Source organism: Passer domesticus, chromosome 3, assembly GCF_036417665.1.
Source record: "Passer domesticus isolate bPasDom1 chromosome 3, bPasDom1.hap1, whole genome shotgun sequence".
Taxonomy (NCBI): domain Eukaryota; kingdom Metazoa; phylum Chordata; class Aves; order Passeriformes; family Passeridae; genus Passer; species Passer domesticus.
In genome coordinates, this window is record NC_087476.1 from 11567112 (window position 1) to 11855469 (window position 288358).

The 288358-nt window shown below is 39.0% G+C and overlaps 6 protein-coding genes and 3 long non-coding RNA genes across 27 annotated transcripts; 4 read left to right on the forward strand and 5 right to left on the reverse strand.

Moving 5' to 3' along the window:
• The first annotated feature begins 5330 nt into the window (after positions 1-5330).
• On the forward strand, positions 5331-20683 carry LOC135295986 (zona pellucida sperm-binding protein 2-like). Of its 6 annotated transcripts, XM_064411871.1 has the most exons (23): positions 5331-5401; positions 6489-6616; positions 7627-7679; positions 9786-9878; positions 11118-11245; positions 11899-12042; positions 12653-12748; positions 13272-13439; positions 13509-13605; positions 13696-13919; positions 14651-14804; positions 14880-15088; positions 15176-15293; positions 15426-15631; positions 16103-16220; positions 16767-16936; positions 17712-17785; positions 17864-17991; positions 18781-18970; positions 19378-19519; positions 20086-20182; positions 20324-20391; positions 20484-20683. In XM_064411871.1, exons 4-22 carry the CDS (start codon positions 9791-9793, stop codon positions 20383-20385), a joined length of 2613 nt encoding a protein of 870 aa, XP_064267941.1. In that variant the 5' UTR covers positions 5331-5401; positions 6489-6616; positions 7627-7679; positions 9786-9790; the 3' UTR covers positions 20386-20391; positions 20484-20683. The 6 variants fall into 6 exon arrangements, with proteins under 6 accessions (XP_064267941.1, XP_064267940.1, XP_064267938.1 ...); XM_064411870.1 differs by lacking the exons at positions 5331-5401; positions 6489-6616 and adding an exon at positions 7181-7283; XM_064411868.1 differs by lacking the exons at positions 5331-5401; positions 6489-6616 and adding an exon at positions 7232-7377.
• MSGN1 (mesogenin 1) lies at positions 16929-29127 on the reverse strand. 2 transcript variants are annotated; one of them, XM_064411875.1, is made up of 3 exons: positions 28448-29127; positions 21207-21307; positions 16929-21117 (listed from the first exon to the last, which is right to left on the reverse strand). In XM_064411875.1, exon 1 carries the CDS (start codon positions 29105-29107, stop codon positions 28592-28594), a length of 516 nt encoding a protein of 171 aa, XP_064267945.1. In that variant the 5' UTR covers positions 29108-29127; the 3' UTR covers positions 16929-21117; positions 21207-21307; positions 28448-28591. The 2 variants fall into 2 exon arrangements, with proteins under 2 accessions (XP_064267945.1, XP_064267944.1); XM_064411874.1 differs by having other exon boundaries at positions 28414-29127.
• Positions 28465-34855, forward strand: LOC135295988 (uncharacterized). 2 transcript variants are annotated; one of them, XR_010358030.1, is made up of 3 exons: positions 28465-28622; positions 31189-31289; positions 34082-34855. It is a non-coding gene; the product is annotated as an uncharacterized LOC135295988 (long non-coding RNA). The 2 variants fall into 2 exon arrangements; XR_010358029.1 differs by lacking the exon at positions 34082-34855 and adding an exon at positions 33626-33692.
• Positions 34856-43661: 8806 nt separating this feature from the next.
• Positions 43662-65073, reverse strand: GEN1 (GEN1 Holliday junction 5' flap endonuclease). 3 transcript variants are annotated; one of them, XM_064411883.1, is made up of 14 exons: positions 64880-65073; positions 61786-61983; positions 60138-60324; positions 58624-58800; positions 55944-56054; positions 53930-54003; positions 53350-53438; positions 52396-52546; positions 52240-52276; positions 52070-52150; positions 51161-51291; positions 48402-48463; positions 47735-47878; positions 43662-47523 (listed from the first exon to the last, which is right to left on the reverse strand). In XM_064411883.1, the coding sequence occupies exons 2-14, from the start codon at positions 61944-61946 to the stop codon at positions 46118-46120; spliced, it is 2811 nt and encodes a 936-aa protein (XP_064267953.1). In that variant the 5' UTR covers positions 61947-61983; positions 64880-65073; the 3' UTR covers positions 43662-46117. The 3 variants fall into 3 exon arrangements, with proteins under 3 accessions (XP_064267953.1, XP_064267954.1, XP_064267955.1); XM_064411884.1 differs by lacking the exon at positions 64880-65073 and adding an exon at positions 63778-64770; XM_064411885.1 differs by lacking the exons at positions 58624-58800; positions 60138-60324; positions 61786-61983; positions 64880-65073 and adding an exon at positions 57767-57815.
• A 146-nt stretch (positions 65074-65219) lies between these two features.
• Positions 65220-108813, forward strand: SMC6 (structural maintenance of chromosomes 6). Of its 8 annotated transcripts, XR_010358034.1 has the most exons (30): positions 65220-65352; positions 70848-70996; positions 72879-72996; positions 74921-75026; positions 78615-78751; positions 79320-79381; positions 80245-80325; positions 82915-83016; positions 83206-83325; positions 83413-83508; positions 84639-84785; positions 85147-85235; positions 85790-85954; positions 86674-86852; positions 87863-88064; positions 88187-88301; positions 89635-89795; positions 90795-90930; positions 91904-91984; positions 92616-92786; positions 94889-95026; positions 95765-95910; positions 96584-96709; positions 97336-97441; positions 99252-99404; positions 101106-101203; positions 102493-102609; positions 103631-103838; positions 105761-105931; positions 106100-108813. XR_010358034.1 is itself a non-coding variant. In XM_064411879.1 (28 exons), exons 2-27 carry the CDS (start codon positions 70853-70855, stop codon positions 102599-102601), a joined length of 3288 nt encoding a protein of 1095 aa, XP_064267949.1. In that variant the 5' UTR covers positions 65220-65352; positions 70848-70852; the 3' UTR covers positions 102602-102609; positions 103631-103842. The 8 variants fall into 8 exon arrangements, 4 of the variants coding, with proteins under 4 accessions (XP_064267949.1, XP_064267948.1, XP_064267950.1 ...); XR_010358035.1 differs by having other exon boundaries at positions 102493-102620; positions 105761-108813; XR_010358033.1 differs by having other exon boundaries at positions 105732-108813.
• VSNL1 (visinin like 1) lies at positions 108551-193915 on the reverse strand. Of its 2 annotated transcripts, none has more exons than XM_064411886.1 (4): positions 193737-193915; positions 154566-154732; positions 110517-110732; positions 108551-109591 (listed from the first exon to the last, which is right to left on the reverse strand). In XM_064411886.1, the coding sequence occupies exons 2-4, from the start codon at positions 154725-154727 to the stop codon at positions 109394-109396; spliced, it is 576 nt and encodes a 191-aa protein (XP_064267956.1). In that variant the 5' UTR covers positions 154728-154732; positions 193737-193915; the 3' UTR covers positions 108551-109393. The 2 variants fall into 2 exon arrangements, with proteins under 2 accessions (XP_064267956.1, XP_064267957.1); XM_064411887.1 differs by lacking the exon at positions 193737-193915 and adding an exon at positions 192888-193022.
• On the reverse strand, positions 136267-139321 carry LOC135295993 (uncharacterized). The gene is made up of 3 exons (XR_010358036.1): positions 139113-139321; positions 138789-138900; positions 136267-137992 (listed from the first exon to the last, which is right to left on the reverse strand). It is a non-coding gene; the product is annotated as an uncharacterized LOC135295993 (long non-coding RNA).
• Positions 193916-200348: 6433 nt separating the features above from the next.
• On the reverse strand, positions 200349-213269 carry LOC135295994 (uncharacterized). Its single transcript, XR_010358037.1, has 3 exons — positions 213147-213269; positions 202962-203016; positions 200349-200486 (listed from the first exon to the last, which is right to left on the reverse strand). It is a non-coding gene; the product is annotated as an uncharacterized LOC135295994 (long non-coding RNA).
• On the forward strand, positions 212962-223097 carry RAD51AP2 (RAD51 associated protein 2). Of its 2 annotated transcripts, XR_010358031.1 has the most exons (5): positions 212962-213339; positions 214309-218340; positions 219920-220012; positions 222135-222314; positions 222661-223097. XR_010358031.1 is itself a non-coding variant. In XM_064411877.1 (4 exons), exons 2-4 carry the CDS (start codon positions 214353-214355, stop codon positions 222777-222779), a joined length of 4200 nt encoding a protein of 1399 aa, XP_064267947.1. In that variant the 5' UTR covers positions 212973-213339; positions 214309-214352; the 3' UTR covers positions 222780-223097. The 2 variants fall into 2 exon arrangements, 1 of the variants encoding a protein (XP_064267947.1); XM_064411877.1 differs by lacking the exon at positions 222135-222314 and having other exon boundaries at positions 212973-213339.
• The last annotated feature ends 65261 nt before the right edge of the window (positions 223098-288358 follow it).

Sequence of the window (288358 nt, forward strand, 5' to 3'; positions counted from 1 at the left end):
TCACAAACCTTTTTATATCTTGCTTAACAGTACTGTGAACCATTATTATCCCTCCCTTATAAATAGGGAATGTAGATACTGGTGTCTAATGAGACTTCCAAGATGACTTAGAAAATCTGAAACAGAATGCCCAAATCTCAATATAATGTTCTAGTTCAGTGCAATGATTCCTGGTTTGTCTTACTACTCAAGATGAAGAGAGGAAAAAAATGGAAGAAGAGTTGGAAGACCCAACAAGCTTTTGGTTACCACATTATTTCCCACATTCTGTGGTGTTCAGTTGGAGGTTAAACCATTTTACCATTCTGGCCTTATTCATAGGGTAGTCTCCACATATGAGACTGGTTCGTTACATTTTCCATTGACAAGATGGGAATATTCTCACACCTTATCCATGTATTTCATGGTCCTGCATAGAGGTCATTCATCATTTGGCTTTTATTATTAAAGTCTCTTTCCATAGAAGAAGGAATCTGGCAAAAAGACAGAATTGTTTCCTAACTACCATGAGAAAAAGCAGTGAAACCTTTAACTTAACCCTGAACAGCTGCCAGTTCCAGGGACAGGAGATGCATCATCTGAATTTAGACTTCTGTTCTCCCCACAAGCAATATGGAGCTTTGTAAGCAATGCAATACAGATAAACACTGATGTCATTGAAGACAGTTATTCAAATTATTCAAATTTTCAAATTAAATCAACCATTAAACCCAAGTTTTTCACTGATTACAGTGTGCGAGGGACATATCCTCCATATTTTGGGAGCCTAATCCAAAAGCCACCAAAGTTAAAGAGGATCAGATTGCTTTTCATTCAATACTGTAGCATCAAACATAAGACTTCAATAAATAAGCATAAAAGTGTATTTAAATAAATTACAGTTAGACTTACAAGTTACATTTTATGAAAACACTCTGGGAGGATTACTCTTCACTTGTTTATGTATGTTTTCATTTGAACTGCTAAGAAGAAATGGAATTAACTGGAACAGATGGATCAAATCTGTTTATTTGCAGGTGATTACACATTATTTTCACTTGCTATCTCTGTTGTTACAAAGTCTAATTAGTACTGGTGTATGATTACACACCCGAGAAAATTTCCTACCTTTTTACAGCACCAAAGACTTACTGGAGAACTAAAAGGTATTACAAGGTCTCCAAGACTCTACATAAATAAAGACAAGTTTCCAAATCAGTAAAATATGAGTATAAATCCAGAGAAGTATTGATAGTCACCAAGGAAATCTGTCTGAAGAGGAGGAGGATTGAAGATGAGCTAAAAATACTAAAAGATTCTCTCTGTGTGACCCATCTGTATGACAGGAGCTACTTTATGTGTCCATTACTTTGAGGGATATAAATGTGCTATAGTACCTTTAAATATAGACAAAGAGAGAGAATGGGGAGGGAAGAGTAAAATGTGTTTGTCTATATTTGAAATGGAACTAGATCATAGATTGTATTTTCAATTTAAGAACGAGTCATTCTTTCCTTGTTTATTACACACATCAAGTAACCATATATAACTACATATAGACAAAGAGGGGGTTGTGTAGGGGCAGCAATTATTAATGGACATTACTGAATGATAAATGAAGAGCTAGCTCAGAACTGGTATTCATTGCACACAGATGTCTGGACCATGGGCAGATGTCTTAAATCGTCTACACAAAGCGCTTTTGTGCGATCACAGTAATCTAAATTGCTTTGCATTTGGTTCCTGGCATTTCCACACACTGCTCTCCACCACATATAAATTCCTATTTTCAAGCCCCATCCAGGCTTCAAGGGCCAAATTACTTGCTGGTGTAACTCTTTGGCTTAATTTGCCTCGGTTTTATTGATGCAGACAAACGTGGAGACTGGTGTTCTCAGAGGAGATCTTGTACATAACTTAGGTTATGTACATAACCTGTTAGGTTATGGTGCTGGCTCTGGGGAGGGCATCCACGGCTCCGTGTTGGAGGGGATGAAAGCACGAGCAGGAAGGAGGAGGGGTGATGCCATGGCTTCCTGCATGCCTTGTGTGAACTCTATGGTCCTGACCAACACTCTTGAGGGGAGGCTTGCTTCAGAGGTCTTGCTGTTCCGTGTTCAGAGAAGAAAGGACTGCCGTAGCAGTCTGCCTTCTAAAGCTTTAACTCAAAACCTCTGTCTTTTTCAACTCTGTCAATCATCATACCTGCTGCCCTGGGCTACAGGAGAGCTCTAAGAAAAACACTCATAACTCTGAGACAGGCACTTTCCTGACTCTCTGAGGTCTTAGAACTACTGCACTCCCACAGCAGGACTGTGCTGGAAGAACAAATCAAGTCAGTGATGATTTACGAAATAATTTGTATCCCCAGAGGAGGCATATCTTGCAGCAGAGACAGCCCAGCATAAGTTGCTGAGTTTTAGTTAATGGCCTGAGTCTATCTAATGTGTCTGCTCTTAGAGATTTCACTTACAGATGAACTGTGTGTTTTCTGTCTCCCCATCTTTTTACACGGAAAACATTTGAATTAGGCTAGCACATAAACACACTGTCTAGGAACAGAATTGTGGGAGGAGGAGTTAACAGAGAGAGACAGATGGAGAAGTAGTTTGAATATATTATTTTGCATTGCAACCCTATGAAGAAAATGAGTGATGCATTTCCTGGTGGACATTTTACAAGGGTCACTTTATAAGGGTGAGATTGCAAAATCTCTCTCACTTTTACTCTTCCTATTAACAGGGAATTATCTTTGATGTAAATTTAGCATGCATTTTTGCACGCAGTCAGAATAACTTTCAAGGTCTATTTAACAGCCATATTAGAGTGTATGGACTGCCTTTTTTCCTTCTTGCTCACCTGCTTGCTGTGGGAGAGCTGCCAGTTATCAGCTGAAAGGCTGGTAATTTTAAGATACCCTGTACAATGTTGTTAGCACCTAGAGTGTGCATAACACCACATTGTTTCTCCCTCTTCTTGTCCTGATAGAGATGGAAAGGCCAAAAGGAATTCCTTTTCTGTTATACTGGGCATTCTGACCACACATTTGAGTAAAGACTTTTAGATTTCACTTGATCTTTAGCAATTAAAACCATGACAAACAAGACTTCTGGCTTTCTTCCACAACTCAGGAACATAAAAGTATACAGAAATTAATCTACAGTTGATGGGTTAAAAAAAAGAAAAATAAGGAAACAAAGAGTGACTGAGAGTGACTGTGTGGGTAAACTAGCTGTGTGTTTTCAGTAACACTGTGATAAGGCTGTGCTCTAGCAGACCTACTGCAATTCTTCTTCCATTCTGGTAAATGATTGTTAACTATTGTGATACTTTTTAAACTGCAAGAAGTGAATAAGACACCTCTAGAATGCCATTTTGCTCTATAACCTCAGCCTACATGTGAAAATTCAAGAATTGAAGGCAGGTTGAAGAATTAAGGGAAACCTGGCTGGAATCTGTTTGGGATGGAAAAGCATAAGCAACCTTGACACTGCCCTGAGCCAAGGTCACCATGACTTGTGATGTGCTTGTCAGCAGTGCAGATCTTCAAATGTCCAGTGGAGTTCATGCAAACTAGATGAAATCTCAGGCAGTTCCTTGGTGGTACCTGAGATCAAGTTCAGGAAAAATAGAATAAATCTTTTGTAATATTGTAAAAGCACACTGTGCAGTGAAATGAATCCATAACTCAAATTGTCTCAGCTCCAACAATAATAAACAGGGTCATACTGTGCAGTGCCCTGACTGCCTGATCATGGGCTCATTTATTATTAGAACTCATTATTTATATCATATACTTGGTGGACAGTGCTTCTGAGGAAAATGCCTTCTAACGTTAAAAATCTATCACATAGGGAATTTCAGAAGGAAACAACTGCAACACAAACCAGTTGGGAATAACACTTGTTTCTGGAGCACAGCAAACTTTGCGTTTCACATTCAATTAATTTTTTTATACTCTTGAAGATGTGGGAGAGGTTCAGTGAGGTTACGGTGACGGCAGCACAAATACACGCCGGTTTAAAAGGATCCTGTGCAATCTTTGCTGGGACCAAGAGCGATCCCTGGGCAGCGCCCGCCGGGCTGCGCTCCCGGGAAGGCGCCGGGAGCGGAGGGAGCAGCCGGGCGATCCTCCGGCTCCCTCTCCAGGACATCGGGCTTCATGACAAATAAACCCTCCAGCTCCGCGGCTCCTGCAGCCTTCTCGTGGGCAAAGGGAGGAGCAAACCCCGAATGCCACAGGCATAAACCTGGGACAGCATAATCATGGCTCATTTCGATACGGAACGCAGTGAGAGAGGGATGCAGGAAATTCTGAGCACTCCTTAGGAAACACTGCCGAGCACCAGCAGTGCTCAGCACTTACAGACAATGTGAACAGACACCACAATAACCCCTTTGCTCACTATGTGACCTGGCCATGCTCTGAGCATCAGCAGTTGAGCTCAGCAGAGCCAGGAGCATCCTGCTCACACACATCACTCCCTCCCCTGGTCACATCAGGTCACCAGAGTGCTCTCCTGTTCACAAGGTGGAATACTGTCACTCACCCAGACTCGGAGCCCAAGGTACAACTTCTCTGCCTTCAGCATGCAGCAAAGGCAGGGTCCTTTTCTCAGATCTGTTTCTGCTCAGATTCACTTCTCTATTGGGTTAACCTTCTCCAAATTTGAGGATCATTTCTGCTCTAGGTGTTCTACACAAAACACAAAATCCCCCAATAAGATAGTTTCTTCATATAGTTTGTGACACCCATCAGTCTCTAGATATTTTCCCTTTTACTCTTAGTTTTGATGTCTTATTTTAAAAGTTAACAGTTTCTTCCTATTTTGTTAACCCAATTGCCTTAAATCTGCATTTTATACACTTGCTTCTGGCAGACTTCAGCTGTCCAGGGAAGGCTATGCAAAATCCTCCACAGAGGAGACAGGATGAATTGGCTTTGGGTAGCAACATTTTCACAGCAGGGGGATTACAGGGTGGCTTCTGTGAGAAGTTGCCAGAAGCTTCCCTCATGTCCAACATCCAATTCCAGCCAGCTCCAGGACAGACGTGCTGCTGGCCGGGGCTGAGCCCATCAGAGATGATGAGAGCATCTCTAGGATAACAAAGTTAAGATGGAGAAAGAAAACTGCAGCCTAGAGAGAGAACATGTGAGAGCAACAGCCCTGCAGACCCAAGGTCAGTGCTGCAGGGGCAGGAGGTGCTCCAGGTGCTGGAGCAGAGATGCCCCTGCAGCCCCTGGTGCAGCCCATGGTGAGGCAGCTGTGCCCCCAGAGGGATCACAGAGATCCACCTGCAGGAGGATCCCACCAGAGCTGTGGGTGCCTGAGGGAGGCTGTGACCCTGGGGGAAGCCTCTGCTGGAACAGGCTCCTGACAGGGCCTGTGGCCTATGGAGAGAGGAGCCCATGCTGGAGCAGGTTTGCTGGCAGGACTTTTGTCACTGTTGGGGACAGTCTCTTCCTGAAGGACTGCATCCCACAGGAGGGATTGAAGGAGTGTAGGGGGATGCCTCCAATGAGAGAGGGGCAAACTAGCCTTTGTCCCCCAAAAAAGGAAGGAGGCCCAGAAGTTTCTCCCAACGATCAGGTGAAAAGAGACCTTATAGGACCCCAAAGACTTCACTAAAACCTTGGGGTCACCTAATTGGATGAGAGCCAAAAGATCTCGCCTGGGCCATCAGGTAGAAAAAGAGAGGACAAAAGAGCCACGAGGCTTTTGTGAAGGTGTTTTACCAGGAGCAGACCTCTGTACCTGGATCGGATTTTCTGTTTATTGTTTTTCCTTTTATTAAACAGTTTTGTTTCCAACACTGCAGCAGAAGCCATCCTGCTCATTATTTGCCTCCAAAGGTAATAGCCAGGCTATCCTTGGTGTATTAAGTTCCCTTTTAAAGGCTCATAAAACCCTGGCCTGACAAAACAGAACTTAATAAGGGATCACATTGGAGCTGTGTGCAAAGAACTGCAGCCTATGGGAAGGACTCACGTTGGAAAAGCTCACATAGGACAGTTTTCTATGGGAGGGACACTGGAGCAGGGGAAGATTGTGAGGAGTCCAGTGTAGAAAGGACATTGAGACATTTGAGCGTGTCCAGAGAGGGGCAATGAGGCTGATGAGGGGCTTGGAACATGAGCCCTGTGAGGAATGACTGAGGGAGCTGGGGGTGTTCAGCCCCTTTAGAAAAGAAGACTCAGAGGTGACCTTATCAATCTCTACAACTTCCTGAGAAGTGGTTATACTCAGGTGGGGTTTGCTCTCTTTCTCCAGGCAGCAACTGACAGAACCAGTCTCAAGCTGCGCCAAGAGAAATATAGGTTGGATATTAGGAAAAAGTTTTTACAGAAAAGGTGATAAAGTATTGGAATGGTTTGCCCAGGGAGATGGTGGAGTCACCACGTCTGGATGTGTTTAAAAAAAGACTGGATGTGGCACTCAGTGCTATGGTTATTTGAGGTGTAAGGGCTGGGTTGGGCTTGATGATCTTGAAGGTCTCTTCCAACCTAGTGATTCTGGGATACTGAGTCCTCCCCTGAGGAGAAGGGAGTGGCCACAGCCACCATTCTCTGTTGTCCTGTCCTGCTGCTGGGGAAGAGGGAGAAAAATTGGAAGTGGAGTGCAGAAAGAAGGCATGGGTAAGGGAAAGTACTTTTAAGATCTGGTTTTTATTTTTCATTATTCTACATTGATTTGATTGGCAGTAAATTAGACTAATTTTCCCAAGTCAATTTTTTTTTCCCCCAAGACAGTCACTGGTGACTGATCTCTCCCTGTCCTTATATCATTCCACAAGCCTTTCCTTATATTTTCTCTCCCCTGTCTAGCTGAGGAAGACACTTGGCATCCAGTCAGGGTCAACCCACCACACAAGAGCACAGTAGTTGCAAAACAATGGATCACCTCATGCTTTATCAGAACAGCACCAATTTCACAGAATCACAGAATCAGTCTGAGCAGGAAGGGCACCACAAGGACCATCAAGTCCAGCTCTTAGGTGACTGGCCCATAGGAGGAATCAAACCCACAATTTTGGTATTATTAGCAACCTGCTCTAACCAAATGAGTCTTGAGAGCCTGATACTTAGGAGATGACAGACATAGAAATAGAGAGACCTGGGAAGCAAGTAGGAGCAGATTTAATCAGTAAAGCAAATAATCAGGTGATGTGAATTACAGGCTCATAATGAGGAGGATAAACAGCTGGAAAAGGGTCTCATAAATATAAATGTGACAGCCTTTCTATTTAACCCAAGACTGAAAGCCCAGAAAGGCTTTGATTTCTATGCAAAATTGAGAAAGGAGGTTTTAGGTTTTTTTTTGGTGTAGTGCTATAAAGGAAAAAGCACCACACATAGAGGCTGAATAAATGAACAATGAGGCTGAGCTTAGTGCAGAGGTGAGAGCTCTATGGCTACTAAACATAAATTATCTTACTTAAGGCAATAAATGTATTAACTTTTCTAGTTTATTTTTCCTAATTTTCTAGAGATTACTAAGAAAAAATCATTTTTCCAATTGCCTAGTCTAGAACTGTTGGTCTAAATTTAAGGCTAATTTAATATTCTGAGGAGAACTTTCTGAGCAAAAAATTTGTTATCAACTTGTCACAGCTGCAGCTACTGCTAATCCCTATCTTCTCTTACAGGTTGTTACTAATAGTGATATTTTTCTCTGGGGTATGGACTCAAGAGACACCAGGTAATTCTGCTACAAACTGATTTCACATCAGTTTGCAGGCTTCTCCACTGGTGTTATCTAGGCTTTTATGTGTGTTTCAAAAGAGTCTGAAGCTCTTGTTGCAGCCTTATTTGCATGTTTTTCTGTGAAACTTTAAGCATACAAGGATTTGCTGGAAACTGCATTCTTTAGTTTCATGTATCACTATATTAAGCAAATGTTTCTACCTTTCCTCACTCTGGTAATAAGTACTGATGAATTAATAAGGAATTTATTCTTATTCTCTTGAGTGTAGTTGTTGTTAGTCTCCATACAATATGTAAGGTCTTTTATCATAGTTTAACCTAGCTAAGTACCAGGCAGCTGTTTACTCATTCCTCATCCCCTCCCACCCCAGCAGAATGGGGAGGAGACTCAGGAAAAGCCTCATGGATTGAGAACAATATTTTAATAATTGGAATCAAATAAAATATGATAATACTAATTATAATCATCATTTTAATTTTTAACATTATAAAACCTAAGAAAAAAATTGTGATGCACAATAGTTGCTCATGACAACTGATGCCCAGTCTGTCCCCGAGCAGAGATTGGTGCCTCCAGCCAATTCCCCCTGTTTTTATATAGGTCATGACAGTCTATTGTATAGAATATACATTTGGCCAGTTCAGATCAGTTGTCCTGACAGTGCTACATCCTGGCTTCTTGTGTACCTCCTCCCTGACACAGCATGACCCACTTAAAAGGTCTTTGGCTTGGTGCTAAGCACTGCTCAGCAGCAACCAAAACTTCAGTGTGTTATCAGCATAATTCTTGCACTGAATCCAAAATACAGCTCTCTACCAGCTACTAGGAAGAAAATTAACTCTATCTCAGCCAAAATCAGGACAAAATTTTATAAAGATAGCAGTGATTCATCTCAGAGGAAACGGTTTTCTTAGCCAAAATATTTCCTTACAAAACAGAGCTGGTCCTGGAGCAGCAGATGCAGAGAATGGTTTCTAGGACTGTCTGCCCTACTCACAGTGGGTCCTGTACAAATGCATTGGCCATGCCCAAAGAGCAAAGTAAATAGATACTGGAAAAGGTTTTATCCAGATATCTAGCTTCTGCACTGAATCCAGTTGGTAGCTTGGAGTGTGGGTGGAATAGGGTCATGGTCACCAGCATCTGTCTGCTGCTCCTTAGCGTGACCATCTCTGATGTGGGAATTGCATCACTAGTAAACTTCAGCCTATGGTGCTGAACCCTGTAGGAAAAGGAATCCTCTCAGCTCTTAAAATGCACCATTATTGTAAAAGGTCTAGCTGGTGTTAGCTCATGATGCCATAGAAACTCCCTTTTGAAGCAACAAATCCCCATTTATTAGATGTGCATGTCAAATGAGAAGCCTTCCCTAATCCTGCACTTAAGACAGTGTATACCTGCCTCTCCTGCCTGAGAGGTTTGGGAGCCATGGCCTGGTTTGTGCTGTGGTGACAGCTTGGGACTGGAGCTTCTCAAGCCATTTTCTCTGTTCCTGTGTGGTTCTTTCCCAGTATGAGCCAGCTGGCTTCTGGTACTGGTACTTGGGTAAGTGACCAGGGTAGGCTGATGGAAGGGCACAGCTTATGTGGCTGTTCTCCACCCAACTGGCTTTTGGCTCTTGTGAATAGAGAGGTACAGGTGGAAGTTTCTGGTTATTTTGTGGTTGGTTTGTAGGGTTTTGTTGGTTGGGATTTTTTTTGTTTAGAGGTTGGGTTTTTTTCTTTTTTTCAGGACTGTGTGGGACTTTGATGTTCTATTTTATTTCATCTAAGGTGTTCAGACTGAGGCAGCCAATGTAGTTGGCTAAGGTGTTCAGATGAGGCAGCCTTTTTGACCGTGTTCCAAAATCCTATTTCCATGACCGGCTGTTGCAGGTAGCATTGCCAAATCATCAAACACCATTACTAATAGGATACTCATTTTGGAGCTAGCTTTTCTCCTGGAATTACTGCCAGCATAAACACAACCTCTCACCTCTCCTGACCAGAGATGTATGACTGTCACAACACTGACTTTATAAAGCAATCTGGGAAATAGCAGATTTGTTTGTATCTTCTTTTGAATCCCCATCTTACCAGCTTTTAAATACATCTGACACAGGACCCATGAGTTCAGAGTGCTTGGGGGACCTTCTGAGGATAACACTGAATGCAGAATACTTTGAAGACAAATATTTATCTCTTTTTGTTGTTGGTAAGTAGATGTAGAAGAGCTTGGTGAGAGAATTACATATGGTGAAATGTTAAAAATTCTCTGAGGTGCTTCTATACTAGAATTCCCTAGATCTAATACTAGATTAGTCTCCTATTATAGATCAGTTTAGTTGGATGATCTCATTGTAAGTAAGCCCAACTGCTACCTTGATTTCTGAGTAACCTATACTGTCGACTTGTTTTTTGATAACTTAGTCATGATCAGACTTGATTTTGGGCTCAAAGTGAAATGCACATGGTAGTTTCTAGGCATGTTAAAGCTGGATCTCATGGAAAATCTCATGGGTTTTCTTTGTGATAAGAATGTTTTTTATTAACAGCACATACTGTTCTGAAAATTCACCAGCTGAAGCTGGCACAATATTATTTATTTTTGTACTAGTGGCTTCAGCTTGGTGGAGGGGTATACTTAATGAAGTTTAAGAATTAGCTAGGTCTTCTAGCTTAGTAGTTACTGGACTTAGTAGTCAGCAGGTGGTACATTTCTGTGAAAAGCATCACAGAATGCCTGGAAGGGCACAGTGATAATATTTTTGGGATATAAACACCTGCTTTAAGATTATATATATAAATGTAAATTTGAAAAAGCTCTCCATGCCATCCATTTTTCTGGAAGTGGTTTTTGTGTCAAAACCCACTTAAAATGTGTTCTTTGTTCAGATATCTTCACTCATACACAAAAACACTCTGTAGTTGGGTTACATATATCTTAAACCATAAAGTGATTTTTTAAGGAAAAATCCAAAACAACTAAAATACAAAACACTAAAAAGCTCAAAACCATTAAAATGGTTTGTATACTAAAAATATCCAAGTGAATCTTTAGTGTGTCTAGTAGTCTTTATCATCCTGGTGAATTGTCTCCTGAAGAGACTTTGCAGGGCAGGCATCAGAGAAATATGAGCCTGTGCCAGCCACAGGTCAGGGTCCTGATGTTGCTGCTGTCATCTGTCACCATATTGGTGGTTTGGGGTTTTTTTTCCATCTCCAGTCCTTCAGCTGCAAGTGTTTAGTGTCCCAGTGTGCCTGTAATTTTACCACTCTTTCTTTCTTTACATTTAGTCACGGCTAACTGTTCCCACTTTGCAATTCTCTGAGCCCAGGGAATACAGCTGGGCTGTATCACAGCAGGTTCAGCTGAATCCTTATGCCAGGGCAGGTTTCTTAAGGAGTTAGCAGAGTAGGAGTTATACCTGTTAATGCTGTTCTTTGCCTGTAGATCAGTCTGGCACAGCCTGGGAGCTCAATGAGGCCGTGGCAGCACAGTGTGGCTTTACAGTAACCTACACCAGCTGGAGGAGCATTCAGCTCCGTGCTTCTGCGCTGAGCTGCCATTCTCACTTGGAGGTAAGTCTGTTTTGACTACAGTACTCTTGTATACTAACATTATGTGAGAAATTACTGAATTTTTAATCTGAGGTGTCATAATGTCTTGAGTATCTGTTAGCAGAGAACAATTTCATTTTCTTCAAATGTATCCAGCGGTCTGAGAGTGCTCCATGATATTGCCATTTGGAGGGCCTACAGATGAACACATGAAGTATATCACATGTGCCCTTAAAGGGCAACTATTTTCTTGTGGATTACAATAGGGAATTGCATCTGGCAGCCACGTTGCACTCTGCCCTAACAATATTAAGTGTCCTGAGACACATCACAGTAAAAAGTAAAACTTTGATTACTGGCTCACTGCTACTATGTCATAAAACACAAAATCAGTTATCTTTTTGGTTCGTTTGTTTGTTTTCTTATTGTTCGGTTCTGGGGCTGTGCAAAAGGAACAAACCTGCTGCCCAAAATATTTATATTGCTGTGTAGCTATATACCTATGTGCATACATCTTGTGCAGTTAATGAAGCTGAAAGTGATAATGCTTCAATATGGAGTTGCTCTTCTGTGCAGAAGCTGGTATTTTGTATTTAATTTAAGGTCACAAGGATAGATGGTGCCCAGCTAGGGAAAAGCAGTCTAACAGGCAAATGTTCCATTTGCCCATGCAGAAAGATGTGTTCACAGTAACTATACAAATCAAAGCATCTCACAGTCCTGACATGAGCAATGCTACAATTCATCTGAAAAGTGCAAGTTGCCATTATGGTCCGTGGAGCCCCAGAGAGATAATATGTGAAAATAACTACATGGAGGTAAGTACTTATGGAAAGTGCTAGAAGCAAAGAGGTAGGTACTGCAAGATGCTCTCTTAGATTGGAAACAATCTGTATTCCTAGAATTTTGTCAGCTTCAGACTGCCCCATCATGAGCAGCTTGTTAGTGGGTGCACAGTATGCGTCTCAAGTGATACATTTATATTTTGGTTGTGTAACTTACATTAGCAGTAATAGCTAATAAAGCTGTAAATTCATATTAAAGGTTAAGAAAAACCATAAAAAGGTCAAGCTTGTAGATTGAACTCACTGAATGTTGCCCCAATAAATCTTATTTGAGACAACTGAGAATGTATACCTTCTGAAGGAAATTTCCCTGCTGGGGAGGAATGCAGAAGGGGAAATGGACTCCTCTTGGAAGAGTATGTTGGAGTCAAGAACAAACTCTGGTCTTAAGTGGAAATAGAAAGTAGAAGATAGGTGGAAAATAAAAAGACACTGAAATCAAGCAGACTATAGGTGAATCACCAGGCATGGTGGCATTTCTATCTAGGAAATTCTTGTTTCCCTTGCAAAAGGCTTGTAGGGTGTTGAAGACAAGTAAGTAATTGCTATCAGCAAACCCCTTACAGATGTTTTTTCCCCTCAGGTTTCTGTCAGGAGGGACGTTCCACAGACTATAAAAGACTTTGTTCGAGATGAACCTGAGGACTGGACTCTTGTATTTCCAGAAGTAAAACTACAGGTTTTCTTTAGCAAAAGCTAGTGCTACCTCTGGCACAACCATCTTTTTTTTTCATTAACCATGCAGTACTTTCAAAAAGTACTTAAGCAGCAATAACAGAACTTCTGTATCAAGTGGTTTTAGTGTGTGTTTATAGATTAGTTGCAGGCTGTGTCTCCAAGGAAGAAATCAAGTCTTCCCCAGGCAAGAGGCAAGAAAAAAACAAGCAAACAAAAAACAAAACAAAAACCTCTTTAAAATTCCATGGCCCAGAAGAAAACTGAAGAGGTTTTTTTTCTTCTTGGACTCTGTATGTGCAGAGTCTGCAGCAGTGCAGTTAGTGCCATGAGTTACTCTCTGTTGCCCTTAATATGGAAAGTTTTCTGTATGCATGAGGCGGGGAAAGCTGGAGAGATATCCCACTAGTAAAATTCAAAGTAAGCCAACAAAACTTCTGGGCAGTTCAACACAGTAAATCATTCAATGTGATAAACCTGTTACTTCGAACATCATGTTTAATCTACTAATACATTTCTCTGGGTAGGCAAAGGCAGAAGAAGCCTCAATATGGCAAATAGCATTTCACCAGCCAGAAGAAAAAACAGCTCTGCTTGTGAGCAATGCTTGGACTGCAGGTTATGGACTCACTGCCACAGACTCCAGGGTTCTGCTGCGAGTGCCATACACTGCTGCCCAGGTTCAGCTGGTCGAGGTTGGTGTGCTCCTTCTGGCCCACCAAGCTGCCAGGCTGTGCAGCTCTGACCAGATTCCTTCCCTACAGGATCAGGGAATTACCTTTTCTCTGCTGAGATCAAGTACATTTTACAAATACCAGTGGGTGATCCTGATGGTGGATACTGCTGTGGCATGTCCTGTAGGTAAGGAGTGTGTAACATGCTCCAATGCCAAAATGCACAGGTACAGACTCACAACTAGTGAGCTGACAGCTTTCATGTCTTGTCCCTAAGATGGAGTGGACTACACGAACCAAACAATCACCTGGACTGTTCCAAAGTATATTCCACCACTCTCTGCTGGAATGACAAGCTTTAAGGATGTGCTTGTGGAAGCTGGTGTGGATCTACACAAACTCTCTGCCAAGGAAATGGCTTCCAGGAAATATGTGTTATTGAATGAGTTAACAGCAATTACAATGAAGATTCCAATAGGTGCAGAAGGTGGTTATTACAAGGTTGGTGATCTATATTAGGTGCCATGCAAGCAATATTCTGGGATATGTTTTTTTTCTGATGAGGAATAATTCATCTTTTGGCTTTCAAATGAAAGATGGGAGTGAGGGAGAACAAAGGATTTGTTAAAGACTCCAGAAGCCCTGACCAAAGATAGTATTTGTAATCACCACTTTATGAAGAATTTCTTTTCTTGCAAGCACAGGTAGACAGAATCTTACACAGAACTACTGATTCATTATTTACTCAGGTTAACACAGAGCTTTCACCTATTAGTCCTGATGTCATACTCCTCAGAGATGGTTCTAACTGGATTGTAAAGCATGCATGGGTTCTGTTGTATTTTACACAGACCACTTGAGAGAACGGGAATAGTCCAGCAGACCATGTGCTCTTGGGATGGGTTGGGACTGCACATCTAAATCTGGCTGTTTGGGATGAACTGAGTCCTGGGCAAACATAGCAACTGAACTTCTGGTGAAGTTGCATGAGCAACCCTGTTCACTGTGAAATAGTCCCCTGCTGCTTTGAATCTTGGGGAGTGAGAGATAATTTTCCAAAGGTAGTCTTCTGAGTATTCTGAGTTAATCTAAACAGGGATACAAGAGATCGGGATTCCGGAACAAAAAGGGCAAAATTGGTTGGGGCTGTAGATTTAGCTGATCTTGAGATGCTTCAACATAACTTTAATGCAAAATCAAGCCATACTAAAGGGTACTGATTTGAATTCTAGACTTCTGTGAGCAATGGACAGCTTGGGGTAAAATACACCATCAACTTGTTCTTGGAACACCAGTGGGAAGACGACAAATGGGGACTAAACAAACATACTATCATCAAGGAAATAGAAACACCATTTGAACAAGTGGAAGTTGCTATAACCAGTAGTAAGTAGCTGAACACTGAATTTTACCAAAGGTTTTGGTACTGTTAAGAGCTTAATGCTATTTGTTCCTTTTCAGATTTAAATCTGAGTGCAAGGCTAATGAATGTTACAGTGGGAACATTCCTCCCGGATGCTGAACTTGTGAACTTAACCATTGAAGGGGTTGTTGTGGCTGTACCTGCAGCTGTTCAGCATGGCTACCTAATACGCAGGACCAGATATGTTAATGGAAGCAAAGCATATGTACTACAAGTCCCACTTGATGCACCAAGTATTAAAAAAGAGGTGTGTACTAAGGCACTGCAGCATCTCACGGTATAGAAATGATGGTATCACTTGGTGATTTTTCATGTGTAAATATGATTTTCCTAGTACATGGGAGAGGACATGAGAGCATACACCCTGAATGTCACACTCGCATTCATCACCTATCCATCAAGTGAGACTTTTGCTGTCCCAGTAATTGTACTGTCAGCTGTGAAAGATGCAGGTAAACTTTGTGGAACTTGGTGAAACTGCACCAACCTGGCTGTGAGCTGGGCTGGTTTCAGCCAGGGTGCTGCCAGTCCCAGGGAGCTGCACTAAACTGATGGCAGCTGGCTCACTCTTGGTTCTTCTGCAGTACTGCCCAGTGCAACAGGGTTTTGTGATGGGAAGAACCTTCATCTCATTATCACTCGTGGGAATGTGGACCAAAACTGGCTGCCTTTCATCTCAGACTGGCACCTGACCCAAGAGGCTGCACAGAAGTACAACTACATTCTGAGGGACAATGGCACTCACCTGGCAATCTCTGTCCCTTTCCTTTCTCCCCATGTGAGCTATGAGGTAAGGCTGCCAACATGTAGCAATTGAAAGGCATGTTCTAGCTGTGAGATGTCAACAAGACACAGTATATCCTTGAAAGCAAAATAAAACTTTTATTTGAGACAGTCTTCATAAGGTATAATGGAGGATTATTTTCTGCCCTTGTAAGAAAACTTTAATTTCCCTTAGTTAATGTTGGCAGAAATGAGCAAGAAAAAAAGAAACATATTCTGCATTACTGTATGGCTGAACATCTTTAAGGACAACTATACGTGCAGTGGAGTTTGTGTTGCATTCTTCTGCAAAACAACTGAAAAAGCTTACTGTGTGAGCTTCTGGATTAAAAACATCCTGTTTAAATACATCCTGTGGATTTGACTTTGCTCAAGCTCCATTATCTTTGGCTTGTGATAACCTGCCCTCTTAGTTTTTGAATGCTTTAGTTGAACAGTATCTTTATTCTCTTGTTTATCCTGTGATTGTCATCTCTAGGCCTTTCATATCTCTGCAATAAAGGCTTCATTCTACTTAACCTTGAAGGATGACATCACCTTGGCTCAGAGGAGAGACTTCTCAGTTTCCTGCATATTTTCACCTTCAGAGCTAATACGTAATGTTGGGGATTAGCTGTTAATGCTGTTTCAGTTGCAAAACTAAGCCATGCAGTCCAAAATGTTTCTAGGTTTTAGAGTTGTGTGGCACTCTGTTTGCTTGTCAGCTTTCCTACCAGTTAATATGCCACAAGGCAAGTTAAATTAAACATTAGAGTGGCTATCCTGCCTAGTACAGGAAGGGGGAAGGAAGTGGGAAAGTCTACTTCCCCACACACCTCCAAAATCAAGAAGCTTTTTTAAGGGTTTTTGTGGTTATTTTGAGAATTGAATGAGGTGGGGGGTTTTGGTGGAATGTGGGGAGAATCAGCATATAAAGTAGTCATTCTAAAGATGTTAGAACCCTAGATACTAAGAGTTTTAACAATTCATCAGTATTAAATGTATTGAATATCTTGGCTAGAAAAATCCTTTTGAAGAGAGTGAGAGCTCCTTGTGAGCTGCCAAAAGAACTTGCCAGCAAATCCATCCAGAACATCTTTGTTGTTAGGCTACAAAAGAAGGTTGAATCCTGATTTGTGTGAAAATGTGTATTTCTCTTTCAGAGTGCCTGCCCAATGGCACTGTGATCATTACTGCAATCAAACTGGTAGGTGGTGAAGACCTGGACACTGCTCTGCTTGTCTTGAGGGACAGGCAGTGCAAACCCAGCCTAGTGACAGAGAAGACTGCAACCTTCAAGTTCGATGTGAACACTTGTGGAACAAGTAGAAAGGTAAGGACTTAGTCACATCAAGTTTACTCTGCACTGGGGTAGGGTTATTGCTAGACCTGGCAGAAGTTCAGAGGTGAGCTCAAGCTGCATGGAAGTCACAGCTGAAACCAGCACAGTAGTACATCTATACTCTTTCTGACCTTACTAAATTCAGTTGAGCAGAATTTCTTATTGAGTAAAAATGTTTTTTTTTCCAGGTCAGAGGTGCTTTCTGAAACTTGCCTTCAGTTTGACAGCTCTGAATTGTTTCATGGTGGGCTTGAATGGGAGTTTATGCTGGCCAGATATACTTGTATGCCTTGCAGAAGCTCTTTGGGTATTGCTGATGACTAGATGGCCAAAGACTAGAGTGGGTGCTATTCCTACCACCAAATACTGTACAAATAGAAAACAAACAAAATAACAAATAATCAGAATGTGCCTAAATTCAGATCATCATAAATGCAGCTTGTTTCTGCATTGTTGCATTTCATTCTACTCACTGATTCAGTAAATAAGCTCAGCTGTTCTTTTTCTCAGGACCCATGCACTCCCTTTCTAAGGTGTTCTGTCATATTCAAGCTAATAAACTTTCTTCTTGACTATGGCATAGCTGTCACCTGTGGTCAACATTAGTTCAGTGGCCCTTGGGCTGTTGGTTGGTAATTCCTGCCTATTTCTAAGCACACTCTGCTCAGTGCAACCTGGCAGTCAAGCAGAGGGATGTTTATATTTTGCCAAACACCAATCAGACTCTAATGTGACTGTCCTGTTTGTAATGATGTACATCCTTCAGTTCAACAGCACAACTAGGACATATGAGAACGAGGTACTCTATTTCAGACCTGGCAGTGATATTCCCATATACCAGTAAGTGTCATTCCCTAACCAAAGGTTGTACGTGTTATTTTGGCTGTAAAAAGTCTAACGCTAAATCTTTTCTTTCAGACTGAAATTTCTCTGCTTGTATGCAGTCAAGCAGACTGCTGATGATCAATATGAATCTTTGAAGAACCCACCACCCAGTATTAAGCCACGGTCTGGCTGCCTGGCTCTTTCACTGAAGCTTTTCAAAGGTAACATCTATGATTAGATTCTATAAAATCACTGAATGGCTGAGGCTGGAAGGGATCTTACTCATCCACTCTACTCAAGCAGGGCAGTGTAGAAAATATTCCCCAGCACCATCTTTAGATGACTTTTAAGTATACCAAAGGATGAAGTGGAAAATTTTTAAGGCCTCTAACAGGACGTTTCTCTTCCAAAATGCAACATAAATTGTCAAATGTCAGTAGTGGAACAGACTTAGCATCACTGACACATGTATGATTTTCCTGCCTCGTCTGGGCATGATGCAAGTTTTGTGTAGTGAATAGGACAGCTTCTCTGTCCTATGAACTCCTCAAGTGTTGCTAAGCAGGTTCAGCAACTCACTGCAATGGTTGTAACCTGTGTCCAAGATACTGCTTTAAAGTGGCACCTATGCCAACAGAATGGTTCAGGCTTCAGTTAACCCTAATACGATGACTGGAATGGCCATTATGATTTTTTTTAAATTCATTTTCCCTTCTCCATTGTCTCTCAAACTTTGAGACAATTTTGAATAAAAATCTTAATGGCTTTTTGCAGAAGGAGTGTTTCATTTCTGGATCCTCAGAGCCAGGGAATACGTTTGAGATTTTTACTTTCATTGCTGATCTTGCTTTCTTGTCATTCTATACCCAATTCTTGACATTTGTATGCTGTCCCAGGTTTTTACTGTATTACTGTACCAGAGTAAATGGTAGAGGAAAAAAGAGTGAAGTGGAAAGTTTGTAAATATTTCCTTCATAAAAAGGAAGCTCCTAATCAATACTCTCTTACAGAGAAATCCTATTCAGAGCCCTACCAGGAATCAGAATACCCTGTAGTAAAATACCTGAGGGAGGCTCTGTATTTTGAAGTTGAACTGCTCCAGCCTAAAGATGCAAGACTGGACCTAAACCTGGATGATTGTTGGGCAACCAACTCCCAAAGCCAGGACAGCCTCCCCCAGTGGCACATCGTTATAAAAGGGTGAGGAAGGCTTCCCTCCTCTGTTTGGTAACTGCTCAGCACAAGGTGCTCTACCTCAGGTGGGAGGAAAGGGGAAGAGGTAGAGGTGGAAGTGGCAGAGGTTACTCTGGAGGCAATTGCTGCTGATCTGTGGGGCATGTGCTGGTGTCAGCACAGTGGCTGTGCCTTCTGGGGCCAGCAGGTCGTGTGAGTGGCCAAAAGTGCTTCTGGCTGGAAAGAAATGGCAAGAAGCAACCCTGAATGTGGCCAAAAGCAGGGATCATGAACTGGGGAGATCCTATTCATTCCCCTATGGCCCAAGGAAATTGGAGAGGGAAGCTCTGCTGTATTTCATCTCTTTGCTGTGTTTGAATATCTGCTTGAAGGTTTAGATCAAATACATTTCCTCTCATTTACTTCCCAAACAGGTGTGAAAACAACCAAGACTCCTACAGAACTGTCTTCCACAAAGTTAATTACAGCCTCAGAGTAAAATTTCCCCAGCACCTCAAGAGATTTGAAGTGAGGATGTCCACCTTTGTCCAGGACACGTCTCTGTTGCAAGAGCAGGTCAGATGTCTCTGTTCTGTCGTGAGCTGTTGGCAGTCCTGACAGGTGAGCCCAGGGTGATGCATGCAGCCAGTGCTGTGTAAGGGCTCAGCTGGACAGCACTGCCTGGGGCTGCTGGACACCTCCTTGAAGGCATAACACCCTGGGAGGGGTGAATAAAGGCCATCCACTTCTGTTCAGTTCACAAAGCAAGATTATAGACTCATTCAGGTTGGAACAGACCTCCAAGATTCTCAAGACCAATCTTTGACCATCATGCCCACTAAATAATATTGTGAAGTGCCACATTTTTTGAGCACTTCCAGGTATAGTGACTCCACCACTTTTCTTGGGAGGCTGTTCCAATGCTTTGTCACTTTTTCAGTGAAAAACTTTTACCTAATACCCAACCTAATACCTAACTGCTCCTAGTGCAATTTGAGGCCATTTCCCCTTTGTCCTGTCACTAGTTGCCTGGGAGCAGAGGCCACCTCCCACCCTGACACAACCTTGTATCCTTTGGGATTGGTACACATTGGATTCCAAATAAGACTTCCCTAAATAATCTAAATATTCTTGTCTTGTAGTTGTATTTCCACTGCAGTGTGGTGATCTGCAATACTAAGCAACAGCCTTTAGACCTCTTTTGTCCAAGGAGATGCAATCCTGGAAAACACAGATTTGGTAAGAAAACAGGCGTGTCTCAAGTCTCTCCTGTGGTTTTGCTCAGCAATTAGGCATCTGCTCTCACTAATGGTGCCAGGTTGCAGACTTCTAGTCCTAGATTATGCTGTACACGGAATTAAAAGCTGAAATGTCTTACAGCCCACAGTGCACATCCACATGGGCAAGTGTCATCTGGACCAGTGCTTGTTAGGAAGCAATAAGAAGAGGTTGGTGTCAGTCTTAAATTACACTACTGGAACACCAAGTGTTCTGCTGCTGCAAGGTAACAAATTTGTGTCTATGTCTCTCCTCCCTGCAGGTGAATGCACCAACTTCTCACAGACTAAACAAGAACTACTTAATTTTATGAAGTTGCAGTTAGATGGCCTAAGCAAGCACAGCCTGCTGCCCAGATTCACAAGTAAAATTGTTTCTGTGGTATCTACTGGGAAAATAGATTATCAGAGTCTATGGAGAAAAGGGTCAGTTAATAAATATTGGGTCTAACTCTAAGTTAAATTATTGTATTATTCTTCTCTGTTCCTCTACAGCATTAAACTCTGTCTTTTGTGTGTTCATCTGACCTAGTCTGCTTAGCTAACACGTCTGAACCTTGTGTTGCTTTGCAGTTGGAAGCATCTGTTTTGGAGTAGGGGAGGAAGATGGCAACAAGTGTGAACTTAATTGTAGATCACTTCAAGCTTTTTTTATAAGCTTCTGTATGAACAAAGGACTGGGAGAGCTTAATGTCAATAAAAGAATGTGTGTTTTTTTGGAGTAAGATGGGATGAACATCCTTGATCCTGTAGTGGCTGTTGACAGGAAGGCTGTAAACTGTGATTCTTGCAGGAGTGTTGTGGCTCTGCAATGTCAAGTTGCCTTCCCTAGGTGGGTCAAATCACTCACAGGTAACATCAGTGACTGCTTAGCTGAGCATCCACACTGAGGATTAGCTGAGGAAAAAAAAATTAGCAAAGACTTGTGATAGTAATAATGATAGTACATGGACTCTATCTGCAAAGTGTTAAGGATTTTTACTTACTAGAGAACGAGATGCTTAAGGGCTCCTCTGTCAGATTTTCCTCTGTGTCTTTTGTTTTGATTTTTTAATGGACAAAAAATTTCTTGGTTTCTTCTTTGCATCTGAAAAGTGGTGTGAAAAGAGTTTGGATTCAATATTGTATTTTCCTGTTCTAATGAAAGCTACTGCTTAGCATCAATCTTGATCCCTTAGAGGTAAATACACAATAATGGCTGTCTGCTTTTTAACTTTAGATTAAAGAGAATTATACAACAGGAAATTTCTGTGGAAGCTAACTTGAGCAAGAACATGTTTTCTGACTCTATTAGCACTTTGTGAGACAGCATGGAGTACAAAAATTGTATCTCTGTTGCTACCTGTACAGAGATCCCACTAAACAGTTTGTGCTGTAGTTGCAGCTCATTTAAGCCTTGCTTGTATTCTAGTTGCCTGCTAAGCATATCTGTAGTAGATCACTTACTGTCATTTCTGGAAAAGTCTGTGTGGGCTTCATGATGAGAAACATATCAAGACTGTTTTCCAGTAGAGAAGGCTATTGTGATGAAGGATTCATTTTGCTCCCCCTGTTGTAGGTGCAGATTAAAACCATGGAGCTGTGATATTGAAGAATATCAGCATGGGAATAGCAGGAAAATGCAGAACACATAAGCCTGACAGCAGATTTGACAAGTCGATGACTTGGTGCCCAGTGCTTTCCCCTGCGTTAGCCCACTGGTCGGAGGACTGGGTAACGCTCAGTCTGCAGGCAAAACCCATTAAGAAATCAAGGGAGACACCTCTACCTGTGCTGCCAGGGTTTTGTACCTAAGAGAACACAGCCCTGGAAGCATTAAGTGGCATGGTGACTTGAGAAACCTCGTGTCTCCTCAAGAAATTAGACTGTTAAGCAGTGTTTTCTCCAGCTGAGTGAGTGACAATCTTCATCTGCCTTCACCACCATTGCACAGGCTGCCTTGAGGAGCCTGAGCCACTTTCTTATATTTGCACAGGGGAAAAGTGTAGCATTTAGAGAGTGTTGTGAGAACCAAGCCTGCAGTTGGGCAGCCCATTTCAGTTAAATCTGTCTTGCTTATGGCTTCCGGGGTTTTCAGTTTTTTTCTTCAAACCAAGACTCAAGGACATCATCAGGCATAGAAATTTGGTATTTACAATCTTTAAGACATTTTCATTTATTTTCATAAGCTTAGTCAACACCTTGAGATGCTTTATCTGTTGATGGGCTTTTAAGAGTTGTAGAAAAGCAAGGTGCCCAGGTACACTGTGGCTCTACTCTCCAGCTCTTCTGAAAGCATTGTTTAGTGTCTTTTTGAAGGATGAGTTACATAAAGAATCATCTTCCCTATTAACCTTTCTGCTATGTGGGAAAATTCAAGGACATTTCCCTCCATGGCTGGACAAAGATTTATATAAAGCTTCTTGTCAGATGTTCCAACAGCCTGTGAGATACACAAAATCCATTTGAATATCAGTAAAATCTTTTAAAGACATGACAGTACTACTCTCTCTACCTCAGAGGTGTCTGTTTATACTAAAATTCAGGAGCTGCCTTCCTGGCTATATATATAAAAAAGAAAAAAATCTTCAAGTGTTTTATCAACACCTCTTTGCCTTTTAAGTGGATATTTTATGACCACATGCTTTTCCCCTGGTATCTGGGATGTTATTTTTATATCCCTGTTAACACAAGTTGAAAGCAGATCAATCTTCTTTGTTTATGCTTAACGTCTTCTGCAATTTCAACAGGTGAATGACAAAAGTGTAAGGGAAAAGAGAAGTCTGGTGTGATTTGTTTTTATAGGAAAATAGGAACAATAACAGAAATGTTATAACAGAAACTGCAGATAGTTATTTCCATTTCAAGTAAATGTTGATAAATCACTGCTAATAAGTAATCTCATATCTGCTCACTGATAGGCAGAAATGTAATCTTTTCTATAGTCTGTATTCAATGACAGCCAGTATTTTAAAACTTTACTGTTTTGGTGACTTAAAGTAGCAACAACTTATTATTAATATTGAAAAACTAAGTAAAGTGCCATCTACTTTTTTGTCCCTATTAATTTTCTCTCCCAGGCATATTCCTTTGCTTTTTCTTTTACATGCCAAACTCTTCAGTAAATGCTATGTACCTCAATCCAGAGGAAAACATGTTCTGACAATGTTCTAATGATTTGGAAAGCTTAAGGAAGTTCAAGTCTTGCACTCTGCCACAAATCTGAGTTTTCAGCCCCTTCCATATTATTTCTTCTTTTTTTTTGTGCCTGTGAGCCTAGAAACACCTACAGTATTAGCTAGAATGATGAAAGAGCATGTGCTTGGGGAGAATTGCTTTAAAGCATAAATAAGGTGAATCTTTCTCCTTATCATGACATCAAGTACTGTAAGAGTGCAAGCCTAGGCTAATGTTGGTGTATAAAGAAGCAAAAAGTCAGGGGCTTGATCAGGGATGGGGGCTCAGAAGGATCCAGCTTCTGTAGCTCATTAGAAACAGACAGATTTATTGGAATCTTTCTAGTTTCCTGCCTGTTAAAGGCAATAAGATGATTTGTGGTTGCATGGCAGATAAACTGGGGAGCAAAACTCAGTCACCGGGCCCTTAGAAGCTGGGGGTGTATTTATGTTTTTGTGGAGTATTTTTTAGCTACTGCTAGGCAGAGCTGGAAGCATAGCTCCTGGCTTCCCTAGTCAGAGGGGATATGGCAGTTCCCAGAGAAGCAGCTCTCCCAAGGAACTGGCTGAAGCCCATTTGCAGGAGGTTTTCTTTATCCCAAGCACACCTATGTGCAGCCCAAATGTGTCACCATAAAACCTCTTGGCACCTACATGGTGCTCCTCAGCACAGAATTTCAAAGCCCTGTGTGTGTGCGGGCGGCCCCAGGCTCCCCTCTGCTTTGGGGGGTGGGGGGTGAGTTCCGTGGATCACAGAGCTGGGGCTTGCCTAGGGAGCTTCTTCCACTGTGAGCCCTTAACCACTGGGGAATATTCTCTCCTAGGTACTTACTCTTGTGCTCAAGGGGTGATTTGACCTCCTCGCCCCCCCTCAGGGTCAGTGTCTAGCTGGCAGCCAAGGCTGCTGCATCCTTTTTACGGAGTGGGCAGAGAAGCTGCCGTGCTCCTGGGTTCAGGTGGAAAGCCTGCCCTGCCTGTGCAAGCTTCCTGAGTCCTGGGCTAATCCTGCCTGCAAGGCCTCCTCCTTTGCACTGCCGTGTCTCCTGCTAAATAGAGCAGTATCTTATCCTTCCAGCTGCCCAGAACAGCCTGTGGTCCCTGAAGCAGAAAATGAGCCCTGAGTCTCTTGTCATATCATTGGTACCAGCAACTGCTCGCTCCAGCAGCACCAACTGGCTCACAGCACCACAGGAGTTAACTGGTATAAATTCCATTATATGTAACTGCCTGTTCTGCCCTGCCCTTTTCTTCCCTAATAAAAGGTTTAGGATGGATATGGGGTTCTTTTCTCTGGCTTCTGAAACTTCTAGCACTGTGTGGTTACACCTGGTCCCCCCTCAGCAATTCACCCAGAGAGGAGACAGGGACACAACTCTCAGCCTGAAGAACAGCTCAGGACAGCTGCTGGGGTCCAGTCATCTCACCTGATTTGGTGCTACTTGCCCATTTCCCTTGCCCTCAGCCTACTTCTGGGCTGTTTCTCTCCAGCTCAATGAAAAGTGTATATTTTCAAGTCTGGAAATACTTGTTTAAAAGGCAGAAAAATGTACTTATGTGCAGCAACTGATAGTAATCACCTCATCAGTAAACTGAGAGTAAAGGACTGGCAGTTCAACCAAATTGCAAGGCCTTCTGTATCTCAATGCTTCTCCTGAGATTATAATCCATTTCAATTAATTAATTTCTGTAGAAGATCTTATTATGCACTTTATTGTTCTTCTCTTTAGCATTTCAGAACTGTTCTGCTGTCTTTTCTTTTTTTATGGCTAGTATCACTTAAGAAGTATGATTTCATGATTTCAGTCTTCACCTGAGAAGACTGAATACAGTAGAAAACTGTATTTTAGTGGTGATGATTTCTTCTTTAGGATCCACATTCTGCTCTCCAAGCTAGGAAGGAATTTCAATGAAATGCTAACATGCAAAAGGGTGAGCTCTTGGGGACAGAAGAGTTAATTTAATTGTGTAGGACTAACCCCAGTTGCCTCTCCTGTATCATTTTGGCATGCTGAACAACTCTACCAGACAGAGTATATATAATTTAATTATTCAACCATGGCCTTTCAACTATTTTAGCTTTATTTCCATGTATATTTTTAACATATTGTGTTGAGAGAGGGTGCTTGTATGTGAGAGATATTCTCTACTTCTGTGACTTGTGCAACTTTTTCAGATTGAGGTTCAAATTTTTGCCCCTTTTCTACAGATTATTGCTGTTAGAATTAAATACAGCTTTGTGGACCTTACACTCCTCAAAGTTAGATCTCATAACCATAAGTGGGGAATCTCTTGATCTCTTTCACATCACTTGCATATCCTAAACTCCTGGGAAAAATGAAGAGGAACCTGAACTGTATTCCATTTTATTGGGAATAATAAAATCCAAAACTTAATAGCAGCAGGCCTTGTACCGTCTTGTACTGTGAATACAATAATTGAGATTATTTTCTCTGGATCAGTGAAATATGTGTATCAAGGGGAAGAATTACAAAAGGTGTGGCTTACAGAGATGTTTCATGTTAGGCAGAGAAGAACTCATTTCTTTCTGAAGGGAGGGAATAAATCTGACACATGCTGGGAAACCTCAGCCATGGGCAGGTACTAAACCTACTTCTTCCTATTCCCACACCTAAGTCAGTCCTACCATCCCCACAGGTGAAAGGAGAGATTCCCCTGAGAGGGGATCAAACAAAGTAAATTGTGCATGAGCAGAACCTATTCTAATAAACCATCTGCATTGTGGCTGTGGGCTTTGGCCCCACGGTGGCACAGGCAGAGATTTAGTGCAGCTCTGTCCCCAAGGCCAGCTGAGATCAGCCCTGTCCTGCTGGAGCCTGGGGCAGTGGGAGCAGACACAGCCAAGGTCTGGCTCACTGACACAAAGGCAGCACCATGTTCTTCTGAGACTCAGCCTTGCCTCATGGGTTACCTAGAGCTGCTCTCCACCTTGCACTTGCAAGGAGAGGAACTCCTTGGGTTACAGCTCAGCTGCTTCAGAGCATTCACCTCCCCATTTCACTGGGGTGCTGGGGAATGCTGACTGAGCCATTTCTCCAAGGTGCAGTGTACCCCCTCCATACAGCATCACCCAGCTTGGTGAGCAGCAGCTTTCTGAAGCCATTAGTCTTTGTTTGCAGATGGGTAAACTGAGGCAGCAATGCTGGATGACCAGCCAAGGTCATGAATAAAATAGCAATTAAAGCAGATCCTTTCACCTCCTTGTTTCTCTGCTTTAACCATGACCCTATAGGCTGGAGAGCACAGTCCCTACCTGTAGTTTCAGGTGTAGAACATTTAAAGGACAAGGTTAGATGTCTTCCTATGAACAATTCTTTGAGAAAGAATGTGGGATCAGGCTTTCAGTTATGGTTCTGTGCAAGGTCCCATGGGTATCATGCAGTTTCAGTCCTTTGCAAAATATTCAGATTGACTTTCCCTATGTGGCAAATCTGCTGAAATCTGGATAAGCTGCACAGATTTATACTGAGGTATGTTCTGCTGACATCAGTGTTGCTACCTCATATTTCTAATTTGACAATTTTATAGGGCTTTAGAGAACTATTCTACTTATACTCTTGCTGAAACACTAAAGCCTGTAACAAATCTAACAAGGGTTAGTTACAAACAGAAGCATATGGGATATGCTTAAATGTGGTTACATCTGAGTGACAGTAGTACCTGCATAAATTTGAGGGTAGTTGCTTTTTTGTGATAGTGCTGGATTTCATTCTGATTGCCCCAGTGTGCACATACTATGTGAGAAGAGCACTGAATCAGCCTAGGCTGATCCTTGTAAGAAAAAATGTACAAAGATAATTGTAATTCCTTCCAAACAGAGAGAAAGGGAAAAATTAAAAAAAAAAAGGGAATGAAGTTATGAAGTTTTAGCTTTGTGGTTCTCTGCTACAGGATTTATCCACAAATCTAAGCCATCTGCCCCACAGAGAGAGACATGCTGATCTGTGGAGAGACAAACCTGTTACCTTCCAGCTGCTGTGCTTTCTGTGCCCTACATCTCCCCTAGCAGAAAAAGTTAATAAGACTTAATTAGCTCCCCATAACTGGGGTTTGCTCTTCTCTGCCTTGTTTCATAGGCCAAGTCTTATGACTCAGTCAGGCAATGAGGTTTACAGAGCAGCTCATATTTTCAGTGGTGTGGTGCCTATCAGCTGAAAGTCAAAGTAATTAAAAATTAAAACTACATCCCCAGTTGTTTCTTTTGTGTATGTGTTGCAGGACTGTGACTGGCTGTAGAAAACAGCTGATCTTTGATTGCTTTTAATAAAATTACATGATTACCAGAGCCCTCCTAGCTTTCAGGACAACTTGAGAATAGAACTTCACATCTTTGTGAAACCTGAATCAATTTATTTCATGTCAGAGAGCAAGATATCTCAATCTAATCTTATTTAAGAAATTTGATGTAAAAAGTCTTCCATCATTTATTGGCAATGAATAAGGGTTTTTTACACATTAAATACAGAAAAATTATATACTTCCGTATATATTAATAAAGAAGAGAGGACTTAGCAGTTTATCTATACAAAACGTCAGTTTGCTTATATTTAATTTTCAATATTTAACAGTCATCACTAGATTTTACTTATCTATCAATCAGATTTATAATACAGGATACAGACTATGACATATTTATTTGTTTACATGCCAAGATGTTCTCACTATTATTTAGTTACTTGATTTTTAGGTACAGTGGCCAGGTGGATAAATAGACAATAGATGAACCAAATACATGTTTTTCCTCATCCTATGATTAAAGTGCCTACAAATCAATACACTTGGTATTCTTATGAAGCTGTTGTCATTTTTTAAAATTCAGTTTAACACCTATGGATTTACTCTTGTCCTTATAAAACACGCTCAGTCACAACAGTGATATGTAAATCCTAGGAAGATCAGCTGTCTTTTTTTTTTTTTTTTTACTTTTGTATCAAGACTAGGTTTAATATTTCTCAAAAGCTTATTAAAACAAAAACAAAAAAAAAAAAAAAGTAAATAGCAAGACTTCTGTCTCAGCAACCTGCAGCTCGGGTTTTCCGGCAATCCTACATCACCTTTCAGCACTGCGTCCGGGTACGGAGGCGGCTCCCCTTCCCTCGCGCCGTCCTGCTCTCACACCGGGCCCCACCGTCCTGTGAGCAGGAAGGGATTTCGATGGTTTTTGTTTGTAAAGACCCTGAGCGTGCCGGGGCAGGGCTCTAGGCCCGCTTGACGCTGTTGAGGAGCTCGGTGAGTTCGCCGATGTACTTGATGGTGTACTTCAGGGTCTGTATTTTGGTGAGGGGCTGGCCCCGCTGGCTGTAGACGGGGGGCAGGTAATTGCGCAGCGTGTGCAGCGCGTCGGCCAAGGTCCTCATGCGCAGCTTCTCCCGCTCGCTCGCCTTCCTCCGGCGCTGCGCCGACATCCGCACCTTGGTGCCCTTGGGCAGCCGGGCCTGCCCGGGGCTGGGCAGGTAGGCGGCGGGGAACTCCACCAGGCCGTATCCCACCAGGCCGCTGCCGCCGCTGCTGTAGGGCGTCTCGGCCGCCGCCGGGCACGGGGACGAGGAGTAGGATTCGAAGGAGGGCGTCGGGGACAGGCTGTGCGGGGGCGAGACGGGGTGCAGCTCAAAAGGCCCAGCGGAGCTTTTCCAGTCCCAGGCTGACAAGCAGGCGGGGTGCTCCGAACCCAGGGCATCTTCCATGTTTATCAGTGTCTCGTGGAGCTTGTCCATGCTGGAGGAGCGCTCGGGGGAAGCAGTGCCCTCTGCCCACCAGCAAAGGCTGGAGCCGCCGGCTGCCGAGACCTTTTTATGATGGAGGGAGGAAAGTGACAGAGTGGGAACACGGGCTTGGTGCGAGGAGTTCAAAGGAGCGCCAGAAGTGCTAAGATAGAAAATGAACTCCTGATGTGCTAGTTTCTTCTCAGTGATAATTATCAACCTTCAGCTAAAAAGCCTTTAAGCTAACAGGCAACAGCAAGGAAGGGAGAAAAAAAGATTATCTTCTCGCAACTAAACCAATTAAGGCTGCGCATCTACACTGAGCGTTGCGCTAGGGGGAAAAGTGCTGAGAGAGGAAAAAAGAAAATTGCCATTTTACAAAACAATTTACAGATCTAGAATGTATTGGTCGCTAACACAGACCCTAAATTTAAGCCATTGAACCCTGATTTCGGGGTAACTGAAGGTGATGGCACTACAGCGGTGAATATGTGACCCGTGCTGACTCTGCTGGGCTGTCTCTTACCTGCAGGTTAATTGTGAAAGTCAGAGATGGCTTGTTTGGATTTGTGTGTGTTATGGCTCTCTGTGGATTTTTCCTCTCATGAAATTGCAACTCATGAGAAACCAATCACTTTGGTTTTCAATGAGAAAGGAGGAAAGAACTGCAATACATTCCCCTGCAGTTTGTGGCTTTGTGTGCTGTTTTAATACATGACTGGGAAATCAAAAAGGAAACCTGTAATTGTAAACAGGATCAAAGTCCCATTAAAAATAGGAAAATGTAATTAAAAAGAAAGGTCTAGGAAGCAAAATATACAGTGAATATTTTGAGTCCAGACAAATGTTTTCCATGAACATTTAATTCAAAGTAATATACAGATTATATATGTGTTAGAGAAGAATAGAAGCTACTTCTGTAAAATTTTTTACCTCTAGGAATCTGCTTTTCTGGCAAAAAAAGCCCTTTTCCAGCCCCAGATCAATGCAACAGTGGTTATATGTTACACAGTTCAAGTGAAAATGTATAACTTATAAATTAATATCATTAATAACAAGCACTTTTCATCTCTAGGCTTCAGGACAGCTTACAGTGATGATTAATGTTCTCTATTACTCTGGGGAAATGGATAAGTGGAGGCAAGGAGGAACTTTCCCCAAATCACACAGCAAAGCATTAGGAGAGCCAGGAAAACTGTCCAAAACTCCTGAGCTCTGCAGCTGTTGAGCAGCTTGGCTGCCAGCCATGACTTTGTGTTGGCACATAATGGAAGCAAAATGTAATATATAATGAAAAGAATGGGAGAAAGGGTGTCAACCTGGAGAAAAAATAAAAGTAGGATTTATTTTAGAGTTTCCTTCTGTGTAATGATCTCTGTGTGCTCCATAATCCACTCCAGACAAAGGCAGGGGATGCCTCAGAATGGCACACAGCCAAAGCAGGCTGAGGTTTTCTGGAACGTGACACTTCTTTCTGTGAAATCCTCACTACAACCACACAGAAAAAACCCAATCCAATACTCAGCATAGTCACTGGGAAGGCTTTTGTGCGTTTTTCTGAGTTAGGTATAAAAACATTAGGAAGCATCTTATGGTTTAAAACTTACTGGGTTTGTCCTGAGATGAATAAGAAAGTACCAAAAAGTGAAGGATTTTTGCATTTCAGCCAGGGCTGAGAAAGTTTGACTATCATGACGTCTGCCCCACACAAGAACTCAGAGCACAGCTCTTACAGACAGACAGGATTGCTTTGTGTTTTATGGTTGCCTCATCATATTCTGAGCTCTTCTCTGGTCCTTCTTTAAAGAAAATGAGATTAAACAGTCCTAAGAAGCACAGAGATGCTAAAACTTCTAAAAACTAAAATTAAGACCTGTATTTTCTGTGACTTCAATGATCTGAATGGTTTCATTGAGTACACAATGGTCACAATGTCACAGACATTGTTAGACAGAGGATCTAATTTTGCATAAATAGGGAGCTTGTTCTGTCCCACTCTTTTTCCTTTTTCCTCCCTATATTTGTGTTTATAGTGTCTTTTGCATTTGATAGGGCCCCTGGTCTTATTTAATCCTTTTTTTTCCTCTTAACAGAGCAACTAAAAGACTACAAATACAGAAATATAAGAAGGGGGAGGTGGAAAAGGAGGCACTTTTGTCAGGGTGTGAAAAGGAAAAGAGGCTTCCCAATATATGTATGTATATATGTTTGTATACATGTCTACATGTACATGATATATATGTATGGAATATATAAATATATTAAAAATACACATAGTGAGCACTTATATGGACTGTTCTGTACAGCAGTTTCATTCTGGAACCACACAGAAATTTTGAAATTTAGAAGCAAAAACTTCAACCAGTCACTTGTTTGCTGACTATAAATAAGGTACCTCACCAGTTAATTTATGGGTAAATCACAGAAAGTGTTGCTCAGACACGAAGGGGTGAAAAGATTTTGTGCACATCCAAGATTTTGTACAAGTTTTTGCTGTGAATGACAGATTAACATATTCTGATTTCATCTCTGTGTTCTTGTTCTTATATATTGGGATTCAGATGAGATTAGACAGGGAAGAGGAATGCAAATTGTACCAATAGCTATGTCTTTTCTTATATCTTATCAGTAAATGTTTAGATCAACCAAGGGAGGATATGAGAGTATGTCAGTGATTATTCTGGTTGCATGAAAAATCACTGCATCTTGTAAGTTTATGGTCTTGTGAACTGTTACACAAGCAAGAAAATATATTAATAAATATTATGGGGTAATGCCTTGCAGTTGTTGTGCATCCTTTTTATGACCACTGTGCTCCCTGACACTGTTTCAGCTTGGGCACAAAGTCCCAAAGGCTGCCTGTCTGTGGTCCAGGAGAGGCCACCAGGGCACAGGGGTGAGCAGAGGGTTTGCCCAGACTAAAGCAAGACCACAACACATCTTCAGAGCCAGAGAAGGGGCTGTGCCCTGTTTGCTCTGCTGGTGGAGATGCAGACAGAGGTTCAGTTTGGAAAACTAGCTATCCATTTCTGGCCACAGCCCCCAAATTCCCTAAAAAGACTCAAATGCAGCGTGCCTCAGTTTTGGCTGAACTGGGAAGCTGTGTTACACCTCTCCATGATCCTGGTGTGATCCGGAGCCTGCGTCAGTCAGCAGAGTCTCCTGGCATGTAGCTGCTCTTGGACTTATTAGTTTTGGACAATGCTACATTTGCACCCACAAGAATGAGAATTCTCACTTAGGAAATTATCTGACAAAATATATAGGAAAATTATAACATGCAAAAATCAATGGGAATGGCAGAACAGTTCTCAGTGTTATTTATAACACTTTAATAAGTATCATGCAGAGGAAGGTAAGGCTTACAGGCTGGATACCATGTTTATTTTTCTAACCCTATGACAACTGGATGCTCTCATTGAAGTACTAAGGAAGTCTAGTATTTCAGGTGGCCTCTTCCTAGACATTAAATACACAGAAAAAGGGAAAAAAAAAGTTTTGCAATCTTTATTCTGCCTCCTCCAAATTTTAGGAATTTCCTTTCTATCCATTAATAATGTCAAAACATTGAAGGAAAGTGAGATACACCAGTGAAATATGAACTGACAAAAAACAATAAGGCATTTTCTTCTTGACTGATAGTCTGGATTTTCATTTCAATAATCTATTCTGCAGTACAAAGGCTAACATCTCAATTTTCATCTCCTTTAAAATGAAATGTTCCTTGTTCATATTTTTGAATTCATCACAGGAGCATGATGCATGGAAGGAGCAAATATTTTTCCATTTAAAAAAACCCAAACCACCCATGACACAGAAAATTTATAGAGCTCCAGGTTTTAAATTTAAAATAAGAAGTCCAGATAATATGACATGTTAAAAAACAAGGCGTTTTTGTGTACAGTAATTTACAGCTGATACAATTTTTTTCTCTATATTAGAAAGTATTTCCACCATACTGTGATTTTGGAGGAAAAACATAAAGTGAGTAAAAATTATAGTGGGTGGGAAGAAAGCAGGCTGAAACTGAGTGTTTAAATAACACTAATCTCATCACAGTCAGCCTCCTTTACAATCAGGACAGAAGTCTAGGCTTATTTTTCACAAGACGCAGATCATACTAACATCATACAGTCTCATCTTGCAGATTGTAGGGTGAAAAAAAAATACATCTCCCAAAAGCTTTTAAAGTCACTTCAGCTCCTCTTTTACAAAGGCTCCCCAAATATTGGCTGCAGCGCCGCGCGCTCGCTGTGGAGATGTCTGTGGCCATCCTGAACAAGGAATCAATCACCACATATAAAACGTGGGGCAAGCAGCTGCAGGTCTCACCAACTTCAGCAGACGCAGCAGGTGTTCAACACTTCTGAAAAACAGTGTTGAACACCTCTGTTTACATCCAAGCTGGCAATAAAGGAAGGAAAGGATCCACCACATTTGTTATCCAGACTCTCATTAGCTACCAGACAATGCTACTTTCCTTTTTAAGGCTTTGCCTCAGTTTAGATAGAATAATTTTATTTTTTTTAGAATTTTTAGACCTTGAAGCTCCCTTCCTGCTTGTGGAAGAAGGTTTAATCTGGGTCAATCTTAATCAACCTCAACTGAAACAAATAAGACTTCTGAATAAGCAGGCTGGTCAACAAATCCATATATTTGAGGATTTTGAGGTCAGTATGCTGAAGAATGCAGATGCATAACCACTTACAGTTCCCAGAGAGAAAAATGGCAGTAAGAGAACAAGGATCAATTCTAAGTCCAGCCATATAAGAGGGAGGCCAAAACCCTTACTATAATCAATGAAAATAATATGTAAATTAGATGTTTAATTGTTACTAGGCAGCTAGACCATCTTTGGTCAAGCAAATCTGTGGCTAGCACAAAAGAAACTGTTGTTATTAATTTGTAGTAAGATCAAAAATAGCCTAGTTCTAATGCTGTTAAAAAATCCTGCCATAAACATGTAACACTTTTAATGTTCTCAAGGGTGCAACTCCAAAATATCCAGACTGGACCCTGCTCATGGAGAAGAAACAGTCAAGTGAATATCTTGATTCTGATTTCTCCAGGCCTTTGCATAGTGAACAAGCATCTCTCTGGTGTTGGGATGGTAGGATCAGAACTTATCTATTTGCTTTACATCCTCAAATGTAAGTATTTGATCCTCCAAATAGTGTCAGTCCCCATCGACTGACAAGTGACATCAGCTCCGCAATTCATTTAAAACATCTGATCTCCAAGCAACTGGCTTCCCAGATGAAAAGCCCTACGTGTGGAATTTACACCTACCCACCTTTTAAGTAGAGAGTTTATTACCTAGTGGTTTTCAGCTGATATTTAGGAATGTCTTTTTAATACCCCTGTTAACAGAAGTTGAAAGGAGGTTCGGCTATGTGGTTGGTCTTTAATGTCCACTGGCTACTTCAGCCAGAAGGAAAGGGCAGGGCTGGGGGAGGAAGGAGAGCCTAACAAGATTAATTTTGCTCAGAAATGAGAAGAAACAGCTATTACCAAAATAATAGAAGCTGTTTCTGCAGGAAAACTCTGTTAGCACTTAGTGCAGCTAATTGTGTCAGCTTTCACATTTAAAAACGTTTGTGTGCTTGTAATGGGAGGGATATATCACCATTTTTCATGGGAGGGATGGATGTTGCAAGTATTTCAAGATCATACCTATTGCAAGTATTTCAAGATCATCTACACCTCCTCTGTTACCCAAAAGTATACATTCAAATATAATAAATTATGAAGTACAATATATTTTAGCCCCAAGTGTTTCTTTGAATAGTGGGATGATTCCGTTTGCCACGTGTAACAGTGATTTCACAGGCCTTATTGAAAAACTGGGATGGCACCTAAGGGTTTGCACTTTTGCTTTCCTGCTATTAAAATAGATTTTCATGCATTCATTTTGCAACATGATGAATTTCCCAAAACTAGGTAAATATTACAGGAAATTCCAATAGCCAGGAAAATTGCATTGAAAGTTCAGTTGTGACTGTAGTTGAGATGCAGCGCTGAAGCTGTGTGTTTGTGAAGGGAGCTCTTTTTCAATTTCTCTGATTACATTTCAGCTCAGGCTGTTCGTTTTTGTCCACTGAATCTCCTCATCTTTAGCTCCCCCACATTTTAGCACTGATGGGCAGAATTGCTGTGTGCTGCTGACTGAAACCATGTTTCATCTCCATGCTAAATGAAGTTATGCTCTGGGCAAAGTCTCAGTTCAGTTTAATAATTATAAAATGGATCAATAGTTCGGATAAGAGACAACATACAAGTGTTAAATTACAGATTTTATTTAGCACTTATATATTTCACATTCTGCAATAAAATGCTGTGTGTCTGTTTGAGCACCTTTCAGGGCACATGGTTAGCCCTGGGTGAGGACCATTGATTTCAAACTGCAATAATAGATTTCTTGGCAAGTTGCTAAATCTTAATTTTAGTCACATTCAATCCCACCAAAAAAAAACCCCAAGGGCTCCTCAGGCTATTGATCAATCCAAATGGGATGTTAATTTGGGAGTTATTTTTTTTGCATTTGCTCAGAATGCTTCCATGAATTTTGCCTACTGAATTAAACTCAGTCTTAGAAGAGTCCCATGAATACATTTGAGTAAAATTGTTCACACTTTTTGTAGGTTATGCTGCATATGCAGAGGTTTCCAAATGATATTGGAGCGTAGATAGTGGTTTATGCTTTGGAGAGCAGAGCTTCCATCAGAGGGACTGGAGAAAATTATCTGGGAGCAGCTTTGGGATGTGCAGAGAAAGCAAAGGCAAATCCCTGTGCAGCAGCACAGGCTCAGGGAGACAAGCCAGGAGGCAGCTTCTTGGAAGACTTGGGAAGCCTGGTGTGTTGAAACACTGGAGCAAGCGCAGAAAAAGTTCACCAAGCTGTCTGGGAGACCAGGGAATGTGCTGTGTGGACAGAGGGCTGGCAGCTCAGGGCAAGCCTTACTCTGCCTGCAATTGCAACTACCTGGTGGGAGGTGAAAAGAAGAGCAACCAAGCTCTTTGCACGCTGCAGGAAAGGGGCAACAAACACCATTTCTGAGTCTTAAAAGCCCTTGACCTCTCAGTGATGCATTATAGGTTTCCTGCTGGTGATAGAAGACACAGATATTTTTCCTGCCTGATATATATTTTTGAACAGTTGTGTTTGGATTACAAGACCATAGTGCAGAGGTCTGTGTTCTCTACCACTGAAGACCCTGCTCCTTTTCTTTACCTCATAATCAACTTTTATTTTGTACCCCTTCGCAATTTTTCTACTTCTAGTTTGTTTCATCTATCTAAGTATTATTCCTTTTGCTGTCATTTAATTAATTTAATTTATCTCTCTCTTTCTTTAAGGTTTTATCTGCTTGATTTTCTGTGTCTCACTCTTTTTGGTGCTTCTTGGTACTGACAGTAGAGTCTTTTCTTCACATCTCCTGCTCATATAACCATACATCTCTCTTTATCTACTCAGCTGCATGGATAAAGTTAACTTAGAAGCAGGAAACATAATTATCAACTTGAAACACGTTTTTAAGGCAGTCCTAAGCCTATCAAATAGTTACATTGTTTTAGAATATAGTTACAGATAGGGACTCAGTTAAGGTTGTAAATTTGAAAAAAAAAAATAGGTCACTGCTGTTTAGAAAACTATTTTTATTTCTGTTTTTAAACACAAAAGAGAATAAAAAACCTAAACTCCAACCAAGAATACTTAAGTATGGGTCAGTAAGTCAAACTTAGGAATCTGTCATCAGGTCAAACCAAGAGAAGGTAAAATGTAGAACTAGAGGGAAAAAAAGGATTACCAATCAAACCCTCAGCTTGCCTTCATTCTGAGAGCCCATTTAGCTGTGTGCTGCTGTCCCCATCACTCTGAAGAGACACAGACATCTGGTTTGCACCCTGCCTGAGTTCCTGCTTAGTTAATGGTAATTGGATGTGTAAAAGTGGTGCATGCATGAATAAGCAGGTAGATCTCACAACAGCAGGTATGCAAATCCGGGAGGCAGCTGGTCCTGGCTACCACTGCACTCCCCTAGCATCCAGTTCGCTGCAGTCCAGGGAAAAGGTGAAGCACTGTCTGTAGAGGCAGCACAGTCGGGTCACACTCAGGACGGGAAATCAGGTCACCAGTGTCCCGTTCTCCGCCCTGCCACTGACCTGCATGATCACAAAACGGGCCTGTCTTCTGCTCTTGCTCCCCAGATCTCTCCGTCCTTGGACAGAGGCTGTGCCAGGGGAGAGATTGCCTCTCTGCAGAGATCTCTGTAGTGCCCACCACAGCGGTCAGCCTAAAAGGCTGTATGAAACAGAGACGGAAATAGAAAGCAATTAAATCTAAATTTTAAATTAAATTAAATTTTAAATCTAATTCTCCTCTTGATACTGCCTTAAGCCAGGTGAGCTTCCAGAGAAGTGATTTTCTACAGTAAATATTGGTAAATGGTTTGTAGCAAAAATAAAAACAAAGCGAAAAAAAAAAAAAAGAAAACGTTGATTTCCCTGACATTGACCTGCCCTGTCAGGCTGGGATGCGCATTCATCAGTGTCTCGCTCTTATCTGGTATCTGACATTCTGTGATCAGTTGAAAGCAAAGTAACACAGATGGATGGCGTTCCCTTTTGAAGAACAAAATGTACCGAGACCTGAATTTTCAAGGACATTCAACGTGAAGTTAACTCTTAGATGGAAGGAGGGTCTTTTGGAGGAGAGTCAGGAAAAAAAAAACAACCAGGAACTCAGAAGGGCTCTTGGGGTTTCCCTATTGATGTGCACCAAAGTAAGCTAACATTTACATAGTCCCTGCTACCTTCAGTGTACTCCAGACAATGGCTAATCAGTACTCATTACACAGCTTTAAAAAGGCCGAGTATTCTGGGGTGGTGACCTGCATCCTCCCAAATAAAACCTAGAGCCTGAGGCTATTTGGCCACACACCTCCGTCCTTGGAGCTTTCCTGAGATCAGACTGTCCCACTCCAAGGAACCTACCAAGCCTTGTATTCTTTCAGAGGAAAAGATCAATTTGTAGAAATGTAATTTGCTAATGGATCAGGAAGGAATTTGATCCAGTGAATTTTTAAATTAGTGAAAATACTACTTTAAGAATCAAATCTGAGATGGGAATGAAAGGAGGCACTGGCTCACGCACCTGGAATTCATCGTTACGATCCAGGAAAGGAATCAGCTAGTTATGTGAAATTTTAATAATACTCCTGTTTCAAATACTAAGCTATGTTCCTACTGAATCCTTAGACTTCCTACTTATATTTGGGTCAGATAGTAAATACTAAGAACAACTTTTATATATCCTAGGGTTGTGTGTTTGATTATGCTCACACATGCTTATGGTGCCAGGAGCACCCTGGTTTTCTTTTCAAGGCTTCCTTTTCTAGCCCAAACAGCTCTCTTGCCCAGAGAGTTAATTTTTTGTTTACTTTTTTTTTTTTAGCAAAGCAAATATATAAATAATGTTTAATAAGTGGCTCCATGGCTGCCACAGTTTTTTCCCCACTTGGTGTCAAAATTCTTCAAGTGTTCTGCAGCAACAAGTTCTTTTCAATAATAAATCCAAACCTATAGAAGAAGCTAATCTTTATAGCTACTGGACCATCAGACTGTATTCTTCAAAATTTTCCATGAGGATTTTCTCTAATTTAAAATAAACTCTAATAGTAGAAGTCTGCTTGTATTTTATTTCTATTGTTATATAAAGGCCACTCAAATTCTGCAATAAAATATTTTCTGGACATAATTTAATTTTTTTTTTCTAGTGTACGTCTTCAGGGTGACTCAAAATTACTTTTGCTCCTAGATCTTCCACCTGGTAAAACGTGCACGTAGGTGTCTGGCCAGGGGCACAAGCACTGCGGGAAAAAGATCAAAGGCCTATAAATGTGTCAAACTTTCAAATGCAAATCACCTGCCATAACGCTGCTGAGAACAAATCCTTCATTATCACCATTCTGTGAAAGGCTTAAATTAGCCTGAATTAGCTGAAAAGAACAAGAAAAAGAAAGCCATCCATCTTCCTGTGAGTTTTATTACCTTTAGATTTATTTGGCTAATGGTTTGATAGCCCACTAATCCGAATATCTGCATAACCAATTCTTCAAATAATCCATAAATAAAATATCTGATCACATAATGTTGCTATTAAAGTGAGATCTGTGACAATAAATTAATAAAAGAGCATTTAAAATAAGCCACTCCTTTTCATTGCCAAACTATGAGCTACTCTGATTGATATAATAGCAATTATCAACTGGCTTCTTAGCTTGAATCACATTTAGAGATTTTTTTATGTGCACTTCATAAATTGTGTGTTCTCCAGATAGATGCTGTACTCATCTTTACTATTGGCTGTCATTCTGCAAACATAATTACTTTTCTAAGAGGTACTATGTCTTGGAGTGTTTTATGAATAGTTTTAGTGAGGTAATAGAATATTTGATCAATTTAAATTACTAGAAGAGCAAGAGTTATAACCCCCCACAATCACACTGTACTTTATTTATAAGGGGAAATCCTAGCACTGTATTTTGTTAAATGAACTGCAGAGAGGTTTTGTTAGGTGAATTTCATTTGGAACTTGAAAGAGGAGAGACTGCTGTCAGGAAGCTTTTAGTTAGGTTAGACAAGGCAGTGTCTGGGAGGAGCTGGCTGGGGACCCTGAGCTCCACAAGCTTCTTCACAAGGTGTCCTTGGGTGGGTCTGGTGGGACTTCCCAGAACATCTGTGCTGGCAACTTCTATCTGCACCCTGGACACTTGGTGCCTCACTGGCTCTTCTGTTGATCAGATTTTTAATGTATTCCCTCTCTGAAACAGTCATCCTGCCACAGTCACTTGCTTGGGTTGTTTTCCAAATTATATCACCAGTTAATCACAACATCCAAACTTGGGTTTTTTCCCCAGGCACGAGTAACAAGGTTGTAAGATTTCCATACAAGACAGCTATACCAGATCATACAGATACCCACATGGATGAGGACCCTACAGTTTTGAAATCTCCCTGTTCACTGTCATGTCAGAGCAGCTCCAGTCTTTGGCTTCTGTGGTGAGAGTGGCCTGGCCATTGGAAGACACCAATGATAGTTGATAGCAATTTTTCCTGAATCTGTAATTTATGGCTTCCCAGCACAAACAGTTTGGTTTTGTAGTAGAAAAGGAAAAAAAATCCCACACTTAAATTACTGGTATTTTACAAGGTAAATATACTATCACAAAGAAGTTTTTGCAAGATAACACCACTATTATTGGAAGGAGTATAACCTTGGTGGAGTTGTTCAGTTCTCTGTACAAAATCAAACATTTTCAGTGCCAGAGCCACATATTCATTTTACACAGTTATTCTTCAGATTATCAGTGTGGGGAGAGGAATGTTCTCTCCTTAAGAACTCAGTGGTGAGCTGCTGAGAACAGAACAAGCAAAGAATTACTGGCCTTTTAATTTTTTTTTAATTAAATATGCTAGGTTGTTATACAGAAATCAATAGATTCTTACAGGATATTTTTCAGCCCAGTTTCCAAACCACTAACACCAGAGATTACAATGTGGAAGGTGCTGGATTAGAAGGTTCTCGATGAAGGTTTGTTTGGTAAATAGAAACTTGGCCTTTGAAGCTGAAAAAGCCACCACCAACCCCAAACAGAAAATATTATTTGTTCATCCTGCTTGCTTTTATTATTATATCTCAGAACCCCTTATCTATATGACTGTTGTAGTGTTTTCTTCTGGTATTGCTAAAAAGAATATTCTTAAAACAGAACAGCAGAATCTCATATTCTATGAGTTTTTACCATTACCATGCAAAAAACCATAGCAGGCAGCAACTGACTGTAATAATGGGGAAAAACAACAAAATGCCATAAACTGAAAACAGTATTCTTTTAGAAATCACAAACAAAAACCATGAGGCTACAACTTTTCCCAAATATATTTCTTGCAAATTCTAAGCAATCTGCAAGAAGAAAAGGGATTTTTACAAATAGATAGAAAGAACACTTACAAATCCCACACATCTCATGATAAATAATAAACACAGAGAACACAAATTACTATCTGAAATAATGCTGTAAAGCTTGTATTTTTCAGGTTAAAAGGTAATAGAAAAGCAGAGGTAGATGTTGGGCTGTGCATAACTCACTAAAAATCGTTTTAGGAGCCATACACAGGGAGGACAACAGTTTGGCTGGGTTTGTACAAAGGCAGAGCTGCTGATCTGCATGCCTTGGGCTTTCCCAGGTTATACCAAATATGTCAACAAAAGTGCTTGGGAATTCAGGATTCATATATTCCCTATGCCACCCCACTGTACTATTTCCTGCTCTTCTGTTGTATTTCCTAAACTTCTCTGTAACACCAGCATCACCTTTCTCAGTTTTTTGATAACTCCTCAAGGCAAAGCCTTTACATCCTCACATATCTCTCCTGAACCCTCCATACTCTTTGATGTGACTGACAGGCAGAGACAGCCCACATCACAGCTCAGGGCAGCACATGTGAGCTGGCTGCCCAGCAGACTGTCAGCAGAACCAGGGCGGATTTCTTTCCATCAGGAAGGCATGGCCCCAATTAGCAAAAATCAGACTCTATTCCATATTTCTAACTGGCAGGTCTGATTTGGTAAAGAAGCCATTCAATAATTAGAAAAACTAGCAACACATTAGTCTGGGGATAAAGTCCTATGAAGCCCCTGTACATTAGGTATGCATGTGGCTGTCATTCTTGAAGCCCTTAGTTCCATTAAATCCAGGTTTTGGGGAATTTGAGTTCAGGGCTCTTTCCCACCCAGCTGCAGATCAAGCAGCAAATTTAACTCCCCAGTGCAAAAGGTTCAAAGAAAATGTCTACAATACACTGCAGTGGGCTGAGAGACAGAGAGACTTAAAGGCTAAATCTGCTCTGGGACATGGCATTCATGTTGGACTGAAAGTTTGAATTCAGCCACAAAGGAGGCCACAAATTTCATGGTTTTGAGTCAGTTAAAACTTGGACTGTTCCTAGGGTTGGGCCTATCTCATCTGTCTCTTATGTGGTGTCTCTGCCAGGGCAACACTGGGATCTTGGGATGGAAGACTAAGACAGCATGCAGGGGCTCATGTAGTTTGGCCCTGAGATTATCCAAAACAGACCACACTCACAATTCCTTCTACCATGTGCCATGTCCCAAAACTTACCACAGATCCAACATTTGTGAAAAATATTTGATGACACAACTAGCTGCGCTTCAAGCTTGGCTGCAGAGGTGCTCTGGCGGAGCAAACTGCATTTTAAAATAAGATATTCAAATAACAAATCCTAATGTAGAGCTACTTCTACACTACACTGGCATTTAAAATATTCCTGATTAACTTTTTTTCCTTAATTGACTTTTAGTCAGGTAGCTGGTGAAAATTAAATATGCATAAGGAATTTTAATAGGGCTAGCTGTTTCTGAAGAGGCAAAACAGTCTCTGAAGTGGCAAAACCTCTACAACTTGGTCAAGGGAAATTGGGGCAGGGGTGGAGACAAGGTTTGGGCTTAAAGAACTTTTAAGGTTTCCTATGTGATTAAATTAAATTCAGTACTGATGGTAGCTATAATGCAGGATACACGAGCAGGAGAACTGTGCAGAGTGGTTCTGTCACCGATCGTAATTTTGTTTTCTTGAAACAGTTAAAGTGTTTTGTTTCCTGAAGGAAAAAGCGCCAAATCTAGCGCCGAGTTTACGGTTTCGTCAGTAGCACTTGGGTTTACAACAACTCCCAGTAATATTCTAACTGCAGTTTCCTTTTATCTGCTGTTATAATATGGCAGGGCCTGACACCTTTTTAGACATGAAAAGACTATCTTGTCTCAAGTAACAGCTGCCATTAGTCTCTTTTGCCACTCCATTTCCAAGCATCTCGCTTGACACAAGAGCACAGAGCCAAGGCTGTGCAAAGTTAAATAAATCCCTTCTCAAATTAGAAAATTTCTTGGTTAACTATCAAAAGACTTATTATGTTCATCAAATTTTTGTGTTTGTTAGGTAGGTTCACACATGGGTAAGTATTTCAGTAATCTCTACTAATGGAAAAATGGCAATGGGATACAGAGACATCGAGAGGTGATCTTTTAAATTATGTTTTTTCTAGCTCTCTACATATACATTCCATGTAAACAACATTTATTTCCTTTCTTGTTGATTGTAGACCTGAAATAGTAACTTAAAATCCTAAGGAATGCCAAGTAAATGTTTCCCTTTGTCAAGCCATGCTGAACACATGATCTGCATTTAGTGTTTAATGCTGTTTGTAAGTGGAAATAATATTTACCCTGCTAAGACAGAACCTATGGCTCTGCTCTGAATCTCTGTGAGCAGCATTCAAGCTAGAGGGAAGCCAGCAAGTGACAGATCAGGTAAAGCACTCGAGCTAGGACAACAGTTGTGCAGAAAACCTTTCAGAAAATGACTTTAAGAACAGTGAGCCCCTTACCTGCTCCACCTCCACAGTAGCTACATTTTCATTACTTTATATGAAGCACCCTGTTAGAGACTATTCAGAGAGATCAGGAGAGATGATAAATGAAAATCTATTCAGGCTCATGAGGTTGATGCATCAACTGATTTATTCTTACAGGCAGTTTAACATAATCCTGGAGAAACATTCTCTGCAGAAGAAAGCTATGTTACACCTCCTCAATTTACTTAAACATCATTCTCACAAGCGTGAGAGGTTGCAAGGCAGTCAGCACAGTAAAAAGCTCCAAAGAAAAAACATCCCTAATCTTTAGATTGAGTAAATTACATAAAGATGAGAAACCAAAACAATTTAAAAACTGCAATTATCCTTCCGTAATGAATCACAAGTTTAATTCAAGCAACAATCACCCCCAATGATAAATATCTTTATTTACTGCAAGGAGCAGTTACAGCGTAAACAGAGGGCGCATACCACACAGCAGCTTTTTCCCCCCACATCTATTGCTGCTTCATAAGTAGTGGCAGAAAATTGGCAAAAATTTGGATGCATTACATATGAAAAAATGGAGAATTTTCTGTTTTTCATGCTTGAACTGTACTTGTGAAACCCGATTAATTAGCAGGAAAAATCAGCAACATAATATTAACTCTGCAGTTCTTAATATATCTAATTTCTGACTTTTATAACTCACACAATTCTAACAGTATTTTCACCTACTCATCCACTAAAGCAGTCATCTCAAGTAGATTTGGAAAACAAAGAAAATTCCAAAATCCACTCTTGAACCCCTGATTCTAAAGAAAACTCTAAATCACAGAAATTCACACATTGTGGGTGAAACTGAATGATCCCCCAACAAATGAGCACATTCCCATACCCTGGGAGGGAACGAAAGTGAGTGCATTCACATGGTGTTGGCATTTTTATTAATCAAAACCTAAACACTTGATTTCAACTTTCAGTATTCAAAACCATCAGCAAGAAAAAAAAAATCATACATAACCAAAACCAGTGTTTTTCCACACAAAAACCCTCCCATTCAGATCTCTCCATTACTGACCACTGCATAAGGAATGGCTCCTTGCCCATGGCACGGGGGTTGGAACCAGATGTTTTAAAGGTCCCCTCCAACCCAAACCATTCTGTCATACTATGAATCTCTTCCTTTAAAATTCCCAAGTGACTCTTACTCTCCTTCACAACACTGTTCTTCCAGCTACCTTCTCACATCAGCTGGGCACTTATGAGGCCCCAGAAGACAAAGACCATCTTCAAAACTGAAGTTCCCAATATTTTTGATTTTTTTTCTCATTTCCAGAATACATCTCTCATTTGGAAAATCAATTATAAATAAAACTTTTCCATCTTCCCAGAGAGTAAACTAAGAAACTACCATTTTGTCTAATTATAGATTGTATTAGCTATAGGCTACCTGTCTTCCTTAAACACATCTGGAATTCAGCTTCCAAACTTGGTCCTTGACCATGATGAAGAACTGACATTTTCACTAAGGCATGGATATTCTGAATTTCTCTTGTTACCAATATGTCTTGGCAAGAATTGTCTTCCTTCTGGCTGGTGCACAGAAGAAGTTACAAACACCTAATGCAGACAAGGAGGCATTCCTCCAACAGGCAACTGTTGAGAACTTTTTTTGATGTATGAACAGAGATTGCTTCTGTAATAAAGAGGTGGGAAGAGCACCTTCAAAACTGTAATTGTTTCCCCTTTTAAAAAACACTCAAACATTATATTATTCAAAGAATTTGCAATATGATAACTAGAATTTACGTAACTTTCACTCTATTAAGAATGGAAGTGAATTTCAAATGAGATTTCAACCTTTAAGAAAAAAATGCCCTAAATAAATTTAATTAAATTAGTCATCAAATCTCCTTAAATATTGAATATGACAGCTACAACACCAGAGTATCCTTACATGGCTTATTCCACTCTTTGGAAGAGGTGCACCCACAAAGAACAGCTTATTATGGAGCACAGCAGATATAAATTTAGCTAACCTGTGAGGTACATCTGCTGTGTGTCTCTGTCTGGTCCTTCAGAGATGGTCAATACAACCAGAAACACAGGATTTCAAAGCCCATTTCAAAACTTGCAAAATTAAATTAGTGGAGGAGAATGGAGAATTTCAGTTTAAAAACGCTGCCATCACTTTTTCTTATTAGGAAAAACCAACAGCACTGCAGGCACTGTTTTCTAGTAAGTGTTTTTGTAAGCAAGACTAATAGCTGTACACAAAATCTGCACAACTGATTGGGGGGAAAAACTCTTTTTCTTAAATATCTCTCATCCTTGCATACTGTATCCTGATGCTTAGGTATCAAGTTCAGAATGTAAACACACACAGAATGACTGATAGTTGCCTACAGTCAACTGTTTGGCACTTTTGTTAACATTTTAGTTTCAAACTTCAGCTCCAGTGCCAGCACTTCCTATTCATCAAAACTGTGTCCACGTAAGATTGATAGTGCATACTGCAGAAACATTGAGAAAGAACTCTTTAAGAACTGACAATTCATTGCTATCATTATCTATTTTATGGAGAACCTAATTGATTTTGATTCTTGCTTTCAGTCTTTCAGACAGGGGAAGGGGACTGTCTGCCCACACAGAAGTCAGAACAGCACTTTTGTCTTGCTGTGTGGGATCAGAATCCAGTCTTCCAATTGGTCGCTCTGGACTTTGGGAACAATTAACTACTTCTACAGAGGATGGTTTTGGAGCTACTTGCACTGAGAAACTGTTAACAGCTTTCTTCAAATCAGTAATTTTCTTCTCCCTAAATGTAAGGGCTGAGTCACTGTTTGTCCTTTTGCTAGTAACAATGCTATTCTTTTTCTTTGTCAAACATTTTTTAAACTGCCCAGGGTTCAGTTGCCTTTTCTGCTGCTCATAAACCAGGATTTTATCCACATGCCCATCATCACTGTCTTCGCTAGAAGAGCATCTGTTCTGACAGACACTCTTCTTAAAAGAAGCTTTCCAAGTAGTTTTAATACAAGTTTCTTTAATGTGACAGCCAGTTGCATCTGCTGGCTTTTGAGACACTGGAAGCATTTCATACCCAGGATGAAATGTCTCTGGTGTTTGCCCACTGAAGGCTAGAGATGCTGAACCACTTCTAGAAGGGTCTTTTTGCACCATTTCAGCCAGGATGTCAGCTTTTTTGCATGCATCTTGATAGATATGTATGCTGGATTCACTAGCAGAGTTTTTTGATAGAACATTTTTCTTTTCCTGCACTAGGTTATTTAACTGACATGAGGAAGAGACATGATTTCTATCAAGATTCAATGTTTCTTTTGTTTGTTCAAAACAATTCAAAGACTCCAGTTGCACTGCATCTTCAGACAAAGGCTGTGATGGAATGGGAGCCTTCTTAAGTATTCGCTCGCTTAAAGACCACTCCTGAAGTTGTCCCATAGCATCATTTGAGAACACATCACCTTCACTATCAGAATACATATCAGACTGTGTAACATCAGAATATTCTGAGCTGTTTCTTACTGATTCATGACTTAGTGGATGTGAGTATTTTATGCATGTGGTTAAGTCAGCTGCTGGGTCATGGTCATCACCTCCACGGGCTGGTGCAGTGCTGAAGGAGGCTCCTTTCCCATCAGTGCTGCTCAGTTGCAGACCAGCTGGCACAAAGGAAGAGGATGATATCCCTGAATATTTAGTGCATTGTGAGGGCACAGATGAGTCAGCAAGAGCAGCTGCTGGTGCTGACACGTGAACTGCTGTTGTGCAGGAAGCTGAAGGCAATGCTACATCTTTTGATCCAGTACTTCTCAGCTGCGTCTGATCTTCCGGGGGAGTTTTTGTATCTGACATGGAGTGTTGCACAGGAAGAATTCTGTCTGTAGGCTTTAAATTAATTTGAGACAGAAGATTGGTAATTTCATCATAAGAATTTGGTAATTCCTTTTCTTCTGATCTGTTTTTCTTTTCTGAAAAGAAAAATAATAAAAAGTGCACTTTGAATGGCATATAAATCACAGTTCATATTTCTTAGTGCAAAAGTACAGAATAGTAAGAATAAAGCACAGTCCCCTCATCTTGCTTTGGCAGTGTATTGTTCAAGAGTGGAAGAAATGTTTTTTGCTTCTTTGCATTCTGGCAAGACACAAAGATCCATAAGAAATAAGCTTCTGGACTTACTTTTCTGCTTCTTCTGAAGAATGTCTGACTTTTCCACTTGATAGAGGGCAACAACATCAGGATAAGCAGCCTGAAACAAAGACTCTTCTTCTACTGTGACTACAAACAATTCCACAGGCTCATCTTCTGGATCAACATAATGTTCTGAAAAAGTAATGAATGTACTTTTGATATGAATGACATGTCAAAGTAGGGAATAAAAAACCAAAGAGCAAAGAAGGTACATAAAAAGTCAATAGTATGATATTTGAGATTTATCTACAAGTAAAGTATTTTTCTTCCTGCCAGTCTCCTGGCAGAAATGGACACACTACAGGGAGTCTGGCAGCACAGAAAATTTTCTAGCTAGTAAATAGTGACAGCTTTAGGTACATAGTGAAATAAGGTACGAAATACACAGTTTAGGTCTTCTTTACAAGTACCAGAAAAAGTTGAAGACTGAGTCACTTGCTTTCTAGGTAAATCTGTTTACTTTAAAGCATTGCTTTTTTTTCAGGGTACATGAAATTTTGATGCACATTTCCTGTTATTTCCACAGAACAGTTTCCAATCTCGCCCACATTCCATTGCCTTAGAGTGTTGCCAAACTCTTGTCCTCTTTAAAGCTTGATTTTATCTTTTTCTATGAACTGTTTTGTTCCATAATGTACATAGAAACCAGACCCACCTGGTTTTTGCCATTCAATTTCAAAACAAGGAATTCCATTTTTAACACGTGTCTTAACAATCCTGTAAGAAGAGGAAGTCCATTAAATTACTTAAATCTAGACTTAAATCTAAAAATATTTCAATATTCTAATTTGGAATGATTCAGAGGAAAAAATCTCATAAAACTGAAATTACTACATCTTTTAAAAAAATACACTGCCTCTGTACACAGTAAAATTTGTAGTATAGATTTGACCACTGAAACATTTTTATTTGACACTCAGAAGAGCATTCACCAAAATAAAAAAAGCTTTTCTGTAATATACAAACATAATGCAGTGTCCTACAAATATCAGTTTGGTGTCTTCAGCTGACCTACCTGAAAGGCATGTCCTGTGTGACCAACCTGATCTTCTTCGACAGGGTGACCCACTTAGGGGATGAGGGCAAGGTTGTACATGTTGTCTGCCTAGATTACAGTAAAACCTTTGATGCCATTTCCCACAGCTTTCTCCTAGGGAAACTGCCTGCTCATGGCTGGGATAGGTGCACTGGGTTAAAAATAGTTTAGATGGTCAGAGAGGGGTGGTGAGTGGAGTTACATCCAGCTGGAGGTCAGTCACTGCTGGGGCTCCCCAGGGCTCACTGCTGGGGCCAGTCCTGTTTAATGTCTTGATCAGTGACCTGGATGAGGGGATCAAGAGCACTCTCAGTCAGGTCACAGATGACACCAAGCTGGGCAGGAGTGCTGACCTGCTGGAGGGCAGGAAGGCTCTGCAGGGGATCTGGACAGGCTGGACTGATGCTGAGGCCAATGGTGTGAGATTCAACAAGGCCAAGTGCTGGGTCCTGCCCTTGGGTCACAACAACACCTGCAGTGCTACAGGCTGGGGAAGAATGGCTGGAAAGAGAAGAGCAAAAGGACCTGGAGGTGTTGGTCAACAGCAGTTCAACGTGACCAGAGTGTGCCCAGGTAGTCAAGGCCAATGGCATCCTGGCCTGGATCAGTAACAGAGTGGCCAGCAGGACCAGGGCAGTGATGATCCACCTGCACCTGGCACTGGTGAGGCCACACCTCAAATCCCGTGTCTATTTCTGGGCCCCTCACCACAAAGGGTGGTACTGGATCTGCTGGAGCATGTCCAGAGAAGGGCAGTGGAGCTGATGAAGGAGCTGGAAAGGAAAGGAAATGGCCTCAAGCTGTACCAGGGGAGGACTACATTGGATATTAGAAGAAATTTCTTCATGGAAAGGTTGTCAAGCATTGGAACAAACTGCCCAGAGAAGTTGTTGAGCCACCATGCCTGAAGATACCTAATTTAAAAGACATGTAGATATGGAACTCAAGGACACAGTTTAGTGGTGGACTCGTCAGTGTCAGGTTAATGGTTGGACTTCTCCAAACCAAATGATTCTATGATTTTAAGATTCTAATGCCAGAGAAGGCTGTTGTCCTGGACAGTAATTTTCTGAATAACCAGACAGGGTAATTTATATCTTTTGCATGAGAGCATGAAGAGAGATACAACTTGAACTGAGCAGGATCAGTCAGTCACTGAGATTTTTCTAAAAACCTATCTACACCCCAGTTTAGTAGCTTCCTATGCATAAAGAGTAGGATCATGCTGATCCTGCTGAACCATTACTGCATTTTTAAACACTTGCTAACAAAAGAAATCTTCCAGAGCACGCACCATCTTTCTTTTAAACTTCTGAAACACCAGAAAGTGTTATAAACAGAGAATGTCAATGAATTCATTCATAAAGGTAAATGCTGGTAATTTATCTTGCCAACCTATTTAAAAAGCATTCTCCAAACAGTCTCCCCAATATTTTGAAAGATAACACTGAATAGATCAGCATCTCTATAAGTACTAATTCAAGACCATGACACATCAACCTAGAAGTGATACTATCACACTGATATTGACTGTCCTCCTGTGCCCCAAAATTAATGTCTAAAAACCTTGACTAATACAGAAAAATGACTAAACTTCTTCCAATAAAAGAATTGGGGAGGCAGGGAGAATTTGGGTTTCATTTGGGAAACAAAACCATCAGATAAAGTTAAAATAAGTCACAATTCCCTTCACAAAGTGAAGTCCAGATTTGCCAACAGACACTGTAGATTCTAGAAGTTGACTTAAGTTTAAGAAGAGATTAGATCATTAAAAAAAAATAAATTACATTGAGGGCTCACAGAATAAGAAAATGTTCATCCTGGCTCAGTAAATTCCTAAGTAATAGAAATCTGGATAGTGGAAAAGTATTCTGGGAGAAAGCAATTACATGCTTATCTTGCTTTTTCTTTCCTTGTCCATTTTTAGTAACAGTAAACTTGGCCATTCTTACATTTCTAGATGTAGCAGTCCTGAATGAAAAGTAGTGTTGACACATAATACAATGACAGCTGGTAGGTCTGAAAAGCAATCTGAGACTATGACTAAATTTGCAGATGCTCATTTCTACGCCTGAACTCTTATTTTGAGACACAGGATTCAATTAAATGTATGCTAAGAACCTGAGCAGATGACTGAGGCAGATCCAAGGAAAAGGAACCAAAAGCAAACATAGGAGAACACAAGCACTGCCAGTTAGACTGAGACTGCTCTATGTTTTACTTTGTGCAGCAGTAGTAGAATTGGTGCACTGACAAGCACAAAGCTTGAAACAAAGATGGAAGAAAACCATATTTCCTTTTTTTCAGAAAAAAAACTTGTAGTTTTTATCTGCCAGCAGAAGTAAACATATTAAGTTGAAGAAATCAAGCTACATTACCGTATTGCCTGAAGTTGTTTTGAGTCAATGTATCCAGATTTTCTCTGGATCATATCATAAAGTGTCAAAAGTGCTAACAGCTTCTTACAAGCATAATGTTTGGTCCATTCCATCTTCTCTGAAGCAAATAGCTGTTTGTATTGAAAAAAAAAATCCCAAACCTTAGAAACATTCTTTATTCTATTAGATGTCACGCTTAGATAGTTATGTAGTTGGGACACTGGGCTAAATACTTAAAATATCTGGAGTACTTTTATATATTGGTGTAATGCCCAACAACACCTCACTGCCAAGGGAGGGAACAGGTGTCCCTAGCAGGGCACATTCATCAGCTGTCAGTGACAAGCCATGGATCAGTTGTGTGGTGGCAGCAGCAGGGATAAGGCAGGTGTTAAACACCTTGGCAGGTTCACATCAGCTCTGCCAGGAGCTGTGAAAGTTACAGATTTCACATACGAGACAATGAACATGGATCTTCATTAAAGCCACATTGTTCAACTGTGATCTACTCTACTATCTGTAATTCTTACACTGTCATCAAACCCAAAAAATGAAACGTGGTAAGAGATCTGATTTTGCCAATAAAAAAGAAGTAAAAAGAAGAAAACAATGCTAATGTACATATATTAACACCCTCATCCCCCATCTAGCAATATTGGACAATGAAAAACAAAACAATGACAAGTGAGCTTTCTCTTTCTTCCACTCTTCTATCTACCTATTTACAGCAACTGATTTCTTCCAAAGTCTTCAATTTTAGGCTTTCAAAACAGTGAGGTGTATTAAGATGTTGCAGTAAGATTCTTTAGTTCTTATTTCAAATAAAATTACCAGTTAGATCACCATTATCACTTCCTTAGTAATAAATAAAAGACCACAAAGTTGAATATTCAATATTTTGTTACATACCTGAAAGGACAATAAATTTGGCCTTTGACATTCCTTTATGTTGATCAATTTATTCTTGTTTACAAGAAACTCTTGGATAACCTTGAGACAAAACATAAAAGAAACAGTTTAAGAGAGGACAAAAAGCTGAAATTTAAACCAATTGATATTAAGTAGGCTTTTTTTGTTACCTCAGAAAATGGAAAGCCCTCACAACTCATGGCTTTTCTGGAGGTAAAAACAAATGTGTTAGGAACTGAGGACAAATGGGAAAAAATGCAGCATCTAAATGCTCACCCCGCATGTGAATGCAGGGAAAAGCAGTTAAATTTTCAGGCCATTCCTACTTTCTGATACTGTCCTCCACTGCATTTGCTTGTTTCACTCGCTCCCACCGATGCCATGCACAGGGGCAGCAGTGTTTGGAGTCACTGGGCTTGCAGCATCTCACACTTTCACAGAATTTACATCCATTGTGCTCGTGTTCCTTGTGAGATCCTATAGCAACAGACACAAAGAGAGGAGAAAAGGGGTTCTGAAAATCTCCAAACCTATAAAGGCAATATTACAAATACAAAGCTCAGAACATGTAAGAATGTGATGTGAATGGCAACTGTAAGCAGATCTGAGTGCATTAGCTGCATTTATGAATTTATAGTAAAAACTGAAAAAGACATGCAGGCTTTCATTCTTCTGAAGACTTTTTCCCTCAACAGTTTCAGATCTTAAGCTGGAAACTTATTATCAAAAACTACAGAAGTAATGTGTGATAACCTGGAAAACACATATAAGTAATATAGTTGAATCAGGTTTTTCCTTCACCAAATGATGGACTTGAATGAGTTCACTGATCAAAGATAATACCAAAATCAGGGTCTTTGGGATTAATTTCTTCTTGAAGAAACACTGCCAAATACCTCATCAATGAGATGAAATTTCGTCCTCTTGATGCAGGATCAATTCCAGCAACTAAAGAAAGAGTTGCTAGGCAGTATAGAGTATAACATGCTGTCTTTACTGATCATGTTAAAAAGGCAAATATCTGGGATCCCACCACAGCATTATGATAACATTCTATCTGCTGTCAACTAGTTTCACATTTGAAGAAAATTAGTCCCGAGCCTTAGAAGTGTTTATATAAGGGTACATATGCACAGTATTGAAAACATGAAGATGGAAGCTGAAAAGCATTTTAACACTAGTAGAAAAGAAAACAAAATCCAATAAAACAAAACTCATCACCCCATAATAAAAAGTAAACAATTAGGCTAAAAGTACAGCCCAGCACTTTTCACACTGACCTGGATGATGGCACTGTGAACAGTGAATTACCCTTTTAACCAAAGGTGGATTATCATCATACTGACATTTTTGCTTCCACTGCTCAAACCTGAAAGGATGATGTTAAAAGGATCAAGAAATATTTTTAGCTTTCACACTTAAACCACTGAAAAAGAATTTCTTTATACTTGTCAAGCATTTATCCAAGAAACAGTTTCTCAACTTATGAAACAAGGGTCTTTTACGATACATCATGTTGGATTTCTAGCATTGACACACACATTATGATAACAAACACAGAAAGCACTTGGTATCTCAACTCCTAATCCACAACCCAACTAAAAATCAGCAGGTCTCATCAGTCCCTACAACTTTCACTCCAATATATCAACTTATACCTGCTACCTCAAGAGTTAGGTGCCAGCTCATGTTCAAAAAAAACATAAGACTTGCCTAGCAAAACAATTCCTTTAGCAAACACAAGGTAAGGAACGTGGTAACGTCCTCCCTAACTTAAAGTATTACAAACATTGTCTTGGAGCTGAAGTACATACTATTAAGTCTTTGAATAAAAAACACTTACGTAAATTTCCATTTTACCTTTGCAATAAGTTTTGACCTTGCAGAGTCTCAATTAACTTTAAAGCTTGCTCCTTCCCAACTCCTGGAACACCCTATAGTGAAATATGAAATATTATTTAATTACAAACAAAATATTCATATTCTCACAAAAACATCTTTATTATATAGTGTAGAGAAATTACAAAAAGTGATTCCAGATGTTGAGAATAAATTGAGAAAAATATTTTTGATTAAGTTTAAGCGCAGAGAAGGTGACAGATTACAGCTGTACTGCCAGTGTAACACACAAGCTGTTCTAATGCTCAACAGCACCTGAGATAAAACAAGGCAAAGAAGGAAGTAAAAAGCAATAATAAACTAAAAGAAGTCCAATTCAGAAAAGAGAAGTTACAACGAAGTAGAGAAACACTGGCACGGGTTGCCCAGGGAAGTGGTAGATGCTCCATTCTGGAAATATTCAGGGTCAGGTTGGAATGAGGCTCTGAGTGACCTGGTTTAATTAAACATGTCCCTCACTGCAGGGGGGGTGGACTTTGGACTAAATGAACTTCAGAGGTCCCCTCTGACCCAAACTACTGTATCAGTCTATGATTTAAAACACACACACATTGCTTTCCAGTTCTTTCCATCTTCACCCTATTTTGCCAGGAATCAATACACCTGATTATGAAGATTGTATTGAGTGTACTTTCTACAGCATCATTATGAATAAAGCTATTTTTATTCAGTTGTAATGGCACAACTGAATACATACAACCATATAAAATAAATCTATATTTCAAACCAAGTCCTCATTGGACTACAGTCAAACATTCAAGTAAAGTCAGATATTCAGTTTCTGCAAGGAAAGGGATATTTTGATGTATTTTCAACAAAGTAAGTGCAATTATAGCGTGGTATTCTCATTTACCTGTTCTGCCAATCTCCATTCCCAATGCACTCCTATAATTCAGCTTTCTTTACAAGTTTCTGTCTTCATCTACTCTGCTGAGCTGCAATAATTCAAAGGATCTATCTGGCATCACATAATTGTGACAATTTAAGGCTATTTAAGAACCTGGCATTCCAGGAACTGCTTTGGTACAATAACCACTGATTATCCACTGTTTTTTTTACTCCCTCTCTTTACACAGTAGTAACAAACTATTTAAAGATTCCTATAACAGAAACAAAATTTAAAAAAAAAAACCAAAACAAAAATAATGAAAGGTTTATTTTTTCCAGCAGTATCAATTGTTTAAAGGATAGTTTTATCAAGCTGGGACACAATTATTTAAGAATAACTAGATATCTGCTGCAAGCCTGAATGGAAGCAATCATTGCCTGAAGTCACTACATGATGAACTGTATGGAAATCAAGTTTCATCTCACTTCTTCTCCCTTTCAAATAGCCATTACCACAGCTTCTGTTCAAAGTCTCAAAAAAGAATTCAAGAGTTTACAATAAAGAACAAAAAGAAAGAAGTGAAGTAGTAATGAGTGAGATTCCTCTCAATTAATTAGGCAAACTTCCAAATAGATCACTTCTAATTCTTTGTAAATTATATATTTATGAACAATGGAACAGGAATACATCCAAACTGCATCCAGAAATTCCTTTACTAATAACTACAGCTCAAAACCACCACTACTAAGTCTTCCAAAGAGTACAGACAAAACCATTTTTTCTCATTTTCCACAGCTCCTCTGCCAGGGATGCACTTGTATGTGACTTGTTACACAGCATCCTCATAAACAATGGAGCTCTCACACCTTGGCCCAACATAATCAGCATCTAAACTTTTGCCTTCACCTCCATTATAGAAAAGGTTTGGAATGAGATAAAACAGTCTTAGAGAGACTGATGTTCATGAACCATTTTAAATACCTTTAGCCTTTTACAAATAGAATTTACAGTGACTTCCTACACATCTACTGGATCTCAGTAATCATGCATTGCATAAGCTTTCCCAGCATGCACATCTCCCTTGATACACTTTGTTGTTTTCCAAGACAGTGTAAGCACCAAATAAAAAATAATTATATTGCTTACTTTTGGAAGATAATCACAGCCCAGAAGAACTGCTAGCCCAATCAAAGACTCTCTGTCACAACTGAGTTTCTCTTTAATAGAGGACATTGTGTAACAGTCAAGATGTGGATCCTGCAAGAGAAATTTATTACATATTTCTGTTACATCTGTTACAGGGAAGAAACTGCCCTGAGTCATTCAATTGGCATTGCTTACACCCCTATTCACCCACACCCACAGGAAAGGGTTCTACCCCATAAGAGGGGTCTAATAGAAAAAAAAATAATTGCCATTAAAATTTATAGTCCAATGCATGGACACCACATGAACAACTACAGTTCTGCAACTTCAAGTACAGGCATCAACTGTTGAAAGAAACTAAAATAAACCAAGAGCTCCATCACACAGCTGGATAACCATTTCACATGATGGGTGAGGAACTGTCTCACAGGTCAGACACTAAGAGTCACAGTGGATAGGGTTAAATCAAGCTGGCAACTTCTCACAAGAGGAATTCCACAGGGCTCCTATGCTCAGCCTACTTCTACTTCAACCTTCATTATCATCCTGAAGGTGATACCAAAGGGTTAATTAAATTTCAGGATTGGAAGGAACACTAAACTGGGAGGAGTTGTTGACTCCCTGAAGGGCAGAGAGGCAAACTGGAGAGATGAGTGCTCACCAAGCATATGAAATTTCACAAGGGGAAGTGCTGGGTCCTGCACCTGGCAGGGGCAGCCCTGGCTGTGTGCACAGACTGGGCAATGAGAGGCTGGAGAGCAGCACTGCAGAAAGGGACTGGGGATCCTGGCTGATGGCAAGCTGAACACGAGGCAGCAGTGCTCTGGCAGCCAGGAGGGCCAACCCTGTCCTGGGGGCATCAGGGACAGCATGGCCAGCCAGGCAAGGGAGGGGATTGAGGGGATTGTCCTGCTCTGCTCTGCACTGGGGCAGCCTCACCTCGAGTGCTGGGGGAAGTTTTGGCGTGCCATAATATTAAAAATTCCTTCAGTCATTAGAGAGCATCCAAAAGAGGCAACAAAGATGGTGAAGGGACTTGAGGGGAAGCTGTATGAGGAGTGGTTGAAGTAATTTGGTCTGTTCAGCCTGGAGGAGACTGAAGAGAGACCTCACTGCAGCCTTCAACACCCTCACAAGGGCAAGAAGAGGGGCAGACACTGATCTCTGATCTTTTCACTCTGGTGACCAGTGACAGGGCTCGAGGAAGCCGCATGAAGCTGTGTCAGGGGAGGTTTGGGTTGAGCATCAGGAAAATGTGTTTCACCCAAAGGGTGGCTGGGCACTGGAACAGCCTCCCCAGGGAAGTGGTCACAGCACCAAGATACACCTTGTTCAAAAAGTGTTTGCACAAGGCTCGCAGGCACGTGGTGACTCTTGGGCTGTCCTGTGCAGGGCCAGGAGTTGGACTCAATGATCCTGATGGGTCCCTTCCAACTCAGTATAGTCTATGATTCTAGGTGTTTTTATTGTTTATTACCTGTAGAAAAAAATGTGGCAAAACTGACATTATCAAATCCTAGTGGCTGTGCCAAGTCATTTCAGGAAGTGAAGTTTTTAAAATGCATGTAAACATTTCAATGTACTACTTAAGTAACACAAAAGAACAAAAATGTTATCTAACATATTAGGCATAAGCTAAAGGGACTCAAATACAAAATGGAATCAAGACTAACATGAATTAAAACATAGGTCACTGTCTTCTTCCTCAATCACAACAAAAAAATCCCCCCACAAGCCAACAAACCAAAGTGATCCATTTTGCCAGAACAGCTGCCCCTGACAGTGTGCCCCCTGCACACTCACAAATTATTTTTTATGCTGACCTATATATGTAACTAAGTACACCTGTAAGGTTGAGCTTTCCTTCACTGTTAGTGATAAATGACAAGGAAGCTGAATGAAACCACCAGGTCAAGGAAGAACTCAAACATGGTGTCACCAAAGTAAATAACCTTCCATCAACCCTATTTTTTTTGAGTTAATTACTTGTAGTGCACTTCTTTTGTTCTATTGATTTTCTCATATCTCTGATGTATTTTTTCGACAAGTCTTTCAGATGAACATTATAAATTACAGAAATGTGGGGTAGCCTTTCACCATTTCTGGAAAATTGTATTCTTAAGAAATGAACACTTCAGTTTAAGGCCATAAATTATTTGGTTTTTGAGTGGTCACAAAAATTGATTGTGATACAGATGTACAATCCCTACACTATTCATATTCAATTGGGACAGACAGCATTAATTGCAAGGATATTGATAATAAAATGAACCTGTAAGATGCAAGTATGAGAACACTTATTAGACCCAGGAGGCTGATTACTCTCATATGACCTAAGGGTAAAATTTATAGAAAGCAATTACTTCACTCATCTTCTCCACAATAAAGGAGGAAACAGGAAAAAAAAATTGCTATTTAGCTTTATATGAGACACCGCAGGGTACTTACTACAAGCACAGGCAATATTACCCTGTTCTCAGTAGTTTTCCTCTCACAGCCAATACAAGAATTACCAGTGAATCAAATAAAGTGTTTGTGTCTTAAACATACTATTTTAAACAAACTCAACTACTACAAGGTAAGTTTAATAACATATACGTATTTTTTCAAGTCCTTTCTTTCTATTTACACTTCTGTAAAGAGCCTATAGAAAGGGTGGGAAGAGGGTGAGGTACATCACCTTAGCATTCATGGCAAAGTTCCTATAAACTGTTTGAGCTCCATACAAGAAAACATCTCCATCATTGGTAATGCAGCCATCAACAAGTCCTTTTGCATTTAGGTAGGCACACATTGCCTCTGCTTCTCCAGCTGCTTGAACCCAAGGGACACCTAAACACTCCAGCAGTTCAAGACACTAAAAGAAGGAACACAAAAGGAAAGAGGCTGAATGTTGAGTTATTAAATTCACTTATTAGCATGCATTTTCTCAGACACAAGTGCATTTAAAAACTGCTGCTGTTGTTCTGCCAATGTAACACCTCATCAATGAAAGCACTACTTCAGCAAAAAATCATTTCCTGTATCAGTGAAAAGGAGATATCCACAAAGAGCTACGTATTAATTACAGGACTTGAACACAGCGTGATTAATGGCCGCTCCTTCATGAAAATCTTTACACTTTATATAGATATTTAGGATGTTTTCCTAAATCAGAGTAGTAACAAAGGGGAATTTATCTTTGAGCAGTAATGCTGTTTACTCAAGCAGTAATGCTGAGCCAGAACAGACATCTTCCAACAGGTGCCAAACTTCCCAAGAATATCAAGCAGAAAAGTTTAATGCTGTCATCCTACCAAGACTGGACCACTGTGCAAGACACACCGATGTATACTTAAAAATTTCAGAGAAAGTATTTTATTTTAGAATAAAACATGAATTGGTGTGTACAATCTAGTGAAGCCCTGAGTGCCCATAAATTATACTTCATAGAATTTTGAATAGACAAAAATGGTTAATGGGGTGGCAGCATATGAAGAAGTGTGGATACTAACACCATAAAGAACAGCAAAGTTAAATTTTGCAATTATGGTTGTCAATCACAACAGCACAACATGCACAGTAAAATTGTTCTGACACTGTTTGTCTTCTACAACACTTAACAAATGCTGTAAGGCCTGACTTCAAAGGCGCACATTCCTTCAAACCTCAAAACATTGTTTACATTTTTTGTGTATAGAGCTGTGAGACACTGAAAATATTAGGGATTAATGACTTAAACAACTGGCCATTTGAAAAATCAACAGGTGCTTTGCTGAGGCCACGTTTGCACCCCCAGCAGGAGAATTTTTGGGTGTGTGTTGGTGAAACCTCTGATCCAGTATGACACAGGGGGTGCACACCCACCGTGGAAGGATGCCAACAAAAAAACAGCCTTTGTTTAGCAACAAGCTGGTTTTTGAGCTGGGTGAGGCCAATAATAACCAAATCCTGTGAGGTGGGATAATGCTTTTTTTTATCTTGCCAATTTCCTCCTTTACACAACTGGCTCAGGTGTAAAAGATGTAGGCACCAGTCATTCAGTGTCATTCCACCCTAATCTGTCCCAAAGGAATCTCTTAACAAGAACCTCAGTTACCTGGCCTTCAGGGGTGGGTTGTAGCAAAAGCTGTCAATTATTTCAAGCTCCCGTATTTAATTTGGTTATGATTTTTGTCTACCACATTAAAAATACTTCAACATTCAGTTACTTACCTCTTTTAACATAGCTTTAAATAAAGATCTCCCTGTCCCTACAGCTCCAGCTTTCCTCGAAGGCCCGTAGCGCATCTCATTCCTCTTGCTCATGGTGTCTGCTTTCAGCCTGGGGGCCTCTCCCTCCATGACAAACACTAGTTTAATTCCCATTGATGTAAAGAAAGAGAACCGAAAAAATAGGTTTCTGGAAAAAAGCAAAGTGTTCCAGAAGCTGAACTATTTGTGAAGACTCATTTCTTCAGACATTTTCCTTGTATTTTCCTGGCACTACCACTGGAAAAATCCTAGCGTTGTCTTTACCTCTAATGATTTTCTCACCCCAAAGCTAAACAAACCCGTGATCTATATTCCTGTCTTAAGCTGAAATTTTCATACTATGAAATTGTAGCAGCTTTACAAAATTCCCAAGAAAATACCATATAAGGACAGAAAGGATCTTTTTCAGGTGTAAAGACGTAAGCAAACTTAAAAGGCTTAATAAAAATATATTCAATATCCAAAATCTGCTTCCAAACACATATTTACATTGATCATTTAATATTAATTATTAACCCCAAATCTATCAATACAGGTACACCTGAAGTGACTGAATGCTGTAGTATTGGACAGACTTCTAGATACCATTACCATGTCAATTTATTTCTTATGCAAACCAGCACCACTGAGGGGTAGAGTTTTTACAAGACTGCAGTAATAAATATTTGGACTACAACAGTAAAATTAACAGTAGTCACATCAAACAGCATATGCTTTTACCAGTAATTCCAGCATCAATCTTTCAAAAGGAGTAGATCAAACATTTGTATCTCTTTGACAGACATGGAGAGATCATTGCGCTAATTTAATTTTGTACAGTTACTACCAGCAAAAAACAGTAAGCTTGTCTTTTGAGGTTACTTCTATTTTCACAAATGATGTACAAAACATCAATCCATACAATAAGTTACTCAAAAATACAAATTCTCAAAAAAAAAATTCAACTGTCTGAAAATATTTTTTTGGTAGAAATCTGTTCAACCCTTTGTCTTGCTTTGGATGTCTGGACTGATGCTTCCATTCCACTGCACACAGGACATCCTACCAGACTAATGTAATGACTTTGCTAATGCTGCCAGTTTTACAGTTAATTATCCATTTGAGTTTGTAAGTATAAAACATTTTAAGACATTATTCTCAGAAAATGCTGAGATTTTTTATTATGCTGAATTTTATATCATGCTGAATTCAACAGAAGCCACAGGAGTGTATAACACCATCTAGTAAGTCAGTATTCTACACTGGTAACTAACAAACACTGATGAAAATCTGTGTTTCATTATTGTTAACACTGTTTGCAGAGAACAGGGCTTTGAAATTATAGATTCTTAGACATGCTCATTCCTTAGACAAGTCATGTAAACTAAAAATATATACATATTCCTCAAGTTTGTTCAAATGCCTGAAGAATGATTTAAATATATTTAAGTCAACATGGGGGTCTACTTAGAACCAACTTCAAACCCTTTACATATGTAGCATAAGTGACAACTAAATCAAAACACCAGTCATATGAACTTCAGAGCTACTCTCAGAAGTCTATTGAATAAGTAACATATTTAAATTATACAGCTCCAAGACATTTGGCTCGAATAATTGATATGGATACCTGAGATGTGGCTTGGTAACTACTCCAACCATCTTTTTAACGGTCTGTGCTTCACACACCCACAAACTTAAATCAACAGCAAGTGTTTTCCCTCTGAGACTGCTCATGTTGACAGGTTGTCTCACAGGCTCAAGGATTTGCCACAGGTAAGTCACTCCCATTGTTTTTGCTTCCTTGTTGTCAGAAGGTAGATTTTAACTGTGGAGACCAAACAAAACAAAACAGTTTCAGCATATGACATGAAGTGAAGCATTATGACTGTGAGGTTCAGAAGATAAATATATATGCCACTATAAGTTCTACTTTTTTAAGGCAAGAACTTGCAAGTCCAAGTCCACTTCCAAGACTTCTAAGTGTAGTGACTCCAGTTCACAGATGGTTTATTACCAAATACCTTCTTAGGACAGAACACCTGCATTACTAATAAGCTGAACATAAATAAAACCAAACTCCGTTAAGGAAAAGAAAAAATAAACAATGAAAAAATTATTAATTTCCAAGTCTCATGTGTCCCTTACATAAACACAATCCAAGTTTTATTAAAAAACAAACCAGAGAATTCTTAAGGAAATTACTTCCTGATTTGAGGTAGGATTCACATTAAAATTTTCTGTTAAAATAGAAGTAGCTTACAGCTATTTGAGGAATATTTACAATGACAACAGAATTCAAACTTTCCTTGCATTTCAAGATGACACAAGAGGGGTCAACACCCAGAGATTGTGACTTGGGAAATTCAAGTCGGTGTTCAGGGAAAAAAGATGTTATTGCTGCTGTGGTTGCTCACAGATGGCATTCTTAACATCCAGCTGCCATACTGTCCTACTTTTAATCCAGGGCTGATGGAAGCCTCTCTGAGCAGGAAATCAGCAGTGACTGGCACGGAAATTTGGGAAGAGAACTCCAATGTAGTACTAATAAGGAGGCATTACTCTATTCTGGCCTGGATGGCTGGGGAATAGCTCTGTGCAACATGCACACCTGGCTCAGGATGGTGCACCTCCTTCTTGGCCAGGATATCCAGGATATTCATCAGAAAATTGTTACTTTTCTGAACTTCTTACTCAGGGCACAGAGTCCAAACTTACCACTTCAGGTAATCACAGAGCCCTTAAACAGGATTGGGCCAACTTGTTACAAAGCTCTCAGTGCAACATGATGACTTCTGAATTTCCTTTCCAAGCAAATGTCCTGGCATTTCTAACACTGACTGCAGAAACACTGTGTCCATTCTGGTACTGTGTGACCAGCACTACCTATAATGCACACCAGTGGAAAACATACACCCACTAGGAGGTATATCTCTGTCTTATATAACTTTAGTTACACAGCTCCACTCTCCATGGTACCCCATTACCACACCCATTTTCTTCTGTTTTCGTTATTCTTCTGGTTTTCACACCTTGCCAGTTTTACACGAGGCCTCTAGCACATACTCTACTTTCCACCCTCACAATAATACCAATTTATTCCTGCACTGTCCTATGGTACAGGGTTTGTCTCATGCTTATTTATCTTCTCTCTCCTCTCCCAATATTAGAATATAAAAAGCAAATACAACTTGGAATGTTTTGTATTTCTTTCTGCTTTTGACACTACTGTACACTCAGATAAATTAAAATGCTCCTTTGAATAAATCAGACTAGATGACCTACCAGTGCTCAGAGAGCTGCTTAAGACACGTGAGAAGCTAAGCCACTGTGTGGTCTCTCACATTTAACACCAGAGTCTGTCAGAACAGCACGCCTGCTTTTGGAGGGTGCATTCTTTTATACTCTAATTCTGTTTTAAAGCAAGGCAACTATTCAATTCCAGGTTGTTTTTAAACCAACTTCTCAATAAGATTTACTTTCAACAGAATTTAGGTCTTTAATCCATTTCTTTAACTACTACAATGACTCCACCTCACTTTAGTTGTATGCAGAAGAGTATTGCTTTTGTTATTGTACGTCAAGCACATAAAAATTAGTTAAAAAGACAAATCAAACATACAACTACATAGTACAACTTCTTGAAGTCCAGGATAATCAGTTTCTCTGATGCACAGGGGACGTATCCAAACCTTCTCAAAAGACAAGCATAATAATTCATCTTCAGTGAGAGAACACCTAACAAAGAAGGAAAATGTCTTTTTGGTGTTAGAATTTGGTTTCCACTAGTCTACATCAATAAAATTTCTTAAAAAAACAACTGTTAGTCAGTTTCTAAATATTGTTATGGAGTGTCACGTAGTACTTAATGGGAAAGACAAATACACTACAAATACCCTACATCTGGTTAGATTATAAATAATAATAAAAAAGCATAAAAATTAAAAACTAAAAAAAAGGCCAACTTTTTCACTGTAATAAAGTATAGCTATTTGAGGACTTAAGTTTTTCACATCACATTGATTATCTATCTAATGATGAGTTATGGAAGCCTGCAAGACTAATAGCAGTCTTTGTTTTTTTTCAGTGTATTTCACAAAATATTTAAATTTGAATTCAGTGTACAAATAGCTCAACTACTCTTAACATGAATGATCTGTCTACTCGGATTTGATTTAACAGCTTCGCTCACCACAAGCCTCCAACCCGAGAGAGATGGCAACTTCCAAAGAAGCAAGACTGACCTTGATTTATTTTCATATACTTAGAAATCACTGAAGACCGTTAACAGTAAACATAAGCATCCCCCTGCAAAACCTTCTCAATGTCTCTTTAGGCCAGAACGTGCTAAACCTATAGAGCTATACTATAACTATACACTGTAACACTATAGAGTGCTTTAACACTACACTCTACTTTACTAAGTTTTTTTACTGCCAGAAATGCCACTTACTTAAAAACAAGCACAGAAAGCATTTAACGCTGAAATTCAATTAATACAGAGATAATTTCACACATGACCAAGGTAACTCGCAAAGTTAACACATATATTTTAAGTTTCACCCAGGGTTTTAACTTTAAAAAGTTAAGTTTAAGTTTCACCCTCGTTTAAAAACGAAGAAAAACACGGCAGAGGAAACACGAAAGCCCTGACGTTTTTAACAACTGTCCCCCTCAATCTCTCTGCGTTACCCCAGCAGAGCTTTGCCAATAAACCTGCGCACCGATGGACAGCAGCAGCGTTTGCAGATTCCGGCGGGACGAGCACAGCCCCGAGGCCGGGACGAGCACAGCCCCGAGCCGCTGCCGGCCCGCGAAGCGCCCGGACGCGCGGGCTCCCCTCACGCAGCGTTTGAAACTCCCGCCCCGCTACGCCCACAGGAACAGGCGTGCCCGAGCGCCCCTGGGCTGCCGAGCCTTGGCCCGGGAGCGGGCCCGCCTCCGCGGGGCCCAGCGGGAACGCCCGGCCCCGTGAGGGCCCCGTGAGGGCTCCGCCGGGCCCGCTCGCACCCGCTCGCACCGGCTCGGGAGCGGCGGGCGCTCCGCCCCGCACACCGAAAATGGCGCGCGCACGGAAACGCGCCCCGCGGGCCGCGGAGCGCGCAGGCGCCGCACTGGCGGAGGCGGCTCTTCCGCCCGCTCCGGCCCGGCCCGCCCCGCGAGAGCCCCGCCGTGCGGGGATCGGGAGCTGTCCCAGGTAACGGGGCGAGGGGCGAAGGGAGGGGAGACAAGGGACGGGTGACCCATGCCGGGCGAAGATCCTGGCGGGCGCTGTCGGGCGCGCCGCGCTCTCCGGACGGCTGTGAGGGAGGGCGGCCTGGCGGCCGCAAGGCGGGGCAACGGCTGCCAGCCGCTCCTCCCGCTGCCCCCGCTGCCCCCGGCCTGGCGCCGTGCTGCTGTCGCAGGTGGCTCTGCGGGGCCGGTTAGCGGTCGGAACTGGCATTTGTCACCCGCTGCCCAGCGTGTGCGCCCCGCCGGGTGCGAGCGCTCCCTCGGGTGCCCATCCCTGACGGCGGGGAGCGGGAGCGGCGGCCGCTCCAGCCGCCCAGGGACCCACGTCTCTTTTCTGGGGGGTGGGGGAGCCGTCCGGGTCGTGCGGTGTTGGGGAAAGCAACAGGTAATGGTGGACTTGAAGGGATTTCTGCCCCGCTTTCGTTTTCGTTGTCCGTAGAGGAGGCAGAGCTGCCCTCTGTGCCGCAGTGCAGTTCTGGGCTCCTCAGGACAAGAGAGAGATGGAGGTCCAGTGGAGGGCTGTGAAAGATGATTAATGGACTGAAACATCTCTCTTGTGAAGAGAAGGCTGAGGGAGTTGGACTTGTTCAACTTCGAGAAAAGACTGCTGAGAGGGGACCTCAATCTGTGTAAATCTTTAAAGGGAGGGTGTCAAGAGGATGGACCAGGCTCTCCTTGGTGATGCCGAGCAGTAAGACTGGAGGCATTGGGCAGAAACTGATGTACAGGAAGTTCCACCCGAACATGAGGAGGAATTTCTTTGCTGTGCAGGTGAACACGAACTGGAACTGATTGCCCAGAGAGGCTGTGGAGTCTCCCTCACTGGAGATATTCAGAAACTGCCTGGACACAATCCTGCGCTATGTGCTCTGGGATGACTCTGCTTGAGCAGGGAGGTTGGACCAGTTGACCCGCTATGTTCACTGCCAGCCTTACCCATTCTGTGATTCTGGGGTCAGGCCATGCTTCTCCACTGTTTGATGGTATAGGCTTCTTATGCACTGCCTGCAAGTGTGTTAGGAGAGGAGTTGTCAACATCAGACATACAGTCTGACATGGAACATCCGGCTCAGATAGTCCCAAAATGTAGAGCACTCCACTGCTATGTCTTGAGACTGGGCTTCTGACTTCAGCCCTTTGAAATACCTCCTTTTAAGTTGTTTGTCCGCTGTAAAACCAAGTTGTTACCCCCGAAGTTAAGGTTACTGAAATTCCCTTAGAAACCTCCTCCCCTCCACATCTGTCTCACTGGTTCTATGACCACTACCCAGATGTTAATTTGTAATTTAATTGCTATTTTCATGACTGTACAATGTAGTGTGCTATACATCAGCTAAAGACCTCAAGTATTTTCTTCCTCTCCTTTCCATATCTTGTGTTCATCCTGCCATAGGTCTGCTCTGATGTCTTTGCTTTACCTGTGTTTTGCCAGCTGGGTGAAAGGCAGGGCTATAGCTGGGCTGTGTCCACAGTGTTTAAAGTGAATGTCCCACAAGACAGATGGGATACCTTCCTACCTTATGTGGATACCAGGCCAGTTGGGGCTGCTAGAAAGTCACTCACGTGGGTTTGGTGACAGCAGGTTGGTTGTGTCAGCCCTGGATGAGCCAAGCTGTGACCAGCCAGGCAGGGAAAAGGGAAACAGTTGTGGAACTCCATAGCAGTGAATACTGTGGAAAGATAGGACATTGATTAAGTTGAAACATGGGTGAATATCAGTGGATGCAGCCTCTGCCTCCTTGTCCTTTGATGTGTACAGGGTAAGTACTTTTCTAACATGTAGCAGTCCTTATCATTTTATACAGGACAATTGGGGCTTGCATTTTTCTTTCATGCTCTCATTATATGCATAACAATTGCTTGTTGTAATTTATAGTGATCCTTTTATTGTTTTTGTGATTGAAGCTGTCTTGCCTTTATTTGCTTCCAATTATAGATCCAGTTTCTATACCTAACTGTTTTCTCTTACAATCCAAGATAGTTAAGTTTGTTTTTATTAAATCAGGATTCTTGATTTCTCTTTCTGAATGACTGTTGGATTCTTGCTTGAATTATTAACTTGACTTTATCATCACAAGCTTCCATTAACATAGTCTTACTTAATATTGTAATATACTGATGTATATTTTATACTTCAGATTTAGGTATGATGCCTGATCCATTAAAAAATCCTTTTGTTAACATTTGTCAATCATGTCCTTTGTTGGCTTCTCAGTAGTCTACTATATATTTTTAAATGTATTGATGTATTTTTTGCCAGTTTGTTTCCAGTATAGTATTGCATACTTTAATAACCTTCAGATAGCTTGGATCAGCTGCTTTTCCTTTGCCTTGAATAGTTATTCCCAAACTGTTGTTAAAGTTAGGGTAAGTAGTGCTGAGGCTGAAAGCAATATTTTTTTCAATTAAAAACTTAATGTAGAAAATTAGGGGTGCCTTGGTGCAAGAGTTTTGGGAGCAATTAATGTAAAAAAATTCTTGTCAAAAATATCAAGATGACATGAAGATAAAATTCAAACGTGTCATTTTCTGTGTATTTTTTTTTTTTAATGTTGGCTATTTCTTCCTGTGCCTTTTAAAACCTTATTAATGGGTTCCTTGTGGTTGTGGTCAGTTTCTTGTTCTGTTTGGGTTTTTTGTATTCAGGGAAGAGTCTGCATCCACTGATATTTGTCATAATTTCTGAGGCTGAGTTTGCTTGTAGTTCCAGTTAAGTTTTGTTTTCAGTACTAGCTCTTTAACTGTTTTGAGGTGCAGATGGTTCTGTCTTTTGCTTTCCTCACAGTTACTACATGAGATTATTTTGTTCTGTTTTCTGCTGTTTTACTCTCTTTTCCTTAAATGTTCAAATTGTACAGCAGTGGAACTCATAGCCCTCATCTTTAGTTTGGATGTTATTAATTACAACATTTAAAGCTTATGTTTATGTCTTCATATTTGGGTGATGGATGCCAAGAGCTTGCAAGTGACTGATTCCTGGTCTGAGTAATTTGGCATGAAGGCACGTCTTTGTAGTAAAGCCAGAGTAGCATAGCAAAAGGTGTGTAAGCTGAATCATGAAGTGTATTTGCTCCTTGATTTCCTTGTGTGTTGTATTAAACTACATAACATAAAGTGGATATGATAGTTTTGCTGTAAATACTTCATGGGCATCATCATTATAACAATAGTAATAATAATCATCAGTAATAAACATCATCATCCTTCTTCTCTTGCTCCTCTAATATTTGATAAAGAAATCCCTACCATAAAAATCATTGCAGGAGTGTCAGATGGCAAATTTTTTGCATTTCTGCATTTGCTTTGAATTTTGTTCATTCCACATAGTGGAAAGGGATTAATACTGTTTTTCTTTATCTTTTAGATGCTGTGTTGTAGAAAATTAATGAGGGAATCATAAAACACTGTATTGTATAAAGCAGTCAACAAATATGTAGACTAGAAATTAGATGTTCTCTGTAATGATGTAGGAAATGTTGATGTCTCCTGTGTCCCTTACAATAAATGCTGCTCTCTGTGGTACTTGGTAGTATAAGCTGTCTGTAAGCTGTCTGACCTCTCATCAGCTGAACTCCAGTCAATAGTCTGTCCAGAACATTAGGCTGACCCAAGGAAACTGCTCAGAGAAGCCTCTTGTTCTCCACAGTGACCCATGCATACAGATCTGCATGGTGAGGTGGTTAGGAGCTCACCTAACTACCTTAAAAGAAAGAGGTTCTTTCCTGCTTTACTTTTTGGTAGAATCAAAGACTTGAGGTGATTTATTATTTTGTTGTGTAAAGAGCTGCTTGCACTTAGAGGGCTGAGACAGAATGAGAAGAGGGAAGAAAGACTGCTCCCCTCCATTGCAATACAAGTTCTTGTGACTGAAGCTGTACTTCAGCAGTCTTTATTTCATTGAGTTCTCTGTAGATTCTCCAAGTAACTAATCTTAAAACAGAGAGAATGTGGAGCTGAGAAGCTCTGGGGGGGTTTTGACAAGGGGGCCCCTGGGGTCCTGAGGCTGTGCACTGCACAGCTGGACCTGCCGTGCTGACCCACCCAGCTTTCTCACAGGATGTGTCACCTCCCTCCAGGAGATCATGGTTGGATTCTCTCCTGGATTATCCCATCTGTCCTGAGGGACAAGGAAGAGCTTGCTTGTTGTCATTACCTGTATCCATGACGAGGAGTCTTCTGGCCTCCAAGCCCCCAGTGTGTTTAGACATTTCTCTAATGCTAGGCATTCTTTCCTGCACCCCACACATTAAAAAAAAATTAAAAATTGTTTGTTTTTATAAATAAGCAGCCTATTCTTAGGCCATGTGTCATTCAGTGATCTTTCTATAGGAGTGAATGTTTAGTACATGTATTGCCTCGGAATTTTCCTTGAACTGGTGCTGTGCATTAAAGTTGGTTGTCATCTTTCTTACAGGGGAGCTCTAGACGTAATTCCAGCAAACGAAGCTGAGTAGGAGAGCATAATGCATTTCAGAAAAGTTTTGGTGTCAGAAAACTGTGCAACTGATAGTAGTGTTACCCTGTTTTAGATACTTAGCCGTAGCTAACTTAATTGCTGACAAATAAAAAGATTGTGTGTTGCATTTGTGTAAATAGCACCTTGCTTCTACCTAGGGCAGGTATGTCAACTTCTGTATTTTATGTAGGTCTTTGGGTCTGTAGGTATGAAGAATGTAATATATACTTTTGAGGGAATAAAAACCATGCCATAAACTTATGATTACAGAAAATATGAGATTTTTGTATGTTTTATAACTTGTTACTTTTGCAAGATTTGTTTCAGACCAGTCCTCTTAGTGCTGGAAGTCTGTGCATTATTTATTGATTTGTAGAGGAAATTTATACATGTGTCCTCTATATAGAGAGAATAGTTATCCTTTATTAGGAGCATTTTGTTTACTGTGATCATGTTATACTGCCTTGTAGTGTAAAAAACAGCTCAGGAAAAGTGCTATGAATCTAAATTTTCCTTTATTCTACTTTTATGTGTTTTGCCTATTAATTTTCTTGCCTTTTGTTGACAGAAATAATTAATACACTTTGCTTTTGGCCATGCAGCTGGCTTTAATCAAATCAGTATCAATGCTGCTGATTATACGATGTTAGTTATGTACTTTTTACCACTAACCTTCAATTTCATTGCTAACCAAAAACAATTGTAGCAAGTATTCCAAAGTCTAATGTACCAAGGAAAACAGAATTAAGGTTGATTTTATTTATTCAGCTTGATTAGAATAATGAAGCTGTGGTTCTTTTGTTTTGATGCAACTTCTTCATAGCAAGTGTAGCCTTAAATTGCTGAGGTTTCAGTTCTGGGAAAGTATGTGTTGCAATGTTTGCTGTGATTTCAATACTTTTTTTACCAAAGTAATTAATTTGGTATGTCTGTGCTATCACCTGTGGGTATGTTGTCACGTAGAAAACTGAAACCTGTAATATTTCATTACTTTCATTTTTCAGTACTCATGGGTAAGAGAAAGGAAGAAAGTGTTCTAACTCCTGGTTCCCAGAAAAGGCAGAGAAGAGAATACACAGATGTACATAGTGATGAGTCTAATGAAGAAGAAACTTTAGAGTTCTCAGCGAGTAGTAGTGCCCCTTCACAGCTGGTAAGTATAAAAAGTCATAGATGAAGATGTAAGAAAAGTTCTGTGCCTATTGAAATAAATGTCTTGTAGGCATCAGTAGAACAAAGATAAAATAAACTAGGGATACTGTCTGTGGTGAGGACTTCTGCATGAGGTTATTCTTACCTTATTTCTTTTGGGTCATCTACTTATAATAATCATAACAATATTCTGATTTAATAAAAGGAATACTACTCTAGTTGTGAAGTAAATGAAGGAAATGGATTTTGATTGAACTATGGTATGTTTCATTTATGGTTGTAGTAAAGGCAGACAAAATATTTGGAAAACTATTTATTTACTAAAAGCAATGCCAAATACTTGCTTGTTTTGCATTGCTCACACATTTAGATACCTGAAAAAAATCTAGTGTTTGAAGTGCAAGTTTTGATGGGAAAGAAACCTGAAAACAGGAATATTGGGTTTTTTTCTGCTTTTCTTTTAGTAGTTGAATTTTAGTTTGATAGAAGACTTAAAAAAATTATTTTTGAGATTGCAAATACTGTCCTGTGTATTTAGACTGGACATTAGGAAACATTTCTTTACCAGTGGTAAGACACTGGACAAGGAGGCTTCTCTGGGAGGTTGAACCTGTCTGGGTGCCAGGTGTGCACCAAAAGCACTCCCTCCTTTCCTGGACAGGGGAGAGAAAATGAAACAAAATGCTTGTGGTTGAGATAAGGGCAGGGAGAGATCACTCCCCAGTGACTGTCATGGGCAAAACAGACTCAGCCTGGGGAAATTAAATTAATTTATTTACAATCAAATCAGTATTTGAGAGATAATGAGAAATGAACCCAGAACTTGAAACACCTTCCCTCCACCCATCCTTGGCTCCTTTTCACTCCCAGTTTTCTTCTCCCCCAACCCAACAGCACAGGGAACGGAGGCTTTGGTCAGTTCATTACATGTTGTCTCTACCACTTGTTCCTCTTCAGAGGGAGGACTCACACTCATTCTGTGCTTCAGTGTGGATCCCTTCTGCAGGATGCAGTCCCTCAGGAACAGCCTCCTCCTCTGTGGGTCCCCCATGGGCTCACAAGTCCTACCAGCAAACCTCCTCCAGTGTAGACTTCCCATAGAGTCACAGCCTCCTTTGGGAATCCACCTCTCCAGCGCAGGGCTCTCCATGGGCTACAGGTGGATCTCTGCTCTGGTGCTGGAGGACCTCCTGCCCCTCCTTGGTGTCTGCAGACCTGTTCCTCTCACAGATTCTCACTCCTCTCCTCTCTGGCTACAGTTGCTGCAGTTGCAATTTCCCTTTCCTGGCTCTTAGGCTGGAGGCACTGCTGCTGCTGCTGATGGGCTCAGCCTTGGCCAGCAGTGGGTTTGTCTTGGGGGTGACTGGGGAGTGGCAATGGCTCTGTCAGACATGGAAAAGCTTCTGGCAGGTTCTCACAGAAGCCACTCCTGTAGCTTCCTGCCCCTCCTACCCCAACTCAATGCCAGTGCAGCTTCCTAGAGAGGTGGCTGGTGCCCCAAGCCTGTCAGTATTGACAAGACATTTAGACAATGCCCTTAATAACATGCTTTAACTTGGTCAGCCAACTACTGTGGATCTATTGTTTTAATATTTTATGTTGTATTGATGGTTAGTAATAGGGAGTAATGATGTTGCTATTAGGGAGAACTGAAAGTTACTGTGTGTGAGGGATCAGCTTTGGTAACTTTTTATTTTAGTAAATAGCTGCTCTGTAGCAAGCGACTTTACACAGTGTTGTGAAACCCTTCTGTTTCCTTGTGGCTTGTAACAACCAATGTTTTATATCATACTGTCATTTTAATTCTCATTGTGTTTAAAATATATAAACTCAATCTCATTAAAATGCATATATAACTTGAGTTTTAATTGTTAATTCTTTAGCCTGACGGTGAGGTTGGGATAATTGAAAGTATCCAGCTGAAGAACTTTATGTGCCATTCAAATCTGGGGCCTTTTCAGTTTGGATCAAATCTCAATTTTGTTGTTGGAACCAATGGAAGTAAGTATTAATTCCATAGCGTCTTTGTCAAAGAACGCCTCTGTTAATAATGTAGAGAATGTAATTTTTTATTTGAAAAAGCACTGGTGGCCACATTTTAGGTGTGGATGAGGATTCACTTTTGAAATGAGGTACCACACAAGTCTATCCCAGTAGTTAAAGGCTGGTGAATTAGGTCTTAAAATTGGAGATTTTTGCAAAAGATAATGTGGATATACATATTTTAATAGCTAAATAATGCATAAATTTTTATTTGAACTAAATGTACTTGTATGTTTATTATTAAATGCACTATATTTGTCCAAGTGCCTGCTGTGCCCATCACTGAGTTTGGGGGAACCACAGTGGTTGTAGTAGGGGGTTGAAGTACTGGTGACAGGTGCATAATGCTAAACTAGATCTGAAGCACATTCAGCAACATCCTGCTTCCTGACGGTTTGAGCTTCCTGAGGACATCCAAAATTTTGAAAAGCAGTTGTAGTTAGCCTGGAGAAGGAGGAGAAGGAGGAGAAGGTGTGTCCTCTGTGGGCAGGCTCTCGGAGGAAGGGTGAGAGCGGTAGTTGTGAACGTTTGCCGCTGGGTGGCTCCCGCAGCCCAGCGTGAGGGCGAGTCTCACTGCCCGCGGATCCGTCATGTCAGAGCGTGTCATTTATCATATCCTATCTTATCATACCTTATCAGCCACATTGCAGAGGACTTCAAAATTATAGCCTTAGCCCAGGCCCCAAAGGTGGTAAACACCAAAGTAGGGAGTGCATGCTATGAGGAAGGTGTGTTACATAATGCAGCTCTGAGAACCAGCATAACAGCTCTGAGAGCAAATAAATCGGCATTGTGATCAACAGCTATTAGGCTAATATCATGAATGCTTAAAACAAATTTGTTTTAACATACTCTGGTCAGTTATATCAACCCTTTGAGCCCCGCATTGGGTGTTAGAAAGGAGTGTTGTCATTTAATCCCTTTTAGCAACTAAATATCATGCAGCCACTCAACTTCCCCATGTCCCCCAGTGGCATAGGAAGGTGAATTGGAAAAAGGTAAAACCTGTGGTTTGGGATAAGAATAGCTTAATAATTGAAATAAAATAAAATATAATAATTACTGTAATGAAAAAGAGAAAGAAAGAGAGGGATAAAACCCAAGAGAAACAAGTTATGCATAATGTAGTTGCTCTGTGAGCAGCAGTGAGTGGCTCCTGAACAGCATCCCCCAGTTTATGCACTGGGCATGGCATGACATTCTATTGTATGGAATATCCCTTTGGCCAGTTCAGGTCAGTTCTCTTGGCCAGGCTCCCTCCTGCCTTCTTGTGCACCTCTTCAGTGGCAGAGTATGAGACACTGAAGAGTTCTCAACTTTGCTACTTAGCAACAACCAAAACATGGGCATGTTATCAGCATTATTGTCAGGCTGCACCCAAAACACAGCACAAGCTACTTGGTAGAAAAGGAGCTCTATCCCAGCTAACCCAGGACATAGAAACTATTACAGGAAAAGGAGCTGATACCTATTTATACAATCTTGCTTCTTCTGGAGAAAGAATTAAAAAAATAAACATAAATTTTGAAAGAAAGCTTAAAACCTTTCAAATAGTTAGGTAAATGGTAATGTGTGTTTGATTTCTTTTGTTGTATAGTGTTTTCAGTATGCTTTTAAGAAAGAGGAGATTCCTTTTGACTTACGACATGTTGAATGTAAATTGCTAAATAGGAGTAACAGAAGTTTGGGTCAGCATGTTGGGTTTTTTTAGGGAGAATCTTGAAAATGGCAGATACTTGACTAGCATTATTGTTATTTTATATGTTCAGTTAGGACAGAAGTTGGACTTCTAATGTATGACTATATAAAAAGTAAAAAACTGTAATATGGGTGGAGTACAAATTATCTTCTCTTTTAAACAAGTTCAATGCTTCAATTACAGGTGGAAAAAGTTCTGTATTAACAGCACTGATTGTTGGACTTGGTGGAAAAGCCACTGCAACAAACAGAGGTTCCTCATTAAAAATGTTTATTCAAAAAGGAGAGACGTAAGTTAAACTTTAATCTACAAGTTACATTTGTAGTTCAGTGATTGAGGTTAGCTTATGAGTTTTCTGTTTATGCTAATTTTCTGCATCTTCTTGTGGGATCCAACAGACTCAAATAAAAAGCATAATGCTGAAGAGACCATATTTAAACAACACGCTGCCCTTGTAAAAAAATCCCAGACCCTGAAAGCAAAAAACTTCAGAAGTTTTACCTCTAGTATACCATTATTCCTGAATGTTGTATTTTGAAACCAGTTGGAAATTAAACTCCAAACAGCTGGTCTCTATCCCCTCCAGTGAGAGAGAAATAAAGGTGGACATTAGGTGTTGAAATAAAAATGTGCTGAAAAAACCCATCAACGAGATAAGGAAAACAAACACTAACAGCAACAATACTAATAACAACAGTGTGTAAAAGAGGGTGATTCCAAGCAAAAATGCTCACTGAGTCTGATGCAAGGCTACTGCACCACAGCCCGAGTCAGACATCTCCTGAGAAAAAGAAGACAATAGCAAATGGAAGCGTCTGTGCCCGTGTTGTGAAAAAAAGGAACAGCGGTGGACAAATCACCCACACTCCCTCCCCAAGCCCAAGCCAAGAAGAACAATGACACACCAACCCCATGGTAGGACTGGAGCCACCCCACTGCTTCACTCGCCTTCCACTTTTCCTGAAATAAAAGAACAAAGTGGTGGCAGTTCCACTTTGTGTTCTCCTTCTCTTCCAGCTGAAGCTGTGGCCCCAGGGATGATGTGTGGGGCATAGAATAACCACACTCATATGGCTCCAGGCTCTGCCCGTCACCGTAATGGCAAGAAAATTACCTCTGTCCTCCCTGAAACTGGGACACTGAACTAGCTAACGTAGTGATGTGTTCTCTATACTTCCTGCTCTGGTGTATTACTTCCACTCTGTAATTGAATATCCTACAGAAAAATGGAGTCCACTAGAAAAATAGGTGACTAGTTGTCGTTGTTTTACAAGCAGTGAGGTTAATTATTTTTCAATCTTTTTGGTGATGTGAATGAAGATAAAGACCTTGACTTACTGGATATTTGAACATGCAAGAAATGGATTCATGTGTACTGTGAGAGTGGGGATAATGTGTTTAGGGAAACCAGTAAAAATATAGGAGGTTTATGAGTTCACATTTACATGAAGCTGTTATTTGGAGTCAGATATCCCAGTCTTTTCCTTTTAGAGGTGCTTAAGAGTAAAATTGTTGGTAGTACTTGCCTTATGTACTAATGTTTCAGCACTCACTTGAGAAACAGGAAGTAGGAATTTGGAATTGAAATCACATGACATCTTTTCTAGAAGAATGGCTTAAGCATTCTGCTGTATATTACTTTGGTTAGGCTGTAGAAGCCAGACAACTGTTTTATACAGAAGCCAATTTGAAAAAAGACCTACCAAAAGGCAGTATGAATCTGTGATGGAAAATTAGGGCACTCAGATGAGAAGGGAGGATGGAAGAAATCTTCTCTCACAAATATTTGCTTTTGGCTCATTATATAGGTGAAGCATAGGAGGTGCAAGCAGACAGTGTATGGCAGCAGTGTGTCTGTCATGGTCATGGAAAAGAGGGCTGGAGTTTCTGGCAGTGTTTGATTCCATACCACCCATGTCATGGCAGGGCTGTGGTGTCAGCACAAGGAAGCTGAGGCCAAAAGCAGCTTTTGCTTTTCCCAGGTTCAAGGGAGGGGGTGTGTAGGTGTCAGGGTCAGCCCAGCAGACTTTGCCCGTCTCTGCCACTGGCTGTCTGTCTTGGTTTAGAGACAGATTTAAGAGAAAACATGCTGTAATGAGTGTTTCCTCCGAAGAGAATGGCTTCAGTAATCCCTTTTGCCAATGAGAAAATGAATACCAGTGGGTGAAAGTAAAAAAAGCCTGTTTATTAACTAACAAAGTGCCTGCATCACATGAAAAAAAATTGAATAAATTCTAGATATTGAACTTTCAGAACCTTACCTCCCCACCCACACCACAACAAAAAAACCTCAGAATGCCAGGGGAAGAAATAAACAGGCTGGCTGCGTGGCAAAGGGGGGACAAAATGGTGAGTGGCTTTTATCTCAGGGAAGAGGAAAATGTTCATACAGTGGCTTGGGCAAAACAGATGGGAGGCTGTTGGCTGGCATTGGTCCCCTCCTCGCAGCAGATGAAGCTGATGGATTTTGGTGTCCTTTCTCTTGTTGGTTCATCTTTGCCCATGGTTTCAGGCTGGCTGGAGTGACCCCCACTGCTGATCTGGCGATTATCTGATCTTGGACCAAAACCAAGCTGAAACAGTTCAAGAAAAACCAAGAAAACACCTGCAGAAGGATTGCTGCTGTCATCCAGGGGAAAGGCGGGGCGGGGGGGGGAAGGAAACTTCTTGCTTAGCTACTAAGAAATCGAGTTAGCTAAGCAACAAAGCAGCTGCCACTCTCTGCAGCACCCAGCATGCTGGGGAGTGAGTCTTGAACACCAAGTCCACACAGGAGCCCCCAAAGGCTTGTGCCCCTCTTCTGGACCCACCTTAAAGCCATAACAGCCATTTCTGGACATAAAGCAGACAATCAGGAATAGAGCATCATCATAAAATCACCCCAAGACACGGCCCCTTTCCCCTTCCTCTGAGCCCAGGCTTTTCTAGTTTGGTGCTGAAAGACAGCGCTGGCAAGCCCAAGATGCCACTCAGAGAAAAAGAAAAGGGAGGGAACAGCAGCTGCACAGAGCAGAGCCCGGCCAAGCAGTGTGCAGCCCCAGCCACAGCCACCATGGCTGCAGCAGCCACCGCAGCAGCAATGCAGCCAGAGCTGCCGAGCATTCCCGTCCCGCTTGTGCGCAGTCAGGCCCAGGCACAGGAAAAGGGTCCCCTGATCTGATTCAGAGCCCTGTCAGATCCCACTAGGTTTTGTCTTGTCCCTGTTTTCCAATTGTTTTCAGGCTGGGGAAGGGGAAAGTTAAACCATGAGCATCACTGACATATAGTGCCTTTGTTCTATCATGCACTACATGGCCCAGCACAAGGCCACTTGCCATTTTGCCTTTTTCTGAGAAACCATGCTAGGTGCTGTCTTGGGGAAGCTTTTGTGTTTAGTGGTGAATACCCTTCTGTGGGTAAAACACTCTGTTTTGCACAATCTTACTAATATTGTTGTGGTTTTGAGGTTTTGAAGTAAATTGCGATTCCATCTTACAATCTCTCCTGTTGTTTCCTCCACTGTGGGAAGGGGGTGGAGGAAAGGGGACAGCTTGAATGGGTTTACTTTTCCCTTTACTTTTACATTACTGCTGGGTACTGCTTTTCCCTTTACTTTACTTTTACTTTACTGCTGGGTACTGCTTTTCCCTTTACTTTACTGCTGGGTTTTAAACCAGCAATGCATCTAATGCTGTTATGGCTCAAACCAACCAAATACATGTTTTTCTGATTGGTACTGTGACTGACTTGCGTGTGACCTGTAGGATACATGACAATTTGCATGGAAAATTAAAATGTTCTGATTTTTTTGTCGTTTTTAGTAGTAGTGCATTTGAAGTTTAGATTTGAAATTAATGTCAGGGTTATTTTAATTATTTTTGTTATTTTTTTTTTTTAGTTCTGCAGATATTTCCATAACTTTGCGAAACCAAGGAAGAGATGCATTTAAACCAGAATTGTATGGTACCTCTATTATTGTGAATCAGCGCATTAATCAGGATGGAAGCAGAACTTGCAAACTGAAAAGCAAAGCTGGTTGGTGGTAGTTTACTTTGTTCTCAGACGTAGAAGTTCTCTAAGCTTGTTCATGGCTTTCAATGCCTTGATGTTAGTAAAGGATGATGTTTCTCTTTTCATAAAATTACTCAAGGATGATGACAATGTCCTTATTTTTTTTTTTGTTTTTAGCCCAAACTAAGAATATTTTAGTATGTCAAAAGCAATTATGTATTTATTGATATGTATTACTTAGTATGTCAGGTGTTACATTATATGTTTGTTTCTATAAAAATCTGCTTTTGGGATGAGGCTGAACATAGTTTTTTGTCTTTTTTGAGGTTTTATTGAATTTGCTGATTTATCTAAATTCTGTCACAGAGGGTTTATGAGGCAAAGAAGAACTTCAATTAAAAGTCTTTCTGTGCAAATGAAAATATATTGAAAAAAATAATAATAATAAAAACAACCCTAACCAATGTTTCTAGTTTAGGACTAGGTCTCTGTTACAAAAAGATGGCTTTCATTTTCTACATTTTCTACAATGAAGAAAATACTCTGGGGCATGGTACCTATTGATATTTTTCGTTTCTTTTTTTACTACTAGGGACCATAATTTCTTCAAAGAAAGAGGAACTCATAGGAATACTGGATCACTTTAATATACAGGTAGTTGTTGTAGTGTTTAAATTCTGTGCAATTTAAGAAGACATTGGTATGCAATACTACAGTTCTTCAATTAAAAAGAAATGTACCGTTCCTTAAAGGAGAGAGTTCCACCTCTTTCATATCATTTAAAGATCAAATTCATCAGCAAAAGGAAAATTGAAATATATACCTCATGCAATGCAGAATAGGATTCTGTCCCAGACAGATAAGTATTTGCTGTCATCTGTGAGCTGTGAGTCATGTGTCCTGTTGATGAAAGTCTTGACATATGTAGGTTTCTTTTGTATCTGGAGAGGTTTTTTCTGCTGATTATTTTAGTTCTTGCTGTTTCAGAAATTTGCATGTGATTTTTTCTGCCTAATTGATTAATAAAAGATAAGGTAGTGCATTTGAAGTTTAAAATATTCAACTTACTTAGAATTTCAAATAATAGAAATTTCAGTTAGTATGTATTGATTTTATTTTGTGGCAATGTCTGTAAGAATATATGAGTCAGTTCATTGCATTTATTGCAATACTTTGACACAACAAGAATTTCTAATGCTGATTTAGTTAAATAAATGGAACTTACAGGTACTGTTTTTATAGCAGTCATGTATCTTCTTGGAAGCAGTTCCTTAGTTGTCCTTGCTGTGGTTCTATTTTGTATTTGATATAGTTGGGCTTTTCAATTTTCTATTTATTATTGGTTTAGTTTGTTATGTTTTAGTTTTTTTGAAGATGTGAGAGGATTAGCAAGCTTGATTTCACAGCATTAGCTTAGTAATAAGTTGCAAGACTGAAACAGGGTTCTCACTTTCATGGATTTTCAGTTACATGGTATCTTGTAATTAAAACAAAATAAAAATTATTTATTTTTGCAGGTAGATAATCCTGTGTCTGTTTTAACCCAAGAGATGAGTAAACAGTTTTTACAGACTAAAAATGAAGGGGACAAGTACAAGGTAAGAAAAAATGTTTAGCATAGTTGTAAAACACTAAAATACCAATTGCAAATCTTTAGAGCATTTGGGGAAAAAAATCAAATTCCTTAATTTTAATAACCTGTTTTGGGCTAACTCAGGTAAGTAGCTAAATACCACACAACCACTCACTCACTTCCCTCCGTGCTGCCCCCAAGCTTGGGCTGGGGGAATGGGAAATGAATAGTAAAAGTAAAATAAAATTAGAGGGATGAGATAAAATTTGTGTAATAACTGAAGTGAAAGCTGCAAGGAGAGAAAAAGAAAGTGAAACAAAATAAGAGATGCAAAGGGAATCATTCCTATTAGTAGACTGAGGCCCAACCAGTGCCCAAGCAGAAGATGGCTAATCCCCCTAAACCCTCTCTTACTGTTTTTATTGCTGAGCATGACTGTGCTGGTTTGGGCTGGATTAGGGTTAATTTTCTTCATGGAAGTTTATATGGGGCTACTTTGTGGATCTGTGCTGAAAACAGTGTTGATAATGGGGACATGTTTTCCTTATTGCTGTTTTTGTAACTGCTCAGCAGGCCTTACACAGAGTCAAGGCTTTTTCTTCTTCTTTTTCCACCCCACCATCAAGGAGGCTGGGGGTGCATGAGGCTTTGGGAGGGATCACATCCAGGACAGATGACTCCAGCTGACAAAAGGGATATCCCAGACCATATGGCCATATCATGCTCAGCATATAGAGCTGGGGGAAGAAGAGGGAATTGGGGGATGTTTTGAATTATGCATTTGTCTTCCCAAGTCACCATTAGGCATGGTGGAGTCCTGCTTTCCTAGGGATGGCTGAACACCTGCCTGCCCTAGGAAATGATGAATGAATTCCTTGTTTGGCTTGGCTTGCTTGTGCAGCTTTTGCTGTATTAAACTATTTTTATGTCAGCCCATGTGTTCTTGCTTTTACTTTTCTGATTCTCTTCCCTATCACGCCCCAGGGGAAAGTGAGTAAGTGGCTGGGGCTAAACCATGACAATGGCATTTTCTGAGGTGGCATATCTCGTTGGCTGCTTGGGATCATTTGTCTGGTTGTATACCTCCCAGCTTCTTGCACACCTGGCTGATCTATTCACTGAGAGGGCAGAGGGAGAAAAAGGAGGCTTCAGTGCAAATATGGCTGAGTGTGTAGTCAGTATTTTTTTGATCACACATCTAAAATAAAACACCATTTTATTTAACTCCATCCCAACCAAAGTCAGTACACTATCTGATTGCACCAATCATGCACTTTACAAAAACAATATTTTTGAAGATTCTTCTCTCTACACAGATAGATAAAGTTAAATTTTAAGGGTCTGCTGAGTTAGTTCAGTATTCAGAAGTACCCCTATGGGAAATGAGTGTTTTGAGTCGCCCAAAGATCCAATGGCACAGGTATCAGCAAGAGCAGGTTTAATATTAAAGTGAAAGTGTGGCTAGGTTCATTGGCAAGGTTCACACTCCCACTTACATAGATGCACAAGAGAAAAATTGGGATAAAACATGAAACCAATCAATCTAAAACCAAAATCAACTTAAAATTATCAATATAGAGGTTGGAGTGGGAAAAAGGTATGGATAAAAAGGAGTAAGGGAGACCTTCCCATTTATCCTCTTTCCAAACCTGGCTCTGGACTTGACCACAGTTTAGGCCTAAAGGTTTTGACAGTGCATTAATTTAACAGTACTTAATTAGTAGCCTGCTTTAAACAATTAGACAGATGATTCTTAGGGAGTTTACAATAGCACAATTGTAACTCACTCATAAGCCTAATTTTCTTACTAATCTCAGTACTTAAGAATCTTAAGAAACATTCATAATACAGTTGCTATATCAGATGCACATTTGTATGTAAACAGACCTAAAGATTATGTAGAAGTTGTATACCTGTGAAAAATTCCCCTGCACCTCAGAGAAGTACTCGTGTCAAATGCCTTTGGATCTTCTCAGCAGGTGAAGGGTTGATCCCTGAGGAGTGGGGCTATCAGCCCAGGCTCTGTCAGCTTCTGGCAGCAGTCCTCCAAGTAAACTTGAGAGCTCTCTGGCTCACAGTGGTGTCACTCAGAGGGAGATGCTGCCACAGCCCACTGTGGTCTGGGCCAGTTCAGTGGATCTCACTTGGGACCACTGTTTATAGGGTCACAAGAGGATAGGCTTTAGTCATAGTAAATTTTCACCCTGATCACAATTAAAGTCAGTAACTTTCTTTGAAAATTCAGTAACAAAAATATTGTTCTGTTTGGGTTTTAGTCAGGCAAGAAAAAGAAGTTTCAAAGGCTCTTCATTTAGAAAGAAGAGCTTGTCAGAAAATGTAAGTTCCTGGGAGTAGAGAGTGTTTCTGATAACCTCAAGAGGAGCTGAGCCCAGCTTCTGTTCATCAAGGCTGGGGCTAACAAACATTTCAAATACCACACTGCAGCCCGAGGAGGTGGTGGTAGTTGTACCACCACAACCTGACCATGTTTTTCACTTTGGATATCATTCAGCATGCAGGGATGTTGGGATGAATGGTCATTCTGTCGTAATTATTGGAGGTCCACTTAGATAAGGTGCTGATCTCATATCTGCGTCTTTTTATTCCTTTTTAGTTTTTTATGAAGGCAACTCAGCTGGAACAAATGAAAGAAGATTATTCATTTATTGGGAAAACAAAAAAAAATACCCGAGTTCAGATAGAACAAGGGGAAGAGGTATGTAAAAGTTAAAGTAATTATTAGGACACATCTGAGCAGTGAAGGAAGTACAGGATAACAAACTGCATAGTTTGGTTTTATTAGGTTTCAGTGGCATTAAATTTCAAAAACTCAAATCTTTCCAAAATTTCATATTATATCACAGCTTTTTGCAGTCATGATTGAACCCCTATTTTCTTTTTTAAGCGTCTTGAAGAACTTAAGCAGCTTTATTTGGAAAAGAAGGAAATTTTCAAAAGCATCGCATTTGTGAATGACATGCAAAATCGTCTCAAAGATTTGAAACATCAAATGGCGTGGGCAGTGGTAAATGTCTTGCTAAAATATGTTTGTTCATGTGAAATGTGCTTCATTCCTAGTCTCTTGTGCATATGCTAATATAGGCTTCTTTAGGTGAGTGAGATGGAAAAAGAAGTAGAGCTGCTCAAAGAAGGCCTCAGAGCTGAAGAAGGAAATACAGAGCTCCTTCAGAAGGTAGAGGATTGCCAGGTAGGTAGATGGTCTAAACCATATATCACTCTAGCTGTAGTCACCCCCCAAGTCAGAGATCTGTTGTGAAGGTTTTTGTGGATATCATTGCCTTTAGAAAAGAGCAGTGATTTCAGGAGACATCTGGAAGTTTTGGGGTGGTTCTTAAGACTTCTGTATCTAGCAAGAAAGCATTTTGTCATACATTCTGATTTGCATATGAAACACTTTTTGTGTAGAGAAACAGGCATCATTATTTTGAATCTAGAATCATAGAACAGTTTGGGTGGGAAGAGACCTTAAAGATCATCCAGTTCCAACCCCCCTGCCCTGGGCAGGGACACCTTCCAATGGATCAGGCTGCTCAAAGCCCCATCCTACCTGGCACTAAACACTTCCAAGTATGGGGCATCCACAGCTTCTCTGGGCAGCCTGTGACATTGCCTCACCACCCCCACAGTAAAGAATTAATTCCATATATCTAACCTAAATTTCCCCTCTTTCAGTTTAAACCCATTATTCCTTGTCATGTCCATACAGATAATGAAGAGTCCCTTTCCAACTTCCTTCACTTCCCTTCAGATACCAAAAGGCTGCTATGAGGTCTTCATGCAACCTCCCCTTCTCCAGGCTGAACAGCCCCAAAACTTTTCAGTCTATTAAAACTCCTCCAAACTTTCTTTTTAGAACTTATTTTCCTTTTTAAAAAAATGTTTTTGTGTGTTCCTTTCTTTTAAAAAGTACATGTTTCACAATTTCACATTTTTGCATTATGGTCAGCATGTCTATGTGGCAATGAAGGAACATTGTCTAGATGCCGGTTTCATTTCTTTTGCTGTCATAGTAATGGACCTTATTAAAAGTCCTGTATTAAAAGTCCTGTGTTTGGGTAAACCTTGAGACAGAAAAAAAGGTTGCTGTCTGTGTCACAGATTAGGTAGTCTGTTGATTTCCCAAGAATGAACATTTATGAGTTTTCATCTTATCATATCCATGGTGGCAATGTCTTGCTCTTTTTTTTTAAACCCAACAGAGCTCAAACAATTTAAATGTGTCTGATGGATTCTTTTAAGAGATGTTTGTCTTGTAACATTAAGAGATTTTGAAGAAAATCTTGTTTCATTACTACTTGTTTTGTTTTTTTACCAAAGGTAAAAGTGAATGAAGCAGAAAAAAAGTACAAAGCAATACAAGACAAATTGATAACAGTAAGTGAAGAAGCACAAGCCCTTCATCCTCAATGTATTTCTTTGAAGGCAGAAGTGCAGGCAAAAAGAAAAACAGTCAATGAAACTGAGGTAGGCAAAAAAAGTCCTTTCAAAATCCATACCAATTTAAAGCTATAAACTTGTCCATGCCCTACCCATCTGTAGTTCTACACCTGTTGTCTTGGGTTCTTGAGTCCATGGTGAGTTCAGAACAGATGCAATTTCTTGCCTGACTGGCAAATAGCGTCTGTTCAGGAGCCCTGGCATTGATGCCGTAACATAGTTACTAAACAGTGTTAAACTTAGGTCAAAATAAATAAATAGATGTAATTTTTGAAAATCAAGTTATGTTTGTCTGGTTTGGTGCAGTTCAGTATTTACTCAAAACGGTAGTTCTTTTGGAAATTATTTATTCTATTTATTAAACCACTATATCCTGTTTCCTTGATAGATCGTTTATAATCGTTCCAAAACGGAGTTAAAACGTCTGGAAAAAGACCGTGAACAGCTGCATAAACGAATTGAGGAACTGAAAAGCTGGTAAATACAGATACAGTGATTTTGGTGTATGTTTATTAAGATATTGTGGAAAAGAAGTGAACTTTTCTGATTACTGAGAAAACCTGCAGTAATAGAAAATATTTATTTAGTCTTTAGCAGAGTCCAGTTAAATACCTGGATATTTCTCATCCTGATTCTTTACATACCAAACTTTGACTAGAATGTCAAAAGAGGCAGTTGGGTGGTAAAAGTGGCTTTTCTCTGTTTGTTTGGGGGTTTTTTTGTTTGTTTGTCTTGAGGTTGTTTTGTTTCTTTTTGTTTTTTGTGATAATAGATATTTTTTATCTTCCATGATAGTGCAAAACAAATATGTCTTAAACTAAATGCAGTAGGAATGTAACTGGGGGGAGTTACATGTGATTAGAAATTGTAAAAAAAATTAAATTGCCATTATTGCTATGTATATCTTGTAACTTAATAGAATCTTAAATGTAACTGATGAGTAAATCTTCTCTACGGTATAAGTAATGAAATTCATGTCACTTGTAAATCATCAGTATGGTTTTAAAATATGGGCATATGTTCTTTTCTAGTGCTAATCAGAATTCAGAACCTGAGAAATTGGAAAGACAAGGGAGAATTGCATACTTAAGGGAACAGTTAAAAGCATTCCATGATGAAGAAATAATGATTGGTCAGCAGTTGGATCAGTTTCAGCAGGCTATATCTAAGTGTAGGGAAGAACATTCTAGACTCAGGTAAGTTATGCTTTTTGAATGTTACTGTTTACCTCTGTTTCAAGTTAGAGAGAATCCCTTCTTTATGTATCCCTTCTAATGTACCTGTGATCCCTGAGGTGTTAAGGCTCCAGTTTATTTTTCACATTATAAGAGAATAGATAAATTTAGGAGTAATTACTGCTTCTATAGTTAAGGCAGATTCACAGAGGCTTTGAGGCAAAGTGGTTCAAATACGACTTTAGTTCATACCCAAGATAGAAAAAACAAAGCACTCTGGCTTTGATTTGGAAACCTGAACTTGAACAGTGGTTACTGAAGGGGATTATGGCAATGTCAGTTATTGTCTTAAAGGATTTGAGGGTTGTTCCTTATTGCCCCTGGTGTATTAATTTAAATGCCTCTTATCAGTTATTATAACCAATGCTTACTGTGTGTTTTGTTGAAGATCTTTGAAGACAATGAAATTGAAACAGATAATTAGAAATAAAATAAATTCATTATAATTTGTTAGAAATAAAAAAGTCTTGTAGAACTGTTGCAAAATGGTAATTTTCTCTCTTGCTTTTTTCTCATGTGTCTTGAAACTATAAAAATCTTAATGCATGTGTGTACCTAGCTTTACATTGAACTGCTGATACCTTGATACACAAGTCTCTTCGTAATTGAAAAACAAGGCTTTATAATTAATTTATTGCACTTTAGGCTCTATAACTACTGAAAAAAATATGTTATCTTAGGAGAGAACGCAGTGAAGTGCAACAAGCACTGGATGCCCAGCAGAAACAGCTGAGAGACCTGAAAGATAGTAAAACAAACACTTTGAAAAGATTTGGACCACATGTACCAGCATTTCTTGAAGCAGTTGAAGTAGCCTATAATCAAGGACGCTTTAGAAAGAAACCTCTTGGACCTTTAGGTAAGAATAATTTCTGAAACATGTTTTCTCATGGGATATTTTTGTATGGCTGCTAATGTAAGTAGTGGTCTTTTAGAAAACTTTGTTCTTTAAGGAACTTCAGATATATATCTTTTTCTTCTGTACTTTTTGGACTAAAGGTTTTACCCTGGTGGGTTATCTTTTGCTTCTGCTATGCACTCACTAACATCTCCTGGCTTTCCTCATTTTCCAGCAATTTTTGTTGAGGTATTTTACAGTGGTAAACTTTCAGTGCATCCCTTCAACTCCCCCACACCCTCAAGGCATCAGAGAACTGTGCTTTGACTGCTTGTTCCTCAGTGGATAGCACTGTCCAGATCTTGGACAGATTTTGTTCAAAATGTCCAGTGGCTGACTTGTGGGTTTCTCAAACTTGAGCTGTTTTGCATGGAACAGGTCAGACAGACCCAAATGAGATTTTCTTGGGAAGCTGGCTTTTATTTGTCTTCTGTCCAGCTCTGACAGTGCCTGTTATTTTCAGTTTGTGAAAGGGAGGAAAAGTTTCAGCATATTCTGGATGTAAAGTACATGGCATTTACTGCAGGGTAAGAATGCATGCTACTGAAGACAGGTGATATACTGGAAATCTTGATGTTTGTTTAATTTGCAGTATAGTTGTTCCACTGCCTTCGTCCTTAAAGCATTAAATTGTTGATAAGCTGATACATTTTGCCTTGATACGTTTCTGCTAAGCTGCCATAAAATTGGTACCCTAATGGAAGAAAATACAGGCCTCCAACTATGTGTAGGTGTCTCTAGGCAGAGAAATTATATGTGTGTGTTCTCAGGTCTGTTGTAGAGTCTTTCAACTCAACTTTTGACTCAACTCAACCTCTTAATTTTTTTTCTACCTATAAGAAAAGTTTATTTTAGACTCTTAAGAAACCCTGCAATACAACAAAACAAGAACCTTGAGTGGTAAAAATGCTCTACTGAATGTTTTGTCGTGGAACACAGCACCTAAAGCCTTGCTTCTTATGTTTATTTAGGTGCTTTGATTCATCCAAAAGATCCTGAACTGATCTTGGCTATCGAGTGCTGTTTAAAAGGCCTTCTTCAGGCATTTTGCTGTGATAATCATAGTGATGAAAGAACTCTTCAGTTCCTGATGTCAAAATATTATGCACCTGGACATAGACCTCAAATAATTGTAAATAAATTTCAGAATAGAATTTATGATACTAGTCAGAGGTAAGTATGTTTTGGATTTTATTGCTTACCCTTGGTGGTTGAAAAGAGCTGTTTATAATTTTTTTAAAGTATCTAATGTGAGTTTATGAATGGTGGGTTTTTTTTTTTTTTCTTTTCTTCAGAGCTGTTCATCATCCAGAATTCCCATCAGTTCTGACAGCACTGGAAATAGACAATCCGGTGGTTGCCAATTGTTTGATCGATATGAGGAGTATAGAAACAGTCCTGCTGATTAAAGTAAGGCTTTATGCTCCCTGTTGATCTTCCAAGAAACGTGTGGAGCATTTATGATGTCTTCACTGGTAGTGTCTGTAATGGATAAAAGAGGTAGAGGAAGTTTTGCTCCCCTCTCTGCCCTATGTGTTTCAGGACATTCCCTGTGTGTTTCTGGGTTGTTTGCCACTACCTTTCTGGGCCTCTAAGTGGTGTAGTTTCCCAGTCTAAATAGTCCATGTGTAATCAGCCTCCTGACTGCTGGCTCTGTCTCATGTCTCTCTGTTACTCGGTGGGTTCAGGATGTGCTGCTTTTTGGGTAGTCCAGGAGTTACCAACATTTCCAAGCTGCCCCTGCTAATTGTACCTAGAAGCTGGTAGCTAAGTTTTTGGTGCTGAGTTCTGATCTTAATTGATTTTTTATTTTCTGTTAGTACTGAAGATATTAGCTCCTGCAGATAAGATTACAGATAAAATGTTCAAAGATAAAAATAAGGTGTATATGTTTTTATTTAGAGAAAGCAGGGTATTCTCTCAGTAAGCAGAACTAATGATCCTTACTTTTTGTGAATTTTATTTTTCTTTAAAATCTCTTGTCCCAGTTTATCCTCTGGGATTCCTACTGGAAAAAAGCAGTTCATGTTTTGTCTAAAGCAGAGATGATTGTTTATCAAGCATGGCTATCACTGAGTGGGTTATGTAAAAGCTGAATTTTGTAGGCTTTTCTCATGGCAGGAATGTTGGGATCATTCTTCCCCCTCTGCCTAAACTAATCAGTGATTTTCATAACATTATTATCATTGAGCCATATCTGAACAGTTTCAACTGAATCTGAAAGAAGTATTCTGTGGAAAAATTTATACATTGGAATGGATAAAATGGTTGCCTTGGACAATGGCACTTGTGACCACTTAATCTGGCACTGTCAGTGTTGGGGTTTTTTACCAACATGTTTCCCTGAACTTTAATTGAATCTTGTCTGATGTCCTTCATACCTTGCTTTGCAAGCTTCTTTCTTCTATATTTATTTACTTTTGTCAGTTGAATATACCTGTGCATAGTGACCTACTGGTTAGTGATTTTTTTCCCCCAAGGCAAATTATAAGGGACTGATTAGATTACAGAATTCAAAAATAAATGACCAATTAAACTTAGTGGGTTCTTGAGAATGTCTTACTCAACTAAGAAAAATAGATTCTTGACATTATAGATAATTTTCACATTCCTTCATTAATGTATTTCTTTTCATTAAGAATTGAAATTATTTCTGAGTGAAAACATCTAGACAACTTTTGAATTCTTATCTATAATTATGGTTGCACTTCTGCTGGTATTATAAGGCCATTTTGTTTTTCAGAATAGCCGTAGGGCTCGTGAGGTAATGCAGTGCAATCGGCCCCCGAGAAACTGTAGAGAAGCTTTCACTGCTGAAGGTGATCAAGTATTTGAACGACGCTATTACTCTTCCAGTTTTGTCAGACCCAAGTTCCTAAGTCAAGATGTTGAAGCAGAAATCAGGTTAGCATCTTGTAATGTTTGTAAAAAGTGCACTTGTTGGCACGAACAGTGGAATTGCATATTTGTCTGTTTGCATCTACGCTACTCTCTCGTCTCTCCATTTTCTTCCTGAGATTTACACTTCCTTTCTGAGAATTCTAGAAAATCTCTTCATTTCACTGCCTTTTTGTAATAGGAACAAACTTGCATTGTATTTAGTTAGCTTTCAGCTTGTGGCATGTAGATCTTACTGACCAATCAGGGATTTTCTGTGCTCAGTACTCCAGGAAATCTAGCTACCTTCTTTTTTATGCTTGGTCAATAAGAGTATGGAGTCAAGGCTTTTCTTTAAAAATAAAATACTTGAACAGTGATGTCATAGTTTACTGCAAATCAGGCCTGACTACTCAAACCAAAGTTGTTAGCACACATCCTCCTGTTGGTTTCAAACTTTGCATCTGTTTCCTCAGGCTTTTGACTTCATTCATGGTAGGTATCTCTGAGAATTCCCTCACCTCTTACTTTTTTATGGGTTTTTTCTCTCATTGCTTTTAAAATGGTAGTTGAAAAAGCAAAACATACTTCAAAGTTTACAAACTTGAGCTGTCACCAAGGAAATTTGTGATAATTGAATACTTTCAATATCAACTTTTGAGGCTCAGATTATATTAGAGACATATTAGGCAATTTTAGTATTAATAGCTGATAGTACAAACTGAATTGAATGTTAAAATTTATTTCTTTAAACTCAAAAGTTTTAAATGTGCCAGTTAATTGTAGTTTGTTCATGTCAGAATATAATGAATTTCTCTCAAAAATTATTTTAACTTTCAAAGTGTTACAGGCATTCCATTACCAGTTTTGCTATGGGGGAATGATGTAGGCTAGTTTAAAAGGAGTGCATTTTTACCCTTTGTCTTTTCATGCATGTAATTTTTTTGGGGGGGTATTTTTGTATGTGTGTCTCACAAATAATATATGTGTAGTATATAACATCTCAATATCACTTTGTTTATAAAGTCACTTGAATAAGGAAATTGAAAACAAAAGGGCACAGTTGACAGCCTCTCAGCAACGCTTGCATTCCATTGAAAACGAGATCAGGCAGAATGAAGATCATCTCTGTGGTCATCGGCGACACCAAAAACAACTGCAGGTAAAAATAGGTACAGTCTTAGTTTTTAGAAACTCCTCCGTCTTTCCCTATTTCATTTTGACTTCTGTAATCTATCTGGAGTGCCTGATAATTTTTCATTTTTATGCTTGCTTTTCTTGCTTGCTTTCATGGGTTTTTTTTTTTCGTAGTGTGCTCTTACAATTGAGGACAGAATGATGGAGGCCACATCAATCCTTACATATGTTGTTGTTTCTGTTTGATATCTTTCCCCACCTTGTGCTAAACCTTACAAATTTCTACTGCTATTTTTGACACTAGTAGTAAGTTGTTGCACAGAAAAGACACTTGCATCATATAGTGCTTCTCCCTGCTTTATTTCTGTTGAGCCTTGCCTCTTCATTTCCAGAATCTTGTTTATCTTCATGCTCTTCTGGTATATTCTTAACTGATCTTGATATACTGAATATTTCTTCTTTAAGTTCTCTTAATTTTAATTTTAAGTAATCTTAATTTTTTAAGTAATCTTTAGGTAATCTTAATTTTAATGACTTTATAAACCATTTTACAGCTGTTAGCCTTCTTTCTGTGGTCTCTGGTACTTTTAGGTAGGATATATATTTTTGGTGCTCCAGGTAGGCAGTGTAAGCTAATACATATTATATAAGGTTTTATTCAGTAAATAATAAGTAAGAAGCAGGAAAAAAAAAACCCTAGCATGTAGTCTGAAATGCTGAAGATAAATACTAGGAGGAAAAAATAAAGTGTTTTTTATTAAATTGTCATATTGATTGGAAATATGATAACTGAATGAATTAAAGCACACAACTTTCAGAACAAGTTTTACCTTATGAAAATGAATTCCACAGGTGGATGTGAAGAGTTCTGTCTCTTGTTAGTCACTAACAAAGCTAAAAAATACAAGTATCTTCTTTCCTGTGATGACTTAAATAAACAAATGTGAACTTTTCTCTTTAGTTAAGCTTCAGAACATGTATTTTCTTTTTCTTCCCAGGTGAAAATAAGAACAGCAAATGCAGAGATAGCAGATCTTGAAAACGTGGAAGAGCACCAGTCAGCAGACATCCATATATTAGTAAGAACATATTATGCAATTATGTCTAATCAGTGTATGGATAATGTCTTTTAATGTTGGCAGTGCTTTGAAATAAGCAAAGTTGGATAGTGAGGAATGGAACACTTGCCATAATTTGAAATATTTCTGTAAATTGAGTGATTTTATTTATTTTTGGTGATTTAATTTTTTTCCCAGGTTTTGCAATATCTGTCTTTTTGAATCAGAAAGTATTTATGATGATAAATCATTAGGAATGATGTTATTTTCTAGGAGACAACAACAATCCACTTACTCTTCCTGCATTGCATTGTATATTGGATGTATGTTGGCTACAGATCCAGAGGGAAGTTACCTTGTTCTTTTCAGTCTTTTCGTCACAACTCTGAAATAAAATCCTTTTAATTTTCAGTCACATAAATATGAATTTCCACTTTTATTTTGCAGTTTGATTTAGTGGTCTCCTACAAGATCTGTCAGTCTCTTCCTTTGGGCTTTAGTGACAATTACATTGAGCTGCTCCTATTCTTACTAGAGTTAAAAGAGTACTTCATGTAATACTGTACCCTAATACTGATAGTAAAAAAATCTGGTACAGTAGTTTACAAATGTGTCTCGTTTTATTATTCTTAACTTTAATATCTTTTGACAGCAAGATGAAGCTGAAGAAAATAAGGCTAGGATGGAATCTGTGAAACAAGACATGCAGCTACAAAGCAGAAAAATGGAAGAACTGAAAAACAGTCTCCAAGCTGCTGAAAAAAAATTAGAAGAGGTGAAAGAAAAAATTCATCAAGTGGAAGAAATTGCTGGCCCAATTAAGGTAACAGTAATTTTATATTGTATTTTTTATTGTTCCATTTGTGTGTCAAAGTGAATGAGGTTAAGAAGAGGTGAGGCAGGAGAAGAGAACTTGTTGCCTGATATACTTAAGGTCTGCTTAGAAAATGGAAATGGAGCAGTCCATCTAGAACATGTTGGGAAATAAGCTTGGCAATATTTTGAAGCTGATGTTGATTGTTATGTGTAGTCACTGTAGTGTTATATGTTTAAAGAGAGTCCATTTCCTGGTATCTTTAGTCACGGAGTGAAAAGGCAGAAAAAACAGTTTCCTTGACTTTGCTTTCTTGTGCATCACATTTTTTGTTTTGTTTCTAAGAAACCTTGGCTAAGAATGTGCATAACTATTCATTTCTCAAAATATCATTTGATGTTCTCTATGAATTGCTTGTTATTTTATGAAGTTATATAATCACAGAAGGTACCAGTGTATAGCTTTAATTATTCAAGACTACACAAGGCACCTGGAAACGGCAGAGAAATAGCAAGACTTAAGATAAATAGCAGAATGGTGACATGCAAAACTTGACACTGGCAAGTGGAAGGCAATCTCACTTTGGCAAGAACTTACAATTTGAAAATAGAAAACAGAAATAAGAGTTCAGGACATTTATAGTGCTGTAAACTTGTAGAAGGATGAAATGAAGGAAACTTAAAAGATCGCTATAGGAATCTCTTACATATCTCATTTAAACTGTAAATTGCTGTGTAGTCAGCCTAAATTAAAAGAGTAAACCAAAAGAGTACAGAAACAGGGTAGCAAAGCAAGAGATAAATGTGTTAGTTCTAATGTATCTAATCTGGAAATTCTAGAGATATTATCTATTTTAAAAGAACCACTCTGTATGGAAAGATTACAGATTTATTCACAATATGAAAACATTATTGCTTGTTGTTTAGAGTACTGAACACAATTGAGGGAAGCACTGAAATTCCTGAAGAGGTTTTAAATCAGATGTGTTGTTAAGTGTTCTACAGTTGTTCAATTAACTCTTGACATATAGCAAGTTCTGCTTTTAAGATAGAATTGGAAAAAGTAAGAGCATATATTATTGTTGGTGATGGTTGGTTTTCTTGTTTGTTGTTGTGGGTTGAGTTGTTTCTTGGTTTTTTTTCTCTTTGGTTTGGTGTTTTTTATTTTTGTTAAGGCAAGCCATCTAGTTGACAAGGATTAAGAAAAAAGTATGTCCTAATTTATGTCATTCTTTATACCTCTTTGCTTCTCTGGAAAGATAATGACTTGAACAATATCAGAATAGAGGTTGCTGGTGAAGGGTCTGGAGCACAGTTCCTGTGAGGAGCAGCTGAGGAAGTTGTGGCTGTTTAGCCTGAGAAAAGGAGGCTCAAGGGGGACCTTACCAGTCTCTACAACCACCTGAAAGGAGATAGTAGTGGGGTGGGGCTCAGTCTCTTCTCCTGGGTAACAAGTGACAGAAGGAGAGGAAATGGCTTCAAATTGCACCTGCGGAGGTTTAGTTTAGATATGAGGAGCAAAATTTTCATGGAAAGGTTTGTAAACCATTGGAACAAACTGTCCAGGCAAGGGGTGGAATCACTACCCCTGGAAGCGTTCAAAAGATGTATGGCTGTTGTACTTTGGAGGATGAGGTTTAGGGGTGTGTATGGTGGTGGTTTTGGGTTGATGGTTTTACTTAATGTTTTCAAAGGTTTAGTCCAACCTTAACTATGCTATGATTCTATGATTTTATATTACAGGTATAGCAGGACGTTGAATTTTCACACAGAAATGCCGTTCTGGCTGATATCACACAAGCAGCAGAAGTTCCAGATAGAATATAGTGTAAAAAATACATGCAGCTTTTTGAGCTTTAGGAGAAAGCATAGTTTTTTTTAAAGATTAAAACATCACCTCAAGATATAATTCCTAAAATCATTACATGTATTTGTTCCTTGTTGGAATTGAGCATAGACTTTCTCATAAGCTGCTTTTAAAGCTCCCAGACTCTAGAAGTAGTGTTACTGAAAGCAAAAGAAGTTAGAACAACCTGTGAGAAGTCAGTAAACACTGGAGAGATTTTCAGGAATCTACCCCAAACAGCTCACATCGTGATTTGTTCCAAACAGGCTGAATTAAGCCAGGCTGAGTCAGAAGTGGAAAACAGTAAACGCCATTTGCAGCACTATGAAGATAAACAGAGAGAACACGTGGCTTGCATAAATAAGCACAAAGATTTACTAGTTTCCAAAGAAAAGGAATTAGAGGTATGTGTGGTGGGGTTTTTTTTAGCTATTGAAGTCAGATGGTCATGATTCTTCTAATATTTAATAATAAATCATTCCACTTGTATAACATACAGACCATATTATTATACTCAGCTGCACTGAGTAGTCTCTCAGCTATGTCCTACACTGACTATGTAAAGCAAGTAAAGTAATTTTGTGTAAGTGAAAACTGAGACCTCTTTTTTTTCTGATAGGACACCAGTTCTCTCTTGACAGATAAATTAGGGTTCATCTATCTAGGATCATTTCTTCCGTCTTTTTCAATGAGAAAATTAAAATTACTTAAAATTTGTGGCTTAAATTAAATAATACTGTTTTGGTTTCTTGGATGGTAGGGTTTTCCTTGTACAAACCCCATATCTGATCTTTTGAAGACTTACCTAATCAATCTTTATTAACTAACTCTGAAATCACATCCATAAAGACTTTTGGAAGACTGCCCTATTTAAATATGGTGATTTTGGTTCCTTATTTATCTGCATTAGCTAAATAACTGTGATTGTATTAAAAATCGTGGATACAGTTCTTGGCACTGAAATAACTACCCATGTATAAATGTTGTCGATAAATTTGTTAACTGGGTTTGCTGTAATGAAAACAGAAAGAACACAAGAATATTGTTGTTGCTTGGAGTTTGTAGCATAAAATACTTGTTGTGAAGACCAAACAGATTTATGAAAAATGTGGCAATTATTTGAGTTTCAAACATTCCTTTAGGAAAAAATGGCAAAAGCAAGGCAAATCTTCTCAGAGCCCATCAAGGTCAGCAGAACTGTTAAAAGTCTTGATGCAGAAATGAATCGCTTGAGAGAGAAGATAAATTTAGAAAGCAGTCACCGTGGAAACAGAGAAGAAATAATCCAGTAAGTCATCTTTACTGTCTAAAACAGTTCAGATAGGATGGAAAAGAGAGGGGAAAGAAGAGTTTTCTTACTGACTCACTATGTGTTTATGTGTGTTTTTACTACTTAAGCTGTCTATGAAGCTGTAGAAATGTTTTGTACTGGTTCTCCCAGTACTGAACAGGCTTAAGAGTCCTGAAACACCTTTCAGTGATTTTAAGCAGCATCTGTGCTGTATATAAGATGTCACCAATAATCAGATACCCTCTTAGTGTTTTGAAATATCCCAGTTATGATGATATGAATTTAACTCGCCATTGTTTTGTGATGCATTGAGGATTAAGCATAATTCTAGTTTGAGTAACTAATGCACAAGCTGGGAAGCTCCATGAGTGTGTTTTAAGGAAGCACTCCCCTCAGATATTCTTGAGCATGGAGGAACCAGTCATTCATTCTCCTTGGTGAAAGAGTTTATTTTCAAAATAATTAAAAATAAAATTAAGATTTCATTTTGGTCGACATTTCATTGTAAACAGTGTCTTACATATCAAATGCTTTTAGCTTTCACATAAATTCTCACAAGAAAGTTTTCATTTTAATATTTTGGTTATCAAAATGATTTTCATCATTTACAACAATAGCTCAGTTTTAATGTAATGCATATTACTCCTAACCTTTCTGTTAATTAAAACAGGCAATTTCATTATGCAAAGGAAAGATACGAGGATGCAAGCAATAAAGTGAAGAACTTGAGGAGATTTATTGCAGTGCTGGATGAAGTGATGACAGAGAGGCTCAAAGTATATCGGCAGTTCCTAAGGTGAGTTTAAGACAGTGTTCACAACAATCTTTTTAACCTAAGCTTGCTCCCCCTTTCAATCTTATCATGCCTGAGAGTTTAGAGGCAGCCTGGACTGACAGCTGGAAAAGCAGTGAGATAGTGGAGCCTGTATTTTGCTTCATCCCAAAGACCTCAACTGTGTTGACTTCATCCAAGGCAGTTCTGTGTGAATGCTGGTTTTGGTCAGTAAAATGTCAGCAACATATGAAATCTGGGCTGTCACTCATTTTTATTGATTACAAGCAGTGGTGCTGAGCTCTTATAATCTCATTTTAGGTCAAACGATTCTCCTCTGCTCTGTGCTGAAAAATTTTGAAGGTCTTGATTCACATTCTGTAATTTGACATTACTGTGCACACCCCTTCTTTCTTGCTTCAGTCCCTTAATATCTTATACCTATCCATGAATATTTTGTTGTTCATCCTTCAAAAGGATTGTCTCCAGTATGTCTAATGTTCCCCACTTGAGAGTGCAGTTGATTTTGGGGGAATGTTGTGGGAGGAGGGCTTAATACTTAATGATGTGGAACTGTTGATGAAAATCTTTTGTCACTTTTTCATGTATTTAAAAACTTGCTCCCCTAATGTTTGTTTGTTTGATTTAAGGAACCTTTCTATGCAATGCAAACTCCACTTTGAGCACTTACTACGTGTTCGAGGTTGCTCTGGACATATAATTTTTGATCACAAGAATGAGACACTTTCCATAACAGTAAGTTATTTTATGCTACTTCAGTTACTATAATACATAATGAATTATTATCTCTTTTAGTCTCAGATACTAGAAATGCATTGAAAATTATAGAAAAAAAATTGGTTTTCCCTCTGCAAAATGTGATACACTAAGTTGTAGTATTATAAATATCCTGATCAATTAATCAAGTAATCAATTTAATAATATAAATGAGTTATGATTACAAGTAGAAAATTGTGAAGTATAAGGTGTAGAAATGTTACGTGTGTTGTGCTTGAAATATGCAGCCATAGGAACCTCACCAAGAAATTGCTGGACTTCTATGTTTTGGTTAAGAAACTATGGAGACTGTCATGCACACCAGTTATGCTGCTTGGAAACCCCTTACCCTTCCCATCTTGGTTTGGATATCAGTGATTCCAGCCAGTAGACCTCAGCAGAGATGACCAATGAATGTTTCAGGATAAGAATACTGATAAAGTTACACAGCTAGCAAAACCAGTCATTGCAAAGGTTAAATTTAAGAGTGGGCATATTATGTATGCATAGTATGTAAAAGAACTTATGTAACAATGATTCAGCAGAAAAAGTATGTAAAAATGGCTGGATTTTGTCTGTTAAGCAGGACACATTGGAGGAGTTTCCAAAAGCCTCGCTGAAGAAGTGTCTGCTTAATCACAACAAACTTATCCAACACTTACCCAGAGTATTGGATAAGTTTCTTTCATCCCATTTGGTGACAGTAGGATGTTGTTGAAAACAAGCAAGGACAGAAAACATTACCATTTTAAATGGTTGCTAGATTACAAGGAATAAATGTGGATTGGTCATCCAGTCTTTCAAAATAACTCATTCCTGGTTCATTGATAGGAAGTTCAGCAGTATTTGTGTGATTCTAAAATGGCACTAGTTGTTATTTAAACAACTTAATGCAGGAAAGCTTCAATAGTTTTTTTTTCTGTGTAACTTTTAACATACATCCCAGAAAGTTTTATCATGGATTTATTTAATTTTGTTTCTGTGAGAGACTTCAGTTTTAGGGATTAAGAGGAAAAATGTGCAGTGGCAACATAAATACATGTCACAGTCTTAATTAGACAGGTGAAGCACATGCATCTGAAGAACTAAACTCAGTCCATAAAATATCAAGTCATTACTTGACTTCATCAGAATATATTTTTTTAATAGCTGGTGTCTCACATATCTCACAAAAGAGATCTGTATTTAGTCAAGGAATGTAAGTTGCCAAAAGAAAACATTTCCCTGTAAAAAAAATATTCCACTTCAAAATAATCCATATTTGCCTTAACTTGTTAAAGGCAATGCAGTTAACAGGGCAAGAAAATGCCCAAGTTTCATCTTACAGAAGGAGTACCACAAGATGTCATCATAATCAATGTAACCAAATGGCTGTTCCCAATGTTTAATGTATTCCATGTAAAGAATCCCTTCCTCATTTAAAATTCTTCTGTAAATCAATTACCTGTTTTTCTATTGTACCTGGTAACCATGGGATTTTACTGTTATGTAAACATTTATGTTGACATTTATTAAACACTGTGTAGCAGATATTAGAAATAGAGATTTGAATAACAAAACTCTGGCACAGTTGTTCAATCTGTTCAGTGTGTATGATTGTGATAGAAGAAGTTGCAGTGATCCTAGAAATGTGTTACTGAATGGTTAGGAGCCATCCCATTCTGTGAAATGCAGAAAAGTGTTTTCAAGTGATCTCTGTTCATGTATAATGTGTTGCTGTTAAAATTATGATTCTGTTAGTATGTCTTCATCTCAGATTTAAAAATTGCTCCAATATTTTTATTTCAAGGTTCAGCCTCGAGAGGAAGAAAAATCTGCCCGTAGTGATCTGAGATCCTTATCAGGAGGTGAACGTTCCTTCTCCACAGTTTGTTTCATTCTTTCTCTGTGGAACATTTCTGAATCTCCTTTCAGATGCATGGATGAATTTGATGTCTACATGGTATAGTTTAAACTTAAACTGTATCTTCCATTCCGATTTGTATAAATTAGCAAAATAGTTGTGTTTTTACTTGTATTTGATTAGTTTTAAATTTAAATTAGATTAGATTTAAAACCACTTTAGTTAACTGTAAATTATAAAAAGCCTCCAAACCAAAATCAAAATCCCCAAAAAAAAAATTTGTTAGTGATCTTATTCACTTAAATAAAAGCTTATTTTGTTTCTGAAGTTGGTATCCAGAAATATGAGTCTTTCTGTTAGTTTATGTGCTCAAACCATTGTTCAGCACAAAACCAAGAAATCAGCTGGTGCTGTGTTTGTCAGAGCTTGACTTTGTATATTGCTGGGACATTCTGGGCTTGGCATGTGCTTTGATTGCTGCCAAATTTGAGATCAGTGTGGGTTTTTGCAGAGCAAATGTAGCAATTGGGTTCACTGTTGCTGCTCATTTTATAGAAACTCATACTTCAGCTAGGAGAATGTTTCCAAGATGTTGGAATGCAGAATAATGACCAATAAATACTAATGTTAGCTTAAACTAATGCATCATGTTTTTGTGTACAGCTTCCCTGGACAGGCCACTAACCCATTTTGAATTTTTTTTTTTGAAGATTTATTTCCTACTTATTAAATATGCAGGGTGGTATGAATTTGAGACAATATTTACTTCTGTGAGACAAAATTTTCATACTGCCTTATTTAATTTTGTCTCAGTGTCCCTTCCTCATCAATCATTTATTTACTAGGAATCACTCAGAGGGAACAAAGATAATACGGTTTCTATTAAAGAAATTCAAAAAGGACAGTATGCATCTAAGGTAGTGAAGCAGTAATTTTTCAGCCAACTTTCAAATCTTAGATCCTCTTGTAAAAGTTAGTTGTGCAGAAGTTTATCCATCTTTCCTGAAAAGGATGGATACTCAGAAGTGTAGGCCTTGCAAAGAGCTTGTATGTCATCTATTCCATAAATTATTCCACACAATTTATCTTTCCACTGCAGTGCCAGTACTGCAGTCTCACTGTCCACACGTTCTGTAGTTACTCCTGGTGTAGTCACAGAGCCCCACCACATGAGGACTCCACGGTGTGTTTTTGTGGGAGATCTCTGCTTTCATGAGGAACAGTGCACAGCAGCAGTAGAGCTTTGTTGGTCCCTCCTAGTAACAGCTTCCTCTTGCACATCCTTTTCAGGAAGCCTAATGCATAAGGTTCCATTTAAAATAGTAATAATGATAATAACAATAATAAACCTAATAAAAACAAGTTCCATAATGTCATAGGTTTCATGGAGCCCTAAAATCCTTTCAGGTGATTTTTCAGGCAGGATTTTACAGGAAATATTATTCTGCGAAAGTACAGTTCATCTCAGCATACCAATAAAGTAAGAAGTACTGTATGTACATCAAAGATGATAGAAAAACACTATAAGTAGATGAATGTGTGACTTTTCTGATAGAAGCTTTCCATTGCCATGTTTGCTAAAAAGTACAGTCTAAGAAGTTCCCAGGCTATAATTTGTAGCTTTTAAATTTTTACCCTAATGTTTCTCCAGGTTTTCTTAGTTTTTATTAGTCTTATTTAGATATTTTCTTTAGTCAGCCTTGACTGTATAGCAGTTAATTCTGGTAGGTTTTCTAGAATCATGCTTTCTAATGTATTTATTACTGTCAGTACCACTACCTGACAAATCTTTTTCTTTAGGATATGGTTAACAGAAGAATTGCCATTGACATGATTCTGGAGAGGGCTGATTTTCAGCGGCATCGACAGTTCATTTTGTTCACCCCCCTGAGCATGAGGTAATACTCTTGTGGCTTATTTCAGGATACAAGAATTGTATCCTGAAATAAAGGGAGTTCTCTTGCAAAGAGTGTATTTGAAAAAGTTGAATGTGAGGAGAAAGAAATTTTGCTGTTTGTCGCAGTAGAACATAAAAAAGGAAGCAGTTTTGTGAATTTAAAGAGTTTTTTTAACATAATGGTAATTCAGTGGGACTTGAATCAGTTTATCTGAAATAACAACTTTTAGAAATGTTTGATGTTGTCAAACAGGCTCTTCTTAGCTTAGCTTTTTATGTCCCTCTCCTCTCCCAAAAATAACAAAAGATCGGATTTGTTTTCTGTTAATACTATACTACTTTAAAGGGGTTTGTCATTTGAGTTGATTTTATTTTCTAGGTTTTAATGTTGCTGATCTAGAGAGTCATAGCTTATACCATGTTTTCCTGTTTTAAATTTGTCATCTAGTGGTTCAACATTCTTTCAAAACCTCTATATAAAACCCTGGTAGAGCCATTCCCAGTTTAAGGGGAGAGTAATGTCTAACCTTGTGCAGGCAGCCCCTCTCTATTAACCCCGTGTAACTAGTGAAGCTTAAAAGGGTAATTAAAGCAGTCTTCAAAAAGAAGTTCATTTATTCCTAATTGTCTTCCCTCACTAAAGTATATAAAAAGTAGAGTAGTGGTATCTGTTGTTATTTCAGTGGAAATGCTTTTGAGGAGATTTTCTGAAACTAGTAAACACACAGGATTTTTTTGTATGGTTAGTGTTGAAAAAATTAGTAATTCAAGTTCAGTTTGAATTTGTTATATTGTTCCATGTTTCATGTTCAGCAAACATTAAATTTAAGAAAAATATGGGGGCAACTTCAGGAAAAATCCATTTAGAATAATCAGTGAAGAAGCCATGTGAATTTATGTTTAGTAAATTATCTCAGTTTGTTGGGATTGATTACATGTGTGTATAGTGTGTGCTACTTCAGTATCTGTAAGGCAAATCCTTACTTGTATTCCATCATTTGTTCATTTGGAGATTTTGGTAAAGTAAACTTTTCTCTAGTTAAGGCAGTCTAATTGTTAGAAATCAAATGACTGAAATGAGTGCTTGTCATTACCTCAAGATTTTATTCAGCTTGAGCCCAGGATCAGTTCAGTGAAGCCCAAACTTCACCTCATGTTACTGTTTTTTAAAACTGTCAAAGAAAAAGGTGGAGTTATTTAAAGGAAAATATGTAGTATAAAGAATCAAATGGAAGTACTAAAATTCTTGGAGAAGAAACACCGTTTAAATGATGCATCCTTTATTTTTAGTTCTCTGCCTACGAGTCCCCATATTCGAATCCTCCGCATGCCAGACCCTCCAAGAGACCAAAGAACACTGAATTTCCAAAATAGGAATGACGGAGATGAAGATCAATAACTATCTCTGTATGAATATGGTATTATATTGAGGACAAATGTGTAATAATATATGTAAAATTATTGCTTCCTGATTCTTAAATAGATGATAAATTGTTAGATACTCTCAGGAAGATATTTCTGTATTGTTATTAATTATTTTTAACGGATTACTGTGTGTGCACAGAAGAAGAATAAGCACAGTTTGGATGAGGAGAAAATTTTGAATGTTCTGTTGATATTTTTAGCTACCAACTGTAGAATTTTTTATCTGTTGTTCTGACTTTTCTTCTGAAAATTTTGAAATATATTTTGTATAACTATAAAGTAATATTTTAATAAACTGTTTGAACTGATACTTGTGGTAATGTTTTAGTGTCTCTACACACTTAAAATTAGCATTAAATTACAAATATTGTTTTCTTCCTAGCTATGCTTTATTTCTTAAATGTGTGGTAATTAATACATGAAGTAAAATGTGTTTCTTTTCCAGTGAAACCATAGTAGGTGAATATGAGCAACTATTAGAACTTATACTTGCATAAATAGAAAAGGGAAAATTTTATTTGTAGTATATTATCTTGGCGGGAAAATAGTTCTTTCATTCCTTTCTTAATGAGTTTGAGTGTCTTTGGACATGAGCTTACAGAATCTAGCAAGCTGTGTCTTTATAAACCTAGATTCTTCATTCCAGTGAAGAACACTGGTTCTTATACACTCTTGAGTTTCCAGGTAGACAATAAATCTCTAAATATTAATTTTATTATAATAAACTAAAGAGACACAAGTCTTTCCAATATATAGGAATGAAGTAGAATAAGAATTTTGGGAAATAATACATTAACTTTCCTACAGCATTGTAGAGCTGTGTTTCGTTGGGTCTGCCTGCCCTCTTTCCCCTTCCACGTTTCCCTGGGACCAGAGTACTTAAACTTGATTTGTTTAGATTCTGCAAGCATTTATTGGGGATAAGAGGGAGAAAGAAGAACCAGATTTTTCAAACTCATTCAAATTAACCTTTTTTTCTTCTCCTGTTCTTTTTTTTCTCCAGGAACTTGAAATTTTTGGCAACTTCAAAAAAAACCCACTTTTTAGAGTTCAGCTGCATTTCTTTTTTTGTTGTTGTTTTGGGGGATTTTTTTGTTGTTGTTTGATGTTACATGGCTGCAAGAGCCATTGAGACTACTCAGAGAACGACATTCAACAGTTTCTGCACTTTTTTACTGAATAGCAGTTCCTCAATAAAACCTTATCACAGTGTAAGTTTTAACTTGACTTTGTAGCGTAATTTGTTTTCAGTCACGGCACAGTATTAAACTTGTAGGTTTCTTTAAAATACGGAAGCTGGATAAGACTTGAAAGAAATACACCTTACAGAATCATGGATCCATAAAAAATTATGAGTTGTAAGGGACCCATCAGCTGTGTTATGTTCCTAGCTGACTTGGGGCAAGTTGAAGGATAGCATAAGGAGAAGGGCAGCTGAGCTGGAAGTGTCCTTTGGTTCCTCAGAGAGCCATTCCTCAGTGTCATCTTCCTGGTCTGTAGTAGACTCCCAGGGTGACATTGCATTATTTGTATGTCTCTTGATTCTTACTTAGAGGCTTGCAACTGTGCCATTGCCAACTGTAGGCTCTGTACATTCCATCCCTGCCATGGCTTACAATGCCACCCCGGCCACTGCTGTCCTTCCCATCCCTCCTGAAGGGCCTGTGACCATCCAACAGGGCACTCCAACCACAGGACAAAGCCCACAGTTTCACTACACCAGTGATATTTAATCTCTGGGACTGGACCAAAGGCTTGAAGTGGTCTTGTTCCTCATGCTGTGCACATTAGTGTAGAAACATTTCAGCTGTGGTGCTTTGCAGCCAGCAAATCTGAAGGAGATGGAGGGATCCCATTAGTTTTCTCAAGTTCTTGCATACCATGCCATTGTTCCCCAGAGGCAAGCCTGGTTTTGTTCCTTTTCTCCTTCCAATTTCTGTCAATGAGCCCTGCTGGCTCTTGTGCTAGAGCTCTTCCCCACGCTCCCCTCAGTGCATCTCATCAGGTGTCAGAAGAGCAGGTTCAGTAGAACATCCATGATAAAAAAAAAAGATTTTTTGTTTTTGCTTACACCAGCCTTGAAGCCATGTGTTGACCTGGTGGATCTGCCTATTCCTGTCAATATTCCTTGTTACCAAAAGGATTATGGAAATTGCTACGTGTGCTTCTGATGCTTCAACCTTCAACCCAAAGCCCTGAAGTCTCTTTTGATTGTCCTTGGAATTCTCTTTGCTTTTTCATCACTGCTAGCTTGAACAACCAATAACGGATAGTAATCAGAGGGCACTGCTGGACTGGAGAGTTTTCCAGTAATTTCTCTTACCCATGCCCCTGGGAGCCAGCAGAATTCCCCATGAGTTGGGTCTGGTCTGCATATCAGGCTGTCCCTCACCTCCCTCCCATTAGATGGAGTTTCCTATTACTGCTACTCTTCTTTTCCTGTTATCAGAGGTCTTGATGCAGGGTACAGGCGGTGTTGCTTTAGGAGGCCCCCCTGTCCCAGTAGGTCCTTTGCCCACCTCATCATCTGGCCTTGTTCCAGAGCCTACTTGTTGCAGAAGGTTCCAGTTCTACATGTTTCCAGGAGGAGGAGGAACCTCCCTCCCAGCATGTGGAGTGACCTGCTTCCAGCCTTCATCTTGAGCAGACCCTTGACTAAAAGGCCCTTGACTAATTACCCTGCAGGGTTCTGAGTCCACCTGCTTCTCCACCACAATGGAGGTTTGAGACTCCTGGGAGCCTCAATACTGTGGCATCTCTGTAAATAACCTATCCCACTCGTTCACTCAAATACCATATAGCCTGTACACTTCCTCCTGAAGCCCCTTCACCTGGTGACAGCTCCTCAACCACAGCACACCTTCTGCAAAAGAACTTTTTGTTGGCCCCAGCCTCTCAGAGAGGCATCAGGCACTCCTGGGACCTGCAGAGCTGCCTCTGCCCTCAGCACCCCTGGCTGTCCAGAGGCCTCTGGCACAGCTGGTTCTGTGATCCAGCAGCTGCAGGGGAGTGAGCTCTACATGTCATCCTCAACTGGGGAAGCTTCCACTGCTACACAGATACAGCAGGGGCTGAAGGGATCTTTTTGTGCTCTTCTTCACCAGGCACTGAGTCTGTTTCCCTCTCCTGGCAGACCTCGGACAGCCCAGGGTAATGGGCAGACTCCAGGCAGCTGTGAGGAGGTTACTGACAGAGAGAACCAGGCTTTTTGTTAATGTGCATGCTGCAAGAGACAGACAGAGGTCATCAACTGAACTGGGAAGGGTCTGGCTCAGCAAACCAGGAGGGATTGTTCATGATGAAGGTAAGAGGTATTTGAGCATGTTACACAAACAGGCTGTAAAATCTCTGTCCTTGGAAGTTTTTGGAGTCTGTTGAAGAGACTCCTGCATCTCCTTCAAGAAGGGAGCTGGACAAGAGACCTGTGAAGGTTCTTGCCCATCTAAACAATTCTATAATTCCATAATTCAAGATACTTACACCTTTAGGATTATGTGAAGATACGGGGGGCACCTTACAAAGTGCATGCTTGGCAAAACTTGTCTGGAAGCAGCAGGTCGAGGGAGGTGGTTCTACTGCTCTGCTCTGCTGTTGTGAGTCCTGCCTGGAGTACTGCCCCCAGCTCTGGGGTCCTCTGCATTGGAAGAGCATGGACCTGTTGGAGCAGAATTAGAGGAGGCCACAAAGATGCTCAGAGGGCTGGAGAACCTCTGCTGTGGAGACAAACTGAGAGTTGTGTCTGTTGAGTTCAGAGAAGGCTGCAGAAAGACCTCATGGCACCTTCCAGTACTTAAAGGGGCTACAAGAGAACTGGAGAGGGATTTTTTACTAGGGCCTGCAGTGACAGGACAAGGGAGGGTGGCTTTTAACTGACAGGTATTAGATTTAGATTAGATATTAGGAATAAATTCTTTATTGTGAAGGTGATAAAGCATTGGAATAGGTTGCCCAAAGAAGTTTTGGACAGCCCATCTCTGGAAGTGCTCAAGATCAGGCTGGATGGGGCCCTGGGCAACCTGTTTTAATGCAAGATGTGCCTGCAGGGGGTTGGAACGGAATCATCCCTACGGTCCCTTTCAACCCAAACCATTCTTTGTTTCTAGGACATGACCATGAGCCACATGACGAGCTTGACTCGATTTTATAATGAAATTGGAGTAGGTTTTAGACCTTTTTATAGTATGAGATAAAATGGCATTGCATTATTTCCTACTGATTCTCTTCAGTATCCAAAAACCAAAAATGGCAACAGTGCAGAGGCAGGAAAGAGTAAAGCATTTATCTTCATTAGTCTTCTATAATGAGTTGTGTGGAGAAAAGAGATTAAGGAAAATGAATGCATTCCTACTGAGCTAACACTTCAGCTTTCTCCCAAGCTTTTATAGACCTACTTGAAATATTGGAGGACATGGCAACAATTCTGGTCTTTTGTTCAAATCAGTACTTTGTATTTATTCTAATCGACCCCTGTACTTGATGAAGATGTGTTCCTAACTATATAATTATTATAAGCATATTTTCATGGTGGAGAATTAATTCAGAATAAACAATTACTGAAGCCCTTGCATGGATACACTTATTTTTGCAGTGATCCTACTAAGGTCTCAAAACTAACATATTCTTGGTTCTTTAAAGACAGAGTTTAATGTAGTGGCTACCTGGAGAGAAGACTGCAGTGCTGATGCTACATTTTTGAGTTTGTGTTTTTGAGTTGTTGGTCATTTTGGATGGCAGTGCATTGCTTAATGCTGCACTAAAGTAAATGGAGCCTGTCTAGACACATAAATTCAATGTGCAGGGAAACATAGAATGAGAAATTGCTTCTCATGTATGTAAACCAGAGGCATAAAATCTGAGAAGTATTCAATGTGGGCATATCATTCTCAGAAGTGTGGAATTTCTAGAATGTGTATTTAAGTCATGGCCAAACACATGAAGTACACTCCTCTTAATTTGCTCAGACTATTATATGTGTAGCCTAAGTAAAATTCTGGCGTAGAAAATGTACTTGACATTTCTGGTTTTGCTGTTTGGAATACAAAGCAACCCAAAAATGACAGTATGGCTGTGGTTTTGGCAGCCATTGATTCTGTGATCCCCCCCCAAAACAAACCTTAACAAGCTGTGTAAAACTTTTTGTTGCTTGTTTTCTTTTCCCTTTAATTTTAAGATGAGCTTTACTTTTTAAATTTGAAAATACAGAGAATTACTTGGTTTGTGCCATATTTTATTGGTTGATTTTTAGCTATTAAATGTAGGGTCTTGTTTCTTCATAAGGTAAGGAAGAAATATCAAACATGCAATTGTAAGGTGTTCAGATTGCTTTTTTTTTTCTTTTAATCCAGCAAGAAACCAACTGTTTAAAGCATCAGAGAAATGGGGCATAGGAAGGTTTTTAATCTGCAATTTCTGCAGTATGATAGTTCTTCATTCTCTCCCAGGACTGTGCAGAATTTGTCACAGGATAGAGAGAAACTTGATTTGTGCACTTAGAATTGAAGAGGAAGTTGGTTCTCCTCACTATCCCTCTTTTATCATCATACTTCATGGTTAATTTATCAGTAGTGATTTTTAACATCATCTCTATTTATATTAAACACAGAGTAGTTTAGTGTCACATGGCAAGAGGGAAGTATCTTACTGCAGGAGGGAAAAAACATTAAAAACCAGGTTTAAGCTGAGCAAATAAACTGTATTTCACTTACACAGCTTAAAAATCAGGACAGGTTTAGTAGCTGTGCTGGTAAATCTTAGCAGTAGCATCTTAGAGCATCAACAGCTGCTCCAGCCTTAAATACAAGAACTACAACTTTTGGTTTTGTATAATATGACTCTTCTAGTGAGTGAGTGTAAAGTAGTTTTCTTCATGCTTCAGTAATGAAATACATATTTCCCAGTGTGTAGTGACAGATAATTAAAGAGATTGAACTTTTTCTTTTTTTATTACCATGCTGAAGACATGAAATAAGAATTAGGGGAAAAGGTCAAATGTTATAAATTTATTTTGGGACATATATATTGCAACCTCTGTGGAAGCTTTTGAAAATTCTGGCAAAGATCAATACACTTCCAATAAAACCTTTAAACTTGCAATAAAACAATATTTTAAACATTATATATATATATATTTATATATATTCTTAATTAAAGGGTTAATTTTAGCAGGATTTTCTTTTTTTTTTTTAATATACTGCATTCCTCTGACATAGCTCTTTCCAGATTGAAGGGATGCAAATGAGGTAAGAATTAAGGCAAACCTAAAAGGCATGCAAATGAAGTACATTTATATCCACTGACAATACAAGCACGTGTGGATCAGACTTGGGAGCTGAGAAGCTCTTCCCTTCTGTCTGTCCAGTACTACTTTACAGCAGAATGGTGACATGATTTATAATAAACAGTTAACATTACCATGGGAATTCAGTGTCACTAACATTACTCAGTCTAGGAGACACAGAGCTAGCATCAGTAAAACATGAACAATAAATAATATAATTCACTGCAGCACAGGCCTGCTGCACAGGATTCAGAGGAAGAGGGTTGTTATGAAATGACATTGCACACATCACGTTGTGGCAGTTTATTTTTATAATATATACTTTTAAAATTCTTTAGCAAATGACATTCTCATGCACACAAGTGTTTCAAACACAAGAAGCAAGTCCATTTATAGGTAGTCCAAGCAAATTTTTGTGTGTGTGGAAATAGCTGCAAACTGAATGGAACATTAAACTTCTGTGCAGTCTATGACGCGTCGTACACAAGCTCATTTTTGAATGTCACACTGCAGGAGTAATACAATGGACGGATCACTCTTTGCAGCTTCTTTGAACTCATCCAGTGTGATCTGATCGTCTTTGTTCTTATCCATCTTACTGAAGATCTTGTCTACCCGTTGCTCAGGCGTCAGACCATCCTCATTCATTTTCATCATTATCACAGTGCCCACCATTTTGTAGATGGCCTTTGGAAAGAAACCAAATGGAAAATTCAACATGAAATTCAATCTAATTTTTTCATGTGATCACATTCTGGAAATATGTTCTAACCATAAAATGATTGCAAGTTTCTCTAAAGATTGGTTTGGGTTTTTTTTTTTTTTCTTTTCTTTCTTACGATCCAAAGTCCAGATACTTAAAACAAAGAAGAATATATTTTACTTTCTTTAGATGTAGGTTTATTTTGATGGTTACATTTTGCATCCCAGAATTAATTTCTTTAGCTTCCTGTTTCACAATGTAAAACTTGTAACTTACTCTCTGGATCAATTGTTCAGTTAAAATATTTCACATAAATTCTGAATAATTGGTTTTAGAAGTCACCACCCTTCAACAGGTTTCTGTGTGTACATGTGGGCACAATCTGGTATTAACTGCTGTGGCAAGGTGCCGGCAGATGACGAAGGTGATAAACTTTATCCTTCCTCTTACAAGTTGTGGTCATCTTAAAGCCCATCTGTGAGAGCTCACTTAAAATAGAGTGTTGTTATCCCTGTAAATTTCTGTAATCATCTGAAGTTAATCTTCAGCAAGGCTTCAGCTACTTGAGCTACAGTTCAATAATTTCATGGGTGTCAAGCGACTGAGATGGGCTTTGTAAATCCTGTGCTGTTCTTGTGATTAATCCATTCATCAGGGGGAAAAAAAATCTCAGGATATTTAAAAGCTTATATGCACATATGTACTCTGCAATTCTCCAAGATTACATCTATTAACAAACATGTTAGTGTGCTTGTACCACTTGGGCACCAGTCAGTGCAGGATTAATGTGTGTAGTGTGCATTTAATGTACTGTACAGCCTCTGGTGAGCCTGAAATCTAAAGTCTGTGTGAACAAGGAATCAAATTTTATTAACATTGTGATGTTTTTGAGTGTCATATTGATCTCACCTCTATAATTTCCAGCATTTCCACTCTTGTAATTTTACCATCACCATCCAAGTCGTACATGTTGAAGGCCCAGTTCAGCTTTTGCTCAAAACTGCCTCGTGAGGTGATGGACAGGGCACAAATGAACTCTCTGAAGTCGATGGTCCCATCTCCGTTTTTATCAAAGGTTCGGAAGGCGTGCTGGGCAAACTTAGAAGCATCTCCATATGGAAAGAACTGCAAAATAAAATAATATATAGAACTGTGTTAATGCAAAGAAGAGAGCTGTATATGTGACTGCAGAACACCAAAGTGAGGCATTTATAAAGAGTGGCTGGTGAGCTTTGTGGGAAATTGAGGATCTGCAATGTAAGGTTCCCTAACTGGAATGATTATTAAAAACTTATTTCTATAAAAGTTGCTCAAGTTTCCACAAGCTATAATGCAAATATATATAATGCTACTTTAAAGTTAAATTAACTAGATGAATCTTAAAATGAATTTGAGTGTAAATGGTAGATTGTGTGTAATATTCTCTGACTAGGAAATGAAGAAGCTAGGATGCATTCTAAGAGAATTTTAACCAGCCCCTGACATGTTGCAAACAAGTATATGTGTAGGATTGTTGTTATATAACTTCATTTATTTTAAAAAAAGTAATCCACATGTAGCATAAAAAACCCACATGAACATATGTTCCATTCTCAAACCAGCATTCAAGTACACAAGATGAAAACAGATTCAGTCAAACAGTATAGTGCAATGCTTTTCATGTTTAATATCCTAATATCCTTCAGTGAACACTGCAATTGACTGTAGCTTAACAGAGTATTTTAAATGACTACAACATGTAGGTTTTCAGCTGATATATTTTCCCCTCAGGAAGTGTATGGTTTATGAGCAGGTAGTTGTTGTTTCTGTGGGCCAGACTCAAGAAAACACACCCCTAAAGAAAGGGAGTTTTAAACCAGTGCTAAAGTCCTATTGCAGTGCAGGGACCATACACAAACAATTTTTGTTATTATATTCCCAGCACAATTTCATGGAGGTTTTCCTGCTCCTAAAATATAAACATGCATTACTCTCCATATGAGAGCCATCTTATTTTGTTCTTTTTAAAATTCCAATTCTTATTAAGTACTGCATTTATAATGTAAGCTTGAAGGAAAGTCTTCGGTGGCAGCTAAATGGAGCTGCATTTTACAATTTTCCATTTCCCCATCCAGAGCTGTGTCTTGCCTTAAAAATGCAAAACTTAGAGCTCAGCCAGCTGCTTGCACTACGTGGCCATGTGGAACTTGTCAGGAGCCACTGCTGTGTTGTCACAGGGATCTCAACCTGAAAGTTTCTTTTCAACTTTGTTTTCTCTGAAAGAGCATTTGGTATTGTCTCCTCCTGAAAATGTAACTTCTGTGCCTGTACTGAACCCAACCTTATTTCTGTTCTGATAATCATAACTGATGGAGAGGTAGAGGTGCTGCTGCAGATCTTTCTGTACTTTCTCTTTCTGGCCATTAAAAGTGATCATGGTTGGGCTCATCAACAGATACAAAGATATTTGGGTTCTCTGATACAACTCAGGATTTCAGTGGCTGCAGTTACCAGACCTTGCTCAATTGTTCTTCTAGTGACAACCTCAACTTTTTCTCAAAGCAAGGAGAGCTCCCTCCATGGGAAAGCTCCTTGGGCTCACAGCCTGGCATTCAGGGTCAGAACAAAGTTTGCAAATGTTATCCAAAACCTGAATGTTGTTTTCAGGTTCCTCATCGCTTCCTCTTGCCCATGACCCAGCTCCCCCTCCAATTCCTGTTCCAGGTCCGAATGGTAACATAGGTGATATTTCATTTTATGTGTATGTGTAGAATGTGCCCTTCTCCAGTCCCCTGCTGAGAGGTTAAGAATTGGCTCTCATGGCCTGTATTCCACCATGAATTCCATGTCCCCCACCTTTTATTCTTGAGAGTTTGCTGGCTGTTCAAAGCTGAAAGGACAAATCTTTTGCTTTTTAATTCTGTGCTGATGACACTGTCATGTGATGCTTGTGTAACAGAACAAAACACTTCAAAGTTTTACAGTCTTTCCAAGTATTTTTTCTCAGAGCTGACTGCTGCTGAGGATGCTGCCTGATCTCTCTGTTCCTGTGACTGTCACTGTACAGTCTCTATACAGGAAAGGTAAATAACTGGAGGGAACTGAGACTGTTCTTTTCATTGTCCAGAAAACCAAAATACAGAAATGGTGCAAACATAATGGTGAGATCAAAGAATGAAAGCACAATGGAAAAGCAAGCCTACACAAAAGGTGAAGAATGTCAGACACCCAAAAACATGTAGGAGTCGAAGAACAAAGTGGGGAATTAGGTTGGGTCAGTGGCTGGGGATCCTGAAAACCATTTTTAAGTTGTTCTGAAACATATTTTTCAGTCTTCCACTGAAGGAGCATCTGCAAGCTGTGCCTACCTCTTTGCTGGTCAAACCATTAGCCTCATGTAGCAGTTGGAAAAACATCCTTCTAATTTTTTTATCACAGACAAGACCATGCTTTTTTTCTTTTTTGAGGTGAAGAAGACAGTGGCACTGCTCAGCTAAGTCTTGGCCTTTACAGCATCATATGGAACTGTTATCTGGTTTTAATTTTTTTTTCCTATTTGTCTTCCTGTAGGGAGTAAATGCAGTAAAATGTCCTTTAGGGACTGAAGGCTTAGTTTTCCAGTCTGTACCTGCTGATTTGTATTATTTTTAGCTCAGAACAACCCAAAAACATTGTCAAAACTTGTTTAAAAACCTACTTGAAGATTTCCACTGGCCTGTTTTGAAACTATTCATAAATAAGACATGAAATAAAGAAAACTAAAACAATTACAGAGCAAAAGATGCCAGCTCTGGTAAAACATTGTTTGACTATTAAAACACAGTGAGGCCTTAGCAAAGTATAAAGGCTCAGGCTTTAATTACTTTCATAGCTCAAGCCAAGTGGCAATGGGAGACAGGGATCTCTGAAAGACAAACACCAAATTTTTGTCAGAGGGAATATGAGGAGGGTGGTTTAGTTTGCCTCTTGCATGAGCTCAGTGAATAGTTCAGAACAAAAGTAAAGAAACACAACTGGGATTTTCAGATACAGCTTCAGCTTTCAGAGTTCCATGCAAAGCCTTGACCAGGTGATCAATCCACATATGAAAGCAATGAGTTCCCTTCCACTGCAACCTGCCACTGAAAAGGGCACTCCATGCACCAGCATTGTCTCCTGATTTACCCTTTTCCTCCAAAAATCAAGACAAACTATACCAGCCAATTCCATGGGTGACCCAACACTGCTCATTCCTTTGTTTCTGCTTCTCTGGCCTCTAGTGAAAGGCCTCCCTGGTCTAGAGAAAGGTGTCCCTGCCCATCCCAGGAGGCTGGAACTAGATGATCTATAAGGCCCTTTTCAACCCAATCCATTCTAGGATTCATCTCTTGCTTGGTCTGTATATCTTCTAACCAGTTAGATCAACATGCTGGAGTGTGAACAAAGTGTTCACTACAGTCAACTGCCAATTAAGAAAAGTAATAGGAAGATTTAAGAAAATTCATTTAATCTGCTTCTAAATTTTGTATGAGGATTTTCTTCCCGATTCTTAGCTCCCACTGTGTTTCTGGACACATTCCTGGTGTATGAGGACATTCAATCAGGTCTGGAATCAGAATATCTAGTGAATAACACCTACAATTTGTACAGAACTCTTGGGGAAACTGATCAAATACCTGGAAATATTTATCTGCTTGGCTGCAGCTGCTTTAGCCTCTTTGAAGTGATGCTGTTCACAGGCAACCCAGTGATCAATTCATTCAGATAATCTTTGGGAGGGAATTATTGCAAAAGCAGGAAGCATATGCTAAAGCATATGGCTAAAATTTTAGCATGTGGCTAAAACAAAATTTTAGCACGGCTAAAGAAAAAAAAACAACCCCAAATTGACTTCCCCAAATTCCCCCATGATAGGGAGGGGTTAGGAAAGAAAAGGTCTGTCCATCTTTAATAGGATGGGGTAGAGTAAATCTATAGACTCGCCTGAGTAGTGCTTTGTTTTCCACATGATGTTTTATCAGGGGATATTGGGATGAATTTCTATTAACAGGGAAATTCTGCTATAAAATAGAGAAAACTAGAATTTCACTAGTGTACAGAAAGCAGGGCACTCTGCCTACACATGCCCAGGTGACAACTCTGTCACTGATGTAAGGTCACAGCTTCCAGAGCTGGTGTGGGAGCTGGAGGTGGGAAAGCAGGAGATGGCACAGGGCTTCAGTACCCCAGGTTGGAAAGGATGAAGAAGCAGCTCTGATTCCCCTACCAGAGCCCATCTGGGGCTCAGCACCACCAGCTCTGCTGAGAGCTGAAGCAGAGAAGGGGAATGAGGGGGCACAGCCAGTGCAAGTACAACCATTGTCAAGGGTCAGCACATAAAAACAAGTCAAGCAGTTGGTTCTCATGGGAAAAACCTTAAACATTTGATGCTGTTATGGTTTAGGAAGGAGTTACCTCCCCTTCTTATCTACTTTATCAGTGTTTTATTTTGTAAGTCTGCTAGGCATCCAAGCTAACTTTGTAAGTGAAGAACATGAGGACTTCAAGAATCAGAAATTTGGCTGCTTTTGGAAACTCAGACAGGTATTTTAATAGCAACCCTCTTAAAGTTGAACCCAGATGCAGTTACCTGTTGGTCTAGCCTGGTCTTATAGCTCCTCAGAACTGAGCTCACTGGGGATGATGCCTATGATGATGGGGAGAACATTTCTCCTCACTAATTTTCCAAGAAGATGAACTTCTGGATTACTGCCAGCAGCACAACACAGGATTTGATGAGATAAGAAAAAAGATTATTCTTTAGCTGTCTCCTTTAGAAAAAAATAATTGAAATTTACTGCAATGCACTGTACCTTGGAGTTCTGTGAAGACACCAGAAGGGGAAGAGGAATCCAGGCTGTGACTGCCAGGACCTGCTGGGAAGGCTGTGCCACTCTGGTACCAGGGTGACCTGCAGGGCTGCAGCCGGTCCCTGCCACCACCTCTTTGTAAAAATGAAAACTCATGTAACAAGGGCAGAACTAGGCCAGCACAAAAAGACACAGCCACACATCTGTCCTTGGTCTGGAAGAGACTGACTGCTGCACTCTCCAGCACATCTGTAGTGTAAGGTAGAAATATCCCACCTAAGGCAGAAATTTCCCAGACACCTGACTTCAGCCTGCCAGAGGGTCCCAAGGAGAAGGGACCATGCACAGCTGTGGGTCTGTAGTTCTAGCACTGGCTAAACCACAGGGCTGAGCCTCTGGAGAAGATAATCTCGTGGACAACTGAAGAATCGAAATCTAAATCTAAATCTAAATCTAAATCTAAATCTAAATCTAAATCTAAATCTAAATCTAAATGTCTCTTTAGATCCAGGACTCAGTTCTCCATGTGTAAATCTGTGAGCTGTCCCCACCTCAGAGGTGCACTGGGAGGAAAAATACCAAAAAAGATTTGTGATGATTTCAGATGCTGCAGCAGTGGAAGTCACAGAGCTGGCAAGAACTGGGGAGAGCTGCCAAACCTCATGGATGTTTGCTCATGTCTCTGCTCAGTAGCTTTAGTGCTGTGAACACACATGCATGCAGAGACACATGGGGAGGTTTATGAACAGCTGTTATTTCTTTACATAAAGAAGAAGTATTTAGATGAGCCAAGAAATGTAACTTCTTCTGTTGGTTCACCTGGAAAATTCCTAACATGTACCGGCCGAAGTGGGATCAGCAATTTGTGTCGTACCTAGACCTCAAAGACTGCGCCTAGACCTTACACTATGGTTAAGGACCAAGCTGCTCTGTCTTCCAGGTCTTTTAACCACTACAGAAATGCTCATTTGAAGAATATGGAGAAGAAATATTTGAGAATTTAGGAGCTGACCATGAATTATCAATAGCAGCTCCTTTCAGTTGTGTAAGACATGAGTTAAGAGACCAGAGAATAAGCACAGACCACAGGCTAAGAGAAGACTCTAGATGGCAAGAATACATCAAGAGATTGGAGGAAGATGGATGGGAAAAGAGAAGCCATGCTTCTTCTCCATAAACACTCATCTGGCAGGGTCTACCTCTAAAAAAACATTCAACGTGAAAAGTTAATCTTTATATTCACATTTGTGGGGAATTAGTCATTAACTAGCAGGAAATGAATCGATTTTCAATCCCAGCTTTTCTCTGATTAGATTTGGACAATAAGAAACTTAATTGAGCTGTGGTAGTGCTATAGGTCAATACACTAGCAGCTCAGCTATTACTCAGTGCTAATAAAAAAAAATCTTCAGGGAGAATTCTCATCAAAACAATTAGTATTGCTAGTGCTTAACACCACAACTACCACTGATTAAATGTTATTTCTCTTTGATCTTCCTTAACTGAGCAGCAGTACTGGAACACTTTATTTATTTTAAGTTTGGCACAGTCTTCCACTACCCCAAGGTCAGCGACAGCACAGGGCTATCAGGATCCTGCTGTATTGTGGCTCTGTCCTGGCCTAATTACAGCTTCAGTTTTCTTGACACCATGTTATCTCTCCAGGAATCTGGGAGCTCACCAAATGGAGAATACACTGGGATATATATTTTTTTCCCCTTCTTTTTTTTTTCTCCCCCCCGCAGTAAAGATCATCTGACTTCTTTTCATTTCTGGAAAAGACATTTTTTCCCAGCGAATTTTAGTTCCCAAGCTTCAGAGTATTAACTTGAATGCTATGCCTGCTGTGTTGTGAAGTCCTTAGTGCAAATTTCCCAAAAGAACAGGGCTATAGAAGCATCAGTAAGTGCCATTTCCAGCCAAAAAGGGATTTGAAACACGAGTCACTAAAGTCTGAGACAGCCATCTCATGAATATACAGATGGAACTACAGAAAAAAATACTTGTGCCTGAAATATCTGACTGTCTCATATACTTATGTAATGTGTCCTCCTAAAATTCCTCCACATATGGAGTTGTTATAGCCTGGTACTGCAGGAAGGAAACTGCAGAGAGAGAAGGAAAATGGCTGTAGCTGGACCTATCAGAGAACTGATACTTCCCAAAAGGGAGAAGAGATAAGAGAATGGAACGGACCCCAAAAGGGGAGAGTTGGATGGCAGCAAAAGCAGCAATAGTTGACATAATACAGAAGAGACAGGTGGGCAACAACTTGGTGTGGTCATTTTTTCCCCTGTTGTCCCTAAGCATATCCTATTGACTTTTATTTTCAGTATTGAGTTTGAAAGCAATCCAGCAATTCACAGAGGAACTGTACTGAAATGAAGTCTTGAATAATTTAAAATCAGGCCTGCATTTTTAACTGCTGCAAGGTGTATCTTAAAGCTTTTGTTCTGCAATGAAGCTGAGAGCAGACAGGTTTTCAGGTAGCCTTGCAAAAACTCTGTACAGCCTGACCTATGAGATTCATCCCTCTGTAACCCTTCCAATTCTGTTCTTATGAAGACTAAAATCAATAAAAAGAGACTCTTTTCCCACAGTGCAGTTTTAAGAAGACAGCTTTCCAAGATAAGAAAAGATGTATTTCTGTCCATATCTATCCTTCTCAAATAACATAAACCCTTTCAAAGGTCAAGGCCAAGACTTACAAGCCCAACAGGATATAAAAACCTTGAACTACCAGCATTCTGGTGCAAGGGATCATGCATTTATACCTATATATACACCTAGAGAATCTATATGTGTATATCTGTAGAGACATACATCAAGGGGATGGACTAAATCAGTTCTTGTTTAGAAATGGGACAATACTGTTGAACTCACTGATGTTTAAGAAAATCCACTTTTATTTACATGAAGTGCACATTTTCAGTTCCACATGTTATTATTGCTGTTATTGACAGTCACAGTATCTAGGAATCTTGGTTGAGCAGCATTTGGATAACACCTAAAGCATTTGGATAACACCTAAACACGTAAGAAAGAGGAAAATACAGTGCAAGGAGGCTGGAAGACATTTATTTGTGACTTGAAAGGATTTTCACAAGAGTGGGAAAGAAGACAGGAATGGTGCAACCCATTGTGTCACCTCCCGGTAATTAAGAAGCTGCAAGGGCAGGCCTGGAATAAACCACAGGTATTTCAGCAGTGAGAGCTCTCAGGTGCACTTGGCTTTAGCCCCACAGACCAGCTCCCCTCAGGGGAAGATATCTTGAACAAAGACTTTCAAAGGATATCTGGAATCATAAAAAGGAGCATCACACTCTTGTGCCTTGTGTAAAATGGTGCAAGAAGGGAAAATGCTCATAATGCACAATTTATTTTTTCTATCATATGTGTTCTTTTCTTTCTGTAGAAAGAGAAGTAGAAAACCTCCCTGTGGGCCATGTGGATAGCTGCTTTCACACAGAGATGCCATCTCCCTGAACATGCTGTTGCTGTGCTGGCACTGGCTGTGCTCAGCCAATGCAGACAAAATGTGGATATTGATACTAGTGATATTCAGTACTAGATGGTTCCCAAAGGTGTCCCCTTTTTAGGGAACAGGCCAGCTAAAGAAGACAGTGTCATGCCACAGGGTAGAGTTCCTCCCAGATTTCATCCCAATCAACTCCAATCAACTCTTGGGGAATGCAGATTTTTGTGATATTCCCTGAAGTGGATCTTCAGAGAGGAAAAATTACCCACAGATTCTGTTTTCTTGGCAACTTTTTATCAGGGTAACTTTGTATTATCAGCTTCCAGTGGGTCACTATGGGTTTATCCACTCTTCCAGGTAGCACACACGATCACAAGGGCTCATTTTAGGGAAATCCATAAACCTAAACTATGAACTGGAACATGGTGTTTGTTGACTTAGAGCACTGAAAACGAGAGGCAAGATTGCCTCCTCTCTGGCATTTGCCTGCTGATATAACCTAAATCCTTCAGTGCATGGTAACTTTGAATTTCGGCTTCTTTTTCTTGTGATTAAACTACCACCGATGCAAAAATCTATTAATAGAGTAACCTCTTCTGTTACAGAAAAGTCAGCCAGCAATGGGCTTACCTGCCCCTTGGTTCCTTCAAGATTTTATAGTTATTTATATACTTAGTCTATGAAAAACTTAACACTAGAATGCAGAAAGACCATAAAAGGGGATAGTATAGGACAAATTCTAAAATCTGCAGACAATGAGTTACCTTTAAGTAAAAATTATCTTTTTCTAAAAAGTGAGAAGGACTATACTCACAAAAAAAGCATCAATGTGCCTGCTCAAAAGAAAACTACTATCTATGTGCATTCTTCCAACACGAGGATATCTCATTGCATGCACTATTTGACATCATTACAGTGCCCCAAGTTTCAAAAACATAACTGGGAGTCATCTGTGAGGAAGACACAACAAAAAGAACTTGAGCAATACACTTCTCTGATGTTGATTCTTTGCTGCTTTATTTATCACAGAAGCTTAGTGTAGCTACATGTTTTCCTTTGGATTAAGTTTCCCTCTGTGCACCAGACCAGCTGAAGATCCCTGCATCACTTCAGTTGTGCATAAAATCCTGAGCCTGACAAATGTAAAACTGACATCTTCACTGGAGTGGTGAATGAAATTTCTTTTCAAAATAAGATCTATTTGAATTTTCCCCATCATTTTTACAAAAAAAACCCTCTAAAAACCTGGAAGTCCAACTAAATAAAATTGCAAGTAGTAAAATGCAAGATCTATTTATAAACATGGCAAAGCATACCTAGAGGGACGTTTCATAATCAATGTTTCCCATTAACAAACATTATCTCAAAAACACGTTCAAAAATGTAGAATGATGCAATTTAAACTGCCCAGCACTATAATTATAGCAACCATCTCACACTGGGGAGCAACTTTTACTTTTCCATGCTGATTAATGATTATGAGTAATAGATTTTTGTTCCTCCGCCCCCTCCAAGTATTCTGGTAAACATGTTAAATAAATCAGATTTTAGGGTTTCATGAATACACAACAACAGCTACTCAGTCCTTAGCAAGCACACAAGAACACAGTAACAACAATAATGGCAAAAAAAGAGTTCAGTATGGGGGTGAGAACTCAAAGGAGGTTTGCTTAGTCATATGTACCTTCAGAGAATTTCACTCTCCTGTCTTGTGAGAGCAGCACACTGTATCCTCCTTAATATTCTCGTACCCCAGAGTCAATGAAGATGATTAAAAAGCTGTATAGACATTAATGGTTGAACAATAAACAGTGTAATCACAGCCAACCTATTATGCTACCAACTGCTTTCCAAAAGGATTCTGGTTTATGCTTGCCAAGAGGGAGCCTCCCAGGATCACTGTTCTTGGTGAAGCCAGTTCCCAAAGCATCCTTTTAAAGTTTACAGCTGGGGGATACAGCCTGGCTCCTGACATCCACAAGTTCTTTCATATCTCCTCTGAGAGCTGACTGCACAGAACGCTCTCTAGAGACAAATTGTTCCTAGAGGCACAGTAACAATGCATATTTTACACTTACTTGATGGACACACATTTCATACCAGATGTAATTAAGGGTAAAATATAACGTGTTTATTCTAGAAAGGTGTTAAATTCTCAAACAAATGAAAAACATCAAAATCAAAGTCACAAGAAGATGAGAATTAAATGAGAAAGCATTCTCGCAATTGTTTGCTATTTCACAGAGGTAAGAAGTCTTTTCTCCAGCATGGGGGCTTTTATGAATTTCCTCCTCTATTGCATTTTCCCAACACACTCCCCTATCTTAGAGTCTTCTTGATAATCAAAGGATTTTAGAGGTCAAAGACCCTAAACATTTAATAACCCATGTGTAAGAGGTGTTCAATGAACAACCACTCTCTTATGGCAGCTGTCTCTAGATTGCAATGAGTTTCACAGACACACCGTGTGACATCTTATTTAAAAATATATGACAGGGCTGGCATTTCAGCTGCTTTAGAGTTCATGTTCTTACAAAAAAAGGGCAACCTCCTCCGTCTTATAGCATGAGATCTTTATGAAGAGGCGACAACATCTTCATAACTAAAGTTACAATCAGATTTCCTCATAAAGAAATCTCAAAATTCTTTGCATCTTTCCTCAGTGGCATCCCAACACCTAAGGGTGAAATATGGCCAGGAAATGACCTTCTACAAAGCAGCCAGTCTCTGAGGAAGTAACAAATACTGTTCAAACAAGAAACACAGGAGAATTGTGTCTAGTCCCTGCTAAAAAACAGGAGAGAAGAAACTTGAAATATGGACAGGACATGTGTGAAGAGAAACTACAGCCTACCAAGCTAATGCGTAACAATACTCTGCAGTGCTGTCACAAGCTTATGTGCCAGGCTGGGGTCTAGGGCCCAACTAAAAATCACAACACCAGCATTTCCTGCTGTACCTGGGATGGAGCCCAGAGGATACCCAGTCCAGCTGCCCGGGCAGATTTAGCAACATCATCTGCTATGACCCTGGGAACAGACACTGCATGAGAAAGAAGGAAAAATCCTAAAACCACAGCTCCAGAGCTCTCAATTTCAACATTTTAAGCACTCACCCAAGAAGACACCATTAGTGGTTAGGAACAGTACTTTAATTCTCTGAAATCTATGAATGTCAGTCAGAGACTGCTTTCTGAGGTAGCTCAGCTCTTCCTTTCTTACACCAGCGTTGGCAAGAGCCTGCACCTCCAATGGCCCAGCCTCTCCTGTTAGAATGTCAGCACACTGCCAGCTCTTTGGAAGCTCCCAGAGCTGAATGACATTTTCACAGAAGTCTGCCAGCTGGAGACTCCTTGTGTCAAGGTTTTGGCTCTCATCATTTGGGAAACAGTGAGCGTATCAAAGCAAGCACTGAAAAAGGTAGATTTTTCACAGCTGCCCAGATTATTCATGAAGAAAATTGTCTAAATTCAATCTAAATAAAGCCCTGCTGGCAGAGAGAGAAGGTCTCAAATTTAATCACTTCTACTGGAGTCAGCATCAATACTTTTCCCAGCCTTCCTCTAAAAAATGTTTAAATCCGGCTTCTCTCATTCAGTCCATTTTGGACACTCTCTCAGCTGTGGAAAAGTCCTGGTATCCAACTGGTGGCACAGGACCTTCACATCTCATCTGGGAATGTACCCTCTTTTCTTCTGCTAGCACTGTTCACAAAAAAAAAAAAAAAATTCTGTGACTTGTTGTGTTTAAATGGTTTGGCCCATTTAGCCCAACAAACACCAGTTCAATGCTCCTTGCTGAATGAAGAGACATGCTGCCTCAGTGGGGTGATAAATCCCAAGGTGGGTTATAAAGCCCAACGTAGGCATGACCCAAATCCCGTCCCAGGTGAGAACTTTGGGATTTCTTGGGGTTATGAAGATTTACATGACTACAGGCTGAATACATTAATATCTCAGTGAAGAGTAGGATTTTAATTCTCAGCTGAAATATAAAGTGCTATTTCCTCATTCTGTACTAAACTGATGATGTACCTCTAGTTCTTCCAGATTTACCAATGAACAACAGTCCTGTTGCTTGTCCAGTAACATGCATAAATATCTGCAATCTGCAACTACCTCTTTCATGTGCTGACCTGAAATTACAGGGAGAGAAAGGGATGGTGTGGTGCTGAAGCTTGAGTGCGATGTAAATTTGAGGCCACAGCATCACATGTTTGAGACCTGTCATGAAGCTGAAATACAAGTGAAGCTGTCACAGCGATACAATGACAGCACAGTTCAGCATGCTCATGAAGAGATTAAAATCCAGGATGACTGCAGAGCCAAGGGGAAAAAAAGACTGTTTTTTTCCCCTACCCTGTGTACCTAAATAGGAAAGCTCTGGTTGTCCTGTGAGCACATTGAGATGTCAGTCTACAGCAACAACTATCCTGAGGTATAATTATAGAGTGGCAGAATATGTTGACTTTTCAACTGAAATGTATCTTGGCTGTTTCTCTTGCAGCAGAGCTGTGTTTTCACAAGAGGGCAATGTACATTTTCTAGTCACAGCAAACCAGTTTGTGCTTTTCCCCTGACAGATATCAACATTCCCATTGTCTCAGGAGAGACAACAATCTGTAGATGCAGCCAGCTATGCCAATTTGTAAGATGTGTACTTAATAACAGGTTTTCAATTTAAAAAAGAGCTGTTTTCACACCTACAGAACTCTGAGTGATCCCAAAGTGCTTTGCTGGCATCAATCTAATCCCACAACCTACGCACATGGGTGGACACCAGAGAACCTGCAAAGCCAAGCAACAAAACAAATGATCTCATGGGATCACACATAAATAAGCCATCTACCAGCTTTTATACCTGACCTATCACTTTATTATTTTTTGGATCTATCTGCTTGGGACTATCAGGGGAAAACAGCAGGGAATTTAAGTAGACATTATGAAAACTCAAATTCCCAGATAAAGGATCATCCTGCATTTCCATTCTGAGTCCCCAGTGAGGCACAGCCTGTATAACACATACCAGGAGCACCTGGGTGGCTGCCCATGCACTGCAGTCAAAGAGCACATGAACAACATGCCCAGGACTGATGCCAGAAGGTGCAAGCTCGTGGCTTCAGTGCAAATCAGTTATACAACACATAGACATCAGTTACACAACATTCAGACATTGGGAGGAGCCACCTGTTATTCACACTGTGTGGTGTGGAAGCACGTAACTCTCCCCAGGAAGATTACTGAGAAGTCCAAACACAACTACGAGAAACAGCATTTTTTGAATTTGGATACTGGAAACAATTATCACATCTGAATCATCTACAGCTCTCAAGCCATGAAAGCAAATAGCACTCTACTGAGAGGGAAGGCAAATTTCTGGCTGCTCTGAAAAGCTCAGGAATTACAGTTTCCATGTAAAGCAGGTGAGATCTTGGTTTCCAAATACTTTGGATCATGAATCTGATCTTCTTCCAATTTCTCCATGGAAAGGTTGGTTTTTGGTTTTAGGCATTAGCAACAAATGCCAAAGCCAACTGATGAGCTAAGATGAGGCGTTTATGTCTGTGTTATGTTTCTGAACAAGTCCCTTAGTCATTTTCATTTGAATACTGTGCCATTCATTGCTTTCCATTGCACTGTTTAATGCCAGGTTTTCAGCTTTACTTAAAGATTGTCCAAAGGTGAGGGAGAGTATGAAGTGTGAAGCATCTTCCAGGAGCTCCCACAGTGGGGGGCCAGTTTCATACTGTCTCAGCACCTGATGCTGCTCAACACTTCTGGGCTGCTAAAAGCTAGGCAGCATCCCAAGAAGCTTCAGGGAACTGGCAGAGCTCTAGGGCCCTGCAAATAGCAACCCTTTTCACTGGAAGCATTTATGACACTGGAAGGTAGGTCGCCCCATGTTCCTTAGCTTGCATCAAAATCCTGTGGGCATGTCCTTCCCTGCCTGGAGAGCGGATGCAAGGAGGCAACAGCACTGCTGTACCTTCAAAAGCCCCTGCCACCATCATCTCTTTTCAGTTTAACTTGAAAAGATAAAAGCAATTTAATCTTTCCTGCTTTCAACTTGAAGGTTTTGTTCTAAATATATTTTGACAGCAGAAATAAAGACAAAGTTTTAATAGAACTAACTGAACCACAAACTGAATTATGTATTTCCATTTCAGGAGACAATCTTGCTGCTAATAACATCACTCTCCTTCCAAAAGCATGCATGACAAAATTCAAAGCATTTCTCTGTTCCTTCACGGCATCTGGTGTCTGGCAGCAGCTATGCAGCACAGAGGGCTGCCTCTCACACGTGTATGTGTCATGTGTCACATGCTTTGTCCAGGAGCTGGGGTGGAACCACCTCAATTGCTGAACCAGTCCGTCTGGAAAATTTGTATGCTAGAGGATTGAAATGCAGGCTGAACCCTGGCAACATCCCTGCTTTGGAACTCTGCCTAGAACCTTTATTTCTTCAGTGTTCTCTGGAAACATGCAGCAGCTGCAGGCTTTCTGTAGGACCCCCACTCCAGCAATCTTCCCCCTGAAAGGAAGCACGTGGCAAAGCAGGTCTAAACTGTACTGACAGCCTGGAGCACCTTAATTTTTCAACACTGGATTCTTCATTTGGTTCCCATCTTACAGAAACAACGGCAGTCAAGCAGCTTACTAAACCAGGGTCAAATCCTGAATAGATGCCTTGCTCATAGATTTGTTCTTAATTAGCCAAACTCCCTCTGAAGTCAACAAAAGTGCCAATCAACCAAAGACACATTTTATTTTGTGACCACAAGGAGAGGGATTGAAAGAATTTACATCGGCTGCTAAGCATATGCTCTAATGACCACCACTGGATTATTAGAAGTGACCTAGATGTAGAAAGCTTTGATCTTCTTACTCCTGGTTTATTATCCAGTTTCTAGATCTCTTAAGGTCAACCAGAGTGAATAAAAATTAAGATGGGGAGAAATTGTGTGTTATCCAAGAAAGAGGACCATGAAATATCAATCCCAGACATTTTACTGACTAAAGCAGGCAGACACCAGTAAACTTGATTAATAAGAGCAAGCCAGGAAACAGCATTACATTTCAAAGAAGTCTAGGGGTGAATAGCTTGAGGAAATGAGATACAAAGTCTTTCACATGTAGGTCACCCCTTTAATCCAGCTCTGCTCATAGCAAAGTCCAGTCATTAATATCTGACAGCTGCCTGGCAGCCACGTAGAATGAGATGGTGGTCTTTGTTTAATTGCTAGTGGTATCTGCAAAACATAACATTTCAACAGAACTGCAGTGCTGAAAAAAGTCTAAGCAGGAAGGTCAAGGACTGACTGGGCTTTGACAGAGGATCTCTACCCCCTCACCAAAAAGCTTCATTTCCTATTAGTGTCAACCTGATATATCTCAAGGGTAATAAATCTTTGTGGGTGAACAGAGGATAAAGAGAGCAAAAAACAGTTCAAAGAGAGCTGTGGTAATTCTGCTGCCTTGAACTCAGACCAAGGGCCAGCTCCCCAGCTGGAGGTTGCACTGAAGTGCCAGCACAACACCAGTCCACACTGGCCTGGGGCTGCTCCCTGCTCCTTCCACCAAGGGCACCACAAAGCCAGGACCAGCAGATGCAGGGGCAGACACATGGAGCCAGGGAAGGAAGGCAGAGAGCAGATCATGGCCTCAAAAAAGAGACTGAGAAGGAAAAAGGTGATCTGAACAAGATTAGAGGATGACAGTGCAGAAGATGACCTTAGCATGGGTCTTTCCCCATATGGAGCTGGTTTTCCCATCCCAGTGCAGTAAGAATTTGAGATGTGCACTGTTGGTCCCACTCTGTCTCACAAGGGGGTCACAGGGGGCTCCAGGGCTGCAGAAACAGCCTGGCCACAGATCACTGACCACCCTCAGCCCAGGGTCCCTCTCCAGAGTCTCAGCAACTTGTCCATTGAGAAGGACAGTGTGGGGAGAGGTTAAAGCTGGAATTCACGTGATTGGAATAAAGGGTCCACACATAAAAGATGAGTAAACAGAATTCCTTACTGCTGCCTTTTCGAAGCCTTTTCTTTACAATAAGAGAAAGGTCTGGACTTCCAAAGCCCATGTGAAATACCTGACACTCACCTCAGGAAATGACAGAAGAGATTATTTTACAGCTTGCAAGACAAATCTTCCCAATTGCATATCAGAGCAGAAAGCTCTGATTTCTATGCTTAACAAAAAAAAAAAAAAAAAAAAAAAATTAGGTGGGTTTTTTGGTTTGTTTTTTCTTAATTTTTTAATAAAGGCCAGGTTTAAAAATTCAGTTTTGATTCATAAGAGCAATGGTGATTTTTTCTTTTTTCTCTAAAAACTGAGTCTTTGTTTTTGGACAAAATGTATCTCATTTTATCTGTTCCAAACCCAGGTTTTCCATCTTGGTTACTTATCAAGCTTCCCTCAATAGTAAACGAAAAGAAGCAGTCACCTCCAACAGGAGATTGTTCTTCTTAAACTAGGAGCATATTTGGAATAGGTAGGATGAATTCTCCTCTCAGGTGGTGGTCCCAGGTGCCCAATGTATACCTGGTTTGGACTCCAACATGACAAATAAGTTGATCACGATCTTTTGTAACCTGGAGTGACTCTTGAAGCATTTTATGGACATTTTGCATGGGTATTTTAGATTCTGTCATGACCAGTGTGCACTTGATGCTATTATATAAAGCACAGTACTTTTATGTTGTCATACATAGATTGTCTGAAAGTTATCTGTTTGTGAAAACGGAAAATAAAATATGTGTCTAAAAAGGATAATATAGAGTTTAAAATGATGGGTTTAAATACTTCTTCTTCACAACTACTAATGTTGTTTAAACCACTCAGAATAAGAAACATGCCAAAAAGGGAGTCATGGGTTTTGTTTGGATTTTTAAAAAGTATTTTCTTTTTAAAACTCCTCCACTTGCTTTTGGAACTGTGTACATGACATTCAAGAGTCCCATTTGCAAGTATTTTGCATTCAGCAATATCTCATAAATACCAGTGATCTTTCATATTGCATTTTTCATTCTATACTGATCATTCACATTCTCCAGCTTTATCCAGAGACAGACTTCCCAACAGATTTTTTTTTCTTTGAATGTTTTCACTAAGTAAACAAATAAATGATGCAGAAATGCAGTGAGTTACAATAGCCCCAGGTGAGAATTTTCCCAGTTTCCAGGATAATTCTGCATAGTGCTCTCCAAACTGCTACCCATCAGGCTGGAGGGTAACCACCACTAGATGGTGGTGGTGGATGCCACACACAGGGCACCTGGCACTTCTTGGTTGGCTTTCTCACAAGGAATAGTTGGGCACACCGTGGAAACTCCACTGTGCTCTAAGCCAAACATTATCCTGGACCCCACTCCAAGCAAGAACCAACTGCTGTAACTTGCTACAGGCTGTTGTATCACTGTCAAAAGCTGCATAATGGAAAGCCTTAAAACTTTGGGAAAATGTCATGCCCAGTGCGAGACAATTGAGCACTGCAGGACATTGACAAAAACAACAATGAGGAATTTGGGAGTTTCACTGGATTTCATTTAAAATAATCACACTCTGCTCTGTCATGGTTCAGTTGCCTTTGTCGAATTTAGCTCCATAATTGGCAGTGGAAACCTTTTTGCTTCCTCTCTTATGGAATTTACATGTTCTGCTGCTCTTCCTTCAAGCAATGTAATTAAAAAGCCTGCTTAGCATAATTAATTTGCAAACAGGTTGGATGAAATGGGATTGTATCCCAAAGGCTTTTTCAGCATTAAGTAGAACTACTTCAAGTATACTTTAATCTAGAGTCTCCTGTACATAAATTTCCTGCATTTTGCATTTTAAAAGCTCTTAATTTTAAAAGGTGCTACAGTTGGCAGCCCAGTTCTGACTTGGTATGGGCCTAGATTACACAGCTCATTCTGCAAACCATGTCCCCAGAGCATCCAGTCCCTGAGCAGAGGGAGGCTGTGCAGTCAAGAGCTCCTCCACGTTGAAGAGGGTTTTTTTTCTGAAAACAACTTATCTTCCTCCAAAATCCTCTCTCCAACCTGATCTGAAACAGCAACATGGCATTTTAGATGTTAATGGGAATATTAAAATCAGTCCTGCACAGCCAACCAGAGGAATACTGAGGGAACAGGGAGGGAGGAGAACCTTCCCACAGGGAGCACTGGGACCTCTGCTCCTGTGCCACCACTTGGATCAGCAGCTGTCATTCCCCACTGAGAGCTGTTCTGCTGCCTGCACCAAGACTTGGTATTATTCCTCCTTCATCTGCAGGCTTTATTTTAGGTTGGGTTTTTTGTTTTGGTCTGTTTTTTGTTTGGTTTTTGTGTTTTTTTCTTTAAACTGAGAACTTGTCCCCTTCGCTTCATAACAGAGAGATTTCAGCTCCCTCCCATGATAAACTCATTTCCAAAGAGTGATAATAAATCAATAATTCATGGCATTAACAGCTTAACTCTAGAGACTTTTAATTCCAATACAATCACCAGTAGCTGGTAACAGAAGGCAAATGGAAAGCCCTAAACCCCCCCCCCTCCCCAACCTCATTTAAAGCTTATCATCCCAGATTAGAAACAAAGAAGATTATTTCAGTGATCTAACCTGAGAAAAGATCATTTGGGTAGTTTGACAAAGAGGGAAGTACATTTGTGATGTGACAGTAATGGACAATTGGTGCAGTAAACAGTCCAGTCTCCTTCATCACGATCTTTCAGCCACTTGAATTTACATGGACACTAACAGATTTGGCCTGTCAGTGCAAAGAATAAAGATTATTTTCTGCTAATATAAACTCAGGTATTGTAGGGAAGCATCTATTAAACTCAGCTGTCATGCAACAGAAGTAATTTAGCAAGCTCACAGTTTCTAGTGATTATTGATATTACTGGCCAATAATATCTCTATTTATGCCCTAATTGTACTGCTTTTATAAGCAGTTATTTTCTAATACAAGCTGTACAGTTCATCAAGTAGTGAACTGAGTGATGCTGCTCAAGATATCACCAATGGAGAATTTGGGGAGAGAAGTCACTGGACTTCATCTCTTGTTTCATGACTGGAAGCAGTGAACATGCAGGATGCTGTCTGAGGCACTGAGCTGGTCATTCCTCAGAAATCAGACATGAATCCCAAATAAATGTCAATCTAACAATGCTTCTAAAACATGCAGACATTTGAGCAAAACCAGTTATATTAAAAGACCTACTGCCTTTATTAATGAAGACCTCTTCCACACATAAACACTGTATCACATCACTGGGGAGTTACAGAATATGTCACAACTAAAAAACCATGAAAATAGTCTGCAGGGCATACCTGAAGCCTGGAATTACAAATGTATAATAGACATGAAGGTTTATCAAGATCTGTATGTAAAGCTACTAATCATAACCTACTATGGTTTAAGCAATAAATTTAAAATCATGATATGACAAAAATAATGTAATACATTTTATCTTGTTTTAAATTATTAATAGAATGGGAGAGAAACAAGTACTTGATTGCTTCCGTAGGCTTCATAATCTTAATTGGTTAATATCAAATACTTTATTGAAATTGTTAATAATTTAGTTTCATTATTAAGTATGATATTGAACAAGTTATTAAGCTTGCTAACAGGGGAAAGATAACCTCTTGAGCACCAGGCTCAGAGAAACTCATCACTGTGTCTCACAAGTGAGTGCCCATGGGAATTATCTGACACACCAGAAGGTTGCCAGCATGCACAGCTCAATCACATCATCTGCATTTTGTTAAGAAAGGAGACAGCAAATATTGCCCAGACTGATATGACAGACCAGCCCCAGGCCCAGGCAGTGGCCTTGGCCAGCAGCTGTGGCCCAGCTCAGCCCAGCACTGCTGCCCTTGCTCAGCACTACAGAGCAGAGGCTGAGGGAGATGACAAAACCACACCAACACCAAGGGTCAAGGGGACCTTAATGGGAGCTTAGAAAACCAAGTAATACTTTCCAGTGGTGGTAAGATTGCATCTCAGCCCCCAGGATACTTCAAGGCACTACTTTATGTGCTCTAGAGGAGACACAAACACAGCTCTTGTGGAAAGGTTTGATTTTGCTGTGGTGCCCTGCTCCAGGAAGGGCTGTCCACCCAAGGAATCAAAAACTGACAGACACAGCTGTCATGAATCCCATGATTCCTGGGAGCACTGCTAGATGTAAACCTCCTCTCTGCACATTTTTCTTTGGAAAATCAGCATTTCCCTGAAAAGATTGGCTCAGGTGACTAAGCTGACCCACACATTGAGCAGGCACCTACAAAAACACCTTGTGTGAAGAAAAAATGAAAATATATTTCTCCTTGAATCTATCCAGTTAGGTTAATTGTACATTTTTTGTTTCTTTAACATCTCCATTATGGTACACCCAGGATCTCCTGTGGACACGCTGTTTGCACAAATTTTTCCCAAAAGTGCTCTTCATCTATACAGTCTGTTCATGCTCCTTTTCCCAAATTAGCCCACTAGAGCAATTCACAGCTTCTTGCTGTGGAAGTGCTTCATTACTTTGAGACAGACTGTCAGCACCTGGATTTCACTTCTGAATTCTGAGTATAACAGAGGGATGCTTAACTCATAGACCTTCTTATCTTATCATCCATCCTGGGTCCCTTTATCTTGGCAAAGGCAGACAAAGAATGAGCTGGTACAGAGAAAAAGATCAAGCCCAAGCACAGATGCTGTACTAAATTAGACTCTGATTTGTAAAAAGTAAGGCTTACCATGCAGAATAGCCACTGCTTACACAATTTATTGATTATACGCAGTGCAATCACTACTAGCAGTGGAAGGTAAAATAACAACTACATGCTGGTTGCACACAGTGGAGGGATAGCTCACTGATATCAGTAAGCCTTCTTGCCAGAAAGATTCTCTTATATATAAAAGGAAGATCTCTTTTAAGGACTAAGCCAATGAGAGCAGGCCATCCTTTAAGAGTTAAAAAAACTGTCTCACAAGACCAGACAATCATTTATTTCTTCTTAATTTAGTGATGGTTGGTTCTCCAGAGGAACTCAAGACTGTTTTGGCAGGTGAGACCACCTCAGCTTTTGGACTCTTTCCTCCAACCTGTCTGTTACCAAACTGTCCATCTGACTCTGACTTCTCCTTGTAGTTGTAATGGTTCCCATTTCACCAGTGGACTATTTCAGCAGGAGGTTGCTTCTACTTCCTCTGTAGGTGAAATAGCATTGCCAGCTTCACAGCACTGTTCCTGATTCCTTCAACACAGAGGAGCAATTTGCAAGGATACTTTTGGGTGGCAGCTGGAAGAGGACGGGAATAAAGGCTACCTGCTCTTTCTTGATCTGCCCTGTGGTCCCAGCTTCAAAAACTGCTGGTTCAGGAGTGACAACATTACCCCTGTGCCCTGAGGAGTCCCAGATGGGGTCATGGTGAGCACAAATTCTGCCAGCACAACCACCGGCAAACACAACTTCCCACTGTCAGAGCAGGTGCAACAGAGGCTCCGCTCTCATCCAGAATCAGGGATATTAATGGATTAATTCTCTTGGATAGTTAACCCAAGGACACACAGTTCCTCCATTCCAACAGTACTACTGGAAAGACTGATGAGTTGCTTTGATTAATGTCATCCACATGTGTTTTTTATGGAATCATAGAATCATTTAGGTTGGGAGAAAAACTTAAGACCATTAAGTCCAACAATTAACTTGACTCTGCAAGACCATGACTAAATCACTTCTCTAAGCACCATGTCTACATGACCTTTTTTGGCTCTTTTTTTTTCTTTTTCTTTTTTCTTTTTTTTTTTTCTTTTCTTTTTGCTTACAAGTATTTTATTTCTGACCCATGATCTTATTTCAACTTGTATTTCAACTTCTCCCTGGGCACATTAGCTCAAACTTCTTCAGTTAAGTTAAAACATGTGGGTGCAGGTAAGAACATTCTTTGGAAGTGCTAGCATGAGGAATAATCAAAATATTAAGAGATTTATTTTTTTCTCACGGTTTTTCTCTACTGGTGCTGATGACACAATCTCTTTATTCCAAACACTTCAGGTTGGCACCTTCAGGTGCTGCCATTCAAGAAGTAATATGATCCTCCTCTATGAATCATAACACATATGAGAAAAGAAAAGGTAGCCATGCTCTATGAGACCGCAATTACTGGTCTGAGAACAGCAGTAAGATTTTCAAATGAGATAGCCACTGCCTCTCCTAAAGCTTTAAACGTATCCTTAGGGGAAAAAAAAAAAAGTTAAGGCTAAGAATACATTACCTTTCAAAACAGCATTAACATAATATAGTTAAAAAAAAAAAGTGTACTTTTTTCTCAAAGTTCCTCTGCACTCAGTAGAAATATCCTTGTTCTTGGTGATTCTAGGGAGAATTTTCGTCTCTTTTCAATAACTTTTCTATAAAAAATCTAGGAGACACTAATTTCAGTTTGGTGAAGGTCTTTGCTAGATTCTTTGGAAAGTCAAGGAAATGGTATTAACCATGTTATCTTTACACAGATGTTCACCTACCCCATCAGACACCTCTAAGAGGTAAGGAAAGAATATACAGTGTTGACTCTTCCCCAGCACACTGTAAATACATAAATAGCAATAGGTACATTTCAGACTTCATATTAGTGATACTAGACAGGGGAAGTATAACTGGACAGAGTTACCTGAGTGCTAAAGAAAAAAATTTTCTTCAGTCAGACTGAACCATTGATATAATTTGAACTTTTTAATGTCAATTTTCCATGTCATTTGCAATTTTTTTCCTAAAAATACAATATGGTTTTATTATAAAAAGGTAAACTAATGCTGAATTTTTTAAATTATATTAAAAATCCAGTTGTTCTTATTGCGCACAGCTATAATTTTGTATCTTTTTTATTTCTGCATAAAATTTAGTTTTAATGTTTTTCACAGTCTAAACATTTTGCCCCAAATGTCACAACAATTTTGTTGCCTCATTTCATTTCAACAGTTTTGTTAGTAAAGCAGTATGTACCTAAATACCAGCAATACATGTGAAAATGCTTTGTCTCTTACAACAGTATTATTCCTAAGGGATAGCATGTATGTAAGTTGGTTTCTAGACAACCGAGGAAACTAAAGAAGAAGGAATTTATTGCATAAACTGCCTGGCTAAAATGACATTTCATGATGTTATATTGTCATTAAACTCTGTCTTGAAGTGCAACCATTTTTTAGGAAACTTCCCTCAAATGCTTTAATAAAGATTAATAAAATTTTAAAAGTTAAATGGCATATAGTGTTACTCTAGAGGAGGGAATGCCTTAAGGAATTATAAAATGCCTTCAAAACTACAGAAACATACGAACAAATTTTAGAGGAGAATAAAGAACTTCTGCGTCTGTTGAACATAATGAAAATCTGTCATTTTCGCTGTCCAAACAGTTTGAACTAGCTCACTGAAAATTTTCTCTGTCCTACAGAATTTGTCTTCCCGCTGTTAACAGCAGGCAAATACTGCTGCAGAATTCATTCATCTGTCCTGCCAGTTGAACTGCAGCCTTCATGGTACCTCTTTCTTCACTCTGCCAAGGCACAAATGCAGACTGGGTCTTCACTTCAAGCAGTGGATGTTGCCTGTTACCAATCACACTTTTGTTGCAAGCAGCATTTCCCACTGCAGGATGGTTCCTCCTTTTCCAATGTCTCCTTGGAGTCTGTCTGTTGTTCCCCAAGGCTTGAGAATTAGGCAGGTGGCTTTTGGGTGTGACTTCTGGGGCTCTTGGTGTTGTTTCACTCTTCACATTTATTTTCATGGTCCCTTTCCCCTGTGCACTGCCTCCTCCAGTGCAGGCTGTTTTGCAGGGCAAAGACCATCTTTGTGCCTTGTGCTGGTACAACACTGCTGATCATACACCCTCAGACTGAGATGCTAATGCCATTAACTGCAACAGCATTTCTAACATCCAAACCATTTCTCAGAAACAGTCCCACCCAAGTGAGCCAAAGCTGACACCAAAAACACCGATGGAAAAGAAAGCCAATCAAGCCTTTGAAAAGCACTTGAGACTGAGTCATTTCTTATCCAAATATAAATACATTTGTCTCTAAAAGGAGAAGCAAAATCACTATGCAAAATACTATGAATCAAACTTGGCTGGAGCTAGATGATCTTTAAGATCCCTTCCAACCCAGGCCACTCTATGATTCTATGATTTAGAAATACTACATGCATTAAATTAAATTGAATTTTCTTGGTGATATTCTCCCTATTTCTTACTCCCTATTATCCAACATTGCATATATACCTAACACTTCTTGGTGAGGTTTGGCAAAACCAAAAGTGTTGGCAATCTGACCACACTCTGTTTTCAAGAACAAATCACCAAAATACAATAAATTGATTGATTTTCTTAACTTTCTCTAACACATTATATAATCCTTATTCACATATTTCTAGAATGGAATTGTATTCTTCTTATACCTCCATTTCTACATATTTCCAAAACCACATTCCTCACTTGTTATTTTAAGTGCATTATACATCTGTGTTTCTATCCATCCTCTTTACAGATCTGGGATTTAACTCCAGGCTTTGGCAGGTAACAGCCCTGTTGCTAAGCAGCAGCTGAGGCACATGTAAATGCAATAATGGAAATTCTCATGGTTTCAAAAGTGGAAAGCCTTTGCCTGCCTGCTAAAAGCGGATGTTTATAAATCATCTGGGAGTGGAGTAAGTGGCGCCATTTCTTTCCAGCAAAGTACACTTTGGAATACACATCCAAGTGGCCTGACACAAGTAATAGAGACTGAGGCTAAAAAAGTAAGAGTCAATATTTAATTATGATTACTTTTACATATTGATTCTTCCAGCATTTTAACTATGCTATGATTACCAGTAAAACAGGCCACTCTTAATTTCATTTAATGGGTGAAATAACAGATTCACAAAAGTCAACCACAAAACTTTCACCACCTTTATAGAACTGGAATTTATTATTTTCTAAATCTGTTTTCATTAACTCTTATTCTGAAAAGCATTGATCCAAGTGTCAATGTGGATCCATTAGCATGCCATCTTTGCTTAAAAAATACCCATTTTAATCTGCATTTGACAGATCTGTGTGCTCACAGAAACATGCAGATTACAACCTAAGCTTCTTAATTTGACAGTACCAGCAGCAGAAGGGAACCTAAAATGATCTCCAAACTGAAACAAATTAACTTGAGAATAAGCCCTGTCAATGATCAGAATGGTCCTTTTCTACACGTGCTTCAGTATTTTCTGCATTGCTGGCATGTAACATGTTGAGGGGTGAGCCCACACTCCTCCTGCAATTTATCTAATTTGCATCCCAGTTGTCTAAGTCTAAAAGACAGATACAAAACATGAAAATCCCTCTGTAGTAAAAGGAGAATGCTGTTTCCATAGCATCATTAATTTATTTCAAAAATAAACGTTTATGGTCAGATTAATTCTGTTGAGAACTCTCCTTTGGTCCAGCAGGTATTAAAGAAACAAAGGTGGTTCTGCATAAGGCAGACAAAAATGAATAATCCCATGGAACTACCTCTATCTTTCCATTGACTCTAGTGCAACCTAAAAAACAAACCAGCCTTCAGATGACATAAATAATCCCAGCCCTTGATTCTGTGCTGAAGCTCAATGGCAGAGCTCAGTGTGGGTGACTAAATAACCAATGATCTACTGGAGAACACCCTGGGTTTTAAATGACAGACTCTGCATTCCCAGAGGTGCAAGTAATCTCCTGAAAATTAATTTATGTCTATTCCACCTCCAACCCAGACTGATTCTTACAGGGTGTAAAACAGTTATTTTGATACACAGATCTTGTTCAGGACTTCGTAGACCTAAAGATAATTTGAAACCTCATATTTTGCTCTTCAGCACCACATTTCCTGAGTTCTAGCTCCATTTGTTGTTTATACATTGCATATTTATATATGGCACAAGACTGTTTTTCTTCACTGAACTCTGTACAGGAAAAGGATGAAATAACAGATTTTCCTACTCTAAATATTTGACAAAGGTTTTTATTTATTTCCACAGAATGCTATTTATCTATGATTTTTTCCCCCTTCTAAGTATGATGGTTTGTCAGCTTGTGACACTCATTTTCTATTTATTTTCATCAGCTGTGTCTCTGGCTCCCATGAGAACACTTTAATTTTGTTGCATGGCCCAGAAATATGATAATCAACAAATATTTCTAGGCCAAATCCATTGTCACAGTGTCAGCAGGCTCATGTGAAATACTGATGCAATTAAACACTGATTTGCCACTCCATCTCCCAGCAAGACGGATATAAAATACAGTTTGGTTTACATAGATCTTTTTAAATTATCCCCTTAAAAAACCTTATGAAAGATAATTGTTTATACTGAAGAACTGAAACAGGAAAAATGCTTAATACTTTTACGGTGTTTTGCATTTTACTGCTGTACAAACATTAACTAATTAAGCCTCACAATACCCAAGTGAGGAATGGAAGGAAGCATTATTATGGTTATATATTATAATTATACTGTCTCATTTAGAATTTCCTGGGTTTTGACTTTTAAAGTAATTATTGTAATTATCACAAAACTAATAAAAAGTCAGAAACAATCTTTTTTTCCCAGCATGAGTATGTTCTAAACTAAGCAAATAAATAGTTTACAAATATCTAAAAGCACACTTTTTCCCATGTATCTCAGCTTTTGCTTTCCCTTTGTCCATCTCAGTCCACAGAATTTGATCTTGTTTCCACCAAAGGGGAAGAAACTCTTTTCAATGACTACAGTGGATACTTGAATTTAACAACAAATATATAAAGAATGTGTGAAGTAGGATTATCTCTGAGATTTTACCATTTGCTAAAAAAGTATTATGAGACCTTGATATAAAACATGCTTATATGTTCCAAACAACATTACAAAATCTATATGACAGTTTGCAATTGAGATAATTTTTAATTGTTATTATGCAAAATAATAACAATTGCTTTTTTCTCACCAGAGACCTCTTACAAAGGTCTGGGTTCCTCTTCCCAGTTCTAGACATCTCACAGCTCACTGGCACCCCTTAGATACATGTAGATAGGCTCTTTCCAAGAATGATTTCTGCCATGTCTCTCATACATCTATCCTGTAATGAGATGATTTCCCACTGAAAATGCCTTTGCTTTCCCCTAGTAGCCAAGTCCATGCATTTTTCCTATAATACTGGAATTTTCAAGGCCTATAGGGACAAAATTCACTTTCTTAGCTATATAAAATTGTGATACAACATTTGAATGTTCAATTGGCTCCATCACAAATAGCTAGTCTGCAAATTCTTAGAAGTCAACCACAGCTTGATTATCCTCTGGGAGAATATTCCAAATGATAATTTGGAAAAGGATCTCAAGTAATTTCTGTTTAGTTGGAAAGATCGTTTCCGTCTTCTTTTTTAATTATGTGGGAAAGACCTAATAATAATAATAATAATGTTTGTAGAATGGATTAAGCAGAAGAGAAGAAAGAGAAGTCTAATTAACCCAAAATATACACAATTCTCTTCTGTTGGCAAGTGCTGGAAAAAATTTAAAAAAACAAATAAAGATCTGATAATATATCAAGCAGGTCAGGCTGAGATTAATAGAAGCCACAACAGAAGGATGGGACACCATTAGGAGGAACCTGACAAACTTGAGAAAGGGGCCCAAAAGAACCTCATAAGTTCATTAAGGTCAAGTGCAAGGTGTTGCACATGGGCTGAGGCAATCCTAGACATGAACACAGACTGGGAGCAGAACTCGCTGAGAGCAGCCCTGCAGAGAAGAACTCAGGAGTTCCTGTGCATGAGAAGCTGGACATGAGCTCACAGCACAGAAAGCCAAATGTGTCCCGGGCTGCATCCAGAGCCCCAGGGGCAGCAGGGCAGGGGGGGATTCTGCTCCCACCTGCAGTGCAGCATCCAGCCCTGGGTCCTCCTCACAGGAAGGATGTGAAGCTGTCACCAGCAAGCCCAGACGAAGCCTCAAAGGTGCTCAGAATGCTGGAGCACCACCACTCCTGTGGTGACAGGCAGAGAGAACTGGAGTTATTCAGCCTGGAGAAGACAAGGAGCTGGGGAGACCTGATAGCAGCCTTTCAGTACCTTTAAAAAGGCTTATAAAAAAGAGGGAGAAGGACTTTTATATGGGCAGATTGAAATAGGACAGGGGCAATGTTTTTTAAGTGAAAAAGGACAGATTTAGATTAGATGTTAGGAAGAAATTCTTTACCAAGAGGGTGGTAAGGCACTGGCACAGGTTGCCCAGAGAAGCTGTGGATGTCTCATCCCTGGAAGTGTTCAAGGCCAGGCTGGATGAGGCTTTGAGCAAGCTGAACTAGTGAATGCCATCCCTGCCCATGGCAGGCAGGGTGGAACTGCATGACCTTTAAGATTCCTTCCAACACAACCAACGCTATGATTCCATGATTCTCTTATTAATAGATTAGTGTTCCACCTTGCAATCTAGTAACCAACCGTAGCTCTACTCAGCATGATAGTTTCCACCTACCCAAACCATGGCTGGAGATGGTGCTCAGTTCATTGGCCTGTTAGAAAAGGAAACTGCCATCAAATACCATCAACAGGAGTTTTCTGGAATGGAACTCTTTTCTGCATCAACCTGTCAATACAATCCTTGTGCTAGTTATAGATAGTATTTTGACTGCACTTTCCTCATGACACTAGAAAGACCATCTGGCTAAACAGATGTGGTAATCTGATTTGTTTGGCCAATGAACTGAAAAAACCCACAATGGCTTGAATGGGAGTTCCCAGGAGTGCCCAATCCAGCATCTTCCCTGTGCTTCCAGATATTATGTTTATGACTTCAGAAACAGCTTGGTAATGGCTTATTTGCTTGTGGGAGTTACCAAGAAAGCAGGAATTTCCATACAAGAGACAAAAAGTGACCATATTTTCATCAAAAATAAAATTAGCCATATGGCCATCTGTTATTCTTTTGCAGTGTTTCATATGTTATGAAACAAGAAACTGAAAAAATGCAAGCCAAACCTTGGTTCCTCAGAAGGTGTCAAATCTCCCATGGATTTAAACAGCACCATTGGCTTTTTCATCTGTTTATTTACAACCTTATCTAAAGGCTGCAACTGCAGGTCTTCTCACAACCATGTGTTTTATTATAGATGTACAACCTTAAATATGGAATGGCTTGTCTAGATAATGTCCCCCTGACAACATAATCTTCATCATCTGTCTTAATTTTTAAACCCCTTAGGTTCATAAACATAAAAGTAATTTTAAACCTTCCAAAGTCTACGGGAAGTTTACACTTACCCAACCTCAATTTCTTCTCTTTTAAATTTACTTTCATGTCTCAAGCCTGTACTGTTTGATATCACCATATATGTAACTTGCATTACTGCCAAGTTAAAAAAATTTAAAAATTACAAAGAATGACCCTCACCCAATCTCTGGTTTTATAAATTAGAAATGCATTTGTTTAAAGATTAAAAGGAAGGCATTTCAAAAATCTTTCTGGACAAATTTCATTTTAGTTCAGGTAATAGAGTCTGGATAGTTTATTTTCTCAAGTGTTTCTCAGCACCATTAACAATGAATGACAAACACTTAATTAAGCCCATTCATTTTGCTTTGCTATGTAGCATTTTGCCAGAGATTTTAGACTTATATTTTAGAGAAGTTTCCAGATATAGGGTTCTTTTTTGATAAAGGATTGGGCTGGCTTTCTGATATTGGACTGCCCTTGTCTTGAAGTAAGGAGAGAGACAAATGAAAATAAAATGACCAAGCCCCAGTCTTAGGCTGAAAGAGCATGACTAACAGCAAGCTGCTCATTATGCTGAAGTCACAAAGCCAAGTTTGCAGAAATTCAAAAGCTGGAGAAGAAAAGGACAGAGGTACAGACATCCCATCAGGCTTCACCACTCATCTAGCTAGTGCCCTAGGGAAGAAAGATATGAGCTAGCTGGGAAGAAAACAGCACATTACAGTTAAGAAGAAGGTGGGGACATATCTAAAGATTCCATATGCCTGACAGCCAGGATTGTACAGGAATTTGGAGATGCCAAGGTTGCATCTTCTGGTGCACTCCAAGAAGAAGGAAGGTACTTTGTTCCTTTAGGAGCAAAATGTTTATTTTTTTATTATATTGCATTTTGTCAATTTAAGATAGGAAGACAGCAAGAATTGAGGCTTTAATGCAATAAATGAGTTCGGGCAATTGAAAAAAGCACATTTTTAATTCATCATGGATTATATTAATGGAACTATTCTCACTTTGGGCAAACTCTTGTCCTCCACCATAATGCTTCCACTCCACTGCAGATGTGATGTGCACTGTTACCACTCCCTCTTTATACAGGGTGTGATCTACACGGTAACTAGGGACTGCATTTCATGTAAAGACATCTCCCTCTGTTTTTCTTTTGGCTCCAAGACTGCCTGTCTGCATAGCAACACAACTTCAGCTGTCCCCTGACCCAGCTATGGCACCAATGTGCTGGCAATAAAACCTGTGAGACTTCTTCAGCCAGGGAGCTACGTGAGCTCACTCACAGCACCCACACACAGCGCTGCCACGCGGCTTTTACACCCTGTCTACACAGAAGGGAAGGAGAGAAGGCACAGGGAATTCTGGCCCGCTGATGTACTCTGCACTGACATGGGCCACGCCACAGAAAGCAGTGGTCCTTTTAGGACTCTCACAGCATTATATGTAGAACAATATTTCTATGAATCTGGAAATGTAAATATAGCCCAAAGTACTCTGGCAACATGTAAGATGCACACGCACGAGCCCAGAATAGATGAGAGCAAAGAAAATGATTGAGATGAACAGTCACGTGGAAATAAAAACACTGGGAACATGTATAGAAAATGGAAACAAATAACTGAAAACTGCCTGAAGGCATGTACTACTGGTGATAATCCAGGGATAATGTTTTCGTAGGGATTAACTGTTCTGGAGCACTTTTCCCATGTGTAAAGCACAATATACTTTTTATTCAGATAGGTTGATTTGGCAGTCTCTTTATTTCTAGCAAAAAATATTTATTGTGCCTGTGCAGAAAAAATTTCCAGCCTTGGACAGCCAGAATTCAGGGTTTTTTTCCTCTCCCACTGACAATTGCCTTCTGGATAGAGCTCAAGAGCTAATTTCCCACAGATAGTCCTCTTCTATAGAATTATTAGAAGCTTGTGTGCCAAACTAATAATTTTGAATCTTGTATTTTTAATATATTTGGCTACAAGTTAATGTAATTTTTATACTGAATGTGTTCAATTCATTCTTTGGAAACAGATTTCATTTCTTTGGCAAAATGTCATCATTCTTACAGAGAAGTAACAAAGAGATACATCACTTTAAAAGAAACTGCTGTTCACAAAGACCAGCATTTACCTTTTGTTAGCAGTATTTTTTTACTCAGTTTTATTGCTGTGGACCTGCTGGTGACTTTCTGTATGAGAAACTAAATTTTCTGGGAATAAAGATATGGTTTCCTTTCAGGTTTTTTTCAGAGCATGTGCTCTTTCTCATGCTTTTTCATGTTTCCAAGACACTCCAGGGTAGTAGATACAGGAAGCAGAAATATCCTTATCCCTACAATTCTTGGGTGTACATTAGAATAACCCCAGAATTTATGTCTCTGTGAAAATAACCTCAGGTCCATTAAACACCATTTTTGTGCTACACAGAAAAGCTCCTGGGGAAAAGAATCTTAAAAATAAATGAGTGGATAGACTAACACACCACAGGGGCTAATTTGCAGCACTGAGCAAGCAATTCTAACACAAGGTCACCAATTTTTTGCGTTTCCCTTGTCATATACTTGCCACAATTGTGGCAAGAATTAATCAACAGATAAATAACTGCTTCTTCCAGCCAGGACTCATATAGCACTTTTACTATTAAATATGATGACTATTATTATAAACTACTTTTTTCAGCATCATGTTCTAGACTTTAACCACAGTTTTCTTGCTGAGATTTTAAGAATCGCAACATAGAACTCAGAATGTGAACCTTTCTCAGTTCAGGTGTTATCTGAAGTATTACTTTGTTTAAAAAAACAACAAACAAACAAACAAACATCATGTATGGAAATCATATTCTAAAATAAATAAATATTTAAAATATTTAAATATAAAATATTGGGAAGTTTGACTTCTAAGAGAAATAAATAGTGTTAAGATATCCCTTGTTCTGTAAAAATGTGCAACAGAAGAGATGAGACGAAAAACAATTGTGCATGAGATAAAATCTAATGATGCTCAGCTGTATCCTTCTATAGCTCTGGATGTACTGACTGTCTCCCTCCAAGAAAACTGTGGGATTTGGTCATCACTAAGCAACTGTGAGCTCAGAAGTGATTGCCACCTAAATCACTTGTCCTAATCAAGAAGCTTAATGTGTGTCTATAATGTTTGCACTGCGTGTACCAACGCACACGTAATGCAAGGCTCAATGTGCTGAAGATGCTTTGTACAGAAACGTAGAAATTGGACCCTGAGGACAGGAGATGTGTTTTCTCCTGAATGAAATTAGCATTGTTAATTGAGCACAGGGCTCCTGGCCTGCCAAGGTGTGGGTGAGAGGGTAAGTGGGAAGCAGAAGGTGGATGGCAAGCAGTGATTTCACAACTCCATCCTTTCCTGCCAGGACTAAGGTGTGTGTGTGAGGATAGAAAGGCTCAGAAGGAAGCTAAGGACATCTGCATTTCACCAGGACCACATCCAAAGAGCCTCATCTTCCAGAGACCAGCATTCAGCAGCTGGATGAAAAGCAGCTGCATGGAGTTTATTCTGATGAAAGCAGATCCATGCTAGCAGGAAGTACATCCTCTAAATTCATCTGCATGCCACTGATGTCCTGTGAGGCTGTCACAACACAATTTCTTGTTTTAGCTGATCCATTCTTAAACAACTCCATCATTTCAGTTAAATGTTTTAAGCCATAATTTTCTCACCAACACATAAAATTAGGGCACAATAATTGCTACATTAATAAACACCAACACAATTAAAGGTTTTCAGAACCAAAAAGGAATTCAGAAGAGGGACACAGGTACAGCCAACATGGATATTAGCAGTACAAGCTGGAGCCTGCAAACACAAAAGCAAATTCAAGGACTGTTCCCTTTGATCAATCCCTGTGTATCTGGTGTTAGCACCAGGGACAGGAACCACATTGTCAAAATTTATGTATCTTGGAATAGGGCTTCATGCATCTCCTACCCTGATGGTTTGACAGGGAGCAGCAAACCTGAGGATATCTGACAAAGAAAGCTGTAGAGTCATAAGTATGCTTAGAGGTCTGTAATATCCTAATAAGGGATAACAGCAATCCTAGGGCATACCCTACCAAATGAAAGGGGACCTCTAGAGGCATCCAGAAATAACTCCATAATTGAATATACTTCTGAAAGCTGCTGACAAGGACCACACACAATTTTATTTCAATTAATGACATAGGAATTTTTAATTCCTTTTATTGTTAACATGGAAATAATCCCCAACTGATATTCACTTTGAGGTGAACTGCAGTATTGATTTACACTTTTGTATATACTGTTCTTTCTCTGGACTACAGGGGGATTTTATTTAAAGCTGCATGTTCAGTTCTGGGCTATTCATGCAATCAGAGAGCCAGCCTTCACATCTTAGCCTGGTGGATTTCACACCATGTTTTTCTGAGAATGTTTCATACATATTTTAGTAAAATAGCAAAATCTCCTTCTGTCTAATTTTCCTTCTGTTGATTACTTTATCTTCCAAACCTTATGTTTTTCTCATTTTGCTTTGTTTGTGATTGAATATAAAATTAAGATAGTTACCTAATTCTCATGCCAGGTAGCAGTAAGTCATCTCAATTTGGCAATCATTAGGTTTGTCAGTGCAAATAGTCTATTCTTATGAGCCTTAATTAAACATGAAAAGATGGAAATTTACTCTCATTGAAGAAAAAGGAGGTTGATATCTCAAGGTACTGAAAGTGTTCAGACTACAAGTAGTAGAAATCTGACTGGAATGTCAACTAATGTCTATACAATAATAAAAACTGTGTTTGACTTGATAACTAACCAGACTCCCAAATGCTTTCCCATTCCACAGTACTCTGAAAAAGCACTTTTAGTTTCATTAGCTGCATAGCTGTAGCTAGAGTGCAGTGGTAACTGACTTGCCATCTCAGCACAGCACGAGCAGATGGAGCAGGCTGACACAGGCAGTGCCTGCCTGTGAGTGCCATGGCTCACTCCAACCAGTCCCCTTTCATTTTTGAGATTTTCACACCCAGCTACAGTGACTCACTCCATCAAGTACATATTAGTATGGTAAATTAACTTTCTGCAGGACTGATGAGTTTCCTGGGAGGAGAGAGGGAGGAGAAGGTGAGGCAGGGAGTCAGAGGCAGCACAGCGAGTTGAAGGGCTATGGTTCACAGCACCAAGTTCCTGTCCACACCTTTTGAAACAAGAATACTGTTTTCAGCTCCAGGCTTTGTACACAAGTGAGATATTGAATGCACGCTTTGATACTAGAGGAAAGCACTTTAATGTTTAAAAGTAAAAAAAAATTAAATCACAGTAATTCACTCCAGTGTTGAAATGAAGTGCCCTGCTTTAATGCTTCCTTCAGGAGCCCTGTAAAACTAAACAGCTGCTTTATATATATCTTAAACAAACAGCAATGTTTATAATTTGAGAAATATGACAAGAAGAGGTCCCCGAAAGACCCTAGTTCACTTTGTCTCAAGTAACAAAAACACATGCTTACTAGCCTTCAGAATAAGGCTAGTATCATCCAAAAAGGATGCTCTACATTTCAAAATCCAGGTCACTGAAGACCTAAAATACAGGTTTCCACTAAGACATGGCCACACTTTCACTACAAGGCCCAGAAAGCCATGTAGATCTCAACTAGATATTTGATTAACATCTGGTCAGAAGTGCCATACTGTTATGTGCATGAATAACTCCAGGAAGGCATTGCTAAACCATCCTGTAGGGAAAAAGAACAAACCCTCACTCCAAAGAAATTAAGTAAAGGACATTTATATGTTGACCCATGAAGTAATTGCAACCCTGACTTTGCTAAAGTTGACATGAAGCACATGGTTTCAACTGTTCATACATAATTAGAGACTTTGTGTGCTTCATTCATGACAATTTGATTGCAAGAGAAGGGAAGATCTCTGAAGACGTACAGTCAATATTACCTCTCTGTCTTTCTCCTGCACATACTCAAGGATTTTCACTGGTTTTGTGAATACTCTTCCTTGTGATGAGAACGAAAGCACTGAGGTGGGATGAAGGAAAGTAGGAAGCAGAAGTTTTAGGATGACAAAAGTCTGAAACACTTGACTTTTGCAACAGATTGTGTAGAGGTTGTGAACCACTGATCAGTCTTGATAGCTGCTGTGAGGACTGTGTAACAATGGTAAAATAAGCATTGCTATAGCAACTAGTAGATCTAAACATGATAACAACTATGAGATGTGATGCTGACAGTTCACTGTTTTTGTTTTCTTTGAGCTCTTTAGTTCTTAGTGTTAGCAGTGGCTTTATCCATCCAAGCTGCAGTGCTCCTTTATTACCCTTCAGATAACCTTATTAATGAATTCACTGTTTTGCTTCAGAAATAATCACAGTATCCCAAATTCATTGTTTTGACTTCTCAGAGGAATAAAACATAGATCAAAAGGTGAGCTGCAAAGGAAGAAGGTCTCTTATAAAAATGCATGACAGTTTTGGGAACTGGTGAACTTTCTTCAAAATAAAAGATGAAGTGAAAGTAATTTGCATGTTATTGTTGGAAAATTTACCCAGCCTGCATTCTTTTATCAGACTATGCTGGAAACTGGGGCATGCATGTAAATGGTGATATTTTTAAGCATTCCAGGCTGGATCATCTTGTCCTGTCTAGATGTACTCTCTTCAATGCATTGGGAGTCAGTTTAAAATGCTTCCAAGAACCACATATAGCCACAGAATTACAGATATATTCAATACTTGGTAATAATCAGAAGTTTGGACTAAATATTTGCATTCCCACACATCTGCTGACTCTGTAAGCCCCGAAGATGCCTTTGGACAGTTGGACTGCTTTCTGGATTCATGTGACCATGATTCCTGCCTCTTCCAGACAGAGTGTCAGCATATGACTTGTTCAAGCATTAGGAAGATTCATTCCACTGGCCTGGATACTCCACAAGCTACTGTTCAGAGCAATTAAGATGTAGCTGTTTAGATTTCATCTCTTAAAATTGTCTGACTTCCTCATTTCCCAGATTTAGAGACTCCAGAGGAGATTGTCTAGAGGATATGAGCCATTATATGCTTTGCAACAGAAGCAAAAAAAAAAAAAAAGAAAAAAAAAGAAAAAAAAAAGAAAAAAAAAGAATTTTAGCCTTCAAAATTAGCCACTAGCCATAATACTGCAAGGAGAAAAGGACTTTCCTTCTTTGCCTATGAAACTTTTTTACCAGCTTTAGGACCCTTACTTTCACCCCTTCCCTCCCAGATTTAGGTTTTAAACCATTGCTGCCTTTAAATGACAGCTGCCAGTGTGCACATCTTCACATGTGGTGAGAGGAGCTCTGCACACTGTGGATCCAGCTTGTAGGACTGGACACTAATGGTTAATGGAGCCTGCAGCAGACTTCACAGCGCTCGGGTCTCACAAAGATAAACAATTTTGGGAGCTCAGTACAGTCCTAAGCGCTTAAGTAAGGATCAGGAATGAAAATTCCCATTAGCTTCACTGAGATTAGTGTTTCAATCTAAACTGACTCCATTCCACATTGTTAAAGGCTCTTAGTATTCAGTGTTGTGATTTACAGCCATATTTTCAGAACTGTTTACTACCCAACATGCTGGTCCTCTTCTGGAAATTACTGTTCCCAATTTGCTTTGCAGCTTAAATGAGAATCCGTGGTTTTTTACTGTGGATTGTTTTTGGTTTTTTTTTTTTCCAATATGGTTGCTGATCTTTAAAGATTTGTTTACTAAAGACAGATTTTGAAATCTGTTCCACAAAATTATATTAAGCCCAGACATTATTTTTCCTGGGATAAGCACAGAGACAGAAATGCAGCAGAAAGGCAGAAAGGTACGTTACCAGTATCTTCCCCTTCCCTGAATTGCTCAAAGTCAGCTTCAAAGTTAACACTGTCTTCAGGGCTTGTTTGATTTTGGTTTTATAAGTAAGGAGCATTCTGGCCCTTTGTTTTAAAATTCATGGAGCACAATCTCAGTTTCTCTTTGAAATATATAATAAGCCTTTTATGTGGTTTAGAAGTAGACCTGCATTTTGGCACAGGACCTGCCTATTCATGTCTATAAGGAGAAGAAAAAGAATAATGGCAAAAGCAGTTTTGTATGGAAAACATCCAGGCAGCAAGACCATCCCATTTTTTTCTAGCCAAGTCTTGTTTGAAAAGCAGTTGCAATCACTTTTGGTTTTAAAGTTATCAGAACCCAGTTTTAGCACAGTTTTGGAGCACGGAGAAGATTGCTCACCCTGAAAAGCTCTCCCCAGTGATAGTGCTGGGCCACAAGCCCAGCTGCTTTTCAGCACACTGCCATTTAGATTCTGCTATATTAATTTTGTTTTCATAGCAACCTCATTGAACCTCTGGTGAAAAAGAAATTTTTCTAATGATTTATAGTAATTGTCTCAGATGTGCAGATTTGTATTAAGTGCTTAAGGAATGCATTAAGAATCTCTACCTCATCAACTGTTTTACAACCCCCCACATGCAAAGCTGAGGCAAATAATGTTACTGTCCTTCCTTTCCAGACTTTATCTGCCCATCTAGATATGCACTCCTCCATATTGTGACATCCCCAAACCAGTGCTATTTGTTGCTCTATTTGTTTGCATCAAAAATTTCTAAAATAACAGCATTAGTTTTTTATTCCATATCAGTTTGAAAAATTCAATAACAAAGCAGTAATATTAATAAGTTTAAACAGTTTTTTTGAGTTAGTCTTTATAAATAAGTACATATGATGTTTTCTGTGTTGCAGTTAAATTTAGGTAATTCATGCAAGCCAATATCCTGTCATACTGTCCAGGAATACTGCTGGCACACCAGATGTGATCTTCTGGAAGGTAGCAACAAGGCTAAAATGATTATGTGAGTTGGGTAGATAAATCAATATTTTTTATAATCTACATTATTTCAAGACATGCTGCAGTTCTACAGCAACACAGGATTGGTATAATATGCTAAATATATCAATTATACTTGGTGTAATATACTTAATATTGGTATAATATACCTTAAAAGTATTCCTGTTATAGGGAGAGCTTAAGTGGCCAAAGCACACTCATAAAACCAGCACAGCTCTACCAGTTAAGAGATGATCCCAGGAAACATCAATTTCTGCCAGTACAATTGCATCTATGTTTGGGACATCTGTAAACACAGCTGTGCCATTCTGGAATCCTACTTTTTTACAGCCACTAAGAGCCTGAAATCCAGCTCTAACCTGATATTTTGAGGAGCTCTGTGCCATCTTTAGAAAGATGCTAGTCTGTCTTGAAAGAGGCTGCAAATACACCCACTTAAATTTCCATAGATTTTTGAGATTCTTTTGTTCTACACGTATTAAAATGAAGGACTAAAAATCAATTCCCTTCAAGGCCGGAAATGTGAGATAGAAGCCAAAAATATGACAAACCATTTGATTCCAATTAATGAAATAGCATTATTTTTTTTTTCCCTTTCATTTAAAAGTTATCTATGAAACTCCAAAACATATCTAAATAATATAGGGGCAATAAATTGACAAAGTAAGTTACTTTATTAATGTTAGCATTATATTATGATCATTCCTAACTCTACTCTTCCAGCTAGATGACCATTGGTGCTTGCTTCTATTAGAGCAGAGTTATGCTTCTCATGTTCAGTGACCCAGTTCCAAGGAGTATCACAATATAGAAGCCTATTTTCCACTTAATAAACATGCATAATTCCTGTGAATATTAGCAGTGATTATGCACACTTACACACTCTAGGGCATATTCATCTAAACCCAGTGAATTCAAAAGATCTGAAGGAAAATGTATTTGGCCCTCTAGACTGCAAGAAACCCTAAAGAACGATAGGAACACTCAGAGATTTTTATTGGTATCTTTTATTTTAATGACAGTTTTGTATATTAATTTCTTAGCTCTCTGCCTGCAATGATAATGAAGTTTTATGCAAGATAAAAGAATTAAGGACTTTTTAGGACAGCAAAAGGAAAATTAAGACAGCTAGTAAGGATTAAGCTTAACAGTTAGAGTATTCTCTTTGAAGAAGAAAATTTTAGGTTTCAGCTTGTCTGATGCTATTTCCTACAGAAAAAGAGGTTAATTGGGATATTGCCAGCAGCTCAGAAGGTCACATCTCATCACAGGTAGATAAATGAGAGGGCAAGCAGTGCAGATTCAAACAGAGACACGATAATTCACAGAATGGATAAAGTTAGAAGACATCACAGCAGATCACCTGGTCCAACCTCTTTGCTCAAGCAGGGTTATCCCAGAGCACATGGCACAGAAATGCACCCAGAGGGTTCTGGAATATCTCTAGTTGATATTCCAGAGGGTTCTGGAATATCTCCAGTGAGGGAGACTCCCCAGCCTCTTTGGGCAACCTGTTCCAGTGTGTTGTCACTGCACAGTAAGGAATTTCTTCCTCATATTTGGGAGAAACTTCCTTTGCATCACTTTCTGCCTCTTGACCTACTGCTGGGTACCACGGAGCAGAGCCTGGTCCTTCCTCTTGGCATGTTCCCCTCAGATACTGACAAACACTGATGAGATCCCCTCTCAGTTATTTCTTCTTGAACAGGCCCAGCTCCCTCAGCCATTTTTTCATGGCAGAGATGCTCCAGTCCCTTCATCATCTTTGTCACCCTCTGCTGGACCTGCTTGAGGAGCTCCATCTCTCTCTTGCCATGAGAAGCCCAGAAATGGACACAGCTCTCCAGATGCATCTCACCAGGGTTCTGTAGAGGGGCAGGATGACCTCCCTCAACCTGCTGGCAATGCTCTTCCTCTAATTTATTTCGCTTTCTACAGCTTAAGGAGTATATAAACCACTGTGATAAAGGCAAGGCAATTACGTTATTTTTGTCACTTAAGAGAGAAAGCAAAAGGACTCCAGTCAGTTGATTTTGCTTTTTCTACTGTTCTAGACAGTTCTCTGCAGTAGGAAAAAGTCACTTTCATACCCTGGAGAAATTTAGAATTTAGCACCAGCTCCTGTCCCGAGCAATGCCTTGTGGTTTTGCATGTTTCTTTACAAAACATTGGCTTGAGTTTTAGCTTCCTCAGAATGCTATCCACAGACTTCTCCCCCTCACATGCTCTGTGCAGACTGTCAGGACAGCCAACTCAGTGTTTCAGTATTTAGGACTCTGTGGCTCTGGGCTTGCAGTATATAACCAACTCTTCAATAAATGATTAAAAAAACTGCAGAAGCATTCACTTCATTCAGCATCATGGAGGGAAACATGAGCCCTAACAGTTTGCCACAGATTTTGTATCCCAAGAAGAATCTATCTACCCAAAAATGGATGAGTATTTTCAATGAACCTACTATACTGCAGAAAATGTTAAATATGCAACAATATGAAGTATATTTCTGCCTATTAGCTGCTTGTTTAAAAGAGTTATTCTTGACTAAATATTTTTATAGACACTTGCATTAAAAGTGCTGCAAATAATTTTTCTGTAGAGTCCATTGGTAAAACTGCTATTTATTTTAAGCACTGGATGATTTGCATTCATAATGGAAACTTCAATAGCAAATGTTCCCAAGCCAAACTAGAGTAATTCCCCCTTTAGTCAATACAGTCTTCATCTACATCAGTAAACAGTACAGTACAATTGATGCAAATGTGTAGAGTTGGAAGGGTTCATGTTGAGGACCTGACATCCACATCACACCTGTTCTGGAAGTTCCCTTTCAGACCAGCTCAAGCTTATTAGCAGCAATTAGATAAAGTAACACATTATGTGTGATACCAGGACACATCTAGTTATGTTTCATAAGAAAACCAAAACCCAAACAGTTTCTATGCCCTGAGATTGTGCATCCCACTCTGTAATTCTGATGAAAGAGAAGAGCACATAACCAGGAAATTCACTTCAAAGTATTGCTAATATAAAATGTTTTGTCTGTTTAAGCTGAGGATATTTTCTATTCTGTATTAGTAAAAAATAAAGGAGTTTCCTTTGCACCTAAGTTAGATGGCCAACACCTTTTTATCAACACACATGAAAACGCACCCCACAGCTCTCACAAACAAAGAAACAATGTCACCTTAAGTCAACATGAATTGGAAATGGAGGAAAGTCTTGTATTTCTTTTCAAAATATATTGATCTGTGGAAACCTTCCTCAATAAAATCTAGTTCAGACAAACAGATAAATGTCATCCCTTCCAACTAGAAGTTTATGCAGAAGAATTACAAATCAATACATGCTTCATGTATTTTCACCCTGAATATATTTCAAGTGAAGTGTGATGCTATAAATGTAATGATAATAATTCGGGTCTCCTGCTAGTAGCTCCTCCTGGAAAGATTAAATTTCACATCTGGGGTTTAATCTGCAACCAGAAGCTGGGGTAGACAGAATGTCCTACACAGAAGAAATTGCCACCATGGCCAATACTCAGACTATGAGCTCCTCAGAGACATTATTTTACAAGTATTTCTGTGACACAGAGAGAAGTAAAGCTCTGGATTTACTACAGCTAATCATATTTCTCCTTGCAAGATTAGTATTTTGCCCTGAATAGACATTAAATGTAGGATGACAATAAACTGGAATAAATATATGGCAGTGCCATTACATAGCAAAAATCAAACCCCACAACTACCAAAGCAAGGCAGAGAATCACATTTCATGTCCATGTCTAAAGATACATGAGGTCATAAAACTAAAAGCTGGATATTGCAGCTTAGTAAGATTACAAAGCTGTCTTCAAATTTCAGGAGCAAAATACTGCTTGTGCTCTTCATGTTATTTTTTTGCACTACCATTTCTGCAAATATGAGACTGAATTTACTTCCTGATGCATCTTCACAAGTAAAGTATCTTGCGAAATATCTATGAATGCTTCAAACACCTGCGTGAAGGAGGGAAGTCCTGGGAATTCTGAGTTATTTCCAGATATTTTTCCTCACAGCATACAAAATCATAAAAAAAACCCAAACCACCACCCCACCAAAACAACAACCAAAAAAAACCCCAAAAAAACCCCAACCCACAACAATAACAAAGCAAAAAAAGCCCCTGAACAAACAAACAAACAAACAACAACAAGAAAAGAAATACAAAACAAAACAAATCCCCAGAAAATACCTTTACTGCGATTTTCCAAAAAGAAAAAATTCTTTCTGAAGAGCTGACAGACTTTATTAAGAATTTTTTAAGGACTATTTACTTTGCCCAGAAACAAGTATGAGAAACTACTGGATGTCTGCTCTTGTTGGATGTGCAGTGAATACTGTTTAAAATGGAGCTTATAAATTATCAGTTAATAACAAGTACAACACCTGAGGCTGTACAGATTCTTTCATCTGAAAATATAATTAATTACAAACTCATTTGTTTCTTAAGAATAGGATCGTGAGGCAACATCTTCTTCAGCCATGAATATTAAAATATGAAGACAGAAGCTTATTTGTGTAAGCTGAATTAGAAGTTTATGCAAGAACCATTCATTAGAAAGGAAAAGGATCTAGGTAATACTTTGCAGAGTGATCTGGTTCAACGCGGAAGAAATTTAGGAAAGAACTGCAATGTGCATTTGAGGAAAACAACTTGTCCCACTTGTCTGCAAAAATTGCCAGTGTGCTCAATAGTAACTACTTACATTTGAAAGGTTGCTTTATTTTTATTCAGCCTCACATTGTATTTATGAGCTGTTCTGATCCTACAGTTCATCACTGCCATTCAATATTTGTCCTAATTAACATTACTTTGAAGTGTCTGACCTTCAGGTCGACACGCAATTCTGAATTAAAATATAATTATCTTTGTAACATGAATACACTTTTTATGCTTCCCCCATGTTCTTCTTGTTACAGAATAAATACATAATAAATGTAAGGGAAGGACTGCATTGAACATGACAAAGTAATGAAAAATAAGAAGAAAATAAACAGATCAGCCTGCTTTCCCTTTCCAATAAAACAAGAAAAAAAGTGACAGCAGGGAAAAAATAAAGGCAATACCTAAAATTTATGGGAGAAATCCTTTGTGCACTGTGCATAATTTATCTGCAGGTCATACTGTCATGAAACTTCACCACTTTCATATAACTATGTCCAGAAATCACATGGTATATATTGAACAGGACCATGGCCATCCTTTAAAGGTGAACAACATCACCTTTAAAACTGGAAATTCATGTCATTAATTTCAGAGCACAGAGAATGTATTATATTTGTTCTGAATAAATCACAGCTTTTTTCCTAAACTTTTGGTTCTTGTCACTACAGTTACACAAATCACTGGTGTGAAGAGGGTAACTCTTCCCACTCATTGCCTCACCTTCACCATTGCTTCTCCAAGTAAAGTTATTCCTCAGTCTAAATGACCAGCAGCTCTGGACTATTTGCTTTACATTACTTCATAACTTTTTCTACAGTCAAATAACTTACTTTTAAGCCAACAAATAACTCAGTAAATAACTTACTTTTACGTAGAGCTGCTGAAACTCCTCAAGGTTCAGTCTACCACTTGGACAGTCCTTTAGAAACCCTTTGTACCACTGTTTTAGCTCGTGTTCATTGAACTCCGTGCTCTTCACCAGATCCTCCATCACCTCAGGGGCCAGCTTACTGTTTTGTTTCCCCATTTTGCCTTAGGAAGAAATAAATGAATACAATTAGCCAAATGTGAACATTTTAAACTGGAAATAGCCACATAACTTGAACAATTGTTTTGTATTCACTCCTGCTTTCAGTCAAACACAAGTCACAGATTTGCTAGTGAACATGAACCCAAGTTATGTTTCATTAGTGGAGGCTGAAAATAGTGAAAAAGGCAACATTCTTCTTTCATTTAGGAATCTTAAGGCCTGGAGACAGACTACACTAATTTTCCTTAAAATTAGACAATTTACAGCTTTTCTGTACAGTAAGATTGAAAAAGATTACTTTTTTTTTTCTTTGAATGTAACAAAAAAAAATCACAGATTCAGGGATGTCCAAAGAATTGCTCTTTATTTTTGTCTTGAAAATATCTTCTGACATGACAGCCACATTAGCAGCTACTCCTCACATGTCCAAGGCTGTGGACAGGGAAGGAAGCAATGCAAGAGTCCACAAACTTGGTCTCAAGAAATTATGAAACCAAACTGGAAAAACAAATTTAATTCTTACGCATTTGTACATATACATGCATAATACAGGTGTATAAATAGATGTGTATTTATATATTTAATGCATAATTAATAAACATTAGATGGTTTACATTTCATCACTGTTTACATTTAATTGTCATTAACTCTGAAGATATTCACTGCATTTATTATATACATTTTGTATATATTTAAAATATTAAACAGAAATACAAAATTTGCATGTGTGTATAGATAAATATAGGAATTTCAGTACTACTCATGTTGGCCCGTTGAGACACTTTCAGGTGCTTTGACATTTGACTAAAGGTGTTCTTTGAGAGAACTTTAGAGAAAACCTCATCTTTAACATTTCCCCATTTTGCTACAGTTTTTTTTATGACAGATATCTTTCAGTTACTTTTTAATCAGATGACAGACAGCACTTAACTTGTCCTGTAGAGAACTGCAAAGCAATGAATAATTTCTTTCCAGAGCCCAGATTTGCATTTCCATTTTTATCTCTAGTTTAGCATCTGTGTCTAATGACTGCACCACACTGAATGCATGGATTTCTAGTCCATATCACCACCCATTCCCAATTTTAATCTATTGCTTTTGGCATCTTCCCCTATTTCAAAGCAGAAATTTCTTTCTCCTCAGAAGGACATACATTGTTCTGTTCCAACAAATCAATATATTTATATAATTTCCTTTATGGGAACATTCCTTGAGCAGGTGCAAAGTTAATAATTCCTCTGTGTGTGGTGAACATATCCCCTGGTGCCACAGTGCCAGCAGCACTTTCAGGTCTGCTCCTGAAAGACCTCATGGCCCTCTCCCTGCTGGCCATGGTCCTCCCTGGTCCAAACTCACTCCATGCTCTAAACTTTGAGGCTCTGCCAAGCTCCTCTTCACACATTTTGGTAAACTTAGCACAAATATGTGAGTTCAATCTTCCAGTTAATTGCCACAGGTGAAACTATACATACAGACGTTCAGAAATCAGCTATTTTGACTAAATGATGGGTTTGGAATTTATGGTCTTTAAAGCAACTGCCCCAGCCTTATCTCTGAAGTTCCCATTTTCTCATGACCGTGAGAAGTGACCATGACCCAGTTTGGCACATTCTGAATTTAATTCCCATGGAAGACTAAAGCATACTAATGCAATTATTTCTCTAGCTCCCACTCAGATAGGTTTTACAAGAAACAGTGACTTTTTAATATTTGTTTTATTCTTTATGGGGCATGTTTACTTCCTCTTTTTTATTTACACTCTGCTACCTTTTGAAGTCATAAGGTGCTTTGCTTAGGTTTCAGAAAACCCCTAAACACACTCAGCAGTTATAGTAACTATGCTAGATAGATTCAAAAAGCACCTTTTTTTCTCTCTTAATTTAACCAGTTGTACTTTTGCTTGACTCTTCACCTGGATTCATATCCCCATAAATATTTAACTCAACAATATTTATGGATGAAAAAAGCATCCTCAATGGGCAAAAATCAGGTGCTTTTGACTGATCACTTTTCTGTTATAGCAGCTTTTTTATCTTCATCCATGTTAGCTTCACAGCCCTTGGACCTGGCGCCAGTGAGAGCTGGAACAGAACAGATGTGGTGAATCTGAGCCACATCTGCCAAAGTTACCTGTGCTGTTTTCAGTGATGGGAACATAACCCACTGCACAACACCACAGAGCATGGAGTGGGCCTGCAAGTGTGTAAGAATACGTGAATAAAGACACACATATCCACACATAACCCATCAGCAGAGAAACAAGCCAGCAGCTTTGTGGCTCTGTGACCCAGGTCCCTAATTTTGGGCAGCTGCCTGTCTGTCACAGGTTGTCCAGTAAGTGCCAAACACCTTTCAGCCATTTCTGATGTACCTCACCACAGAATATCTCATAGTAAAGGAAACCACAGCTGACATTTTAATAAACACTCTCAGAACCAAACCAGTATTTGAGAAAGGTATAATTGGTGATTTATGGGTTCTGTACTCTTATTTTCTGCTCCAGCACAGCACTGTGAATAATCTGCTGGGATCTGTTTGGGACAGAGTACGCAAACTGACCAAGCTGGACACAATGCTTTGCTGGAATTAGAAGCACTCATTCTTTCTTTATATTTTAAAGCTCTTTTTTTTAGAGAAATTGAATTACAATCTGCAAGAAAGCTCAAGAGTCTCATATAATTATCAAATATAAACTCAGACTTCTGGCTCTGGGAGATCCATCTTATTTGGGAATAAAACTCAAATACATAGATTATCTAGTTAATCATATCCTAACATCTTCTAGAGCTTCATTGAATCTCTTATTATTATTGAAAAAGTACAATCAACCATTAGCAATGAGTATGCTACTGCCAACACATTAAGTTTTCTAAAATTAAAACTATTTTTAATTAACTTACAATCACAGTTTCCCAAACAAGCTTTTTCCTTGTGAAAATCTACAAATATGCCTCAGGAAAAGACAGGAGAGAACAGCTGCACATTCACTAAGATTTCAAGAAGAGGAAAGATCACTCTGCAAGCATTTTTTTGTTTAGTAAATTTTATAGTTTTCAACTATAAATTTGTTCCTAAGTGCCATATTTCCAACCATGCTATGTGACAATCCAAGCCCTGCTATTCATACTTGTGTTTTTGTGTTTTCTGGTTGTGTTTTCTGGCAAAAAATCACGAAAGGAAAAAAACAAAGGCTTCATGTGGGGGAGAGATTCCTGATAACCAAGGAACCAGGTATCTGGGTGCCACATTATAGATACCACATCAAGTCTGTTCCCAATGAGATTGCTCTGGCAGGAGCATGCTTATTAACACTAGACAGGGCAACACAATCCAAATTAGAGATCAAGAGAAACACTAAAACTCTACAGTTGTGCTACAAGTAGCAAGAGAAACGAAGGTGGAGTTTAAAAATATATCACTTTTCTGAAACACTTGAAAAGGCAGTCAGCCATCCAGAGAAAATTGCTTTTCAGAAATACTTGGTAGGCTACTCCAGTATTTCATTAAGTAACACCTTAATTGCTGCTTTTACAGGCCCATAGAAAAGTCAGATTTTGAAGATGGAATTTTATTAAACAGCCAATCCCCAACCTGAGGCAGTGCAGGCTGTGCCAGCAGCAGGTGGGGCAGTATGAGGATGGATCTGCCTGCTCTTTGCCTTGCTGGACCTCAGGAGACCCACACCAGACAGCTCCTGCAGCTTTGAGGCCTGGTATTGTTTGTTTGATGTATTTCCTGCAATGCTATCATGTCCCACATATGCTTGTGTTGTTTCAAAAGCTCTCCACTCAATCACCATCCAGACCTCCTGGCCAATGGCAAGGCTTTTTCCCTAGAATATTCCACAGCAGGTCCTGCACAGGTTTATCAAGTCTGCCTCTCCCACTTGGCTTGCCAGCAGTAAAATGTCAATGCGGGCACAGTTTCACAAAACAAAGTTTAAACTACACGACTAAGAAATAAAAAATTTAATTTGAATAGCAAAACATGACTTACAGAATCTTGTTTGCTTTTTAATGATCTCAAAAGACCTCCCCCAACTGTTGCTTACACAGCTCCATTCCCAGTCTTCTTTCCCCTTCTCTCATTCACTGTCAGCCTCCTTGGCGTGTGCTCAGTGTTCAAAGGGACCAAGAGCAAACAAATTGAACTCTGTCTGTTCCTAAGGAAGAGTAAACTGAGTGCTGCCAAAGATCTCCTATTTGTGCTGAAAAAGGACCCAAATTCCACTGAGAAAACAGCACCAACAATGTCCTACAATGTCCCTACAACCCAGCCCTGTGCTGTTTTGCTTGCTTTCCTTAGACATAGTTACACAAACCCATTCTCTTTCCAAGCTGCTTTAGGAAAAGTGTTGCCAGCAGTTTGAGGGAGGTGATTTTTCCCCTCTGCCCAGCACTGGTGTGACAGCTATCACCATTCCCCAAGCTGCTGTGTGCAGTGCTGGGGTCCCTATATTGGGCTGACATGGATTTACTGGAGTAAAGCAAAGGGACACAAAAGTGATGAGCACTGGTTATAGAAAGGGAGTCTGAGAGGGCTGGGGCTGTTCAGCCTGCAGGAGAGAAGGCTCAGTGGGGTCTAAATACCCAATGAGGGGAACAAAGACAGCAGAGCCAACCTCCTCTCAGAGATGCCCAGTGAGACAAGAGGCAATGGGCACAAATTAAAATTCAGGAAATTCTCTCTTGATGTAAGAGAACATTTCTTTACTGAACAGCTGATTCAGCACTGAAACAGATTACCCAGAAAGCTTGTGGAGTCTCCATCCTTGAAGATATTTAAACTGGACACAACTTTGAGCAATCATCTGTAGTTGACTATGCTTGAGCAGGGGCTTAGACTTGAGCATCTTTGAGCGCCCTCCAATCATGGTGATTCTGTCATTCTGTGAAACACAGGGAATGTGTTTCACACATAAATGGTCAGTCACACCACCTATTTTTGATATCCACAGTAGCTGCCTAATTTCACTAAATTCTCACATGGGTAGCCAAGAGAAAAAGTGCTCTTCCAAGGCAACCTCTGGGGAAGAGGTACTGGTGACTCAAGCCACCTTCCTTCCCTCACTGATTCCAGGAGTGCAGAAAGATTCACCTCATAACCCTGGGTAAAAGCACCGAAGTGATTGAGGCTACCCCAACTTATTCCCCTGTACTCTGGCTGCTTTGACACGTGCCCATGCTCACACACTCACCTTCCCAGTAATTTGCAGGAGTTAGCTAGCTGGTAGTCAACCAATACCTCTGCAGCCTCGTGAGATCTGTGCATTAAATGAATTCCCTTGTATGGTTCATGTTTTTCTTGCTCTTCCCTGGCTTTGGGAAGTGGGAATGAGTTGTGTGGACTATGCCAGAGGCAAATGACAACACTCACTTTGCCAGCTCAGCTGTGCTGGCAGGCACTCATTAGGCTGGAAGGAAAACTGTGGTTCATCCCCACCCCTCTGCCCACTCCCAGCCCACGAGCTCCCACAGGAACGTGCTGACTCCTGGGCACGACATGTGAGATCCAGGCACTGAGCAAGCAAGAGTGGTGGGTGTCTGCAGACTTTCACCCAGTGCAAATTTATAAACAGCACATCAGTGTATAGACTCCAATGTACACATACATATATAGGGGTAACAAAACCCCAAACAATTAATGCTGGGAAAAGCAGAGACCTACAATCTATAATCTACAGTATCAGAATAATTTTCACATTATTTTTAAGCAGACTGTTTATCAAATTTCTAGCCTTGTGCTGATAATTCCTAACAACTCCCAGCATTGCTCCTTCCTGTTCAGGTTGTGTCAGATACTGCCTTTTCTCTACTAATGCCAGCATGAAGGATAGATACAATGACTATCAAACCACACAGATGCCTCATTCCTTCAAATGCATTTGTTATTTCACAGAAGAAATCTGGAGCTAAAATCTGTCTTTCACACACAAAACAAACAACAGCCTCATACCCAAAGCCCCATGGAAATAAGTATCCAATAAACTATATGTTTGGAAAATAAGAGGAATTTTGCCATCCCCATGGAGAGAGATTCTTTACTAGGAGCTGTAATGACATGACAAAGGACATTGGTTTTCAGCTGAAAGAAGGTAGATTTACCCTGGATATAAGGAAGACATATTTTACAAAAAGTGGTCTTCCACTTTCAGGGATGGGACATCCACAACTTCTCTGAACAGTAACTTGTTCAGAGAAGTTGTGGATGTCTCATCCCTGAAAGTGTTCAAAGCCAGGCTGGACTGGGCTATAGGCAACCTGTTCTAGGGAAGGTTCCTTGCACATGGCAGGGGGGCTGGAACTAGATGGTCTTTAAGTTCCCTTCCATCCCAAATTGTTATACAATTATATTTTCCCTAAGCCATTAGTGAAGCACCTCTTCACAGCAGTTGTTGACACAATTTCTAAGTCAGCTTGCATGTAACAGGGATGATGCTAAGCTCTGTCCTATACCTTGCACAGTTGAACCACCCAGAAAAGCCCTTTTTTCTCCCAATACACACAAAAGATGAAGGTATTTTAAAGGAGGTTCTGGCACTGTGGCATGATACCAGCTCTGAAGATTCTGACATAAGTCCTACACTATGATTAAACCTTCTGAAAATGTGGTCAGTCAGCTTAGAAGGGACTTTCTCCTCTCACTGTCTCTCCTGGAAGTGGCCTTTACTTCATGATGTCATGGCATCTGCAGCTCTCCAAATTCCCAGAGGACAAGAACTGCCTCACTCATCTCATTCCCATCTTCCTACTCTTTTCTCAGAAGCCCTGGATCCAAAGACAGAGCAGCTCCACACCTGCACTTTGCCCACGAGAAAGAAGAGATGCAACAGCCTGTAGGAGTGAAAGATGAAGGCAATCCAGCTCCAGGTGTTTGCTGTCAGGACAGAAAAGGCAGGCAAGGAAGGAGCAGCATGCCAGACACTGGCAGAGGTACCAGGGCAGAAGGTGCCCAACACAGCCACAGCCAAACGGGGCTGGGCAGTGCCAGGCACAGTGGCCCTGCTCCAGCTGACCCTGCTAAGTGGGGCTGAGCACTACACACTCTTCAGAAGTCCCTCCCAACCTCCACAGCTCTAAGAGTCAAGAACTGCAGACATCCTTTCAATAGTAGTGGGAGAAAACTCATTATCAGGTATAGGTAGATAAATATGTTTTCATATTGTTATATTGGCCATAGCGACCTCAAGACCTCAAGGGTTTTTCCCTTTACCCAGAAACAAAACTGACCCTGAACTAACAGCTCCCTCCTTCATACAAAACTTAGGGCTCTATTTTAAGTTTTTAACCTGCCATGACCAAAATATAAGAATTGACATGTATGTGTGTATGAGGAATAACTTCTTTGTTGTGCAGGTGACCAAGCACTGGAACAGATTGCCCAGAGGGTGTGGAGACTCCCTCATTGGAGATATTCAAGAGCCATCTGGACACAATCCTGTGCCATGAGCTCTGGGATGACCCAGCTTGAGCAGGACCAGATGATCCACTGCAGTCCCTTCCAACCTGACCCATTCTGTGAATCTGTGTTTGTGTAACACCATACTGAAATTAGAAGCAGTCATGATTTACTGCTGATAACATAAACCTCAAACTATGGATGAAAAAATAGGCTAGGTTCCAATTTATATGGCACTACAGCAAAACTGGAATAAATCCAGTGATTTCAGATTACTTTACTGGCTTTACCAAATATCAGATTCAGGCCTGTAAGCTCTCTCTGTAAAAGAAATGGGGGAAAATAGAGAGTAATGGCATTAAGGAATGCAATTATCCAACCAAATTGAATAATAAATGCAGAAAAGAGGTCTAAGCAAAAGAAGAGAGATATATTTTTTAATTTTATTTGAAATGAGATGGATATTCAATTAGATTCAAGCAATAAAGAAAGCATTTGAAAGGGTAAAACCTGTACAGGGGGCTGCTCTGACATAATAATGACTGATGTAGGACTGTTTTCTCTAGGTGACTAGAAAGCTAACACTGAACTTATTTCATTAAAAGTATGTATTTGTTTTCTGTTAATTCTGGAATAAAGCAAAAGGGTGTTCTCTACATTTTCAACATGAGAATCAAGGGCCATTCCAGACCCATAAGCAGCTCCACAGTTGATGCAGCCCTGTCACAGTAGGGCTCTGTTCAAAGCCTGATGCTGAAGGCAGCAGCTTGGGTAGAAACAAACCTGCAGACACATGGTCTGAACGACATGGCAGTGTCTCATTTCTGCCCCCTTTTCTCACTTGGATTGGGAAATTGCTTGCAAAAAACCCATAGTTGGCTTTCCTCCTTTACAAGTGGACAGAGATGACAGGACAAAGTGTAATTTACTTGGGTTGTCCAATGAGACACAAGTGCTCAGAAGAGTTTCCAGGCTCTGCCAGTTAGTTTTAACCTTGGAAAGTCAGGGACAAAATCCTTCTTTGGCTTGTTCTTTCTCTCAGGCTCTTTTAGACCATATGGAGGATTGTCCACCTTTCTGGAGAAACCTTAGGCTCTGAATGCTCAGTTGTCTTTAGGAAAATTTTTGCTTCCCCCTTACCTCCGTTATTTGGCTTTGATACATCATAACTCAAACTTGTTTGTTTCTGGTTTATTTCTTCCAAGTCCCCCTTTTCCCAGCATTTCAATAAAATTTAGCGATTTATATGTTCTACAGAATTTGGTGATTAATTTCTGACAAGAACAATCAGCTTGTCAATGCTGAGTGTCAGACACATACGTGAGTAAAACTGTTGCCATAGTTTCATTTTGCTATTGGTCCAGTGTCTGTAGACAGCAGTGATAGTAATTAACAAATAGGTGTGTTTTAAGGAGGAAGACTGATTTTTCAGCAATGGAATGAGTATTTTCTTCACTGGACTGTTGTCCAGTAAATTCTGTCCTTGCAAATAATTATCTTAAAATACCTGCAGAACTTTTACCTTTCTCTAATAATTCATATGATGAACAGCATTGCAATCACCTAATTATCCACAATGCTCCAACATCAGACCTTTGCTGTGACAAATTTGTTTTGTTCCTTATACGAAATATAAGAGTTTTTGATTGCTTTCTCTGAGGTTTTATTCTAGAATACAGTTTCCAATAGTCTTTCCCTCAAGAGATGAGAAATCTGTAACCTCCTGGACATTACTACTTCAAAGTGGCCACAGGAGAATATTACAGCAGCATTACATGAAGGTCACTTTCTGAGCCTTGCACTTCAAGAGTGTTTTATACAATTTTAGATATGTCAGAGATCTGTCCAATATTCACTACTGAACCCTTTTTGGGATAGTTGCTGTAAACATCTCTTTTTTGGGGGAAGACTGACAGGGCATGCCTGAACATTATAGCTTCCCTGAGCATGTTCCAGTTTTCTGGAACCAGTCTACATTTGTGTAGATTGTAAACAAAGTTTTGTTATGCCCAAGTGTATCAACATTTCCTCTGCCTGAGACACAGATTTTTTTGTTAATTTGTAGAGACTAGTGTCAATTCTAGCATCAATTAAAATGCTGCTTTTCTTTGAGATAAAGATGATTGAAGGTTCACGCTTGGGGATAAGGTTTTTTAAGACTTTAGCCACTGCCTTGACTTCATTTCCATATATGCACACATTTTTTTTCTTAGTTTTCATTTGTTTGTAAATAAATATTCTCTGTCACAATGCCATTAAAAAAGTAAAATAATGTTATAAAAAAGTTAACATGCGCTTTCTCTCTTAAAAAACTGTTTGTTAATTGATTGTGCCTTCAATCCTTAAATTACAGGACGTTTTATTTGCTATCAGTTTGTTTTATTGTTAGTTTGAAATGTCGTTTTACTTTTCTGTTTGATATATGCAAAGCCACATACCCTAAGCTGATATGCTTACCAAGAAGTAACTTTTACTGTTCACCTTCCAGCCTCATTTTAATTTGAATTTGATTCCATCGGGTGCCTTTTTAGGACTGCACCTCTGACTCATAAGTCATTGTCTTAATAGTACACACTTCAGTCTTCACTTATGTCCATATTCCTCATCACAACAACTGCCCCACCTTCTGCAAAGGTGGATTAATCAAATCTTTGCTGTTTAAAAAGTCAGTTGTCTTTGGTCTCTCTGTAGTCAATGGAGAGGGACAGAAATTTCAGTGATTCACCCCGTGCAGGGAGAGACGTCTGAAAGAGGCAGGATGAATACATGCATGTGTATTTTAAGACAGAATGAATCAGCAAGTGCCTCTTTCTTTCTGCCACTTGTAGAGGCAGCCCTCTAAACCTTCTTGGATCTGAAACTGGATTTCTAAATGCTTCAAGTGACGCAAGAAAAATCCCACCTTGCTCATTGGCAGTGGATAACCAAATGCTGTTCCTGATCTCACTAGGAAAAACATACATTTGCCAAAGTAGATTGTTATTCCTATGCATCACAACACTTATTCAGGTGTGATTAATGTCATTACAAGTGCAACATGCTGGTGTACCAAATGCAATCCTTCCCACAATGCTATTTATGTCCATCATAGCAGTGGAAAAACTCTCTTCTGCTTTTTTCCAGGCCCCCACAAACCAAAATAGTTTTAAATAGCTGAACTGCAGAGATCAAATTGTTCAGGATTGTTTCATTATGCCCTTGTCATTTCCTGCTTCTTCCTCAATATAATTATTAACCAAGTAAAGTCCTGGCCTCTAAGAAAAATATTTTTAATTACTATTAAATACAATATTCTTTTGCAACAAATTTCACTCTGACCATCTAAATGCTACATTAATTTCTCCAACTCATCTCTAACCATCTCCCTCTTTACCCAAGAGTCTCTTTAACAGCCACATCCAGTGGTGTAAGGCCCTGTCTCACTGCTCTGGATTCTCAGGGAGCAGCAGGTAGGGTGAGCACTGTGTGGCCCTCCTCCAGTCTGCTGGGAATAGCAGCAGCCAAGATCAGTGCTCAGACTGTTTCTCTCTGTTCCCAACTCACACAGCAGTGACAGGGTCTCTTTTTCATCTAGTTCATGCTCCTGTGTCCTGTGATGACAACTGTGATTCGCAAAGGGTGGAGTAAAACTGAGCGGTGATATCAGCACATGGTCTATAAATAGCATGATAACTGAAATAAATATAAACTAACACATACAGACACACTTCAAATCTTTATTTCCATTCCTTTTCTGCATGAAAAGGAGCACTCCAGACCCTGGTGTTAGCCGGCTTTTGCACACCCGTGACTGCTGTGCATGAGCTGATTTCAACGGATCATTTTGACCTATGGGCTAAACACTACACTTCTAAAAACCACATGGCTGTGTTACAGCTGATGATAACAGGAGTGGTTAGCAGGAAAGCAGATTACAGCTTTTTATTTTACTAAAAACCTTTCAAATTCAAAATAAAGTGTTTGTATCATTGTGGCTGGTGATCCATTGACGCAACGCTCCCCCCAAACTCATTACAAATGAATCGCCAGAACTATCCCTTGTGACTGCTTCAGATGGAGCCTGATTAAATGCAGAGGAAATATATTACTGAGAAGATGAATCATAATTTTGCAGAATGAAATCAATGGCTTTACACCTTTGAGTTGGACACAGGGTTGATCAAAAATGTTACTCATACAAATGAGTGAAGAGATGAATCACGTACACAGCTTGGACAGGAAAAAGGGATCTAAAATCCAATCAGAAGTAGCCTTGACTATGACAGAGAGCTAGAAGAAAAACTGAAAATATTTTCCCTAAGGTAGAAATTTCAAATAAAAATTCTCTTTGCACTGTTATGAAATGCATGGTTTTTTCATAATTTTTGATATTGTGGTTAGGAATAAATGTAAAAATTTTACTTAGAGTGGTGGGATGGCTCATTTGAAATAACATTTTAGTTCCTTCAATCTAGCTCTAAGCTGACAGGCTGTTAACAAGCATGAGATGCCCTAACAAGTACCCACTTAAGCCACTCCAGCTGCAGAGACACAGAGTGTCCCATGTGGATATCTCAGACACCTCAGGTCCTTTTAGGTGGCACTAGATGCCTCCACTTAAGCAGATGGACCAGCCAAATGAGATCTTGCCCTCCAGACTTAGACACCTAACTTAGAATAATAAAATCTTTAGCTTGGAAGAAGTGTGTAAGATCAATTCCAACCTTTGCCCCAGCACCTCTCTGTTCACCACTAAACCATATCCCCAAGGGACACATCCGTGTGCCTTTAGAACTTACAGGAATGGTGACACCACTACCTCCCTGGGCAGCCTATTCCAATGTCTGATCACCCTTTGAGTGAAGAAATTTTTCTTCATAGCCTATCTAAACTTCTCCTAATGCAACTTGAGGCCATTTCCTCTCACCCTGTCACTTGTTACCTGGGCAAAGAGACTGACCCCCACCACCAGCCTGAACCTAACAGTTAAATGCTGCAGTGCCCTGTTTCTATAGCAAAGTCATTGCAGAGAAACCTTGCTCACTGAAAATGATTTATCAAGATTATATCTAAAGGCTCTCCCTCTGGAGTTTATGAAAAATTTTTTTGTTTGCCTTCCCTTAATCCCTATTTATGCTAAGCAGGCAGCATCTGAAAGCTGGGAGGGAAATAAAGTGTTTCTGATGTCACTTAACACACTGGTGCTGCTGTGCAATGCTGTATTAGACATCAAGCTGTGAGCCTTCCTGCCCACTCCAGCAAGCACAGACCCAACCACCAAAGAGGGCACGTGCAGCCAGCTGCTGTGTCAGCAGTGCCCAAAGCAGAGCTGCCAGCTCACCTGCTCTTTGTGCCTGCCACATCCAAACACAGAACCACGGAATCGTTCAGGTTGGGAAAGATCTTCAGGAACATTGAGTCCAACCATTAACCCAGCACCACCAAGTTCCCTCTTCTACTTCACAGAATAATGCACAAGAAGTCCAAATCACTACTGATCTCATTTTTCAACCTTGACTACTATCCTTAATGGATATTGGAGCAAAAAGGTCAAAGCTGGGAATGTGTGAAACTGAACTAGTCCCACCAGGATTGAATTTAGAAGTATTCACTGACAACTGTGCTTCCTCCTTTAGGACATTCCCTTTCCAGAGCTGCTAATCCAATTTGTCATAAAGCAAAAAATTGATTCAAATTTTAATATGGCTTTAATGCAGACTGAGAACATGAGTTCTTTAGTGCAGACTGACTCTATTACAACGGCAAACCCAGCATCAAAAAGAAATAATGTGTTTCCTCATTAATTAACACTTTGAAATCACTTATAGATAATATAGATGAGCCTCACATGAAATCACTCATAGATAACATAGATGAGCTTCTTCCTGGAAAAATGTAAGTATTTTTACAGATGACAGAGCTACTAGCAAGGTTATATATTGAGAGGGAAAAAAGAATGCACTCTGACATTAATATTGATAGAAAATGCAAAATGAGCAAAAAGGACAAAGCAAAAGGAATGCTGGCTGTCTCACAGGAGACTCTATGTCCCCAGTACAGGAACCTCATTATTATTTAATGACCTTAATGGCAAGCCCCTGAGCCTCGTGTATATCCTTCATAACTAAAGACTAATTACAATTACAACCCAGTAAATCTCAGCCATGAAGCATTTGAAAGCTGTTAGCTATTTCTTCTAGTTTTGACTTCATTTATACAGTACAACAGTTCTGCAAGACAGCATGGTAAAACATACAACATTCCATGGGTCCCAAATACAAAGCACAGCATATGGTCTTTCGGTTAAAAGATGCCAGAGGGAGACAGGGAGAAAGTCATTCGTGCTAAAGGACAGCACAATTTCATCATTTCATACATTAAAAGTAATTGGAACAATTTTTTCCAACTGTTTTTCAATGAGAGCTCTACTGGAATAAATTTTTATAAAAACTGGCTACTATTGCTGTGCTAATAAAACTGATAAATTGTTCAGATGAATCCACATGAATGCAAACATGCTTTTTTTTTGTGAAATAAGAAAAGGTATACAAAAAGAAAAAACACAGAGAGATACAGTCTAAATTCCAGTAGCATTTACCATGGCTAAGAATAATAAAATCTATACTGAAGAAAGAGGAGAATACAGAAAAGACCCATACAACACACCACACATTTGTAGTACCACATCATCCATCTTCATCCAACTTCTGTGCCTCATCCTGCAAAGGACAACAGGTTTGTTGTGTTTTGGGCTTTTTTACTTTAAAGAGATGCCTACTTTTCAGATGACTTTCTAAAATGCTTGTTTTTCTAGGACACAGAGTTCAGGAGTTATATTTTTGGTGATGACATAAAAAGGTAAGCAACATTTTTGACTTGGGTTGTTATCAGTGCATGCAGAACTCCTTCAGAAAAATACGTGGAAAGTTGCTACAAAGGACAGTTCTGGGATAGGACATGGAAATACATTCAAGAAAACGGAAAAAAAGCAATGGTGAGGCAGATAAAAAATGGCAGATAAAAATATGAAGGAAAACAAATGAAATCTATATAAACACCTAAATTATTATAAAATTCACAAAAACTGTTGTCTGAATTCCTTCAGTTTAACAACCACCAGGATAAAGCAATTGATGGAGGTTGCTAAGCACAGACAAGCTGACTCAGAAATCTTTCCAAAGGTCTCAAAATTGCAAATCTGAAACAGCAGCCTACAGTTCCATTAAATTGTCTAGGAAAATATAATTTTGTTCTGATTCACTGTCCACCTTTGGTAGATAAGGACCCACCGAAGAAACTATTTTAGAAAAACAAGCAAGACATTATTGTAGGCTATGAATCCTGGAAAGCATGACATACAACTCTAATTCTTAAGGGGCAGGATGTTTTTTCCTAATTTAGGGCTGTCTGTCACTGACCTGTCCATGGGAATAGCTGAGGTCTGTGGAACCTAACTACAAAGATGCTGGATAAAAAAAGGAAAAGTAACCATAAAAAGGCATTTTTATTTTCTAGCAGACCTGCATTTGCAGAGACAACCTCAAGGCTTTTGCCAAAGCTGATCAAGGAGGATCTCTCCAAATTGAGGGGGAATTGTAGGAGGTAAAGGCAAGGACAAAGAGCCTGGACAGCCTTTGCATGGCTGTGCCTTTCACAGCAACTGCTACTCCCAGGTGACAGCAGCAGGTGAAATATTTTTATTCCCAACCATGATACTAAGCAGGAACTGCACTGGCAGCTACCCTGGACTATTTAAGTCTGTAGAATCTGGAAAGCTAGAAATATCAAACACTGCCTCCCTTGGCATTACCTCATGATTACTTCACTCATCACTGGAGAATGTGGAGGCAAAAAGGTTTAATATAAAAATGGTTGTTGCTCTCTCTAATGATTCCAGAGGCTGAGAATGATATAACCTCTTCGGGGGTGATATAATCTCTTTCATATTTATTATACTTCTGCTATAAAGCATACAAATTAAACTGATTGCAGGAAACAAAAAAAAATATCTTGAATGACAAATAGGAAAATATCCTTTCTTTATAATCAAACACCCTCTTCACCACTGAATTGCACCCACAGCTTTTTTAATTGCAAAAATACCCCACATCTTCAGTATAGGAAAATAACATCTACGGTGGGATTTAAATCAGCTTGCTTTAATGCTCTCAAATTTTGGTGTCTGTACTACTTTAGCAGTTTAGACCAATAGAGACACAGTCATCTCCATGTAGAGACTCAGCAAGTTGATCTAAGGCACTTCTCCCAGGTTGGGATGAGTCATACGTTGGAGGTGCTGTCCTCTCTCCATTGATTCTCCAGACTATCATGTCTAATCATCACTGATTAAATTAGCTTTCCTGAGTTTGTCTGATCCCTTTTTGGCCACATTTATATCTTGGTCTCCACAACATCCTGTGGAAATCAGTTTTGGAATTTAATTAAACGTTATACAATAATTTCATTGGTGACCCTCTTTCTGGCACTGGGAGAAAGAGTGACTATTTCTTATTCACCTGCTCCTCATCAGACATGAAATAGTCAGGCTCTGTCCAGCCTATGTGCCACATTTCTAAACAACTTTACTCCCTTCTTCCAGGATTTTTACAAATTTACTAATTCTTTATGATAAAAGTGACTATAATTACAGATGGAATGCTCCACATGCTTATAAAATAGAATACATTTCTACTGTCAGACTAGTTCCTAGATATTTTAGCTGCTATTTGATATGAATTGGTAATTTAAGATCTATCATCACTGATTTCCATTTCCTCTCCCAATTTCTGCTTGGTATAGCTATCAATGTATTTTGTCCCACAGGCACTGCCTTCCTCTTATTACCAATAAATATACCTGACATTTTATATTCCCCATATTCAGTATTTTATAATTATGTTGCAGCAATTTATAGTCATATTTAAATCCAATTGTTATGAGTAATCTCAAGTCATACACAAACCATCTCACTTCACTAGACAACTCCACAAGTAATTTATGAGTACTTTTCATTTTTTCTCCCATTCTTCATAAATTGCAAAAATATGTGGTAACTGTTTTTATGTCTGCTGCCTTTTACCATATTATGTGTATATAAGCACTACACATAATTTGGAAAATATAAAACTAGACAGAAAATGCCTTAAACATATTGTTATCATTAAAGGCTAAAAACTTGATAAAATACTTCATAGAGTCCTGTATTTTAACAACCTAGGAAGAAGTGTGGCAATCATTTAGGGCAGAAAAAGTATGATTTCACACCCAAATTCCTGGTTTATCTCCAATATTTGTCATTGAACAAGAATACAGTTTTTGGATAAGCACCTGGTCTTGATTCAAAGTTTGAAAGCAACAGATAATCTTCAGGTCTGCAGCTGGATCAGGCCCTGCTTACGTTAAATGCTGCACTGGTAGAGCTGTTAATTCTCTCTGGTGTGACAACACAGAAGAAAAGTTGAAACAAATTAAGGCTGTAGTTTAGGAATAAGACAAACAGTGGAATAAAATATAATAATAACAAAAAAATCCCCAAATCCCCGGAGTCCAGCATCACAAAACACAGTAATGTTAAAAACTATAGTGGCACTTTCCAGGAGTTTGGAACACACACTAAATCAAATCAGAGGACATAGTATAAGAAGATATCCCTGCCAGAAGGCAGAACTGTTTGAACTAGTTATACTTGTAGCAGGGTTTGGTTTTTTCCCTTTTTGTTTTTTATTTCCCTCAACTATTCCCAAAAGATTCAGTATAAAGAGAACCTGTTACAGAATGGCCTCTGGAAGGGAACAAGGTTCCAAATGATGGGCTTCTGGTAGCAATATTTTTCAATCTCCAAGAAAAAAGGGAGTACAGAACAAAAGATAGTCAGGAAACCTGCTTTTCCATAGTGAAAAACAATCCCTTTATCTTTCCTGATCAGAATAGCCCTGTTACTATAACCAAGCAAGAATGGAGGGGAGCTGGTGCATGTCAAGAAATAGATTCAAGAAAAGGGATCAAAAAATCTCTTTTCTTGCTTATAAAAATCTGTATCATTATTTTTTGGTGGGAAATGTGCATATCTGGAAAGGAAAAATGTAGACTTCAAGACAAGTGATATAAGGCCAGCTTTACAAAAAACATGTAAGTGCTCCTGTGGGTCTGGACTACTGGCTAATGTAGGTACTGTTGTCTAATTGCATTGTTCATTTCTATTCAAGTAAATCAAGGTGATGTTCAGTAAAAATGTATCAAGCATCCCTCTGGCAGCTTGAGTGCTCTTCAGAAATCTCACCAGGTACCTAAATAGCTATGCAAATCTCATCTCAAGTATTTAGTTGCTGCATTCCCTGCTCCAAATGCAACTTAAACTCTGTCACCTTTACTTTCTAAGAATACAACACCAGCATACAAAGCAGGCCAGACACTGAACTTTATCAGGCTGTGAATCCGTGCCTTGGTACCTCACGTGCTACCACTTCTCAACATTCTGAAGGTCCCAGTTTCTCACACACTGCCACTGCAAACCTGTGAAAATTCAGGTTGGCATTTTATTCTTCATGAAAATAGCCAGGCCTGTGAATAATCCTGTATTATATCAGAGTTAGTCCTGGGTAACTGTGAGTGCTAAGCTGTGAGTGCACAGTAACAGAGTGTGGTACAGCACGTGCCTGAGCAGCCTGGTGAAAGGATGGGCTGTAAGTGCTGCTGAGAAACAACACCACATATAGAGATGTACACACACAATAAATATAGGCTAAGCTGGTTTTATTATAGAGATGTGCTCAGCTTAAGGATGCCTGCACAGCATTAACATGGCTCTGCTGTGAGACAGACACATAGGTAACAGCAAATTGATGGTAAATCCCAGGCCCAGGTTGTTCCTCTTCTTTGTTGTCCAATCTTTACCCTGTACTTTCAAGCCAGTCCCACTAAATCTGTACCAGCTCATCCTGACTCTTTCTCCTGCTCTCCTTCCCTCCTTCCTCCCTATCTGGTTCTTACTCCCTACCCAAGGCCAATTCTCATCACCCCTGGTGTTTTATCTGTACTTCAGTCTTCTCCTTCTCTGACTTTCCATCATAAAAGCAGTGAGAGCAGTGATGTTCATAGCATGCAAGATGGATGCACAAGGACAAAAACCCAGGTATGCTTGTTTAAGCTACAGTGGAATTCATCTGGGCAACATCTTGTTGACATTTAAATAGTCTTGGCATCTTCAGGCACAAAGATAACACAACCACTCCCAAAGAGCAGAGAGGGATGCGTGCCCAGGCTGCCAGCAGGGCTGTCAGCATCACTCAGAGAGGCAGAGGCTGAATGGGAGGCACAGCAGCAGGGTGCAGAATGTTTAAAGGATGCTGAAAACTCTAACATATTGGAGAGAATTTTATGTCAAAAATAGATTGTAAAGCTTAGTGATTTGTTTTGTGGAAAGGCTAAGAAACCCAAGCCAGCCATGAAAGAAACACCATGGTTTACAGTTGGGGGTGGGGGTGCACATGAAGGAGGATGACACTGACAGCAAATGCTTCCCTCACACCTGGGCAATCTCCAAGAACCCTAAACCACCACAGACTAGTCAGAGGAGAAAACACGGACTGAAGAAGAGAGCTGAGGTTTCTCAGTAGAGGCTGGAAGTGGCCGTGTTTGTTTTCCCCAGAACAAATGCAGAAATGAACCTGACTTGCAGTTGCTGATGCCAGTCGTGTCCTGATCAAAGGATACAATGAAAATGGAAATGGCAATGAGACCAGAGATGTCATGTCATTAGCATTTGTACTTTCTGTTTTAAAAACCAACTTAAAAACTTAAAAAACTATACTTCTCAAAAAAAAAACAAAACAAAAACCAAACTTTTCAGAACATCTAGGAAAGACCTTTTTTAGGATTAAGAGCTGCATTCTATTCACTCCCCTGCTCTGCTTGCATTATAGATCTGTTTAAAAAAAATTAAAAAAATCTTAGATCTGACATGCATGGGAAAGCCCTGAGGAGCTGCAATCTCCAGAATTCCAAAAAATTACTATATTGAAGTTTCCATGAAACTAGTGACAGCCTCCAAATAAAGCCATTTGACAGTTGGCTTATTCCTCACTAATGTAATGTCATGCTCCCACCCTATTTCACTATCTGTACTCCAAACTTTATTATAAACATTTTTCCTTTAACTTGAAAAGAGTCACATTGATTTATGACTCCAAGAAGCTGGTCAGAATGCAGAAAAGCAGCCAACCAGCCTTTAACTTAATCTGTTCCATCATGAAAATTATTTAGTGCTTTTTACAATATTCTTAATGATAACAGTCAATAACAAAAATGACACAGTTTTTAAAACTTTTGTATGATCAGGAACAACAGAAAACTGAGCAACTGTACTATTAAGGACAAACCATTTGAAATTACTGCAAAGAAAAACAAGACAAGACTCTACTCCTCTAACACAGCATCCATAAATCATATACAGAATAATAACAGGGAAGTCATTATAGTCAGTAGCAGAGAACTTGATTAATCCAGGTTATTTCTACCTGGGTGGTAGCCATTAGAAGTTGGATATCTAATCTAAACTAGTCATCAAGGCTCCAATGTGCAATGGAGAGAAACAGGCACCCATTTCAGCAAGAAGCAATTCATTCCATGCTAGAAGTATATATAAAAGGTGACTGGCATTAATTGCTCTCTGGAAATACTTACTCTTGTCTGACTAACAAAAAAAGTCTACACAATTAGTTTAGACTAAACATTTAACTCCTAGACAGCCAGAAAGGCATGAAAAAATATCCTACCCCCTGAGCTCAGACTGAGATGACTTTCCCAGTTTGGGGACAACTGCAGAGCCTTCAGCCAAAGTGTGCTTCACACCTTGTGACCCAAACCTTGGCACTGCCTGCTTGGTGAAGCCCAGTGAAGGCAGTGGTCCTTTGCTGAGTTTGTGGGACAAAATAGCAGCTGAACATTACAGCAGCCCCTGCACACACTCTTCCCAAGAAAATCTTTCTGCCAATACAGCCAGTGACCAACCAGCTTCAAAGAGCAGATGTCCTAAAAATCACCCAGATTAATTTCTCTGAACCATGTCATATATTCATGCAGATAATAAGCTTCTCTTAGATGACAAATGGGGACTATGTTAACTTAATGATTTTTAAAGATGTTTTTGGCAGGTTAATACCATTGCTGACACTTCCATGGGGAATGACTTAATATCAACTGGTTCCAGTCCTTGGTAATTAACCTACAGGAAAGAATACAACCATTTCTACAATATTATGTTTCTATAATTCTATAAAATATTTTTTTTAATTAATGTATCAGTAAAAGTTAACTTTAGAAAACCGCATCTGTCTGGTATTACATAAAGAATTAGTTGTGACATCCTCACTGCATCTACAGTGTTTAGTTTGGAGCATCAAGAGATAGGTAAAAAATCCAACTTCTCCAAACAGCACAGGTCATTTTGACATTTTTAAAGAGGACTAACTTACTAGGCATCTGAGTACAGTGTAAATTAACTAAATGTGTTGAAGCACATCCAGTCACAGCCAAGGATTCCAGTTCAGATTCCAGTTCCATGTAACTCTACTTCCAGGTCTTGTGACATGTGTCTCAAGATTCCTGTTTTTCTTAAAGAATTGTCCTCTGAATATAGAGGCAACCATTGCTAACTTCAGCCTTACTTAAGCTTCTTTGATTTGCTTTCAACCATGACATATACTCACTTTGTCCTTGCTTTTGTTCTCTAAAGCAGTTTATAAAACTTGAAAAGAAAAGGAGTGCTTTGTATCATATGGAAAATAACTGTGCTGTAAGGAACAATACCAAGGCTGAAAAGCCTAAAATTAGACCTGCAAGCTTTGCTTTCATTGGCAGCGATGTGTGAACATTCATATTGTCCCAATCCCACATTCTACCTCTTTATTCTTGCTAAACACACTACTTTCTGTAAAACACTGAAGTTTAAAATTAGCAAACCTGTCTGATTCAAGGGTATACTGACCTTGATGATGGGCTATTTTGATCACCTTTAGGCCTTTAATAGTGAATTAAAAGATCAGCTATTTTCAAAAGAAGCAAAGAAAAAGCACTTGCAGAACAAAAAGCTGAACATCTCTGAAATGGTGCCTGGATTAATACTGCAATTTCTAGCTCGCTTTTTTTTTTTCCTCCTATGAAAACTCAAAAGCAAATCTAATAGGTGTATTTTTGCTGAAAGCAAGCTAGTGAGGAGATATGCACTGTATAAAGTTCCTGGGGACGACAACGTGGGACTAACAGGGATAATTTAGTCATAACAGGTTAGCATCTATGATATACCCATTCCCTCCTCAGCTACACTCACTCAGCTCCTACTGCAGTCAACAGGGAAGCAAAATGTATTCAGAAGGTCAAACTTCATGGATTTTCAAGAAAGCCACAGAGAGGCTAAAGTGAAACCAATGCTTGCTACTGCCTTAAGTATAATTCAAGCAATTGCTAGTGTAGTGTTTATTTTGAGTGTCTCCTTGCGGAATTTCAGGATAAAATATGAGATTGGCAGTGAGCCTGAAGGGGGTATAGTCAGAGCAGTCCAATTTCAACAGACTATCAAGATGAACCGTGGGGAGTTATTTTACAGGTTTATGGCTATAGCTCACTCTGAAGCAGAGTGTTATTAATATTTGTAGAGCACTATGATATAAATAGCAACACTACATCCACCACCTAGATACCTGCGGTATGCTCTGACAGAGCACTTTTTAGATAACCAAATACCACTAAATGTGCCCCAAATGCAATACTTGAGATAGGATATTAGATAGAGACATAATGCAACAGTTATTTATGCATCAAAAATGTTGATGCAGATCTCTAATGCAGCACTAACATTAGCAGCCTTAGGCACTAACTCCAGGGTGATCTTCCGTCAGAAACCAGAATTAATTCTAACACTGTTACAGCACTACAGCCAAATAGTTTCTTGGAGTTAGGACCAGTGGAAGCCTAGATAAGCTGGTCCTGAACTGTATTCAGTGTTTCCCATTGGAAAATCTGTGGCCATAAAAAGTAATGTTTTCAAAGGAAGACAAAGAGCAGCTGGAGAATACTATTTATTTCATCACACTGATCTTGTCAGTATTTCCTAATGTTTCCTACACCCTGGAAACAGCGTAGGCTGTCTGTCAAGCTTTCCTTACCAGCAGCAAGCTCCACGGGTCACATGGTGGCATTTTAGACAAAGCTGAGCTTTTGGGAAAAGAACAGGAGCTGACTGTGCCACTGAGACAAAATGGAAGATGTTAACCACCCATTCACCACCAATTGCCTCATGAGTAGCAAAGAAAGCCTGAGAAAGGTAAATACACCTTTCTCAGGATCAGGGAGTTTTGTCCTAGTTCCAACCTCAAGATGAGGTAATTTCTTCCTGGGACAGCCCTTCTTTTGTGCCTAATAAAGCCAGGTAATTACATCCTGGATTTTGTGGGTAGGAACAAGATGTGAAGCAAGACCATTTATGGAGCTGTGGCTTCACTCTCAGGCTAAGCTTTCTATTCTTACATATAGAGAAATAATTTTACTTCCTTGGTAACTGGTATTTTTCAAGTTTCTGTAATTCCTTCAAATGCTTCTAATGATTTAATGACTATGAACATGCCTATACTTGAGCAATAGTTCAAATTAAAATCGGTAGTGGATATGAAATACACAAGGCATTTCTGAGAAATTCAACATGACAATATTCTCATTCCTTCCTTATCTTCAGAAAAGTATCTTGTTAATACAGTTATGTTTCCAATGAATAATAATTCACTAGACTCAAAGTACTTACACATGGAATAGCATATCCCAAAGAATATCAGGAACAGGAGAACTTCTCTTTGCTATTCACTTTACTACAAAAATGTGGGCTCTCATTTTTCATAGAATCATGTAATTTGGCTTGGAAGAGACCTTAAAGATCATCCAGTTCCAACACCCCTGCAATGACCAGGGACACCCTTCACTAGATCAGGTTGCTCAAGCCCCATCCAGTCCCCCTGAACATTTCCTGGGCTGTGGCACCTACAACTTCTCTGGGCAACTTATTACATTGTCTCACCATGCTCATAGTGAAAAATCTGGTGTGGACACAGACAGCCAGCATGAGATGTGAAAAATTAGTGAAAAATTTCCTGCTAACATCTAATCTAAACCTATCCTCTTTCAGTTTAAAGCCATTACCCCTTGTCCTATGACCCCCTGCCCTTGTAAAAACTCCATCTGCAGCTTTACCCCTTTTGGTACTGGAAGGCTGCTACAAAATCTCCCTTACAGAAGGTTTAAGATACACACACCTAGATTCCAACAGTAATAAATTTCATATTATTCATTAATTGTTAAAATGGATTATCAGTAGTAGGATTCTTTACTGTGAGGTGGTGCAGCATTGAAACAGGTTGCTCAGAGAAGGTGTGGATGTCCAATCCCTAGAAGAGTTCAAGACCAGACTGCATGGGGCTTCAAGCAACCCGCTCTAGTGGAAAGGTCTGTTCCACTCCAAACCATTCCACACTGGAAGGAGAATTATCACATAAAAATAACCAAAAGATTTAAAGATGCTGCAGTGAGCTATAGAATTATTTTTTAATATTTAAATTAAATTAAATTAAATCTACTTTAAAAGAATCCCCACAGATCCCTAAATCCCCACACAAGCTATGCACACTGGTGCTGAATATTTTATAAATTTACATACTACATATTCTATCATATGGAGTTTCTGCACAAATGTTGGAGGTAGATCTGCAAATTCCTTCATGCATAGTGTAGGTAAATGTAATTTAAGGTGTCTCAGAGAAAACTTACAGAGAAGTAATGGCAAAATATCCTGAGTCTGTGTGTGACCCAGACAAGCATGAAAATTTTTCTAGAAGATTCACACAGACCTCAGGAAAATGCAAGGTTAAACTTGTGACCTGGGCATAACTGATGTGGGATGTTTATGTCTTAGGGAAAAACGGGACATCATTCCAGCTGTCTGTGCAGTCTTCAGGTTTGCATTCTCTCAGAGGATCTTCATGGCAGGTGCCAGCTGTCACTCAGGGCTGCGTGCTGAGGCGAGTTGCACTGGATTTCAGAACTGCCCCAGCTCCTGGGCTTGCCCAGCCTGCCCAAGGCAGACACCTGATGCTGGCTGGCTGTGCCCACACCAGATGCAGAAACAGGACCTCAGCAGCATCCTCTGTGCTTCACTGCACACCACCTACTTCCCAGCCAAGAAAATATGTATTCCAGTCAAAAGCAGTCTAGACATAAGGTAATATATGCCACACAGATGCACAGGAGATTATACCTGACACAAAACTCAAAGAAATCATCTGATAAACTCAGGAGAAAAAATTGAGACAGTTTGAGTAAGCTACTGACTATATTCCTATCATAATCTTTTAAAAGCTACTTCATCTGCTCACCACAGGAAGAGCTGCTTGCCACTTCCCACCAGCTATATTCTGCTTTTCCACTACTTGCAGCTTGTTTTGATTTTGGCTGAGTGGAAGATAGATATGGAAAATCCTTGCAGGAATGCCAGAGTGCAGGGAGCAACCTTGCCTACTAATGGATGCAAGCTGCCCAGGAAGAGAGGCAGGCTGATCATTTCCTCCCTGCTTGTTCGTTTATTCCCCTGGGAACAAGTTATACTGCAGTGACACATTAGGGCATGTGCTGTCAAAATACTTCTGGCAGAAAAAATAAGTGAAGTATCAAGTGACTGAGTCCTTCCAGCTAGCCATGGGATGCAGGGCTGCTCCAGCCAAAGCAAGGTCCCACTACAGCTGAAGCACACATTTAAATTTTTCATTTAGAGTGATAAAAAGTCCCATTGAGTAGTCTGCTACAGGAGCAGAATAAAACTGGCAAGTTTGTTTGTTAAGAAACAACCAGACTTTGCATTTCTACTTTCAGAATACACACCAAAGCTGGAAAGTTTTCTGTATGAGCTCCTGTGTCTTGATGTCCTGAAAAAAATTGTATAACCAACTCTTACGCATGGCAAATCTTCTTTTGACTTCCATAATGTGGACTTGGACAGCACTTAATAATAACTTGATGGAGACTGATGGAGTTGAATTGGCTTATATCCAGCATGACTGGTGCTCAAATGACTCAATTTTTAAAATAATTTGCCATAATAATAAATGGGAAGTAATGATCACCCAAAGCTGGCCAAAGATTTAAGGGATTTTTCAAAGGAAAAACAGGAAGCACGCAACTTATGGACCATTCCACATAAAAGACATACCTTTCGTTTGCTTCTGCTCTAGTACTTTAAAAAACACAATTTTTACCAGGTATTGGGCTTTACACTGTCACACCCATGCCCCTCTGAAACAAGGAAGAGTGCATAACAGCCACTCCTGCCAAGGCTTACTGCAGTGACAAATCTCAGGTACAACCCATGGATTAGCAGAATGCAACTGGTTATGCCTGTTCTCTGCACTGTACTGAGAAATCCTCACATTTCTCTTCACAGTCACACTGAGTTCCAGGTAATGCTAATGTCCAAGGGGAAAAGCTACAAAGCCTGTCTAAAATGGAATTTGTCTGTACTTTATAGAGCTTTACCATTTAGCTGTATGGTACAAAGCACAGGAGTCAATCTCATGCTTCTTTCTGAAGGACAACTTCAAATGCAAATGAGAAACTGGTCTGAACTTACTTTTTTGTAATACTTTTGACAACATTGCATGCATATGCAATGAGCATGCTGACACCTGCATTTTTTTTATGCAAACGCCTAAAAAGGAAAAATATGTCAAGGACTATGGCTTAGCTATAATAATTGAAATAACTGAAATAATAATTGAAACTGACATAAGAATTGTATGCAAATGCAATATAATGATGAAATTAATCCAATGTAATTAAAACCCAGAGATACCAGAGAGGTGCACCTCCTCCCTATCTACTTAAAGAGCCCAGTCCATGCTCTGCAGTTCACCCCTCATCAGATTTAGTCCAAGTGAATCATCATTATCACAACACTATCCAACAGATCTCACCAGCAAAGGCACAAGAAACTGGGAGATGTGTAAATATCTGCTTGTTTCCATTCCATAAACATTCCAAAATTAGACTGCTGCTAGTACTAATGGTTTAAATGTAAGCTATACAATATTTATTATTTTTATTACTTGTTACTTACTATTATTATTCAATAATTTTATTAAATCTTCAGTTCATCAAGTACACACAAGCACTTGCTCCCATTACAATTCATAAGGTTTGCCAATATTACTGAACTGCAATGTTTAACTTCCTAACAAATACCTCAGAGAGCCAAGAGGAAAGACAAGCCTCAGGAACAGGTCACAGGCTGATCACAGCTCTATATTGCTCCCATGGCACCATGGGATGATTACACACTGATTCTAATCTCATACAATCCAGTTCTCCTGCCAAAAAGGGTTCTACTCTGCAAAGAGCCATATTCACTTCTGGAAAAAACTCCTTACCTAATGTCTTGTATATATCCCAGGATTTGTGTGGTCATGTGCAGGGTAGATAAGAAAAAACTGGTCATGCATCTTTATCCAGCAAAGGAAAAAAGGGTCATTTGGGTGAAGTAAACCACAAAAAAATAGGCCATAAAGCCCTGCCAGGAAAGGCTGGGCTGGGCTGGAGGGGGAGCTCAGCTCGAGCTGGTACCATGTTCCCCTCCCTGCTTCCAGGAGCAGAGATTACCTGGTGCTGGGGCAATCAGACATAGCCCAGACAGACTGGGGCACACCAGAAGTCCAATGGGACACTGCTTTCATCCAAATTTCTAATCCTGCATCTCATTCTTTTAAAACCCCTGATGTGGCCACACCACCAGCAAATCTTGTGCTACCTGTCTCTGATGGACAACAATCATCGATATGGGAATGATATCAGAACTGTGTGAAAACTCTTTGGAGGCAGAGATTGCCCTTTACTGATGTATGACACTGAAATACTCAGAATTGAAAAATTTGCACAAGTTGCCAAATGTTTTTCCATCTTGACTCGTAACAACTAGAAAATGTTTGAGGTTTTGTATAGCCTCTTTACATTTATCAGTGCTAACTGAACTCCTCCCATGACAGGAACTTCAGTTTTAGCACTGTGGTCAAGCAGATGTATAAAACAGGTTCTGCAGTTCTCTAAGAATAAGGGTTTGCAATTCCATCCTCTGCTTTGCCATCAGTTCTCTAAAAGCTCTTGGACAAGGTACGTTTCTGCCTTCTGCATCATCATCATGTAATACTAAGTGAATGAAATCATGTTAAATTCTATAAATATGCCAATATTGTAGTTGCCATATCCCATTCAAAACTGACATCAGCAGTGAAAAAATACACGGCACATAAATACAAATGCAAAACAATGAGCAACTTGTCACATAAATTCTTCAAAATCAGCTCTCCAAACAGGTTTTTACTTCAGAAAAGAAGAATTTTTAAGAACAGCTGTTCAGTCATAAGATCAATGAATCATATGATGAGAGAACATATAAAGTATTATGCAAATACTTCACATTTTGTTTTCCAATCCTTCTCCCCACTTAGTTTCACGTCCCAAATGCCTTTGGATGAGCAAATTCCCCTGCACCCACACAGAGCTCACTGCCAGAGAGAGCTTGCACTGGGGGTGTTTCTGTGGTCATTTTTAGGACTTGTATGTGACTTAAAACCATCTCAATTCTCCTTGCTTTTCTCCAAGAGCTACATCTATCACTCATCTGACACACAGTATAAGAGAAGTTATCACAGCTCAGGCAGTCATTGGCAGTTCAGTAGGAGCTTTCTCTGAGCACCTAACTCAGCTGCTTCTGCCCTAGCACAGTTCTGATACAGCTTTTCTGTCATGGCATCAGAAGGAGCAGTTCAGAGAAAAGTGGCAAGAATCAGATGGATTTATCATTAAATTCAATGTTTCCTGCAAATTCAAATTTTCCCAGAGGAGTTTTCTCACAACACCTAAAAAAAAAATCACAAAAAGTAGTGCATCTGTTAGTACTTTTCATATTAATCACCCTTTTGGTGAGAGACTCCACTCAGTGTTTCCTTGATGTTGACACCTTTGCCTTCTGCTATCTTCAAATGTTATGCTACTCCTTTTCCTTGCTCCCCCCTTCCTTTTGATTCATTTAAAATGAATCTCCCTAGCACTGAAATCCTGACAGATCTGATCCTGCCTACCTCTCTGACATGATTCATGATCACACCTTCTCCTTTTCCGCGAGTCTCATCTCCTTTAGGCTAAGAGCTTGCTGAACACTTACACCTACATTTCCAGTCAACTCCGTGTGTTCAAAGCAACAGATTTCCCCATGTATTTAAATCCAGTCACTCACAGACATGTTTAGCATTTACTCTGCGGTATTCAAATTCATTCCTTGATAATTTTTTTTCCAGTAGGGATCAGACAGATCAGCTCAGAGAATGAGTCCTTACATTTGTATGGCCTTGGACTTTGGTCCAGTTACTTCAGGAAGGGATTAACCCAGAAATCTCCATTTCACATTTAACTCTATGGTAATTTTTTATAATGATCAGCAAGCTATCTTTTAATGTGTTTCTAAATATTTCTTGATGTCAATATTTGTCAATAGTGCTGCTAATGCCACTGCCCACTGATGGCACATGTTTCTTTTCACTGTAGAACCACATATAACTCACTTCTACTATAACTACTACTTGAATTTTTAAAGCATAGCGAAGTAGCATAGCACAGTTGTCAGAGGGTGACTTTGCTTTTGTAACTTGTATGAATTTGGTACCTTTTTAGTTTGTTTGTTTCTCCCAGACTCAACGTTTATGCCAGAGTACCTCATTAGTCAAGTGCCCAGAGTGATACCACTAACTTTGCCCATTCAGAACAAACAAAAAATGCTAATTTCTGTAAACTTCTTGAAGGTACTTTCAAAGGAAAACAGAAGTAAAGACTGAAATGGCTGTAAGCTGCTTGTAGGTCTTCGTAGACTGGAGAATCTCATAAGTTAGAGTGACAAAACGCAGAGTTGGAAAAATAAGGGAATGTGTTAGTTTTCTCACACAGCTTCAGATGTGGAAGACCTTCTGAATATATCAATACTGTCAACAGTAAATGGATGGATTTACTGGGCAATACAAGAACTACAATCTCCAGCTATCTCTGTTACATACAACACCAGAACAACCTTGAACATTTCATGAACTTTCTTTTATCTGGAGATGAGCTGACATTGATATATTGTTATTGGTCTTCACTAATATACTCCTGTTGGCAACAGGGAGATGCTAGCAGCTGAAATGAGTCACATACTGCAAGACCTTGCAATTTATATGGAAAGAAAGTACAATTTAAAAAATATCTGTCTCCTCCTCAGCTGTGCAATGCAAGCCACCCACCAAAACTCAAGTCATAGTCAGACAGTTGTTTTCCATGTATTTGAAGCACATGAAATTTTAGTGTTATTTTTTTTTTGTTTTAAATTGACCAGCTTTAATTCACCAACATTAAAAAAGCAATACAAAATAATGACAGGACCATTTGATACTGAAATAAAAATTACTCTTGTATTTTATATATACCATGGATTTCTCAAGCAACAATACAGATCTTTGTCACACTGTTTTCATTTATTTATAGTTGCATATTATGAAAAAATCTACAGTTTGGTTACAAATATTTGAAGAAAGTAATAATCTAAAACAACAGAAGTAACTAGCCAACAGTTCTCTAGCTCATTCTCATCTAAAGAAAGCAAACTGCTTTGTAACTGAAGGACTTGCAGTGATAGGTCTTGTTAAGCAAATTGACAATGGCGTTAAGATGATAGGTACATACAACAGAACTATTTATAGCACTAGGCAGGAATAAAAACCAGAGAATGTTATGATAAATTACTGTAACATTTTCAGTCTCTATTGAATCGTCTTACCCTAAATTCCACATCCCAGGGAAAAAAATAAAAAAGGAGAAGAACTACATAGGCTGCATTTCTACTCTGCAGATTTCCAAGAACATCTTGGGTCTTGCACTGTGATTAAGAGTTAAGGCACTGAAGAGAGTGATTCAACAGAAAAAGCAGACAGACACACAGAAAGAACACAGCTGTACTCAACATCTGTTTACATGGTACTGTGACTTCTTACAGACTTCTCTTTGAAAATACCAGATACCTTGTACATATCTAGAACTATCTATATACAAACCCAGCTGTTTATGACATTAATTCTAGAGTATATCTACACTACAGCACAAGGGCTGCAGAACAATGTGTGCCTCAGCCAGCTCTCCACTCTCTGGCTTTTCCACTGTGAACAGTCCCATGGGGGGAAGCAGAACATGTATGAATGCATCCTAATTAGGTCTGCAGGAGGTAAACCCAGTCCCTGCTACCAGGCATGGATTGGCTCAAAGTCACTCCATTCCATCCCTGTACATGCACCCTATCTTTCTGCACAGGCTGTATTTCTGCACAGGTTGTATTTCTGCACAGTACATGTCTTGTATGTTGTTAGAATTTTAATAAATTTACCCTTATAACACTGTACATACAGCTGCACTTTCTAGAACACATGCAAAGGTCAGATCGTTGTTTTACAAAGCTCACAGTTTAAAAAACACAAAACCACAGCTAAGATGCAAGATGAAGGAGGCATCCACCATGGTTAAACACACACAGCCAGTATCGCCAGGGAGAGGGAGGCTCTTAGGCAACAGGAGACTTTGGAGCAGAATCAAAGACAGGGAGCAGAGCCAGACAGGGAGGAAAAAAGGCATCAGTAAAAGCTAAGGATGAGATAAGACATGAGGCAGTTAGTACCTGTTGACACTTCAGGATTACATTCTCATACAACAGAGTGGGAAGCCTGATAGAGTAATGTTCACCTCTTAAACCATGTGGAAGCAAGTGTTACTTACTGATCTGTGCTCCAGTAGCACCTCTTTGTGGCAGACACGTGAGAAAAATGTAAAAACATCACAGTCCCTTCCAACCGTCCTATTTTCCCAAACAGAAATTAAAATTATTAAACAATAGCCATTGAACTAAGTAGCTAAGAACTCACCCAGTGTGGGGACAACTCTTGCAAACAAAATCTGTTTATGAAGAATGATCAAGGCTACTTTGTAGTCTTCTTACCATACTTGAGGAGGAAAAGGAGTCTTGGAAGCTACTTCTGTTAAGCACTTTGGCATTTTAATAATAGTGGTGTATTGTTAGGATTTCACCGACAGGAGGCAAGAATATTTACACACATGGAAAAACCAGTTTGTGATTATCTGACTCTCTTTATTTAAGGATGCATGATGTAAAGTTCTAACAAGGTTAAACATGTAACACTGATTTCATACTATTCTTCTAAATGTTATTCTGCATGGATGGCAGGGACCAGATTCCAAACCACCTGGAGTTCTTTGTTGAGCATTGTTCAACCTTACAATGTGGTTGATGTGACATATCCAAGTCAAATTAAAAAAAAAAAAAGACCCAAGTAATCCCCCAACAACAAAAAATTCCCCTCCTCGCCTAAAAAAAAAAAAACAAAAACAAAAACAAAAAAGCCCCAAAAACCCAGAGGAAACTTTTTTAGACATTTGAAGATGCAGTCCTTTTGTACAAGCCAGTCTGGTTTGCAAAAATCATCAGTATCATCAGAGGTTTCATGCATCAAATTAAAATCACTTTTCAGGCTATCAATCTTCCAAATTGAAAGACTTTCATGACATTAAAAACATGAACTTTAAGAACACTCACAAATTATGTTACCCATTTGTATGGTTTTAAAAATGTATATTTAAAAGGAAAAATTACTGCTTAAGAAATAGCATATATTATGCTGTAATGAAAGATCATTGACTGTAATGAAATTGACTGGATATATGCTGGATGTTAACCATAACCGCACAAGTAACTTTTTGCAGGATTATCCATTATATAAGCTGATTTTATTTTCAGTTAAAAACTTCTTAAAATGTTCACTTTCATCAACTTTAGAAAATCTTAACTTTTTCCTCCACATATACCAGCTTCTACTAAAAAACAAAAGCATTTTAATTCTAACTACTAACTAATATCTAATATTTCATTCTCTAAGAGTCTTCAGTTACTTTGTATTTCTAAATATAGCAGATAAGAGTACAGAGAAATATGCTGTATTGTAAGAGCTTTTCTAAACAACAGTTTCTAATTTTAGACTACTCCATTCTGAATAAAGTCTAATTAAACCACATATATTCTCAAATGCAGTTCACAAGAAGGATAATATTCATGTCTCCTCACTATATTTGATTCCATCTTACAGTGAACGACTTAATATCTACTTTTGAGTAAAAATGTTTTCTATAGAGTGGAACACTAAACTTTAATTTAAAAAATAAAATTTCAGTAACATATTACCTTTGTGAAATTATTTTCAGTTATTAAAATCATGTCATAGGTACTCTACACAGATAAGGTTAACAGCTGATCTATTTAATTTTTTTAAAACTGTTTTGGGGATTGATTGTTCAAGAAATCATAATTAAATCTGGAACCATCACATTTAACACTAAGCATAATTAATTACTAAAAAAGCTTAGCAAGAACAGAGATACATTTTCCATTCTCCATGGTCTTTAAATCAAGACAGATTTTCTTCCCCCTCCCCCAAATTTGTATGCAAAAGGAGAGTAAAGGCATCACTGAGTCAAATGCTATGGCCTCTGCCAGACATGGTTAAAATGGTCATTAATCTCCCTTGCAGATTTAAACATTTATGAACATAAGAGCTTTCTTCTCTAACATACAACTTTCTACTTAGGTAGAAGTTAAAACTAATAAAAGTAATTTTCATCAAAAGTTTTAAAGCCTTATGTTTATTAGTCTAAAAACTCTGTAAATTACTGTCACAATGTGTTTTCTTTTTGAGTATACAGTTAGACTTGTACGAAATTTAAGCAACCAAAGCAATCCCATTGGTTGATATTATATTGGTTGATTCAACTCATTAGAAGTTAAAACAAAATATTCTAATTTTTATGCCTAACTATTGACGAAAATACCTTGACAGGACCAAAATTTTTATTTTTAACAACACTTTTAAGTCTTATTATTATGGGATGTCTGTTTTTAGATCTTTTCATAAATGAACTTTGAGAAAGTCTAAGTTAGTGAACAAGAAGTAAATAAAATGGTTTTTTTCTGTTATTTAATAGTGCTGCATGATGCTTCTCTGAAATCATCAATTATTTAAGATTAAATCTGCTTTAAGCCAAAAGTGATAAAAGGTCATTTTAACCAAAAAGTTTAGTATCTCATATTTATATTAGTGTAAAAGCTAAAGGAATCACCATTACATCTTTTTTCCTGCACATCAACTCAGACTTTTTTAATACAGATTGTGTAGATAATCTTCGTCAAAAGGCTTTGTGATGGTAAAGTGATTTTAAAATTCTTTATCTTCCTATTAAGAAATTATTTCATTATAATTATCTTAAAAGACCCACTTGGTAATCTCAAGTTATCACTTCTCACTATTTCAAAGCTTGTAGGTTCTTGACAAAGCTTGTAGGTTCTTGACAAACTCAAGAATGCAGCAAACTCCTGATTTTTCAAAACAGTGAAACTGAGAAAGTTATAATACATTCCACTAATTTTTACAGTCTGGGATTATATATATGACTTCATAGGGTTTATTTCAGGGAGAAAATCTTCAAAAATATCTGTAATGTGTATTCCTTTGTCCTTCATATCATAATTTCAGAACACATCATGCTTAGTTCAAAAAAAGATGCAGCTGTCCTTTCCTTCCAAGGAGCACAATTTATTTCAATTAGCTGTGGTTTTACAAGTTATTTTACTAAACATATTCTGTTCCTTACTTTCCTCAGGGGAATAATCACAAAGAAAAACAGCTTGATATTTTTATAAACAAATCAGTGAATTTGACTATCAAGTGGCTTTTATCTTTTTCTCCTTCAACTGTCTCCTTGAAACTGCTTGCTTTTTTCAACTTTCATCTATGAGACCATCTCTAATAATCTGCCTTAATTTCCTACAAGTATATTATTGTCCTTTCAGTCACATTCACATCCAAATGTGGAAAAGCTCTTGAAAGCACAGACCCTGTGGATAGCATTGACATAGTTAAAAAAATCAAAAACACATACATATTTTAGCACTTTATAACTTAAAAAGTAGTAACAATTTGTAGCACTACTCCAAAATTATGCATTCTGTGAACAAATATCCTTTTTATCATCTGTTTAATTTTCCTTGAAAGGGTTTATAGCTATTACTCTCAGACCAATAAAATAGAAGTAAAAATATAAGACTGTCTATCTATGAATAAAGACAAGTAGTTGGAGCTGAGGTAAGAAAGCGCCGCCCTGTGATGGGAGCCCATCTGGATCCTTACATCTTCCAGCACAGCAAACACTCACAGCCTTCCCTGTTGGTGCTGTATTCCTGTACCACACAGAGCTTTCAGCACTGCCATGGAGACAAGCTATGGGGTAAACCATGATCTTTCCCAAGAAAGAAATAAACAGAAAAGAAAATAACTGGTAAGGTGGAAAGCGATCCAAAGATGCAATGAACATGCACAAAAAGAAGGAACAAAATTACACTCCGAAGGAAGAAAAAGCCCAAGCATGCAGAAAGGCAAAAGGTGTGCAAATGCAGGTAATAGTAACCCAAAAGAAAATGGGGACAGATTAAATGGTCTAGGCTTATTATAGAGTAGTCTGAATCAAAATTGGGCATGAGAAATAATGCAGGAAGATCACACAGTACTTGTCTCTGTTAAAGTAAAACAAAATTTAAGAAAGCAAAGAATCCATGGGCAATCAAACCCACCTGGAAACAAGCTTCTTTACAGACCACTCAAAAGTCAAAGGGTATTTAGCCCCAATGCACGCTGCTAAAACAATACCTATTAAAAACAGAAGGATGAAGACCCGTGCTGACAATGTTTAACATCACAGACAAGGAGCACAGTTGCTCAGGGTAAGTGCTGCGTGTTTCAATTCCTAGGACTTTAAAACCAAATCTGTCTACCATATTTAAATTTTCTAACTCTATCTTCAATTAGTTTACATTGCTGTTTGTTTCACAACTAGAGCATGAGCCAGCACTTTCTGGCCAAGGGACATAAAATTCTGGAAATCTATGGGAAACTGCAAAGGCTGACAGAACTGAATACCTAAAATGGGAGCGTGAGGCACAGATACAATACAAAAAAGCTTAGGAATCCATTGCGCAGACAGACATAACATTACAATTCCAAAACTGAAAAACAGAACCAGGACAACAGCTTGAAATGTAAACAATTACAGAATCACCCACAACAAAGTTCACCACGTTCATGTGTTTGTTACGGGAACCTGTATCCTTAGATTTAGATCCTTCCTGCAGCTATACTGAGTGTATAGACAGAAAAAGTCAAGAGGCCTGTAGCAGCCCAATGGTGCTGCAGCTCTCTAGAAAGACCCTGCTGGAAGGAACATCAGGATCCCTCCAGACCCCAGACATGCTGCAGTCAGCAGGATGTCGCAGCCTGGGACACGTGGCGCCTTTTCCAAACAGCACCAAAGCCAGCGGCCATCCTGCACAGCCAGCCTCATCTCCTCTGCTCTGCCCCATCACATCCCAGCTAATTACACTTGGCCTCATCATTCTGGCCAGAGCAGAGCTTCCCTTTAGCTGCTGCTGTGGGGTGGTATCAGCTCTGACTCTTCTGGTACAATACAGCAGGGGAAGGCACGCAGGGAACCGCGCAACGGGAGCGGCGGCGGCAGAGACATCTCTGGCATTTGCTCTGTGTTGTGAGTTACATAACGCTGTGATACTCCGGAGTAGATGCCGCTTGATGACACAACTGATCTGCTGGCAACAGCTGGATGTTCCAGAACAAGAAGCACGTTGAAAAATCACTGGTGTGCAGGTATACCTTTGTATCAGTCAAGAAGACAGGGCAACCTAGAAAACTGGTTAAATATTGCAGCCCTATGTCATAAAACTTTGTGGATAAATAACAAGATTAAGGATTCAGTCCTTAATTAAAAGGCAGGGATAACACACAACCAAGATGAAGAACATGTTTCCTTACTTTTCCTTGACAGCAACATCAGCCCAGACTACTTCAAGCTTTGCTTGAATGGAGAAAAACATAATTAAAGTTTTAATTAGAATTGATCGCAGTCCACAAACCTGAAATGGATTGTGCTGTATGAACACTGTACTAGAAGATCTTTCAAGCAAACTGATGTTCTTAAATGAACTATGTTCTTTAAAAAGGAAAGGCATTCTGTCAAGTAATAGGGTAGTAGTGAAAACTAATGACTCTGAAAATGCGTGACAGAAACAACTACAAGGAAGTACGTGTTCTGAAAGGGACAGTGAGTATGTATTCTACAGAGACAGCTTCCACATACATTTATTTTTCTGTGTGCTTCATCTGTTGCATATCTTATTCTGGTTATAAAATATGTCCATCTTTTCATTCTTCATAAAGAGATAATGATACCTCTGAGATCTAAACTTTCCAATATATGAAGGATGAGAATGCCTATCCAAAGGCACACTAATAACAAAACATTGCTAAAAATATATCGCCAGCAGAATTGTTGGGAGAAGTACCTGTATTGCTTAAACCCATCTGTTACATTAACATCTTCTGTACAAGAACACAGAATTTATTCATATATTTGGCCTTTTGATAATTGGCTATGGGTTAAATGCCCAAGCAATCACCCTTCAATTTTAATGAAAAGGGCAGGTGTTTTCATCACCGTGTTATCCGCACGTTTGCTTGTCAGCCGAAAAGCCTGGCGGTGCAGGTAAGCCCCCTCCCCGCCTCGCCGCCCTGCTCCGGGTCGTGCGGGATTCGGGAGCGCGGTACCTGCGCGGCAGCGGGAGCTCCGCCCGCTCCGGCTCCAGCCGCCAAGGCGGAGAGCCCCGTCCCACCTCCGAAAAGCTCCTGAACAGGCTCCTCCAGGGCCGGGGAAACGGAGGGTCTGCAGTTGCGTAACATCAACCCCCCCTTCCCCTTCGCCTTTCCCTCCCAATCCCCGACGGTTCCTCCGCACGCCAGAGGCCGGAGCAGCCAGCCCGGGATGGGGCAGCCCGGGAGGGGCCGGGGGGAATACCCAGCAGAGGAAAGGCTCTTGGCATTGCGGACGGGATGCGAAGTTGGGGTGGGGGAACCTTGCGAGTGGCTTCATGCAGGCAGGGGACCGCCTGGCTGGGGCGGGAGGAGGGAGGCGTTCCCTTGTGGGGGCAGTGGGGAGAGCGGGGGACTCCGGGGGGTGGGGACACCTCTGGGCGGGCGGGAAAAGCCTGGCACCGGGGGGGCCGGCGGCACGGGCAGCGCCGCAGAGGGCACCGAGCGGCGGGCACCGAGCAGCCCGCCGTGCCCGGCAGCGCTGGGGCCCCTTCTGGCAGCGCTGAGCCCCCGCGTCCCGGCGCGGCACCACGGGCGCCGGGGAGGCGTTCCCGCCGCAGCGCTGAGCACCGCGCTGCGCCCGCTCCCCGCGGCCAGGACCCGCTCCTTCCCGGCGGGAGATGGAAGAGCAGGGCGAAGAAGCCCTCGGGGTGGCGGCAGGCGGTCCTCCCCTCGCCCCACACACGCAGCGCTTCTCTCCGGGTGAGAGCAGCTTATTTCCAAGCGATGCTGGCGCGCAAAGTTGCGGCGGTCGGGCAGCCCCTGCCCGCGCCCCCTCCCTCCGCAGCCACGCACATCCCGGCCCCCGCAGAGCCCCCGCGCTCCGCTCCGCCCGGGGCAGCGCGGAAATCGCCTCCCTCGCGTTCCGCCCCGGCCGCTCACGATCTGCCTCAACCTGCTCCACCTTTTGTTTTGATCTTTGGAAATGAAATTCTCTCTCCTGCCGTCTCCTTTCCCTCCTCCTTCTCACGCCTTCGTGTGGGAGATGCCCAGGATCGCACACCAGCTTTTGTTATCTCCTCCCACCTCCATCTTCACTCCGATTGATGCCCTAGTAAATAGCAGGAGCGCGGCACCTCCGCCCCGCACCTACCCCGCCACCACCTGCAAACACCTCGCCAGTTGAATAAATGAAATGATAAAATAAAACCATCCCTTACAGGCAGTGTGACAAGCGATAGAGCGATCGCATGGATCGGGAGCACTTTTGCCTCCCTCGTGGTGTGATGACCTTGTGAGGGCTGCTCTGGCGCTTGGTTTCGCACGGTCTTTTCCCCCCCCCTTTTTTTTTTTTCCCCTTTCCCTACTGGAAAAAAAATCACGCCCTTTTCGCTATCCCTTTTTCAAACGAACACGAACGCCAGACTCCCTGTTCCACCAAAGCGTTTCCAAGCGCAAATTGTTAGGCGACAGCTCAGCTCTTCCTCTGGATGCTGTCGGTGCTCGTACCCGGATCGGTGGGGGATGCGGTCCCATCTCTCCACAGTTAACGGCAAATCGCCGCGGGCACGGTTTCCCTCCGCCTCGCCAGCGGAACAACTCCCGCACACCGACCGCGCACACCAACTTTCCCGGTGAGGATGATCTCCGACCGCTGAGGCCGCGCAGCCCCCGCCTCAGCCCCGCCGCGCCTCCATCCCGGGAGGAAAAGCCCCGCGCGGGGCAGCCCGGCAGCCGGCTCTCGCCCGCACCTCGCGGGTGCGGAGCCCGGATCCCCCCCCCGTCTCCCCCTGCGGTCCCTCCCCGCACTTACTGCGGGCGGGGGTCTGTCCGCTGTGCGGAGGAGGGCGCAGGGCCCGGGGTCCCGCGCGCTGCTGGGGCCGGAGGGACACGCGGCGCCGCCTCGGTGCGCGCCCGCCGCCGCTCGCGCCGCAGCTCCTGTGCGCGCCCCCGCTCCGCCCCGCGCGCCGCCCGCCGCCGCCCCGCACTGCAGGACCGCCGCCCCGCGCGCCGCCCCGCGGTCCGAGCATGCGCGCGGGGCCGCGCGGCAGCGGGGGAAGCCCCGAGGCGGGCGGGGCGCGGGCAGAGGGGCGCAGCCCGGCGGGTCGGGCCTGGCGCCGGCGGCTCGGCCCCGTGGTCTCGGAGCCGCTCACGGCCGAGCTCAGGCTCCCTGTGCCCGGCGTCGTCCGTGCCGTGCCCCGAGGGCTGCGCTTCGCTCGGCGGCTCCTTCGCTCCACGCGTGGAACCGCGATGCGCCCGGCGTGCGGGGACAGCGCCGGCGGCGCGGGGTGATCACAGAATCACAGAATCAGTGAGGTCGGAAAAGACCTCTGAGATCATCGAGTCCAACCTGTGACCAAACATCGCCTTGTCAACCAGACCGTGGCACCGAGTGGCACGTCCAGTCCTTTAACACCTCAGGGATGGCGACTCCACCGCCTCCCTGGGCAGTGCACTCTGTTATCCAATCCGCCTTTCTGTGAAGATTTTCTTCTAATGTCCAACCTAAACATGCCCTGGCACAGCTCTACGCTGTGTCCTCATACATGCTGCCTGGGAGAAGAGGCCGATCCCCGTCTGGTTCCTTTCCTGAGCCGCCTGTAGCTGTCCCACACGAGTGTGTGGGCAGGCGTCACCTCCCATGGCAAGCCACGCTTACACCTTGGCTCTTGTCCACAAGCTTCTTATGCTATCGTGGAAGTTGATGTTGCGTAGTTTAGCTTTAAAACATCATTCAGCCCCTGAAATGTGAAATTGAGCTGGTCTTGCCCTTCGGTGAAAAGCCCACCTGAGGCTGCCCTGCCCTCGCTTTGGTCACTGTAGCAGTCGCTTTTGTGGTAGCAATAAAAGATCCGGGCTCCTTCACAAGACACTGCGCAGCGTGTCACTAACTGTGGGTCCTTTTTAAGGCAGAGACACACATCAGTGTTTACTTTCATGCATGACAAGCTCTGTCACTGACTGTTTACATAAATTAAGCATATTTAGCATGTCCTAAGCACAACGCTGCAGAAAGCAGATGGATATAGCAAGGAGGTGAAAGGGATGCGAAATAATGGCATATATAAAAAAGAGTGAATTACACCATGCCTCTTTTCAGCTATCTGCTCATTATTTCAGAAGGATAAAAGCATGAAGATTGTGTAGTAAGTGATAGATGGAAATAATTTTTCATTTACTGTTGAAATGCCCAAAGAATTACATTATAACATGAGCGGATGTGTACAAATGTACAGGAAGTGACAGTATTTTCAGTATGCTAATGTAGACAATTGATTTCATAGGTTATCTTTTTGTGATTGGCGAAAGTCACCAATTTTGCTCCCAGAATTACTTTCTTTTTGTTTAAGGTAGCAATTTTATGATTTTATGCCCTTTTTTTTTTTTTTTTTAATTTCCCAGTGCAGCCCTTGCTCCAGTTCATGTTTTGATTTTTTAGATGTGTAAAAATACCACCTGAAAATGCTAAAAATTTAGTTCTATTCCAGGTTTAGCAGAAAGAAACAAGATTTGATACACTTCACTGGGTATCTCTGAAATTCATGTTTATTTGTTCAGATTAATTTAAATTATTTTCTGTCATCTTCATATTGTGCTACCTCATTGCTTTCTTGGCCTGGCAGATCATTAATAATCATCTCTAGCATAATGAAAGTTAGAACGCTGCAACATCTGCTTCTAAGTTTTAACCACATTGTTCCCTCATATTTTCTGTCTCTTGCTCAGTTCTTTATAAGTCTGTCTTTCACCACCACAGTGCAACATTCATTCTGTGTGACCTATTTTGATCTTGTCCATATTGCAGTTACTGCATGACTTCATCTCATCTTCGTAACTTTTCTAGTGGCAGCAGCGTAGCTATGGAAGTGCAGAGCTCTGGGGTGGCTCTAAATTCAGGTACTTGGTGTCTTAGCTGGGTTTTGTGTGTTCTTCCACAACTGCCAAGGCAGCAGTATTTCAGGCAGCTGGTAGAAAGCTACCTTAGGCTTCATTGTCTACTGTGTGACTGGGACTTAGAGATGATGCCCCTTTCCCCATCATTTGGGGCCATCCTTTGCAAAAACCTGAACATTGCTTACCCTCAAAAAGCAGAAATAGGTTGAATTAAAAAAAAAAAAAGTGGCTAAAACATATTTAAATAGGACTTTTTCTACATCATAGTATTTTTTAAAATCTAATTCAATGGCAGAATTCCCATCAGCTACAAAAAAGGTGTTGATTAAGCAGAAGATACTATGTAGGGCTTTTTCATGTAAAACTTCCCCAGTCTACATTTAGGTAATTCCATATAAAATCAGTTTACCTAGACTGCATTTTCAAAAGCATTTGAAAACAAGATGCTCATCCAAAAAAGGAGGTACTTGACAGTATTATTCTGGGAGAAATGGCTTGTTTTTATATGTACTACATCATAGAAACAATGCAATACAAAATCCCATTTGAAAAGTGTATATACGTATAAAACCTCTCCACTTGAATTACTAGTGCTTAGTCAAAAATTCCCATGAAAAAGCTTCATTTTGGTGTAGATCAACAATTTAATAAGTTACCTCTATTGTATTCACGGTGTATCACTGGAAAGGTAATAATGACATTACCAGTGTGAGCTATTATGGCATGTCTTATACTGCATGCAGCTCCTGGAGGCTTTTGTAAGTTGGTTGTAAAAGTTTACCAGTTCAGATTGTTGGCATTTTCAGCCACTTAGCATTCTTTTTTTTTTTTTCTGTGCAAATAATGTTGTACTTTAGACTGTGGAGAATTACATTCGCTACACTTGCTTCTCCAGATAGATAATGGTAGAACTTTCCATTTTCTTGCTATACAGTTCTTTGGATGTTGCAAATGAAATTTATTGTTGCCAAATAACTGTTGCAACTTCAGATGATTTTTTAACCTAAATAACATGATGCTCATAATGGGCCTACAGCAATTTAAAAGAAGTCAGGGTCTGACCCAAAGTTTTCTATTGAAAGTGTGTATTTTTTATTTTACCTTCAGTGTGAACAGTATAAATATAAGAATTCTTAGCTTATGAATGAATAGCACAACAACATGGGTGCCTGCTCTTTTACAGTCTTCCATGCCTTACATGGGTCTTCTTTAGCCTTTCAATCTCCTGGACGTGCTGCTTGTACCTTTGAAAGATGCCAAGTGAGGCCCCAAGACTCTGATCTTGTCAAGGGAGATAGATAGGCATCTCCAGAGGGACATTCAAAATCTAATGAAATCGAGGATCCTCCTCTCCTTTTTTCTCTCCCTCCTTTGCACTCCAGAGTAGACAATTCAATATTAAAAGACACAGTAGTCTCTGAGAGGACTCGCTATCTCAGCAGGTGGCTTACTGGTAATGAGATTTATTTTTTTTTAAATTTAGCATGATCTCCTGTTTTGCAGACATCAGTTTAATTGCAAAATATTATTTGGGGGTTTGCATTTTCCCCTCTCTCTTTTATGCTCAATACTTGCTAAGAATATATTTGCATATATATATTTACGAGAATCAACAGCAGGAAGAATATAATTAGAAGGAGTTTGAATCTATATCTACATCTCTAGCTATATGCTTTATGTTCTGCCAGGCCTTTTGAAGGAATGATTTTTTTCTTCTTTCTGTGTTCCCTTGGTGCAGTTTTAGCACACCGAGATGTACTTGTCTGTTAGATGGGGAGCTGAAAGCAGCAATGCGGCTGCAAGGATTGGCAGAAGGGAGCTGCTTCAAGGCTCTGTGATTAAACGAAGCTGCTGCAACACACTGCAGTTGGAAAAGGGTGAGATTCTTGATGCTCAACAGCAAACAATGAGCATGGCTGATTTTTTCACTTTCAAAGTGACTAGATTGTCTTGCTACTTAATGCGCTATATATAATTACATGAAAAATGGCATTTTTATATATGTATTGTCTTTCATTTTCATCTCTCATTTTTAAATACATTTTCAACTAATGCCCCTAAGGATATAGATAAAGCAGAATGAACTTATTTTACTAATAAATGCAATTTTTCTTCTTTGTGAAATGTAGATTTCTTGTATGCAGATCACCTTTGTTTGTGTCAAACAAAATAAATTATAATTCAGTTGTTTTATTAATGAGACCATTTATTAGTCTTCAATTTCCTAGGCTCATGGAATGAAATGCAAAGAAAATACCATTTATGTAACATCGTTCTGATGTTGTATAATACAGTCACAACTGGGAGTGTGTGCAATGCCTGACTTTAGAGCCTACATTTGATAGCTAAATACTTGTTTGTTTGCTTGTATTTTCTTTCATGTCAATGAAAATACAAAGAAACTGTAATAAGGTGATTCAGGCTGGGAACCTGGCTAGCAAGAGTCAAGAAAATAAATATTTAACTTCAGGCACCTAAATGAAATGTCTGAAGCTAAATGGCATGAGCCCAGGTTTCACTCCAGTAGGCTGCTTCCCACAGAAGCTGTTCCAGTTGTTCTTCTTAAGTGAGGCATTTGCTCAAGCAGAAATAAAAGGTTGACATTCTGGACCTGAGAAATATAAGCTTCAAGTAAATAATGGGTGTTTAGAAAGATAGGAATGACAAAACTTAGAAGCATTTCATTTTCTACAAATGTCCTAAACATAGCTTTCCTCTGCCATTTAGCTCAAGGCAGAACTTTTACATACACAGAATAATTCCTGTGGAGTCACGCTGGTCACATGGCCTTGAGATGTCCCAACTTTGTTTGGACTTTGTTTGCTTATTTGATCTGTGAGTGATTGTTCTTAGCTAAAATATTATAATGATGACATGGAAAAATTGGAACACAGCTGTAGAAGCAATAGCAAATAATGAAATTAAAAATGGAGGAAAAGGCCACAAATTGCAACTAGATTAGCAGATTTATTACTAATGGAATTCTTACTTTAACCAGCACACATCAAAGCAAACAAGAGTTTACCTAACATTTTCTGACACCAAATTATCTTACTCAGCTTTTCATTTGTGTCATTATTTTTGTTATTAATGTTTGTCATACAGATATGTATGAGTCATAATACACTTCAATACTGTGATATGAGTGTATTTTCTCCTAAAAAATTGTGGGAAGGATAGATGAAGAATAAGCAGACTGTTTACTTGCTTATGGACAAAATGTATTCACAACTTGGTGGATACATAGGTAGTTACCTTTGTGTAATTAAACTGCACTGTGAGACATGATGACTTCGTATAATAGTCTTTATTTCAGAGGTAATACTTTTTAATATGATTTGGTTTGAGAGAACAGCAGTGAATCAGCACTCTTGGACCATAATCACAAGAGCAGAATGTACTGCTAAGAGCAGAGATGCATCTCAGAAAGTGGGCTACTGGACATAAAATCAGTTCAGAACCAACAGACAGAAAAGAACTATCAGAGAAAAGAGATGTTAAAGAAAACGTTAAAAACTTATTTCATAATTCCATTTTCAATGAAATCTCTTAATTTCTAATGCTAGGTCATCTTTTCCTGCATCTGTTAACCCCTAACATAAGTGCAGTCTTCTGCCCACATCTTTCTAGTTGCCAACATCTCTATTTGTCAAAATCCTGCTACTGCTTCTCTCCCCAGAATACATCACACAGTATCTGGTCTTGTATCTGGTATCAGAGAGATAGCTTAATAAATCTTATCCAAAGCAAGCAGTTACACAATGTTTCTTTTATAAGAACTCCTCTCTGTACTAGTTTCAACTTTAGGGACATGCAGAGCTGGAGTACACCTTTGGATCAGGAACCTTACCAGGTAACTACAAACTGCTTAGTAATGAGTTTGTCGTTATTAAGGAATTTATGTCTGTGATTTCTGTAACTTCCTGTTGCAATGAGTTTTACATTTAACTAAATTTTAGATGTGTGACAAAGATATTTACCCATACCATTAATCTAGAACCCATTTTTCACATTCAGTGGAAAAAAATATACTGCCACATTGAAAACCAGCTATGCAATATCAGCACATTAATTTGAAGTAATGTTGAAAATGCTAATTCATAAATATTTATTCAAATACATAATATAAAAAGATAATATATTAATACTGAACTAACTGTACTGATTCCAATTTTTAAAAAAAGTTAAGCTTCAAAACAAGTGTTCTGTAGTATAGCCTGTCACCATGTATGCTTGCTGCAGAATTCATGGGCCTTTCCCCAGTCAGACCTCAAGAAGTCCTGGGTACTGATTTATTTGTTTGATGTGGGATGGTGAAGAGGGGAAGATGAGGAGGGTTAGTGTTCTCTGAACCCACCTCCTAAAACATTATGAACTTGAAAATCATTTATCTGTGAGAACCATCCTAGGTAATTTAGCCAAACCTCAGACTCTGTTTTGAAGTGTTTCTTCTTCCCTGGGCCTCCCTGAATACCTTCCACTCCCTTTTGAAGCCCTGTGGGTAGCTCTTGTTGTTGAATTTCCATTCATTGGGACTTTTGTCTCAAGTCCCTGTCTGACCAGCCTGCATCACTGTTTACTCCATCCCTGGAACCTCTTGTGCTCTCTGCTGCACTGAGCAACCCCTTTCCATTCCTTCTTCCAGAAGCTGCTTCCTCTCAGAGGAGTCCTATCAAAATTGAGAAAGGGTGACTGTGTACATACTCCATTTTAAATTTAAGGTATAGCTTATTATCTTGTGCATGTATCTTGTTATGGAAGAGAAGGAGAATTTTAATATTTTCACTTGCTCTTGTGACTTTTTCAACATTGATGGAAAATCAAAGCTGAAGGGAGAACAGTCAGGTGTGGCTGTCATAAACAAATAAATATGTAGCAAGCCAGAACACTTAAATGCAGCAGATATTTTGCAGAACTGTTGTCTCAAATAAGCATTCTAAACTTGCCTAGTTATATTTATTGGTCTGTGGCTGCCTAAGATATCTCAAATGTCTCTGGAGAATTGAAAAATATTCACATACTTGCTAGCTTATCCAAATTAGGAATAATATAGCAATAATAAATGTTTGCTCTGTGAATATATTTTTTAAATTTTCAACTGGCTATTTACTTATTCTTTTTTTAAATTTGGTAGTTTATTTCATGTTTTACAGCACTGTGCACTGTATTAATAATTTTCCTCCAATTTTCAGACTCTTTATGATCATGATTTTTGTCCCCATAATTATTATCTGTGTGATGTGTAACATTCTGGTCAGCATATTTCAAGTAATTCTCAGGTGTTGTTTAGTTCAACAATAAAGCCATCAGTGTCTGTAATTTAGGAGGTAAATCAAAAATCATGTGGTTAGTTGCATTGGTTTAAAATCAACTCACTGTGAAAATAAGATTTCCCCTAGTTTTTTATTATATGACTGCAGGCTGCTACTAACTGGGCAGTACATTGTAGCACAACACTATCACAGCAGGAACAGCAAAGAATTGAAAGCAATATTGAGTTGGATGAATTTTAATTTTAATCTAGATCATTATTACCAGAATGATCCCTTTCAGAGGCAGTGTTATAAGAAAGCAGTGGTTAAGTTTTAATGTCATATGGTGTTCTAGATTATTTGTCTTTACAAAACAGATGCATTCATGATTCTTAACTGTGATGCCATTTCAAACTACTAAAGTCCTAATAAGTGTTTTGTCCCATTTAATTTAAGATGAGCAGTAGTGTTACTGAGGTTCTGTTGCTTTTCTTGAGAAATTTATGTCATGGTCTACACAAGTTCAGAGAATCACCAAATCACAAAATGTGCCAGGCTGTTTAAATGTGGGTTAGTGTATATACATAATTTGGGTGTGTGTATGCAAGTACACACAAACACACACACATATATTGTTAAAGCTGTATTATTTACTGCCAAATTTCATGTGTTAAATGATTCATTGTCTTATTTACAAAATTTATTTAGAATTATTTAATTAACTACTTACCTCCCTCTTAGTTGCTCTTTAGGCAGCTGAGTGATTTGAAATAGGCCTTCCTGTAGGAATTATCTTTCCTGTGGATTGATCTCTTTTACCAATTTGTTGATGTTTAACAAAGTATCTGAGATATTTCATAGATGTTTTACAGAACATCTGAGCTGTTTCACAGATATTTAATCAGCTTTCTTTCCTCAAGTTGGGTCTATTAATTTCTATCCACAGTTGAAATGGGAGTTGAATGTAGGAGTTTTGTAAAGACTTACTGGAGTGTCATTTTTAATTTATACCTGTGTTTACACATAAGAATGCCTCATATAAAATTGTATAAATGTACATAACTGTGACATACAAAAATATCTATGATAATTTCATACAGGTATAAAGCCAGCATATATGTCATTAGTCAATCTTTTATGTGAGACAAGATTATCATTTTACAAGATGTTTTAGAATAAATGCCTGCAGACTTTCTTGTGTTGGTGGTTGACCATGTTTAAGACAGCCAAGCAGGAGCCAGAAATCTCTTATTTTGCAGTTGTTCATCATGAACGCTCAGAAAAAGTTCCATCCTCTTAAGGAATTTTACCCCCTAAAGTTTTAATTCATATTCTCAAAAAAAGGACATTGAATGGACATCAAATTCTTCCTGTATTTCCTCCACCAATATTTTTTTCCTAAGCCCTAAATGTGAAAAACATTTAAAAGGGAGAGTCTGTTTTAAATAATTAACTGATCCCTATTCATACCATGAGTATTAATGAAATTCTGTGTCTCTTTCAAACTAGCAGTACCTGAATAGATTTAAATAGATTAGAAAGAAGAATTGCTGAATTTAAAAGTGAACTGCTTATTAAATCAAAGTAGTCTACGAGTTGTTTTAGCAGGCAGTCAGTGTGGAAACCATTTACCAGTTGCTAGGATGTCTCATTTCTAGTGTCGACCTTCAGCTGTATCAAATCACTGCCTGCTGTGAAAGAGAGGAGAGGAGCAGCCAGCCTCCCTGTGGGCTCTGCCTGATTCCTGGGGCTTGCTGAGCACAGGCACAACGCTCTGGCACTTTACAGCAGTGCCAGGGATGCCTGGGATCACAGGAAAATGTACTGCCTTTGGAAACTGCACTCCCAGCCAGCCCACTCAACTGATGAGTGGAAATGATTGGACATTTTACCTCTGTGTTTGTTTACTTCAGCAACTTTTTTCTGTCTTCCAGTGTTTTTCTGTGTCTGTGGAGAAGATTTTTGTAAATAAATAAATGTGTATAAATTAACACTACACTGATTTCATGGTATATATCAGAGAGCATCTTCTACATGAAAACACATGAACAAAGAGCTGCTATTTTTTTAAGATAATGAGAAAAAGGCAGTGTTTTTTTAATATAATAACCTATTGTCTGAATATAGAAATAAAGAAATACGACCACAGAATCATGTATTTTTTAATGTTGTATAACTGGTATTTTACACTGTTCGCATCCTAAAAATGAATATAGATTTTATTTCTTTTATTTCTTTTGGATTTGTTTTTAACAGATGAAGGATTGCTCATATGAATGGACACAGCAATTTTCATCATCATTCTCATTCCTTAATGTACCATGTTACTAGTTTTTTTAGACTTTTCAGTCTTTCAGTCTTTTCAGTCTTGCACACTAACAAATTAAAATACGCACTTTGATCTGAAGTGTTTTATATGTGTTATTAAAATTAAACTATCTTATTCATATCAAGATAGCTTTAAAAGACACTAAGAGACATCCACTATTAAATCTGTGCATGATCATGGTTTTAGTCCTGATATTTATGGTTTAAAATATGGATCATCATATTTATGGTTTAAAATTGATCTGGAAAAAAAATTTTAAACTCCTTTGGTTTCACCTTACTGCACAAGAGGTCAAAGTCTTATTATTGACAGATTGTTTTGAATTGTGCTTTTACAGGGAAAAATATTTGGATTTTAATTATAAGCCATTTAGAGTATTTCATCATTATATCCTAGAGTTTTCTCAAATGCTATCAACAATGTTCCTGCTTAGGAAGTTATGGGAGTTTCAACTTTGCCAATCTCATTTACATCATTCTTCTTTTAGTCAAAAATTTAAATATAGAAGATAATTTATTCACAGAAAGCCACAATATCCTTCCAGTGGTTTCATATTAAATTAATGAAAAGGTGTATGTTACTGAATGTGTTTTGTACTCACATTTTATACCCACAACTAATACTCTGTGTTAGCTCAGGAAGGTGAGGGAGAATAAAAAAGAAAAATAATGCATCTACTGGTTAAAATGTGCCTGTTCCCATACAGTGTAAGCAATGAATTAAAGAATACAGAAAATATTTGTCATTGCTAATATATAGGAGCCGAGGAACATGTGTTTGGAGGAGAGCTTTAGCCATGGATTGCATATGTGAATAATTGGGAGTAGAGATTTTGGTGACATATACGATTTATTCAATTGTAATCCCATTATAGGAAACAGTTTCTGAAGTCCAAATAAGAGATTTTAATTTTGAAGAACTTATGGGATGTTAATATGTAATGAAAGCTCCCTCTGAAACATTTGCCATGGAGTAGTGTGCTCTTCAAATTCCAGTCAATTGTTCTCAGAGTCAAAACTGTCTGTCATGAGAACAAAATGTACCATTACGCTGTTCTGTCTGCTGAAAGATCAACCTATCTTCTTTTGTCACTAAAGAGGTACATTTTTTCAGGAAATTTCAAACAGGAATGATCAAAAAAGCAAGGAAGAACTCATACAAAAATATTTAACAGATTTAAAGAGGGATGGATATTCAACCTGTATAATGGGCATTGGGTTTTAAAGGCTAGTGACTTCTTATTTCATAAATAAATGGGCTTTATTACCTTTCATTAGTAGGACATTTCATAATACGGTATCTTCTGAATGTGTAAAAATACAGCACAATTTTGAAATATAGATAACAATCTGAAATGTGTACCTAATTAAAAAAAAAAAAAGTAAAAATGTCCATAATGGATCAGTTGCTTGTGTTTGCCCTGGGTACAGATGGCACACTATATTGTCTCCAGCACTGACAATAGCTGATGTTTGGAGGAAATCTAAAATAAATGATCCAAATATAAAGTAATCCTTCACTTAGTACCTTGTAGCTTCTGATGATCAACATTTTGCAATTTTTTAAATCTCATTTTGCAGTCAAGTCATTGTGCTTAATATATTATGGAGGTCTCTTTCCTGAATTTGTTTTAATTGTTTGTTAAACCTTTCATATATTAAATCCTCATAACTACATGCAGCCATGAGTTCCAAAATTTAATTATATATGAAAAGTATTATATTTTGTTTGTACCAAGCTTCTGAAGCAGTAATTTTTGTGATATGTCCCAGTCCTTGTCCTGTAAGGAATATGGAATACCTTATTTGATTCGTCCAGAAATGCTCTGGAAAGGGGAATGCATAGAAAGGCGATTAAGTTTGCTGATGATATTGACAATTTAGAGTTGCAAAAAAGAGAATCACAAGTGATGAACTGAAGAAGAATCTTGTGAGGTGGGGCAATAAATTGGGAATTGAAAGTTTGCATGAAGTAATGTAAAATGCAGTAGAGAGATAAAAATAGTCCTAGTTTCACATTTAAAATGATGGGATCTGAAATGACCCTTACTGCAGAGGAGCCAGCTCTTCAAGCTATGATGGATGGTTCAGCTAAAATGTCAGTGATCATCAGCAGTCAAGAAATCAAGCTAAAAGTTAAAATTATTGGGAAAAGAATAAACCTTAAAATAAAATAGTATTAATATGCACATATTTAAATACTTGAAGCACCTGCAATTTTACCATTATATATACTTCTGATCCCTCATCTTACAGACAATATGGTAGAATTTAAAAGGGCTCAGAGAATGGTGCCAAGGATTATCAAAAGTGTGGAATTTTTCTTGTAGTGGCATCAACCAAATAAGGCTGTACTTCAACCTGTAAATAGATTCCTCATCATGATGTGATGGAGGTCTAAGAAACATGAATAGCATGTCAGGGTTTTATAGGGATTGGGTGTTCACTGTGTATTTCTAATGCAAGACAGCAAGGTGGTAAAGCAGAGCACTAGTTCTACATGAATAGAAAAGGAACTTCTAGTAAAATTGTTGGGTGGAAGCTGGAAGTGCAGTTCTTTGATCCTAAATCTTGTGGGTGCTAAAAGTTTATGTGGAATTAAAGGGTGATTGGAAAGAAATCATAGAATCATAGAATGGTTTGGATAAGAAGGGACTAAAGATCATCTAGATCCACCCAACCTGCCATAGACAGGGACACCTTCCACTAGACCAGGTTGCTCAAAGCCCCATCCAACCTGGACCTTCAACACTTTCAGGAACGGGGCATCCACAATTTGTGTGGACAGCCTGCTCCTGTGCCTCACCATCCTCACAGAAAAATTTTCTTCCTAATATCAAACTTAAACCTACCTTCTTCTAGCTTAAAGCCATTGCCCCTTGTCCTATCACTACACGCCCTTGTGAACAGTCCCTCTCCAGCTCTCTTCTAGGCTCCCTTCAGGTACTGAAATGCCACAATATGGTCAGCCAATGGCTTTCTTTCCTCCAGGCTGAATAATCACAACTCTCTGTCTCTATACCTCTCTATTCAATATAAAAAAGAAATACATGGAAATCCTGATGATGTAAGCAGTAACCAAACTAGAAGTGGTTGCAGGTTGAGGCATCCTAGAAGATATACATACTGACCCCAGTCTTACCCTCTCTACATGGGCCTGAGTTTTTTGTTGCTGTCAGGATGCTGGGCTGGACTGACCTGACTATTGACCAATATGGCCTCTCTTCATCTCTAGGAATACTCCTTTTCTTGTTCTTTATTGTATACTATCAAAGATTTTATGGACCCATATCTTCTTCACTATTAATGATATCTCTAGTTAAAATATATACATTCACTTAAAGCATATATTCTTTTTTCCATAGGAAACTTCTTTTACACGAATCATCACTGTTGCTTTTTCTACATTTTCTAATTCTAATCATTTGGGTTTTTTTAAAGGTGGGATGACTGGAGTGCAACTCACTGTTAAAGATTTGAACATACTGTGGATTTTAGAAATATAATTTTCCCAATAACTTCTTACTTTTTTTTGACTGCTTGTGAATGTTGAACTACTGTTTTCAGAAATTTTCTGTAGAATGCTCCATATTTTTTTTGGACTAGTAAGTAGCTAATAAATATATACTAAATTTACCTGTAAAGACAGGGTTATATTTCTTTTATATATTAACTCTCATTTATCAATAATGAAATTGATCTATTTTATTATTTTGCTGTTGTTTAGTGTTGGAAGATGATTCTGGGATTCTTTCCAACCAGCTATATCTTTCAGTACCTCCAATACCTGTGATCTTTCTTACATAGTAAGTAATTTATGAGTATGTCAAACAGCATAGTTCTCAGCACAGGTTTTTCAGAAATAAAAAGAGAACAAATAAAGGCTTTGTCAGGCTCATCAGTTTGTTTTCATATGAAGTTTGATGCTCAAAGGTAAACTAAATACGCACTCCTCAAAAGTGCACTTCACTTTTTCATACTCCCCTTCAAAAGGCACTTTTATCTTGCACACTTAATTTTCATCGGTTCTTGCCAACAAAGCAGGTATTATAATCTGGATAATTTTAAGAAGCTGGATGGGAAGTGGCAGAACAAGACTTCAGAATTCCCCTGATAAGAGAACTGGAAGAGTTTATTATTTTCCTGTTTCTGATACAGCCCCAAACTATCACGAAATTATGCATAATACACTTTTGCCAAATACCTTTGTGTGAAAGTTCAGGGACCCAAGTAATTAACCTGTAATGTTTTTGTTGCCTTAAGGCAGTAGAGTATCTATGCTAGTTGTCCATTTTTTATACAGGAGCTGAGGTGCAATGGATGTAGGGAAAGTACCTTGTGAAACTCCTCCACTGTCCCATGAATATTTTGCACTGTGATTATATGCCTTGGAGGAGCATTTTGTGGGTGCACAAACTTAGCTTTTACACTGCAGACCCCCCAACATAAACTGTACTTCCCAAGAGTTTCTGCATTACTTTATTGCCTTTTGAATGGCTCCACTTGTCTGAGAAGCTGCTTGAGCAGCTAAGCCCTGCAACTTCTACAATATACCTGGCTAGTAAAGCCAGAAGTGGCACCATGTTTGCAAGCAGGCTTATTTCCAAGGGGATAAAGAACTACTGAAAAGCAGATATGGCTAATAGTAAGCTTTACTATTTGTCTTTGAAACATCTCTTATTAGCTGTAAAGAGTATTCAAGAGCAAAATAAGAAGTCCAGATATTTTACATCTTCATGATGCGTTTAAAGAAAAAGAGTTGCTTAAAAACTTTTGATCAGAACTATTTAATTCTAAGACTAAGAAAAGAGCTACGTGTATTATGTATTACAGATGGTTTAGTTAATCCTTATGTGATCATCATAGAGGAAAAGAAGAGAACAACAGTAGAAAAGGAAATATGGATGACTTAAAATTTAGCACTGTAACCAGCTTTTAGTAGCAAGCTAAAAGCAGAGCTAAGCACAGAGCTGGAGCTGGAAGAACAGAGCTGGCTGTGAAATAAACCTTGTGGGTCAAGAGCTGAAAGAGTTGAAATCACTGCAGGGCTGGGACCGGGACTGCACAGAGGCATTGGGGAATCTCTAACCCCAGAGATATTCAGATCTTGACTAGAAAAGCCCCAAGCAGCCTGATGATGAAGGATTGAAGTTATATGCAACTTGAAAGCTGGCTATGCTCTGAGCAGAGTGGTCCACATGATCTCCAGAGACCCCTTCCAAAAGAAATTTTCTGTGAACAACTCTATGCAGTATCTAAAGCAAAAGTAAAATAGGATTAGGGATCATATAGACTGAGTTAATTGTCCTGCTAGTATGAAAGAAAGAACACCACATCTGAATGCCTCTAGATGTGTGTGACCTGAATTCAGCAGCACTGCAGACTTTCAACAAACAGGTTTTGAACTGTCTGATAGGCAGCACTATTTTCACTGCCCTTTATGAAGAAGATGGATAGTAACAAATAAAATTTGATGCAGAACACTTGTATCTCTATGTTTAGTGCTCTGTATACAAAGGGCCTCTTTTTTTACTGCTTCTGTTTTGAAATTAAACTACAAACAAGCTGTTTCAGCTGGAAAATGAAAACATCTTTGAGACGTACAGGGACTCATATAACAGAGAATGATATGGTGACAGCAATGGAGCAGTATGATCAAGCAGCCTATCAGGTGAAAGATAATGTGTCCAAAATATCAAGTCCAATAAACAGCAGTTTTTATTCAACTTGACAGCTGTCAAATGAGTAGGACGAGGCAGCCAAGCAGCAACTTCATTGCAGTGGACAAAATGAAGGGGTCATGGAGGGGTATGATTCACCCTCCAGTTCAGTAGAACTGGTTCAAGTTCCTAAACACCTTTTAAGCGTGTTCATTTCATATCCCTCAAGATGTACAAGAACTCCCTTTGAAAGCAATGCTAGAGCCTGTTCTCACTGGAAATCAGAGCTGGTCATTGTGCTAGTCAGGCAACAGTGAAGACCAGTGCAGGGAGAAGATGGTGTGGGCTCTTTTCCCAAAAGTTAAAAGAGGGGGCTTTGTTCTGTACCTCCCTGTTACTCTCGGCTTTAGACTCCGTGCCTTCTGAATCTCTTCACACCCTTTGCTCCATAATCCAGTTATATGTATAGCAAAGTGCTGTACTTGGGTTGTGCCAAGCTTCTGGAACAGTGCTTTTACACAATATATCCTAGTTCTAGTCCTGAAAGGAATTCAACACAGCCACAAATTATTTGGAAAGGGGAATGCATTTCAAGGTAACAAAGTTTCCTAATGATATGAACTCAGAGGAGTAAAAATGAGAACTACATGTGAAGAATTGTAGAAAGACCTTGTGAGATGGGACAATAAACTGGGAGTTGAAAATTAATTGAAATAATGTAAAATGCTGCATAGGGGGAAATCTATCTTCACCTTTAAGCTCATAGTTTACATAATTTTAAGACTCTTTTTCTTGACAGCTTTTTTTTTCTTTCAATTTAGCTTTGTATGGAACTACAAGAAAAAAAAAGGAACAGATTCCTTCTTTTATGAAAGCTACTTTTGTGTTGGTCATAAAAGGGTTTATAGAGACAGAAAAAATTAAAATGGGAGGAAATATTAAAATAATAGCATCTCAAGAAATGTTACTGATCTGTTAGTAAACTTGTATTAGGTAACTTTTCAGAGAGTCTGTGATTTTCAGCACAGTTTTATTCCAGACCCAGCTTGGCAGGACTAACATATCACTGAATCACTGCAGGAGTGTTTCTTGCATATACATGGAAGCTGATCATACCACCAAGTATCGTCCACATTATGTTTTTTCTTTCTTAATAAATATGGGTACTCTGTTGGGACTATGGAATTAATACCTGCAATGCATAGAGAAAAAAAATTAGCTTCCTTATGATTTAATGTACCTTGGGTAAAGGTGAGAGTCTACCTCTATTATAGAAAATAAAAGGTTTATTACCAATAAAGAAGTGTGTCAGTATTAGTTATTGGGGACAATATGAAATACTCTTGAACGAAAGTAAGGACTAAAGTTTTTGTTTAAGCTATTTCAGAATTACATGGATACATAGGAATCATGTGCATTAAGGCTGCAGATAGAGCAGTTGTGATAGAAAAGGTTGAAAGTATTTTCACATCCCAATTTTTAATGAATATTTTAAATAATTACTTAATAATAATGGTGGTTGTGTGAAGTGTCAGTAAGATGACTAAAAAGGTAATTTATAAAATGCAGCTTCATACAGTTGATGACCAATATCCTGTTCATAAAACTAGTATCAAATTGAACCTTTTCCTAGTCAAACAGGAAAATCCCTTTGGAATATTAATTATGACCTTTGGTGAATCAATGTTACAAGGTGAGCTACTTCCAGAGTGGAAACATTAGCATTACAGTGCATGATACAAACATGATGGATTACAGCAGTCCTTCAGCCTTGAAATTTCAGGTTCTGAAAAGGCAGTTTACTCACAATGAATTCTAAGCACAAGGCTGCAGCCATTAAGCCAGCGTAGCTAAATTGAGACAAAGGACTTGAGCCAAATTGCACTGTTTCACTTGACAAATCAAGATTGTCAGAATTTAGTGTCTTACAGATCACATTGAATAGCATAATTGGTTTTTGTGCTGTCTTTGTGGATATTTAACTTAATTTAAAAAAAATTATTCCTGACCTTTCTTTTAAATATTTTGCAATGCTTTTCTTTGCTAGTTTTCAATAAAAAGAAGGGAAAAAAAAGATAATGAGAGCTGCAAAACCTTTTGTAAGAGTTTTAAATAATGGTTTGGAGGGAAGGAATTGGCTGCTGCATCGGTACCCAAAACTTCTTTGATGACTTTGTCAAGAGACTGCTCTACAATCCACTTCATCAGCTTGCAAGCACAGTATGAGAGTTGAAAGAAAGTAACAATTGGAAATAGCAAAATTCTACAATGAAAGCATGGTGTTTGCATCCTATTAAAATACTATTGAACCAAGTAGTGGGGAAAGCAATTATGGGTTTTTTTCTACTCCATTACAAAAAATATGCTATATCCAATTTGTACTAGAAGTAAACAAGCGTTACAAATAAATCTTCTTCATGAGTTGCAAATTGGAAAGTGCAGAGCATGCACAATATGCTCCACTGTAAGTCTGTCAGTTTATGCTGGATATCTAAGTTATATGCAGCAAAGTAAGCCATGGATGTGGAACAGCTGGATAGAGTTTCATAAACAATTTTTATTTATAGCTGAGTAGATGTAAGAAAAAGCAGTTTTCTTTATTTTTCATGGAATTCTGGTTGATTTAACTGGCCAAACATCTGAATAATTTTTAACTGGCTAGTATTTACTTACAACTCACCAAACACACTAAGGGACTGTAGGCAGGTGGGAGTGGAGGGTAATATTCTGTTCAGAATATGTTAGATAGAGTGGTGAAACCTCCAGCATTTCTGTTCAGAGAAATACAATACTTTGCTTCAGGAAAGTAGATGCTATTCCAACACACAGGAGTAGAAAACATAAGCCGCATGGTGAATCTCTCCTACACACCTTAAAGTCCTGCTTGTGGTTTGCATGATGGCCTTCATTCCATATGGTATTGTAAGTATTTTAAGATTCGTATGTAATCTTGATTTCATAGGATCTATATCTTGTTAACTAAGGATTGATTAATTAATTATATTTTTGAGTATTAGAAGCAGCTATTCGACAAGCTTTGCTTATAAAAGCAGAACTGTTATAGAGAAAGCTATTTTAAGTCTCAGTTCTATACAATTCCTGTGTTTAACATTCACTACCAGGAACAATGGATCTGTTGGGCTTCAGTGGATTTGTTCACTGTAGTATGGATGATAAACCTTAAAAAAACCATATATTTACAGCAACAGGCCCTCTGAATATTTCTGTTTTTATTGCCCATCTGTAATGGTATTACAGTGACCTGCTAGTTTAGAGCCAATTTTGGAAAATAACCCTTTGGGCATTCCAGTGTTTGGAGAGGATATGTCTGTTTCAGAAGCCTGGAACTATATGGATACTGATTATTTTAGGAATAAAGTCCTTGGTGGATCAGTGCTTTATACGGTGAAAACAAAGATCAGGGATGCAATGTGTACTCTGGAAAGGAACGCGGGCATAACCTTTTGCTCACGTAGGACCTCATACTTCTGGAATCAGGGAATTTGGCAAAACCCATCCCGCTTGCGGAGATAATCGGCGTCGGGATGCTCCGCTCTGCTGCGTGGCACGCCGTGCTTAGGCAACAAATAAAGGATTTTCCACCCCGGCCGCAGCCTCTCTGCCCCGGGCGCCTCGACCCGCAGCCTCGGGCGCATGAATCCCAACCGGGCGCTTGGTGCCCGGGGAGAGGAGAAGCCGCCGGCCTCGTCCCCGGGCGCCGGGACACCGGGGCAGGGCCCCCTCACGGCGGGCGGGATTTTCCCGCCTCGGAGGCTGTTCCCGCCCCGGGGCGGTGGCAGCGGCCGGAGCCCCCTGAGGGTGGCGGGAGGATCTGGCCCGCGGCTCCCGGTTTCCAGCTGGGCAGTCCCTTGCCCCGAGCTCTGAGGGCAGCGGAACGCTGGGCACTCCGAGCCCCGGGAGGAGACAACGCCCGGAGAGGGCGGAGGGGGCGGGGGGAGGCAGCTTGGCTGCGGGGGAACCCCTCGCCCCTGAGGGATGCTCGGCCGGCGAGTGCCGCAGGGCAGGACCGGGGCTCTCGAATAAACTGCGGAAGGCTGAAAGAAAAAGCTTACGAGAGGTTATACAAACCGAGAGGGAGAGACGGCTGCCTTCACACGTAATTCCCAGAGCAGGGAAGAGAGTGGGTGTCTGCCAAGAGGGGAATCACCTCGGCGACAGGACAGGGGAGTCCTGTCACCTGCAGCGAGGGGGAACCCCTCAGGGAGGGTCAGAGCAGCCTTAAGGGCGGCGGGAAAGCCCCGAACGTGAGGATTCTTTACAGGTATATCCCTCAGTCACTGTGTTCCTTGCCAAAATAGATTTTCCTATGCCATTAAAAAAGTAAATTTGTCAAGTTAGGAACAGTACGTGATTACTGAATCACGTACTGTTAAGAAAACTAGTTGTCTAATTATGTAGTTAATGAAAGGTTTTGAACATGTTCCCGTCGTCTCTCAGGTGTCAGCTCTGCGCTCTGACTGGGTTGCTCAGAGATATTGACGAGGCAGGCTGATGCAAGTGTGATAAATCCTCTCAATCACTATACAGAATTTAATTCAAATTATGTTCTTCACAGGAGGCAGATCACTTTTTAAATTAAGTTGATGAGTACATTTACCTTGAAGAAACATGCACTAAACATAACCAGCACCAGGACATTTTACAACCCAGATTTATAACTGCAACAGCACTGCCTCTTTCCATATGAGGATAGAACCTGATACAGAGTTTGGCATACCCGAGAAACTTTTGATAAACTTTCCTACAGTTGCACTTTACAACTTGGCACACAGTGAACACAAGAGTGGAAATTCCTTTTAACAATTAAAATTTTAAGAGTTTGAAAGGATCCACTCTCAGATTTAGAGGATTTCATCAGTTATTGCTTTCTTGATATTTGTTCTCAGTATTCAGTTTGTTTTTTTGGGTTTTTTTGGCAAAAATACTGTGTAACAAATACACTAGAAAATGCAATTAATCTCCTTAACTTGTCAACATATCAAAATATCCATTTTATTTTTGCAAAAATCTGTAACTTTAGTAAAAACTTTTTTTCTTAAGTTCTTGACCTTGGCTTTAAATGTTTTTCAATAATCCTGCCTTTATCTCACATCTGTAATGTATTTATAAATATAGCACATATAAATGTGTCAATAGATTCTATAGATGATAGAATTACTGATTTTTTTTTTCTTACAGAGTTTGGAAATCATTAAGATACAATTTGTGTCTAAAACTTTAATATTTTTAGCTTTCAGGACTGTCTCTGCAAATATAGTACTTATTTTTGTGAGCATGAAAAGTGCATATTCCAAAAGATTTTTATCTGCATCACCAGATGAAACTGAATGTTACCTTTATGCAAAGAGAAATAAAGTAGAAAGTGATCCAAAAATCAGAGAGAAAGTGGAGCAGCAAAAGCTAGAACAAAGCATACACTCTGGGAGCAAGGACCAAACATCACCACGTGAACTCCTCTGTTTGTCAGAAAGACAAAACAACTGGGCATTAGAAGAACAGAGTTGTGATACAGCAAGAAAAACTTGTATGATGGAGTTTTTCTGTTCTGAAACTTGTAGTAATGAAGGATTAGCATGTAGAGTATCAGAAAATGAAGCATTCACCAAAAAACGGAGTCCTGCAAATGAAGACCAAAGTCCTACAGAAGACGACATGTCCCCGAATGTAGGTGGACAGCCCCTGGCAACAGAGCTGCTCAATGTGTCGAGCACTGCTGACACATGTCAAAATCTACTGGTACAAAACCCATCCCAAGTGCAGCAGAACAACAGTATAGAACAAAATAATAAAAGAAACGAGGATAATGAGCTCAAACAAAATTCTTCAGTTACATCATTAAACAGACACATGTTGCAGGCGGAATTGTTAAGTCAAAAGTCTGCCTCCAATAAAAAGTGGCAGCGCTACCAGCTTTTTCAAATTCCATTTTTGAGTGGAACAAGTTCTGTGTTTTCATGCGTAGAAAATAAAAAAAGTAAATTTCTGAAAAATATATGTTTTGCAGAAGATGAAAATTATCTTAGCACTAAGGAAACTACTGCAGAAAAAGACAATAAAGAGAAAAATAATTCAATGTCTATAATTCAAACATTAAAACCTCTTAAGAGTATACAACCATTGGAAATCCCTAATTTTCAATTTCCTAGGATTTCAAATAAAATAAATATTAAACAATCATCAGCTAACTTTAGGGAAACAGACTGGAAGAATTTTGAAGGTGAACCGTCTTTAATGCAATCTAAACAGATACATGGTGTGCAAAAAATATCTGAGATAGGGAAACAAAGAATGCAAAATGATAAAAGCAGTGTAAGAGCTCCAATTGTTGGTTCTGAATTTAAAGGAAAAAATTCCCCCTCAGTTAACAAACAGGAACACAGCACTTTGGCAGAAGGAGAAGTATCTGGAACTTATTTCAGATGCAACAGCACTGACACTGAATGTAATAATATATTTGCTGAAAATGACTTCAAAGATAAAATAATGGAGAATTCAGAGAGTGATGATGACCAGAAGTCAAAGATTCGCATTTACATTAGTGCTAAAAATGTTCAGAATGAGAAATATGTCAACTCTAATGATCTTTTGCAAAGAAGGGGGAGGAAGAGCACTAATGAGAGTATGGGAATGTTTCATATGCAGATGAGTATTCCAGTAACAACAGAAGCATTAGAGAAAAATAAGTTAAACGTACACTGTGGTGTGCATAATTCCAACAGGGATATTTGTTTGTATGAAGCAGAATCAAAACTCTCCACAAAGAAAATACTTGATTTCCAAAGTTATGTAACAAAAAATATTACATTTAAAAGTAATTGTCCTTGCTTTATTGTGCAGGATTTTCCACATAAGAGAGCAAGTTGCAACCTATTTATGGGGAAGGAAATGCTCAAATTAAAGTTTTCATTTCAAAGCATGTTGTGTGGATGGGTCAGGGTGTGGACTGAGTCTTTCCATGAAGACATGCCCACGTGTCAGGATGACAGTGTTACACCTTGGTCTCATTGCCGTGGCACATTAAAAGAGCAGTGTGATGCTCAAGAGTTGGTAAAGAGCACTATAAATAGGAACCACAATGATAAAATATTCATGTGTTTGCTGGCTGTTGTTTCAAAGCATCTGAAGGTGGAGGTACTAAAGAAAATGCTTGCTTCCTTTTTCAGTAGCACAAATACTTTATTGACAACTGAGGGGAAGTCTGTGCAAGAAGAGAAACAGTCTTTGTGTGGCAGAAAGCAAAATCAGTTAAACTCATGCACAGATGATTCTTTGAGGCAAAGCACAGGATTTCTTAAAGAAAATGAAACTTACCCAGGATTTGTAAGTTCTAAATTTCTGGAAAGCATTGATTTTCAGTTGCATAATGCATATCAGAGAAGATGCTTTTATAGAACTTTAGGTGAAGAAGAGTACACTTTCCTTCAAAGAAGAGCTCCCTTTCGTAACCAAAAAAGCAGATTATGTAAGGGAAGACATGTCAGGAAACACCACCTCTTATCCAGAGTGAGTGAAGGGTTTAGCACTGATTTGAGGTCAGTCAGTCACAAAAACAGTATGAAAAAGCAAATTTTACCTGCTAAATACGTTATCTTGCTGCAAGGCTCTTCTGATAGTTCTTCACTACACAAGATCTATTGCTGCAATATCACAAAAGTACAGTATCTGATAGGAGCCAATCTTGGATACCAGAGTTACTTTCCTGCTGCTTCACAAACAAAATTTGAAAAGGTACATAAGAAAAGTACAAATCAGGAAATATCAGTAAGTACTCTGAAGCAGGAGAAGAACAAACCAAGCATAAGGCTTAACAGTTCTTTTCATGTAGAATTATTTAAAGCTATCCCTTTTGTTTTATATGAAAATAAGAAACACAAAACAACTGGATATAGAAATGGCATAACTTTTACAAATGAATTCACTAATGAAATAACATCTATTATGAAAAAATATTTGGGTAACTCTAGTTATAGAAATGCTGATGAAAAAGATTGTGTTAATCCAAAAGAGTTGCAAATGAATTGTGATGATTGTCTTTATAAAAAATCTCTTTCTATTTTTGACACATATGAAAAAATTCCCCTAGCCACTGATTCTGAAGACTTTGACCAGATCCCACTTGTAAAGCAAGACAATTCTATCCAAAAAAAGTTGTGTGAAGAAAGTGCAGTCACTGGTTCAAAAGAAATTCAATGTTTGCCTGTTAAATCAAATGATGTTTTAATTCTATCTGAACAGCCAAAAGAAACCACAGAAGAATATAATTCTCTCCTGTTGCTAGAAAGACAAATAAACAAACATGAGAATTGCAAAGACTTAGAGAGTTGTAGCCCAAATCTAGCAAATAAAAAAGTAGACAACAAAAATACTTATTTATTTCCTGAAAATTTATTTCCTAGTTCCTCAAATATTTATCAGCCTGTCACTTTGCCACAGGATAGCAGCTCTTTTGTCAACAGAGAAATAAGTGAAGGTGGGCACTGCAGGAATTCCTCAAGTGCAGACGAACAAAAGGCAAGTGAAACAATTCCTGCCATGGTACAGTATCTATCCCCGGGCAGTCCTGCCAGGACAGATACATACTTGCAATCACAGGCTAAAGAAACTGCACAGTTTTCTTTACAAGGCCAGGAACACACGATTAAGACAGGCAGTTCAGAGCCAGCAACTTTGAAACAACATCTTGAATATGTAAAAGAACAGGAAGAGAGAAATTATGAACAAATGCATATAACTGATGAAAGTCAATGTGAGACTGTAATGAATTACTTGATTATGTCATATTCAGAGGATAAACCTAAAACATTCATTGCTGCAGAAGAGGAATTAAAAATGCCTTTATCCATAATGAACAATGGACATCTTGAAGATGTAAAAGATAAGTATTTACCCTTAGAAAATAAATTCACATATGAATTTGAACTGAAGAGAAAATTTGATTTAGTGCTAGAAGAGCTACGTATGTTTCATGAAATTAGCAAAGAAAATGTAAACAATTTATCTAGTTTGGAAACAAACTTGCCTAACACTTACAGCCAATTAAATAATGCTGAGGGAATAGATGAAAACACAGCAAGGGATTCTCAAAGGAAAATACGTATTTCTTCTCCAATCTGTGGTACCACAAAAGACAGACACATAACTGATACTAATGAAAGTTCATTTCATGAAAAGATATTAGTTGAAAATGAAGACCAGAAAGTATCTGAGGAATATTCTACTTCAAAAATGTCAAGCAAAGAATTGCTGCACTCTCCTGCAGAAGGTAAGCACATGGAATTACCGTCTTATGTAATTAAGAAAATTTAAATTTTAGGCAAATATTTGATTTGCTTTAAAGGTATATTTCTCAAATAATTTCATCTTTTCATGGAATTCAGAGTTTGGTGGGCAAATGTGCTTGCCTATGATTAGCCAAAACCAAAAAATCCCATGCTACTGCAGCTACCTGCAGACTGTGCTGTAGCAGGTGTAGCTCAGAATTCAGCTGGTCGGCTCCAGGCTTGCTCAAACCTGTGTCAATGCACATTCTGCTTCCTTTTATTCATTTTGTCTGATTTCATCACAATGAGCCCTAATTCCCTTAAAGGGTCAAAAGCACATTGAAATGCACATTCAAAAAGAGAAAAAGTCTCAACTAAAACATGATACAATGTTTACAAAGGAGACAATTGTTTCATTTCACTGGTGTCATGGACTCAATCATGGAATATTTGGGTTGGAAGAGATATTTATAGGTCATCAAACTCAACCCCCTGCAATGAACAGGGTCACCTGCAAGTAGATCAGATAGCTCAGAGCCCTGTCCAACCTGTTCTTGAATATAACTATATAACTCATACAACTTATATAAATATAGTTATGTTTCTTCAAAATTTAGATGCTGCTGGTCTAAACACTTTCAAATTTTTTTTTTCCTAGAGAAGCTCAATCCCCATTACAAACAGGATATGGGGAAATCTGATTCATAAGATTTCTTAGAGTCATAAGACTCCAAGACTGCTTACCCCTTTTGCTAGATAATCAAGAGGTATTTAATGAGTAGAGGAAGGACACCGGGAAGAAAACCCAGTAAATGCTCTACCTTCTTGTATAAATAACTCAAAAGTGATAGGTAAATTATTTTTAAAAAACCTCTTCAAACAGTGTATTTCTCAGATTTTGGACCTGAAATTCAGTTTGAAGAAGTGATGAGTTCTCCCAGCTGCACACAAAATTGGTGTGGTTTATACTTTGGTAATATAGTATAAGTTTGGTCACATTTGGTAAATTACTTGATGAAAATGCAGCTATCTCAAAATTGTCATCAGAGCTAAATTTCTCAGTGATTTGGCTCTAAATGTATAAAGTGAACATTTCAGAGAGGTTATGAAAGTATTATCTGGAAAGAAATTGTTAAAGTGTTACAGAAAAATCCCAGAAGAAATTTTGTTCAGTAGAGCTTTAACAATATAATGTGCTGCAAGTTACACCTGAATGCCTTGCAGAGCATGAAAACCTGACAGATACTGGGGAAATGGCTCAGCAAGTGATCACTTTTCTGCCTAAGCCTGGAATAAGAAAATCCAAGTGGAGCAACTGATATGTCACCAGAGGATTAAAAACTGCATTATTGCATTTGTGCAAAGGAGAACTTCATGAGGTGTAGAAGCAACTTTTTGCAATCCTCTGAGGATGAGACTTTGTAGTTTTTAACATTACCTATAGTGTGCACATACATGTTTTAAACATCACATCAATAAGAACCACAAATTTATTACTAGATGAAACAAATGTAATTATTTGTTTCTAGTAATCAAATAAAAAACTTAAATGTATTTATTTTTTGTTTTAACGCTACTTAGGTGCAGCCTATAGAAATCCATACACGTGGGATCCAGCTTTTTTACCCGGCACACTTTTTAAGGAACAAAGCCATAATTTACAGAAAGAAGGAGGTAATTGTTACATTATTCTGCAATTTATACCACAAAGCCCAGTGCTAATAGATTTACTTCTCAGATATTTTTATTTGTTTTCTTCCTTTTTTATTTCTATCTCTGTAGAAATCACATTTAGTTAGAAATCACATTTAGTTTAATTGTAGGTTACTAGAAGTGTCCTGTCTTCAGCTTGGTTCACAGAGCAAGCCATGCTGATGAGTATTTTTGTTCTTTGGAGAGAAGAAAAGAATTTTAACAACATGGGGTTTCCTTTGTTGCTTATTTTGGAGCCATTTGGAACAAACATCTTTGGGCTTTCAATCATTGTGATAGAGTCAACATATACTACAGGGAGAACATGATTCCTTGTACTTTTTTTTAAGATCTGCAGTTTTGTACCCATTGTGGAAGGAAATTCAGAAGGATATTGTGAAATAGTCTTTTAGGATTTCAAAAAGCATGTTTTGGCAGTTTATCCAACATATGGAAACAGTAAAATAAGGCATTTGGTTTATTCTGAAATGAATTTCTAAAACTTTGTCAAGGAAAGGCTATAGATAAACTTCTGTTTTACTTAGTGAAATCATCTGCTGCTATTTTGACTTTTATTCCCCATTGCATCTCTTAAAACTGTTGCACAACTTTCTGGTTTGAGAATTCAGAAACTGTTCCCTTCACTCAGGACATTCTGGGAAGTACAGAGACTGAAAAACAGTTACAGATAACCTCTGGTGTTCTTTTCGCCTATATTTTATTGAAGTCATGTAATCTTGTGAAAATATTTCATATACCAAATGCAAAATGTTACAGAAAGTTCTGCTTTACTTCTTTGCTCTTTGTCATTACTCTCTAAGATTTTATATTAGTATTGCTATTTCTTAGGCAAATTCAGATTCCAGAATGCTGTATTGCACATAACACTCCAAGGGGGTTGATATTAACATCTTCTTGGAAGTCTTGTTCAGATGAGGTTGAAACTTGCTAAGTGAAATGTTGTTCCTCCCATGACTGAACCTGGATGTTTTTCCCTTTCTTCTTTCCCTGATGTTTTGGGCTGCAGGGTCAAGGGCAAAAGAAAACTAGATGTTTTCTGCATTGCTGTTATGTCTATTTCCTTTACATTGCTTCCTGGTGTTCTCTAAATTTCCATCTGAGCTTCTCCAGAAAGAAGAGACCTTTCATGTCAGGAAGAGACCTTAGCAATGAGTGTCTCCTTTTTTCCTCCATGATTGCTGAGGATTTGTGCAGGTGGTTAGGGCAGTGGCATATTTCTAGGGCATTTTATACCTTTTTTCCCAGTGTTTTGTCAGAATCAACAGGAACCTAGTATTCTAGTAGTAGGACGTACTAGTAGAAGAACCTGAAACAATTGAATGTTTGCCTTACCATCCTTCTCAGTTGATGGCAAATAGGAAACTGTTGAGTACTGTCTTTCCATGAGGAGGTACATTGGCAGAGACAGTTCTCTTCCATTTACACTGCAAGTTGCCTTGGAGGTTATTCTGAAACCAGGTTTTGTCAGGGGAAATACTACACTTACTGCACTGATAGGAGTTAATGTCAGCAGCTATGCTGACATGTGACTGTCTCCCTCTATTTTTCAGTAGAATTCTGAGCCATCACATCTTGTCACAGAATCTGTGACTGCTTTGGAAAGGAGATACCTAGGTGGGACAAGAAGATTTATATTCAAGTAGCTTTACAGTTTACTGTGACTAACAACCATGCTTTCCTGGCTACCTGTAAACCTACAACTCTTGACTGACTTTCAGTGCATGCCTTTCCTCTTCTAGCTGGCTCTTACAAGTGTTAGAAAAGACATAGCAGCACTGCTGTCTCATCATTGACTTAAAAATGGAACTTTGGGATTTTTTTTTTCTCATCCCTTCATTCAAAATTCTTGTAAAAGGGTTAGAGAAATTTTTCTCTCTCCTGTTACTGGGATACCAGGTGAATACCTAAGGCTTTTATACACACATGATTTTATGTTCTGGCTAACTGCTCAGTGCTTCATCATTTTATAGAATAATGCAAAATAGAACTGGAAAAGATCTTGAAAAATTTAACCCCTTCTTCTTCCAGAGGAGTCATTGTCAATCTCTAGTTAACAATGTCGTGGTCTTCTATTCTGCCCCAGTGAGTATTATTTCATACAAAACAGAACAACTTCTAAAGGATGACTGATTCTACACTGATCAGTGCTAGAGATCACTACATGGTGCATACCTTACCTAATAGATTGTGGAACAGAAAACAGACATCCTCCTACCCTGCTTGATGTAAAATGAGTGGCACAGGGCAAGACATCAGACTAATTGTGAGTATTAAAGTGCACCCACCTCAGCATGCGCTCTCTGTCCTGAAATGTTAACTTGTATCAAATTGTGTGTCTTTGCAGTCTGTTAGGAAGGTTATGTAATGTTGGGTTGAGGATTATCCTCATCAGAAGGAATTTGCATATGACCCAGACACAAGCACTTCCTTCTCAGCCCAAAAGAATCTGTTGTGTGCTCTGCAACAGAGTGGAGGTGGTATAGGATATACCAAAGGATTGCTTAATTAATATTGGTCTAATTTATCTATCTTATCAGGATGTAATTCTTATCTATATCATACAGAATTCTGGATCTGCTTTCATTTTTTATTATTTCTTTTAAATATAGGATACTTTTTGTCTCGTGACGTCATAAGAGTACAACCTCTTAAAACATGCAAGGGCCCCATCAGGATTGGGCTGTCAAGAAAGGCTCGGCCAAAGAAGCTTCATCCTTATCTGAAATGACTTCCTGGGTTCTTTTACCAGCCTTCACATCTGGGATCACTCTGCTTGAAAACTGTTGAAATGTTTTAATGTTAATTTTTTTAGATACTTTGATCTTTGTGGTTTAAGGGAGTTCTAGATATTAATATTTCAGTATTTGCTAGTGATTTATTTAGGAATACTCCTGTGAATACTAGATAGCAAAGGGATTTATAATGAATGTTTACTAGTAGAAGTTTTAATGGAAGGGTGAATTCCTTTTAAAGTTTATGTAATATTAATAAAATCTGTCATGTATTTTTCATCTATTAAAATATACAGTTGAAATTTTCTGTCACATCCACACATTCTTAGAATCTTTTGTGTGTTTATGCAGTTTTAAAAACTCCGTATTTTTAAAGAGATTTGTTATAAATGTTTAGAGTGATGTAGAAGAGAATTTCAGGAAGTTAAGTTTAGATTGCTGAAAGGAAGATTATGTTTAAGGCTTCAGTGGCAGTTTCCTCTGAGGTACTTCCAGTTCCATGTACTTGTCCCATTAGACAAAGAGTTGGAAAGGAATAAAGCTATAAATGCTACAGACAGATTGTCTCATTCTGAGGGTACTAATTCCATTGCATACATCATGGAGGCAAAATAACAGTGCATAAATTCTAGAGGTTATGTATCTTGAAAAATGAGAACACTTGGAATGCTCTGAAGCATGCAGATCTTGGTTAGGGACATCTTCTAATTGTTATTATACTGATATTTTTGTTATAAAGAATAGAGACAGTTTCAACTGAATAAAAGCACAGCAAGAAACAAACCTGAGTGAAGCCTGAAAAAATTTCCTGAAGTGTCAGAACAAGAGTAATCTAATAACAGGTATTCAGAAGAAAGCTTTAATTCCTCTGTGATTGCACAGAGTTTTTTAGACAGAGAATATTTCACCCTACAGTGGATAAGAGAGTATTCCAGTATAAAAAGTGTTACAGAACAGTGATGGAATGATGATAAATCCCTGTAAAAATAATAATATGTGGTTGCAGCTGACACAAGGAAACTGAGCAAGCTGATTTGATAGGGAATTTATCTGCAGATAAAATATTTTATAGAATCTCTAACACCAGTGCAAAGACTAAGTAACTTCAAAGTTTAATTTCTTTAACAGTGACATTCAGAATATATAATATGTAATAGTAGCATATCAGTATGTTTATGTTATAAAGATCTCAATAAGAAAAAAAAAATCAGTCCACATTATTAAGAGAAATCAATTAAAAAATAAAATCTAGAAAATTAGTTATAATTTGGTTCATAGTTCCTTTTATATGAAATAGTAAGAATCTCAGATGAAAATTTGTTTCTAGGAACAGCTGGTTCTAAAATAAGAGTTTCTAAACTGATCTGTTGACAGATTGTCCAAAAGGTACAGTAAATGGTGTGCACCTAGTTTCAATTTCAAATTCAATTTAAATTTTAATGTAATTTTAAACAACAAAAGTTGCTAACTTTCCCACTAAAAATTTGGTGATGCAAATGTAATAAGACTGTACATGCTAATTGAAAACATAGTTCTGGACAAGACATCAGTATAACTAATTTATGAAAAAGTTTGAAAGGGCTAAACCAATGGACGACTGGGACATGTTCAGAAGCAGGTCCTAGAAGGGCAGGGCCATTAGACAGCTCCCTTGGCTGTAAGGCAGCAGCTGGACAGGAATGGATGGATGGATGGATGGATGGATGGATGGATGGATGGATGGATGGATGGATGGATGGCTTTTGAACCTTCACCATCAGCAGCAGACATCTCTGTGTCAGAGAGGGTAACTTGGCATCAGAGAGTGACACTGTGGAGCAGCTTGAGGGCCTGTGGATGGCTGCAACATCTAAATGTCAGCTGAGGCTCAGTAGAGGAATTCTGGTTTCTCAGTGCTTTGCACAATTTAAATTTCTTTGTATCCCAGCAAGAAGAAGCTGATCACAAACATTTAGCTGAGTGTTGTTGTGTGCTGGCACAAAGCTGGTCTATAGGCATTGGAATGTCCCCCTGGAATTTTGTCCTCGCAGCTGGGCAAACAGTTTTCGATGCTGCCACATATGAACTGGCTTTAAGGCATGATGTCTTATCCATAGCTTTTTTAGGTCATATTTCTAAAGTCTGATGTTTAAAGTAGGAGGATTTCTTAACATTTTGGAGAGATACTTCAGTATTTACAACCCATTCTAGGAATTCTTTGGGAAAGCCTTTCTGTGTGTCATCTCCCACAGAGCTAAATCTTTATCCCATAGAGTCACTTTCCTACACCCTCTTGTGCCGTTGGCCTGTGATCATTAACAGCACAGGGAATACAATTAAAACATTGCATTTTTAATAATTGTGGGGCAGCTCTGATGGTCATGGCTTGGAAATAGGTATATAATTTCTGTCCTAGCACATCTGTGCTCCCACTGTTCAGAGCATGGCAATATCAGGTTTCAGCTGCCTCAAAAAGCCAATAACTACAGAACTTCACAGATCAGAGCAGGGACGGCGACCAGACCATGTGTGTCTACCAGCAGCTTCCATATCACAGACTGGTCCAAGTTTGTAATGTCCAGGGCTCAAGACCTTAAATACCTAGTATGGAGGCTTCATAGCTATGATTTCTAGTTAATAGTGTCCAACAGACCCAAGAAAATGGCCTTTGTCATTCTGAAATCAGTCACTTCAATACAAAATCATGTATGGAGATGATGTGACCCCACCAAAGCATACTTGTAATGAACATTCACATAGACAACTCTGAAACTGAAGGATAAACTGTTCCTTGAAAAACTTATGCAATTTTATTCTGCCTTAGAGTAAAATTTGGGATGCCTGGAAACTCAGATTAGTCTAAAAACTGCAGAAATTAATATCATGGGACAATACCATGAAATGACTTCGCCATTATTTATACAGCTAATCATCCTTCCACTGAAGACCACTTTTGCCTATTTTTAAATCAACCAACTCACCTGTCTTTAAAATATGTAGTTTATCTGATGCTTGTATAAGGAAATACTACAATGCTCTTGTCTGCAGAAGACAGAGGTACACAGGCTACTTTTTCAGGACAAGAGATAAAGTCTTAATTCATGGAATTTATACTCAGTAGCAAACTCCCTTGTGTTTAATGGTGCAGCTTGTGCAAGAATGTCCCCAGATATTCTGGAAAACAGTTTGGAAAATATCCAAACAAAAAAACCCCAGACAATAAGTCAAACAAAACAACAAAAATCGAACCATGCAGAGAAGTAGAATAGTCCAGCTGAGATATTATGTAAACTTTATGTCTGACTGCTCATTCAGCTGGAGAGAGCTGCTAACAACATGCCCTCATCTTAAATAACAGAGGAAGGGTTGGCACTGGGAATGCTGCCTGGCCTTCTGCCAGCTTCAGCTTCCCCAGCCACCATCAACTCAGGTACCGCGTTCTGCTGGGGAGCAGCACAAGAGCACTCAGCTGTGCAGAGCAGTGATGGAGGCTGGCGCCATTCCAGGGACTTGGGGAGTTGCACGGGAAAATGCCAAGCCAAGATCCCACCATATGTCTTTGCATATGATTGAAGCAATATGTAAGATATTGAATTTTTCCATCGCAGACACCATATCTGGTGATTTTTTTGAGTTCTCTAAGCTTGCTAATGCTGGTTGTAACAGAAATGCAGTTGTTAAGTGTCATTGTACTTTAATAATTATGCAGGAAAGCTTAAATATAATTTCTGAATCATTTTCTATCAGCTGCTAGAACAATAGATATAGCTTGGGCTTGTTTAACACAAAAGGATTCAATTATAGTCTACTGAAAACCTTGAATTCCATTATATCTACCAATACATGTGATTTTTGAATAAATAGTAATTGAATGCATTTTTTTCGTCTGCCTTTCGAATGACTGGATGCAAAGCTAAAACTGCTCTTCTCAGTGTATTTTGAAAAAATGTGTGTGATTAATGAGTGAATTATAAGGAAGATTATTAAAATCCAGATTAATAACAACACCTGTATATAGAAGTATGACTGTTTTCTCTATCAGGGAATTGAATGAAGCAATGAAGGTAATGAAGTAACAGGTAACGAAGTCCTGTTACTCCTTTTACAGTTGGAAGACAGTTGCCAACCCAAAACAGATGACAAATTTCAAGGAAGGCTTTGGAGAAACAGTTCAAATGACTGTATCAAAAGGTTGTGCATAAATGTCAAGACATTTTGTGAATTCACTTTACCAAGTTTTGTGTGGTTAGGGAGGAGTGCCACTTTTGGTCTTACAATTCACATTCAGTTTGGATTTTAATTTTCTGCTCCCAGCATGGGCATCCCATCGTGTTATTCCCACACACCACTGCAGAACGTACCTGCTGTCTTCCCCTAGCCAAGACATTGAGGTCACTTCACCTGCTGTGTTCCTGCTGAGCCAGAGGTAGAGAATTTCTAAACAGAGTGTCAGGTAAATTAGAAGTAAATTTTAAAAATATCTGGGGAAATGAAAGGTTAATTTTGTTCAAAATTATTTCTGTCAATAATGGTTCAAGTAAAAATGTAAATAAGGGCACTCATTTCAACATTTGTCCATTGACAGTCTTTGTGGTAGATGAATGGTTGATAGTTGTTTTTATGAAGCAATTTAACAAGTTATGTTTAATTTCATGAGAAAAAAATTATCATGATCTGATAAATCTGATTACTAAAAATAATAAAAGTTAAGAGATGATTATTTTATAAAATATATGCTACCATTTGGTATTTGGTCTGAGTCAATGCTACCATAGAAATGTGCCCTCCATTATTTGAAATTTTCCAACTACAGAGCCCCTTCAATTATGAAAATATTTTTAGCTGGGACTTGTAGTGAAAATTCAATATAAATTACATTCAGTGTATGCACTAAGATGCATAGAATAATCTGCTGTTAAAGCACTTTCTGTCAAAGCTGAAATATGCAGAAATATGCAAAACTTCACAAAAAAGTGAGAAATAAGTGCATGAGCATGTATATATATATATATGCACATGTATAACCTACCATGTTTAAATTATTATCAAAATATATATTCCTATTTCCAATGACATTTTGAAGCCTGTTACTCAACACACTGGCAATGATAGATTTCAGAAATTGTAACAGATGTTATGGCTGTGTGTGGAGAGATGAGAAGCAGATTGAATTGACTTGGGAAACCCCAGCCAATAAAGTAAGTTAAGCCCTAAGGTGACCTGAATTGCCTTTGGGACAGAACTGTCTTCCTCCATTGATCAGTGGGGAGACTTAGGGGAAACTTTGCCATAGTCAGTGTTCTCAACAGACTGAAAGAGTTGAAAAATCTATTTTATCTGTTACTTGGACCTAAGGGTAGAAGACTTAGCTTTAAAAAGTGCTCTCTAGCATTGAAATTCTGTTATTCTTAGGTCTGTATTCAAGCAGCATCCAGGATCTCCTCTCACAACTCACTGTTTACTGCACAATCCTGCAACAAAGATTTGATTTATGTCCCAGAGGTTTTGCAAGTGATTTTTTTCAGTCTGCAAATTTACTTATTGCTTGTTACTATGATATTTAAAGCTGGCCAAATGAAAAAAAAAAAAGTTTTTAAAGAAAGCAATCTTTGGTTTATTTCTACATGGTTGATAAAGAAATCTTTCCATTTTAAAATATCTCTACTTATTTGGAGAAAGATGCTGATGGAATCATGAGAGAAGGGATGGATTACATGTATGCAACAGGCAGAGAACTGTCCCTGGCAAAGGCAGTGTCCTAAAGATAGTCTGGAGGTGGATTTTGAGTTTAATTCTTCTCATCCATTCCAAACATTCTCACACATTTTGGAGAAGACCTTTCCTTGAGAAAATGAATAATGTTTATGTGCCATTTGGGCCAGTTTTTGTGTGCCTTATCCTACATATCAACTTCTTCTTCTTCATGCCTCACTTTCTTCCTCCTTCTTAACTTTTATTCTGGAATTTTATGAAGTTCTGCCACTATGGTAGAAAGCAAATAGCGTGAGACTTTCCCACACTCAGCCTAGTTCCAGCAAAACTTATCTGCCTGTGCTTGCCAAAGTTGTGAACTTACCTTTCTTGTGCCACAGACGTGCACTAGAACTGAGCAGCTGTCACGAACTACTGTGTTGTCCAGTATTTTCATTGTGACAGAGGCTCTTTGGCCCTGGGTGGGTGGGGAATGATCTCACTGTTCTTCCCTCACCACATTTCTGTAAGCCTGTGCTATCATGGGGAGTGCTGACTCACCCAACTTTGAGATGGTGAGCAGGAATTGTTCTAAAAAACAGTGGTATTAGAAATCTCCATTTCCCAGGGACCTGTGGAGTGTGATGGCCAAGGGAACTTGAACAAGACATTGATTTTGGAGCCATAGTCATAAGGAGAGTGCTGTGAGAATTAAAATGTAACTCTGCTTTTGCTTCCTATAAAGTGTTTGTGGCTATTTCTGTGGTTATTTCCTTTTAGGCATGCATATTTCTGTTTTACATGTATATTTTATTATTTGTTTTTTAAAATTCCTGTTACTATCAATATATACATAAAAAAAACTTTTGTGAAAAGGGAAAGTTGTAGAAAAATATGTTTTGACATATTTTCAGAAGAGGATCACTATTGATATTTTTCAGAAGAGGATTTTTTTTAAAGATAAGGAAAGCTTGAATTATGCTTGCACGCCACACTACACTACTCTTCTTTTATCCCATAGATTTAGTATGCTATTGCTTGAAAATAATCATAGGGTACAATGATTGGAGCCATGAGAAATGAACATTTGAAAAAAATTTCAAGACTGTTCACAAAACTGAAGACACAGCGCACGACATGTTCATCCTTGTGAAAATTCTTCCTTTGTAAGTGCTGCCAAGGTCAATGTCAGCTTGAATTCTTTAATGCATACTGTAAGTGCAAGCCATGCAGATTAGATCTGCCCAGAGCTATTCCTATTTGTTCATCCAGCTTTTAAAAATACATGTTTGTGCTCTTCTATTAAAAAAATTTCCATTAAAGAAATCAGCAGTCCAAGCTTGTATCAGGTCTTTCATTATATTCATTCTCCACCTACCCTTCATCTTGCCCCAGAAATACATACAAACAAGTTTCCATCTGCACATTGCTGAATGTATTTTCACATTCAATAACAACAGCATAATGTGTTTCCTGCATTTTCCAGATAAGTTAATGAAATTAGATTATGCAGGGAATAAAAATAGTTCAATGTTAGGACTCATTATGGGAATCTTAACATTTACTAAAATGTTGAACTAATAATATTGAACATGGAATTGTATTTTAATTGCTTTTATCTCTAGGATGAATCTTTACCTGCATGAACTATGTTATTAAGGGCACAAAGTAATCCCAAGTGCAGCAATATTTCATGCAGTCCAACTTATTTTATTAAAGCTCCCATTTTTCTGAAGCTTCCAAGGAAAGAAGAGAAGGAGAGGAGGGGTAAGGAGAGAGAAAATAGTCCCTCTTCGATACGATTTTTTAAATTGTGAAGTTAAATATGAGGTTGTTTGGCTATTGAGAGATTTTAGGGCCAAATTTTGTACTTTTTTTTTTGTATCAAGCTGCTTTTCTCTAGCAAAGAAAATATTGGGAGAAAACCTAAATCCGCCTGATTCTTAAAGATCCTTAGGAGACTTCTTAGAGATTCTTAGGTCCTTATGGACTCGTGGAGATACTTGTCAATAGGGAGGTATGTGATGCTTCTGGGGCAATCACACACAGGAGTAGGAGAAGTCTGTCAGTGTTTGCACTAGAATTTGTACAGAGTCTGTAGTGGCTTAGCCTTGGCAGTCTCTTCCAAAGAGCTCAGGAATGTCTCTGTAACAGCAGATGCATACTTTTGGACAATATGGATGTAAAAATCTGTCATAAATATTAAAACTTTAGGGAAATTGTGGTATCAGAGGTTTCCTATAATCATCAATTATTCTGGACTATCAAAGAAGGTGATACTGGGCTTCCCAATTTAAAAACAATTGATATTGTTTCACTGGCACTAAGACATCTGAATTTCAGTGAGATGATTCCTCTTGATTGCCATGTTAGTAAGCAACTGACTGTCTTCTGGCTTTACTTTGGAAAAAACAGTGGGCTTTTAAAAGTTTAAACTACGATTTTCTTCTGTTTCCTGCTCACTCATCTCTCCTTGCTGTGCTCCTTGCTGCTGCTGGGCTGCTGCTGGTCAAGCTGAGCCTGCCATTGCCTGTGTCCTCTGCCAGGCTCTCTGTTGTGGCACCGACTTTGGACCCATGGCAGGATGCTGGATCTGTTGCTTCCACACTTGTCCCTCTCTGTACTGTTCTCACAGTGGTTCTGTGAGTTACTGACAGTTTATGTCATACTGTTCCCTTATAGGAAAAGTGATCTCTCTTAAAACTCTTCTTTGATTGGTGGCTGAGCCAAACTTGAGAAGTATTGCCTGAACTGGAGAGGGTTTTGTTGTTGTGGGTTTTTTTGTTTGTTTGTTTGTTGTTGTTGTTGTTGTTGTTTTGTTTGTTTTGGTTATTTTTAAGATTTTCTTTTTGTAGTAGATTTGTTCATTTTTAGAATTTTTGTCATAGCAATGGAGGACTGGAAAATAGTCATTGTGGATCAAGGAAACAGTTAATTCAACATCAAACATAACATTTTGTTTCCAGTGGAAATTGTGCTAAAAGTAAACAATATAATTACAGCACTAAAAGTTAAGCACCGATTGCAAAACTGGCCAGGAATATTGCCCTCAGTGAGTAGTCAGGACATTTGCAAAAAATGTGGGGGGCTTGCATTTAAATGTTCAAGAAACATCACTTCTTCACCTTCTTCTGCCTGATGCATGATCTAGATGTCACACTGTGTGGGTGTAACTTTACTCAGTCCTTCTACTGCAGACCTTCTACTTTGTGTAATTATTTTAACAGGAACTGACAGCAGCTTGTTCTACCTTCTCAAGAAGTGTGTGTGTAATCTGTTACATCATTCTCAACTTATGAATTTTCCTCCCTCCTGAATATTTGTACAAGATGAAAGAGCTTCAGAAGAAGAAACTGGAACCACTTATTCAACAAAGCACTACAGCTGCTGCAGTGGTCCCATACTGTGTTCTGAGATACTGTTTCTGAGATCCCTGTTCTTAAGTGCACACTGTGAAACTGCTGTTATCTCCTTGTGACCTTATTGAACATAATTCCAAGTGGTTTTGTTTGTAATAAAAAAGTTTTTCTATTTCTGTGTCACTGAGTTCTAAACTGTGCAGAGCACAGTGACCCCTGGAGCACGAGCTGTGCATGTACCAAGAGAAATTGTTCTCCATCTCAGCAGTTATCATCAGTTCTTGAAGGAGGATTAGTTTCTGAGACGATGATATTAGTAATGAATTGTGACTCTTGAATAAAAAAATGACTCCTTACTCATTGTTTGATCACTTCAGTTTTTAGACAACTGTAAGTTGAAGTATGTGAAACTAAGTATTCAGTCTCAGTTTCACTGGAATGCACTCTGCAGAGAAGTCAAATACAAGTATATCTGCTTAGAAAAGTTATGATTTGGGTGTCATAATGGTATAGAACCTTTAGAAAAGCTTGCAATATGTTCTGAACTAATGAGAGTCTCCAAAACTTTCTCCCTGTTTCAGTCTGAGAATTCAAAAAATGAATAAAAACTCTTATGCTTAGCTATAACTAAACTGTGGATGTTATTCCAAGCCGTGCTATTTCTGTTCACTGTCATGATGCCCTGATATTTGTTGCTTAAGGTTATTTTCTCAAACTATTCTTTTGAAAACCCAAGCTGTGGGATAAATCTGGGTCTGACCCATTTTCACAGGCAACACTTTTTCTCTGCTCAAACCACAGTTTTCTTCCAGCATCACCTCACTCATTCAAATGGTGAGACTAAGGTGATGAAGTTGAACAAATCCCATTATGAAGCATCATTTTTCCTTTCAGTGACAGGAAAAAAATTTAATGTTGAAAGGTAAATCCTCTAGTCATGAGTATTTTAAAGCAGAAGTGCAGCTTTCCTTTAAGCTGCTCCTCTCATGAACTGAGCTGTCTAAAGGAGTAAAGCTCCACTTTTTTATATTTAGTTCAGCAATATCAGGTGATAAACCACAGCATTTGAGATTATATCCCTCTATGAAATCATAATAACTGAGTCTTTTAGAAGCTTTCTCCTTCACACTGCCTTCATATTTAATTAATTTAGAAAATTGGCTTCAACTTCTTTCTTCGTATTTCTTACTCCACATTATTACTTTTGTCCAGAAGGATGTTATCTTTTCATTTCACTTTACCTAAACATTTTCAAACTATTTTTTATTCTTTTACCTGTATCAAATGCTTTTGTATCCACAGTTAAAAGCTGTGCTGAATTTAAACTAGTCTTTTGGAAACTGCTGAAATTATAATTTGTTTATTATCCGATTGTCATGTCTCAGACCATTCTTTTTGTTATGAAGGCTGGGATTAAAGTGATCTGATTTTCAAGATCACTACTGTCATTGTAAACTTCTCTGTCGTTTTCTCAGTTTAGTAAAACAGTTTTAAGAGAGCTGCCAGGCTATGACTCAGGTAAAAGGGGCAGCAATTGAAGTTCCTGCAGCACTTCTGAGCTGTGCTGGAACATCTTGATAAGCACTTTCATAGTCTGGACCCTTGGAAACTGAGAGAGGTGGAGTAGTTTATTCACCCTCTCATTTATTTGTCATGTAGAGCATATGTGTGCGCTACTTTCCTGAATCTAAGAATCTAAGACACTCTGGTAGAAAGTATTCTGTTCTATAAAGGCAAGAATTCATGATGTGCATTTAACCATCACCCAGTCACAGACAGAGGTTATGTGTACTGAAGTCCTCAGTCTCTCATTAAAGCAGGCTGTGGTGGATAATTCTGGACTTTGCCCCAGCATTACTGGCACCCTCCAAGGCCCTGTTCTGAATAAAAATCATCCTTCCTTGGGGATAAACACAGTATGATAGTGATAACATCTACATAACATTATCTTGGGAACCCACACCAAGGCAAACTTTCAGAAAATGCACACTTGTATTTCTTAGGGTGCTGTATTATTTATTGTCTGTTTCCTCGTATCAGTTAGAGGGTTGCTGCCATCAATAATGACATTGTATGAAAATTATGAGTAACCAGATGATACAATTATTCAATATAGATATGGGAATCATGCAAGCAGTCTGAAAAAAAAGAAAGGGGGCAAAATAAGTATCAGGCAAATAAGATTTCAAAATACAGGCTCTTATTAATCTTTCCTGAAGAGTAAGACTGAACATCTTCGCACAAACTTCCAAAAAATATGTGCTTTCTGTGAGTGTACTGTTTGGCTAAAGAGAGCAGTGTGCTGTGCTGCCTGAGCATCAGGCTGTGCTTCCCGACTGAGAGCAGATGTGAAGCTGCTTACACTGCTAGGAATATTTTTTGCATAACACTGAAACCCAGGAATATTCTGCAATTGTTCATCTGTTCATCTCTTCACAGATCTGCAATCTGCAGATGTCAGCCACATGAAACCACATGTTTAAAGTAAGAAAATAATAGTATGGAACAGATGAAGGTAGCTGGTGTGATCCAGCAGGTTATTTTACCAAAATTTTCACCTGATGTTGCATAAAGTATTCTTGAATTTAAGATGAAAATATATTTTTCTTTTTTTTTTCCAATTTCATATAGATTTATGAGTGGCTTACATGTTATTTTACAGTGGATTAAAAAGGTTGTTTTTGTTTTCAGCTATAATACTCTAATGCAATCTATTTGATAAGAATAAATTCGGTTTTGATCCTGCAAAGTAATATGGAGGCTGAGAACCTGAAATTGTTCTGAGAGTATATGAGGATACACAAGCAAATGCCATGAAAAAGGATGTTATCAGTACAGTCAGTATCAATCATAATTTTGTCTGCAGTGCTATAATGTATCCACTGTTTTTAAACCCACAGCAGTTCCAACATGTTTCTTGTAAAATGTTTTTTTAATCCTACACGTTTTCCCTGTAGTGTAGGCAAATTTATTCCAATTTTAAAGTTGTTTGTTTTTTTTTTTTTGTTTTTTTTTTTTTTGATCAGCAAAATAAAACAACCAGAAAGGTGTTTTGCTAGCACAGGAACACAACTCATAAAAATATTAATCTACCAAATTTTTTTGGCATTTTTTGAATTTTCTGTAGCTATTTAAGCATGTTTTAAGTGCTATTTCTTGATTCAGCAACTGATTTGGCTATTCCTTCCCAATTCTGATTCATGTTATTGATTGGCTTCTCAAGGCCTCTTGAAGTCAGTAGGACACCACTAATTTAATCTGTGTGCTTTGGATCAGTCCTGACGTTTAATCAGAATAATTGATGCCTCTTTCTAGACATCTTGCTCTTCACTGTCACTGATTTACTAACAAAGTGAAATCAGCATTAGCTGCAATTAAACTATAAATTATTAGTCCTTCTTGTAATTAAAACATTAAAAATATACAATGAAAACATGATATAAATTATGAATGATAATTCCTATTTAAAAAAAAATCACCTAATTATACCTTGAGTGGAAAATTATTTGGGCATACTATGATTTTGGTTTTTTCAGTGAGAAAATGAAACTAATATTAGAAAGTATAAAGATCACAGGGTACAATATTTATAAATAAACCTGATGCAAATCTATATTGCAGTTTGAATGAAATATGTTTAATCTCTCTTAAGTCTATTTCAATTTGAATCTCCCAATTTATCATGATCTGAAACAAAGACCCCACTATAATGTTAACATTAAATCTGCATTTGTGCTCTTACTCTAAAATGTAGGAAATAGATTTATTAGGCAACTAGGAAGTAGCTTTCCAGCTGCTAAAGTACTATGTTAAGTAAGTTCTTCTCATTAAATTACTTTTGTGCTGGAGATTCATTAATATTCATTCTCCAAAATCTAGCAAAGGTCAGCCAAAAGGTAATTGTGTCAGGACTGAATACCTTTCCTTGGAACTTTCTGTACATATTAAAGCCATTTTTTTCCCCTCTGCTTCTGCAAAACTAATTTGCAGTAGAATTTACCGTCTTTCTCAGATCTCTCTAACTTCAAGACAACCTTTCAGGAGCTGTATCTTCTGCAGACACACACACATTCCCACCAGAGTGTTGTAAATTTACATTGCTGTGAGGAGTTGCCAGCACCCCTGGGGAGCAGCCTGCAGTGGAGAGCAGCACGCAGCAGCTGGAGCAGCAAGGAATCCCACTGTGTCACCAAGAAACCCCAGTGGAGCTGGGCACAGTTTACCAAGCGGAATCCCACTGTGTCACCGAGAAACCCCAGTGGAGCTGGGCACAGTTTTCCAAGTGCCAGATTGGTGCTTGGCCAGGAGACTGCAGCAAACCCCTGACTTTTAAAGGAGTAGCACTTGAGCACTAAGGAATTGAAGAATGAACCAAGGAATTGAAGAGCATTGGGAAGAAAGTTGTGCAGACTTCACATTTCAGCCAAAAAGTGAAACCTCTGCACATAAAGGGCACATCAGCATTTATATAATGAGGAATGGCTTCAACTCAGGCTCAAACTAAGAATAAATTGTTATTTATTGTAAACAACTAGCTGCTTTTAAGCTCATCTTAAAAGTTCAAGTTGAACCCTAGGGGACAATTATGGATTGCTAACTCAAGCTTGTGTATCATTACTATTTCAACCCAAGAGCAATGGATAGTATTTTACTTTTTGTTGAAGTTTTTTTTCTTAGGCATAATTTATAATCTGCTCTGGTATCATGGCAGTGTCTGGTCAGCAATGGGAGACCCCAGCTCCCCTTTGTGCGGCTCTCACCCTCAAGAGGAGCTCTGTAGACAGGTGAGATTGCTCTTTCCTGGGAAGATAGTGTGAGCTCATGGATGGGAAAAACTTCTGGAGGTGAGGGAGGAAGGAGCAGAGACCACACTGGGAGCAATTCAGGCACAGGAGAAGCTGGGAGGTTCCTTAGCAGAGCAGGCACATGATCAGGCTTCAAGATGCTGGCAGGGACACTTTCCTAAGACTGCACAGGGCTTTTTCATGCCAAATACACTGAAAACAAAGATAGGAAAGACAGGAGAAAAATTTGCTATTATTTTAATCACTCTCACCAAGCAGACTTGTGTCCTGCATATAAAAAGTGATTTTGTCATAATTTTCATTCTACTCAAACAGTGTCTGAGATTCAGAGCTTCTTGTTATCTTTGGTGGCTGACTTGAAGCTCACAAGTCAGCTTATTCAGACTTACCCTTTTTCTGTAAGTGCTGTGGAATTTCTAACCAAGCTAGTCAAATGCCAGGAGCTTCCAGCTAAAGTGGCAATGATTCCTGAAAGGTCACTGTGCCACAGGAACACAGGGTGCCACTGAACCAGTTCTCTCTCATAATTAAAGAAATTTAAGGCAGGTAGATAAAAGGTTTTACAACTTTGCAGCTATACAGAATCATTACATTCTTTTGTCAAAACTATTTTATCTGGGCTTGCAAACACCATGGTCAAATATTAAAGCTCCTTCCAAAAGAGAATTAGCTAATCTTTTTTTCAGAGAAAATACAGTTTCTTGTCAAATGTTACATCAGAACAAACCCAGAACTATTTTGATGCCAACCAAAACCTCCTAGAGCTGGAGAGAGAAAGCTGACAACAAGGACACGTCTTAGGTCTTGGTCCTCTTTTTTGGTTTCAGATGTCTCACATGGGTTTACAGACCACCCTTGTAATTTTGTTCCATGCCTGGGAAGAAGTGTTCACAATTTTTTTTCTGGATGCAGCAAATATTTTATCTACACAAAGTAAGCAGCAGGGCTGAAGGAGGAAAGGTGCAGCTCATAGCCACTGTCATGGTGCACTGACAGGATCTCACAGACCAGCTCTTACCTTCCTCCCAGCTCAAAAAGTGCATGTTGGAATGTGGTGCCACATAACTTTGCCAAATATACACCTCCATAAATACAGAACTGAGATATTGAGAACATTCCCATTTGTTTTTTTTGCCTCAGATTTAAACCAGCTTTTCTCACCTCACTTGAAAATACTGTAACAGTGAGGGATTTCCAGCCTTGAGGAGCTCCTTTTTACATGTAGGAAGACAGTTTCCTATACATAAAGGAGAGGCATCTCCTCTCAGAGCTCACTCATCCAGAAAGAAAATGTTTATAATGGTTACTCTTATTTTAAAAATAATTTGACTAGTAGACACTCAACTCAAAGGGACCCATTGCTTTTGGGCGTAGTTTTTATTCCTAGAAATTATTTCTATTTAATTAAAAATACACACGTAGTTTCCAGATAGTAAACCAAGACAAAAGTCTCTTCTTTCAACCGAATCCCCCTAAAGATAAATTTATTTAATGTTATTAACAATGTGGTCTAGAGAAATTTGAGTGGGTTTCTCACAGTGAGATTTGTTCAGTGAGGAAGACTAGGATATCATCCTCCATCCTCATTCTACCTTCAGGAATAGCTGGTTGGGAGATGGAGATTTTACCTTTTAAGTCTGAAAAGAGAATTCATCCCACTTCAAACAGAAATGGCAGAGTGAAAGGTAGATAGTACTGCAACAAGTGTGTCCTGCAGGGTGTTTGCTTCTGTCAGCATCTGATACAGTCTGAGAATCCCAGAGGCCCCTCAGAGAGATGTGTTGATACCTATCAGCCTAAGCTGATACTTAATCACAGTAGGGTGGCTTGGCATGCACAGAGCTACTTTTTGTAGCTCTTAGAGAGAAATGAAAAAGAAAAAATATAAAGGAAAAAAAAAAGAAAATAGATTAGATGATTAGATTTAGCCAGCTGGTTAAAGTGGATTTTGAAAAGTCCATTCTGCCCCATATATTTGACATGACTCAGGTAATAGTTATTTTGAGTGTGGCAGAGATTTTTGTGGTCACTTAAGAGTTAGATGTATCTGAAAAAAAAAGTATTTTGCACGGTCTGCTAGGAAAGAAAATTAAAATGTATGTGTCTGTTCTTACGGAATGAAATAGGCTGATCAGTCTGATTCGGTCTCACATGCTGAGAGATATCATACTTCTCACATTGCTCATTCTTTCAAGGATAAACAGCATCTAAAATGAAGACTGTGAATAAATGAAACTGTTCTTTTGAGTATAATTCAAGGTAAGGCAGATGTCCAGTACAAGTATATATAGTACCTCTACCTTGAGAATAATTTGGCTGAGTTTTAAAAGATACTTTGCTAGAGCTGCTATCAGTGGTTTTCCTAATTGAAGACATGAGCAGTTGCGGTAGACCCACAAGAAAATTGCTAAAGCCAATCTGATCAAAAGACTGAAAGCATTAACATTTTAAACAGCAGACTAATTGAAATGCAGACTTCTTCAATGCTAGGCATGGCTTATCATATTAAGAAACTGTTTCATGTGAAACTGGCTAATAAGGATAACAAAAACTGATGCAACAAGAAAAATACAAAAAAGAAGATGAATAATATGTTTTCTGGTATTACTGCTGATATAAAAGTTATTCTTGTATTTATGTGTGTAGAGATGTTATGACAAATATTTTGTAGGGCATGGGTGACATTTCTCTAATTTTTACTGGAAACTAAGGAAAACCTCTGCAATCCACCAGCATCAGCTAAAATCAATAAGATCTACAGCAATTATCTGCAATGCAGAGGATACAAGGGATGTGCATTTAAAAGCAGCTGGGGATAAAGAAAATTATACACTGAAGCCTGGATACAGATTTCAAAAGGAAAAAAAACCCCAAACATAAAACCCACATAGGCCAAAGCTGTCCTCAGAGCCTAGGCATTCTCAGCATGTAGCAGATAGCAGTGACCAAGTGTCAGGAACAGCAGTGACATAAGAATTAGCAGCTATTAGACAAGCTTTGGATAGCAACAAGTACTTCTAAATGAAGTCATCATGTTATCTTGTTTTTCCTCCAGTTAATATGTAAAGGGTAATTTAAAAGGAAGATCCCACTCTACCAGTTATAATTGAGTTTTATTTTATCTGTTTCACATTCTTATTAGGGAGAATTAAAAACAAAACATGTACTAAACTCCTGTTTGTCTTAGGGCCCATCATGGCAGTGAGGAATACCTTCTGTTAACTGAAATACAATAATTTAGCATCATACATCATGTTGATTTAAGGCAGACTCTTTTGCCTAAAGGACACTCTAATGATACACTCAAATGATACACTCACTCTCTGTATTTAAAGTTGTAAATGATTTCTCTTTGTGCCTGGGTTTTAATCTTGCTATTTAAAATAACCAAAATGAAATTAATTGTGCAATTGATATATTTGTTTGTTCTAGAAAATTAAAAGTGTGGTGAGAAGCTGATAAGCAAATTGTGTTAGTAAGATATGACAGTTTCAATAAACTTCCTTCAGAAAACTTCTGACTTCCTTTTTTAATGATCATTATGTCTCAAAAGCTTCTGGGCTACAGTGGCACCAAACATTGTTAATTTTCATTGATCTCAGAATTCAAAGTGAAACCTTTGAGTATTTTAAGTTTGCAAAGTAGTTACTACTTAAATCATCCTAAACATATTTGGACAACATAAATGAATTTTATGACGTATGGAATTTAAGTTATGCTTTCTTTATGGAATCTGCAGATTTGCTATAACATTTTATTCCTGACATGAAAGAAGAGGGGATGAACTAAGGTACTTTTCACATAACACTTATTAATCTTCTCATTAAGTATCCAATTCATGTCTAGAAATCCACGAGTTTTAAATTCCCAGCTCTGCCACAGAACTGGAGCCATGGTCCAAGGTATGTTCCAGTTTACACCATGGTAAGAAAATCAGACATAGGCTGCACTGGAGTGGCAGGGTTGCCCACAGGTGATAGAACTCAGGTAAAACAATCTTATTCATCATCATTCAGATGATGCTACTACTGGCAAGTTTTGAGAAAAATAAATAAAAATAAAATATCTTGGTCTGACTTTTTGGCCCACACCACTGTGGACTCAGTTGTGAGCTGTGAGTGATCACTCCTACCTCTTCTGAGAGAAACTTTTATGTTCTTAGTTTGGGGGTTTCTGTTGAGCACTTATGAGCCGGAGAACTACAGATTAAGCTAGAAGATACTTAGATTCAGAAAAATTCTTCAGAAATCTAACCTTATTTCTGGAATGATTAAAGTATATAGTTGTTTTTTTTCATTGCGTCAAAAGTAGTCAGAAACCTCACTCTTCAGTCCAGGCAAACAACATCTTTGTATATGTTAAAACACATAAGCCACAGATTCCTGGTCACTGTGTGTTTTCACTGCACATTTGCTGGAATCTCTCTTATTTATTTAGATTATAGGATTGTACATGAATTATTTGGATTTTGTTCTCTTAAATTATTGCCATTCTTACAGATTGTGATAATCCCCAAAGATAATAAGAAAAAAAGACCAATGTGCAGCAGAAAAAATTGTTAGTTCAAAAAGTTCAACTGAATATTTCTAAACTTTCCAGGAGTTAGGATATTTAGATGGAACTTGATTCTGACTTCAAATTCAAGTCATGAACAAATGCAAAAGCCTCTATGAAATACAGGACAATTAAGATCTATCTATTTAATGAGCATCCACAAGTATACGAAAATCCCTCTGCCTATGTGTTAATTAAATGTTGAAATTCAGAAAGGAAATTATTCCTATTTTACTAAGCAATTGTTTCCACAAATTCAGAGATTCAGGAAGTCTACCCAGCAACACTTGAGATTGATTTGTCATTTTTATTCTTATTGAGCTAAATACTTTGGAGAGCTGGCTTTCAGCTACATTTATGGAAAGCACAGCCATGTACCAAAGCAAGAGTAGTGCAGTAACTACTAGTGTAGTAATGTGGCAATGCTTAAGATCACAAATTGTCTGGCATCCTGTAAAAGTTCAGTGACATTCTTCAGGCACATATTATGATATTTAACTGTTAGACTTGAAATGCCTGGCACTAGACTTCAAGATTGCTGCAAGTAATAGCAGAGACAGGCCTCTCCAATTTGGGTCTGCTGAGTAAACGATCCAGAAGGCCTTTTTAAAAAGATATTTTAAGCCCATTTAAAATCAATAGACCAAATGGCTTCTAGGATCACTACTGGCTTCATTGGGCTCAGCCATTGTATCACTACTCTTCTGGTGCCAAAAAGATAAGTGGAATTACATTACTCCTTTTTTTTACTGGTCTGAAAAGTGAATCAGAGCAGGAGTGCCTCACTTTCCTCAGCTGACTGCTGGAAACCTTTTTAATGTAGTTAATGTAAACAAAATACCTTTGTGAATGGAAAAACAATTGTATAGATAGTGACTTCTGCTTCTGTACTTTGAGTATTTATCCAGGCAAATGTGAAAGAAGCCCTCTGAACCTTCCCACTTGCTCTCACTTATTGCACTTCTCACTTAGTGGCAGGATGCTGGGTCTGGGAGGGGCTCATTGCACCCCTGTTAGGGGCCAGGCTGTACATGCAGGGTTTTGTACCCAGTTGCCAAGAGGGTTTCACATTTCGCTGGCTGGTTCAAAAAGAAGCTGTTAGCACAGGTCAAATTCCAACCAGGTGTAAGTCATCAGAAAAAGGTTTGAGCAGATACAGGTAGGAATTCATTAGAGAAATAAATTGAACAGAAGAAGGAAGATGCTCATAGCAAAAGGACCCAAACTCACTGTCTTGTTTGGCACTTAACAGTGGCTTTGTCCCTTTGCAAATATCAAAAATATTTCAATGGATGCTGCTCCTAGCCTTAGAAGAAGTTTCTCCAGCACAGAAGAGAAGCAGCAAGTCCATGGAACTGATGGAAGTGTTTGTTATCTTTCTTCAGTATCTTTCCTCTCCAAGCTGTGGTTTAAGCACAAGGAGCAGAGAACAAGCTCTATCCACTAAAGTGCATCTTTTCCCTGTTAGCTGAGATGCTCTCCCTGTAGGGGGTACAGAGGACAGTGTGTAAGGGGGTGTTGCAAATCCTTGTCCCTGCAGGAGGGCAGTTTTCCAGGTCATGCAGAGTGGAAATACAGGCTTAGCTCCAAGAGTACTACTGAAGCCAGAAGTATAACTTGCATAAGCATCAATGATCTTTCTCAGAGTCACAGAATGGGCTGGGTAAAAAAAAGACCTTTAAACATCATCCAGTTCAACATCCCTGCCATGGGACATCTTTTATCAGATACAATTGCTCAGGGCCCCATCCAACCTGGACTCAAACACCTCTGTGGATGGCTCATCCACAGCTCTGGGCAACTTGTTCTAGTGCTACAACAACCTCATAATAAAAAAATGTATTCCTTGTGTGCAACCTAAACCTAACTTCTTTCAGTTTAAAAATGTTGCCCCTTCTCCTGTCACTACAGGCTCTGGTAAAAAGTAAAGTCTCTCTCTGTCTTTCTCATAAGCTCCTTTGTATAGTGGGAGGCTGCAATAAAGTCTCACTGCAGCCATCTTTTCATGCTGAACCACCCAGCTCTCTCAGCCTGTCTTCCCAGGAGAGGTGTTCCAGCCTCTGGATCACCTCTGGATCAACTTTGTGGCTTCCTCTGGACCAGTTCCAACAGAGAATCTTTAAACTGAGCTTGTTCTGTGGGCTGCAGCACAATATTTCATATTCAAGAAGGTGGTAAAGGCAGCAGCTTCCCATCACCCAAACAACGTATCTTCCTTCTCTACAGGAAGTTAAAAATGAGGATTAATGAGTTTGTGAGGAGAGCAAAGAACCTACTGGTCATTCTGTTCCTTGCTGTGAGATCAAGGAAAGACCGTGAATTCCTCCACTCTCTCCTACTTTATTATAAGTGACTTATAAAAATACAAGGCCAATTTTAAAAATCTCATTGTTATATGTATTGTGAATAGATTTTTTTTTTCTTTTTCAGCTGATCCAGTCAACTTGAAAGTGTTAAGAATCATTGAATTTCATTTTATGATTCCTGTAAATGCTGTCTCATCACCAGGGGCACACTTAGGTGCTGGCATAGTAAATACCAAGCTATGTGTTCATTCTGACATTAAAGTTGGCTTAGAAGAGTTAATTGCTCTCAGGTGTCCTCAGCTCAGTGACATAAGGGAACCTTCAGTTCCAAACCACAACTTCATTCATTAAACTCTTGAATCTGAATTCAACTCAGTCATCACTCTCACTGGATTTTATAAGCACTCAGTGGTGCTTGGGATAGAATCAACACAGAGTTTTGTGGCATCACGATGATTTATCTTTCTCTTGATGAATGTATAAACCATATTTATATTTTTTGAGCACACAGCACAATCTTCTAGCTCTTTTCAGTCAGCCAACCAGCCCCAGGGACATTTACACCATACCCTGGGTCCAAGTAGGATGATACAACTTTTCATACCCTTGCACAGATATCATTCTAAGCTTATAAAATGGTGTCCCTTTATAGTTGGGGTGTTGAAGCCATAACTGGGTAGAGATGAAGTCAGTGCTGTATTTCATTGTTGTGTTATGTCATTATGGTTTGTGTAGCTGGTTTATATTAATCTGTTTAACTTGAAAGGGAGCTGAGGAAGAAAAGTGTTCCTGCTGCCCCACATTACTTTTGGCTTGGCAGTGGCAGCACAGATGAGTGCTCCTGACTCTCAGGAGAGACCTGCTAGCTGGGTTTCTCCTTTTTCACTTTTCTATAGCTGAAACACATTTGACTTCCACTACGAGAACTAATACATATTTTCAGAACAAGCTCTGTTGGGAATGACAGGTACTGGTGTTGCTTGTCTGCTGAAACCACTGTGATTTTAAATTAAACTAGTTGCACTTTAACAGAGTAGGAATAAAAACTAAGTTCTGCCAGCTGTGAAATTAGGAGCTTACTTGAGAAATGTATCCTGACTTGGTCTCAGAGCCAAATGACGCTCTGTGTTGAGTGCTGGGATATTGCTGCTTTTACTAGCACTTTTTTTTTGGTCCAGGGTCATCTTCGTAGTGCCACATTCTTGATTCCTGAGAAATGAGCAGAGCCTGAGTTGTATGAAAGGTTCAGATTCCTAGGATAAGGTGGCAACTGAGATTATCTTACATGTGTGCTCCAAATACAATAATAGAAGTACTTATAGAAAACATGAGACTCCAGCTTTTTCTTTGGATTTTGTTTGCTAAGTGGACAGACATCCATTTTTGAGACCCTAAATATTGAGCAGATGTGTTAAATGTGCTCTAAACAAGACATAGTCATGTCTATGCACTGCAGCAGAGCAGAACCAAATCTTGTCAGAGCCCAGGACATCTCTCTGGATGCCCTGGATGTCTCACAGCCCTGGCAGGGGCTCGGAGACCCTGGCAGGAAGCCAAAGACACCTGAATATGAGGAAATGAGAGACTTTCAGGCCTGAATGGTGAGGGGATGATATTCACTTGATAAAACTTGAATTATAATGCACTGTACAGGGGGGGTTTATATGTTGTACAGGGGGGTTTAGAATTCTGTGCATGGGTCGGGAGTCCCAAGATGGAGGAATGTGGGCATGCCCTGTCCTTCTTCTTTCTTCTCCTTGGCATCCATGTTCAGGATGATGTTGGCACGTGTGGATTGGTTCATGGTAAAGGTGCACTTGCTAACAAGGGTGAAAAGTATTGGAAATAGAAGGTAAATATCTTATACGTAGTTTTCACTATAAAAGAGACAACTGCCCTGTGGGCGGGACAGAGTGCCCTTGGCTGTCTTGCTGATCAGACCTCAGCTGGACAGACAGAAAAACTTTGTAGATAAGGAACAATAAACTCAACTGAAGACCGAAAAGCAAGAGTCCAGACTCCTTCTTCGAAAGCACAGCCTGCCCAGAACCACCTTTTCCCGTGCTGGGGCAGAGATGAGTAACAGCCGACCCCGACAAAATCTAATTCTGAATCAACCCTGGGTGGGAAACAGGACTTGCTTAGACTGCTGTGGTTCTGGTTACATGCAAAAGTGTAAATAACAAAATGAGGATATCTAGTCTATTTTGTGTCTAGTTTGGGATAAGCTGGAGCTGGCAAAATCAGGTGAAATATTTCAATTAGATGTAATTTATTTCAAATGCAAAATATGTTCAACATATTATTCCCCCAATGAATTTCCTAGGCATAAAAACTATTTCAGTATTTGAAATCATCAATCCAATAGTGAAAGCATGAATCTCTATTATTCATGTAAATAGTTCAGTGATTTTCATGTCCTTGCAGGTTGTCACAAGAATTAGTAGCTAACTAGTCTTTGTTTCTTTTTTTAAAAATTGTGTCTCTTAGTCAGTCAGGAAGGTTTCTGTTGAGTCTCAAGAACTGACATGGAGGGTTTGTTCATCCAGTTCAGAAGAAGCTATTTGATTCAAGCACTGAGATAGAGGGACTCTAGTGTTTAATTTATTTATTCTTCCAATAAACTTGCCAATTAAGATAACAAACATTCTCACAAAACCAGATTCATCCTACTTATTTACACATTGAACCAGAAATGCGTTTCCAGAGGACAGTTCAAACTGGAGTTGATTTGATTTGCTTCCAGTGATGTCTAAATTTCCTAGCTGACTTCAGGAGATATGTAAGGCATCCAAACTCCTGACTAAACCACTGCAAGTGCCTACAGCTAGCTGAGATGGATATAATGTTTAACTCATCCATGCTATCAATTACTTGGATTTTTTAGGCAGTGGCAGCGAGCTGCATAATGCCATGAGCACACATATAGATTAATTGCCTATATAAAGAAGTAGAAAAGCTCTTGGAGAAGAGTTATAGGGATTCGTTGAAAACTTTGTAATTGATGAAGTGGTATTTATATGAATTAGGGTTTGGCAAGCTTTGTTATAAACTAAACCTTATTCCCAGGGTTTGAATGGAGAGCTTGTCTCACTACCATTGACCATGGCTCCCAAGAACAGAGCACAGCATGGAAGGGGCAGAAGAGGCAATAAGAAAATAAAACCTACCATTTTTATTTGCTATTTATTTATCTTCTCATTGGATAGAGAGCAAAATGGCTTCAATAGAAAAGAGACATAGAGGTTCTCTAGAGAAAGGCAATAGAGAGAACTGGATGCTAAATGAAGTTATTAGAGATGAGCATTACAGCAAATAGGTCAAAGGATTATTTTTAAGGTTGGGAAATGTCTGAGATGGAAAGTGATTCACTCTCAAATAATGAAATTTGTGTTTTCACATTATGCACTTTCACTAAGCAGCAACAATTAAGCCTTCTCATTTTGCATGATGCCCTTGATATCTAAACATACACTTCTATTGTGAATTTGGCACCAAAAAAGATATCGTGGCTATTAAAATAATTACTTCAAACCCAGAATGTTGACTAGATAATTTTTTTTAAATAATAAATTTTCCTTCTGAGAAATTATTAGGTTCTAAGTTCTGATTGCCCTCGTTTCAGTCAACAAACCTGCTTTTATTTTAAAAATAATATTCTGGAAGGGTAATTTAATATTGAGAAGGAAAGGCATCCATATGATCACCAAAGAAATGATAATGTGGTAAATCACTCTTCCTAGATACCTCCAGTGCAAAAAAGAAGTAGAAAGTCCAGGCAGCAAATGTCCACCACAGCAGATCCCAGCTGGGCAGTATTAAAAATTAAATTTCCTGTAAAGGTCACCAGAAGTAGGTGGGGGTATCACTACAAACACCTTCCTAAAGGCAGAAGCCCTTACTTTTGCCTTTGTCTTTGGAAAAGACCTCGAAAGAAAGCAGCAAGTCCACCTTATGTTTTGGAGAAATGAAGTTTGAATGCTGAAACAAAAGGAAAATTCCTAAGCACACTGCCCTGTCTTTTTCAGATTACATTCACTGTGATTTATGCTGCTATCCTTCATTTTCTAGTACTTTACTCTTGGGACTGCTGGAAGATTGTGAAGGGATGAATGAACATTACTTTGATGAAAAGGTGAAAGGCATATCTATCATACCCTGGGTTTTAATCAGGTAATTTCTAAAAAGGCTTCAAAGTAGTAGTAAATATTGTAGCTAGATAGAGGATTTTCTTTTCCTTTTGAAATTAAGCACAACTTGTTTTTATGCAATTATTTGTAAACAGCAAAAATCCCAATTCACCTGAAAGTACCTGACATGTGCTGTGTAATGTAATCAGGGGGGCATTGAGAGAGGTCCTGGAGGGACAGACCCATAAAAGCAGCACTTCTGCTGAACCTCTGTTTCCAAGAACTTCTCTGACATGCATTTCCATGTAATAGAGGAATCCTGGAGTATACGATGAGACATGCCAGTTATCAGTGAGTCAGGAGAGAGTTGAAACAAGGTTCATGTGTGTGTAGGTGGCAGAAGTCCATTCCCTCTCCTGGCTTCTGCTCAAAATGGTTTCCCTACAGAGTTTTGGAGTAGAATATTTCTAAACAAAAGCAGTGCTGATTGTTAAAGACCACCCATTGGCATGGAACTGTGGGTTTTATTTTCCACTGGGGTTTTATTTTCACCACTAACAGAGATTCTGAGAATGACTGGGACACAGAAGTTACATCTGTGCAAACAAATCAAGCAGTGACCCAGGTCTGGTGCTGGGAGGGTGTGTATGGGTCTGTATGTATGGGGCTGTGTGGCCCAGCAACCATTACATGGTAATTCTTTGCCCAGTTCAGTAAATAAAATACACAGAAAAGACATATACTGATTTTGTTAGGGTGAAAATAGCCTAAACTAAACTTGCATTTTCCCATTTGATTTAGGTGTACATTTAATTTCTATAGTGAAGCAGCACAGGTGCACAAAAAGCTGGTCAATGAACCTGAAAATGGAAAATAAAAAAATTTTGGTTGAATTCCTGCAAACATTTATACCAGTGTCATGGGTACTGAAATTCTGAAGTTACATTCCTAGTGCAAGCAGCTTCCGTGTTTTACAGGTGGAAATGTTTTCTGACTCAAAGATACAAGAAAAACCTGATCAGTATTTGCCTGTCTCAGCTATAATATACAGTGCTTTCCATTTTACTGTGAATACATGTAAAATGTAGACTCCCAATTCTAAGGCTTTTGTTCCCATGATACATTTTAAACTTTCACTAAAAGGGAAAAATCTCTAGTCAGTAAAAGTGGTGAGTTCCCAATCAGCTTTCTATCTTCCATGGACAAGAAACACATTACGTGTGTGAAGAGACTGAGAAACTTATCCTCCCCCAATAACCATATTACACACATTGATATGTGTGGTTTTGTAGTGCCATTACTTTACTCTTTCAAACCTTTTATGCTGTTTATTGGTCTAATTGGAAAATCTTCTGGCAATATATTGGTGTTTCAAAAAAGAGACCTGTTCCTGTGATTAAATCAAGGTTATTTTCATTCTGTGTTAAAGGAAAAAAAAGACATCATGCCAAAATCCTCTTTCATGTAGTTGTAACATCAGTTGGTTTAAGAAAATGGAGGTGGATTTTCTAATGTTTACAAAAAGTGTTCAAACAAATAGAAAATTAAGTGTTGCATATATTTTTATGTAATGATCTGTGTAATGCATTTTTTTTTGTTTTTGAAAATTATTCCAAAGAAAGGGCTGAATAAAACCTAACACAAAACTGTTTAATTTCCAATGAATCAGTATTTTCTGGAAAACAAGACCAAACTTTTAAAAACTGATTTTTGATTCAAAGTATGCTAAATAAAGAATAAGCATGTAATTTAGTTATATAATTTGACACCTATTTTTCTCTATGGTGTGAGTTCATGTAATGAAACTGTTCTAGCACTTGAAGATCAAAAGTGAATTAACTTCTAGTGAGTTTTTTGTGAATTAAGTTAGATTAGAGCAAGTTTTAATTAGATCCTGTATATCTGCTGAAATTTCCTATTTTGCACTAAATAAAAAGTTACGTGAGACATTTAAAATGTCTTCAAACAATGGAAGGAACTGTCTTAGTATATGAGAAATTATTCCCTCGAAGAATTTATTGGAATTAATGAGCCTGGCTTTTGGCTAACTCCACTGCAACCCAGAACTCAGCAAATTCCAGGGAACTAAGGGTAATGCACAGCCAGCACAAGTGGAAAAGAAAACCTTGGTGGTCCTCTAAAAAGACAAAATAGAAGGGAAATATAGTAGAATTTCTGTGTGGACTATCTTATCTTACATTCTTGCAGAAGTCAATGAGGATCTGGAACCACAGCCTGTCACCTCAGGGATCTGAGATCTGGTAAGAGTGATTTGAGAGGAAAGACTGACTCAGATAAATACATTCTGGTGATAATTTCTGGTTAATTATCTATTGGGATCCAGCTTGATGAAGATATGTGTAAATATTTATTGCTTCTTAAACATCATGAAAAGATGTGAACCCAGACAGATTTTATATAGGCTGTGTTTTATACCCACTCTTAACTTCTGTAGAGATATCATTTGAAGATTTTGAATTACCTTATGCCCTCACTTCAGCTTTGCTGTAAGTATCAGTTTCCTGCTCTGAAACCTCAGTTTATTCTCATAATGTATTTGCACTTATATTAAAGCAGAAATGATGTGTTGATAATTGCATGTTAAAAAGCAGAAAACAAAGATACATGTTCATTCCTTATCCATGGTGTGAATCCAAAAGATGATAATTCTGGTCCTGCCTCTTCAAATACAGCACTGCAAAGAACTCTTCCAGTTTAACATCAGGGAATCCTTAGGAATGATGAAACTCTTTTTGGTTTTCTTTTAAATTTTGTTAACTAGTTCTCAGGAAGGCTGTAAGAGGCTACAGCATTGTCTATTTGCATCCAGGTCTGAGATCCAGGTGCTGAGCATGTACAACGCTTTGCCTGGCTTTTGAAACATTCCTTTCTATTCCCTCTCATCCCCCATGCTCCTTCTCCTTTCCCCTGCCCTGTAGCACAGGAAAAAGGTGAACTAGGTTAACCCATGAGCTTTATCACAAGTTCCAATTTTTTCATGGAAATTGGTTTGCCCTAAGCTAGTATGACATAAAGCTCTCAGCTTTTTCTGATCTTTTTTTTCTTTTTTTTTCTCTCCATGGAAATTGCAAAAAATATTACCAAGCAAGAGTGGCATAGAAATGCAAGAGAAACTACAGATTTCCTTTTTCAAGAAAATATGTGCTTGAAAGTCAAGTCAAGTCATAAGTCATCCATGAGTTTTTGCAAATTTTAATTAAAATAGATCATAGTGAAAAGCTATTTACCTAGTACTTTTTAGATTTTCAAACTTTTAGAGAAAAAAAAACTAGAGAAAATTTGTACCTGGCTATTACCAAATTAGTATTTGGGACAGCCAAAGGTGATACAGACTCCATCATCAGAAGGCATGAAAAGACACTTTATTATTAGAAATCTACTCTTCTTATAGAAATAATGGTGGACCTAAGACCTGATTGGCCTTTAGGAATCTTCTCTCAAACTATGGGTGAACTACGAATAGCACATTCTGGAGAACCATAATCCATAAACAATGGTTACAGAAAGAGAGATAATAATTGTTTGAATTCTTTCCTCTAAGTTTCCTATTGCTTCTACGCAGCTTCCCAGGATTTTCCTGGGAGAACCATGTCTCTCTGTTCAGAGAATATGTAATTACTACACCTGACTATCAAAAATTTTTTCCTATATATGACATATTATTTTAGATAATGCAATCAATAGCAATGCCCTAATTCCAGTCTTTACATCCTAAAATTCAGTTTTTTATTTTGTAGTAAAAGATGGTGCAAAACCCGACGGTTGACTGTAAGAACTTTTTAATCTTGTGGTTTGTTTTCTGCTATTATTAACAGCAGAGAATGCATTAGAAATGGCAAAGTAACTATTGAGCTTGTAGTTGCTTTCCAGCTCAGCTGGAAAATCAGTAACTGCAGAACAAACTTCACCAAGAATTAATGGAGATGCTGGCAGTGGGGGAGGCAGCTGCCAGATATCCACTGTAAAAAAATGTAAATAAGTGAAACTATTACTGATGGTCTATTAATGTGCATAACTGGTAACCAGTTTCTGAGATTTAAATAATTCAGTGTTTTTATCCTTAAAGGCATTTTCTGTGTCTGTAGAATTTTGACAGGCACTAGAAAATGAAAACCTCTGCTTCTCCATTGAAGGGAGGCTGCATGCCAGGGCATTTTTACATGGGTAGATAGGGATAGGACAAGGGGGAATAGTTTTAGACTTCAAGAGCAGAGATTTAGATTAGGTATTCTTTGTTTGAGTAATGGTGAGGTACTGGCATGGGTTGCCCAGGGAAATTGTGGATTCCCCATCCCTGGAAATGGTTAAGGCCAGGTTGGATGTGACTCTGAGCAGCCTGATCAGTGGGAATATGTCCCTGGCCATGGCAGGGGTGTTGGAACAAGGTGATCTTTAAGGTCTCTTCCAACTCAAACCCAAACCAGTCCATAATTCTGTGAGTTCATATAGATATGAATACAGTTGCTCCTCTTATCATAAAGGTTCAGCTCAACTCTCCCAGTTGCAGGGGCAGCTTTTTTTAGTGTCAAGAGGAATTGACATGGCTGGATTTTTAGTATCTGGATTTATACTTCAGGCACCAAAACAGGCATAAGCCTGTTTTGTGTTAATTATTTAAATATTTGAAATTTATTGCATGGAATATACACAAAATAAGCAAAACAAACTCTTGTCACTGAAATTTTAAGTGGATAAATTCATACTTGGAAAAGTAAATGCATTTTAAGAGAGATTATCTGTAAATCACAGCTAGAACCATCTGCTAAGTATTAGATTATCTTTCACCAGCAATGTAAGTCTTTTTCTAAATAATTTAACAGCATAATAGAGTTTAAATTGATGAAATCCCACTTCTTCTCTTTCGTAGATCATTGAAATATTTGTTCCATGAAACTCCCTAGTACAGCCTTGTAAATTGTTCCAGAATATTGAAATATTTTTGTAGCTGATTTATCCATATGCTGTATTTTCTAAGTCCATAAAACAATGAATAAGAAAAAAATCATTAAAAGTATTAGGGATTGCTTAATATGTTAATGAAAATCTCATCTCTTATTAATAAGCACATGTATTATTAATGATGTCAATGCATATTTATGTGATAGTGTATTTTATTCAAATGAAATATACAAAGAATATAACCTATTATCAGATTTATCTTGTCCCACACAAGGTTTACCATAATCTGATTAATTTGCTCAGTGCCTCAAATAACACCATTCATGATAGTGGCAATTGAGCTCATTTCCTTGCATTCTGGTTCACACTCATTTTGCTGCTTTCTTAAAACTCACTACAGTGTGATAAGTTCAGGTCTCAAGACTGTTTTAACCCGGTAAGATACATTTTGACAACTTTCAGAAGAGATTTTGAATGAGAGGGAGGCAATTAAATTTCAAGCAAAATAACCATCCAACTAGCAATATGTAGAGAAGAGGGAGAAAAGCTATCTTGTGGCTATGTCATTAGTTAATTAGGAATTTAAACAATTGAGGACAGCATAGGATAGCCCATGGCTGCACTATTAAATCATTTTATCATTTTTTAATGATAATGCTTTTATCAATTAAAACCATTTTAGCAAAGCCATTGCATTAAGTGGAAGTGGAATGTGTTACAGCACCTGGAGGTTAAAGAGTTTCCTTTTCATAATCTAACACCAACATGTGGCTGATTTGTTCGTGCCCATCCCCAGATTATAAAATCCTCATTGTTAAGTAACAACTGTCAGTGTTCACTAATCCAATGCTCCAGCTCTGGGCTAGAGAGTGACATCCCAAAGTGACCCAGGCTCCAACGAGAAGCGACTGCCTTTTCACACCCAATTGCACTCACAGTTTGTACCTGTGTCCCAAAATATGTGGTTGAGGATGCCTGGGTGACCATTTCTTCCAGATTTAGTTTGTTGTAGCTAATTGGAAAGGTGTGCACACCTGGCTCTGGTTGGGTTGTGAGGGAAATAATATGAAATTCCTTCAGACATTTCACTTTATACCAGTTCTTGTCTTGCTCTTTCTCCTCTCCTTTTCAATACTACTAATTTAGTAATATATCATAGATTATGCTGCTGAAATGATGCAATTCCTATTTCTAGAGGAACAATTTTGGAATCAATATGAACAGTAAGTACTGGCTTTTACACTAATAGGCATAAGTGCCCCTCAATATGTAAATAATAAATAAATAAATAAGCTAAAGCTAAAGGCATATTTCCACCTTTCAAATGGAAATAAGAAAATTCAATTAAAAATCATCTAAATATGATTTGAATGCCTTTAATTTAATTTAGAGGTAAAAGTGATAGTCTTGAATATAAAATCCTTAAATACCAGATGAATTGATTTTTTTTGTATAAGGTTCAAACCTCATGCAATTGTCCTACGAAATTTCAGTTGGACTCAGCATATGTCTGCTCTGACTTTAATCTCACACATTATATTGATGCATTCCAGAGGCAAAACTTATTTATACTTAACACCTTTATCCTGCAATAATGCATATAAATAAATAAATTATAATTTTAACCAGGGAAGCCTCTGGATTGATGTGTCTGTCTTACTGACATTGGTTAACAAGGGCTTACCTGTACTTGTAAGAAAGGAGCAAGACTGTCAGCACACAAAGGACTGCCAAGACCATCTCAGTTCATCTCTCTACTCATCTGCTTGAGAAAGAAGATTAATGTTGAAATGAATGGAAGAACCTGTCAGTGCATGACAAGCTTTCGGGAAGATGTGATGCTTGAGGAAACAGTTTGATTATCAGCTAATCCAGGACACCAAATTAGATATCTCAGGTTCAGTTTTCAGAAAAGTATTCCTGAGCTATATGCAGAAATCAACAATTACAAATCCAGGATAAGAATATGTCATAGAATTCAAGAGTATGTAATTCAATCATTTAAGCAATGACTCTTCTTTGAAATAACCATAAAATAAACTAAACTCTAAAAGTATATATTTACAGAACAATACAAAATGCTACTTGAGATTTTTTTAAAATGTTTTGTTGATTTAATTACTTGGCTTGCTCTGAAAAGCAAGTTAAAATAAAATGCATTTAAACAAATATGGAATGCCCTTGCTCACTATTTCTCTATTTGTTTTACTCATAATCAAAAAATGGAAACTTAGAAATTAATTTTAGCACTTAGTATGCAAATTGCTCATAGCAAGAAGCCCCTTTATCTTCTGTGTTATCTTTTGTTGTGGCATTAGTAATACTTACATAAAGCAATCTTAATATTCAAGACAATTATTCTGAAAAGAGCTCCAAGATTTATCTCTAAATAGTATCATCAACATATCATGGTATCCATATATGTTTTGCTGGGTTAACATTTATCACTGAACTCTTTCAATATGAATTTTCATCTGTGGTGCTGTTATTTTGATGACAGCCCCTAATTAGGGTTGACATTTCACTAGCCTTATTTCCAAATTCAGCTCATTCTGACCTCAGACAAGTTATTTAAAGCTGTTGAGCTTAAACTTATCAAAAGTGGTGTGTGGAGTCTTACTTTTCCAGACTTCCTTTTGAAGTCCATTTTCATTTGCAGCATACATGTGATGCTCATGGGAAGGTCCTGTCTGCATGAGTCACACAGCCATAGGATCACAGAACATCCTGAGTTGGAAGGAACCCACAAGGATCACCAGGTCCAACTCCCAGCCCTGCACAGGACACCCCAGGAGTCACACAATGAGCCTGAGAGCCTTGTCCAAGCATTTTTGAGCTCTGGCAGGCTTGGTGCTGTGACCACTTTCCTGGGGAGCCTGTTCCACCATCTGGCTGAAGAGCCAGAGTCAGGAAAGCTGGCACACAACATGGAGAATAAATTTGCTCAGGCTTGCAATTTGGCACCAGAATTTCTTGATCTGGAATGATGTAGATTTTGTACTTTGAAAGAAAGCATCAAAGTCGTAAAAATCAATAAGTATTGCTGTCTGGGTGTTATTACATGGCTTTTATTATACATAATAATGCCACTCTGAAAGGTCTAAATCTTTGTTATTCACATGGATGGAAGGTAACAAAAACTTACAGGATTAGATGAAGTGGAAATGCTGACAGTAAATATGTTGTTTACAGCTCTGCCTTTCATTGTAGCATTGAGCTGTAGCAGATGAAAGAGCTTATGAACAAATATGTGCAAAGAAACTTCAAAGGTTAATTTAAACAGTTTAATGCTGTGAAAAGTGAAACAAGTTATCTGCCGTGAAAATGTGGTGCCTACAGTGAGTTCCTCAGATCAGGGGTGATGCTTTTCCCTTTCCATCAGTGTGACATAACCATCATCCCACCTGATAACCTTATGAGAAAGAATTGTGCTAAAAATCAGTATTAAAATGACAATGTTCTTGTTTATTTCTCAGGGTATTTGACAAGCATTTTTTTTGTATAAGCTTCCATGCCTTATGCAATATGCAATTCATACATTTGATGTTCAATCAAAGGATTAGCTTTGGAAATGGGAAAATTATGACTACTTGTAGTAGTAAAAAAGTTAATTCTGTGACAGAAATATATAAAATTGAGCGTCAAAAGCACCAAATTTTACTTGTTTCTGAAAAGATTTCATTAACTATTTGTTCATGAGGAATTTTAAATCCTCATGTACAAGTGTCCTTGTAACAAAACCCAAGCTGTTGTATAGTTCATCTTGAGTATAAATACATTTTATTTTGCCTTTTTTCCCCTGTCTCTATTTTGGTTTTTTTTCCCCTTGTGTGTTGGTTTTGTCTGGAATAGAGTTAATTTTCTTCACAGTGGCTGGTATGGAGCTGTGTTTTGGATTTGTACTGAACACAGGGCTGATAACACAGAGATGTTTTTGTTATTGCTGAGGGCTTACACAGAACCAAGGCCTTTTCTTCTTTTCATGCTGCTGTGCTGGGGAGGAAGCTGGGGGTACATGGGCGGCTGGGAGGAGACACAGCCAGGACAGGTGACCCAAACTGACCAAAGGGACGTTCCAGATCATGCTCAGTATGTAAAATGGTGGGGAGAGGGGGTAAAGAAGGAAGAAGGGGACACCTGAATTGATGGTGTTTGTCTTCCCAAGTCCCTGTAATGTGTGATGGGTCCCTGCTGTCCTGGCTGAACGCCTGCCTGACCATGAGAATTGATGAAAGAACCCCTTGTTTTGCTTTACTTGCATGTGTGGCTTTTGCTTTCCCTATTAAATTTTTTTTTATCTCATTCCACAACTTTTCTAGCTTTTACTCTTCTGATTCTTTCCTCAATCCTGTTTCTGGGGCAGTGAGAAGTGGCTGCATGGTACTTGGTTGCTGGATGGAGTTAAACCACAGCACCCTGCAATTTGTTTAACGAGCATTCAGCTTTCTTATGTCCTCTCCAGCACAGTCATATTTGAAAGAGCAGAGAGTGGATGTCCCTAGTCTTGAGGACAGTCTTGCAGAGATTTATGGGAAAATGAAAGCTATCTTCTGCTAGGAAAAAATGATATGGAAGGGATGAATTTAGGATGGAAAGTCTTGAGGAAATGTTTTTGTCTGATTCTCCTTCCATAAAATCATCATTCTTTTTACCTTCATATTTTCTCATGGCTTTGGAAATAACCACACTGAGCATCTGTCCCCTAGAGCATTTGTGTACATCTGTTGAGTTCCAGAAGTCTGGCTGCAGTCTGGGTTTTAGCAGGCAGAGCTTGTAGGAAGTCAAAGCTTTATTAAAGCATTGGAAGCCAACTTCTGTCTGCTTCTCTTGCCTCCATAGTTCTTGTGTGTCTGAAAGCTTTTCTGCCTTTTCCTGAGCATACTTGTTGGTCTAATAAAAACTATTAGGTCTGTCTATAATTATTTTATTCTGGATCCTACTGATACAGCAAGAGAATCAGAGAATGGTTTCTGTTGGAAGGGATCTTAAAGATCAGCTGGTTGCACCCCCTGCCATGGGCAGGGACACCTTCCTCTGGTCAGGTTACTCAAAGCCCCATCCAGCCTGGCCTTGAACACTTCCAAGAATGGGGCATCCACAGCTTCTCTGGGCAACTGATGCCAGTGCCTCACCACCCTCACAGCAAAGAATCTCTCCCCAATAATTAATTTCATCTCACCTCTTTCTGTTTAAAGCCTTTTCCCCTTGTCCTGTCACTGCATGCCTTTGTCAAGAGCCCCTCTGTGGCACAGCTCAGCTGCACCAGAGCTACAGCTACCCACAAGGCAGATGTGCACACTCACAACATTTCCTCATTTCTTACACTGCATATATTTTCAGTATTTTTCTTTCTCAAATATAAAGTTTCTTTGTGGTTTATCTCTACACTTAGAATTATTTCAGAAATATGAAAAGTATTGAAGAATTATTATTATCTCTTAGCAATAATGCTTCATCATTCCCATTTCCCTGTATAATTCAGTGGCACTCCATCATAAAAAAGGAAACCACACAATATAAGCTTGATGTAGCATATTTTATGATCCCTAGTGCCCAATATTTGACTTTATATAAAAGAAATATGCAAAGGATTGTATTTTAATTTTATCTCTCCACAAAAATAAAATGGACATCTCTTGTATTGCAAAATTGAGAACTAAAAAGATGAAATAAGTCAAGAATATTAGGCAGCTCTTTTTACAGTGATTAACCCTTTTGTCTGATCTAAACTGTATAATTTTGCAGTCCAAAAGACAGAGTTTCTTTTGGAATTAAACATTATATGAAGATATATTAAACAGCTATTTCAGCTCCTCTATTTCTGTGCCAAGTATGGTTTGTATATCGGTGTCATATACTTCTAGATAATCTCTTTTCCAGGTTTGAAGATCCCCAGACTACTCCATTATTCCACACATGGATACTCTCTCACACTGCTGATCATCCTTTTCAAGCTTTTCTGAAAATTTTTGATTTTAATTATGTCCTTCCTTGGACTAACAAGGCAGAAATGCACATAGTGAATGATTAATGGATTTGTAGAGTGGCAAAATTGTATTTGTTCTCTTGCTATTCATTGTTCTAGTAATAATTCTCAACAGACAGAGGAGGGATTTTTTTTTTTTTTGGTCTGGGTTGTTGGTTTTTTTTTGACTGCCACTAAGTCCTGAGATGATGTTTTAATGGAATTAAATTATGATGTTTTGGTGGAACTATCTGTCATAATCCCAAGTCTCACTCCTCAGCAATAATGCTTAGCTCAAAGCCTGTTATCTTTTTCTTGGAATCCAGGATTGTATTTCTCTGTGTTCAGAGTTTTATGTATGTGTACACTGAATTTCATTTGAAAATTTTTTAAGGCCTATGTAACTCTTCACAATTAGATCCTGTTCTTCCAAGCATAAATAACTATGCAACTTCACAAAACTTGTTCATGGCTCTGCTCACTTGTTTTTCCATTCTTCAAAATAAAACTAGTGGACAGCACATCCTTCTATTCCTGTTGACTCTCTTCACTATTGAGAAACCTTAGTTGTTTATTATGTTTTAGCAGATAAATATATAACCATTCCAAATAGCTGGTACATTTTTTCTTCCACTACCAACTGTTCATTTCTGTTGTGACTACTTAATTTCTCTAAGAGCTTTGAATGAGAGATTTTATCAATAAGATTGAAGAAATTCAGATAATTCATCTTTATCCATGTTCCAGCTCAGCTGACTCATTCAAAGAGCAGCAAGGGATTTTTCACATCTGTACTAATTAATTAATTAATTAGTTAGTTATTATTACTACTACTACTACTACTACTACTGCTTCTCCTTCTCTGTGTTGTTCAGTTCTCATTTAACAGGCCCATAGTTTTCCCAGCCTACTCCAAAAGTTCTAACGATTGGCCACTTCTTTGCTCACCTCCATTTTCAGTTTTAGGTGAGAGTTTACACACAGATCTCAATAGTTCAGCTGTTCCATCCTTCAGATCTTTTAAAATACTTTAATGAATTCTCTGTGGTTTTGATGAATTATTTTAGTTCATTTGGTCTACTTATACCACATTCACTTCCTCTGTTCCTTCAATCTCACAGAAATTCACTGCTGAGTCCTTCCATTCCCCACAAGGTTTCCCAGGTGGGATCTACCTAATTCCTTCAGTGGCAAAAATGTATGGGATCCTTTGAAATGTTTTTGTTATCTCTGAGTGCTCCTTTTATCCCTTTGACATCAGCACTAGACAAATAAACACAGGAACTTGATCACATTTAAACCATTTAGTGTCTGATTGGTTTTGACAGTCAGAGAGCACTTCCCACAGTTTCAGGAACCATTTGGAAAGTAGCACAGTAACTATTCTCCATATTTTAGAGAGCAGTTACCCTGCAATAAATGGTAAGATGCTGTATGGGGATGATATGCTGGACCAGTAAGCTAAAGGACCGGGACACAGCTTTGTTTTTCAGAAGAGGTATAAATGGTTCTGTGCTCACTGTCCTGTGTTGGAATAAATCTGCCCAGATTTTGCATTTTCTCCTTCTTCCGACTAAATGAGATGAGACTGATTTCTGCAGTTTTTATCCTGGCAAAACATTTTTTTCCCCACCTTCTTCAGCCAGCTCTTCACTAATGTAAAGGCATTCCTCCTTACAAAATTATATGATACAAATTCAATTACAATACCTGAATTTTTTTTTTTTCCTGAAGGAAAACAGAAAAGCTGAACTGCAATTGTACACAGGGCTTAAAAACATATTTCTCTGTGAAGCAGACGCTGAGGGGAGGATACAGCTGCCTATATGTTGGAATCTAGGGCTATCTGAGATGCTCTGGGGTGTCTCACCTGCTTCCCATCTCCTGCTCAAGGATAAAAGGGGTATCTTGTAGGTACTTTGTCATATCTGTCAGCCTAATGACAATGTGTCTCAGGTTCCTTAGGGCACCTAAAATAGCACTCAGTACCTATGTTTTAGTCTACTGAATTAAGCTTCCTGTCAGCTGAATTTCTCTCTAGGCTCCACTGACTGTACCAATTTAATTCATTGTGTGTAATGGGAACTTAGACACCTATCTCATACCACCCCTGAGAAACAGATATTTAAGTAGATTCTATTGACAACAATAATTTGATTTAAATGTTCTTGGAATAAGATGGATTGGAGACACACTGGGATGAAATAGAAAGAAAAAGACAGCAGGTATTCATAGTGCATTTAGGAACTTTGGAGGGGAAAGGGAAAAGGAGAACATTTGGAGAGGCAGGCATAGCAAAATGTGTCTGAGTTATTTTAAATATGTCTTTTCTGTAAGAAGCAACGCACTGATTAAAAAATAAAGACCAGATTCATATTCACTCTATGGTGCCTTTAATATCCCTGTCTGTATTAAGTGGATCTGAGGCAGATATGATATCTCAAACTTCTTGCAATCAAGATGAAAAGTAACTAAGAATTCAATCCTGGATAGATAGCTGGCTCTTCTGAGTTCAGATTTATTCTGTCTCAAGACCAGATACCCGGCAAAGGACAAAACCCCCCACCCAGAAACCCTCAAGGCCTAAATAAAACCGTGAATAAAAACTTCACCTGGGATATGAGAATTATCTTGGATGTGTATTAGCTTGTTCAGTGTCATCAGTAATCAACATTTTGTAGAAAAATTTCAGCATGCCTGCCCTACCCTTTGTAGCAGAAGAAATAATGAAGATACTCATTAATATCTCTTCACAGCCTATTCCTATAGTTACCTCAATCAACATCTAAAGGTCAGCTTCTGCCTTTGATTTCACATATGCACGACAGTAAAAACCTGAAAAAATAGGCTTTTGTCATAGAAAATATATTGTCAACTTACAAATTGGAGACGTGTGGAAATAAGTCCTCCATTAAGAGTTGTTTTACAAGTTCAGCTCAGGGAAATGAAATAGTTTGTTTTGTTCTGAAGGGTTTGAAACCTTCAAGGGTCCTTCTGGCCTTGTGGCTGTGCTGTGTTTTCTATGTTATTACAAAAACATCCCACTTCCAGCACAGAGTTTGGCCCCAGAATTTGTAGTACATAATGGTATCTATTTGACTACCAAGTGTGTTGTGATGAGGAGGACACTTGTGTGATTGGAGAGGCAGCTGGAACACAAGTAGAGGCTAAAGAGGGGACTGACACTTTGAAACCATGGCACAGAATTCTGAGAGATTCTCTATTACAAACAATCTACAGTCATCACAATGCTTTCTGCTGTAATAACCTGAATCCACTGGACAGTCTCTCCCAGATAGATTAGGCACCAATACATTTGTTTCAGACCTTCTGACTCTGACCTTTTTTATGCTAACTTTAATAAAATATAGCTCCATTCCCCTTGAGGTATTCCTGGATCACATCAAAAGAAATGGGAGGAGAAGCAAGTGCTGGAATACTCACTTTGAGTCCTCCATTTGAATTAAAAATATTTTCTTTCAAGTACTGAAGCATAGGTTTTAAGCATTAAAAATTAAAGTATAGTTTGAACGAAAGATTGCTCTTGATGTCCTTTAAAAACATAAAAAGTCTGGGATACAAAAAGGGAGGGAAGGAGGCAAGTTGGAAGGATTTTAGTTGGATTCACCTCTTTTATAGAAAAAATTATTGATAGAATAAAGTTCTGCAGAGGGATGAATCAGGTACACAGGCAGGGTAGAGGGAAGCATCCAGGACATGACACCTCTTTTTACCTCTTCTCTTTGCGTTCCTATGAGCTGATAAAATTGAGTGGGGTCAGAGGGTTCTCTGTGTCAAGCTGTAGCACCACAGAAGCTAAAGGCTTTCAAAAGTTATTTTATCTTTGACCTGTGCATTGTTTGTCTGTCCAGTGCTGCCTGAAAATAAAATGTATGGTTTGTTTGTTCAGAGTAGGCAAAAAATAGCAATGATCAAAGTTTTGGGAATTTCTTTTGGAAAGTCACCAAAACACAGTACAAAGATATTTTCTGCATCTGCTTATTAATGAGCGTTTTGTTTTGAAATGAGAGTGGCTGGGTTTCTTCTGAGGAAGAAACATTTCCTTGCTTCCACCTGGAAGCCAAATCAGCAAAGCTGTGCAGCAGCCTGGGCTCTGTGCTCAGGAGAAGCAGGAGTAGTGCTTTTGTGTACATCAGCTAAAGTCACTGTGCAGCCCCATCTGCTCTAGCTGATCACACAGCTTGCTGGAAATTGTTTGTACTGGTATTTCTAAGGAATTATTTGGGCAGGTGTATTTAAAAACATGACTGTCTAGAACTGGGGACCAATATCTCTGTATTTTGGCTCATTGGAGAGTACCTTATTTTTTTGGTGTTTCTTTCTCAGGTGTTTATTACAGAAGACCACGACCAAGAAAAAACATATACAGAGTTTTGAAAATGGTGTTTTATTTGTGTTGAAAGAACATATATCTTAGCATTGTAGAACTGTTTGATTTTTGTCTTAGATTTATTTTGAAATGTATTCCCATTCCATTCATATTTCCTCATTGCTCAGGTTTTAGTACATAGCTTTTCTTGTTTATCAGAATCTCGCAAACTGCATGTCCTTTACAGCCTTTTAGAAAAGGCTATAGGGAACTCGAGTTCACTCTGCCTGAAGATAAATCTACAAAATCGTCTGCACTACAGAGCTCTGTGCTGAAATGCTTAACCCTTGAGTGTTCTGCTCTCTGCAAGCCTTGATGAGCTTCTGATGCCTGATACCTCATAGAAAATTCTAGGCAAAGTAAAAGCGGCAAAATGAGTGAAAATTTGAAGAATTGCTTAGTGCTGCTGTTTAAGATTCTTCTGGAGTTCAGTGTTTAAAGCAGGGAAAACAAAAACAATAAAAATCACAAAACCAAACCTTCCCTCAAGCAGAATCTGTACACAGCTAGTGGTGAGGGAGTTCAAGGGGGATGGGAAGAAATCTCTGCACATTAAGGATAGACTTTCTGAAGAGCTAGAAAGAGGATATGTAGGGAAGTGCTGTAAGTGCAGAGATGCACAGCACTCACTCAATCTATGGAAATTGCTCTGCTTTGGATATTTCATTAAACCCTGGAACAGCAACTTGAATTTTATTTTTTTTTTCTCAGTTCTTACAGTACTTAGACTAAGAGCCCTAAAAATCAACTTTACTCTCTGGGTCTGTTAGCAAGTAAAGAAATTAACTAAACTAATGCAAAAATGGAAAATGCAGGCTAATTTTCACAGAAAAGAAAGAATTTGGAGAATCAGAAATCTGTTTTGATGTGTGTGCCCAAATTCCTCTTTTGAAACACCAGGAAGAAAAGGGATAAAAACCTGCCTGTCAGGTGGGATCTTGCACCTGGGTAAAATGGACACAGCTGTGGTCATGGAAGGTCAATCATCATGACTTTTTGCAACAAGTTTAATCTGAGGACTTCAATTGGAGTTTAATCCAATTAATCTGGTCTCTCAGCAGAATAGGACAAGGAGAATCCAGAATGAGGATTAATTATGTCTGTGATTATAGCATAGACATAGGCAGCAGCAACACTTGGGGAAGCTGCAAGTGGAAGATTATACTGAGGTGAAAATTTTGAAGTACATTCTTTTCCATACCAGAAACTAAAGCTCCTGTTGAACTTAACCTTTAAAGACTAATCCTGGTTATCCTATAGATGTATTCTACTGACTTAAAAAAGTTGGCCTTACCTGACAGTCTTCTGTGTGGGAAATGGATTTGTAGAGAATTCAGAAAAGGGCATAATCTGACACTTCTGATGACATCAGACTCAAGTTTAAAGGACACCTTGTTCCTGAGAAAATGTGAATTTACTTGGTGAGGAATTAGGTGCAATTTCTATCCCTGGGAGGACCCCCCAGACAAAATTAAGTACCTGTGCTGCTGATGGTGCCATAGTGTTACCTCTGTAGTGAACCTTCGGCCCACATTCTGCATGTTCTGAGGTCTTGTATTTTCTGGGTTCCCTGACAAAAGTGAGGAAATGATGAATCTGACTCCAAGTTCTTAGAAAGCAAATTTATTATTTTATAATAATTATATTATATTATATCAAAGAATGCCATACTAAACTATACTAAAGAATACAGAAAGGATACAGACAGAAGGCTAAAAGATACTAAGGAAAAACTCATGACTCTCTCTTCAGAGTCCGACACAGCTTGGCCCCTGATTGGCCAATAAGTAAAAACAATTCACATGAAACCAATGTAACAATCACCTGCTGGATAAACAGTCTCCAAACCACATTCCAAAGCAGCAAAACACAGGAGAAGCAAATGAGACAATAGTGTTTTCCTTTTTCTCTGAGGCTTCTCAGCTTCCCATGAGAAGAAATCCTGGCAAGGGGATTTTTCCAGAAAATATAATGGTGACACTGAGGACCAATCCTTGTAGCATGGTCAAAAGGAGGAGTGACAGGTGCCACCACAGTTTGTTATGCTTGTATGTGTACCCTCAAAATACCACATTCCTCACACCGCAGTGTTCAAGCTTAGGCAGGATTTCTCAAGGATATTTGCAAGATGTGCAAATCAAAGCCATATGCTGCAAAAAATCCTCCTAGCTGTTATGCCAGGCCTGTACTTAAACCTCTGAGACAATAAATGTATCTGGAAGCATGTCTCTGGATTTGAAAATGATTGGTTAAGGGATGGGTAGCTGATATGGCAGAAAATGCAACTAATTTTCATGCTGAGGTGTCTTTATGAAATATTTAAATAATATGGCACGGGTTAATCTCCTCTAATGTTGGACAAAGCAATGTACTACTTGGGCCTGAAGTGTGGTTTTCTGTGTCTCTCTCTATAGTCAGTGGAAAGGAAAAGTCACTTCAAGATGGCATTTCCCACCATGTAAGATCTGGTGCTTTGGAAATCTCCTTGCAGCATGTGTGTTTTGATGAGGTGAAACATACGTAGACATCTGCATGGAAAAGCTTGTAAAGCATGAGGTGAGGAGACAGATATCCTGAATAAAACTGGGAACAGATTGCCAGCTTTTATAATGTCAGGCTTGTCCTAGCTGAACAAAGGTTTGGATCTCTGTTCTGCAGAGAGAACAAATATGTTTTTGATGTTCAGCCTGTGGTGGATGGGGCGGGGGGGAATGGCCCACAGGAAAAAATAGACTGAGACACAGAGACCAGGGAATTTCTGAGAAGATTGGGGAGTGACTATAGGTAGTTCAGGGGGATTTTCTGAAGGATATTGAATGGGCTGTATCAAATTCTTTGCAGGTCAGGAAGCCTCCAAAATTTGCTGTACTCAAAATAATACTGGAGAAACAACTTCCAAGGATGCAGAGATGAGATTTATTTTCAAACTTTTTTTATTTTTAATTTTATTATCTCCTACTTTGTTTTTTCTTTCTTTAGAAAGTCATAAGTTGTGATCTAGCAATTCATAGCTCTCTTTGTATTCTCCATGTTCAGTTGAAGAGAACAACAAAACTCTTCAGAGCCCTGGCTGGTTTGAATGTCCTGGCTCCCTGTGCTAGAGAGGTGTGGAGAGCTCTGCCCTGGTTACAGAAATTGAAGCTTTTGAAGAAGACAGATGATATCTTTCTCATTTGCCTCTGGGCTCCTCATTTTCACTCAAGTGAACAAAGAATAAGACTCTGATTATCCAGTTGCTGTACAGCAATGAATTTTCCTGCAAACTTGTACAGCAAAAGTATGAGGGAACACCTTCCTGTCTTCTTTCCTCTCCTTGCCTACCCCTGCCTCAGTTTTTAGTAGGCAGAAGCAGGGGTCTCTGTCTCCTGCAGAAAATTGAATCTTTGTGAGTGAAAGTGTTTCTGTGCCTCCTTTGAGCCCTGCAGAAATTCAGTTCAGCCATTTGGCCGCTGTTGTGTGTTAAGTGCTGCTGGGAGGGCATTGACATCCTTGGGACAATCCACCCGGCCAGACCAGCAGGAGCTCAGTGTGGCAAAGACCAGTAAAGCCAGTTTTCAACCTCTTCAACATATGGTATTGCTCATGAGAGAGGTTAATCAGGAAGACCTTAAAATCAGCTGGAGTTTCCATGGGCAGAATTTGTAGTCTGCCCCAATGGAGAAGCTATTGTTAATTTTAAAATTCTGCAGAAATATATTTGCACAGACTATTTCATATCTTGAATTAATTAATGCCTAGGCCTTAAGGAAGCAATATACAAATAGCAACTGGGCTTGCTTAGCTCTTTTCTCATGTTTCTTTTAATTTTCTGTTCTGTTGCTAACTTTTGAGAGTGATTTCTAGTACCACTTTTTTGTGGCTATTGCAAAAAACATTCAAACATTCTTCGAAATACTAATATTCCCAAGAGTTTTCTATAAAACTCTTAAAAATATTTTTTTTTCTAGAGAAATAGAAGAAACATTTTCTTTTACTTGGCTCTGTTATGAAATGTTGGCCATTCAAGTAGAATTAGTGCCAAGTAAATTTCAGTCATGCACTTGCAAAAGAATGGAGCCTGAAATCGCAAATTAATTTGAGAAATATTTTAAAATATATTTCTGAAATTTAAGGCATGGGTCCCCTTCTCTTGAGTCTAAGGCCTTCAGGTTCTAGGCTGTCATCTTCTCTGCCTCTCTGGTCAGTGGGAGGAGTAGGTACCTCGGGGTGCACAGGAGGGTTTATGTGGGCTGGGTTGGTGCTTCTTTGGTTACATGAACTGAAAAAAACTACCAGAGGTAATAGTTCTGCTGCACAGCTTCCTTGGCTCTTTTCAGGCAGTCCAGGAAGCCATCTCAAGACTTCCCTGAAAACTTGTCTTAAAAACAGAGATCAGTGTTCTCTGTCCTTGCATTAGATGGTACCAAGCTCCAGAATTTTTTCCTCTTTAATTCAAATAAATTTTTGCAAAAGAAGTAGTTACTGATTAGAAATATCAGGTGCCCAAGCAGAGCTTCTAGGTGAAAAGCCGTCTGTGATAGGATAAAAAGCTGCAGGCTTCCCAAATATATATATATATATATTTCTTCTTATCTTGAGAGAAGAAAAAGCTTCACTAGTTCTGACATTTTATGTGTGGCCTTTTGTTTTGGAACGGAGATCAAGGAGAGCAAAAATCAAAGGGGAACACAAGCAGAACTGGCCAGTATATGTCCCCTTTTCCCAATGGAACATTAAAAATACAAAGTAACAACCAGTTCCCAGATCACTGATTTATCAAGTTACGAGAAGCTTTATCATTCTTCCCCCAGTCCTAGGTAGATGGAAAAGAGGGTCAGGAGACCACCACCACAGATGCATCTCTCACTGAACAGCCACACCACCTCGGAGTTACTGCTTTGATTTTGTTCATAGGGCTGTAGGACACACATTACTGAACAAGAACAGTTGGTCAGAGCAGAAACTGCAGTGTAGGAGGCAGAAGAGGAGATTGGATCATGTAACATCTGCAGAGCTATAAAAGTGCACAGTGTGGCTTTGTAAGGCTGAGCCAAAAAGAATAAAAGGAGAACTCAAAATACAGATAACTCAGAGGGAAAAAAATCCTCAACCCCACAGCATTATGTTGACCCAAAAAATGAGCACTGAGCAACATGTGAGATATGATTTCAGTCATGACATAATTCCAGAGGGCACTTTCAGCAGCACAGGGCTTGTTAAAAACCTATGGGAGCTGGCTGGCTTAGGACTGAGGAAAGCACATCCTCTTGCTGAATCTGTGACAAGCTTTCCTGCAGAAAATGGGCTTCTTATTCTTTCACTGAGGTGCCTGATGATGCCTCACTTAGCTGGACTGAGGGCTTTTTTGGTAGGTTAGCTTTTGCACAAAAACCCAAATGGACCAGCAGTCTAGCTGTCTTGAGGATGTGCACCACTGTATTTCTGACTGACTTTAATGTAGTTGACCTCAAGCTGACCTCAGTGATAGGAACCTGATGTTCTTCTGATGTTCCAGAGGGAAATTTAAGCCAACAAAGCCCACGGGCTATATTCAAACAGAGATGTAGGCATTGTTGTAGCAAAGTCTGCAGACTTGACAGCTAAGAGCTCTGGGAGCAGAATTTGTACTGCTGGAGCTGATGGAGCTGACAGGCATTGCGGGACTGAGGTCTGTGGCTGGGCACCCTGCTGTCTGCTGGGCTCAGACACTGCCTGGCAGAGGGGGCTTGGGAGAACCTGGGACTCACAGCCTGAACTCACACAGGTACCTGTAAGGTGGTGACAGCCAAGAGGAGGTTGTGCAGCCTGCTATTGAAAGCACTTACTGGAATGTGAGACCACTTCTGAGGTCTGTCTGAGGCAGAGAGCTTGCAGGATTTGAATTCAAAGTGCCTATTACAGAGAGGAGCACACTAACCATGAGGATAAGAATAGGCTGTTCTCTCTCCATCTGCTTGAAGTAGGTCACCAGCAACCCAAATGCAAACTCCTGTAAGCACTGGAGGGCTCCTCTCCTCTGGAACAAGGATAGGAGAGAAGAGTGAAAGGAGTGATCCCAATGTTCAGGGAATGCCCAAGTATTCTGTATTCTGAGTATATGTGTCCTTTGAAGATATGTATCAGGAGATCGGTAAACAGTCATTGTAAATTCCCCTGGCCAGCATAGAAGTGTGTTTCATTAGTCAATAACTGAGCTTAGCTTCTTATCTTAGTTGTTAGTAATTAGATAATTATTTTAATTATTCTATTAATATAATATTAAGCAGTACTCTCTGATTCCCACAAAATACTATGGACTTTAACTCATCATCATAGAAATTTGGGAAAAAAACTACATTTAAAATTGTATGGCAGGATTGAGAATTTCTGCAAGGTTTGTCCTTTAATTGGTTCTTTACCCCATATGTAATTAAAATAAGTTTTGACTACTTAAAAGAAAGCATGAAAATCTTAAAGAGATTAAAAGTCTTCAGTAATATCTCTGTATGTAATTTTTTTGTGAGTTGCCTAGGAAATTGTTTATCTGCATGTAGGAGAGATATAATTTTTAGTCTGAGACACAGAACATTTATCACAGCTTTTTAAGTATTTTTGTGCAAGAAGGTAAGAAACAGGCTCTTTAATCTTATTGATCAAGATGCAAGTCAATGCATATCTGAAAGACAGTCCAAGTCTGGATTAGCAGATCTGGTTTAGGTATATAAATTGGAATGAACAAATCTCATACTATAGAAATATTCACTGAATCCTCCAGGAAAGTAATTTTGAAGATATTATATTTGAAATAACAGGAAATGGCAATCTTTGCAGGAGAGCCATTCACTTTTCATTTAGGATTAGAATCTATCAGGTACTTGAGCATTTTACAGAAATAGCAAAGCTGGGATGAATCTGCTGTCCTTTCTACCTTACATAAGGCAGGGAGACATTGCACATCCTGCAGCTGAGAACACAGCATTACATCATCCAGCCTCATGGCTTTTGGTGCCCTGAACAATGCAGGGAAAGGACACAGACCTGTGATGCTACAGTCTCGTGCAAGCCTGTTCTGTTTCTAAAGCTCCAGGCTAAATATTTATTCAGACATATATAGGACATGGCAGAAAAAAAAGAAACAAACCAAATCAACAAAACCAAAAAACAGTTTCTGTTTTGCACATACGCTTTTCAACAGAGCTGTTCAGGACAGAATAGGACCATAAGGAATTACCTATAACGTTCAGTGCTCCATCTATCCTGCTCCCAAGAATGACTGTTGGAGATGCTTTTTGGGAATAGAGCATGAGAACCCCCACTCTCTACAGGTCATCACCCTTGCTGTTTCCCAAAATTAGTTTAAGGATGTTACAGGTCCATCCCTGCATACACCCTTGTAATCTGGCTGTGCATCTGTTGTCTGTGAACTTGCCTAACAGCTTTTTGAACATGCTTTAATTATCAGTCTGCAAACCCCATCATAACAGAAATTCTCATTACTCTCTGCATAAAAAAGGACTTTCTTTTATCTGTTTTAACTTATTGCCAATCAGTTTCAGTGCTCCTTATTAGTAGTATTGCTGGACTTGGTGAATGCCTGTTCCATACTAAATCTACAAAACTTCCATATTTGAAGTTGCCCTTTTTTGAGCAGAAAGTATGACCAGATGACTTTCTAAATTCAGAATATGATCTCCTGAGGTCTCCATATAGTTAATCTTCCATCTTAACTTATTGTACTCTTCATGTTTTTTGTAAATCCCAACCATATGACGCTCCTGTCTTCCCCTTGGCAAACTGAAATTTCCAAATATTTTGTCTCTCTTTCTAAGGCAGTTGCTTGAACATTTTAGAGGACCTTCTCTGTAGATTCTATAATTCCACTTTGTCTTTTCTGAGGGAAAAAAAAAAATGAAAGAATCAGAACTTCACACCATAATTAAAAAAAACAACTTTGGGCGTCCCAAAGTTTTATTCAATATCTGTTTCCATCTGAATAGCCTGCCTTACACTGCTCACTGCTCTGTTGTCCCACTTCAGCTATTGCTGCTCACAGACACAGAGGCCTGACACTGATGGCTCTAAGATCTCTCTTCCTCAGTTGTGGATGTTGCATTCCCTAAAGCTACATGACATGGCTTTCTGTGGTTCATGTCTATATGACAACTCAGTTTTTACATCTTGGCTTTGACTGGTGTCCTTAATAAACTTCAGATTTCCTTCTTGGCATTTGTAATACAGCACAGAAACAGGAATACAATGCAACCATAGGGATTTCATGTGGTTTTCTCAGGAAAAAAAAAAGGTAAGGACAAAAAATAGATAAAACAACACCAACTCCAGGGCTTCAAAATGATCGAGCAATATGAAGTGACAAGTTTGCTGTGTTCCAGTAATTGTAATGCTGTCAGATTGTAACACACATCTATTCATCTGATCAAATGTTATGCAATGTCTGTGATGTTTACTGTTATGGTGATTTTTCCTTTTCTGTACACAGGGTTGCTCTGATTTTTTTAAAGCAAGAACAGCATTCAATGTCTTTGCTATCCACAAGATAAGAAGAGTGTAGTAGCATCCTCCAAATTACAGCTCTTATTGTTTGAACAGAATAGAATTTAAGAGATTATATAAGTGTGTTTGCTAATTAGTCCATGAATAAAATTTAATTTAAAATACCTTTTAAAAAATTAATCATGTACAGGCTTCCCTTTATCTTTAGCAATCTTGATAATTGACTAACATGTATTCTTCAAACATTCCTGAGTTTCAGTAATTAGTTTCAATTAAGTTGCTTGTGACTGTCATATACAATCTTTGTTACTGGTGAATAATAGATGAAATCAAGTCAGCAGATTGCATTTTCCAAAGTATGACATCTAGGCATGATCTCTTGCATCATTTTGATATCAGAGATGGTGCAAGTGTTCATTATCCTTTCTCACCACCTCATTTATAACCTATGCCTTTCTTTTTGAAAAGAACCCTCAGTAAAAGTTTCTTTTAAAGAATTTATATAATTATTAATATCTGAATATATTTCAGCAAAGTTGAAATGGGGTTTTACCAACAGATTCTCCCTTCCTGAACTAAAACAATTTTAGTCTATTTTCTTCCTTCAGAGAACTAAATGAACAACGAATCATTGGTGACCTTGGAAGACCAACCTGATATCATTAAGCAGGTGGGTGGTAGGGCATTTACAGCTTCTCCATGGGGAGGTGTTGTTGTGAAGGATTAGACCACACATACCTTTGCCTGCAGAGTTGGGAGGATGCTGCTTGGGGAGTGCTGAGGCAGGTTACAGGAACAGATGGCTTTTTCAAGCACGAGTCTCACCTGCTGCCAGCTATTTCTTGCTGCTCAGGGTGGTCCTTGTACAACATGTGCCATCAGGTTCTAAAAAAAGTACCTTCAAGGAACATGGTGAACACACATCCTATTCCATAACATATCACGTTACCAAGTTGTAGAAAGAATTTTTTACAACTATATGTAGAGACGTTACAGACTGAGACCACAGCTCTAATATTTTAATTTCTAAAGAGTTGCTTTTATCCATAGTTTTGCTAATTTTACTCTTATTCTTTCTGTGGCTGGATTCTGGCTCTGCAATCTTTCTTGCTGAATTTTGCTGTGAGAACTTCAGCCAGAAATCCACGGGACCTTGGAACAAGCCAAGAATAAAACAGTGCTCAGGAGGAGGATGTATGAAATGAATTTTTACCAATACAAGTGAATTAGAAGATGGATGGCAAGTTTTGCTAAGAATGCATCTGGTAATTTATTAAATTAAAAGTGGTATCACCACTGATGTTTTCTAGCAGTTTGCAATCCAAATTTGACTGCATGGCTAAGGGAAAAGAATTGTTCGAACTGGCCATGCAACTTGTCTAGACTCTTTATTAAATTTCTTATGTTATATTTTAAATTGGGTTTGCATGGAAAGTGTTTGGTAGTGGGGGCAGCAACTTCTGTGAGAATCTGTCAGAAGCTCCCCATGTCCAATAAAGCCAATGCCAGATGGCTCCAAGATGGACCTTCCAAGGCCAAGCCCATCAGTGATGGTGGTAACAGCTCTGGGATAAAAGAGTAAAAAAGGAGGAAAAAAACTCCTGTGCAACTGCAAAAGAAGAGACCCTGCAGACCCAAGGCCAGTGCAGAAGGAGAGGGAGGAGGTGCTCCAGGTGCTGGAGCAGAGATTGTCCTGCAAGCCCCTGGTGCAGCCCATGGAGAGGCAGCTGTGCCCCTAGAGCCCATGAAGGACCATGGGGGAGCAGAGATCCACCTGCACCCCATGGAGGAGCCCACAGTGGAGCTGGGGGTGCCTGAAGGAGGCTGTGACCCTGTGGGAAGCCCACCCTGGAACAGGCTCCTGGCAGGACCTGCGGCCTATGGAGAGAGGAGCCCACACTGGAGGAGGTTTGCTGGCAGCACTTGTGACCCCATGGGGGACCCATGCTGGAACAGCCTGTTCCTGAGGGACTGCAGCCCTTGGATCACATTAGGACAGTGGAAGAGTGTGAGGAGTCCTCACCTGAGGAGGGAGTGGCAGAGACATACAATGAACTGACCACAGCCCCTTTGGCTGTCCCCTGTGCTGCTGGGGGGACAAGGGGAGAGGAGGAAGAGGAACTGGAGTGAAGCTGAACCTGGGAAAAGGGGAGGGGTGAGGGGAACCTGTCTTAAGATTTGGTTTATTGTTTCTCTTTATTCAAACTCTGATTTGATTGGTTATAAATTAAACTAATTTTGTGATGTTGAGTCCAGCTTGCCATGACAGTCACTGGGGAGTGATCTCTCCCTGCCCTCACCTTGACCCCTGAGCATTTTGTTGTTATTTTTTCTCCCCTGCCCAAATGAGTGGGCAGTGACAGTGTTTTTGGTGCCATCCAACCAGGGTCAACCCACCACATATGTCAATATCTGTTCACTCTCTGAGAGCTGGATGCATTAGGAGATGTTTGAGGACAAATCTTTTAGGAAAAAAAAATAGTTAAAAAGTAATGTTTTATGTTGAACTGAAACTTCATCCAGTTTCATTTATCCCTTCTGCCTGTCAATTAATCAATGATTAATTCACATCTCATCTCACTTCAGTTACAAAAAAAGAAGGTTATTAACTGGTTTCTAAACACTATAGGAATAAATAAAGATTTTCTCGAGAAATATTTAGATACTCAGACTAGAAAATGTAATTATGGTCAACACTCTTCCCCTAATGATGTAATGACCTATATTTATCGGGCTGCAAGAACTGTCTGGCTTACTTTCTGTTTTGAGAGAACAAAAAACAGGACACAGTGGTGATAAAAATGTGACATCTATAAAAACTAGCTAATGAGGAATCCGCGTTACTTCATGCAGTGGTGCCACATTAGACAGGTGACAGAAAAATATGGTCTAAAAATTTGGTCTTCATACACAGATCTTTAGTGTTGTCCTGCTCAGAGGGGTGTACTTGTCTCCTGAAGGACTTTTCAGAGCACAATGAATCATCTACAGAATTAATGTTTTAAACCAGAAATTGCTTAACTTGGTTACCATGAATTTTACACTTTGAAAAGATAAATGGTCTTCAGCATCAGACTGAGAGAAATGTCTTGCCCTGTATAACCCATGCCTTAATACACTGAGATACTTCTACCCTATCCTTAACATAATTTCTACAGATTAGCACTTTGATGTTTCATGATAGAAGATAAATGGGGCTTTGTCATTGATGTAGAATATTGTGTCAGATGCTTAATTTAAATATTAGAGGCAAAATCCAAAGTGCCATTTTGAGGTTTTCTTGTTTGGTTTCTGCTTAAGCCTGGTCAAAACATTCCCACTTGCAGCTGCTTTACAAAATGACATATATCCTCACAGCAGATAATTTCACAGGTCAGCTGAAGAGATATTTATATCACACTAATGATGCAGAAGTATGCAACTATATTGCTCAGAAATCAGAAGCCATAAAGCAAGGGACAGTGTTCTTGAAGTTCCTTTCATAATACTCGTTCCTCAAAACCTCTGATGCCATCCTGATCATTAAGTTTACTATTTTTATATTTTTAAAGTTCATCGCCATTTTGAGTATTGCTGTATGAAGTGAGAGCTTGCAGGAATGGATGCTTCATTACCTCAGCTCAGTTGTGCTTTTGTGAATTTGCTTTTTAGTAAGTTAGTTTGAAGGCAGAGAAGTTTTGCCCTTTAGCAATACTTCCTAATAAATTTAAGAAGCCTTGTTCAGAGCAGCTTTAAACATTGGCTTAAACAGAATTGGCTACACTGTGCTAAGAGGTTGTGTTATGGTATTCTTGGGAGTCCCAGACTTCCTCTCAGCCAACTGGATCCCTCCTGGATGAACTCCCTCTGGCTAACACTGTCAGTGCTCCTAATCATGATGCTCCACTTAGCTGAACCTTTTTCAAGAACTGCTCCTAACTGTGGCTATGTTTTGTACTGTATAATGTTGAGGACATGTGACAAATATAATTTTCCTATGAAATTTCACAACAAGAATGATAGTTGCTTTCCTTTTTGTTTTTCAGTACAACAGATCAAGAGTTTATATGAGGAACAAACATCAGAGTAATTATATTCTGGACATATTTTTGATGTGAGGAGGAGAAAGGAAAGGATGTTACAGGAGCTGGAAAACAGGATTTACCCAGCACAGACATGATTGGAAATATTTCAGAGTTTAGGCATAGCTATTTTGGAGTTGTTTGCATTCTGGTGTACAATTCCTTAAACTATTTTATTCTGTGTTTTTAACTTAATTCTGAAACATTATCTTTTGGGAACAGGGCATTGAGGAATTCAAATAATCATTATTTCCCAGGAGGGAATCAAAAGCAGTGGAAGAGCATTCCTTGCTAAATGGTGTTTCTTTCAGCTAGGGTGAGAGCAGACTTTGAGTCACTGCTTGTTTCCTGTCAGACTCCCAGAGGCTTCTCTCTGCTCTGCCCACTTGTATCATGGAGACAACTGATGAGGTGCCATCTAGGTTTTTCTCACAAGCACATCTAGGGTTTTTCTCACAATCTCACAATTGGGTTAGACCAGGTCTAGTAGTGGGACCTGTCAGATGGACCTGCACTCATGTTCTTCACAGCATTTTATGGAACAGCCTCATGTCATTGTGTTAAGTAATTATATTTATGGGAAATTATTGATGAATCAGTAGAATTAATGAAATTCTGAAAAGAGATTCAGATGGAGTTGAACTGAATGAGCTAGTTTAACCTGGAATTTAATTAGCTTGGCTTGACTCTTCTCTGAAAGAACAAGCAGTTCCTATTGAACCATTCAGGTCTCTTGGGCAAATGTGTAATAAAGTATTTTTCTAATATAGCTCATTATTTAGCTGAGAAATCAGAATGAAGAAAACAAATTAGTAAAAAGTTACATCCTTTTGTATTTCATTACAGAAAAAAACCCCTTTCTAATTAAAATTCATATTATCACTAGAGTTCATAAAAGTACATAATTTAAATATGCTAATACTGGACTGTTTTAAAATTACAATGTATTTAAGATTATATTAAGGAATTAGTGTTTTTTAGTATGCACTGTTTGCTCCAAAGATTTAACCAGCTCTGAAATATTTAAGGTAGTTTCAGTAAAACACAGATCTTCTCTGAGAAACTCTTGTGTGCCACCCCATTACCACCAGTAATGAGCACCCTGTGGCTGGTGTAGAGTAAGCTGAGTTCCTTGGCCTGGAATGTGGAGAATGAAATTCACACCACTGCTGCTCCTGCTGAAAAGGTGTCTATGCTTTGCTTAGTCTCTATGGGGTCTTTTATTGTCCTTCAGCCCTATAGCAACCAGAGGCTTCCTACTACTGTTTTAAAAGAGCTGACCAACCCTTGATATTCTTTCTTGCTCTCTCTTCCAGGACCCACTGCCAATGGCAGCAGTAGAAAACAAAGATTTGAGATGTCAAACATGATAAATTTGGTATAAGTGTAAACACTTAAGGAAGAAACTAAGGGCCAGGACTGAGTACATGTGGAAATAAACGGGGTCTGGTAGCCTGCAGCTTGTGGGCAGAAAGGCTGGAGGAAAGGGGCTGAGAACAGGCAATCTGCTTAAATGGCTTTATATTTACAGGACAGTGAATGTTACCAGAGCTGTACAATACTGGGGAAGAAATTGTCTATAAAATCAACCACAGAATCTTCCTAAAGCTGATAAAAAAGGGGTGGAAAAGATTTCTGCTCACTCTAAAGGGAAATTTAAACCCATTTCTTTACATGTAGGTTCAAATATAGTATTCCTCCTATATTTTTTTCTGTTTGCTAAAAATTGGTGTAATTAGCAGTAGTGGGTGATACTGGGCACAGATCATACAACCTAGTAAGGAAAGAGAGAGATCCTTTCATAAAAGCCCTCCAGCTTGGGGGTTCAGTGCTGTGCAGTAGCCTTCTTTCTCAGCCACATGCCAGTGGTTCTGAACCATGGGATATCTCTCAAGATGCCTGCTTTTCTGCAAGTTTTTGAGGATTTCATCAACAGCTGCAGATGGATCACACCTGCAGTATCCCCAGCACCCCAAACACATCCATGGTGTGGCAGCAGCAGCCACAGTGCAGCTTCAGGGTGGGCAGAAACAGTCCCTGCATAAGCTGCATCTTCATTCTTCTGAGATGTCCTTACAGCTGCTGGGTTCCTGCATCTCCCCAGGGTCACAGTGAATACATACTTCTGACCCTGTACTGGCAGGAAGCTTTTATAATAAGGTGCAGATTCCAGCAGGGGTTTTTACCTGCTTCTGATTATTTTTTCTCTTATAGACCTGCTGTGAATTAGTGGCACTTCTGTTGCTATTAATTACCCTTACTTATTCACATTAGACATCAATCCTTTGTCTTTGAAGCAAAGATAAATATTTGTATGGATGGATAATTTACTGATACTGGGAGCTGTGATCTGAACCAGAATATTCAAGACAGGATAAAAAGTATATGAAATAGCCCCTGAAGATTTTTTTTAATGGGGAATTTGTAAAAAATTAAAATCTCTAAAAGATCAATGTTCTCCAATACTGAATTTTAGATTCACAGCTAGTATCCAGATATACAATTACTATGAGGTTTGTTCCTTATAACAACTCTTGATCTGCTGTACTGAAAAACAAAAAGGAAAGCAATTATTCTTGTTGTGAAATTTCATAGGAAAATTATATTTGTCATATGTCCTCAACATTATATAGTACAAAACATAGTTACAGTTAGGAGCAGTTCTTGAAAAAGGTTCAGCTAAGTGGAGCATCATGATTAAACAAATGTTATAGAAAGAAAACAAGAAATTCAAACATTCATGTTAAATGCCTAAAATCCATGCATGGAAACTAAACTTATCTGGCTTCCCTGAGTGAGGAACTGCAGAGCGAGGATATTTAGCCTACAAATTGTAAGTGAAAAAGGGGAGAAGTGTTTCTGAAAGCCTTTCTCTCTTGCAGTTCATAGCGGATAAAGCAGTAGCCAAAAAATACAGAAACTGAGTTTTAGGTCTTTGATTCAAAGGACTCAAACTCACGTATTTTTATTCAGGAAAACAAAACCAGTGTCATAAATGGTCCAAGCTGCAGGGCTCTAAGCTAAGCTGAAATATGAATGTTCACTATCTGTCCTGTTCAATCTGGGCCTTTACACTGAAGGGCTGGGAGGATGCACAGAGAGCACAGTGGGAAGTTATCTGAGTTCACAGACATTTGGAAAAAAGAGCAAAGAGTTTTAGTTATGGAAGGATAGTGGGACCTGCTAATGTGATCTAGATGGAAGATGAAGTGCTTGGGGACAAAGGATCAAAGAGAAATAAGACTGTGTGTACTCAAAACTCAGTAGAAATCAAGGGTAATTTAAACAACTAATTCAGAAAGAAGATCAATAGTACCAAGATACTGGAAAACAATTTCCTGACTATAAAAGCATACTCATTCAATATGGGCAAAATTTTTAGTAGAATGGCAAAACTTGTTTTCTGAACAGATCTGCTTGAAATATGAGATATTAACTACAAAGGCAATATGTGAAGTTTGCAAAAGAATTCCATAGCTTTTGCAGAGCTTTGAATGGCAGATTGTAAGTAGACAAAAATGGGTGGAATTTACATGGCAAGAAACTTTTCCAGAGACATTATTTAACCTTAGGCAGCCCAGGAACTGCTTCAGTTCTTCCCTGTTTTCATTTCACATTCTCATTTGGGGATCTTAGATAATTCTCATGTTTGAGCCAAGAGACACTCAGTAAGAAGTTGTAAAATTATGAAAAAAAGGTCACTTAAGTATTTAATTAAACTCAAACTTCTATAAAAAATAATAAAATTTTTCAGAAGAATTGTCATACATTGTATTGGTGCCTTCCCCCTTTTCAGTTCCTAGATATGGTTTATAGTGTCTTTCAATTGTTAAAGAGCCATAAATACACATTTGTCATTTTTGCTTGTTGCAGGCTCTGTGCCTGTACTACCAAAGTAACAGGAAAGAATTCCAGCTCTTTCATGGTCATAACCAAACCTCTTCTACAGGTTACCCATAATTAGTGTAAATGAACAACCATCTGGGGTTGAGCTGGACAAATGCTTGTGTGGTGGTTGTTATCACTTGCAATAAAATCATATAATGTCTTGGGCTGGAAGGGATTTTAAAGATCATCCTGTTCCAGCCCCCTGCCATGGAGAGGAACACCTTTCATTAGATCTGCTTGCTCAAGTCCTTATGCAACCTGGTCTTGAACACTTGCAGGGATGAAGCAACCACACCTTCTCTGAGTAAACTGTATCACCACCTCCAGAGTAAAAAATTTCTTCCTAATATCTAATCTAAACTTGCCTTATTTCAGTTTAAAGCCATTTCTTCTTATCCTGTCACTACATGTTCTTGCATTAAGTCACTCTTCATGTTTCTTGTAGGCATCCTTCAAGTGCTGGAGGGCATCATTTAGGTCACCCTTAAGCCTTCTTCTTTCCAGGCTGAGCAATTCTCCCTGCCTTTCCTCACAGAAGAGATGCTCCATCCCTCTGATCATCTTGGTGGCTTCCTCTGGCCTGGCTCCAACAGGACCATGTCCTTCCTGTTCTGGGAACCCCAGGGCTGGGTGCAGCACTGCAGGTGGGGTCTCACCAGAGCAGAGCAGAGCACATGAGCAGAATCCCTTCCCTCAGTGCTTTGGATGCAGCCCAGGACACACTTGGCTTTCTGGGCTGCAAGGGCACATGGCTGGGTCATGTCCAGCCTCTCACCCACAGCACCCCTTTAGTCCTTCCCAGGAGGGCTGCTCTGGATCTGCTCATTCCCCAGTCTATGCTGGTACTGAAGGCTGCTCCACACTAGGTTCAGCACCTTGTACTTGGCCTTGTTAAGCCTCTGAGATCCCCATGTGCCCATTTCTTGAGCTTTTCAGTTCCTCCTGGATGGCATCCCCTCCTTCAGGTGTGTCAGTTCCACTCCTCAGTTTGGTGTCATCAGAAGGTTCAGGCCAGCTCTCTGTATCTATGGCTAGTGCACTGCTTCAGCCCAGCTCGCTCAGATACCACCCAGTGAGTCAGGTGAGTGCTGAGCTACTCTACTGCCTGTACCTGAGCCATCACCAGCGCTGAGAAAATGGTCTGCAGTCCCAAAAGCAAGTGGGGTTGTTGCTGTGTTGCCATGCCTTGGCAGATGGCAGTGGAATCCTCAAGAGGGATTCTCTTAAAACACCAATATCGATTTTAACTCCACTAGATGCTCTCCTGAGGCCAGTCTGTGGCTTAATGCCACCCACAAAAAGACTGCTCCCATGAGCAATAACTCAAATGCATTTCCCACTTGGTGCTAGCCAGTAACAGGTCTAAGGGAGGAATAATTATTTGTTAAGCATTCAAAGTATATGATCTTCACAGATAAGAGCAGGAAAAAGAGTAAGATCTCCCAACCAAGTTGATTCTGGAGGGATTCAAGCCTCTTGTAGTCAACAGATTCTAAAATTGGGATATGTGCTGGGAGTCTGCTGAACCCACAGGATCTGAGAAAAGCAAACCCCCTCCATGGCAGTTGCTCCTGGATTTCTAAATAAAGATTATTTCTCATGTGGTTTGGGTGTTTTATTAGTCCCAGCTACAATGGGGATATAAAGAGATCCATGCTGGTTCACTGTGAAAGAGAGAGCATTTTCTGAAAAACAAGACAGTAAAAGTATACCTGTTTATTTCTCAGTTCTAAAACTTGCTATTTTTTTTCTGAACAGAGAGGAAATCTTTCATAGTTTTATACAGTCTCTGATTATCATTAAAGCTGTGTTCTATACTTAGTTAAATAGGCCAAACAATGTCTTTTCATATATCTTAAGCTGTTACCTTTTTGCTAGAATGATAATCACAGGTGTCTTTTTTTTTTCTACCTTTTTCCCAAATCTGTTGTTCACACATTTCTGTTGTACTTCACACTGGCATACGGCTTGGCAGCCACTCAGCTGTTGCTGGAGTTGTTCTTGTGTGGTTTTGGCTGCCATATCGTACCTCCCAAGATGCCTTTTTAATTGATTTTATTCTATTATTGAAAATTAATTTGAACACTATAAGCATAGCCTTTAGAACCATTTGCTCATGTTTGCCAAAATGCCTTCATGCCCAGAAGTAGAGCATCATAATTACGTATACTTGGCATAGATCCATTTTCTGTTTTTACCTTTTTTGTCTGATTTCTTATGTAAATAATAAAAAGGGATGCTAACATGAATAAATAAGCTGCTGTTTGCATTTGTATATATGTATGTATGTGTATAATTTATTAAAACTTCTATTTTAAAGAAAAATACTGTATATGTTTGCCCCCAGTTGCACAGAAAGTTGTCAGTTTTGGAGGATTATGAATAGTGTTGTAGGATTCAAGAAATATGGATTCAGTTTCTAATTCTGTCATAGGTTTTTGCACAATCTTTTAATTTTGCTCACTGATTCAGTTTTCCAGCTGTAAGGGAAGATCACATTATCTGCTTTGCTTGTGTAGCTTGTTCATTTTCTTGGCTTTTGGGGGGAGCACTCAGCTGATGTACACATAAAGTGTATATCACAGTGGGTTATGCCTTTGTCTCAATCCAACCAAGCTCTGCACTGCCACTGAACTGAGGAGCAAAGGAGCAGAATAGAGTTTACAGGTGTGTCCACTGGAAGCACATGTATCATATTTAGGTTTTTGAAATCAGAAAATGCAGTTGCTTTGCCTTCTGACTTTTCTTGCTGGAAGCTTTCCAAAAAAAGTGTGTGATTTACATAAGTATTGAATTATTTATAATTAAATTGAAACATTAGTTTGAGACTGATGAAACATAACTTATTTCTTTATTTTGAATGGAAATTAATCATTAATTGACAGATAAGTGTAATACATTATTTATGCCCAATTTTCATTGATGCAGCCTGGCTAAATTATACAAGTACATAGAAATGAATAAACAACCTTTTCCAAAGGGAAATGGGAAACCCATAGTCTTTGAACTTTAATATCTGCAGCTTTTGTAGTCTTTACTGTAAATAAGGAATAAGAGCTCAATGGAACAAAATTTCATTTGCTTATTTAGCTCAAACTGCTGCTTTAAACACCTGTTCAGAACTTTTAAACCTTACTGTAGTCTTTAAAACACATTTACAGTGGGGTTCCTATTCTAACTATTCTTGTCAGTGTCAAAAAACTACCTGGAACTTGACCTAAAACCTCAGCAGTTTCTCAGACCATTTGCTCTCAGTCCCAGAGATCAGCTCAGCTGTCAGAGCAGGGTGCTGATAATGCCAGGGTTGTGGGCTCAATCCCTGCATGGGCCCTTGTGGGTCCCTTCTAACTCAGAATATTTTGTGATTCCACCTGGAGGGCTCTGTGTGACAGGGATCTTCAGCCCCCAGCTGACAAACAGGTTGAAGTAAGACTGGAGATTTTTTGGTTGTGTGTATACTGAAGTAGAAGGGTTGCAGGGATGGGGCTTTGGGTTTGGAAGATGATTTTTATATCTCTGTGCTTGGACTTGGATTTTATTTTATAAGCTCCTGCTGCTGCACTGGCTTTAGAGTGCCTGTCTTCCTACTTTCATAAGAAGGGTCTGGTTTAACTCAGGCAACTCCAGGAGAAGATCAGTGGTTAAAGTACTCCACCTCGGCCTACAATTCCTGCCTGACAGAAATTAAAGCCTAGCACATACACTGGAAAACCAGACCAGTTCTCTTTGGTAACAAATCTTCAGGAGAGCTTTAAAAGTGCATTCATTTTGTATTTCTCACACTGTGCAAGGGAGACTATAAATGAAACCTGCTGGGCTACCCTTCTCTGCTGAGCACCTAATGAAATCCTTCAACATTAATGATAATACAGATGACTCCAGAAGTTACCTCCAAATATAGATTTCAAGTGTCTCACCTTCCTGACTTTCACGTAAGCAGGGAGTCTGATCCCCATCCATGCCTGGCTTGAAAGCCCAAGGCTTTAAAGCTTGTCCCTTGCTCTAAGCTGTACTTGCTGTTCTATCACCAGCAGAGAGAAACATCAAACCCTTGCCCTTGGGTTTTCTTCATCTCCTGACCTCTGAGGTCTCTACTGCTGTCTAAAAATATTTCCAAAGCTGGCACATTGAACTCCCTCTTCGATTCATACTCTGGGACAAAGTTTTTTGGAAGAGCTTGCATCTGACAACGCATCTGTGAGCACCACAGTGATGCCTGGCTGTGTGACCTGAACCCTGACTTCACAGAACCATCAGGGTCACAGCTGTGCCACTGGTAGGGCTGGGATTAGAGTAAAGCCCCAGGAAAGCACATCCTCACTTTACCTGCTGTGTGCAGAAAGCTCTGCCAGGCAGCTGTTCCTCATGATACAGTGGAATTGCAAACTTGCTACTTCAATTTTCTCTTCCCATGATAGTAAGGCAGAGTCACTGCTTCTGGGATATCTATTCAGCATTAGGCACGGATAATTTTACCTAACATACATCTTAAAAAGTATCTTTAAGGACACATGTCTGCATGTACAAGGTGTTGTTGAACACTTCATGATATGTAATATGTCATTTTGAATCTTTATTATCATCTAGGATGTATATTATTTTTATCTATAGATCTCTGCCAAGACCATGGGTTTGAAACCACCTGCTTTTTGGAAGGAGTCTGGTCCCTGACCATCTGGACAACTTGCCACATAGCAAGATTAAAGGCTGGGAATGGAACAGAATTGAGGAGCAATTCCTCACAACTGATTCCCTTTGGTGGCACAACAGGCATCAATGCAGTGACTACCAAGTGCTAAAATAAAGATGCAAGTGTGGGGCACACTTGGGCTATGATATGGCCCAATGCACACATAGGCATATAATGAATGATGTGGGATTGTGAATCCTGATTTATTCACTAATGACATTTAGATAATATACCGGACCTTCTCTCACTTGCAGTATTTGTTGAAAAGTGGTTTATCAGCTGGCAATTCATTTAAGGATGAAGACAACCAAGGTAATGATATTGCCATATTTTACATCAATTCAATGTGCTGCACAAAACCACCAAAGCAATGGATACCAAAAATAGCAAGCATGGTGGCACTGCAGCTCTTCTGCACCTCGATCCCACTGGGCATTGCTGGAGATTTTTCCTCACAAAGGTAACAAAATGGGAGTGTTATTGAAAGCACCAAAGCTCAGAAGTGGCTGTGGCCAATTTTAATGTTTAACACATGCATCAAGGCACCCCAAGCAGACCTGCTGCTACTTGACTTCCTATTCAGAGTGAGAAAGGCTGAATTTCTGAGTCAGATATCTGAAAACGTGAGCTCAGAGCAGAGGAAAATGTGGAAAGGTGAGGAAGAACATACGGAAATTGAAAGTATTTTTCAAAAAGATTAAATAAAAGAAAAATATCATAGAGGAAAATTAATTTAATATCCAGAAATTTTAAAAAAGAAAAGTGATTTTTTATAATAGTGTGTCTAAAGATTTTGTCTGTGAGATACAACTAGGAGCTAATTTTATGCTGAACACGTACAAATATCAGCATCAGCTTAACTCCAGTATTAGATCTCTCATAATGACTCAGGAAGAAAAAGGAGTACTTTCAACTTTTAGATGGTTGGGTATTTTGGTGTTTAGGAAATAAAGTCCAGTCTGCTCTTTAGCTTTGCCTGCCAAATGGTCATAAAACTTCACATTTTAAGCAATACAACATATTAACTTCTTCTATCATGTTCATGATATCAATTGCATTATTCTCTTATCTTTTAATAATATTTTTATTGCATTATTCTTTTTTCCTTTCTACATGTAGGATAAAAACTCATTCCCCAACCCCTCAAATTGTAACTTACCTTTTACCTAGGTGCATATGCTATATTTCATATAAAACCAAGAGTATGGCTCTGTTCTCTCAGTGAAAATTGAATTCTCTTGCAATATGCACTGAGCAAGGAACACAAGGCTGAAAAATATTAAAAAAAAAAGTGAGCATGATAAAATATTCGAAGCACTTGGTAGACTGTGCCAGAGATAGTTTTAAAGGTTAAATTCCTATCCCCCAGGTAAAATTGGTATTTAAAATAGCCAGAAACACAACACTTTTTGACTTTGAACAAATACCTTATTTTCAGGCATTTTTAACATATAATGGAATTCTAGAAAGTTCTGATTTTGAAAAGAATCTGTTTCATTGCTTTATTAATAGAGATGACCTTATTGAGAAAGTATTTGTTTCCAGACAGGAAATTGTCATTAACCTTGGGTTATTTTTTCAGATGTACAAACCTACACTCTAAGTCTGATTCAATCCCATATTATTGGCAAGTGGGACTGACAAATATCAGCCCAAGATAATTAATTTTTATTAGATATTTAACTTCTAAGGAGCTAGAATTAGAAGAATTGAGTCCTTTACAAAGTGTTTTGGTGTTGTGGGATGAATTTAATAATGTTGAAATACATCAGTTGCAAACATCAGAAAACTTACTATAGCTCTAAAAAATCTTTTATCTTTATTAAACAAATTTTCAGTCCAAAATTCTTCTTCTGATTTTTAACTAATATTGGTCTCTTTTAAAATCAGTAACCACTGTACATCTTCAGATAGTACTGTGTAGAAACATGTTTTTGCTCTTATGTTTTGTTTATGCAATTAGATTTTTAAGGAAATTTCTCTCCAGCCACCCATTTAAGAATGAAGCCTAGATCAGTACTGAACTTTGAAAATTTTGACTTTAATTTTGAAACATTGCAGTAGGTAAATTCAAAGTGAAGTCAACAGTTACTTCAAGAATTTGACAAGTAAGCACAATTCTAGTCCCTGAAAATATCTTACAGTGTTTTTTTACATTTTAAAATGAATTTCTTATTTTAGAAGTATCCCTCTCTATTTTTCCCTTCTTCTTGGTTTAAAGGTTTCACATATCAAGAGAAGTTTTTTAGTGTTATAAATGACTTTGAGAATACAGGAAGTTCTATGAATGGAGACTTGGAAAATATGAAAGCAGAGAACAATTATTGTGAGGGTTTTTATTTCTTTTTTTTTTTTTTAATGTTTTGGATTTTTTTTAAATAAGAACTTACAGCTAAAGGTGCTCAATCCTTTAGGGCCTATAACGGTCCCCAAGAGATCTTCCAGTCCAGCTTCCATGATGGAGAAATACTGAGGATATTTTCACTGAATATTTACCAAAACTCTACTTAAAAGTTACCCATGACAATATTCTATAACCTGACTCAATAATATTTTCTACATCTTAATTATACTTATCATTATAGTAAATAAAGAGTGGAGCTCAGCCTTTCCTGCTGAATAAAGGGAAAGAACATTTGTTCATGATAACAATCTATTTGTATTTGAGGACTGAGGTCTTATTGGATATGATGGGTGTTGGATAAATAGAAAAAATCTTTCATTCCATTCAGACTAATGAGCTGCCCGAGTCCATAACAATATACAGTGCAGACCTATTTATATAATAAAGTGCAGTGCAGCTCTATTAACCTGAAATTTGTTTAGGAAGCTGAAAAGTGAAAGACCCACTGCTGAAAAACATCATGAAGGTGAAAATTATGATGTTTTATATATTTTTTTCAGCAGCAAATTACTGTGAGCTCAATTTTACAGGTCTGTTAGAACTGAGATGAAATGAAAATAAACAAAAACCCCTACCTGTATTGGAAATCTCTTTTCTGCAACTTAATCTGCATTGAAATATCCAGGAAAATTTTAGTTGAAAATTAATTTTTAATGATAAAAAAATTCTATCATCTCTAACCATCTGTTGTCTTACTAGAAATTCTGTGTGCAACTTGCAGTTATCTGTATATAAATATGATGATTCTAACCACTTAACTCTTCAAACTATCAGCAATTCTGTATAATTCTTTATTTCTACAAAAATGAATAAAGCTGTAGGCTGAGTATCCTGCATCATCTCCTTCATTTGGTTTTCCCTGCCCAGGGAGGAAAAGTGACATGAGCAGTTTGCCCTGGTGACAAAGGGGATGGATTTTTCCAGCTTGTTAGAGGCTGTCCTCCCTGCAGGATTGCTCACTCTGCACTGCCAACATCGTGTTCTCAGCACTCACAACTATTATAGATGGTGTTAAGAAAATCATATATTTAAAAATAATATCTATGTTTTCTTGTTTTTGAGTTGAGATAATTCATTTGCTCTGCCTGTCCAAAACTTTTTGATTAACACTCAGTGCTCTGCTACCTAAAGCCAGCTTTGGAAAGGAACGCTCCAAGGTCACCTGAGATCTCCCGACAGGGATCCAGGAGCTGGTGCTGAGAGAAACCCAGCACATACAGGGACAGGAGTGCACGTGCACAAGAGTCTTGGGAATGGTAACACTATGTGCAGTGTGTTTTCCAGGGTTTTCCAATCTGTTTTTTGGGTAGAATATTCTGGTCTAACACTTCTCAGCTTGTTTCCTGATAGATAACCTATTATCTCCTTCCATCCTAATCACAGCCCCACACATCACTCCCTAGTTAGCAATAACTTATGTTTTACTTCTCTCCCTTTTAACTTCAGAGTCCATTTTGCTCTCTGCCTAGAGTGACTAAGATACCTAAGTCTCCTACAGCTTCCACATTTTGAATGGAAAATAAATTATCAGTATCAAAACTCAAGGTTGCCTTGAATATCCTCTCTAGCTCTGGTGCATTTTTGGCTTTACCACTCAGCTCATCCCCCTGAACCCCCTGTGTTCCCAGGGTATCTTAGAGAAAAGAGTGGTTATAGCATCCACACCAATTAAAGAATGACAAAGGTGCAGTATGGACAATTTGTGTCAATGCATGACACAGCCTTTCCAGAGGAAAGCTTTTCCCTCTTCTCCTAAGTGATGGAGCTCTGTTGTGTTGGTCAGAAATGAGAACATGATAGAGCCAGGAGGAAAGGGTTCATTATGGTTCTTCTTTGAGAATTTTTACTACTGTCTATTTAAGCATCCTGAATTTTATTTTTTTTTTTACATCTGGCATTGACAGATTTCAGACAGCATCCGGCAATCCTTTATATCTCTTGAGAGGAAAATTCTTGCTTGAGGC

Excerpts from the sequence above, each read along its gene's own strand:
- SMC6 (XM_064411879.1), top strand. The coding sequence starts at position 70,853 with ATGGGTAAGAGAAAGGAAGAAAGTGTTCTAACTCCTGGTTCCCAGAAA. Across the intron at positions 72,997-74,920 it reads TGTTGTTGGAACCAATGGAA|GTGGAAAAAGTTCTGTATTA; the intron begins GTAAGTATTAAT and ends CTTCAATTACAG. Across the intron at positions 99,405-101,105 it reads ATGAATTTGATGTCTACATG|GATATGGTTAACAGAAGAAT; the intron begins GTATAGTTTAAA and ends CTTTTTCTTTAG.
- MSGN1 (XM_064411875.1), bottom strand. The coding sequence starts at position 29,107 with ATGGACAAGCTCCACGAGACACTGATAAACATGGAAGATGCCCTGGGT.
- VSNL1 (XM_064411886.1), bottom strand. The coding sequence starts at position 154,727 with ATGGGGAAACAAAACAGTAAGCTGGCCCCTGAGGTGATGGAGGATCTG. Across the intron at positions 110,733-154,565 it reads TTCAGCAGCTCTACGTAAAA|TTCTTTCCATATGGAGATGC; the intron begins GTAAGTTATTTA and ends TTTATTTTGCAG. Across the intron at positions 109,592-110,516 it reads AAATGCTGGAAATTATAGAG|GCCATCTACAAAATGGTGGG; the intron begins GTGAGATCAATA and ends TTCTTTCCAAAG.
- LOC135295986 (XM_064411868.1), top strand. The coding sequence starts at position 7,355 with ATGAGGCTGAGCTTAGTGCAGAG. Across the intron at positions 12,749-13,271 it reads TTCCAGAAGTAAAACTACAG|GCAAAGGCAGAAGAAGCCTC; the intron begins GTTTTCTTTAGC and ends TTCTCTGGGTAG. Across the intron at positions 15,632-16,102 it reads CTCCCCATGTGAGCTATGAG|GCCTTTCATATCTCTGCAAT; the intron begins GTAAGGCTGCCA and ends TGTCATCTCTAG.
- RAD51AP2 (XM_064411877.1), top strand. The coding sequence starts at position 214,353 with ATGAAAAGTGCATATTCCAAAAGATTTTTATCTGCATCACCAGATGAA. Across the intron at positions 218,341-219,919 it reads GCTGCACTCTCCTGCAGAAG|GTGCAGCCTATAGAAATCCA; the intron begins GTAAGCACATGG and ends AACGCTACTTAG. Across the intron at positions 220,013-222,660 it reads TAATTTACAGAAAGAAGGAG|GATACTTTTTGTCTCGTGAC; the intron begins GTAATTGTTACA and ends TTTTAAATATAG.
- GEN1 (XM_064411883.1), bottom strand. The coding sequence starts at position 61,946 with ATGGGAGTGACTTACCTGTGGCAAATCCTTGAGCCTGTGAGACAACCT. Across the intron at positions 52,151-52,239 it reads AGGGCTTTCCATTTTCTGAG|GTTATCCAAGAGTTTCTTGT; the intron begins GTAACAAAAAAA and ends TTTTGTCTCAAG. Across the intron at positions 47,879-48,401 it reads AATTGAATGGCAAAAACCAG|AACATTATGTTGATCCAGAA; the intron begins GTGGGTCTGGTT and ends TTACTTTTTCAG.